The following is a 288,358-nucleotide window of genomic DNA, read 5'->3' as shown; positions in this document are numbered from 1 at the left end:
CCTCTTGCCACGGGATTTTGTTTGACAATTTACAATTGATCAAATGTAGTCCCTTGACTACCTACAAGATCATAAAGATCAAGCTGCAATGGCTTCAAAGTCTTGATCTTCCTGCCTCAACTACAATGTCAAGATGTCAGGCAAGCACCTCACACCAGCCTAAATTGTAATTTCTCTAGGCCATTAATGATGCTAACCCCAAACATGACTTGTGGCTTAGGCCACAGTCATGTCAACATTTAACACCGCTAAATCATATTAGAGATATTTGGAGGGGCTGGAGAGATGGCTTCGTGGCTAAGAGTGTGTATTGCTCCTGGAGAAGACCAGAATCCAGTTCCCAGCATCCACGACAGGTGACTCACAATCACCTGCACCTCCATCTCCAGGGAGATGCAATACCTCTGACCTCCTGGGGTACCTGCACTCTTATACATTCCCACACACAGACACACATGCAAAAACATACCTAAACATTTTAAATAAATATTTTCTAAGAAAGCACACAAACCAAATGTGATGCCACACACCTTTAATCCCAGCACTAAGGAGGCAAAGACAGGTGGATCTCTGAGTTCAAGGCCAACCTAGTCAGCAGAGTGAGTTCCAGAACAGCCAGGGCTACAAGAAACCCTGTCTCAAAAGGGGGGGGAAGAGAGAGAGAGGGGGAGGGAAGGAGAGAAAGAAAGAAAGAAAGAAAGAAAGAAAGAAAGAAAGAAAGAAAGAAAGAAAAAAGAAAGAGAGAGGGAACAAAGGAAGCACAGGCTCAGTTTGTAGCCCAGGCTAACCCCAGTCTCCTGGGCAATCCTGCTTCCTAAAAAAATGATGAAAATAAACTTTGACACCTGGCAATAGATAATTTGTTTAAAAATAATGCATTCTGGTTGGGACACAGTCAGCGTTCCAGGGTTTGTCTAGCGTGCACAGAGCCCCAGTCCAAAAAGAAAAGTAATCAAACCATCTCACTTGTAACAATGCAACTACAGATGCCAGCAGCAGAGTCCCCAGACTCTAGTGAATCTGAAATGACCAGGGATGCCCAATGACACCACACACAGTCACAACACACACACAACACAAACACTCACAACACACACACCACATACACTCTCACCACACACATACACACACACCACATACACCACACACACACAACTATAAGATCCAAGGATCATCTCTAGAGAAGAGGCTTCTGGTCAGATGGAGCCTCAGAAACTTTGTTTTTAAACATTTTTTTAAGATTTATTTATTTATTTCATGTATGTGGGTACACTGTTGCTGTCTTCAGACACACACCAGAAGAAGGCATCGGATCCCATTACAGATGGTTGTGAGCCACTGTGTGGTTGCTGGGAATTGAACTCAGGACCTCTGGAAGAGCAGTTTTCTTAATGGCTGAGTTATCTCTCCAGCCCAAAAGTTTTGTTTTTAAAAAAGCAGCACCTCCTACCTAAAGATGGATTCTCAGATCTTACTCTCAGGAGTAAGATTCACAAGATAAAACTTCCTGGTATAACTGAAATGTCCGAGTCACCTGTCCCCTCCCCTCTGTGATTATCAACTAACATTGCCCCTGGTTGTGCAAAGGAGACTGTCCACCCATTCTTGCAGTTGTTGCCTCTTCCTGGATGCCCTCCTTGTTTTTTCTATGCCTGCTCTCCTGTTTGTCTGAGTCCCCACAGGACACTCGTTGCCCTTGCCTGCGCAGAGTGTATTCTATCACCCATGCTCATTTTCTGAAGGGGTCATTGGCTGGAGCACACCATAGGTTCCCTCACTTGAGGTCCATGGCTTATGGGTCTCTCTAGCCTCAGCTCCCAGCCCAGTAGCAGGTGGAGCTCAGTGAACATCTGTGGGGAAGAGAGGAAGGCTGACTAACACTGTCCTTCACTCCTTTTTTCAGCTTTATCATGTCAACAAAATGTGTCCCTTCTGCTGCCAGGAACATGCCACGGATATGCATAGCCAATGAGGCTGAGGAGGTCATTGCTTCACTGCGGTAATTTAGAGGAAAGAGGACATAAGTGGCCATTGATAGGGGATCGGTTAATGACATGCAAAATGGACACAGCTGTTGGATAATAGGAACCAGATCTGGATGTGACCCAGTGGGATGCTGTCCGATGAATGCTATAAAGAGAGAGGCTGGTGCTGGAACTGTTGGTGTGGCTCATATTCAAAGCATGTGTTCAGCCTGTGCAAGACCCTGGCTTCCATTCTCAGTACCAAAGGGGGGTGGGAGAGAGATGAGCACCTAAGAGTGAACAAAACGTGACTTCAAGGGGCTGGAGAGGTGGCTCAGTGGTTACGAGCACTGTCTGCTCTTCCAGAGGTCCTGAGTTCAATTCCACACAGTGGCTCACAACCACCTAACCTGGGATCTGATGTTCTCTTCTGGCATGCAAGTGTACATGCAGATAGAACACTCATGTGACTCCAAGTATGGGGGTTTGAAAGGGAGGAGCAAGATGGCGAGCTTGGCAGTAAAGGTGCTTGCTGCCAAGGCTGGCCACCCCAGTGAGTTCTAGGAAAGCCAGAGCTACTCAGTGAACCCTCTATGAGAAAAGGGAGGGAGGGGGACAAAGGGAAGAAGGGAAGGACAGAGTATACTCTCACAAGGTGTCCTCCAAACCCCATCTGTGCACATAGAACACACCTCCCTCACCGCCACAAAATCATTTGAGCAAGTTTTGCGGGGTGGGAGGGGCGCAATACTGGAGATAGAATCTAGGACATCATTGCATTAGTGACAAAATACAGTGACCAAACAAGAGTTTTCATTGGCTTCCGAGTCCACAGAGAAAGACTCCACCGTGGTGGGGAACGCATGGCATGTGCCAGCAGCAGGAAACGGGCTGATTAAATTTGGTGCACCTCAAAGCCTGTCGTCCAGTGACATACTTTCTCCAGCAACACTCCATCTTAAAGGTTCCACAACCTCCTCCAAACAATGCCACCAACGCAGGGACCAAGTGTCCATACAGGAGCCTGCAGGGTCCATGACACATTAATGCAAGCACAGAGCTGTAGCCCCAGCCTGAGCACAATAAATAAATAAATACATAAATAAATAAATGTATTAACACTTTTAAATAAAATAATAAGCCAGGTCAGGAGCTCAAGGTCATCCTCAACTACATACATAGTAAGTTTGAGGGCAGCCTGGGCTACCTGAAACAGCTCAAACAGCAACACAAGTCTCAAATACATATATACATATGTGTGTGTGTGTGTATCACAAACAAACAGCTGATTTAGACACCCCTTCTTCATCCCTGAAATGCCACATGCTGAGGCAAACTTTTAATTCAAACGCTGAAGTGGTAGCTTACACCTGTAATTCTAGTACTCTGGCTGAGGCAGAAAGGGTCCTCTCCCTTTCTTCTTTATAAAATGACTTGTTTGTTTTTATTTTATGTGCATTGGTATTTTACCTGCATGTATGTCTGTGTGAGGATGTTGGATTTCCTGGAACAGGAAATATAGACAGTTGTGTACAACCATGTGGGTGCTGAACTGAACCCAGGTCCCCTGGAATATCAGCCTCTTAGGCTCTGAGCCACCTCTCCAGACTTCCCTTGCTTTTTCTTTTATCAAAGCAGCCTAGAAGCCTTTCTCTCTCTCTCTCTCTCTCTCTCTCTCTCTCTCTCTCTCTCTCTCTCTCTCTCTCTTACTTTTCTTCTATTTTTTGTTTTGTTTTGTTTTGTTTTCCAGACAGTGTTTATCTGTGTAGTCCTGGCTGTCCTGTAACTTGCTCTGTAGACCAGGCTGGCCTCAAACTCACAGAGATTTGCCTGCCTCTGCTTCCCAAGTGCTGCCATTAATGGAGTTCAACACCACCTCCCGGCTCTCAGTTTCTAAATAACTAAGGGATGACCTTGAACTTCTGATCTTCAACCTTCGCCTCTTAAGTGATGAAATGATTGGTGTGTACCTCCACACACCAAGTGGCCTGGTTGGAAACAAGGGCTTTGTGCACGCTAGGCAATCACTGTAAAACCTGAGCTACATCCCCAGTCTCAAGAAAGACCATGAGTTCAAGAGAAGTCTAGTCTTCCAAGACAGATCCTGTCTCAAAGAAAAAAAAAAAGAAAAAGAAAAGTGTGTGTCCTCGGAGGCTGGGGACTTAGTTTGCAAATCGCTTCCTGCGTTCCTAAAGGCCGGGCTCTCTTGGAAGAGAGCTATTGCCCGACCTTCCACATTTGGCGGCCACTAGAGGGCGCTCTGTAGCAGCCAAAGTCGTGAAGGACTTGGATGCTTCCCAAGCAGAAGGGGGGGGGGGGGGGGTTGCAAAGCGGCCTTATTTTCAAAAGGCTGAAGAGGCCCCTACAGAGCTCCCACACTTCGTGTCCTCATAAGTAAACAAACTTAATTACAATTTAATTTATTCTGAATTGTATCAACAATTAAAAAGAAATTACCCTCTCCCTCTATTTTCTTTCTCTTTATTTAAAATAGGTTCCTACTAACTTGAGCAATTTAATGTGGGGAAACAATTGGATTTTAATGACCTTCTCTCCGGAGCTCAGTCTTGTAGGTGGGTCCTGCCTTCCCCACCTAGCTTTGATTTACATCTCCCAACATCTTAATATGTCATTTTGTCTGATGATAGTTAGCCTACTTCTACAGACACCGGGGGAAACATCCTTTGCCAGCCACCACAATTCACTGATTCGAGCACAAAAGGTAGAAAACAGCCCATTTCTGCCCCACCTTTTCCCGCTTCTTGTTTTCCTGTGCCACTGCCTCTCTGCACCCCTGTGGCCCACCATCTGCAAGACTTTTGGAAGTGACCATTATGTAAGGAAGGGAATAGAAATAACATTTGGTTCAACCTTTGCCTGTGCTCTCTAAGTCACTTGGAGGGAGGAGGGGCACGAAGTAAACAGAACCCTATGCTGTTCACAATCACCAAAGAGTAGGATCAACTCAAATGTCTGCCAAAGACTGAAATGAATAAGCAAAGCATGAGATCTATACGTGTGTGTTTGTGTGTTTGTGTGTGTTGGGGGGTGATAGTATAAACTGTCAACTTGACAGCTCAGAGGCAGCTTCCAGGCACACCTATGAGAGCCTCTGAGATGCCGGGCAGTGGTGGTGCATGCCTTTAATCCCAGCACTTGGGAGGCAGAGGCAGGCAGATTTCTGAGTTCGAGGCCAGCCTGGTCTACAGAGTGAGTACCAGGACAGCCAGGGCTATACAGAAAAACCCTGTCTCAGGGAAGAAAGAAAGAAAGGAAGGAAGAAAGAAGGAAAGAAAGAAAACAAAAGAAAAGAAAAGAGAGCCTCTGAGAGCCTCTGGGAAATGTCTGTGGGAACTGTCTTAAGGGTGGGCTCATCTTAGTTGTGATGGAGACCATTCCCTGAGCAGTGATCCTGGACTGTATAAAATAGAGCAAGCCAAGCGCTAGCATGCATGCATTAATTCCTTGCTTTCTGCTTCCAACTGTGGAAGTAATGAACCAGCTGCTTCAGGCTCCTGACACCTTTCATCCCCAAAATGACTGGGTGTGGCCAGGAACCTTCCTCTTTTCAGGTGTTTTTTGCAGGAGTTATCAGAGCTACACTAAACAAAGCTAAGACAGGGGAATATTATTTCACTGCAAAAAGAATATAAAGTGGGGGCTGGAGAGATAGCTCAGAGGTTAAGAGTACTGGCTGCACTTCCAGAGGTCCTGAGTTCAATTCCCAACAACCACATGGTGGCTCACCACCATCTGTAATGGGATCCAATACCCTCTTCTGGTATTCTGGTATATCTGAAGACAGCTATGATGTACCCATATATTATATATTCTGAACAACACATCACATGGAAAAACACAACCATGAGAGGCCACACCCCATAGTTGTCATTTGAGTAAGAAGTCCAGAAGAGGCACTCACAGAGGCAAAAAGACATATTAATGGTTCCCTGGGACTGAGCGGAGGGGTAATGGAGAGGGCCTGCTTCATAGAGGGTTTCCTCAGTGATGAAAATCTTTTTAAAATAGTCATAAGATTTCAGGACACTGGGTGTCCTCAGACCCACTGGGTTGTAGAGTTTCCACTTCAGTTATGATGGGGAGGTCCAGTCCTCACAGAGTATGCATCTGCTGGGTGCACACTGGAGATAAACCAGTAGATAAAAGAGTAACATATCACATGAGTCTGAGGAGATGTGGAGAAACAAAGTTCTAGTTAGCACTGCCTGCAGAGACTCCAGTCCTGTCCAAGTGGCCCTGTAGGTCACGTGCCTGTTAATTTAGGCCAGCCCCTATATGGGGCGGTCCAAGCTAGCCAGGGCTACATAGTGAGACCTGTCTGGGAGCAGGGGAGAAGCAAATGTTAACAACTGCTGGGCCTTGTCAGATTAAGCATGTGCTCTACCACAGAGCTATCTCCTTAACCGCAAAATCTGTAGGGCTTTGGCTGGTAATGTTGGTAGAGTGCTTGCTTATGTACACCAATCCCATGTATACTGCATCCCCAGAACCACATAAACTAGTCATGGTGGACTCACTTCTAACCCAGGACTTAGGAGGTGGAGACAGGAGGGTCAGAGAGTTTAGGTCATCATAAACTACACAGTGGATCCAAGGTCAGCCTGGGCTACCGCAGATTCACAGATGCTGGGGGTAGAACAGAGTCTCACACTGGGTAAGTGCTCTGCCACTGGGCCACAGCTCCAGCAAACTGATGGCCTTAGAGAAAGGTTCACTGCTCATCCTCCGGTCTGTCCTTCTCTACCTTGTTTTTAAATATTATTTATGTCTTCGGGTGTTTCCCCTAGATGTATGTCCATACATCACGCGTATGCAGTACCCATGGGTGCCAAAAGAGGGCGATGAATCCCTTGGAACTTCAGTTACAGATGCTCGTGAGAGGCTCTGGGCCTGCTCATCACTTCTGAGACCAGTCCTTTCTAAGCTATATAGAGCTTTGAAAATGATTATAATAAGACAGTAAGATAAGATGGTTTGATCTCTTCCTGAATTTTTTTTCCTTATGAAATTCAAAACAGAAACCAAAATGAACGGCCGGATGGGAAGGAAGATGAACTGTAAAGCGCAGGCTCATTTTAAAGGGCCGTGAGACTCTTCTTTGTCAAAGCAGAATGACGCATGCAGAGCTTGCAGCTGTGAAACCCACAGGAGGCACAGACCAAGAGTGACCTGGATGCACTCTACAGACGTCAGTGAATGACAGCCATGAGCTGATGTCAGTCCACCAGCTGTACCTCTGCTAGACTGTGGGGGAGTCCAGACGGAGGGTGGGCCCGTGTGGGAAGCCCCTGTAGTTTCTGTTCTGTTTTCCTATAAACTTGCTGCGGTTCTTAATGAAATTGCTTTCTGAAGTCTATTTAAAAGTCTAGTGTAGCTGGGCAGTGGTGGCGCACGCCTTTAATCCCAGCACTTGGGAGGCAGAGACAGGCGGATTTCTGAGATGGAGGCCAGCCTGCTCTACAGAGTGAGTTCCAGGACAGCCAGGGCTACATAGAGAAACACTGTTTCAAAAAGCAAAAAAAAAAAAAAAAAAAAAAAAAAAAAAAAAAAAAAAAAAAAAAAAAAGTCTAGTATATAGTAGAGTGGTTCACACCTTAAACCCCAGGAAGTGGGTGGTATTGGCAGACAGAGCTCTGTGAGTTGGAGACCGGCCTGGTCTACAGAGCCAGTTCTGGGACAGCCAAGACTACACTGAGAAACTTTATCTCGGAAAAACTGAAAAGAAAATTATTTTATGTGTGTTTGTCTGCATGTATGTATTTACATTGCTTTTATGCGATGCCCGAGAGGGAAAAGAAGCCATCAAACCCTGAAACTAGAATTACAAATGGTTGGGAGACACTGTGGGCAAGCCAGGAGCAAGCCTGAGTCCTCTGCAAGAACAGCAAGTGTTAGCTGGGCAGTGGTGGCACACACCTTTAATCCCAGCACTTGGGAGGCAGAGGCAGGCTGATTTCTGAGTTCGAGGCCAGCTGGTCTACAAAGTGAGTTCCAGAACAGCCAGGGCTACACAGAGAAACCCTGTCTTGGGAAAAAAAAACCCACAACAACAACAACAACGTGCGCCCCCCAACACCACCACCCCCCCCCCCCGGCAAAAAACAAAACCACGTGTTCTAAGCTATGTCTCCAGCTCTGGTATTAATCTTTTTGTTTTGTTTTTTTTGTTTGTTTGTTTTTTATTTTGTTTGTTACTGCAGTATGCATCCATAGACTCAGCTACTCTCAGGATTGCTTGAGCCCAAAAGTCTGAAGCCAGCCTACACTACCTAACAAGGTCACATTTCTCTAGTCTGGAGACATGGCTCGTTTGTAGAGCTCATGCCTCCAAAGCACAAAGCCTGGCCCCCATCCCCCAGAACCACCAAAGCCACAATTTACTCTCAATAGAGATTTAGAGATTGAGTGGAGGGGAAGAGAAAGAAATATAAAATACTCTTTCCTTTGGGCCCAATTAACAAATTAAAGGTCTGTAGTTGTTAAATGAGAACATACTACAAAATAAACAGTGAAAGGACTGTAAAAACATTCCTCAAATATATTCTAGAAATGGTGCCTCAAGGCTGAAGAGATGGCTCAGTGGTCAAGATGTATACTGCTCTTCCGGAGGACCCAAGTTCAGCTCCCAGTCCTGATGGTAGGCAGCTCACAACGCTTGTAATTGCAGCCCCAGAGGTTTTCAGCACCTCCTGTTCCTGCTTCTGTCCTCCCGTGCACTTAGCAATGTCTTAGTCAGGACTCAGCTCCTCTGGTTTCTGTGGGTACTACACTCACGTGCACATACTCACTGTCTTAGGATTTCTTTTACTGTGACCAAGGTAACTTATTTTTTTTTAAAACACATTTAACTGGGCTTACAATTTCAGAAGGCCAGAGTCCATGATGGCTGAGCAAAGGTGTAAGGACAAGAACAACTGAGAGCTCATATCTTGATCTACAAGTAGGAGGCAAAGAGAGAGCACATTGGGGATGATGGAGAGCCGAGCCCGCATGGTCATGGTAGGGACAGAGTGACATGGTTCCTGCCCCTGGGACAGGGCTCTGGTGTGAGCCTCTATGAGTGTTGATGGCTGCTGTGAGCATAAGGCTTATTTGTGTAATCGTGTACATATTTTCTGGATCCACTAACAGTGGAGGACTCTTTCCTTCCAAGGAATGTTATCCCTGTAAACTTTAATGACTCCATGATAACCAGCACAAGTCCATGAGGCTAGGGTGTAAACAGCAAAATGGTAAACACTAGAACCTTCAGGACAGTCCTTAAGGCTAGGGGAAAGAGCTCTAAATACATGAGTTTGAAAATATATAATTTCTCAACTGTGTAAAATATAAAGATGCAGTCTGAGTTACATGAGGGGGCTTCATGAGTCTAAAGGAACAGAAGCAGCTGAGCTATGAGCCAACTTGTCAGAAAGACACTAAAGAAGGAGATGAAGAAATTTAGGGAGTGGTGATCAAAGGAGATCCTACCCAGATTGGATTTTTGTTTATGCTTACAAAAGCAGATAAAGTCCTGAGTTCAGGATCAGCTTAGGATAGAGTAAGGTTAAACTCAGGCATGGTGAAAATGGTAATTTTAGGGCAGGGTCCTATCCAACTAGCTTATTGTTTGTGCTAACAAAGGCAGACAGATCTCTGAGTCCTTTTGCAATGTTAAGGGGAAAAAAAATGTATGCTTGCTGTCTCCTAAGAATCAAAAGGCTGGAGTCTTGGGGTACCGATTGATAAGATAATCAAAAGGAAAACCTGGAGTAAATGACTGGATTGATATTTTAAAATGATCAACTTATTTAAAATAATGGACTTGTGTTCTGCAAAAGATGAACTATCCAGAGAATTTTTTAGCATAAAAAGGAGAACTGCTTGGAGAACACACACACACACCCCACATGCAGCAGCACACGGACAGAGAAACCTCTTAGAATAACAAGCAAGTCGAATATAGACAGAGAAATCTCTAGAGAGAAAGCAGAACACAGGGAGAAGCAGACTGGAAAAGCTGAATCAAGCAGAACACAGGTTGTCAGCTTGTAGCCACAATTTGACCTCAAGTCATTCTTTTTGAAGCTCCCAGACACCTCTGGCCTGGTCCTTGGCAATGAGGCTTTGAATCCTCAAAGCCCACCTCTATAGCACACTTCCTTCAACAAGGCCACTCCTCCTAGTCCTTCCCAAACAGTTCCACCAATTGAGAACCAAGTATTCAAGCATATGAACTTATGGGGACCATTTCCATTCAAACAAACACACACACACACACACACACACACACACACACAAAGTAAAGTAGACTTTTTTTTAAATGATACTTCTGTCCTTTTGTGCTTAGTTGCAAAAAGAGCAAAGGTTAACAGAATAAGGATGTAGCTCACTCAGCATAGTGCCTGCCTAGCATGTTTGGGGCACTAATATAATCCCCAGAATCACGTAAACCAGGTATGCTAGTGCCTACCTATAATCTCAGCATTTAGGAGGTAGAAGCAAAAGGAGCAGAGATCCAAGGTCATCCTTAGCTACATACCCAGTTCAAGACAATCCTAGGCTAGAGACCCTGTCTTAAAAGAATAATAATGAGGGCTAGAGAGATGGTGCAGTGGTTAAGAGCACTTGCTACTCTTAGGGACCTAAATTCAGGTCCCAGCACCCACATAACAATTCACAGCTGTCTGTAAGTCCAGTTCCAGGTAATCTGATGCTTGTGTAAGGCCCGACAGGTAGGGAGGAACTCCCTCCCTGCTCTTCGGAATTCACGGCCACCCCAATAACTGCAAAGACACCGAACTTGATGTAACAGCAAAAGGTATATTTCAATCAACGCATTGAGGTCGCACTTCCAGCCTGTCTTACGCAGAGGCAAGCAGTGAAGTACGACCCCCACTTAGGGAAAAGATAGAGTTTTTATAGTAAGAACCGCAACCCAGGGAAACGAGGGAAATATCAAACACTATTCAATTTGTCTTGTGGTTCCTTTTGTTCCTGGTATCCAGGATGCATGGGCACACTGAGAACTCCCAACTCAAACTCTCCTGGTATCCAGGGTGCACAAGAACGCTAACTTGAACTCTCAGCTCAAACCCTATTCAATCTATCTTATGGTCAGTTTTTAGTTCCTGGTACCCATAGCACTTGGTCACGCTATCTTGAACTCCCAGCTCTGAACTCTATTCAATCTATCATCTATTTTGTCTTGTGGATAGCTAGTTTCCTAGGACCCAGAATGCAGAACAAGCTGATCTGCACTCTTGACTCCATCTGTGGAAGGTTTAAAATTTTTAACCCTTTCACTTGCTTCTAGCCAAGCACATAGTGGAGTACAGACATACATGCAGGCAAAACATCCATACATACAAAATCAAAATAAATAAATATTTTAAATGATAGTGAAAATGAAATCCCCTGGTCTGGGGTTGTCTGTTTGCCTAGCATGTCTGAGGCCCTGGTTTTGATCCTCAGGCCCATAAGATAATCAATCAATAATCAATCAATCAATCAAATCCCCATCCACAGTGAAATCTCAGCCTGGTAAAATGGCCCAGGAACCATCACCTGCAGGAGAGTATGGCTCAGTGTGGCATTTGCTTCACCCAAGAAGCAGAGACGTGGTAAGGCTGGAGACAAGAGAGGTTCTGCAGAGGAGTCCAGGGAAGGAGTCAAGTGAGCCTGGTAGAGAGAACGCCCAGCACAAGTGGAGTGTTTGCAAGTCCTGAGTACTAGAAGTCACGTGGCTCTGAATAAAAAGCAAATTGTAGCCAGTGATGGCACTGGAAAGGTAGGCAGGGACCAAGACCTCAGGAGCAACAGAGAGTCTCTCAGTTTCCTGTTCTAGCTCAAAGGGTGACCAAGACTGTTAGAAGGGGACAGGCTCTTTTGGTCAGATACGGGTTGATTGGAGAAATCAGATGTTCCCTGGTTTCTGGTTGGAGGAGTGGGGAAGTACTAGAAGCAGCTAGCCCAGTCCCAGTGTTCTGATTATAAGCATTGCAATAAAAGTCTGGCCCAAGAAAGGTGTAGAAAAGGAGTGGGTAGATTACCTAGACATTGTACAGGTAGAACAGAGTGGACCTACTGGCTGATCAGAGGGGAGAAGAATGGGAAAGAGAAGGGGGTTGATCTCCAGGTTCTAGCTTGGCCTCTGAGAGGATCTGAGCTGGGAAACCAGGAGCTGTGGGAAGGGAGGAGAATTTGTTCAGTAGGCCTGGGACATGCAGAGTGTCAAGGGCCTGTTGCCTTTCTTCTGCTCCAGACTGGAAGGAAGCTTTGTGACGGGAAAGAGTATGTCTACTTTTATCAACACTATGAACCCAGAGTTTGACATGTATAGGAGCCAGGAAACCTACGAGTATGTGAATGTTACTAAGTAAAAGGTGGTGTGTGTGTATGGTATGTGTGTGAGTGGTGCGTATGTGGTATATATATGGTATGTGTCTTAGTTAGGGTTTTACTGCTGTGAACAGGCATCATGACCAAGGCAACTCTTATAATGATAACATTTAATTGGGGCTGGCTTACAGGTTCAGAGGTTCAGTTCATTATCAACAAGGCAGGAACATGGCAGCATCCAGGCAGGCATGGTGAAGGAGGAGCTGAGAGTTCTACCTCTTCCTCTGAAGGCTGCTAGCAGAATACTAGCTTCCTGACAGCTAGGATGAGGGTCTTAAATCCCACACCCACAGTGACATACCTATTCCAAGAAGGCCACACCTCCAAATAGTGCCACTCCCTGGGCCAAGCATATTCAAACTATAACATCATGTGTGTGTAGGGGGGGTATGTGTGCATGTGGTGTTTGTGTTTGGTGTATGTATGTGTATGTATGGTGTATGTATGTGTATGTATGGTATGTATTTATGGTATGCGGAATGTGTGTGTGGTATATGCACAAGTGTGCACATGCAGAGTCAAGAGGAAGTTGAGTGTCTGTTCTTCATTGTATTGAAGGGACTCTCACTGAACCTGAGCTAGGCTAGCAGCCAGCAAGCCCAGTGACCCTCCTGACTCCATCCTATACAGCATCAAGGCTAGAGCTGCACACACACACCCCTCAGCACACACAGCTATGTCCAGCTGTTTTGTTTTGTTTTGTTTTGTTTTGTTTTTAATGTGTGTTCTGGGATCTGAGCTCAGGTCTTTGTGTTTATGCATCCCTCACTCTTACCCACTGAGCCACTCTCCAGCTCCAAACATCTTTATTTCCAAGTTCAATATTTGACATATTTGGGAGAGAAACAAATTGATCCTTTACCTAAAACATAGCTCTGCTTTGTCATATAATTTATAGTCTGCAAATGACAGAATGGAACAAAACAAAAAACAGCAATATTTAAAGCTCTCTATCAGCAGGCAAAAAAAATTACACTTACCACACATCAGTTCAGCCTGAGACCCCCAGTAGGCCTGGAGAAGCCATTTAGAAACAATTGCAAAAATTCTGTTTCTGGTGTAATTAAATAACCAGCTCTCTGCAGGAGTCTGAATGGCCAGCATGAGATAGATACCCAGAGAGCATCAATGGCTTCTCAGGCCTCTAACTGAACGTGTGTGTCATTTTCTATGTGGCAGTACTTTATCTAAGTAGATTGTTTAGCTTTAAAATATGTTTATAGGAGCTGGAGGTTATAGCTCAGGGGTACAATATGTGTTCAGCACGACAAAGGCCCGAGCTTCAATCCTCATCCCTCCCCACCAAGAAGAAATATTTGCAAACTTCCTAGGAAGATATACCACACAGCCCTGCTCCCAGTGGGCCAACAACTTTCTAGAACAAGGTGTGAGGTAGAGAATGGGAAGAGGTCTCTGGGATGCCTGGAGAATAGTAGGTGCTTAATAGATGGTAACTGTCTTCCCACAGCCCTAGGACTTTCAGCTGAGGATTAACAGTGCCTCCCAAATCCAGGTAATGGTCAGAAAAATACCCCTGAGGAAATAAAAAATAAGTAAGCAAAGGAAATGTCCCAGAGAGAGATATAAATGAATTTTTTTAAAAGGAGGATAAGATTTTAATATGTGAACCTCTTCAGGAATATATGTGTCATCCCACACAGGGACCATACTCATCTCTTTAATTGTTCCGATTTTAGATGCGAGCTGCCAAAACCAGAAGCACTTGCATTTTTAGAGAATTTTATACAAATGACATTTTTATAGGCTGCTGGGCCTCATCTCTGTGTCATCTTCAAGTTTAGCTGCATATGTAGCCTGGTACTTTCTTCTTCTTCTCCCTCCCCCTTTGCCCTCTCTCACTTCCTCTCTCTTTTAACACAAGAGTAGTCACTGTTGCCCAGGCTGGCCTCGGGCTCCTGAGCTGAAAGGCTGAAGCTTCCTCAGCCTCCAAAATAGATGGTGCTGTAAGAACACACCCCATATCTGTCTTCCCCATCTCCTCCCCCCTCCTCTTTTTAGCTTTATTGTCTCCTCCTCTTCTGCCTCTTCTTTTGTCTCCTCTTCCTCCTCTTCCTCCTCTTCCTCCTCATCCTCCTCATCCTCCTCTTCTGCCTCTTCTTTTGTCTCCTCTTCCTCCTCTTCCTCCTCTTCCTCCTCTTCCTCCTCTTCTGCCTCTTCTTTTGTCTCCTCTTCCTCCCTTTCTCTTCATCATCTTTCTCCTCCTCTTTTTAACTGTTGTGAGGACCGAGAAAACATTGCATTGGTTAGAGAAATAACTCCAGAATAATGACTAAGTTTTCAGCAACCTGACATGGAGCACACCGGTCCCCAAAAGAGAACTCTTCCCTTGGACATTCATGTCCCTAGGGTTGGCTGCAGCTCACTTCTTCCACTCTCTGCTTACACAGTAGGTAGCTGAGTCCTTTTCTCCAAAGGTGGGGTACACCATCGTGGTCCTGACTTGGTGGGGGGACTCTAGAGCTCTCTATTTTCCACTATCTGGGAATAAGGTAGCTGCTTTCTGTTCTAGAGGGGCAACATTGTCCTGAACTAAGGCACACACAGTAGATAAATCGGAGAGTTATCAAATCTTATAGAGGCCATTGGTTGGTTGCCATTAACAACGGCAGTGACGATCCATGGTCCCTCTTCATGATGAGCTTCACTGTGTGACCCCTGGACTGGCAGCTTCAGTGGTACCATTAGAAATGAAGACCCTCAGGCCATGCCAGACCTTCTGAGTCAGCTCAGAAGGGCAGGGCTAGCTGCCCCCCCCCCTTTTTTTCCAAAGATTTATTTATTTATTTTATGTATGTGAGTACACTGCTGCTGTCTTCAGACACACCAGAAGAAGGCATCGGTTCTGTGAGTCACCATGTGGTCCTGGTAATTGAACTCAGGACCTCTGGAAGAGCAGTCAGTGCTCCCTAAACCACTTCTCCAGCCTGCTAGCCACCAGTTTTTAAAGTATTCTACTTGACTGTTTGAGACAGAGTCACTTGTAATTCAGGCTGGTTTCAAATTTACTACATAGTTGAGAATGGCCTTCATCTCCTGCCTCTATGTCCCAAGTACTGGAACTGTAAGTTCGACACCTTGCCTTGTGTTTATGTAGTGTTAGGGACAGAGCCCAGGTTTTCTTGTATGTGAAGCAGGCACTCTGCCAACTGAGCCACATGCCTAGTCCCTCTGACACTGACGACCTGGGTTATAAAAACTCAATCTGAGATGTGTCTGAAACTTTCTGAAGTACAGGTCAATGTACCTCCCTGAAGCCAGTCCAGCTGCCCAGGGGCAGTTATTGTTTGGTTTGTGTTGTTGTTTTCAGATTCTCTGAGGACCTGGCTTTCCTGTTCCCAACAATGGATGCGAGCAACCTCAGACAGAAGCACTAAAGTCCGTGAGCGCCTCCAAGGGGGCCCTAGAGAATAAGCCAGCCAGGAGGAAGCTCTTTAATTAACACTAGGGCTGTGACTCTGGCCGCCATGTTATTAATTACTGCCTGTTACTCCCCTGTGGCATCCTCTGAACAAACTATTGCTCACTCGCCCTGCCCCGCCCCACCCTCCAGCTTTCCCCTCTTACTAGTTACTCAACGTTTTACTAGACTGCTACGCAGTGATTTGAAAGTGAAACCAGGCTGACTCAGAATTGGAACAAAGTTGCATCTGGACCGAAGGATTTCCTTAAACACTCGGAAAGCGCCCTAGAGTGGAATGTGCAAAACTTGTGAGCAAGAGTGGCAGAAACCTTACTGCTCTGGAAGTTTCTAACTGACAGGAACCTTTTGTGTTAATCTGGTCCATATGCTTCATTTACTTTTTTTTTTTTTTTTTTTTTTTCCCCTTTTCTTGAAAGTGATAGAGGGAGGGGAATTCTTGTTTTTAAAAATATGTGGCCGGGCAGTGGTGCGGCATGCCTTTAATCCCAGCACTTGGGAGGCAGAGGCAGGCAGATTTATGAGTTCGAGGCCAGCCTGGTCTACAGAGTGAGTTCCAGGACAGCCAAGGCTACACAGAGAAACCCTGTCTCGAAAAACCATACAAAAATAAAAAAATAAAATAAATAAATAAATAAATAAATAAGTGATGGGTTTTTGTTTTTGTTTTTTTGGTGGTGGTGGTGGTGGTTGGTGGATTGTGTTTTCTTTTTGCTTTGAGACAGGGTAGCATGCCACTCAGGCTAGCCTCAAACTTATTTTTAGCCAAGGATGATCTTGAACCTCTTCCTGTCTCCACAGCTTCCAGGCATGTGCCACCATGCCCAGTTTTAAAGTGGTTAAGTGGCTCATGTGTTGTGGGGTCTTTAAGCCTGCGTTCACTCCTGTCCCTGTGTGCTAGTGCGCAGTGGTGGAGGGAGGAGTTTGTGTACTGGGCGATGGGCTGGAAAGTGGCTAAAGTTGGGAGCTGAGGATACCTGAGTCACTCAGAGGGAGTCCGTTTACTGCCTTGGGTCTCAGTTTACTCATACCTAAAATAAGGGATGCCATGGGGTGTGACACCTGTAACCCTGCCTCCCAGGTGCAAGCAGGTTGTGAGTTTGAGTCCAGCTGGGGTTGCATAACAAAGCTCTATCTCAAAAATAAAGCTAAAACTGGGTGTGGTGGCCCACACCTGCAATCCCAGTACTCAGAAGGTAGACAGAGGCTGGAGGATCAAAAGTTCAAGGTCCTCGGCTACAGAGCAGTTTCACACCCTAGACATGTGACCTCCTGTCAAATAAATGTGAATAAATACACAACATAAAGGAATTTACCACTGGAGATTACAAAATTTGTCAAAGGCTTACAGTGATGTCCCAGGAGTCTGTGCAGCTAAGAGAAGCCCTCCCCTCATCTTCTCCCCTTGTTAGACTCTGAGATTGTGGGTCATTGTTGCAGATTTCAAGAAAGGGAGGGGGATAGATAGATAGATAGATAGATAGATAGATAGATAGATAGATAGATAGGCAGGCAGGCCTCTTTCTGGAGTTTGATTTGAAACTTTCAAGCTTTTAACATTGGGGACCTAATGCCCCCCCCTTTTCTTCTGCAGAATTTGAAATCTAGATAAAACACTCCTCTGGGCACAGCTTACCTGTAATGACCAATGAGAAGATACCAAGGCTCCTTCAGAATCCAGTTCTACCCGTTCTGTGAACACACTACATGGCTGTGCCAGTGTAGCCGTGCCTGTTACATATATTCTATCAGTAAGGAATCAGGTATCCATTCTGAGTTGATAGTTGAATGAGTGAGAATGAGAGGCCTGAGACATGCCACCATAAGAAATAACTAATTGAACAAGCAGACTTCCAGAAAAGTCTAAGGAGAGGCAGGTTCCGTTCAGCCGATCGCTCTGGGGCCTGATGCTTTTATCAGTACAGTGATGGGCAATGGCACCTCCACCTCCCCATCAAGCCTACTGCAAGATGAGCTCCCTGTCTGTCAAGTGCTGTGGATCACACAAGGCCCAGGTGACGGCTCAAGTTTGTAAGCTGAGTTTGGGAGATAGAAGCAGGTGTATTTCTGTGAATTTGAAGCTAGCCTAATCTACATTAGTTTCAGCCAAATAGCCCAGACTCTGACTCAGAAAACAAATAAACAAAGGAGCAGAGAAGCATTTGTCCCAGTAGATGCTTGTCTTTGTGTGGGTTGCTACAACATGATGTCATAGACTGGGATAGACTGGCGGCTTCCAAACAGCATTCACTTCTCAAAATTCAACCATCTAGAAAGCTCAGGGTCAAGACACCAACAGATGCGGTGTCTGAGGAGGACCTAACTTCTGTAACTTTCGTACTATACCTTCCCACAGTAAGGGTAATGGTTTGAATATACAATGTCCCCACAGGCTCAAGTGTTTGAACACTTGGACTCCATGTGGTAGCACCGTTCAGAACTTGGAGAATCTTATAATGTGGAACGTGGCTACAGGAAGTGAATCAGTAGAGTCTGGCCTTGTGGGTCATAGTCAAGCCTATGTTTCTAACCCAAGTTCTTCCTCTCTCTGTGTGTCTCTGCTTCTTGCTCTGTGGAGATTTGAGGAGTCCCAGACACATTCTCCACAGTGTGAAATCTGTTATGCCTTCTCTGCCATTGTCGACAACTGCTCAAACTGTAAGCCCAAATAACTCTTTCTCTTCCCTTCAATTTTTTTTTCCACACTGATGTGAAAAGGTAGCTATCTGGGGCAAGGCCTCTCTCTTAAGGATGCTAGTCCTCTTCACATGGACTCAATTTCCATAACCTGACCACTCCTGCTTCCACCTCTCAAGTGCTAGAATTACAGGTGGGAACCACCACCTGGGTGTTTATCCCAGCCTTAGGGATGAACCAGGACTCCACGCTTGGCAAGCAGTCTAACAATTGAGCTAACATCTCCAGCTCCCAAAGCCCCACCTTCTAAAGCAATGGTTCTCAACCTGTGAGATTGCGACCCTTTCACAGGGGTCACCAAAACCATTGGAAAGTACAGATATTTACATTACAATTCATGACAGTAGCAAAATTACAGTTATGAAGTTGCAACAAAAATAATTTTATGGTTGGGGGTCACCACAAAACAAGGAACTGTATTAAAGGGTCACAGCATTAGGAAGGTTGAAAACCACTGCTCTGGAACAACATCTTGGGGGCTGGGTTCTCAACAGATGAGACAAAAGGAGAAGGCATGTTGAGACTCTAGGGTGGCTCTGTGGATGCTGTTGACATAAACTGCTTCTGTCAACCCCTTGGAGTGAGGGGTGCTTCTGATTAGAATCACCTGTGGCAAATCTTAACATGTAAGTTACAGGTTGGATTCTAAAAGCTTTGACCTCAGAGCTGGTTTTCCCCCTAGGGAAGATCTGGAAATGCCTATTCAAACTATAGAGTGCCCTAAATATTGCAAAGCAGCCAGTCAAGGAAGGTACCTGCTGGAAGCAAGCTCAGCCCACAGAGCAGTGCAGTGGTTTCTCTGTAAATGAGTGGTGGTAAAGGGCTTTCCTCTTGTGAAGGAGACTCTGCAGCAGGAGTAACTAGAAAACCTACGATTGAGCAAATGCTCCTGCTTGAAAACAGAGAGGGCTACGGATGTTTAGGGACTTTAGAGATGGATGCTTCTGAGATTTTCAATTTGTTGAGCTGCACAAAAACAAAACATACACTCTCATTTCCTTGAGCTAATCCTCTCTGAAATTATTTTTAATTTTGCCTTTAGAAGTATTATCTTTAGGGCCAGTGAGATGGCTCAGAGGGTATAGGTGCTTGCTGCCAAACCTGACAACTTGAGTTCAATCCCCATGCGGTGGACAGAGAGTACTAACTCATGAAAGTTGTCCTCTGACCCCCACACGAGTGTGTATGCACCCCACCACACACACACACACACACACACACACACACACACACACACACACACACAAATAAATGAGCATGCCAGCTTTAGGCCACATTCTTATATAAACAGCTCCCAACTCTCTATCTCCAAGTTGCAAATTCTTCAAAGGACTCTCCAATGAGAAGCCAATCCCAAGCCACATTTACTTGTCCCCATGTTGTGAGGACATGAATCTCAGAAGAACATGAGAGACCAGGGCTGTATAATAGTTCGGTAGTAAACATTTGTCTGGGGTGAAAAAAGGACAAATGGGGGGGGGGGGCGGAGACAAACACAAAGCTCCAGGCGAAGGAAGCTCTTTGAATAATGCCCTTTTTGGTACAAAGAATTTCAGGGGTCTAAGGAGATTGCTCAGCAGGTAAGAGCGATTGCTGCATAAGAGACTGTGTCTAAATTGAAATATCCGGAACTACAGACAAAGCTCCACTTGGCCTTAGTATACCTGTGACCCCAGGGCTCTGGAGTTAGAGACAGAAAGATAACTAAGGCCTTATTGTCTACCAGCCTAGCTCCAAGTTCAATGAGAGACCTCGTCTTAAAGAGTGAGGTGGAGAGTGATACAGACTACCCAATGTCCTCCTGGCCTCCGCACATGCATGCACACGTGCAGCACATGCATGCACACATGCAGCACATGCACGCACACATGCAGCATGCATATTTATATTCTGTTTCAGCCATCTTTTTCTTCTCAGCTTTCTAGTTGATCAGGCTCTGGTGCTCCCAGAGACCTTGGGCAGGGCACTTTCTTTCCCTGAACATGAGTTTCCTCATCAGGAAACTCAAGGGGTGGGGTGTCAATAAAGAACATAGGTTCCCAATATTCCAGCTCCAAATGAACGGCATAGTGATCCATCCATCGCCTTCCACCATCAGATAATAGGCACCAGGGTTTGAAGAAATAAGTGAGAAAATAAAGGTAAGAGGGTCTGGTTCTTATCACGAGCATTCCTCCCTTTCTTTCTTTCTTTCTTTTAGTTTTGTTTTGTTTAGTTTAGTTTTGTTTTTTTTTTTGAGACAGGGTTTCTCTGTGTAGTCCTGGCTGTCCTGGAACTCACTCTGTAGACCAGGCTGGCCTCGAACTCAGAAATCCACCTGCCTCTGCCTCCTAAATGCTGGGATTAAAGGCATGCGCCACCACCGCCCGGCTTCTTCCTCCCTTTCTATTCGAAACACCAGCATCCATCTCTGTAAGAGTGTTCTCTGAATTCCGTTCTTTGGAATGTAGCCCCACATATGAAAATGGGACTCCAAAGTCAAAAAGTTGGAAAGCCTGTTAGGTCCCCATGTGTATCTATATTGAAATATCCCCTTCTGGAAGAAACAGGGTATCTCAAGGGCCTCATGAAACTCAGAAGAAACTTGCAAGACTCTGGAAGTTCATGAAAATTACAAGACTCAAAAGGCCTCATCCTTGAAGTTATATGAGTATCAGACAATCCCAGGGAGGAGCAAACTCTTTAGGAGAGATGCCTGCAAGTTGTGCAGGAGACTCCATGATGCAGTTTTAGTGCTGTGTCTGCCATGTTGGGTAGCCTTTCTGGTGACACAACTGCCATCATGTGCCGGGAGCCAAACCCAGGAAATTACCTGCTGTTTTAGAAAGTCTAGTCAGTACAAGGTTAAGAAAGGACGTTCACAAGTCTCAGGTCCCAGGAACTTCTAGAACGTCTGGCATTTCTTTGGAGCTGATTATGACAATGGGATGGTCTAGAGCAATAAGGATTCCATAGTAGGATAGCCCTAAGCAATGACCCTCGCCCAAACTTCCCGGTTTGCTGTGTCTTTATAACCTGCCCCCAAATTAAAGTTTCAGAGCTTGATCAGAACCCAGACTTGCTCTCATTCTTTGTGTCTCTTGTCCTTTCATTCATTCGCTCCCTTCCCTAAGGTCTTGTCGAATCCCGGCGGGCCGGGGCAATCATGCAGTCTTCCATGTTCCTTATGCTCCCATAAATAACCCCAACAAACCCATTGACTCACAGCTGGACTTGTGTAGACTCTCTTCTGTCAGGGCTGTCCCTACTGAGATGAACATAGAGTCCAGAAAAAGGTTTACAGTCTTGAAAACATGGGGAAGCAATTTCATTTTTTTTTTTTTTTTTTTTTTTTTTTTACCAACCCCATCCTTTTCACTTCCTTGACTGGAGAGCCTGTTTTTCACGGAGTAGTCATCCACATTTCACAGCGCAGGCGTTCCTTTAACCCCGCCCCCCTTTGGGGAATCATGCCCTAGCGTATGATGACATCATTTTTTGGTTTCTAAATATTTTGAAGAAAAATTATGGAAACTGATAAACAAAACAAATTCAAAAGAGATAGCACATTTTCCAATATCCCTGGCTTTCTAAGAAACACAGGAATGCCCTTTGGCCTGCTATCAGGCAACAATAGTATTTGACACGATATTCATACAATTATCACCATTATTTTTATGATTGTTATGCAAAAAGAAATGTATCAACTTGTGTCCTTTAACTATTGAATTTTATCTTATTTCTTTTGTGGTTTTTGTTTTAGGGGTGTATGTGTGTGTGTGTTTAATCTGTGAGTGTAATATATACACTCATCTGTGTAGTACATTAGTACATGCAAGCATTTATGAGTGTATCTATGATACACATGTATTAGTACATGCAAGTATCTATGAGTGTAGTATATGTACACACATGTTATCTGGGTGTAGGATATCTACACATGTGTGCTGTCTGAATGTAGTATATGCATGCATATGTATGTTGTCTATGAATGTAGTCTATGAATGAAACATGCATACATGTTTATCTATGAGTGTAGTATATGCACACATATGTGTGTTGTCTGTGACTGTAGTACATGCATGCATGGGGATGATAGAGGAAGGCACTGTGCCCTCCATCACTCTTCCCTTATTCCTCTGAAGCACAAGTGCTCCTTGGACCTTGTAATTTTTAAGTAGTATGGCAGTCAGCAAGCACCAGTGATCCTCCTGTCTCAACTGCCCAAGCAGTAGGGTTACAGGTACAGACAACATCATTCTCAGTTTGTTTCAAGAGTGCCAGGGTCCAAACTCAGATCCTGAGTGGTTGTGCTTGTAACCACTGAGCCCTTTCTCTGGCTCCTGTCGCTTTGCTTGTAGGGAATGCCAAGGAGGTTTTCTCTGTCATGACAGCTTTGATCAATGGGGAGAGGTTGATCCAAGTACTGCTGGAAAATGATTATAAGGCTTTCAGTAGTGGGAAAAAAATATACTGACTGATTCTTTTTGTTTTCTTTAAGATTTACTTATTTATTTTATGTATATGAGTACACCATAGCTATCTTCAGACACACCAGAAGAGGGTATCAGGTCTCATTGCAGATGGTTGTGAGCCACCATGTGGTTGCTGGGAATTGAACTCAGGACTTCTGGAAGAGCAGTCAGTGCTCTCAACCACTGAGCCATCTCTCCAGCCCCACCGTGACTGATTCTTAATGTCTGCTGCGGTGTAGATTAATGGAAAGCAGGAAAGGGTGTGGATTTCCTCAAGAAGTCAAAAAATCAAACCAACCAAACAAAAACTACCCATGTTATTTTTGAGTGCACACATGCACAGAATACATACATACATACATGTAATTTTTAAATGTTTTTAAAAATGTTTTAGAGGACAGTATAAGCTTGGCTGTGGTGGCACAAACCTACATTCCCAGCACTTGGGAAGCTGAGGCAGGAGGATTCGACTGCCACAAAGCTGAAGTCAACCTGGGCTACTCAAGAACGCCCTGACTTTTTTTTTCTTTTCCTTTTTTTTTTTTTTTTTTTTGTTTTGGTTTTTCGAGACAGGGTTTCTCTGTATAGCCCTGGCTATCCTGGAATTCACTCTGTAAACCAGGCTGGCCTCGAACTCAGAAATCTGCCTGCTTATGCCTCCCAAGTGCTGGGACTAAAGGCATGCGCCACCACTGTCCGGCTAAGTACACCCTGTCTTTGTTTGTTTGTTTGTTTGTTTGTTTGTTTGTTTGTTTGTTTTTCGAGACAGGGTTTCTCTGTGTAGCCCTGGCTGTCCTGGAACTCACTCTGTAGACCAGGCTGGCCTCAAACTCAGAAATCCGCCTGCTTATGCCTCCCAAATGCTGGGACTAAAGGCATGCGCCACCACTGTCCGGCTAAGTACACCCTGTCTTTGTTTGTTTGTTTGTTTGTTTGTTTTTCGAGACAGGGTTTCTCTGTGTAGCCCTGGCTGTCCTGGAACTCACTCTGTAGACCAGGCTGGCCTCAAACTCAGAAATCCGCCTGCCTCTGCCTCCCAAGAGAACACCCTGTCTTAAAACAACAGCAACAGCAAAGACTCAGTACATTTGAGTGCCAAGCAGAGTGTCTAAGATAATTCTATAAAGTCAGAAAATAGAGAATTGTTTCAGTTCATGAAGTCAAGATAATCTCTAGGCAAGAACTGAGTGGGCCTTGAAAGAGAAGATAAGACCCAGGAGGTGATTCTCAGAAAAAGTTGCTAGTCCCCAGCAGAGCTCATGTCTGTCTGTCTGGGCAGTGAGCCTATTCATTGCTTCATCTCTGGCACACTGCCTGCAAGGGTACCATCCAATCCTTCACCAGGTCAGCCTCATGCACGATAACTTGAGCCATATATGTAATTAAAAAAAAAAGATTTATTTATGTACTTTATGTATATGGGTGTTTAATCTGCATATATGTCTGCACACAAGAGGAGAGCATCGGATCCTATAGACCACGTGGGTGCTGGGACCTGAACTCAGATCTCTGGAAGAGCTCTGAACTGTTTTTTTTTGTTTGTTTGTTTTTGTTTTTGTTTTTTTTCTTTTGTTTTTTTTGAGGCAGGGTTTCTCTGTATAGACTTGGCTGTCCTGGAACTCACTCTGTAGACCAGGCTGGCCTGGAACTCAGAAATCCGCCTGCCTCTGCCTCCCAAGTGCTGGGATTAAAGGCGTGCGCCACCACTGCCCGGCTTCTCTGAACTTTTGTTAAGCTATCCCTCCGGCTCTCCTGCCACATTTGTGCTTTAAACCATCTAATTACACACAGGAAAGTAAACTGAGGCTCGGTGGTAGAATGCTTGCCTACTGTTGAGACTCAGGCTTTTATAGCCAGCGGCACAAAGAAAAACAGGTGAAATTAATTTTAATAATGCATTTTGTGTGACAATAGATCCAAAATATGATCTTTTTGTTGTTGTTCTGGTTTGGGTTTTTGTTTCTCTGGTTTTTGTTTTTTTGTTTTTTTTTTTTTTAGAAAAGGTTTCTCTGTGTAGCCCTGGCTGTCTTGGCACTCACTCTGTAGACCAGGCTGGCCTCAAACTCACAGAGATACACCTGCCTCTGCCTCTCAAGTGCTGTGATTAAGGGCATGCACAACACCACCTAGCTCAAAATATGATTTCCTATATAATCAATATAAAATTACTCATGTGGTGTGTGTGTGTGTGTGTGTGTGTGTGTGTGTGTGTGAGAGAGAGAGAGAGAGAGAGAGAGAGAGAGTTTTATGTAGCCGAGACTGGCTCAAACTCATGAGGTGCCAAGAATGACCCTGTGCTTCTGATTATTCTGCTCCAAAATGCTGAGATTCAGGTGTGCATCACAAGCCTGGTTTGTTAAGTGGTGCTGAGGGTCTACCCAGGTCTTTGTGCATGCTAGGCAATCAGTCTGCTAACTGAGCAACATCACCCAGCCATACTGTTTTGTTGATAGTAAGTAGTTGTTGTGCCTGGCTCTTACTTCATGGGCCTGTATGGATTTTAAGGGCACCAAATTCCTCACTTGGATATGGTATACCGGTCCATATACCAAATGACCAAAGCAATTTATAAAAACAAAGCATATAACTGGGGGCTTGCTTGCAGTTTCAGAGCGTTAGGCCGTGACCATTATGATAGGGAATGTGGCAGCAGGCAGACAGGCATGGGGCTGGAGCAGTAGCTGAGAGCTTACATCTGACCCACAAGCAGGAAGCAGAGAGAGTAACATTGGTCCTGGCATGGGCTATTGAAACGTCAAAGCCCTCCCTAACCAACACAACAAGGACACACCTCCTAATCCTTTCTGAACAGTCTACTTACTGGGGACCAAGCATTCAAACAAGAGCCTACCGGGGCCATTATCATTCAAATTACCCTAGTCTGGATCAAGAGAAGGTTCTTTAATTGGCCCATGCTGTACAAACTGGCCTGCCACTTGGACCACGTTATCCAGCAGATCCAGTGGTACTCAAAGTGACAGTGGTGGCTAGGGATGCTGTTTTAAGCCTTTGGCAAGCCACCAGAGGTGAATCATAGTGGAAGCCTTTGAAATTTTGAAGCACAGTCTTATTGTCAGCTGAAGCTATTCTTCCTTTGAAAGACAGCTATTGCCTTGCTATTGGACCTTAGCAGAAATCTAACATTTGACTATGGGCAACCAAGGTACCATGCAACGTGAGCTGACCATCATGAGCTGACCCAGCAAGCCATGAAATAGAATGTACACAACAACAATCCATTACCAAGTAGAAGTGGTATATACGTGATCAGTTGTAGAACTGTCTATGGTTTCTATTCTTGTTATACCTCTGCCCAAACATCCATCCTTATGGGATGATCAAAGGATGACCAAAGCAGAGATTAAAAGTTTCAAAGATTACAAACAAAGTAAGTGTACCTGCCATTTTGAATCTGCAGAGGTTTGAGGCTGGAACACTCATCAAACTTGTGCACATTCAAATCCCTGCACACAGAAATGCTGGGTTTGTGTGTAGCCTGTGTGCAGTTGTCTGAGGAAGAAAAGACTAGGGCACTGTCAACCACTGGTCCTGTGTGCCATGCAGGTAGCACCCAGAAGTGCACAGATGCAGCACTATAACCCCTTCCTGGGACAACTTTGCAAGACACTGGTAAAGGGAAATCTTCACTGCGGGCTGAACTTTGGGCAGTACATGTGACTCTACATTTTGCTCCAGGCAAACTAGCCATATTGTATATGCTCAGGCCTCACAGTATTCTGTGGCTATCATCCTGTACTACTCTGTATGTGTGTGTGTGTGTGTGTGTGTGTGTGTCTGTCTGTCTGTCTGTCTGTCTGTCTGTGTACCTGTGCACACAGATAGAACCCAGGGTCTACCATGCTAAGGCAAACTCTGTAACTTGAACTACATCTCCAGCCAATCACTATGGAAGCCTGGCCTAAGCCTCTCTACAGTGAGAATCAAAAACTCCAAGCAATTAACATTTGTTTAAGGCCTTTCCTCCCTTCCCAGCAGTTACCTTTTAATTTCCCAGAAATCCCCTTCAAAGTAAAAGGCACTCCCCAAACCCTTTCTGCAATCCTAACCCTCCTGGCTTTACCTTATCAGATATTAATCCCATCTAAGCCGGCTCTGGAGCCACCCTACAGTCTCAGTAATCAAAAAGAAAACAGGGAAATGCCTTGGCAATCGTTTGAGAGGTAACCTGAGAGTCACTAAGACAGTGTGTAAGGTTAGTGCTTAAACACTGAATTCCAGCTCCCCCTTGGGAAGCCCATCCCCTGCTTGAGTTTGTCATAGTCTTTTGCTGAGCATTGAAGTTTGTTGCTTTATGGGTACACTGTTCCCTTACAGAACAGGTCCTGGCATGTTTATGTTCAGAATCATACCACCCTCACCCCCTATACCCCCAATGTTAGGTAGCCCCGATATCTTCTGAAGTTAGCATCTTCTGTTGAGCTGGCTCTGGCTAGATTCAGATAGATTCACATAATCTGAGTCAGGGGCCTGAGACTAGATGGTGGGCTATTTTTGTGCTCAAAATATGTGACACCAGATACATTCATTTTTATCCATGATCCAACCATCATTCAATAAACTTCTGACATTTACATCCTAGAGTTAGTGCAGACCCACAGAATAAGGGTTCAGTGCCCCAATATTGTCCCTATGTTGGATATCCATCACAAGCCCTGGGTGTTAGGATAAAGAAATGAAAAGATTCCCTTGGTAGGCCAAGGTGTACCAGTAAGAGATCATGCCACAAAAAGATCTAGCTCAAGAGGTTTATTGGGGGAGGGGAGAAGGGCAAAAGGCCATCAGAGTGAAACATAAGAGAGAAATAGGGACAGACAGACAGACAGACAGACGGAGAGAATGAACAAGATGGAGTGAGTGACTTGAAGTGGCTGGGACCTTTTAAAGGCAGGGGTGCATGTCACTATGTAAAGGGGGCACTTGTAGTCACTATACACCACACCTGGCAGCAGCAAGTGATGACATAAACTGAGCGGTTCAAAGACTAGCTGTCTGGTTGCAGTGTGCCTGACTTACAACACTGGGCATCCTGTGCTTCTCACTTTCCAACAATAAATTGAGGGGTTTAACTTTTTAAAAAAAAAAATTACACTTACTTATTTGCCTCTGTGCACACATGCACGTGTCACAGTGTCTCTGTGGGTCACTTGTGGGACAGAGGACAATTTGTGGGAGTTGGCTGTCTTTCCACACTGTGGGTCCTTGACCTAATGTCCCATCTTGCTGGTTCTAAACTGAGGTTTCCTACAACTGCAACCCTTCCGTGGAACTCAGGAAGTCACTTTTTAAAACCACTGTTGGTTTATTATAAAGCATACAATGAATAGGAATGGTTGAGTGGAGGACACACATAGAGTCGGGTATGGGGAATAGGGCTGGGAACACACGTGTCTCTCTAGGTATTACTCTTTTGGAACTGCAAATGTTCACCCGACTGGAAGCTCTCCCAATCTCATGTGGAGGGATTTTATTGAGGCCCTAGCACAGGTCTGAAAAAGTCACCAGCCACTGGCTACTGAATTTAGTCTCTAGCCTTTGTCTTTTTCTTGGTGTTCCAGGAGTGGGGTTTAAAGTTCCAACCTCCATCACACGGGTGGTTCCCAGGCTCTTTCTGAAGTGATCTAGGGGCCCAGGAAACATCTCATGAGCGTAAACTGGGGTACAGTTAAGAGGGACTTGTGAATAACAAAAGCATTCTTCTCATCCCACCACTAAGGAAATTCCAAGGGTTTAGTATCTGTGGCCCAGGAACTGGGGACATTCCTAATCTGGGCCTGAGGTATAGCCCAATGGTAGTTTTCTTGGCTAGCATGTACAAGGCCCCAGGTTCCAGCTCTAGTAACACACACACACATACACACACACACACACACACACACACACACACACACACACATACACAAAAGTGAAATAAATATGTTTTAAAAGATTAGACATGTGCCTGGCATAGTGGCACATACCTTTAATTCCAGCACTTGGGGGTTAGAGGCATAAACATCTCTGAGTTCTAGGCTAGCCAGAGATACACAGTGAGACCCTGCCTCAAAAACAAACCATCCAAACGTACACTTCTCATTATATCACTAAGTCATGGGAAGAAAGAGAGGCTGAGATATCTATCTTCTTTCTGTTGCTCTCTTTGCCTTCCTTTCTCTCCCAGTCCTTCCAGCAGCTGGGCCTGCCATATCTCTGCTTTCTGCAGAAGACCCCTCTACTGTGTCTGTGACCAGATGTGCCTGGAGCCTGATAATACCATCCTTCCCATTGTCCTCTCAGTTCTGAGGCTTGTGGGGGCTCCGTTGAGGGTGGAGAATGAGGGGTGTGAAGCCCCTGACAACCTTACTGGCAGACACATTTAGAAAGCAGGTGGCATGCTCCAGAAGGGGAGCGGAAAGAGAGCATTCATATCTCATATATATGGAGATACTTGTTCAACCATATTCATGGCTACTCTATTCATAACAATCATAAATTGGAAATAGTCTAGATATCTGTCAACAGATGAAGGGATAAAGAAAATTTGGCACATATACACAATGAACTCAACTGTTTAATACAATGAAATTCACATGTAAGTCGGTTTAGCTAGAAAAAAAAAGTCATCTTGAATGAGGTAAATCAGACCCCAAAAGACAAATATGGTATATATTCACTTATGTGTAGATACAGCTTCTAAACCTTTGATAAGCAGGCTAGTTCATAGAACCACAGAGGTTAGGTATAGAGTAAGGGCCTGGTAGAAGGGTTCTCTTTAGGAAAGGAAAGTAGAATACACAGTTACAGATGGACAGGGCTGGGGGTCCTAGAATGAAAGAACCAAAGGGGGAATTGGAGGAAAGAAGGAGTAAGGAAATATGGGGAGGGATAGCTAAAACTTGGGGCCATTCGAGGGGTTCTATGGGAACCTTATACTGTGGCAGCTTCATAAAATGTATACATATATGAAAGAACTCTAGATGGAGTCACCAAGTAACAAGGGAGACAAAGCCCCAATTAGACACCTCTCATCACCAAATGAAACACCTTGTTCTGGGAATGGGTTACATCTAATTGAACTGTTGGCCAAAGGAAGCCCACAGACATGCCTAGACAACTCAGGCTATTGCCAAGGCTATTGGTTGCTCTCCGCTGATGGTAAGGCCCTATGCTGAAGACAACTTTTACATTACCCACATACAGAGGAATCAAGCTGGAGCCTTCCTTGAGCTTTAGCTCTACTGACTGGTATTCATGGCACTGAAAGAATCTCTGCATGCTACTAAAGGAGAAAGGTAAACACCACCCTAGCTACAAACCCTTCCATCTTCTGTGATGACCTGCCTACCAGTATGCTGGTGCAGTGGAGAGTCCCAATTTTCTGAGAGTCCCAATTTTCCCAGAAACAGATTGTTCTTGTTCTGGTACCATGTCTTGTTCTCTGTCTTCTGTCCACGTTCTGCCAATAGGCAAAAGGTTTCGAGTTTGGAATTCAAAGGGTATACTAAGGCAGGTTGCTCTTTTGGAATAAGAGATTTATTAGAAGAGTTATTAATGACAGATAAATAGGCAGGCAGCAGCATTTTGGGGACTCTGAGGAGCATTAAATACAGGGGACAGGCATTTTAGAGGCCAGGGAGAGACAGTAGATTGCAAAGTTGCTAGATTTTTGCCCACAGTTGGTCATTGCTAGGGGTAACCAGTGAGTGTTTGAAGACTCTTAGGTTGTCCATATCTATTTTTTCCTAGACAGCAACTACTAGGCAGTCTATGGGGTGGGTAAGGAAAGACTCTAGAAAAACCAAGTTACTGTAGTTACTGTAACTATCATGGTTTACAATGGAGAAGCTTTACAAAATGATGGGTCCCTGGCTAACAGTAAGAGTGTCCCAAATGGGAGAGCAGGACAGAGGTCTGTGTGTTTATTGCCACCACTTCTCTGAGTCTATTTGGAGGTGGTTGGAGTCTATTTGGAGTCTATTTGGAGGTGGTTCTCTGCACAGGCCATGAATCTGTCTTCATCCAATAGCCTTGGATATATATATAGGATGAAGTGTCCTTTGGGTATATGCCCGGGGTGATACAGCTGGACCTTGGTGTAAATTGATTCCCATCTTCCTGATAGCTAGCTTGAGCTGTCATTTATTTTATTGATCTTGTCCATTCTAACAGGTATAAGATAAAACCTCAGAGTAGTTTGATTTGTGTTTCCCTGATGACTAAGGATGTTGAACATTTCTTTAAATGTTTCTCAGCTACTTGAATCTCCTCTATTGAGAATTGTCTATTTAAATGTGAACCCCATTTTAATTGGGTTATTTTTCTTTTTTGTTTGTTTGTTTGTTTGTTTTTTGAGACAGGGTTTCTCTGTATAGTCCTGGCTGTCCTGGAAGTCACTCTGTAGACCAGGCTGGCCTCCATCTCAGAAATCCACCTGCCTCTGCCTTCCAAGTGCTGGGATTAAAGGCGGGTGCCACCACTGCCTAGGGGTTATTTTTCTTGACATCCAGTTTAGTGTTTGTTTGTTTGTTTGTTTCTTGTTTAGTTCTTTCTATATTTTAGATTTTAGCCCTCTATTGGATGTGCAGTTGGTAAAAATCTTTCCCCATTCTGTAGGCTGCTGCTCTCTCCCAGTGACAATTCCTTTGCTGTGCAGAAGCTTATCAGTTTCATCGGGTCCCACTTATTAATTGTTGATCTTAGGACCTGTGTTATTAGTGTCCTGTTCAGAAAGGCTTTTCCTGTGCCAATGAGTTCAAAACTATTTTTCACTTTCTCTTTTATTAGGTTCAGGGTAACTGGCCTTATATTAAGGTCTTTGATCCACTTGGGGTAGAGTCTTCTGCAGGGTGTTAAGTATTTATTTGCATTTTTTACATGCAGCCATCCAGGTTGATTGACACCATTTTTTGAAGATGAGTCTTTTTTCCAGTGTGTATTTCTGATTTCTTTATTTAAAAAAAACTAGATATCTGTAGGTGTGTGAACTTATATCTAGGTCTTTAGTTCTATTCTATTGATCAATGTGTCTGGTTTTTTTGGGGGGTGCTATTTTTATTACTATATATCTGTAGTACAATTTGAGATTGGGAATTGTCCAAGATAGGGTTTTTATTGCTGTGATGAAACACCATGAGTAAAAGCAAGTTGGGGAAGAAGTGGTTTATCTGGTTTATACTTTCACATACTTCATCACTGAATAAAGTCAGGACAAGGAACTCAAACAGGGCAGGAACCTGGAGGCAGGAGCTGATACAGAGCCATGGAGGGATGCTGCTTACTGGCTTGCTTCACATGGCTCTCTCAATCTGCTCTCTCATAGAACCTAAGACAACCAGCCCAGGAGCATCACCACCCACAATGAGCTGGGCCCTCTCCCATCAATCTTATCAGTCTGATCTTATGGAGGTATTTTCTCAATTGAGGTTTTCTCCATTCAAATGACTATAGTTTGTGTTAAGTTGACATAAATCTAGCCAACACAGGGATGGTGATACCTCCAGAAGTTCTTTGGTTATTTAAGATTGTTTTAGCTATCCTAAGTGGGCTTTTTGTTTGTTTTCTGTTTTGTCATTGTGTGTGTATTTGCATATGAAACTGAAAATTGTCCTTTTAAGTTCTGTGAAAAATTATGTGTTAGGTCTCAAACCTGGGGTCAAATGGCTAACTAAGGTGCTTACTTTAACATATCAGAGCTGACCTGGCTACCAGTTTCTCCCAACATCCTGTAGTCTCTACCTACTATAGGGTATGGCATACCCCATGCCCTACCCTAAACTTCTCCAGCCCAGGGGCTAGGCTGTTCTTTCCCCAGCTACCCTTCCCTATATAATCTAGCCATTTTGGTTACCTGGCTCTCCTTTTTTGTCTATCCTTTACTCTCCTGGTCTCTTGACTCTCCTTTCCTGCTCCCCAGTCTCCTCACATGACCCACTCTGGAGTTTCCCAGAGGTCCTGGCCTTTGGCTATGCTCTCTCACATAGCTACAATAAACCTTCTTCTCCACCATACTTAGGAGTAGTCATGTCTTTCTTTCTTTCTTTCTTTCTTTCTTTCTTTCTTTCTTTCTTTCTTTCTCCCTTCCTTCCTTCCTTCCTTCCTTCCTTCCTTCCTTTCTTTTTCTTTCTTTCAGTGTATAGTCAGTGGGTCTGACTGCAAACAGGGGAAAATGTTCTCATGTCACAATTGTAACAATAAGGTTTTCAAGATGGAGGCAGCAAGACATCATGCCAGAGTTCAGGTCTTTCTAAAAGATCAAATGGGACCACACAGGCCACATATTTATGAACCTCCCCTGATGACAAGAAGTACTCCAAGAAACCGCGCAGTGGGTGAGCACAGGTGCTCTGGGCCCTGTGGGTGCACAGTGGGTGAGCACAGGTGCTCTGGGCCCCATGGGTAGCAGTTGCTCATTCAGTGGTACGTACTCATGGGTTTTCAACCCAATGACTGCTAATCTTTGTTTTTATATCTTGCCCATGTACATCTTACAACACTCTCTCGTCCTTTCCTTTTGATGCTAGGAAGCAAACACATGGCCTCATGTAGGCAAGTGCTCTGACACTGCAGCCCTGCCCCTTGTCTGTTTTGTAACTGTCTTTATCTTTGCCATCTGTTACATTGCAGGTGTACAATATAACTCTTGGCTTCTGTTCTCCATTGCTTCCTATTGCTGGGGTAAAACACCATGACCAAAAGCAACTTGGAGAGGAGGGTTTATTTAGTTTATAGGTTAATAGTCATTCATGGAGGAAAATCAGGGCAGGAATTCAAGCAGAGACCATGGAGGAATGCCGATTACTAGCTTGCTCTCCATGGCTTGTCAGACCGCTTTATTATACAACTCCGGACAGGGTAGAATAGACTGCCTTAGGCTGAACCCACCCACATCAATCATCAAGAAAATGCCCCAGGCTTTCCTAAAGGCCATCAGATAGAGGCAGTTCCTCAATTTAGGTTCTCTCTTCCAAGATGGCCCTGGCCTATGTCAAGGTGCTTTGTGCAGTGTGTTTGTGTGTGTGTGTGTGTAATTATGTGCTTGTGAGTACAGGTATACATACATAATATGTACATATGTAAACATATACATACATATACATGTGTATATGCATATACATATATGCTTATATAGAGACCTGGAGTTAGAGTTACAGGTTTTTGTAAGTCAGTGTTGGGAACTGACCTCAAGTCCTCTGTGTGAGCATGTGAGCAGCAGTTACTCTTAACCTCTGAGCTGTGTCTCTAGCCACCTTTGTTTGTCTGTTTGAGAAAGGGTCTTCCTATGCAGCCCAGACAGCTTTGAACACTCACCTTTTTGTCTTAGCCTCCTAAGTGCTGAGGAATAGTTTCATGTAACCCTTCTGTCATGTGTGTACTGCATGTATACGGACACACACACGTTTATATCCACTCTCTGTATGTTTAGCAGACACATGGAGTTAATGCTTGCTTTCTTTGCATCACCCACTTAAGGTTCTGATATCACCTGGACAATACCATGAAGTACAAAGGGAAACCCTTGGCACTCTGAAAGTATAGGAGTTTCCACTGCAGCAGATGCTACCAGTTCTGCAAAATCACATCCTCCAACCATCGCAGAGCTGATGGAAGAAGCAGGCCAGGAGCTGACCAGTCAAGGTCTTTGCCCTGTGACCAGAGTGCTAATATGAATGAGTTCAGGGCTCAGGTATACCTTAGTATGTGCAAGGTCCTGTGTCTGATCCCCGCCACCAAATAAGTCTATAAATAATATAAATACAAATACAAGAGAATCTAATGATTCATACCTCTTGAGACCAAGAGTCTGTGGTTAGGAGCTGTCATTGAAATGTTAGAAATGCAGACAAAGAGCTGTATGGAAATGCTGGCTTAAGAGCCTGATGTCACAGAAGTGAAGCGAAGCCTTGAGCCCAGGGACTTTAACCTGCCGGAAACTCACAGAAGCTTCTAAGAGCTGAGGGCTGATGTTATAGTTTGAATCTAAAACCCCCTATTCTCATGGTCAGGTAAAAAAAAAAAAAGGCAAAACAAAACAAAAACAAACAAATAAACCTTAAGATAAATGGCTTATTATGATGCTTATTGGCATGCCGTAGCACAGCGGTCCTGAACTTGTGGGTCATGACCCCTTTGGGGATTGCATATCAGATATTTACATTACAGTTCTCTTTTGTTTTGTTTTTTTGTTGTTGTTGTTGTTGTTATTTTTGAGACAGGGTTTCTCTGTGTAGCCCTGGCTGTCCTGGAATTCACTCTGTAGACCAGGCTGGCCTCGAACTCAGAAATCCACCTGCCTCTGCCTCCCAAGTGCTGGGATTAAAGGCATGCGCCACCACCGCCCGGCTTTACATTACAATTCTTAACAATAGCAAAATTGCAGTTATAGAGTAGCAATGAAATAATTTTATGGCTGGGGTCTCCAAAATATGAGGAACTGTAATCAAGGGTCATAGCATCCGGAAGGTTGAGAATCCCTGCTGTTGCACGTGGCCTCCAGGATGACTCAGTGCCTGTGGCTCTTCTCAGATCTCTCCCCACCCTACCCTAAATTTCTTTAGCTCATGGGCTTCTGTTCCCCATCTTTTCATTCCTATTTAACCTTGCCATTTTGGCCCTGTGCTCTCTTGGCTCCCTCCCTCTTGCCCCCTCCCACCCTTCCCCTGGTCTCATTTGCCCACACTCTACACTCTCCCTTTCCCTCCCTTTCGCTCTCTCTGCTCTGTGGCTCTCTTTCTGTCTCTCATGGCGGTCCAGTCTGCTGGTCATATTTAGTCTGCTGCTTTCTCTCCCTGCTGTGTGCTCTTCCAGATGTCTCTGGCTGTATGTCTCTCATATCTACAAGAAAAACTTCAACCATACCTTGAAACGGTCATATCCTCACTTTATACATCTGGTGCCAAAACCCTCACTTACTACACTCGTGTTTAGGCTGCTGGCATTGTTTTGGGAGGCTCTGGAAGCTTTAAGAAGTGAGGCGGAGCTGGGTGGTGGCTGCACATGCTTTAATCTCAGCACTTGGGAGACAAAGACAGGCAGATCTGAGGCCAGCCTGCTCTACAGATCAACAGGACAGCCAGCCACGTAGAGAAACCCTGTCTCAAAAGCAAGCAAACAAACAAACAAAATAAAACAAAATAACAAGAAAGAAAGAAAGAAAGAAAGAAAAGAAAAGAAAAGAAAAGAAAAGAAAAGAAAAGAAAAGAAATTATCCCACTCCCATCCTCAAAGGAAGGGGCTAGAAAGATGGCTCAGGGGTTAAGAACCCAGGATGCATATATGTTCCAGGATATTTGAACCTGTTTCTAAGTAGGGTGTGGCTCAGCCTTTAGCACACACCTTTAATCCTTCTGGTTGGAATACAGACACGCCCTCAGTACTCACCTGTAATCCCAAACAACGAAGGTAAACTTTCAGTTTGTAAAAGGAAGCACCCACATTTGAAAGTGTCTAATTGAATGGCAGAAAAAGTAACAAATCAGAGAACGATTTGACAGACTAGGATATGCCTAACTCTCGCAAGAGGAGAGGAGCAAGGGAAGCTACTCAAGGGAGAGACAGACAGTGCAGGAGGGAGACAGTATAGAGAAGGGATACAGTGGGGTTCCTGGAGAGAAGTGCAGTAGAGCTGAGAGGGAGAGTACAGCAGCACAGAGGGAGGAGGCAGTTTTACTGGGAGAGTTTTACAGAGACAGATTGAAGAGAGAACAAGCTAGACACAGGTGAAGACAGAACAAGCAAGAGAATGAGAAGGAGACAGGAAATTAGAAGATTGTTAGAGTCTGAGGCCGAGGGAAAAGCCAGATTGAATCAGTCAGCTGGGAGAGGACTTTGAGCCAGAACAGCTGAGTTGAATCAGCCAGCCAGAACTCAGAAAGAACTAGGAAGTGGTAGGCTTGTTCAGCAGCAAGTCTCAGAGACTGAAAACACTCTAGGCCTAGGTTATATTGTACGGAAGCTTGAAGCTTGCAGGGCTGGGCCTTGGTTAGCAGACAGACGCAGTAAGCCTCCCAGACAACAATTATAACAGGAAAAAAAAAGTTACTTTTACACATATGGCTCACAGCCATACACGTAGACAAACTGTGTGTGGGGCATTCTAGATGTAAGCAGTAGCACCCAAGTGTCCTAGCGTAAGCAGTCAGGAAAGTGGAGTTGCTTCTTATAGACGGCTATTGTATTCAGACATTTAAAAAAGATCAATTTTATTTTTAATTATGTGTGTATGTATATGTGTGTGTGGGGTGGTATATGTGAGTGCAGGTGCCCATGGACAACATAGGCAACATCAGATCCCCTGGGAGATAGTGTTCTAGCTGTGTGAGCCACTCAGTATGGGTGCTGGGAATTGAACCTGGCCCACAACAAAAACAGTATGCCTTCAACAGCTGAGCCACCCCTCCAGGTCCTGCGTTTAGGCCTTCTATGAGCTATATAGGCCCATCCAAGTTGGGAAGAGCAGTCATCTTTACTCAGCCTACTATTCAAATGTTAATTTCATCCAGAGCCACCTCACAGATATGCCTAGAATCTGTTTTACCAAATATTTGGGTCTCCTGTGGCCTAGTAAAGTTGACATATGGAATCCACAGTCACAGTGTTGTCCTTTCAGCTTTCCCCCATCAGTACAGACACAGGCACACATAGGTGCTAACTGTGAGAGCACGTAGACGAAGACTAGAGAGATAGCTGTGCTATTTGCCTGCAGCAGCCGTGTTATTATACTATAACTAAGTGCCCCACACCCCAAAACCATTTCCCTCCCCCCCATTTTTATTTCTTTTATTGGGAGGGCTAGCACACGTACCATTTGGTTTGTATGAAAGCCAGAGAATAACCTGCAGAAGTTGGCTCTTTACTTTCACTCTGTGGGGCTGCGGGATAGAACTCAGGTCATCAGGCTTGGCAGCAAGTCCCCTTACCCTTGGAGACATCTCACCGGCTCCAGATTTCCTTTCTTTCATTTTTAAATTAAAACTGTGTATTTTACGTGTATACATGTTTTGCCTGGATCTATGTATGTGTACCACATGCTTGACTAGGGCCCACAGAGGTGAGAGGAGGGGTGAGGTGCCCTGGAGTTATGGATGGTTATGAGCCAACATGTAAGGGCTGGGAACTGAACTTGGATCCTTTGTGATAGCAAAGCCCATTCTTAACCACTCAGCCATCTCTCCAGCCCCTATAAGCTCTGTCTAAGCAAGAATAGCTTTCCAATCTATTATGTATAAATCCTCCTCAAACTTTGACCACTCAAAAGCAATTATAATCCCCCATTTCTCTGTCCTTCTTTGAAGTCAGGGTCTCACTCTGTAGCCAGCATAGAACTCACAGAGATCCACCGGCCTCCGCTCTCCGAGTGCTGGGATTAAGAGCTTATGCCACTCTTAAACTCTTAGTTTTTTGTTCCTTTTCTCTTTCTCCCTCTTCTTCCTCTTCTTGCAGGAGAAAGGGAGGACCTCTTCCCTCTTCTTGCAGTGTTAGGGTGGAGTTCATGTTCACACATGCCACCAGGGCTTTATCATTCTCTTTCTCTCAGTTTACTGTTGATTCCTTCGTTCAACTATTATAGTAGGTGCCTGAGGTATACTCAGTGGTAGAACACATACTTAACATGTGGCCAAGTGTTTCACCTCTCAATAGAAAAATAATTCTTATTATTCTTTTTTTTGAATGCCCTGCAGGAAGTTTTTAGGTAAGAGGTTTTTGAGTACCAGATAATGGACACTCATTAGCTGGGTGACTGGACCAAGTTACTCAAGTTTCTGAGGGCAATTTCTTCCTTTGTAAAAGTCGGAATTTGATCGAACCCGCCCCCCCAAAGAGTGGGAATTTGATACCATTTAATTTCAGTGAGAAATCAATACAGTAACAGTTTGTAGTAGGTGACACTTGTTGTTTTAATAAAATACCACAAAGGGTAGCACTTGCTTTCAAAGTGCAGAGGTGGCAGAGGGTCAGCCTGTCACTAGTATACCTCCTGCATTGGTGTTTGCCCGGAGCAAATGCTTCCCCAGTACTTGCTATATTCAGAGACTGGACTATTCGTTCTCTACAATTCTATTATTTTCATATTCCTGCTTCTCTTCCCTGAGGTGATGTAATACCCGGCCATCTGCTGCTCCCTCATCTAAAAGCCACAGCAAACCACGCTTTTCTGAAAACCTCTTCCAGGACTCTGCGGGAAGCATCCCCCAAGAGGCAGCAAGCTGGGCATAGTCCAAACACCATGCTCGGCAGTGTGACCTTCAAATCATTTCGCACAAAAGACTATGCAGAACAAGCTCTCATTTGGCTCCTTGGCCTGGAATGAAGGAATCATTTTAGTTATGGCACACGCAGTCATCCATTAGAGAGGCTAACTGGTCTCAGTACATCGAGAAACCTGGGGAAGATGTAGTCACTCCTCCCCGACTTAGTGAGCTTGATTGATAAGGCGTTCTGCTCTGACATCTGATTTCTTTTAAAAATACAGGCTACTTACACAGTAGGCTAATTGTTGTTTAAAGTAAATAATGTGGACATAGGTCAGTTTGAAGAGTCTTTGCCTAGTGTGCAGCAGGATTGGGGGTTGGTCTCCTGCACTGAATAAAAGCAAGCATGGAGGTTCACTCATGTAATCCTAGCACCCAGGAGGCAGAAGCAGGAAAACAAGTTCAAGGTCACCCTTAGCTCCATCTGAAGCCAGTCTCGTCACCAAATCTGGTCACCTTTGTCTTCTCTAAACAAATAGCACAAAAGTACACTCACATGATGTTGTGTGCAACTTATAAAGTGAGGAACATGAAGTGTGGAGAGGTGATTTCCCCGAGACCCGGTCTCCATCTTTAGATGGATTTTCTGGTTTGCTTGCTTGTTTGTTTATTGAGCCAGGGTTTCCCTCTGTATCCTTGGCTGTCTTGGAACTGGATGTGTAGACCAGGCTGGCTTTGGATTCACAGAGATCCACTTGTCTCTGCTCCTGAGCGTTGGAATTAAAGGCATGAGCCATTATGTCTGGCTCAGTTTTAAAAAGATAAAAGAAGAAATGATAGTTAAGTCTATCATTTCTATGTGAGTTAAGTCTAGCTGTTCCTGGGGGAATCTCACCCTCTGTAAGCCTCTACTCAGTCAGTCAGAAAGTAGGACTAAAAAGAGTGACTGACTGACTTTGAGGAGTCAGCAGACAACAAATTCCGTATAAAGCCATAGCATCTCCCTGTAAGTGGTTAACAAAAGGAAACATTACCCAGTGCTATTATCCTAGCACCCACACTGTCCTCTACTTCCTCACCTTTTGACTTCTTACGTTCTGCTACTCTTTCTTTCTCTTCCGTCTGGTGTTGTACATTCTCACCTTTGGAGAGCTGCTGAAGAATGCCAGAGTTGGTGAGGACACGGCACCTCAGGACAGGCTGGACCAGGGCACCTCCGGATGACAGGATGGACAGGTCCTGGGACCCACATGTGGAAGGAGAAAAGTTCTCCTCTGACCTCTCCCCGCACCCTTACCAGAAACAAACATTGCTTGAGGGTGCTTGCACGCATGTACAGCCTTGGATTAATGCTGGGGAAGAAACTGAGCACACTTGCAGACACTCAAGCTGGAGAAAGAGGAACACACAGGGTACCTTTGGAAAATGTTGGGTGATAGCTGTGTGTACAGTGAATAGGAGGAGCTGCCAAAAGACTTGAGTTACATAATTTTCATCTCACATATATCTTGATGCTAGTTTAAATAATGGGAAGACAGGAGCTAATTTCATTGGAGTATATATGTTATCCACATATAGTACTGCCTGCCTGTAAGTCTAGCACTTGGGAGGCTGAGACAAGATATGCCCAAATTCAAGGCCAGCTTGGGCTGTGCAGGAAGAACTCTCAAAAAGAGAGGAGAGCCGGGCGGTGGTGGCGCACGCCTTTAATCCCAGAGCTTGGGAGGCAGAGGCAGGTGGCTTTCTGAGTTCGAGGCCAGCCTGGTCTACAGAGTGAGTTCCAGGACAGCCAGGGCTACACAGAGAAACCCTGTCTGGAAAACAAAACAAAACAAAACAAAAAATCGAAAAGGAGGAGAAAGAGGAGGAGGAGCAGGAAGAGGGGCAGGAGGAGGAGCAGGAGGAGAAGCAGGAGGAAGAGCAGGAGGAGGAGGAGGCAGGTGGGGGGAGTATCTTTGGGTAGCTAAGGGCAGCCAGGGGAAGTCACCTCTCCACACTTCATGTTCCCCGCTTTATAAGTTGCACACGACATCACGTGAGTGTCCTCTTGTGCTATTTGTTTGGAGAAGACAAAGGTGACCAGTCACAGCACGTCTTGTGCCCTGATTCACTGGAACTTGGCCTCTGCTGCACGCTGAGGCAGCCTGGGTGGAGGTTTCAAATGTGTCATGAGGTTTCCCAGCCAAATTCCTCCTGTACCAACTTGAAAACTCACTATAAAAATAGCCCTTACTGAAGCAGCCTGACCTGTGACAAAGGCTTCCTAGCTTGGAACAGAACAAGAAACAAGAAAGCTGCTGTTTTCTGTCACTGCCACTCCTCTCTCTCTGTCTCTCTCTCCCTCTCTCTCTGTCTCTCTCTCTTTCTCTCCCCCCTCCCCACCTCTCTATCTCTCATCTGCACACTTCTATGGTATGGCATGGATTTGTTTTAAAACCATTCTTAAAAACAAGAATTAAAGTCATCACCCTTAGACACGAGTCTCATGTGACATGAGAACCACATTTTCTCCTGTTGGAGAATGAATTTACTCAGTTCTTGGTTTGTAGTTGGGGTTAATCCTGGGCCAGGTGGAGGGTTTTAAGAAGCAAAAGGGAGGGCTTCTTTCTGTTTTGTTCACAGGACGGCTGAATATCCTGGTCAGGCATTTGGAAGACCTCCAGGAAAGTCATGATGAGTAAGTGAGTTGGGTTTGGTTTGTGTTCAAGTCCTGACTTCAGGGCTTTTCAAAAGAAAAGGAAAGAACTAAGAACTTCCTCTTTAAGGTTCCAAATGTCTTAAAATTTTAAGGAATTTTTATGGGTAAAATAAAAATAAAGATAAAAACACGAGGCTGGGTTCAGCTTAGTGTTAGAGTCTTAGTACATGTGACGCCGTGGAGTCCATCCCCAGGTCAATCAAACAGTAGATTTAAGAAAGAGTAAATAGGCTGGGCAGTGATGACACACACCTTTGATCTCAGCACTTGGGAGGCAGAGGCAGGCGGAGCTTCAAGTTCTAGGCCAGCCTGGTCTACACAGTGAGTTCCAGGATGGAGTCCCTGTCTCTAAAAACCAAAAAAGAAAAAAAACCAAAAAAAAAAAAAAAAAAGAAAAAAGAAAAAAAAAGAAAAGAAAAAAGAAAAGGAAAGAAAGAAGAGTGGAAGAAGGGGCCAGCGAGATGGCTCATTAGGTGAAGGTGCTTGCTGTCTAGCCTGAGAATCTGAATTCTATTCCCAGATCACAAATGTTAGAAGATGAGAACCAACTCTAGAAATTTATTTTCTAACCTTCACACATGTGTATCCCTGACACATACACAATAAATAATATAATTTTAAAAAGCTGCAAAAAGAGCAAATAGCATAGAATTTGTGCTAGAGCTCATATATACATATTATCTGTAGAAATGGTGTGTTTGTGTGCGTGTGTGTTAAGGCTGGAACCCAGAGCTTCATACATGAAACGTTACTGCTGAGTTATATTCCCAGCCCGTGTTGTATTTTGTTTATTCGTTGCTTAAGGGACAACTATAACACAACGTACTTATCTATTTACTAGGCAGTGATCTCATTTATGTGTGAATGCATGTCCCTTACAGGTGTGTGGACAATTTAAAATCCAGACTCCCTTCTTGCTCTGTGTCTTTAGGGCTCAGTGTGTAAACTCACTTGGCAACATCAAAGGTCGAAACCTGAGGCCTCTGTCACATGTATGGTTCAGGCCAAATGTGCCTGCAGTCCCTGTCTCTGCTCTTCTCTGCCTGGCCTTGTCAGCTCTGGCTGAGTGACCTTGAGCAAGCAGTTAGGCTTCTCCTGATACCACAGTCCTAGTCAGTAATTCCTCATTGGCACCCACCTCATACTGTGGTTTTGACAACTCCCATAGTATTGTTCATTTGACTCAGCGGAGGCATAGTAAATGCTCAATAAATATTAGTGCAAGTCAGTCACTATTATTAGAGCCAAGACTCAACACCTTGGCCAAAGTTCACTCAATTGGTCTGTGTGGCTTACTGCCCCACCCTAAGAGTGTTCATTCTGTGTTCAATCAACACATATTCTTCATCAAATGACTATTTGTATGGAAGAGTTAGCTGATTCTCTCCTTCTGTCATGTAGGTTCTAGGAAATCGAACTTAGGTCATCAGGCTCTGTGGCCAACTCTTTACCCACTGATCCTAATAGCCTTTTATTCTACTTCTGTGACTAGCAAGAGGCAATAGGAAAGCAAGGCACACATAACCTACCTAACCTTAGTTCTTCACTATTAGGTAAATATATAGTCCTATTTGCTATTAAGAAATCATAATGATTATTCCCAGCATTCCAGAGGTCTCAAGGCACATTGATCTCTGTGCACTTGAGGTCAGCCTGATCTACACAGTGTGTTCCAGGACAGCCAGGGCTACGTAATAGAGACCCTTTCACAAAACAAAACAACAACAGAAGTCAGACAGGGGCCAGGAGGCCAGGATGGTAGTGCATGCCTGTAATCACAGCACTGGGGTGGGGGGTAGGGGGTGGGGGATGGAGAGTGGGGGGTGGGGGGTGGGAATGGCTGGAGGGCTAGAAATTCAAGACCATCGTACATACGTACGTACATACATGGTGAATTTGAGACCAGGCCTGCTTGGGCTTCATGAGTTCATGAGACTCTTTTTCAAAGAGGAAGAAAGAGAAGAATGGAGGATGGATGGATGGAGGGAGGGAGAGAGAGAGAGAGAGAGAGAGAGAGAGAGAGAGAGAATGGAATTAATTAATTAATTAATTAGCATAACAAGCTCTGGGTTCATGCTCAGTTCCACACATTCAGAAAAAAAAGGTTGACATAATGAATGGCTAATGCCTGTAGTCCCTGCACTTAAGAAACGGAATCAAAGGGTCACTGCATGTTCAAAGCCACCTTGCTCTACACAGAGAGTTTCAGGCCAGGGACACCTAGCAAAACATTGTCTCAAGAAGGCAGCAAGCAAAACCAAAACAAAACCAAAGGTCAACAATAACAATAAGCAAAAAGCCAATTGATTTATACTTTCTTTTTTTACTTCTGAGATTACTTAAGAAGTTTAAGCTGGGCTGGAGCAACTTGTATAGCTGAGACTGGCCTCTAACCTTCAGTTCTCTTGCCTCAACCTCCTGAGTCTTTGGGTTAGAGGCATGTATCGCCTCACCCTGCTTCAGATGAATATTTATTTATTAAGTATAAGTATTGTTAGTGTGTACATATGGTGTGTGTATGTATGTGTGCAAGTACAAGGGCTAGCACCTTGATGCGCTGAGCTGCAATGCCTGCCCTCCAGATGAATATTGTGCACCATCTTGCTCCACGTTTTCATTTCCACCCCTTCCCCATTTCTTGAGTGTTTACTGAGGGTCAGATATTTTGCTGGGTACCAGAGACAGATGGGGTAGGGCTGGGCCAAGTGTGGCCTTGGCTTTCACAAAGCAAGATCCTAAGGGACAAGGAGATGATACCTGTGCAAAGAAACCTAACACCTGCAGATGGTGACAAGGACTATCAAAGAAGTCAGTAGGGAGTGTGACAGAACTGCTTAGCTTTTTTTTTTTTTTTTTTTTTTTTGGCACAAAGGTCAGAATAAAACTCTTCTCTGGAAAGGTCACATGGACCTTCTAAGACAGGGCAGGGCCAGCCATGGCAAGACTAAGGAGCTGTTTAGAGTCTCAAGTTGAAGGATGCTTCCACTCCTGGGCTTGTCCAAATGCAAGTCTCTCCCTAGTTACATTTTGTGCCCTAAGCATTGCAGTCACCTGACTGTTGGTTCAGTTACTGGCAAGCACTGAGTATAGGAAGTGCATTTCAGGCAGAGGGAGGAGCAGGCGTAGGTGTAGAGGCTGTGTGGTATGGTGGCACAGGTCCCTTTAAAATTTCAGCTCCTTGGGAGGGAGAGGCAGTGGGATCACAGTTTTCAAGCGAGGCCTGTCTGAATTGCCATGTGAGTTTGAGACCAGCTTGGGCAATTTAGTGATGAAAGCCTCAAATGTTCTTTTTTTAAAGACTCACTTTTATTTTTCAATAATGTGTAATGCGCCTATCTATGTTGGGGTTGTTCACGGGTGAATGCACATGCACCTGGAGTCCAGAAATGTCAGGATCCCTATGAGCTTAAGTTACAGGCTCTTGTGGGGTATCTGACATGGATGCTGATAACTGAACTTGGTCCACTGGAAGAGCAGGAAGCTCTCTTAACCACTAGCCATTTCTCTAGCCTTGCCTTAAAGTTAAAAAAATAAAAATAAAGTGGGGTGTGGTAGCACATACCTTTTGTCACAGAATTTAGGAGGCAGAGGCAGACTGATCTGAGTTTGAGGCCAGTCTAATATACAGAGGGAGTTCTGGGATATCCAGGGCTATCCTGAGAAACCCTGTTACAAACAAACAAACAAAAAAGAAAAGAAAGGGAAAGAAAAGAAAGAAGGAAAGGAAGAAAGAAAGAAAGAAAGAAAGAAAGAAAGAAAGAAAGAAAGAGGTGTGTGGGAATTTGGATCAGTGGTGTGGTAGAGCACTTGCTTAGCATGTGAAAGCTCGGGTTCAATACTCATGCCACACAAAAAGGAAGAAACAAGACCAGCTGCTAGACAGACAATGTTTGAGGATCAGAAATTCCATCCTTAAAACAGGAATGAGCTAGAAAAATAGCTAGGAAGGTAAGAACACCAAAAGAAATGAGGAAGAAACCTTGAAAACCTTATGTGATTCATAGTTGACATGAATAGTTGTAAATATTCCAGTAGCAGTAAGAACAGGCGTGCTCAGAGCAGAGCTGGACGGCTGGGCTTGTCAACTTTACACAAACCTAGACATATCTGGAAAGAAGAAAGAGACAGGTTTATCTGTGTAACAGACTTGGCTGTCCCGGAAGTCAAGCTGGTCTGGAACTCACAGAAAGTCTCGTCTCCGGAGTGTTGGGATTGAAGACATGTGCCTCCACCACCCAGTGAAACAAGAAATCTTAATTTCGAAAAGGCATTTATAATATTGGCCTGTAGGCAAGTCTGTAGGGCTTTTTCTTGATTGACCATTGATGTGGAAGGGCCCTTGTCATTGTGGGTAGTGCCATTCCTAGGCAGGTGGTCCTGGATGATATAAGAAACTTGGCTGAGCAAGACAGGACAACATGCCACTAAGTAGGACTCCTCCATGGCTTCTGCTTCATTCCCATCTCCAGGTTTATTTCTGCCTTGACTTCCTTTGATGGCAGATTGTGATGGCTACATATAATAAAATAAGTGAAATAAACCCTTCTCTTCACAAGTTGCTTTTGGCCATGGTATTTTATCATCTCAATAGAAAGTTAACTAAGACAAGAGGTTAGGACCTCATACTGCTGCTGCAGAGGACTGAGGTTGTTTCCTGCACCCCTGTAAGGAGGTGTACAAGGGCCCATAATTCCAGCTCCAGGAGAATCCAACGCCTCTGGCCTCCAAGAACACATGCACTCATGTACACATACCCCCACCATAACCATTTACACGCAAAATAAAATAAGCCTTAAAATAAGAGAACAAGGCTCTTAATTTCCATTCCCCTGTTCTCCATTGTTTTATCACTGCCTTTATAATTCACAGTGCTTGGAAGGAAGTGGGGTCTAGAGGTACTGAGAATTGCTTCACCACTCAAGGGCTCTCAAATGGTGGGTTCTCCACTGTGGCCAACCCTGGGAATACCCTAGGGAGGGAGCTGAGGAGTCAGCTCAATCGGTAAGAGGATTTGCTCGGAAAGCATGGTCTGAGTTTGAGCCTGTGGCATGTGCATTAAAAGCTAGACAGTGCCTGTGACCTCAGCCCAGGGGCATGGAAAACAGGTGAGCTCTGAGAGGTTGCTGAGTAGCCAGTCTAACCAAAGCAGCAGGCAATAAGGCAGAGAGTGATGCTGGCCTCTGATAAGCATGCATGGGTGTGCACACTTGAATACTTCCATATATATATATATCATGTGCTCAAAAATGTATACACAAGGGTGACCCAGGGAAAGTATAATTACTGATATGTGGGGCCTACGTGCAAGGCTTCTGATCAATGAGTCTTAGATGAGGCTATTTTTTTTTTTCTTTAAAAACACATTGCTTCAGAGGATGGCTTATGGGAGTCAGGTTTCTCCTTCTACCGTTATATAAGTCCTGGGATTGAACTCAGGTGGCCAGGCTTTTACACTGAGTGCCAGCTCAGCAAGTTCCTTCCTTGTAGGTTCCCACAGCAGCATTATTGGGGAAAATATATTAACCATTTGGAATGCAAACTGCTAAAGTGTTTTCTAGGAAAGTCCTACTGAGTGATACTCTCCCTCATCCCCTAGCCTCATGGTGCTCTTTGCTAGCACAGTCTGTGAGGGTTAATTATTTCTAAGATGAAGCACCCACGAATGTTTGGACACACACACACACACACACACACACACACACACGAACAGATAAGCAGATAAGAATTGAACAATGGGATATAATTTCTGATAGCCATCTTTTCTTTTAACACCTTCCAATTGTCAAACTAATACCCATATGCTTCAGAAAAACTACAGACTTGATTTTTTAAAAATTTATTTATTTACTTTGTGTGTGTGCCCCTGAGTGTGCATTTGTACAAAAAGGTTGTGACACATGTGGAGGTTAGAGGATAACTTGCAGGTGTTGGTTTTCTACTATCAAGTAGATCCCAGGATCGAACTCAGTTCTTCAGTCTTGACAGCAAGTGCTTTTCCCTGCTGAGCCACCTCAGTGGCCCACATATCTGATCTTTACTAAAGGATTTCTGATTCTAGTTCTATGGACGTGCTTAAAGTCTCTCAGCAGCCACTACAACTAATATCTCCATCTTACATTAAGAGTCAAGAGCTTGCCAACACACCCTCTTCTTATTTAAGTCAGAGTATGAACTTGGAGTTGTCCCTTGAATTGCTTTGATTGTATTTTGTGACTTGAAAAGGTTAAAAGAGACTTGTGAAAAACATTTTAAAAGTCTAAGGTTCTGGTTATTCTGCTGTTAATTGATTTGGGGCTCTAATAACTGACATATGCTCATCATTTGCATCAACTACATAAGGAAGACAAAGAGATTAAGTGGCTATATTAGTCACTTCTTAATGGGTTGAAATGAGAAAGAGGCAGGATCAATTTATCTGGAGCACAAAAAGCAAGGACTCTGAAGTAAAGAACTAGAGACATAGTAGACTACTTGCCAAGTATGCATGAGATTTTGGGTTTTGATCTCTAGTAACATAAAAAATTGGTCCGGCATGGGCTATATAAAACTGGCAAAAAACAAACAAATGAATGAACGAACAACAAACAAACAAACAAAACCAAAAAAAAAAAAAAAAAAAACCACCGTGAGAAAAACAATCTAAAAACCAGAACTTGGAACTGAGGAATAGCATCAGGCAAAAGACACCTGGAGCCAGACTGAGAGCTGGCCTAGCAGGGTGGGAGAGGAGACATGAACAAACTGGAAGACTTCAGTCAGATCTTATGATAGGTGCTACCCTTGGTGCTTTCTCCCTAAGCTTCTTGAGGGCTGGGTGCTGATGGCTGTCCTATGTCAAATTCTTGGTTAGTAGGTACTCCATCAATTTTGTTGAGTTTTGGCTAAAAGAACAAATCGTGATTAGGTGATATGTTAGAATGTACTAAGGAAAAGAAAAAAAAAAAAAAAGCCAGGCGGTGGCACACGCCTTTAATCCCAGAGCTTGGGAGGCAGAGGCAGGTGGATTTCTGAGTTAGAGGCCAGCCTGGTCTACAGAGTGAGTTCCAGGACAGCCAGGGCTACACAGAGAAACCCTGTCTCAAAAAACTAAAAAACAAAACAAAAACAAAAGCAAACAAACAAAAGAATGTACTAAGGACTGGGGCTGGATAGATGGCTCAGCAGTTAAGAATATGTACTCCTCTCTTTAAAAAAAAGAAATTATATATATATATATATATATGAATATATAAATATATATAAAAGAAATTATATATATATATATATATATATATATATATATATATATATATATATACACATTCATTCATTCTCATGTCTCATTATGTATTCCAGGCTGGCCTGGAATTCTTTTTATAGATTCAAAATCACAGAGATTTCCCTGCCCATGACTCTGAGTCCTGGCTTAAAGGTGTACTTTACCACAGGGCTCAAGAACATATATACACTGCTCTTACAGAGGACCTGAGTTTGGTTCCCAGCACCCACTGGCTGGCTCCAAACTTCCTATAACTCCTGTTCCAGGAGATCCAATATCCTCCTTTGGAAAAATGTAAGGGATATACTCATAGGGAGATATCGCCTCATAATTAAGTACTTTTTAGTAATAATTTTCTTTTTGGGGGGTTGGGTGGGTTGGGTCTCATGTAGGCCAGGTTGGCCTGGAACTTAGCCAAAGGTGAGCCTGAACAACTTCCGGTTTCCATTTCCTGAATGCTGGGTTACAGATAGGTCATCAATGTTTCATTTATGGGGTGCTGAGGATGGAAGCCAGTGATTTGTGCTTGCTACTGCTTGAGCACTCTACTTTCTGAGCCATGTCCTTGGTAACAATTTTGGATTACTTAAGTAATGGATACATACTTCTCCTTGTAATGCAAAACAATGGATGGCCTAAAAACTTTATGCGGAAAAGGTTTAAATACTTGTTTGATGTGTATCTTGACTATTTTTAAGGATGAGCCTGCAACTAGGAAGATGGATCAGTCATTAATAAAGTGCTTGCATTGCAAACAGGAGAACCCACCTGAAAAAAAGCCAGATATCGTGTCACCGTTTGTAAAACTAGCGTTCTGGACAGGCAGATTCCTGGGGCTCTCCAGCCAGCCAGTGAGAGACCTTACTTCAAAATACAAAGTAGCTGGAGGCTTAAGAGCAACACCTGAAGGTCTCTGGACTTCACGTATAAACACGCACACAAAGGAGTATACTGCGTTCACAAGTGCCCAATGCTTTATCGAATTCTTTCAGGCCTGTGTGGGTTAACAGGCCTTTTACTACTAGAAGGAACCAGAGGATTACAGAGCACAGTTCATGTGGCAGGAAGCAGGCGTTGGTTTCCACATTTGGGAAAATGTATCAGGACTGCATGACATATCAGGTGGGGGGTTGAAAAGGTGTTGCTCTCACTTCCCCTTCCTCGATTTTACTATTCCGATTTTTTCCATGAGAGGATGGCAGGCAGGTGGATGCACGTGAGCGCCAAGGGCACGGCTGTGTGCGCGCATCAGAGCTCAAGGGCACGCCCCCCCTCCCGTCCTTCATTGGACGCCTGTTCACACCTGACTGCTGGTCCTCCGAATGTATGGGGAGGGCGTGTGTGGACCCGGGGAGGAGATCCCCCCTCTCCCATGATGCCCCGCGGTGAAGCCACAGCGCTCTCCACCACCCGCAGACAGAGCCACAGCCCAGGACGGCTAGGGAGGTCTGCTTGAGTCCCTGCCTTCAAGTAGTTCTCGCCTTCTCCCCAAAGCCCTACCCCTTTTGGCTACGCGGACGCGGACCTCGCCTCGAAGCCTGGGCTCTCGGGACTTTAGTGCCTCTCGATCAGGTCCCGCCTTCTGTCTTTCGCCCCTCCCCTCTCCAGGTTCAGCAGTCACAGACCCCGCCCCAACAAGTCCCGCCCTTCTCCCCCAGGCTTGGGGCGCTCCGGCATCGCCCCTCCTAGGTGACCCTACCCCTGTCATAAGCCCCGCCTCCAGTCCATATTCTGTGACCAATAGCCCCGCCTTTCATCCCGAGCCCCGCCCTTCTCCAGGCTCCTTGGGCGCCGGCACCGCCCCTCGCTCCCAGCATGCCGTGCGGCAGCGGCGGCGCGGCGGGCGGAGCCGGGAGGCGGGGAAGCCGTGGCCGTGTGAGCGTGAGGAGCCGCCGCCACCGCCTCCTCGCTGTCCTCGTCCTCCTGGGCCCCAGCGTCGCGGGCCGCGCGCTGCCCTGGAAGAGACGTCGCCTCGCCTGCCTCCGCCTCCCCCTCGCCGCGCCGCTCCCGCCTTCTGCTCCTGCGTTGCGGGCTCCAGCGGAACCCGGAACGGCCGTCCGCCTCCCCCGCCCTCCGCCGCCCCCTCCGCGGCTTCCTCCTCAGCCCCGGGCCAGATCGCAGTGTCGGCGGCGGCCGGTTCAGGCGGCGACTCGCGCTTCTTCGGGCGGCGGCGCTTGGCCATGTCGTGTCGGGGAAGGTAATGAGCCGCAGAGCCCCGGGGTCTCGGCTGAGCAGCGGCGGCGGCGGCACCAAGTACCCGCGGAGCTGGAATGACTGGCAACCCAGGTGGGTGACCGTGTCGATCCTCGCCTGGAGCTGGCCGAGGCCTAGGCCCGGGGGACTGGGAGGCGCGGCCTAGGCCCGTGGTCCCTGGAGTCGGGCGCGGCTTTCTGGGTGTCCTCCCGGCCTGACCCGGCAGGAAAGCCGCGGGCAGCGGAGGCCTCTGTGCCGGGCTGCCCGCCTCAGCCCGATAGCTGGGGCAGTGGCTCTGAGCTTGGGTGGAGGAGGACGTTCCGCCGCTGTCTACCTCCGAGTTGATATTTGAGGTCCAGGAGCCCTCCCTGTTACCCATTAACTTCCTCGGCTCCTCCTCGCCGGTCCTCATGCCAAAGACCACCTTAACTCTGCGCCCTTCTGGGCTCCCACGTGTTAATGTATTTTAAAACTCCGAACTCCTATCGAGGTCTTCCTCTGACTTTAGACAGGATGTTAGTCCACCAAAAGATGAGATTGTGGGACTGTGAATGGAATTGACCCAATCTGGCACTGGGGCATTTTAAGTTTTCTCCAACTGCAGAAATAGTTTTTTTGCTGAACAGCAATTTCCCTGGGCACTTTGGAGTGAATTTAAATTCTCAGGAGTAGAGAAATTTCCTTTTGCAAGGAGGAGTTGGGATCTGGTTGGATTTAAAATACTAAGAGCATTAACACGAAAGAAAAGTTATTCCTAGTCATCTTTTTCTGATTATAGATTGGTTGCGCTTAATGTAGTTTCCCATTCTTTTTTTGGTAAGTAAAGGGTTCAAGTATTCAGAGACTACTTGAGTTTTAACAGTGCTTAGAACTTCTGAATGTATAAAACCTGTGTTTCAGCAGAAGTAGAAGTTGATGCATTCTTTGAAGTACACTCCGTTGTTCAGAAATTGGCCACGTGAATGGAAAGCACACACTTTTTGGTGTTGGTTTTGCTTTCTAGTAGATCCTCCTAATTTTAGAACAGTTTGCACGTAAAGGATTTTTTGAGAAGCTAGTGTGTTACGTTGTAAGAGTTGGTAGAGAAATTAAAATGGTCTTTGGCTAATAGGGGTACGCTTATTTTGTTTAATGTTCATTCCTAAACATTGTGTCTCTTGAGAGCTGATGTTTGTGACTAAATAATTTTTAAAATGAATGCCTAAGTCTAGAATTGAGATTTGAAGCAGTTATAAAGAGTATTTGCAAAATCATCACTTGACTTGTCCTGCATGAAGGTTTGTACAGTGCTTTAAATAAAACAAGTTGACATTCTTTTTACTGACATGTTTTTGTTTGTTTTTTGGTTTTTCGAGACAGGGTTTCTCTGTATATCTCTGGCTGTCCTGAAACTAACTCTGTAGACCAGGCTGGCCTTGAACTCAGAAATCTGCCTGCCTCTGCCTCCCAAGTGCTGGGACTAAAGGCGTGTGCCACCACTGCCCGGCTCTTACTGACATGTTTTGTTGTTTTCACTGCTATTGAAATGTGTAAGGTTTGGTTTTAAGCAGCTAACACATTGGGTGATAAATGAACAGGAATTTGACTTTCGATAGAGCTTATTTAAAAATGGATTCTACAGCTGGCCATGGTGGCACACACTTGTAATCCCAACACTTGGGAGGCAGAGGCAGGTGGCTTTCTGTGAGTTTGAGGCCAGCCTGGTCTGAGGTCCAAGACAGCCAAGATAAACCCTTATCTTGAGAAAACAAACAATAGGTTCTACTATTTTTTAGCATTATGACACACACACGCACACACACACACAAAGCAGAATGGCTTTGTTAAGGAATATATACATAGGTTGTTAGTAAATGTTGACCATGTTTCAAATACTTTTATTTCTTGGCTGAATGAGGGTGTATGGAGAAAGGATGAAAACTTTCTGTGAGCTCTGATTGAGTTCTTGGGTAGAGGGTAGTACTCTGAGGTGCTCACTTGGCTTTATGGAGTAGCAGTTTACAAGGCTAGAGATACTTTCTAGAGGAAACAGAAATGTACACATACCTCATAGCAAAACTTGGTTTATTTGTAAGGTGGTCATGATAGATAAGCTAAATAGCCAGTGGAAAAAACTCAATGTTTGTAGGTCATAATTTTCATAATAAAAGTTGAGGTCATTCTCCTCTATCTACTCAGAAAGATGAATGGCTAATGATAGAATGGAGATGATCCCCCCTCCCCCCTCCTGCTCAACATGGCCTAGTGCCTTTTCCAAATATTTTCAAGTACATGGAGACTATAGTTTATTCAAATGTTTTTAAAAAATGTTTTGCTTATCTGTGTGGGCATTTCTTTGCCACAATGAGCCATGAGTGGGTGAGTGAATAGAGATCAGAGAACCACACAGAGGAGTCTGTTTTCATTTTCTACCATGTGGATTCTGTCAATTTAACTCAGGTCATCAGGCTTGGCAGCAAGTGCTGAGGAGCTATCTTGCTGGCCCTAGAATCTTAAAAAAAAATTACTAATTTTATGTGTAGTTATATGTGCCCATAGTTTATGTATGTACACCATGTGTGCATAGGAGGCAGGAGAAGTCAGGTGAGGAGGGAGTTAGATCTCTAAGAGACTGAAGTTACTGGCAGTTATGAGTCATCATGTGGGTGCTGGTAACCAAACTCTAGTCCTCTGTAAGGTCAGCAGCCTCTCTGCAGGCCTTCCCTCCCTCCCTCCCTCCCTCCCTCCCTCCCTCCCTCCCTCCCTTTCTTTCTTTCTTTCTCTCTTTTTTTTTTTTGAGAAAAGATCTTGTTTAGCTGAGGATGACCTTGATTGAGCTCCTGATCTTGTTTCCACTTCCCACGTGCTGGCAATTTAAGTGTGTTACTGCCAGGCCTATTTTTATTCAAATAATTTTTATTAAAAACAACTATTTGTCCTATCGATACCATTTTTTTTTTCCTCTGACTTTTATGGAGGGGTAGGTGAGGCGGAATCAGACAACTGAGAACTTAATTCTTGGGTCAGGAATGCATGAAGCAGCCCTGGGTTTGATCCCCAGTCACATAATTAGGGTGTGGTAGTGCATACCAGTAATTCCAGCAGTGATGGTTTTCTCATTAGATCAGAAATTCAAGGTTATCTTCAGCTATGTAGTGAGTTCCAGGCCAGCCTGAGCTATACAAGACTTTGCCTCAAAACAACAGAAAAAGAGCAGCAATTCTTGTCAGCTTCTTTTAATATTAATTTGCCAGTTTGTCCTGTCATGGTAGAAGTAATCCGTCTTACATATCCACAGGTAGTGTCTTTGGTCTTTGGTGGGTGAATAATGGGCTACTGTAGTAAGAGCCAGCTTACCATGTCCACTAGAAATAGTCTTTAAAAGTGTTACAGAGTACTGGCTTGTAGTTAGTCATGTGTCCTCCCGGGGTTTCTCTGTGTAGGCTGTCCTGGAACTCATTCTGAAGTCCTCTAACTCAGAGATCTGTCTGCATCTTCCTCCTAAGTGCTGTGATTAAGGGCATGCTCCACCACTGTCTGGTTGTAGTCTTGTTCACTGTACTCCTACAGAATGGTTAGGTAAGAGCTTTGTGGGCCATGGTGTCACATACCTATAATCTCAATACTTGGGTGGCAAAGGCAGGCTGTATAGCTAGACTCTGTCTTGCAAAGAAAAAAGAAATGAGTGATGTTAGGTTTTATTATTTACTTGCAACCTATTAGTATCTCAAGACAAAAAGTTGGGAAGATTTTGGGGATCTTCCCAACCATTTTGTGCTGAACAGAGGCCTATCTTTGCCACTAGCCAAAGAGTGTTATTTTCTGGATTTTACCTATATGGAAAATACCTAGTTGTATCCAAAGATAGAAATCAGAATGCTTCAAAAGTTTTTTGAGCTGAGTGTAGTGGTACACACCTTTAATCTCAACACTCTGGAAGCAGAGGCAGGTGGATCTCTATGAGTTCATTAAATAAAGTTGAAAAATTTTTGACATAGGGTCTCATATAGCCCAGGCTGACCTTGAGACCCAACTACAGGTATGTGCCACATGTCCAGTCAGAATTCGTTGTTTGAAAGTTAAGTGTGTAGTTAATATTGTACATTTTATATTCTAAATTGACATTGACTAATTTGAATAGGAGTTAAACGCAATAAAAAAAGAGTGGGCTGTTCTCGGTACTCACTTTGGGCAGCTCACAATTCTGTGTAAATCTGGCTTCAGGGCATCTACACACACACCAATACTTATTGAAGAAAACAATGCATTCAATAGGTCTTACTCCTATACTTGGAAGTCTTAGGAGTTTAACATGTATGTATTGTTGTATATTAGGTAGCTTGTGCCCAAGTTTTAACATCCGTCTAAATATTTTTTTTTGAGACAAAGTCTTACTCTGTAGCCCAAGCTGATCTCAAGCTTCAGGTACTCCTCCCTCAACCTTGAGTAGCTGGAGTTACTGGTATGTGTCACAGTGTCCTATTTCTAGGCTTCTAAATGGATGAAACAGTATTAGAACTAGTTACCATTTTTAGTACCATTTTGCCAGATCAAAGTTCTAAGGAGTATAAAACTCCATGTGAAAGATCAAAAGATAGAAGTGTTGTGAAATTAGAGTTTGATATTTATGTCTGGTATGAAAAGTTGGGTTTTAAGCTGGGTAATGGCGATGCATGCTTTTAATTCCAGCACTCTCTGTGAGTTCCAGGACATTGTGGTCTACACAAAGAAACCCTGTCTCAAAAAAAAAAAACAAAAACAAAAAAACCAAAAAACCAAAAAACAACAACAACAAAAAAATATAAACAAAAAAGTTAGGTTTCTAATTTGGAGACAGGGTTCTCACTACTATAGCCCAGGCTTATCTTAATGCTTCTTGTTCAACCAACTTGTGTAGTGCTAGGATTAATTTACACAGGTGGGCAGGCTGTATAGCCTGGCTGATCTGGAAATCCCTGTGTGGATCAAGGTAGATCTGCCTGCCTCTGCCTCTGCCTCTCTGCCTCTCTGCCTCTCTGCCTCTCTGCCTCTCTGCCTCTCTGCCTCTCTGCCTCTCTGCCCCTCTGCCCCTCTGCCCCTCTGCCCCTCTGCCCCTCTGCCCCTCTGCCCCTCTGCCCCTCTGCCCCTCTGCCCCTCTGCCCCTCTGCCCCTCTGCCCCTCTGCCCCTCTGCCCCTCTGCCCCTCTGCCCCTCTGCCCCTCTGCCTCTCTGCCCCTCTGCCCCTCTGCCCCTCTGCCCCTCTGCCCCTCTGCCCCTCTGCCCCTCTGCCCCTCTGCCCCTCTGCCCCTCTGCCTCTGCCGGGATTAAATATGTGTGCCACCTCAGCTGGCTGACATTAGGTTTATGAGACCAGAGTTGTTTGTTGTACTTTTTTGTGAGTTTGTAGTAGGTCTAGTGTCCATAGATATGTAGTATACTGAATTAAAAAAAAAAAAAAAAAACAGCATAAAACCGAAGAGCCACATATCTCATTGCTATGAATGGAACTTTAAATAGAATTAATAATTAGGTATGTATTTTTTTTTGGTCTGTATTGTCTACTGGGTTCAAGTGGTCCTTCTGCCTCAACCTCCAAGTATCAGGAAACACAGATGCAGCCCACCAAACTCCATTGATTATCATTTTTATCAGTTCTTTATTACAGATTCCGGAGTGCATTGAGAGTTTTCAACTAATTGTATATGAGTGATTTTTTTCAACAGAACTTAATATTTTCATTATCAAATAAAACTTTTATAAAAAACATTTAGCAATTATATCTTTAAGCTGAATGTTTTTACCCTTCTTAATTCTTTAAAAAAATCTTTGTGTGTGAGTGAGAGAGGGAGTAAGGTGACACAGAGACAGACATGTAACACAATGTGCACGTGGAGGTCATAGGACAATGTTGTGAAGTTAGTTCTCCCTATCCACCTTTATGTGGGTTCTGGGGATAGAACACCAGCCAGCAGCCATCAGGGTTATTGACAGCAAGTGCCTTAGCCCATGAGCATCTTTGTTGTCCCTGTTTCTTTTTAAAATTGCAGTGAGCCTGAACTTCAAATTAGTATTTAAACTTTTTAAATTAATTTAAAATTTTTCATTTAAAAAAAATGTGTGTGATTATTTTGTATGTCTGTGAAACATGAGTATGCAGTGTCTCCAGAGGCCAGAAGAGGGCATTGGATCCTCTGGGACTGGAATTTAAGATGGTTGTGGGTGCTAGAAATTGAACCCGAGTCCTCTGCAAGAGCAGTTAGTGCACTTAACTCTGAGCCATCCTCCAGTCCCTATGTTCAATTTTAAGAAATCATAAAATAGTTTTAACTGTGTGAATATGTCCTTACCAGTAAATATTGATACTTTTTAGGGAAATTTCTGTTCTGTTCTCTAGTAAACAATGGCAAGGCATATGGATTTGTGTGTTGCAGTGTTGGTGTAACTATTTCTCTTTCTTTTTTTTTTTTTTTTTTTTTTGGTTTTTCGAGACAGGGTTTCTCTGTGTAGCCCTGGCTGTCCTGGAACTCACTCTGTAGACCAGGCTGGCCTCGAACTCAGAAATCCACCTGCCTCTGCCTCCCAAATGCGGGGATTAAAGGCGGTGCGCCGCCACCACCACCCGGCGGTGTAACTATTTCTATGCTAATGGCTTTAGAGGAGGAAACACTATACAGCTTAGTGGAAGTCAGTGGGTGATGAAATTGGTCTATATAGTTTTCATGGTAAGCTTGGAGACCATCAGAACCAAACAGGAAGGCTGCTGTAAAATATAAGCTGTCCCTGATAAATACTCCTTATTTAGAAGCAGAGTACTTGTGAGTAAGACGATGAAGGTGTGGAGCTGGACTGGAACTACACTGTTGACTTTGGTCATAGTTGAAGTGTAGTTGGAATGGTTTGAGGAGCTGTTGAAGTCTTACTAGCAGCAAATTGGCTTCAGTCAGGAAGATTTCATCTGTTGGTTCTTGAAGGGTGTGTATTGTAAGTACAGTTGGGAAAGCCTAGACAAGAGACTACTGAGGACCTTAGTCATGTATTCTGTGTTCTGTTTATACTGCATGATTGAAACTCAGAAAAAACTGTTCGCAATATATAGAAACTTGGGCTAGCATAAGCCCTTCATTTGTTGTCTAGTGTTGGTTAAGGGTGACCACTTAGGCAAGCCTTTCTGCTTGCCCACACTTAATTCACCTTAGTAAACATGATGTGTCACACCTCTAAAACTGATGTGATTGATTCAGGAACACTGAATTCTCACAGTGCTAAGGTTTTCTGCCTCCCCTATACTAATTACAAAAAATAGACCTGAGGAGTTCCTGTCATTGATTGAACTGTCCTTGATGGAGTCATACAAGCTGTAAGTTTCAGTTCTTTTCAAATTGTCATTATTTTGATTACCTGAAGTTGGCTTCATTTTCCCAAAGCTTGTATTTTTGGAACTACAAAATAAGGTTGAATTTCTCTTGTATCAAGACCTAAAAGCAAGAGTTGAGAAAATTTGTAGTTTAACTCTTATACAAAATATCTCAGCTTACTATATTTTGTCTTCTGTTTTGTCTTTAGAGTGTAACCATCTTAGAGCATTTGCTTACTCAGAACTGTGTAGCTTTAGAAAGTTAGTTCTGCTCCTTCTTCTGTTTATTGAGTGAACTCTATCATGTATGTATGACTCATTTTTGAGTTAGTAATTTCCTTTGATGGGTGTGTAACCACCATGCTCAACCAGGAGGCTGACTTTTTAGTTGGATTCCCTGCCCCTGCCTCTGCTGCCAGCAGCAGCATATGGTGAGAGCATACAGTGACTTTGTTTTACATTTTTAATTTTTTTTTGTGTGTGCGCATTCGAATGTGCACACAGGTGCCTCATCTCATTTGTGGAAGTCAGAGACCGTCAGATGTGGTATTAAGTGCCTTTAACCAATGAGCCATTTTGCTGGCCCTACCTTGAAATCTTTTGCAGAGAGGACATCTTTACACGGTGTGTCAAGATTTATTATCAGTTTGGTCTTTATTAGGTTTTTGGGTCTTACCATCTTCAGTGTACTTCTGTCACACAATTGCTATAAGCATTACTGCTTGCTTGCCTGCTTGGAGTATCTGAAGAGTGCAGTGAAGTGTTAGATGGTAGACTTACAACATTACCATTTTGGGGTGTATGGGTTCTGGACCACATAGGAGGACCTCATTTGGCTAATAAGCTCATTCTAGGAGCTACAGATTTCTGGCCCTGTAACCACACTCTAGCTTTTTTCAATTTTTCAGCTTCTTTTGACTAGCTGGGATCCTTCTGCCTCTCTGATCTGCCATTTTTCTAAAGTATGATTTCACTGATTTCAGTAAAAGCCAAAATGTTCTTATCACATCAGTTACCCAGATCGGGGAGACCAACTCCAGCACCATCTCCTGTGTGTGTGTGTGTGTGTGTGTGTGTGTGTGTGTGTGTCTGTGTGTGTGTGTGTCTGTCTGTCTCTGTTTCTCTCTCTGTTTTTCTTTCTGTTTCTCTCTCTCTCTCTGTTTCTCTCTCTCTCTCTGTCTCTATCTCCTTGAGGCACCTCTTCATCTTCAGCTCCTTGTTGCCACGGGTTGTTTGCATTTGCTATTCTTCCTGCACAGCGGTAGCTGCAGCTGCTGTGAAGTTTGCCTTTCCCAGAGTGCTTTGCTAGCTGCTCTTACACAGTTGAGAAGGGTGCAGACTTTAACATTGTATTCTGAGTTTTCTTCATAATACTTATTACCCCAAATCTTCATGTTTGAAATCCTCAATCAAGCTTCATGTATGGGAATCTTATATAAGTCATGTTTTGTATTTATATCCCCTTCCATTCTACTGGTGCATCAAAAATAGTATGTATTCTTTCATCTCTCTTTAAAAACAATTTTGAGACAAGGTCTCACTATGCTGTCCTGGTTGTCCTTGAACTCACAGAGATCTCTTGTCTCTGTCTCCTGAGTGTTGTTGGGATTAAGACATGTAGTACCATGCCTGGCTTCATTCTATATTTGAATATCAATTTAATTGTCCCCTGCTATCTGTAGAGAGGCTTGGTTCCAAGATTACTCAGAAAGCCAAATTCTTGGATGCTGACATGCTTTCTACAGAATTTTCATAGACACTTTAGAGCAACAGTTCTCAGTCTATGAGTTATGACCCCTTTGGGAGTTGAACGGCCCTTTCACAGGGGTCGAGTATGTGATATCCTGCCTATCAGATGTTTACATTTCAATTCATAAGAATAGCAAAATTATGGTTGTGTAGTAGCAATGAAAATAATTTTATGGTTGGGGGTCATCTCAACCTGAGGAACTGTATTAAAGGGTTGCAGCATTTGGAAGGTTGAGAAACACTGGCTTAGAGCATCTCTGGAGGCCTTATGTTCCCATTGCAATGTCAATGTGTGTTGATTACAGAATGATAGCAAAAAAAAAAAAAAAATCCACTGTACACTGCCAGTGAGTATGCAGTGTTTTTCAGGTACACTTTGGTCATAGGTCGTAGATTGGTAGAGGCAGGACTTGGAGTTGGCAAGTTTTTTCCCTACATAGCTCCTGAATTTATAAACCTGTTACCTTAGAAAGCGTTTGAAGAGGATTTGTTCTTCTTGTAACAGGCCAGTTAGCCTGAGTCAGTAAATTATACAGCTGATCAAAGAGCTGCAAGGAATGGTCTGTGGTAGCTAGGTCCTTAATAGAAGGAAGGCTGTTAATTAAAACCCATAGGTTTTATTAATCTTGAAAAACACCTTGCTCTTATTTTGAAATTCTTTCCTATATTAGTCTCTAACCCCATGTCTGCTGTATCTATACATATTACTTAAAAAGTCCATTCATTAAAATACTAAGTACTGGGTTGAGGTTGCTGGTGTCTGGGGTAATGGCAGTAATTCTCTGCACTTGGGTGGAGGAATGAAACCCTGCTTCCCAGAGCCAACAGATTTTGAAAAAGTACATTGCTGCATTCATTTTGATGTCTATATCCTTTCAAAAAGTAAAATTAATTCTGGTAAGCTAGTACTGATACATTATTATTCATCATATATCTAGGACCTTGGCTCTTTTCTGACTAGATCACTGGTATCACAAAATTAATATCAATATTTAGTTGAAAAGAAAGTAATCTAGAATATGTTGTAAAAAGGCCAGGTGCACTTCTTGCCTTGTCTTTACTGTTCTTAGGGTACCTGAGGAAAAATGAAGATGGAGTAGGTTCTCAGTGGCAGCAGGCCCATGGAACTTGAGACAGTGCTTATTCAGAAGCCAGGTTAAAAGGAGCCACAGGTTATAGTCTACTAAAAATGATTATGTCATTGTTTGGAATATTAGCAATACTATAATAACTAACATGTTCCATCTTAAAAACACTGAAGTTATAAAATGAGCTTAGGAGTAATAATAAAAGGTGTGTAGTAATCATCTTACTGGCTGTAACAAATTTTCCTTTAAAAAAAAAAACCTTTTCATTTGTTATGCACATTCATGGTCATGTATTACACATGGGTGGAGGGCAGAGACCAATTTTGTGGAATTGGTTCTTCCCTTCCAGGGATCAAACTCAGGTCATTAGGCTCACATACCTGTTGAGACATCTTGTCAGACCTAAAACCAAGACAATATTTAAGTGGCTGTCTTACATGGTTATTATAATGCATGTTACCTTATTTCATTGAAAGTTATTGGGGACACAAAAAAATTGCACTATACTGTTCTTGTTATGTGTTTTATGTGTTGAATCTCTGAGGATTGAATGCAGGACCATGTGTGTGATAGGCAAGTGTTCCACCACTAAGCTACATCCCAGTCTTTTGTTTCTTTGAGACAAGGTCTTAACCACCTAGAGCTGATTGGCCTGGAGCTTGATTTGTAGACCCAATGGCCTTGAACTCGCAGATACACCAGCTCCCCCAAGTCTGACTCCTACTCTTTTTTGAGACAGGGTTTCACTATGCTATATAGCACTGGCTGTCCTGGAACTCACAGTGTAGACTATGCTGGCCTCAAACAGATCCACCTGTGTGTCTTATCTTCCAAGTACTGGGATTAAAGGTACGCACTACTATCTGGCAACACTGCTCTATTTTTAAAAGACGCAGTTGTGTGTGTGTGTATGTGTGTGGTATGAAGTGATGTTTAGATAAATGAGCATAATGAATATGATACTGATGGATTAAATCAAGCCAGTTACTTTGTGCTTTTTTTTTGGAGAGAAGAGCTCTTTGAATTTTTTTTCAAAGACTATTATTTATTTATTTATTTATTTATTTTTATTATTGGTTGAATGATGCAGGGTTTTCACTGTGCAGCTTTGGCTGGCTTCAAATCTGAAATCATCCAGCCTCAGCTTCCCACATATTGTTACAGGTGTGTACCACACATACTTGCTTTTGAAATGTACTTTTTGGAGTATTTTGAAGTACAAACCACATTGTTTCTGACAAAGTCATTTTTTTTTTTTTTTTAAATAGCAGATATCTGGAAACATTTTTTTTCCACTTGAGACTTTGTACTCTTTTACCAGCAACAGCTTCCCTTTCTTCCCTACTCCTGTGGTTCACTTGCATTTGACAGAGGCCTGTTTTTTCATCTACACTGGAGGCTGAAGTAGGAGGATGGAAAGTTCAAATCCTGCCTGGCCTACTGAGCAAGTTTAAGGCCAGTCTGGGTTAGTAAGACCCTGTCTCAAAGTAAGAGTGAAAGATGGAGATAATGGTAGCATATTGACTTAATAGTCATGGTTCCTTGGATTGGATCCAAGGCAGCAAAGAAGATCTACTTGGCTGTATTAGCACTGATACTAGAAATAGAATCATCTTGTTTTAGAACCCATTGTGCATGTTCTGTATTGATTCGTTGTACATCTTTTAGGAAAGACTGGTGTCATAAAACTAGGAGCAGAGGAAGGATGGGAAGACAGAAACCTTTTCAGTTGGCATGTAGTCTAAAGATCAGAACGTTTGGGAAATTTTTGTTTTTTCTTTTTTTTTTGGTTTGTTTTTTGAGACAGGGTTTCTCTGTGTAAGCCTGGCTATCCTGAAACTCACTCTGTAGACCAGGTTGGCCTCTGCCTCCCAAGTGCTAGGACTAAAGGCGTGTGCCACCGTTGCCTGGCGGGAAAATTTTCAAACTGATAAAAGTGCCACATAAGTGTGAGCTGCTATGTTTTAATTAATCAATTAATCTTTTTGAGAGGCGACAGTGCTGGGGATAGAACTGAGGATCTTGTTCATGGTACGTTGAGCTGCCCTCACCCCAGCCCCAAATTTGGAATTTTAAAGAACATGTTATCTATTCCTATAAATGTTTTAGACACATACGTACACTCTCACACATGTAGGTGCACATACACTCATACATGTGTTATGTAGCTATAAGTTTTGATACATTTTTATTGTTTTTTAAAGGATGTATGACATCAAAACTTAAATCTTTTTAAAGCATGTGGTATTCTTGGTATAACTTAGTTATAAAATATGGTGGGGTGATAGATTACACTGTAGCGTAATGGTATGTTTTGTAGTCTGTCTTTGAACCAGAAACCAGTTTTATATTGCTTAGTAAGGGATTTCAGCATAGATGTGAATCTGCTTGCTTTTCATGTCTTACCAATTCATTCTAAGAACTTGCTACCAAGGTGGCATGTTTTTAGTCTCAGGACACAGAGGAAGTCAGATCTCTGCTTTCAAGGCCAGCCTGTTCTACATAGGAAGTTCCAGGCCATTCAAAGGTTATACACAGGGAGACCCTGTCTCAAAACAACATTAAACAAAACAAACAACTGGCTACTGGTTGAAAGTATAAGGTAGGGAAAATAATCTAATCTTTGTAACTTTGGCTACATTTGGGGGGGTGGCTGGATTAAATTGCTACTGTGTAGGTTTATAGGTAGTGTGTAGTTCGCTTAACTTTCATCATACAGTTAGAAACTAATTCTTTTTTTTTTTTCCTTTTTTTGTTTTGTTTTGTTTTTTTGAGACAGGGTTTCTCTGTATAGCCCTGGCTGTCCTGTAACTTAGAATCTAATTCTTGGGCTGGAGAGATGGCTTAGAGGTTAAGAGCACTGACTGCTCTTCCAGAGGTCCTGAGTTCAATTCCCAGCAACCACATGGTGGCTCACAACCATCTGTAATGGGATCCGATGCCCTCTTCTGGTGTGTCTGAGAACAGCAACAGTGTACCCATATACATTAAAAAAAAAAAAAATCTAATTCTTTTGAGAACATCATTGAATCTTTCCTCTTCTTGTCTAGTGCCTGTGTGTATGTAGTTTTAATAAAGCAGTAGGAGGAGCCAGAGTCACGAGAAAGTTGTATTCTGAGGTGGAACAGCTTTACAATCCTTTTTGTCTTTTCACAGAGATAAGGTCGATTAAGGTAGTGTATCATTGTAAGGATGCGTGTGCACTACTAGGCAGATTTTGCTAGGATTTAAAATTGTATTTATTCAGATTGGCAAATAATGCTTTTTCTAAGGAGCCTTATATGTAAATACTGTTTTCTCTTATTGTAAGAGGAAATTATAAAAGTTACTTATTTTAAATTAAACTAAATGTGATTAGATGTGTTTAGTATAAAATATAACAAAATGGAGTTTGTAGATTTTGTAGGTCTGAAATAACTTAAATAGGTGGTTTTAAGATGTTTCTAGCTTCCTTAAGTTTAAGCTAAAAGTTAAGTATGTCAGTATTTCTGCTGCCTGCTGAGCACAGCTGGATTCTCCACCACCTCCCCTTCTGGGGTTCTGATTGATACTGCTTTCTGGGTTTTAGTAAGTTCTGTGCAACTCTCTTCAGTTAATGTGGTAGAATAGTGTAATTTTGTGTCTTTTCTTAATGGTTGATTTATAACATGCCTTCTGAGATTTATCTTTTTGTTTTTTTGATTAAAAAAGTTTTAAAAATGTTTTTGTTTGTATGCACTACAGTGTGTTTATGAGGACCAGTGGGAGCTGCCTTCTTTTACCAAATGTGTCCTGGGAGGGACATTGAACTTAGTTCATTAGTTTTTTTTTTTTTTTTTTAATTTTTAAAAAGTTACTTTGTGTATGGGTATTTTGCCTGCTTGTATTGTCCAGCAAGCACTCTTAGGAGCCAGAAGATGGTATTGGATTCCCTCTGGAACTGGAGTTACAAATGGTGTGAGCTACCTTGCAGGGGAAGTTGAAGGTTCTCTGAAGAGTGGCCAGTGCTCTTAACTGCCGCTGAGCTTGCTTTCCAGCCCTAGTTCATCAGTCTGGACAGCAGGCATCCTTACCAGCTCCCAATACTTGTTTTTTAAACAGTGGCTGGAAACTGTTTGCTACTCCAGAATATTTAAGGAGATATGTCTTGTGGGCGTTACTAGAGATGTTGAACCAGTCAGTTTAAAAATTTACTTACTGTCTTTGTATGATTTTATCAGCAAAGTTAGAAAATCAAGGTGTTCTAGATAGCTTTTTCAAGATTATTTTAATGCATAAACTGAAAACTGCCTATAGATGTTTCTGGCAGTCTTCCTCTGTAGAGGGCCACTAATGTAGATTCTAAGTTTAATAAATGTCTTTTCTTGTTTGTCTTAATGTTTAAACATATTACAAGTTAGGCTGTATCAGGTAGTTGCTTAGAAAGGTTGGTGCCCCTGACCTGCAGTATACCATCTCTCATGGTCATGCTAATTTGATAAGATTTTCTTTCTCCTTTACTCCCTCTTTCCCTCCCTTCCTTCCTACCCCTTCTCCTTTTATAGATTTACATATTTTATGTGTATGGTGTTGCTAATGTTTGTGTGCATCAAATGCATGCTTGTTGCCCATAGAGGTCAGAAGGAGTCGTCAGATCCTCTGACAAGGTTGTTGTGCTAAAAGTTTGTAACTGTTTATTGATGGTTTTGGCGGCACATGTGTCTGTTACTGGAGTTTTTCTGGGTGCTTTGGCTAGATAGAGTTTTCAGCTTCAGTTCTTCTGTGGACTATTTCTCAGGTCAGCAACTTGTTTTACTGGAGGTGTCGTGACATTAAGCCAGTGTGATGGCTCTATGTTTTCTTATAAAATGGCTAAACATGATGGGCAGTATAAAGCATGACATGCTGAATTATTCAAAACAAATCTTGCTTTCTTAGATAACCTTACCGGAAGAAAGGAGTGTCATGTATGTTAAGAGAGTGTTCTACCATTGAGCTTCTGCCCTAGCTGAAGGGCAAATACTGAAAAAATTAAAATGGCTTTGATGGAGTGGTGCTTTTGGTTTTGACAAATGAATATAGTAGTGTAACTGCTATAACCAGGCTATAATTATTCTCCCAAAAGCCCCTGTGTGCTTTTGTATTCAGTTTCTGTACCTAGCCAGTGCTTCTTCATGGTTTAGAATGTTACAAATAATAATGTGGTTGGTTTTGAGGGGGTGGTAAAATGCATATCAAATGTACCATTTGTTGACATCATGATGTTATGCAGTCATTGAGCACTTCTATTTCAAACCCTATATTCATCAAGCAGTCACTCCACATTCTCACTTTCATCCAGTGCATGACAACCACAGTCCTACCATGTGAATCTGTTTAGTTATATGAGTAGAATTGTACCGTATTTGGCCTTTTGTTTCTGGCTAATGTCACTTAGTCTGATGTTTTCCACATTAACCCAAGGTGTTATGTATGTGAGCACTTCATTCCCTCCTACTGCTGAATCATATTCTGTTGTGTGATGCCTTACAATAGACATATAGATGTCTACCTCTTGGCTAATGTAACTGTTGTGGTAGAACTTTGTGTGTGCTTTTATCGCAACATGTATTTTCAATTTTGGGCATATACCTTGAGAGAGATATGCTGGACTACATATAATTTTCTCCCTTTTGAAGGATGGTCAAACTGTTTTCTAAAGTGTTTCTAAGTATTTTACATTTCCACAGCAGTGCAAAAAGGCTTTAGTTTCTCTACATCCTCATAAAACCTTGTTCATTTTTATTTTCAGTTTTAAAATTCTGATTATTGTAGTTAGTAAAATTTCCTTGTAGTTTTAATTTGCATTTTCCTAATTATAGATATTAAATGTTTTCATGTGCCTTTGTCTTTGTCTTTCCCTTTCCTCCCACCTTTATTTCTTGTTCTTGAGTCAGGTCTGCTGTGTAGCTGGGCTGCCTGTATCTTGTGCTCTTTCTGGTTTTCCTACGAGAGTCTCCTGAGCCTATGCTTCATAGTGAAATTAGATCTTTGTAGGTAGATATATTGTAGTTATACCTTTAAGCTAAAAGACAAAAACTTAATAGATTTCTATCAACCATCATCTTCTAAACTCCCATCCTTTCTTCTGGCTTCTTTTCTCCACGTAGCAAAAACTGCATTTGTTCTTCTGTTTCGAAGAACATGTGGTGTAAGATAGTGCCTCCTGTTTAGTGGTAACATCTCAAAGAAGTGAGCAGCTGAAACCATCCTATAACTAACTAATGGGTGTGTGTGAGTTTGAAGAAGGAGCTAATGGTGAGATTTTTTCTTTTTTCTGAAATTACACACCAGTTTTACACCCTGTCTTAGTCACTGCTCTGTTGCTGTGAAAAGACACCATGACCAAGGCAACTCTTATAAGAGAAAGCATTTAATAGGGGACTTGATTGCAGTTTCAGAGACTTAGTCTATTATCATGGTGAGGAACATGGTGGCATGCAGGCAGGCATAATGCTGGAAAAGTAGTTAAGAGCTACATCCTGATGGGGGGGTGGGTAAGGTGGGGAGTACTGAACCTGGTGTAGGCTTTTGAAACATCAAAGGCTACCCCCTAGTGAGACCCTTCTTTGAGCAAGACCACACCTACTCCAATAACTCCACACTTTCTTATCCTTTCACATGGCTCCATTCCTATGTGATTAAGCATTCAAATATGTGAGCTCATAGAGGTCATTCTTAATTCAAATCACAACAGCATTCAGATTATTCAATTTAGAGTAGTTTTTTTCTAGATTGATTCATTTTGAGACTGAGTCTGCTCTCTTTATGTAGCTCTATCTGGACTGTAAGTTAGACACCTGCCTCTGCCTTCTGAATGCTGGAACTAAGTCATGTGCTACCATGCCTATCTAGATTATAGATTCTTCGAAGAGTTGGAACTATCTTTTGTATTCTTTTAATGCTGTATGGAAGTAGAGATCAGAGGGCAACTTGTAGGAATTGGTTTTCTCTTTCCAACATGTGCTCCTGAGGTCAGGGATTGAACTAATGTCATCAGGCTTGACTGTAGGTACCTATACTTACTGAATCATCTCCCCAACCCTCTTTTGTAGTCTTTAGCTCTCAGTTCTTTTTGTACAAGGTCCAAGAAAATGTTGGTATTCTTTCTTCTTTGTTTTGTTTGACAGTTAGGAACTGAACCAAGGTTCTCATGCCTTCTGTGCTACATGCATTATCATAGAGTTAAATTCCCAGCTTAGAAATGATCGCAGTTGAACTGCAAAGTTGAACAAAAAGCCCCAGTGACATAATTTAGTCAACAGGTAATTTTATATGCTGCCTAGGCATTGTTGGTACCTAACAGGCGTCTGCTCTTCTGATGTTTTACACTTTATAGAGTACAGTTAGTAAGAACTGAGGGAAATCCATTAGGTCTTCTGAACTGCACAAATATTGATGGCTCCTAAGGAAACTTGGGAATCTGAACTTTGACAAAGGAAAGTTGAGTGAGTGAGGCTTGGGAAGATAACGAGAAAGGCTGAGGGAACAAGGATTAAGGACAGTGCTGTTCAGGCAGGCAGAGACTAAATTCTGTCTAGATGCCAAAAAATTAAAACTTGAGATAGAAGATGATTTAACTTGGAAAGGAACATGTACAGGATGATGATGAGAGTGTGACATTAGTTTTGTGCCTTGGAATTATTTCCAAGAAAGGGGGGGGGCGGGGCAGGGAACTGAGTATTGGAGATGAGATATGTAGTCTGACAGATTATATAGTGCCTTTTATTAGAAAACACCTGAAGATGGCATTGCTTATTCTGTGGGGATGCTGGGAACAGAGGAGTCAGTTGTGTTTGAGGTGTTAAAACATTGAGGGTTTTTTTCTTTGTTTTTGAGTTAAGGTTTTACTATATTGCCCAGACTGGATCTAGCTTCTGAGTTCAGGTTAGCCTCTTGCATCTGTCTCCCAAATAGCTGGACTGCAGATGTGTGCCCCTGTGTCTAGCTTGAGAAGGTGAAATATACAGGCCAGATACTCAGAATGGATATATAGTGAGACCTACATATGCAAGTTGATGATGATATGCAGATGATACTTTGTCAGCAAGAATTAATGTCAGCAAAGGTTAAAGAGAGTACAAATCAGATGGCGTCCCAAAGGGCTTAAGGCTAGGCCTTTAAGGGTCTGTTATTATTAGTAGTTTGGCAAAGGAGCCTGTGAGAGGATTAGGAGAATCAATTGTTCCATTCTCTCAAGATCTGATTGTAAGTATTGTTTTATGAATTAAGAAAATTAACCTATGTGTATGTGTGTTTTCATGAATGTTATAGTGCCTATAGAAACCTAAAGAGGATTTTGAATCTCTTGGAGCTGGAGTTTCAGGCAATTCTGAGCTGTCAGATGCAGGTGTTAGAACCTAAACTTTGGTCCTTTGGAAAAACAGCACAGTAATTCTTAACATAGCTAAGCTCCTTCTCCAGCCCATAATATAAGAATATTTATTTATTTATTTATTTATTTATTTATTGGTTTTTCCAGACAGGGTTTCTCTGTGTAACCCTGGCTGTCCTGGAACTCACTCTGTAGACCAGGCTGGCCTCAAACTCAGAAATCCACCTGCCTCTGCCTCCCAAGTGCTGGGATTAAAGGTGTGCCACCACCACCCGGCAATATAAGAATATTTAAAAGAGTGAGTTTTCCATTTTTTTTTTCTCATCTCATTTTTCAGGCAAAACTCATAACTCTACTTGTAGTCCTGTGAGAGCCTGAGAGAGTGAGATTTGAGACTTGAAAATAGATCTTGGATTTAGCAACCTGGAGGGCAGAGGCATGAGCAGAAGTCACATCAGGTAGGAGTTGAGAAGCTGGAAAGGGTGAAGAAAAGGGTGAGGGGAGTGCAGACATCTTGGATAGGTTGGTCACAGGGAGCAGATTATGTGGTACAGGGGCAGGTGGGCTTGATGGAGTGTGTGTGTGCTCTTATACCTTTTAAATGAAAGACATTAAGTTAGGAAATTTCACGTTTAGGAAGAAAATTTAGCTGTTGGAAAGAGAAGTACCTGAAAAGTTGAGAGGAATTAGAGGAGATGGAGATAGAGGATTGAATGCAGATATGTTATCATATGTCTCTTCTTGGCAAAGGTTGGAGTCTGTGTATGGGTTGTTTAGGAGCATGTTTTGGAATCAGAAGAGAATCAGAAGGAGGTCTGGGTAGTTTGTTGGCAGTGTTAGGTTTCTGAGTGAGTAGTTGATCATCAGATTTATTTGGGGTTGGGGTTTTGCCATCTTGGTGTGAAGGAAATCATAAGCAAGATTAAGGAACTCAGTTGTGGTAAATCTCCGACCCAAATAAGTCTGGTCAAGAAAAACACAACTCAATATTCATGGATATAAATTCTAGATTGGGCAGATTTACCACTGTACTACTCTATTCCCCAGCTATGAGATCCCTTATAACTTGTGATTTTTCTAGGCCACGTTCTCCTCCTCCTCTGATGTCTTTCCACCTCCGGCTCTTCTGTAGCTCCCATAGCTTCTCTCTCCTTCCTCCTATGACTCTTCCCCTTCTGACTCCTCCCCTTCTGACTCATCCCCCTAAGCCTTTTTCTCCACCTTCCCTTCTACTGTCCAATCACTGGCTCCAGCCTTTATTTTACAAATTCAGTTGGACAGAATGTTCACAAGAATACTGATTCACTCCTCCTCTGCAGCCCCTCCCAGGAAAGTGGAACTACCATCAAAACAGGAGGCTGGGGCTATTTACAACACTTCCCCCTTTCTGTCCAATGAAGACTCTTTTCTCTTGGATATATATTGAACACAAACTATATTACCATGTTGTAATTGTTAAAGTACAAGATAGACCTAATACCTAGTCCATCATTTTTGTTAACTAAATAGAACCTCTGTCATCTCTCCCAACTAAAAGACTTAGTTCTGAACTTGGCTTATATCTTGTCTTCAGAATGAACAACATCTGAAAACCATCTTCTCAAAGTAAATAGCCTGGGTTGACTGTGAGACTATACATCTTCAACCCCATCACAAATTTAGAATGACTGAATTAACTGAAGATATGGGAAGCACAAAGCGTGGCTTCTAAAACTTAGTCAATTTATAGAGACTGCTGAACAGTTGGACAGTCTCTTACTTCAAAACGTTGGAGTATCTGGTCTTTAGCCTTTTGCCTAGGATCATCTGACAGACCTAGTAATGTAGAGTTATTAAGGGCTGATTACTCTGTCTTGGCAGATATAATCAGTCAACTATTTCCCAAGTGTGTCCTTTTTCTGTACAGTATTTTGTCTGTAGATGAAAAGAAGCAATTCTTGTCTAGTGGCTGTCTCATCACAACTGGAGTAACTCTAAAGATGTTCAATTTCTTCTTAGAATCTAAGACAGGGAAGCTGTCAGGAGCAGACAGGACTCCAATAAAATGAACGTTTATACAGGAATGTTCTTTCTTTCTTTTTTTTTTTTTTTTTTTTTTTTTATTAGATCTTTCATTTACACTTCAGATACCATCCCGTTTCCCCATTCCCCCCACCCCCCTACAGGAATGTTCTTAACATCAATTCTGTGGACTTCTGTTGTTTTTGAAAACCAGCTATCTATGTAAAGCAATCTGAACTGTTGTCTGTTAATTCCTTTCTGCTATTTCTAATTAAAATCTAGAAAACACCCTAACAGTAAGCTCTGAGCCATGTAATTGTTACAGGCCCAGTTGGGTACTATTAAACAGATACCATCTATGATTCTCCAAGGAAAGAACAACTGCAAGCTCCATACCTGGAACTTTCCTGGATTCTACCCTATGTGTCCATTGCTAACATTAATATGAATACTTTCTGTGGTAATAAACTGTAAGCCTGATATATAAGGACTTTATTTGCAACTAGCATCAAAAGTAAGGACAGTATCAGGGACTATACTCCCTCTACCTGTACCTACATTAAAAAAAAAAAATACTTAATATACTTAATATACTCATCCAAAAATTATAAAACTCTTCTTTAAAAAACTATGTTTATGTTTAATTAAACAATGTTGTTTCATTTCACAATTATAAATGAATTTACATCAACTTTGCAATATTAAAAATGTACTCACTACAATTTCTTGGTAAAGTATAATTTTAATAGCACCAAATAAATGTGCTTCAAATACCCTGTTTGTTGACAGCTAATCTGATTAAATGGAATGTATACTCACTAAGAGGAAATTATTTTAGGTTGTAACCGTTGCTTCATGTGCATAACTGTCTTCAGAGAAAAGGCTAGTAAACACCTCTCACATTCCTTTGCTCTGCTGTAATCTATAAGAAGACCTTCAATGCTACACAGGTTTAGAGACTGTACTTTCACTCTAAGAAGTGCTAACACAATGAGCTCCTACTAAGAGCAACAAGCCTAACCAAAGGTTCACATCTGAAAAGCCCCCACATGAGTGTGTTTGAAATGCTTTGTTCCCATCTGATAGTCCTATTTTGGGAGATTATAGGGCTTCTTGAGCAGGAAATCTCAACCTACAGGTGAAACTCTCTTGAAGGTCAAAGGACTTTCACAGGGATCACCTTAGACCACTAGAAAACACATTACAACTCCTAACAGTAGCAAAAGTACTCTTATGTAGTAGCAACAAAAATAATTCATGGTTAGGAGTCACCACAACATGAGGAAGTGCATTAAAGGGTTCTAGCACTAGGAAGGTTGAGAGCCACTGCTTTAGGACTTCACTATAAGAAGTGGGTCATTGAAGGCAGGTCCTTGGGAATGTATTATCCCGGAGGCCTTCCTATCACACTCTTCTACTTTGGCCACCATGCCTATACTGCCACGATGGATTGAAACATTCTGAAACCATGGGCCAAAATACATCCTTCCCTTGAGCTGCTTTTGTCAAATACATTTATCACAACAGTGAGAAAAGTAACATCTACCATCTCATTTCATCTTTACCACACCCCTATTAATTGCATTTTATGGGGTTGGGTGACTGAGGTTCCCTAACTGACCTGAAGTTCCCAGTTGTACTAGTGACTACAAGCTTTTCCCCCATAAATCCAAATTTGCCTCCATATGCACATACAGCCTTTTCCATTTTCATTAGACAATAAGTAAAGCTTCTTCCTAGAGAAGTCACCTTAGATTCTAAGTTTCACCTGTCTCCCAAACACCTTTACCTCCTGTAGGCCAGATCTTCCACTTCACCACTCTTCACCACACCACCTGCAAGAGCACATGAACAACACTACTGTACAAGTAACTGGACTTCTTTCCTTCTAAAATTCTAGTCAGGCACACACATGGAATCCTGGCTCTTAGGAAGTGGAGGTAGGAGGATCAAGAATCAAGGACAGCCTCACCTACACACAGCAAATTGAAGAGCAGACTGGGTCACATGAGACCCTGTCTTACACATCCCATCCCATCTCATCAGTAATTGTCCAGATTCTTCACAGCCAGGTTCCTCAAAACTCCACCTTAGCTTCCACTTACTTTTCAGATCACCACACCCACCTCTAAGAGCTGCCTTTCAGCTCTCTCTCCCTCCCTCCCTCCCTCCCTCCTTCTCTCTCTCTCTCTCTCTCTCTCTCTCTCTACCTGTGTGTGCGTGTGCATGTGTGCGCGTGTGCACTCATGCATGCGTGTTTGTTTTAAAGGCAGGGTCTTTGTCCTGGAACTTACATAGACCATGCTGGCCTCAAACTCAGAGAGGTCTGCCTGCCTATGCCTCTAAGTGCTAAAATTAAAGACATGTACCATCACGTCTGACTTCATTTCACTCTTTTAGCTAAAGCCCATAGTTCATTCTTCATTTTCCAAATGTTCTTTCTCAATGCTGCTCTGCCTGGTGTCTTGTTTGGTTTGATTCTTTAAAGTAGCTGCAGCTACAATGGCTCTGTAATTCAATCTAATCCAAACAACCTTTTACTCACTTCCCCCCTTAGACTGTGACATAATAGCCTTGCGGAGTTCTGTTGTAGACAGCCCCAGCCTCCTGTTTTGATGATAGTTCCACTTTCCTGGGAGGGGCTGCAGAGGAGTGAATCAGTATTCTTGTGAAAGTTCTGTCCAACTGAATTTGTAAAATAAAGGCTGGAGCCAGTGATTGGACAGTAGAAGGGAAGGTGGAGAAAAAGGCTTAGGGGATGAGTCAGAAGGGGAGGAGTCAGAAGGGGAAGAGTCTTAGGAGGAAGGAGAGGCTGTGGAGGAGCTACAGAAGAGCCGGAGGTGGAACAACAAATTGGCGCCCAACATTTTTAATATTGCACAGTTGATGCGAATTCATTATAATTGTGAAATGAAACATTGTTTAATTAAACATAAACATAGTTTTTTTAAAGAAGAGTTTTGTAATTTTTGGATGAGTATATTAAGTATATTAAGTTGTTTTTTTTTTTTTTTTAATGTAGGTACAGGTAGAGGGAGTATAGTCCCTGATACTGTCCTTACTTTTGATGCTAGTTGCAAATAAAGTCCTTATATATCAGGCTTACAGTTTATTACCACAGAAAGTATTCATATTAATGTTAGCAATGGACACATAGGGTAGAATCCAGGAAAGTTCCAGGTATGGAGCTTGCAGTTGTTCTTTCCTTGCAAATAAAGTCCTTATATATCAGGCTTACAGTTTATTACCACAGAAAGTATTCATATTAATGTTAGCAATGGACACATAGGGTAGAATCCAGGAAAGTTCCAGGTATGGAGCTTGCAGTTGTTCTTTCCTTGGAGAATCACAGATGGTATCTGTTTAATAGTACCCAACTGGGAAGCTTGCTCCAGCTTTTGTGGGAATTTTTATTGAAACTCTGTAGCTAATTTTTTTTTTTTTTTTTTTTTTTTTTGGTTTTTCGAGACAGGGTTTCTCTGTGTAGTCCTGGCTGTCCTAGAACTCACTCTGTAGACCAGGCTGGCCTCAAACTCAGAAATCCGCCTGCCTCTGCCTCCCAAGTGCTGGGATTAGAGGCGTGTGCCACCACCACCACCAGGCAACTCTGTAGCTAATTGCTTGCATAGTTATCTTAGTTTCCAACCCTCTGGAGTTTGATCTATGTAATTCAAATGTTCTACTAAGTCATACCATTCCACTTTGTGGTGTGGCTTAGATTCCTCCAGGTGAACAAAAAGAGCCTTCCTAGGCATGGCATTCCAAGATTTTAGAGACGAAATAGAATCCATGGCTAAAAGCTAGAGCTTCTTTGGGATAAGGTAAAAATATATTTTGTTTTCAGTCAGTCTAGACTTACTAGGTACTAAGTTACAATAAAAATAGGTAACAGAACTAATAAGTAATTAAAATTTGGTATTATAATTTGGTATTATAGTCACTTAGTACTATAGTTAAGGAAAATTTACCAAAAAATTGTATTATTTACATCTTTAATATAGCAAAATTGATGCAAATTTATTTATAATTTTGAAATGGAAAGACATTCTGTTAATTTGAACATACTACTACTACTATTTATTATTATTATTATTATTATTATTATTATTACTACTACTACTACTACTACTTTTGGAGATAGGGTTTCTCTGTGTAAAGGAGCCTTAGTTGTCCTGGACTTGCTTTGTAGGCCAGGCTGTCCTCTAACTCACAGAGATCCACCTGCCTCTGCCTCCTGAGTGCTGTGTGCCACCATGCCCAGCCCTGAATGCAAATTTTTTTTCAAGAAGAATTTTGTATAAATAAGTCTCTGAGGGTTTGGAAAGCTGGCTAGCTAAGTGATGAAGAGGATTGGTTACTCTTTCAGAGGAGCCAGGTTTTATTTCTAGCATTTAATGGTGGTTCATAACCGTCTGTGTAAACTCTTAATTCCAAGGGAAACTTATACCCTCTTCTGGCATTTGCAAGAATCAGATATGCATGAAGTTTACATACATACATGCAGGCTATAAAAAATAAAATTAAAGTGTCTGAGCTTCCCAAATAATTAATCTTTCAGTCTTAGACTTCTTTTTAGGACTATATTTCTAATGTGACAGTGGTGTTCTTGAAGCCCTATGCTTTTTGTTTTTTCTTCTTCTTCTTCATAAAAACATGTTTGAATCCAGGTGAGTAAGAGACTGTCTTGGTTAGTGTTTGGTCACCTTGACTCTATTAGATTGGCCTGAGGGCAAAGCCTGTGTGTGTGTGTGTGTGTGTGTGTGTGTGTGTGTGTGTGTGTTTGTTTGTGTGTGTGTAACCAGGGGAATCAGTTTCCTCCACGGTTTCTGCTTCACTTCTGCCTCCAGGTTCTTGCATTGGGTTCTTTCTCAGACTTCTCTCAGTGATGGAGTATAGCCTGAGAGTTGTAAGCTGAAATAATAATTCCTTTCTTTCCCTAGTTGCTTTTGGTCATGGTGTATTATCACAGGTGCAGAAAGAAATCCTAAGACATAGACATTATGGGGATTGTATTAGATTAAGCTTTAAAAGATACATCATTTTTATGCAGAATGAGCTCCTGGCATTTCCTTCAGTTGTCTTTTGCATATCACTGTTGCAGAGAGTATATATTCTTACCTCATTGCTCTCATTTCCTGGTTTATGTCCATTACAAATTAGCTCTAGCCATGGGTGTGAAATCTCTTCAGCCCAGGTTAAAAACAGCTTAATGTGATGATGCTTATTCCAGTGGCACCACTAGATGTGGTGTTTGCATCAAGTCATTTTAGGGTTCTTTATGGAAATGCTTCCTCATAGAGAATTTCCTGACTTCACACTTTCTAGAGGTGGCTTTTTGTGGGGAATGGGGTTGCTCTATGTAATACTTATAGGAGCTGGATACAGGAGATACTGTCTCATATCTGTGGCTGAAGATTTGAGTCACCTGAAGTGAATGGCCTTCTAGATTTATATTTTTTCTGGATTTTGAATATAGGTAAATAAAATGATTGGTGACTGTATTCACACAGGATCTTTCTATATGTTACAGTTAAAGTTTAAGTTCTTATGGGCTCACTTTTTTTTTTTTTTTTTTTTTAATAGCCACTTAAAGAATCTTTGTCCTCCAAGGCAGAGTGGCTTTCCATTGGGATTTTTTGCTTCAGTATTTGAATTTACAGTGGCCATAGTTAATGAAAAGCATCTAACCCATGAGTGAGATTTGCTTCATGTTTGAACAAATGTTTTAACCCGCTGTCTTCACTAATACTGTAACTGCTGTCTTACAGATTGACTTGATGCAAAACACCACAAAGGCTCCATAGTACACAGTATGCGATTTTTGAGGTATGAGCTTTAGAAACTTACTACCTCTCATGTGGCATGTACAACAGGCGTAACTTCAGTTGGATCATTTTGGGGAAATTTATGCATTTCTTCTTTTTTCCTCTTCATATTTTTAGAGTATTAAAAGGACTGTGGAAATATTTTTGGATCCTTGTGAAGATTCTTAGTCTAACAGATATATTTTCTTTTTCCACTAAATTGAAACACTAATTCTGGTAGATAGATTTTTTTTTTTTTTTTTTTTTTTTTTTAAAAAGCCCTTCTAACTAGCTTGCTTAACACTGATTCCTGCCTCCTGGAGTTGAAATCTATATTTTCTGTTTTGTGCTTTGCTAAATCTTAAGTTTATTTTTTAGACTGTGGTGGTCTTGTCTTATTGGTGCTAACAGCCTAACAGTTTCTGAGACATAAGCAGAAGAGATATTGTAAAAGTTGCTGTTTCATAAAAATACTCAGCCGTTTTGTGCATTTTGTGTCAAAATACATGTGCTCAATGCTGGCTGGAAATACAAGTTTGCATTAGAAGATACTGACCAGGAAGGCATTTGGGGCTGTTCTCATAGGGTGGTTCTGGCCTAGTGAGTTCTTGTTATTGTTTAAGTTATATAAAACTAATTTTATGATGAAGAAAATTTCAGGGTTCATAACTTTTGGGAGTTAAAAACCTTTGTTTCTCATGAATTGGGAAATCACTCTTGGTTTTGTAAGCATAATGTGAAATCACATGAACCCAGACAGTTTAGAAACTTTTAGTAGCAGTACAGTGCTTAATTTCTTCATTGAAGAGCATAAGCTGCTTTACATGTAATGTAGGAACTTTTTATTGCATTTACATGTTCATAAACTGCTAATATATGCTTTTAGCTCGGAAAACTTGAGTTTATTTTGAATTATGGCCATAATTCTTACCGTGCCCTGCAAGCTATGTATTTGTTAAGTGTTCTGTATATGAGCTTTGTATGTTAGACTGGCATTAATTCACATTTTATACAAAAGAAAACAAAGGCCTGGAAAACAAGGGACTGTGCTGTTAAAATGCTAGGGCTGAGTCTTAACCCAGATATTTTTAACTTGCACAATCTGCAGTCTCACGTTTTTACAGAAAGTGCTAGTTAGGGTAGTATGGGCACCATGTGAGCATACTAAGAATAGGAAATGCCAGCATATGTAAATATTATAGACAACTTTTGTATATCAGAATTAGTCATGTTCTTATCTGATTTGTGCATTTACTAAATTATTTTTTTTTTCAGATTGAAGTAGGTAAAAACTCACTCTTAGACCCTCTTCTCCCCTCCCCCAACCCTGCCAGGAAGCCCATAAGCTCTCGATTTTTTTTCAGTATCTTTTGAGAAAGTAATAATGTATTAGTTGATTATGTGAACATTTAATATACTGTTTTTAGGGATACGAAGGATTACTTTTCAATTAATACATTTTTATGCATTGAGCATTAATTCTTACTGACTGACGTAATTCCTGTAATAAAGTATCTGCAGTGTCCCCCCCACCCCCGATTTCATGGATGATTTTACTTCTCTGCATTCGAAAAATTAGCTTCGTATGAGCACAGATTTTATATACTTGAAGAGGACAGTCTACCCTTAGCAGTTTTAGCTTGCTGTGTTGTGACACTGACTCAGACTCAGACTTTCTAGTTAGGAGTTCAGGTTTAATTGGACCTGTTCTATGTTCTGTATCAGCAGGAATTTCAGTAAGTACAGACCAAGGTGTCCAGCTTGTTGGGGTAAGAACACGGTGATAAAGTAAAAAAGAAGCATGTATGCAAAATCCTTCTGCCTCATGAGTTCTGGTTTTTGTTTTGTTTCTTCTGTGGTACTGGGTATTAAGCCAAGAACCTCCCCTTGTTTGTAGTAGGTAAGGAGCTCTAAACTGCCCTTTACCCTCTACTTGCCAATCATCAGATTTTTTTACTTTTATGTGCATAAGATGTTTTACCTCTACATATGTCTGTGTGAGGGTGCCAGATACTCTAGAAGTGGAGTTACAGACAGTTGGGAGCTGCTGTGAGTGCTGAGAATTAACCTCAGTCTTCTGGAATAGCAGCCAATGGTGTTTTTTTTTTTTTTGTTGTTGTTGTTTGTTTTTAAAAGATTTTATTTATGTATGTGAACACACTGTAGCTGTCTTCAGACACACCAGAAGAGGGCATCGGATCCCATTACAGATGGTTGTGAGCCACTATGTGGTTGCTGGGAATTGAACTCAAGACCTCTAGAAGAACAGTCAATGCTCTTTACCGCTGAGCCATCTCTCCAGCCCTGTAATTTTTTTCCCCTTTTTTGTGGGGTGGGGGAAGATGGATTTCAGGGTTTTTCTGTGTACCCCTGGGTGTCCTAGAACTCACTTTATAGACCAGGCTGGCCTTGAACCCAGAGATCTGACTGCCTCTGCCTCTTGAATGCTGTGATTAAAGGCATGCACCCCCCCACCCCCCACCCCCCCCAGACTTTGTGGACCACATGTTAGAAGGAGAGAATTGACTGCCACAAGTTGTTATTTTTAACCTTTATATGTTTGCTGTGGCACATGTGAGCCCATGTATATACCCACCACTGAGAGTCACACTCAGTAAGTAATTAAATATAATAAAAAAAAAATCACATCAGATTTTTATGAGGCAAGGTGTCACTAAGTTCCCCGGGTTGGCGCTGGATTTTGTGATCTTGCTTTTATCTGAGTAGTTAAGAGTGTAGGTTTTATCACTAGCCCAGAAGATATTTGTAATAGATAGAGAAATTACTGCTCTTACTACTATTATTCTTTAAAGGAATTTCTTTTTCTTGGGACAATCAAACAAGCAACTACTTATTTGTATTTTTCATATGCTAAAATAGAATATTTGGTTTTCTTCCATCTTGACAGTTTATGAGTGATACCTAGAAGAATAAGACTCATGAAATTCTTGTAGTTTGCCTTGCTTCTCTAGTTTACTGAAGAGGAAATTGAGACATAGAACTAATAGGAGCTAATAGGTGGATAAAGATGTTGAGTTTTGTCTTGGGCTACACTACTTGTTAGTTCCTAAGTGTCAGGTATTATTCGGCAGTAATTCCATTACTGATGCCGGCCTTCAGAGTCGGCATGTCTGGAGTCACCTTGCCTTCTCTTAACATTTTGTTTGTGTGCTGGCAAGATGTGTGTAAGTGCTCTTGTTGTCAAGCCTGATGACCTCAGTTCAGACTTTGGGGACCACATGTTGGAAGGAGAGAATTGACTGCCACAGGTTATCATTTTTAACTTTTTATATGTTTGCTGTGGCACTTGTGGGCACATGTATATACCCACCAGTGATCTCATATAATAAGTAATTAAATGTAATAAAAATTTAACTTTATTTCTTGTTTTTAAAATGAGTTTAGTTGGCATTCTTTTTGGGAAAGGTAGTAAAATATAACTGAGCATGAGCAAGATTTTCTTTTAGTTAGTCGTATAACCTACTTGTTTTTTCAAATACCAGTGCATATTTTCCTGCTAGATAATTGAAGATTCCATTGAGAGTTTGATAGACATTGCTACAGGCACTAACTTTACAAGGAGTTTGGAGCACACAGTCTCTTTCACATGCTGACCCTATTTTTTATTTATAACCAGGAAGACTGACCACTAAACTTTTTCTGGAAGGAGAGTGTAGGAATAATTACTTTTTAGAATCGTATCATGGGAGCCAATCCTTGAGATAGAGTGACCAGTTGTTTAGTTTTTCTGGGGCAAGAAGCATGCAAAACAAGAAACTCCTGGAGCTGAGGAGGTAGCTTTCTCCATAAAACAATTGTTGCATATGCACGAGGCCCTGAGTTGGACTCCTAGCACCCATATAAAAAGCTGGATGTGGTAGGCATGTTTGTAACCACAGCCAGGGGAAGCAGAGCTAGGCATATTTGTGGATCTCCTCCTTAGCCTTGTATCTCAGGTCCCAGCAGGAGACTCCAGAGAAGCAAAGTTAACAGCTTCTGAGGGGTAACACCAGAGCTTGATCTCAACCTGTCAATCTCTACAAATATGCATATATGTGCATTGGCACCTGCATACAGCTCCCTTCTGTGAAAAAAAGCAAATTAAGTAAATAAACAAATTAACATGAGTTGGTCAGTATAATCCAGGTGGCTCTTCAACAGGAGGGCATGAGTCACAGGGAGTTCATTGTTGACAATCTCTTTTCAGCTGAGAGACTAATTAATTAGACAATGGAGGGTTTGTATTGAGTTATGGCTGAGCATAAAGGTTAGAGGGAGAGATGCCATATAGCTTTGGCTATTACAATGTTTGCTTAAAGCTCTGATACTAATATTTTTTGTTTTCTTTTTCAGAACTGATAGTGCATCAGCCGACCCAGATACTTTAAAATACTCCTCATCTAGAGATAGGGGTGTTTCTTCCTCTTATGGACTGCAACCTTCAAATTCTGCTGTGGTGTCTCGGCAAAGGCACGATGATACCAGAGGCCATGCTGACATACAGAATGACGAAAAGGGTATATAGATTTTCTCCTGTTGGGGCATGTTTCTGGTTTAGACCTGCTTCTCTTTTCTTAATCCCCCCTGCCAGGTAATATCTGAGGTTCTTCCAGGCTACTGTCTCATTTATGCATCCAAAATGTGCTTAAAGCATCTGTCTGAATTTAACTTTTATTTCTCTACTTACCTTCCAGTGAAGGAATCAAAATGATTTGGAGTCAGGTAGCACAGGGGAGATGAGAGAATTAGGTTGTAAATGGGTAAGATCCCGTTAGTTGAGGGAATGAAACAGGGCCCTCTTAAGATAATGTAAACATTACTGTTTTCAGGTGGCTACAGTGTCAATGGAGGATCTGGGGAAAATACTTATGGTCGGAAGTCGTTGGGGCAAGAGCTGAGGATTAACAATGTGACCAGCCCTGAGTTTACCAGTGTTCAGCATGGCAGTCGTGCATTAGCCACCAAAGACATGAGGAAATCACAGGGTAAGACTTGGAAACCAGGGTTGAAAACACATTACCCCTGATGGCCATGAGCAGATGAGTGCAGCTGTGAATTGCAAAGCATGTAGATGGCAGCCATTTACACTATATTTCTGTGAACTGCTAGCTTGTAAGAAAGGGTTGCAGGTCTGGGTAATAAAGTATTTGTTTGTTTGTTTGAGACAGGGTTTCTCTTAACAACCCTGGCTGTCCTAGAACTCACTTCATAGACCATACTGGCCTAGAATTCAGAGATCCACCTACCTCTGCCTCCCAACTGCTGGGATTAAAGTTGTACACCATCATTCCTAACTTCTGGGTAAGATCTTAAAGGGTTTCTGAGTGGGTAGTGGATATGGTAAGTGGAGTCTTTTAAAAGTTAAATAAACCCATACCTTGCCTTCTCTTGCAGATTTTCCAATATAAATCAAGCGCTTTCAACATTCAGAATATTAAAGATAATGTGTATTCAAGCTAGACATAGTGGTGCATCTTTTTTATCCCAGCACTTGGGAAGCAGAGGAAGGACAGTAGATCTTTGTGAGTTCAAGGCCAGCATGGTTTACAGAGTGAATTCCAGGACAGCCAGAGCTATATAATAAAGAGACCCCTATCTCAAAAACAAAAAAACCCAAACATAATGTATAGTTCTTTCATTAAAGGGAAGTAAAATTTTATTGGTAAAGCTTCATACAAAGTTGAATGTCTTTTTTTTTTTTTTTTTTGTATATAAATGGTTTTATACAGTTGCTTTTTGCACAGTGTAGTTTGTTTTATGTATACTTTGTTGAATATTTTGTGTGGGTACAAATAGACCACCTTTAAAAAATGAATTTAACTTAAAAAAAAAAAACAAAAACTAATTTTTTGGGCTTGGGAGATGGTTCAGTGCTTAGGTGCACTTTTTACCCTTATACCTGGGTTTGATTCCCAACACCCTCTGCCCAAACTAGAGAAATGATAATGTGAACAAGAGGTTTCCTGCAGGGGCATTTCTTGAGAAATAGAAATATGGTCTTTTCTGCTTATAGAGACTTGTGAACTCAGAATAGTTAGTGGTGTTTCGGACTGCAGTTAATTGCCACCACGCCCCCTTTTACCTGGATCTTGAAAATAGCTTGAAATGGAACTGAAAAAAAAAAAAAGATTTTCTAAGCTCTTCTTTTTTGCTTTTTTAGCTGGTCTTCCTCAATGAGATGCTCAGTTTGCTGTGGGTTTTTCGTTCATATTATCTTTGACAAGAGTTTTTTTGGGGGGGGTCTATGGAACTGTAAACAGGCATTCTTCTCTAAATACAAAGAACGGAACAAAGGAAAGACCAGTATACCCTGGTTTTGATGTACTTTAGAATGCCTGATGTATACTTCATAGTTTTAGTATACTAGATGGCTACAAAATATTTATATTCACAGAGCGATCAATGTCGTACTCTGATGAGTCTCGACTGTCGAATCTTCTTCGGAGGATCACCCGGGAAGATGACAGAGACCGAAGACTGGCTACTGTAAAGCAGCTGAAGGAGTTTATTCAGCAGCCAGAAAATAAACTGGTGAGTAAATGTGCGTGCAGTTGCTGAGGGTTGTCAGAGTTTCCAAAGTACACAGTGGAGTTTTGTGTTGGGAGTTTTCAGCAGGGCTTGGTTTGCTTTTAGGAAAAAAATGAAGGGACTTGGCCTATGTTAAGGTACCTTGGAATGATAGGCTCCTAATGTGTCATTTATCTATGATAGCTATTGTTGGAGTCACTTTGGTGTCTTCTTTCATAAAGTCCATTAAAAAAGTTTTTTTTTGAACACACTTTAAGTTGTATATAGCCCTGCTGTCTGTAGGAGTTCTTTTTTTTGACAGTGCAATGTACCTCTATTTTTCATACATGTAGAAGTTTGGGGTATGTATTTTATGTATGTGAGTGGTCTAATAACCAGGAATCAAGAAATGGAAAAGCAGGAGAGATGGCTCAGTGGTTAAGAAAGAGCACTCTCTGTTCTTCCAGAGGTTCAGAGTTCAATTCCCAGCAACCACATGGTGGTGGCTCATAACCATCTGTAATGGGATCTGATGCCCTCTTCTAGTGTGTCTGAAGAGAGAGACAGTATACTCATATACATAAAGTAATTCCTTAAAAAAAAAAAAAAAAAAAAAAAAAAAAAGGAAAAGCTGGGCATCCCAGGTTAAGGATGTCTCTTGTGAGTTTGATTTCCAACATTCATGTTGGGCACCTCACAATTGCCTGTAACTCCAGCTCCAGGTGATTGGACACCTTTGGCCTCCAAAAGCACTTCTTGAATACGCATGCACTTTGAAATAATAATGGAAAAGCCCTTAAGACAAATTTCAAAAGCAGTTAGACTATTTCTCCACTGTTAAGTAATTTTCCTGATGTTAAGAACTTGATTCAAGAGAAAATTACAAAGACTAATACATTAAGGCTCCTCCCCTCAAATTTCATTATGAAAAGCCTGAATATAGAGCCAGTAGAAAGATGTGTAGTGAAGCTCATGCTGTCAGCCCTAGATTCTGTCATTGCTATGTTACTGTAGTCCTTTATTACCTCTCTCAATCCCCTTGTCATTCCATGTAAATGTTCTCCAGAGGCTGTCAGTTAAATTGAGCTTGAATGTATCTCGGTACTGATTATGACTCTTATTTCCTGTAAGTCAGTTTCTTTCATAGCCTGAAGGGGGAAACATGCCATCCTCGTGTGATTGAGGATTCTACTTGAAAGAGAATCACCTTTCCTAAATGTGGAAAGACAGGAGCAGATGCTTTTATGAATGAAAGCTACTGTTACAGAGAGTTTTAAAACATGTAAATTGAGATGTTGTATAATTATAATCTGAATGGAAAGATAAGTTAAAGAATGTATGCAGTGCTGTTTTTAAGTAGAATCTGAAGTTTCTATATATATTTTTTTAAGGTACTAGTTAAACAGTTGGATAATATCTTGGCTGCTGTGCATGATGTTCTTAATGAAAGGTAAGTAATAATGGTCACATTTAGGCGACTTTAAAGGTTATTATAAAAACAAACATGATAAAACCCTGGACCACATCACTAAGTCTTCTAAACTTGTTATATATAAGTTAATTATTATTGAATAAAAATGGAATCTACTTGAAAGAGAATCTTCTTTCCTCAGTATTGACTTGTGGAAAGACATGAACTGATGCTTTTATGAATGAAAGCTACTGTTGCAGAGAGTTTTAAAGATGCTTAGAGAGCAAAGGGAAAGGGGAGCTTTATTCTTTAAATAATTTCTAGGCTTTGCACAGATGTTCAGTGATTCCAAAGAATTGCAGAATTGAAATATACTCAATTTACCAGATTACTGATGTTTTATTTTACATAATTACTTAATGCTACACTTAATTTTAAGTGCTATCCTTTTACGTTTGTGTGGTTTAGCTACTAAACGTTTTCTACTTTGGAGTCCTTGTTGGGTATTATAGAGAAATGGAGTGCATTCTCTAATAATTTCCTTACGCCTTTTTCTGTGAATCAGTTATAACCTGAAGCCTGGATTTTTAGCACTTCTGAGCTTTTTATTATTTCTTAGTAAATGATTTTGTAAAGAAATCTAATGTCTGATAAAGGGACTTTTTGAGTGTTGTAGAACTCATAGGATACAGATGTAGAATGGGTAAAATTCTATGTTTTTATTTAGTTTGAGCTTTGGAAAGTTATTTAGAAATACTTTAATACATGGGAGACATTCTTTTGTAAGATGCGTCTTTCATCTTTGAAAATTGATGCCTTTGTATGTTTTTTTGTTCCATTTGCATTAAAACAAACACAGTAGTAAGTTGCTTCAGGAGTTGAGGCAAGAGGGAGCTTGCTGTCTTGGCCTTCTCTGTGCTTCTCTGAGCTACGAGGCTGAAAAGATCTTCAAGTGGATTTTTAGCAAATTTAGCTCATCTGCGAAAGATGAGGTGAAGCTCCTCTACCTGTGTGCTACTTACAGAGCGCTGGAAACTGTAGGGGAGAAGAAAGCCTTTTCTTCGGTGATGCAGGTGAGAGCCAGGGACCCAAAATGGAATGGTGTGAGGTAAAGGGCACGCTTAGCTGCCTACTGTTGGACAGTATCGTTCAAATGAAGGACCTTTGAATTTGAATAAAGTTAGGTTTAAAGTAATTAATTTTAAGCATATGTCTTTTTATTTTTTAGAAGCTTCCCTGTGAAGTTGCTTAATACTAGAGTGACTTGCAGATGTGCAAGTAGGAACTCCACTGTGGGAGTTAGCATGCACATGTACTTACATTTGTACGTACATGTAAAAAAGAACCTTTTCTGTCTGAGGAAAGTTGCTTTTAGCAGATGTGTCAGTGATAGGTCTACTTTTCATTATATATTGTTAGTGGAAAGAAGACTGAATGCCATCTATGGTGTGCAATGCTAATTAACTCTCTCCAGATCCTTTTGATTAGAAACAAAATGCATATACTTTTCCTTAATGCAGATTAATTACCTAAAGTTTATTCTGAAAACTTTTTCCTTTTTGTTCTTTGTTGTTTTAAGAAAGAGTCTTCCTTTGTAGCCCAGGCTTTTCTAATCTATTTATTCTTGTTCCTGAGCCTCCCAAATACTGGAGTTAATGGCCTGTGTTACAGCTCCTAGCTTTACCCTACATGCTGAATTCTAGAGTAACTGAGATGTTTTAAAGAATTTAGTTTCTCAAGTACATCTTACTTTTTAAGGGGTGTGTTGGTGGGTTGAATTATGTATCCCTGCCTGGCATGGAGCTTTCTGTGTAGACAAGAATAGCCTTAAACTGTCAAGAGTTCATGTGCCACTGTGTCTGGTTATATCTTACTTTTGCATGTTAAATTCAGTCATAGCCATAGAGTTACTAGAGAATAACATATAGAGGAGTTATTTAGCACTATTGTCAGTTGATAAGATAGGAATAGTGTTAATAGCCATTATAATAGAGAGCAGTGTTGGTTTTCAGCCTAATATAATGAATGAGCTTAAAAAAAAATTAAAGCAGTAGAATTTTTATTTTAAAATACTAAGCTTGAAATATTTAGATAAAAGTGGTGGTATTTTGTACTCTATAGTTTTATATTTTATTGGTATCATAATCCATTGTGAAGCGAATCTTTTTATTTTCTTTCTACTTTGTCAGATGTTTATGATCTTAACTTTGTTTTTCAGCTTGTTATGACCAGCCTACAATCCATTCTTGAAAATGTGGATACACCAGAATTACTTTGCAAATGTGTTAAGTGCATTCTTTTGGTGGCTCGATGCTACCCTCATATTTTCAGCACTAATTTTAGGGTGAGTTTCTTATATTCTGTTATGTGTTATGTAAAGAAGTGGGATATCAGCTAGAAAATAAACTCCTGACCCTTCAGATATATGACCAGTGATGTTTTGGGAGGGAAGGAGTTGATTCGTCTGTTATCACAGCAGTGGTGATAATGATGGCAATGATGATTGTGTTACTTTTATAAAACATAATAATTGCACTTTCTTTCTGACATTAATACTTTCGGTATAGAAGGGAAAATTTTCCTCAGTGTCATGACTAACAGTTCTTTTATTCTGTCTCTGTAGCTCCCAGGTAAATTGAACAGATTTTTCTAGGGTCTTTTAATGTGATGTGATCTCACTGATAAAATAGCAATAAAACCTTAAAATGACTGGCCTCCTGTCTTTTTCTTTCTTATTTTTTATTTTTATCCTCATCAAGGATACAGTTGATATATTAGTTGGATGGCACATAGATCATACTCAGAAACCGTCCCTCACTCAGCAGGTGTCTGGTAAGTCTTATAGCTTGTGTCAGTCCTTGTAAATATTGTGCAAAGAGTTGATCTGATCTAGAAAAAAAGGGTTGTATATTACCTATCACTTGAATAGCTCTTGGTCTTTTTAAAGCATATGTATACAATAAATACTAGTTAAGAAAAAAAATAGAGATTACAGTGTAGCACCTGTGAGAATTTAAAGACTATCTCAGGTCATCTCTGTAGCATGTTTAGCAAGAGAAAGTCAAGAGATTGGAATACTCCAAAACAGAATAGAAGATTCTGGTCATAGGTTGTTGCTTTTCTGGTTATTTTACATGAGCCACAAATATTTGGAAGATTGTCGCATATGACAGAGAACAAATGATAGCTGAACTAATTTGTACATACTTGCTTATTTCACATGGTACAGTTTCTCTCCCTGTCTGCATATTTTGAAAAGAGTATATGCCAGTGAGGATAGATGGTGTCATTCCTGCTGTAAAGCCAAATACAGACCTTTGACAGCTAGTTTTGACCCTGGAGTAGAAAGCTGGGTTGATAGTAGATGATGGTACTTACACACACACACACACACACACACACACACACACACACACTCTCTCTCTCTCTCTCTCTCTCTCTCTCTCACATTATAAATATTAAATTAGCAAAAAATATGCAATATTTACATACTGATTTCTGAAGGTTGTTAATTTCTGTTATATTAAAAGATGCTTGAATAATTACCAGCATGCTTTTAGTGGCAGTTCTATGATACAGGTCATGCTTTAAGAGTAAGTAGCTTGAAAGCAGGGTTTGTTTTGAATTTTGGCACCCTACTTTTTTTTTTTTTTTTTTTTTTTAAATCTCAAAATTTCTTCTCTGATGTCAAGGGTGGTTGCAAAGTTTGGAGCCATTTTGGGTAGCTGACCTTGCATTTTCTACTACTCTTCTTGGTCAATTTTTAGAAGACATGGAGGCATATGCTGAGGTAAGTTGTAGAAAGCCAATTCTAAGTGATTCTTACAGTGTTAATAAAGAAAATTTAAAGATTTTAAGCAGAAGTAGATTTATTTTAAAAATAACTAAGACTGATATATAAGGAGGACTTAAAAGATCATTGAGATTGGATTTTATTTTTTATCTTTGGTATTTTCAAGTTAACAGGAAAAAAGTATCTAAGTTGATATCATGCAAAGTTTGAATATTCTTAATAGCAGATTTTTTTTTGAAGGCATATCCTACAGTTCATACTTTTTTTTTGTTGGTTGTTTTTACCAAAAGGCAGATGCTGTTCAGAAATGAAAACTGCCCCTAAAAATGCTGCCCTAGAGTATTCAGAGACTCTCATATCATGCTGTCCAGGGCAAAATTGGGTTTGTTCCACTGGATGGAGCAGCTGTCTGTGAATGTGACAACTTTCAGGGTACTTCCTACAGCCTTTGTCCTTGCTCTGGCCCTACTGCTGTGGCTTAAGCCTTTGTTGTCTCTTATGGGAGGGAGTACCACATTTCTGCTTGTTGAAGGCTGTTGGAAATACTAAGTTTGCTATAGTTTTTTGCTGCTTGTAGTGAGAGTTCATTATTCTACCAATTTGATCACTGGAGTGTTTACTTTTTTTAGGAAAAATAAATAAAATTTACTTTTATACTTTGTTTCCTTGGGACATACAGAGTGCAGGTCATCTCATCCCCCATCTCACCTTTCTACTCACCTATACAGATGAATATTACTCTTTCAAAAGGTACCCATTCTTACAGGCATAGACACTTAGGTAATTTTAATACCTACTTTTCTTTCTTTACCCCTTTCTTCACCCCTTCCCCCTTCCCAGTCTTGAACTCACAGAGATCCCTTTGTCCCTCTCATATACTGGATTAAAGGTGTTTGCTACTCTGACTCCTTTTTTGTTTGGTACTTAATTATCTGTAGAAATATGTTGATTCTAACACCCAGTCTTTTTTAACATTTATTTATTTTATGAAGGTGTTGGATTCTATTACAGATGGTTATGAATCACCATGTGGTTGCTAGGAATTGAACTCAGGTCCTCTGAAAGAGCAGTTAGTGCTCTTAACCACTGAGCCATCTCTCTAGTCCCCCCAACACCCAGTCTTAATCATTCTCTTTGGGTATATTTTATACTTTCAACTAGATTATAAGTCTATAGAGTAGTTCTTAAATTTCTAACCCCATTCCTTTGGAGTACATGCTATTAATTTTTTTTTAAATTTTTAATTAATTATTTATTTTTTTTGGTTTTTGGTTATTCGAGACAGGGTTTCTCTGTGTAGTCCTGGCTGTCCTGATACTCACACTGTAGACCAGGCTGGCCTTGAACTCAGAAATCCACCTGCCTCTGCCTCCCAAGTGCTGGGATTAAAGGCGTGCGCCACCACCGCTTGGCTTATTAATATATTCTTAATATTTTTGTCAAAGATTATATGGAATGAGGATTTAGTAGAAAACAATTATAGGAATGGCAAAATTTTTCTCCATTTGTACTTACACAATAATATATGCATAAAATTTGGGTTATTTTCCTAACTCTTCTCTGAATTGGTGCAGATCATTTTCATAATTTTATCTGGTTTTGTAAGGAATGATTTAGAGAACTTTAGGCATATGGAGTTTGGTATTTTCTCTTTTAGGCTAAAATTTCTTTTAATTGGTAACAATCTTTCTAGGGCTTGGTGTGGTCGAACACATCTTTTAATCCCAGCACACGGGAGGCAGAATTGGGTGAATCTCTGTGTGTTGGAATTCAGCCTGGTCTACATATTGGTTTCCAAGCCAGCCAGGGCTATTTAGTGAGACACTGTTTTAAAAGGAAAAAAAGAATCTGACAACATTAAGTGTCGTAAAGAATATTGGGGGATTTATAGGATAAATATCAGCTACTCCAGAGGCTGAGATTAAGATGATCAATTGGGCCCAGAAGTCTGGGCAACATAATAAGACTCTTACCTCAAATGAATAGTGTTAGGGGTCTAGGAATAGATTATACAGAAATAGAGACGGGTGTTCACTGTTGAGTGCTTACCTAGTATGTGCAAGAGGTTGTGCTTGATTTGTGATTACCAGTATATAGCGATAAAGCCACAAAAAATCTTGTACTACTACAATAAGAATATTGTATATTTGCATCTAGGACCTCAGCCATGTGGCCTCCGGGGAGTCAGTGGATGAAGATGTTCCTCCTCCATCAGTGTCATTACCAAAGCTGGCAGCACTTCTCCGTGTGTTCAGTACTGTGGTGAGGAGCATTGGGGAGCGATTTAGCCCAATTCGTGGTCCACCAATTACCGAGGCATATGTAACAGATGTAAGTGTTTTTTAAAAACCAGGTTGTATTGTGAGGGCTTCCTGTACCCATTGAACTATATTGATCTTTCATTTGCTTAACATGTTAAATGTGTTTGTTCCTAGCTACTCTTTACTCAGAAAAGTAGGGAAGCCTGCTTATCAACCACCATCCTTGAACTCTCACACCTCACCAAGGGTGGGCCATCTTGATTTCTTACATACCCTCGAAATTTCCTTAAGGAGTTCCTTCACAGATCCACTTGCATCTATTCTTTTTTTTTAGTACCAAGGATTGAATTTAGTACCTTGCACAGGCTCCGTCTTCATCTGCACTTGATAAAAACATTGAGCTTTTTCCTCAACCTGCACCTACTATTTTAATATCTAGTTGTAAAACTTTAGATAATAATATTATCTTTTCTTTAAAAATTGATTCTGCTTGTTTGGCACGGTGGTGAATGCCTTTAATCCTAGCACTCTGGAGACAGAGGCAGGCAGATCTCTGTGAGTTTGAAGCCAGTTTGGTTTACAGAGTGAGTTCTAGGATAGCCAAAACTATGTGGAGAAACGTCGTCTTGAAAAACAAACAAAAAAATAAGTTGAGGATCCTTTTAGTTTTCAACATAATAAGAATCATATACTATAAAGTGTTAGAAGTCATATTCTTGGGTTGAATGTGTAGTTTGTGGTAGAGCTTTTACCTTTCATGGATGTCTTGAATGTCATCCCCACTACTGCACTGGAAACAAACTGGTGTCTCCCCCCCCCCCCCCCTTTTTTTTTTTTTTTTTTTGAGCATGAAACTCAGGAGTCACATGTTTGTGTATTCTTTGATGTAAAGAGATACTATTTAAAAATACCAACCTGAAGCCAGGTATGAGAAGTGACCAAATTACAGCACTAGAGTGGTCAGTGTGCAGTGCAGTCTGGCAGAGAGAACTGAGCCAGGAGCACTGCTATGGAGTATAGAGGGAGATGTGTTAGTGGCAGCCAGGGAAGACAGTCTACCTGACTGAAATGTGCTACTCCTCAGCCACAGTGCTGACTTTTTAGGAGCATGACTTTGGACACATTGCTAGATAAATAAGGTATTGTGTAATTCTTCGCAAGGTGGGTGTGTGTGTATTAGCAGAAATATCAGATTATACATGTAACTAAGTCTGCATGTTGATAATTCAAACCTTCAATTCCCTTTTTATCACGTAAAAGGTTTTTGCTTCAAGAGTGTAGTTGAAGTAAAGGCAGTAATCTCAAATGCAAAACAAAAGGAAAGAAACAAGTCTTCTCAGAATAGTTATATTTTGAATATTATGAAGTTCTTCGGTTTTGGCTTTTGTGAACAGCATTAAGGAATCTTTTTTACAGGTTTTAAAGATATCCCACTGGGTATTATTGATTGATTATTATAGATCTGTGATACTTAGTAGCATGAGCTTTTCCATTATTCAAAAATTTTATTTATTATTAGAAATGTAGTACACAAATACTGTTAACAGTTTAGTGATTTTTATGTATGTTGGAAATTACATGTTTTTTTGTTTTTTTTTGTTTTGTTTTGTTTTTTTGTTTTGTTTTTTTTTTTTTTTTTTTTTTTTTTTTTTAATGATCCTTAATAGGATTGTGAGTATCTGGAGTTCTTATTTTGTGAAAGAACTTGTAGGACTCAGTTGTAGAATACTGGGCTATTATCATCACTGATATACAAACTTTAATATTCGCTTAAAAGCAATTTTAGCACATACTTTGAAAAGATTGTTTAAAATCCAAGATCTGTGTTTAAGCAGATGTGAGCAGGACGTTCCTGTGTGTGCTGGGTTGTGATGTAATGTATGTCACAGTGGTAAAGATGCCGAGCTTTCCACACAGCCTTCTGGTAATCACAGGCGCAGAGGACGAGTGCCAGGGAACTTAAGGGTGACAAGCTCCACTTCTTGTCATGATAGTAATTTGGAATACCTTTTAGCCACGATGTTTTGTTTTGTTTTTAAAATTGTATTAAAGATGCCCATATTAGCTACCAAGAATTAGAGAATCAACTGTGAGCTGTGGAGGTGCACATCTGTGAAGCCAGCTTGGGTTACTTTCTTTGCCCTCATTTCAACTCACAAAAACAAAACAAACAAACAAAAAAAACCCAAAACAACAACAAAAACTTCAAACAAGGCTGTTAACAAGACATTTTAAAGTTGAAACTGCATTAAATAAAAAATAGTGGCGTAGAGAGAAGCTTGTGAGTGTTTAAAAAGGTGCTTGTTTTCCCCATTTGCAGGTTCTATACAGAGTAATGAGATGCGTGACGGCTGCAAACCAAGTGTTTTTTTCTGAGGCTGTGTTGACAGCTGCTAATGAGTGTGTTGGTGTTTTGCTCGGCAGCTTGGATCCTAGCATGACTATACATTGTGACATGGTCATTACATATGGATTAGACCAACTGGAGAATTGCCAGACTTGTGGTACCGATTATATCATCTCAGTCTTGAATTTGCTCACATTGGTATGTGAATTACTGTTTTTGTTGTTTTTAAATTGTTTATGTAGGTCTTTATCTGAAAGAAATTAAAGAGCTTTTCTTCATGTGTTTTAAGTAAGGGCTTGCATTTTTTAAAGAATCCATTGATAATTCTCATTTTTCTAGTTCAGTATGTTTTTTTTTTTTTTTCCCCCTACTATCAATTCGTGTGTAGTGTCTGGTAGCTCACTTTAGTCTAACTTCTCTAACTTTGTATTAATGACATGTCCCCATTTTCCCCAGACTCAGTTCTGCTACTGATATGTTCCTTATGGGAGAGTGTATTTGACTATTTTCAAAGACCTGCTTATATTTAATTTCTTAGAAGAAAAATTTATATGATTTTTCTTTAATTTCTTTTTCTTTACTTTATTAGCCATATATCCACTCTCTTTAAAACATAATGGAATAGTGAGTCTTTATACTTAGTACTCAACTCCTGTAGTCAGAAACACACGGCCTGTCTTCTTCACTGTAGGCTGTCAATTGCCAGCCTCCTCCTGGCATGTTATCCAATTTTAGAATTTTAAAGAACTCCAGACCTTTTACTGTCTCCCTAGTTTTGCCTTTTTGAAGAATTACCAGCTATGTAGTCCTTTTAGATTGACTTTTTTCCCCACTTGTAATGTGCATTTAAGGTTCTTCCTTCTTGCATTTTTGTAACTTAAGTAAGCTTATTTTAAAATTTTGTTCTTTTAGATTGTTGAGCAGATAAATACAAAACTTCCATCATCGTTTGTAGAAAAGCTTTTTATACCATCATCTAAACTACTATTTTTACGGTACCACAAAGAAAAAGAGGTAAGTAGTAGTACATTGATAACAGCAAGTGGATTCTTTTTGACATTGAACTTTTGTTGCTTATAAATATTTATTATTTATATTATATTATTTATATATATTATATTGCTTATAAATAAATATTATCATAAATAAACTTGTTGCTGTGAAATAGTACTTGATGCTGTATATAAGCTGATTATATAAACTGATTACAATGAGCATTTTTGGTTAATACTTATTATCATACTAAGTATTATCATGACTGAAGTATCTAATACCCTTTCCAGAATACCTATAACTTACTTTTATTAACTTGATTTTGGTAAATTCTTACAAAGGCAAATCTAGTGACAATCTTAGATTTTTTTTTTTTTTTTTTTTAAAAACACAGAAATATAAGAGTGTACTTTTGTCTTAATCCCGCGTACGGGGCTGCTTCAGATTGTCTGGAGCAGCTGACTATGATTTGTGCTGTGCTCTAGCAAGTGGCGTGATTTTGCCAGCTCCAGATACTTTTCTGCCATTGCGTGACATTTGGAATTCTGGGGACTTTTCATAGAGTATATAAATACTAGGCCCTGAGAGGTAGGGTGGGTTGTTGGTTTGTTGTTGTTAATTGTGTTTTGTTAAGTAGTGAACAAAGAAGAAATAGCAAGAAGAAATTAGATATCCTGACTGAAGATCAAACTTGCCTTAAGGAACCTGACACCCCTAATCAGCAGAAAGTAGTCTTAAAGATAATGATGCCCTCTTTTCCGACACCTGACTCTATTCAGGAATCTCTTTCCTCTCTATCCTTTTTTTCTCTTTTATTTAGTGTTAGGAGATAGTGGAGAAGGGTGGAAGAGAAAAAGAACCCACAAAGTTGCTAAATCCAGCTATAGATGAAGAGTCAGATATATTCCTGTTACAAGTTCAGAAGTATTGCATATATTAAAAATAAAATTACTAGTCATTAGTCAGCTGGCACTCCAAATTGACTATAGACCTAAGTAGATAGGGGAAACTTAAGCTGCTGTTTGTGTATGTGTTGGCATTGACTCTTCAATGCCCCCTTGGAAATCTCACATTAGCAGCTTTTAAGAGCATTCTTTATTTGTAATAAGTTCATAGAGCTTTATAGATAAAAAAAAAGTAACCTATATACAGGTTTCTTAAAGTTGGTCTTCTGAAATGAACCTTTTGGGTGTTACGGACGGTGTCTAAATGTTGCAGGTCATCTCCCTGGTGTACTACATGCAGATAATGATTTTTCACCAGTTTTCTGAAATTTTCTTTTGTAGGTTGTTGCTGTAGCTCATGCTGTTTATCAAGCAGTGCTCAGTTTGAAGAATATTCCTGTTCTGGAGACTGCCTATAAATTAATTTTGGGAGAGATGACTTGTGCACTAAACAATCTGCTACACAGTCTCCAGCTTCCTGATGCCTGTTCTGAGATTAAGCACGAGGCTTTTCAGAATCATGTGTTCAACATTGACAATGCCAACTTTGTAGTTATATTTGATCTCAGTGCTTTGACCACAATTGGAAATGCCAAAAACTCATTAATTGGGGTAAGTCTTTAATTTTATAGACTTTGTTTTTATTTATTTTGTGTTATTTTTGGTTTTGAGGCAGAATTCTGCTGTGTGGCCCAAGTGGGCTTTGAGCTCACTGTGTTCCTGGCTTTAGCATTCTGAGTCCTGGGATTCCTGGCATATACCACCATTCCTGACCATAAAATCTATTCATGCATGGTTAACCTATCTCTACCCTTACCTATCTCATTTTCTTCTCTTTCCTCTTCTTTGTAATAGAGTCCTATGTAGACCAGGTTGACCCTGGTGCTGAGATTATAGGCATGTATCACCATGTTCATTCACAGCTTCATATATTGTAATTGTGTGTGGGTGGTGGGGTGGGACAGAGACAGAGTTCAACATTCAATACCTTCTTTAATTGTTCTCCATCTTGTTTTTTGAGATAGGGTCTCTCATTGAACTTGGAGCTCACTGATTTCAGTTAGTCTGTCTCTGTCTTGTGGGTGCTGGGATTACAGATGTTTGCCTACTCTATGTGGCTGCTGGTTGTCCTTAAGCTTGTGTGGCAAGCCTTTTACCCACTGAACCATCCTCTTAGCCTGGGTTCTGTAACTTCAAAAAAAAGGACCTGGTGAGATGATGGCTAATAAGAGCAAGTAATGTTCTGTTTTTGCAAAGGAACCAAGTTTGTTTCCCCAGCCTGACATAATAGCCTGTAATTCCAGAGTCCAAGTCTAGTGCATGCATATCTCATCTCCCCTGCCCCCCCAAAATAATAATAACAAATGGAAAAAAAATTCAGCCAGGTGTAGTAGTATATGCCTACAGTCTGAGCACCTAGAACATGGAGACAGGAGGATTACAGGTTCCAGCCAGCCTATAACTAGATACTAGTCTACACAGTGAGACTCTGTCAAAAAAAAAAATAAATAAATAAAAAATAAAATAAAATAAAAAGTTCTTTTCCTCTCCCCGGGGATATACGGAATTAATAGTTGCTGGAGAGAGAGAGAGAGAGAGAGAGAGAGGGAGGAGAGAGAGGAGAGAGGAGAGAGAGGAGAGAGAGAGAGAGAGAGAGGGAGGAGAGAGAGAGAGAGGGAGGAGAGAGAGGAGAGAGAGGAGAGAGAGGAGAGGGAGGAGAGGGAAGAGAGAGGAGAGAGAGGAGGAGACTGACTTTGTGCATGTATCCTCAGATAAGGTGCCTGTATCCCTATAAACTATACTAATAAAATCTGTTGGGTCTCAAAACAAAACAAACACCAAAAGGACACACAGTTGAAGTAAAGAGTTTCAGAAGAAAAGGATTAGTAGGAGTGCAAGGGGATAAAAGAGGGTAATGGAGGAGGGGAAATGTGATCAGAATACATTTTGTTCATGTGAACATGTCATAATGAAGTCATCAACATACACAAAACATACCCAGTGTATAGGTTGGGGAGGGAGAAGGCTGGGAATGTAACTAAGTGGCAGAGTGCGTACCCTGAATTCAATTCCATCATTACAAAAAAACCAAAAGGATACAAGAAATTAGCTGTGTAACTCTGACTGGTGTAAAACTTAACAATCTGCATACCCTTTCCTTTGCCTCCGTAGTATTGGATTTATGCTATCTGATTTTAGTAGAGGGCAATGTTCTGTATTTATGAGAAGGAAGAAGACTTGATGCTTGTGCCTGCTTTCTCCAGCTTTTGTGTCAGAGTGCCTGCCCTGTCCCACAGATGCCCCTTCCTCCCTGCTATTTCACCTTACATTTGATAACCGTTGGAAACTCCCTTTCTTTTACATGTGTGTTTTATTTTTGAGGAATTCCTGTCCTGTTATAGATTGGAGAAGGTTTACACTCTCTGATTTGGCAGTCAGTCAGAGATAGCAGTGGATGTAGCAGGTAGTCAGATGGAGCATTGTGCCCTAGAGGAAAAGAGCTGGGTGGGAATGGGTCAGGGAGGCAAGATTGCTAGCTTTGTCATTGAACAAAATATACTGATATTGCCATTTGCAATATACTGATGATTGAGGAAATACAGGTTATGGTATCAAAAAGTACAAAGGGGTTTGCTTAAACTAGACATCAGCTAACTGATCCTTTGCCCCAAACTTAGTTGTGTACTTGCTTCTCATTTGTGTTTTAAATAGCTTGATTGAGGTATATTTTACATACCATACAATTCCTGCTTACATTTGTACTCGTGTTTAGTGAGTTGATTACCCAGCATGGTTTGAACATTACCACACTGTACTCAGCATTCCTTGTTTTAGCTGATGCCCCAAGACAGTGGAATAGTTGAGGAATTGCTGAGTTAAACAGAGATGCCACCTAGCTGCAAAGCCTAACTTGAAAAACTATTTGCTGAGGACTCCAGCTTTGTGTACTAGATAATTTCCAAGCTTCAGGCTAAGTACACTTGATTCCAAAAGTAGACTGTTCCATGCATGCACTTGTGTGTCTTGGGGGAGCCATAACTATACTTTGTTTTTACCTTGGCAGATGTGGGCACTGTCTCCAACTGTATTTGCACTGCTGAGTAAGAATCTGATGATTGTGCATAGTGACCTGGCTGTTCACTTCCCTGCCATTCAGTATGCGGTGCTCTACACCCTGTATTCGCATTGTACCAGGTAGTGTGTTCTCAGGTCCTCAGAAGAAAAAAAAGCACGAACGTTTTGTTTCTTGACCTTGCTAACTTCTTTTGATGACAGCTGAAAACATGGTCTCTACTTTTTTTTTTCAGGCATGATCACTTCATATCCAGTAGTCTTAGCTCTTCATCCCCTTCCTTATTTGATGGTGCGGTGATTAGTACTGTGACTACAGCCACAAAGAAACATTTCTCAATTATATTAAATCTTTTGGGAATTTTGCTAAAAAAAGATAATCTTAACCAGGACACAAGGTACCTAAGTAGTTTTTTTAAAAATAATATTAAATTCCTAAGTTTATTAATTTATTGCAATTTGAGGCTAAGAAATGTAAATTAGAGCTTCATTGTGAAGTATCTGATTTGATTCTGTTACTTGATTTCTGTGATTCCCGCAGGGCTGTACTTTGGTGAGCTTTTCCAGTGGCACTCGGCTCCTTTTCAGACACAATATCATGATACAGAAACAAAATTCTTTAGACTTTGCTTTTTACTTACAGATTTAGTTTCCTTTTAATTTTGTATGGTTTTTTCTTTGTATCCCTGTATGTGCAAGTGAGTGCAGTGCTCTTGGAGGCTGTGGTGCTGGATTTCCCTGGAGCTGGAGTAACAGAGTGTTGTGAGCTGGCTTACTTGGGTGCTAGAGACTGAACTTCAGTCCTGCAAGGGCAGTGGCCACTCAGCCACTGAGCAGCCTCTCCAGATCTGCCTTAAAAATTTTATTTTGTTATTATTACTACTTTTGTCCTTTGAAAAGTAAAAAAAAAAAACTGATAGAAGAGAGTATCTTGTGGTTTTTGTTTTGTTTTAATGTAAAGCCAACTTTATTTTATGTTTCAGGAAACTGTTAATGACATGGGCTTTGGAAGTTGCTGTATTAATGAAGAAGTCTGAAACATATGCACCTTTATTCTCCCTTCCATCTTTTCATAAATTTTCCAAAGGCCTTTTAGCCAACAGTAAGAGACTTATGTTTTAATTTTGTTTACCCTTTAAAGAATATTGGTTAGCAGAAGGTTGTTAGATCAGCACTTGTAGATGTGAAAATGCACAGTCCCTATTTTAGTTCCATTCATAGTAGATTATATTGCATTCTTAGTATTTGAAAGATAATTGAACTGCTAGATTATCAATCTTATATGTTAGCTAATTCCAGGAAGTTGAAAATTTTTTCTTAGAATAAGGTTTATATGTGGAATGGTCAACTTGTTTTTTTTGTTGAGTACTAGTTTCCTAGGTATTACTGTCAGAAAGGAGGCAAGAGTAGGGTGTAATCCATAGTTGGTGCTACCTGTTTGATGAGTAAGTGAATGAATGAATGAATTCAATACATGACATACACTTTTGTGTGTGGGGTGTCACTGAAAGTATCTTTTCTTTTTTAATAATAGCTCTTGTTGAAGATGTGAATATCTGCTTGCAAGCATGTAGCAGTCTCCATGCTCTGTCCTCTTCCTTGCCAGATGATCTGCTACAGAGGTATAGACGAGAGAGCACATCTTTGACTCTGACTATACTGTACATGGGAATGCTACCACACCTGCTTTATCTGTTATTTTTCATAGGTGTGTTGATGTCTGCCGTGTTCAGCTTGTCCATAGTGGAACTCGTATTCGACAGGCCTTTGGAAAGCTGTTGAAGTCAATTCCTTTAGATGTTGTACTAAGGTATAACTGTTTGTCTCACTATATTTTACCACCTATAATTGTCTCCTGTAGAAAAAGATAAATCACCATATTAATTTTACATGTTACATGGTACTTAGTGATCAAAGGGATGTCTGAGGATAATTTTGGAGACCTAGAAGAGTAAAAGTTTTTATTTTTTATGACTCTTATCATCTTATAATTAGTGGAGAATAATCCATGTAGAACCAAAATGCATTTTTTAGTAGTTTAGATTTTCTTTTTTTCCCCCTACCCTCTCTTCCCCTTTTGGTTTGGTTTTCCAAGACAGGATTTCCTAGATTTTTCATTTTAAATGATTTATTTTTATTTTATATCTGAGTGTTTTGCCTGTGTGTACATCTCTGTACCACCACGTGCATGCCTGGTGTGTCCAGAGAGATCAGGACAAAGATGTTGAATCCCTTGGAATTTGATTCACAAATTTTGTTGTTGTTGTTTTTAAAGACTTACTATATATACATACATATATATGTATATACATGTATACACACACACACACACACACACACACACACACACACACTCTGTAGCTATTTTTAGACACACCAGAAGAGGCATCAGATCACATCACAGATGATTATGAGCCACCTGTGGTTGCTGGGAATTGAACTCAGAACCTCTGAAGAGCAGCCAGTGCTCTTAACTGTTGAGTCACATCTCCAGCCCCCATTGTACATGGTTTTGAGCTGCCTTGTGGGTACTGGAAACCAAACTCAGCTCCTCTGCAGATTAAGAAGTACCCTTAATAACTGAGGCACCTCTCCAACCCCATTAGTTCAGGTAAAATTTTTTTTTTTTTTTTTGGTTTTGATTAAGTTGATTTTGGGAACACTTGTTTCATTTTTGATAAAGTGTTTCAGTTTTTCCAGAGACTAGCTTTTAACTTCTTGTGTAGCCAAGGAGAATCCTAAACTACCAGTTCTTTTTGGTTCCTTCAGAGTGCTGGGATTACAAGTATGCATCATAGTGTTCAGTTTATTTTGTTTGTGAGCAAACCTAGAGCTTTGTATATGTTGGACAAGCATTCCACTGACTGAGCTACATCCTTAGTGTGCACTCTCCTTTTCCCTTTTAAAAATTTATTTATTTATTTATTTATTTATTTATTTATTTATGGCCTTGGTTTGTAGTCCAGGCTGTTCTTGAACTCAAGATCTTCCTACCTCCCAAGTTCTAGGATTATAGATATATACTAGCAGTCTTTTTAAGAAAAGATTTTACTTTACTTAGTGTGTATACAAGCCTGGGTTTGTGTGCATATGTGTGTGTCTGTCCCCTGTTGGATTCCTGGGACCTTGAGTTATAGGCAGTTGTGTGGGTACTAGGAACTGAACTCAGGGCCCTTGGAAGTGCACCAAGAGCAGCACATACTCTTAACATTGAGCCACCTCTAATTTGAGAACTTTTAAGATTCTAAAATTGTGACCTTAAAATCCCTCCCTCCTTCCTGTTCATATGCATTTTGTCTTTATGCCTGATGTTCTGTATACAATTTTTAAGCCTTGGTTTTGTTTGTGCTTTCAATGATGTATAGTATCTCATCTATAGAATCTGCTACTCTTCTAAAACATCTTACATAATAATAATGACTACTTTCTGTTAACAGCAATAACAATCACACAGAGATTCAGGAGATTTCTCTAGCGTTGAGAAGCCACATGAGTAAAGCACCAAGTAACACATTCCACCCTCAGGACTTTTCTGATGTCATCAGTTTCATTTTGTATGGAAACTCTCACCGAACAGGGTAAGACTCTTTCATTAGAAAAAGGTAATTTTAAGACTCTGATGATAATTACACCCAGATTTGAGAAAACACTATCCAAGGTGCCAAATTGGAAGGCAATATTCTTTGGTAGCTCACTTTGGTTTTTCATCAGGTTTAGAGATAGTACTGCTTTGAAAATGGTATTTTTAATCAACAGAAGTGGACTGTGACATTCACTGATGATTGGTAGTTGACTGATCTGATGAACATGAATTCATTGGAGGGAGGGTTGGAGGTGATGATATTGTCAAGATGTTCAGTTACAGTGAATAAAATATAACCTGGCAGCCAAATTGTCATGAGCTGTACACCCAGCCTGTTCTTACAGTGGAGTTTTTTGGTATGAAAATTTGTCCTTAACTCCCATTCCTCTTGCACTTGTTTTGATTATTAAAATGAAGTTGTCATCGTCTGTTACATATGAAACTACTTTTCCCAGGAAGGACAATTGGTTAGAAAGATTGTTCTATAGCTGCCAGAGGCTGGATAAGCGTGACCAATCTACAATTCCCCGCAATCTTCTAAAGACAGATGCTGTCCTTTGGCAGTGGGCTATTTGGGAAGCTGCGCAGTTTACTGTCCTTTCAAAGTTGCGAACCCCACTGGGCAGAGCTCAGGACACGTTCCAGACAATTGAAGGTAACCAGCCACTTAGCATTCTTCAAACTTTGTAATGAAGATGAGTTCTAGGTCTTTAACTTTAAAAACCATGGCTTTCTTATACTGATAGAGATTTCACAGGTTTTTGGTGTTTTTTTTTTTTTTTTTTTTTTTTTTTTTTTTTTTTTTTTTTTTGAGTAATTTCTAGATATTTTTAGATAAAATTTTTTAGTTGACTTTGTTATGTGCATGTCTGCTTCTGTTTAAAGCTTAGGTGGTTGTATGGACAAGCATTTGTCCTCAGAAAATGAGAGATTTTTAATCTTTGCTTTTTGTTTTAAATTGATGAATATATAAACAGTATATCTGGTAAATTGATTTACTAAGAGTTTTCTCTGATTCAGAATGTTGCTGCTTTGTTTTCAGGTATCATTAGAAGTCTTGCAGCCCACACACTAAATCCTGACCAGGATGTTAGCCAGTGGACCACTGCAGATAATGATGAAGGCCATGGGAGTAATCAGCTTAGACTTGTTCTTCTACTTCAGTATCTGGAGAACCTAGAGAAATTAATGTATAATGCCTATGAGGGGTGTGCCAATGCGTTAACGTCACCTCCCAAGGTTGGTGTCATGGAATAGTGGTGCTTTGTAATTGATTGTGAAACCTGGTGGGGTGTATATGGTAGAAATCACAGTCCATTTGGGTTTTGTTTATGGGTATACAAGGCATCTTCACCATGATGGGAACTAGTTCTGAGTTCTTTTCTTTTCTTTTTTTAAAGGTCATTAGGACTTTTTTCTATACCAATCGACAGACTTGCCAAGACTGGCTCACTCGGATCCGCCTATCCATCATGAGGGTTGGATTGTTGGCAGGTCAGCCTGCAGTGACAGTGAGGCATGGCTTTGACTTACTTACTGAAATGAAAACAAATAGTCTATCTCAGGTAATGTGGTGCATTTGGGATGCATTTTAACTGATTGTAGGAATTTGAGTTTGGTGTCTGATGGAATTCAATCTATAAATAAGTTAACTTTAGTTCTTTTTCAAGGCTACATCCAGTATCTCACAAAACTGACGACTTCCCCATTACAGACTTTACTTCCCATAATGGACCATAAAGTTATTTATGTTTTCTACATAGAACATGTTAAAAATATGAATGTCTTATTCCTAAAGACTGGGACGTTAGGAATAGTAAGAAATTTGTCTGTGGAATACATTATAAAGTATGGGAAAATTCTTTAATTAGGTTCAGAATAGATGTTTTGTGATGATTCTTAAGCCATATAAGCTAAATATTGTGAAAAAGATTGTTAAATATGTAGATTGTGACCAGATGTTTTAAGTTCAGTAGAGAATTGAATTTCAGTAGTATCGAGAGGTCTGTGATTAATCGTTTGCCTGCTGTTTCCAGGGGAATGAATTGGAAGTAACTATCATGATGGTGGTAGAAGCACTGTGTGAGCTCCATTGTCCTGAAGCTATACAGGGAATTGCTGTCTGGTCATCTTCAGCTGTTGGTAAAAACCTTCTTTGGATTAACTCAGTGGCCCAGCAGGCTGAAGGGAGGTAAGCTAGAAGGAAAAAAGTGAATAATGGTATTCTTTGCATTTTATAATATTGAAAATGGCTTTGTCCACTTTGAGCATTGTACTATAATCACTTCAGTAGGAGGCATCTTTCATTTGTTTTTTGATTAGCAGCCATGCATGACTGTCTCGTTTAAGTCAGAGATTATGAGAAATCATACTGGAAAGCAAGGTCTTTCAGTTTCATAAATAGTTTTAAACATGATTTTTGATTGAAAACCTTCCATATTAGACTCTGGTGTGATATTGTATATTGCTGAAATGTTTGTTCACAAATTTGTGGATTACATGTGCAGATGATTCAGTTTTGAGTGAGGGGCATACCTCATGTACATTTAATTAGTTCTTAGAAATTTGGAGGGAGAAACAACCACTTAAATTTGGAAAGATAAATAACCTGATGTTTGCAGGTTTTGGTGTGCCTAAAGCTCCATTTCTTAGGTGGGTGGTGGTGTTCTAGTGCTACAGAAACAACAGTATACCTGTGGAGCGACATGGCTTTTCTATACAACAATATTATAAAAAACATTTTGCTGTGGTAAATATTCTACAATCTGATTTTTCTTAATGAATACTATGACATATTTGTGAATATATGATACTTTGACATACTTTATTGTTGGACATCAAAGTTGTTATTGGTAGTTTCCACTAGTTGTTCAATACTGTCTTGGTGTGAGATACAGATCTGATTTCCTCCTCCAAATAACTGACTTATTGTCCAGGTGCAACTGATTAATTCATTCTCACACCATTAATTGTTTTAGGAATGAGATACATTTGAATAATTTTTAAGACTTTTATATTTGCATTTAAGGTTTGAAAAGGCCTCTGTGGAGTACCAGGAGCACCTGTGTGCCATGACAGGTGTTGACTGCTGCATCTCCAGCTTTGACAAGTCTGTTCTCACATTGGCCAATGCTGGACGTAACAGTGCCAGCCCAAAACACTCTCTAAATGGTGAGCATCCAGTGTTTATATTTAAAATATGCCAAAGCTACCTTTCATTTGTGCAGGGGAACTTACTGTATGTTTCCAGGAGTTTACTTTCTTTTCACGATATATTTACAGTTTTTCTTAATTTTATTTTAAAATTAATTCCTTCCTTCCTTCCTTCCTTCCTTCCTTCCTTCCTTCCTTCCAGGTGAATCCAGAAAAACTGTGCTGTCCAAATCAATTGACTCTTCCCCTGAAGTTATCAACTACCTAGGAAATAAGGCGTGTGAGTGCTATATCTCTATTGCTGACTGGGCTGCTGTGCAGGAGTGGCAGAACGCAGTCCATGACATGAAGAAGAACGCCAGCAGCACCTCACTCAATCTGAAAGCCGATTTCAACTATATCAAGTAAGGGCTGCATCTGCCAGTTACGGATCTGCATTGTCTGTCCTGTCAATAAGTAGCCTTCCTCCATGGTGGAACATACTAAAATTGGTTATATTTATAACAGGAAGAAAACAGGCAAGGAAGAAATCTGCTTAGTGGGAAGATAGAATCATATACAAAAAGGCAATGCTTTAGAGATATTCACATAGGACAGCTATGTTTCTGAAGAACTGTCTTTGAATAATCAAAGACATTTTGTTTTAATGATGAGAGTCTGAACATTTATAAATTATTTTCTATTTTATTTTCATCTATTAAATTATTCCTTTTTAATTATCCTTCTCAAAATTGAGAATTTACTGCACTTTAGTCACATGGCTGGTAGGGCAAAGCTCATCAGAGTTGGTTTGCTGTCCCTTCCTGATAACTAAAGACAGTCTGTGAGAGCATCAGGGCACAGTGTAGCAGGACACAATGCCGCTTTTGCCTCTTCAGAACGGAGAGTGAAGAAACGGGAGAAAAACCTTGACAAAGCAGTAAGTAGGCTTGTCTTTTCTGTTTCTCAAGGAAAGTAGTTAGGCATAGACAGTTTAGGATACCTGTGGTAGATTGCAGTAGAGGCAGAAGAAATCAGAATAGTAAGTTTTATTTTGTTTGGAAGAGGAGGGCAGCTGAAAGTCAAGAATTGTAGAGCAGTGGGAACATAGGGATCCTGGCACTAGAAAACCCAGGTCTTGTTTTGGTTACTAGACATGAAGTTCAGCAGCAGCCAGTACTTAACTCTCACTGTTTCACTAGAAACAACTGGTTATACTGGTATAGGTCAGAGCAGGAGTTGGGTAAGGCGGATGATGAACATTTCCATTGCTGCTTTCAGACAGTGATAAGAGAAGGGACCAGTGAGAGAGGCAGATAAGGAGAGCATGGGACTTGAGGTGGGCCGGGGGTGGGTTGGTGAGTGTAGGCAGTAATCCCAGCACTTGAGAGGCATCGTCAGGATTTTCATCGTTAGTTTCAAGCCAATGGAGAGCTTGTCTTAAAACAGACAGAAGAGAGAGATTGAGAATATAAATCTTCCTCGTAATTGGGGAGTATCTGTGGTAGGGATAGCGGAGTAGTGTGGAGCTTAGTATGACTGAAGTATCTCATTTTGGCTTTGGAGCATCAAGGCCATAGGAGATGGCTACAGATAAGAACAGAAAATTGGAAAAATTTTTTTAAAGATTTATGTACGTGAGTACACTGTAGCTGTCTTCAGACACACCAGAAGAGGCAGTGGATCCCATTACAAATGATTGTGAGCCACCATGTGGTTGCTGGGAATTGAACTCAGGACCTCTGGAAGAGCAGCCGGTGTTCTTAACCACTAAGCCATCTCTCCAGCCTGAAAATTGGAATTCTTTCAGGGAAGGTAAATGAGTCTCATAAAAAAAAATCATAAAAACAAAAAAACCATAAAACATAAAAATCGAGGTCTCAGTGAAGGAGTCAGGGCTAAGGTACAAAACTTAGATGATAGGGGTCTTAAAGGGAAAAAATGTAGGCTCCTGGTGGGGAGAGAGGCCAGCTGGCTGGTTGTAGTGGCTTGGAGAGAGCAAGTATTGAAGACATAGTGTAGTCTACTGCCAGTGTATTAACAGGCAGCTAGACCACCCACTACAGAAAAAGGATGAAGACAGAGGGGTGAGCAAGCTCAACTGGTTGTCATGGCTAAGACCCACCTTCCTGTTTTCCTGTCATTGCAGCGATGGGAGCTACATCAAGATGAAACAGTACTTTACTTGTAAATGCCATTTCTCTAGATGGCTGCTTCCTTATAGTGCTTGTTCTCCCTGCAGCCCCCAGTGGTTATACAGGGCTGGTAAGGCCTAACACAAGCTGATGTGTATTTTAATTACAGGTCACTCAGCAGCTTCGAGTCTGGAGAGTTTGTTGAATGCACTGAGCAGTTGGAATTATTACCAGGAGAAAATATTAACCTGCTTGCTGGAGGGTCAAAAGAAAAAATAGGTATTTGAGAATGGTTTTAAGTTTTTTCATAACAAATTTCTTAAAATTTTGGATAGCTTATTGGTAAACTTCTGTATATTTATTTGGAGTCCTAGACTATTGGTTTCTGTATATTGGAGACGGTGTAACAGAATTAGGTGCTATTAGTAGTTGATAAATGAAAAATGACTCAGTTAAAACTAAACTGGAAGAGGTGATATTGATACATTGAGATGAATATAGACATTTAGCTTGAGAAAGTACAAAGCAGTGTTTTAACTGCAGTTTCCATCTTGATGAGCATACTGTGCGTACACTTCTGTCAGAGGTCTGTGTTTTTGACGTTTGCGCCTTGGAGAGTAGGCTGCATTGTTTAAGGCTCTCAAGTACCTCTGGAGAGCTACAAAACCAACCAGAATCATTTTTGACTTTTTAAAGTCATTATGTCAGTTTTTGTTTCCATGTAATTAACCTTTTGTTTTAGAAACTAATTTGTTTTAAAACTAATTTTTCTTTCTGAAATTTTGGTGTGTGTGTTGTGTGTCTGTGTGTGTCCCCTTGGAACTCAGTATGTTGACTTTCCCTGAATTCATAAGATCCTCCTAACTTTGCCTCCTGAGTGCTGGGCTCCAGTGTACCTGGTGGTTTTAGTTTCTTATAGGAGGTGCAAAATTAGTGGGTTGATCTGTTGACATGTATTCATCTCTGAACTTAATTTCAGGTCTGTAATAATTATAGTTTACTTGTTCTAGAATTATTTTAGTTTTTCTGGTATAAATGAATTTGGCCACATACACTTAGTTAAGTTATACAAATAAGTTTGGAATTTAGGAGCTAGCTCAGTCACTAAAATGCTTGTCACACAAACATGAAGAGCTGAGTTCAATTCATAGGATCTGTATAAAAAATCCATGTATGATGGTATATGCTTGTAGTCCCAGTAAAAGGAAGGTAGAGTGGCCAATGAGAGACTGTCTCAAAACAAAGATGGATGATTCTCAAGGAAGAATAGAGGAGGTTGACCTCTGGCCTCTAGATGTACAGACAGTATACACCACTAAATAAGTAAAAAAGTGAGCTTAAATTTCATGAACTAAAGTGGAGAAAAATTCACTGAAATGGTTAAATCCTTTTTAGAATCAGGTTTTAGTCTATTTTTGAGCAAAGTATGAATGTGAAAAGAAGGGGGGAATAGGTTGTTTGCTAGTGTTTGCACTTTTAAGGCCAGGTAAGAGGCAGGAAATATAATTTTATGTTAAATAATGCTGTTTATATTGTGGTCTGAAATGCTTTATGTCTAGCTACCCAAACGTAATGAAATGAAGTTTTCATTAACGATAATTAAGTATTGTCAGAATATATTAATACTTTTGTACATTAAGATTAAATTAATTTAATTATCTAACTTGTTTAGATATGAAAAAGCTTCTTCCTAACATGCTAAGCCCAGACCCACGGGAGCTTCAGAAATCCATTGAAGTCCAACTGTTGAGAAGCTCGGTCTTCCTGGCAACTGCTTTAAACCATGTGGAACAAGATCAGAAATGGCAGTCCTTAACCGAGTGAGTCACTAGTGTGCATTGGCAGGTGGTGGCAAGGGGTGATGTGATTGGAACTGTAGATGTGTAGAAACCCCTACAGTAGATGTCTTACCTTGCTCACAGTCTACCATAGAGCAGGCTGCTTTTTCTTTATATGACCCCTGATTTATTTATTTATTTTTTATTTTTATTTTTATTTTTTTGCCAAATGATAATGCCTTAGTGACTTGATATTAGTGACTACACGCTGAAGAATCTTGTTAATTTATTGACAGCAAATATGTTCTTTCAGAAATGTGGTAAAATACTTGAAGCAAACCTCACGCATCGCTATTGGACCACTAAGATTGTCCACACTAACGGTGTCACAGTCCTTGCCAGTACTGAGTACCCTGCAGCTCTACTGCTCATCTGCACTAGAGAACACAGTTTCCAATAGACTTTCAACAGAGGTGTGTAGATTATTTGTTGTTTGTTTTGTTTTTTTCCTTACATTTTAAAAAAATTTAGTTTATGTGTATGAATGTTTTGCCTGCATGCATGTCTGTGCACTGCTTACATGTTTGGTGCCTTTAGAAACTGGAAGAGGGCATTGGATTCCCTAAGATTAGAGTTACAGATGGGTGTGAACCACCATGGAGGCTGGGAATTTAACATGGTGGATCTTCTGAAACCAACAAGTGAGCTTAACCACTGAGCCATCTCTCCATCCCTGAAGTGTATTTTTGTAAACATTTTCTGTTAGTATTAATATGATAGTATAGATCAAAAACTTCATTTTCTCAGGTTTTAAAATAGAATTTGTAATTGAGTAAACTGGTGAACTCAGAAGTCTAAAATTTCATTTCTAGACAGATTCTCTTTTTTTAAAGAATAATTTATTTTTATTTTAAGTACATTAGTGTCTTGCATATATGTCTGTATGATCCTTGTGTGTGTGAATGATGGGAATTGAACTTGGGGCCACTGGAAAAGCAGCCAGTCCCCTCAACTACTGAGCCATCATCTCTCCTACCCCTCTCTAGACAGAGTTTGATTTGTGGTAGTATAGTGCAGACAGAAGAACTTGAGATTTTGGCCGTTTGGTTTTTCTTACACATAAATTTTGGATTTGACTCTAAATAGAGTAAGCTTCAACCAAAGAGAGAACCTTTGTAAAGGAATTGCAATCTTTGAACAAAAATTATAGAATCAGTAGCTTAATGCTTTTCTGGAATTCTGTTTATAGTAAATACATGTTTTTACAAATGTACTTTATTAGTAAATATACTGACAAATTGTATTAATATTTTAGATTTATTTAATAAAACAAAGGTTTTCTGTTTGGGTGTGGCTTACTTTCTTTTTTTAATGCTTTAATTTTATACCATGACTATGGCAACTTATAAAAGATAGCATTTGATTTGGAGCTTATAATTTCAGAGGGTTAGAGTTCTTTATGACAGACTGTAGGTAATGCTGCTGAGATGGTAGGTTTTGATTTCCAAGTTGGAGGCAGAGAGAGTAAGAGACACTGTTGAAATCTTAAAGCCTGCCCCTATTTATTCTACTTCTTCAACAAGGCCATATTACCTGATCTTCCCCAAACTGTTCTACCAGCTGGGACCAAGTTCAGACATACGAACCACATACAGGTTGCAAGGGACATGATGGAAGGTTGTAGGAAAGTTGGAATAGAGGAATAGATCTAAAGGCTGTAGTCTTTCCTGAGATTGTTTTACATAAGTCTTTGTCTTTCTGCCAGGACTGTCTTATCCCACTCTTTAGTGATGCTCTTCGCTCATGTAAACAGCATGATGTGCGGCCATGGATGCAGGCACTGAGATATACCATGTACCAGAATCAACTGTTAGAGAAAATTAAAGGTAACATCCCTTCCCTCTATTTCCCTCCTCTCCCCTTCCCTCGCCCCTCATCTCTTCCACCAACCCCTTATGGAACTTACTGTGTAGACCAGGTTGGCTTCAAACTCAGAGATCTACCTGCCTTTCAAGTATTGGGATTAAAGGCATATGTTACCTCTTGGCCCGATTTTCTTTTTCTGTTTTTCTTCCTTTTTTTTCCCTCGATTTTCTTTTTCTTAAAACTAGCTTTACTGAGATGTAAATTAAAATTTAAGTATGCAGTTTGAGTTTTCTCCCATCTTTCTCTGTGTACCCAGAAAGTCCTATGTCTTCTCTGTTTATTTTCTTATCATTGCCCCATCTCAGGCAGCTGATGATTTGTTTTCTATCATTGTAAATTAAATGTATCTTTGTTGTGTCTTTATATAAATGGAATTGTGCTGCGTGCTACTATATTTGGTGTCTCCAGCTTACATTGTATTTTTAAGGTTTTCCCATGTTAACTTGTTAGTAAGGTGGACCTTTTTTTATTGTCTAGAAGTATTCCACTATATGGATGTGCCACCATTTGTTTATTTTTCCATTCTCTGGTATGAGTTTGTTCTCAGTTTTTCTAGTTGGATAGCTAAGCACAAAGCTACTATGAACATTTGTATTATTTTTCTTGTTGCTTTTGGCCAAAACCTGTCAATAAACTTAAGGAAAGAAGGGTTTATATTGGCTCAAAGTTTAAGGTACAGTTCATCATGATAGGGAAATCATGGAGACAGAAATGCAGCTGCCACCAGGAAGCAGAGATGAATGCTAATGCTTAGTTTGCTTTCTCTTGTTCCCATACACCAGTGCCTGTACTGTTTTTTGGGTGAGTCTTCCCATCTCAAAAGTTAAACCTTTCTGGAAACACCCTCACAGGTGTATTCAGAGGTCTGTTTCTGTGATGATCCCAAATCCTGTCAAGTTGACAGGACAAACTGTCAGTATATATTCATGCTCAATACCACAGTCAAATCTTAGGGCTATGCTTCTCTTGAGTTAAAGTGTAGGAGTGAGACTGTTGAGTTAATAGGTTTAACTTTGTAAATAATTCAGTATTTCTTAGCTAGTGGTTATACCTTTTTCATGTTTTTTAGTATTTATGAATGTTCCAGTTCTCTTGTTTTTTTTTTTTAAGTGAGTAGGTATAATTTTAGTTCATGGTTTTAGTTTGTATTTCCCCGGTGATAGTGCATTTCCTCATCATTTTCTTTGCACAGATGCTATTGTGTGCTTTATGTTTCAAATATCTCTTAACATCTTTTGCCTGTTTTTCTTTTTTATTGGGGTAGGAGGCAAAAATCTCTCTCTGTAGCTCTGGCACTTGCTGTTCAGGCCAGGCTGGCCTTGACCTCACAGATAATTGCCTGTCTTTGCCTCCTGAATGTTGAGATTATAGGTATGACCACCATGCCTGGCCTTTTCTCTGTTTTTGACAGGGTCTTACGGTGTAGCTCTGATTGTCTTTGAATCAAAAGTAGACCAGGCTGTTCTTGAATTCAGAGATCCAGTGCTCAGATTAAATGTGTTTGCTACCATGCCCAGAATCTTTTGCCCATTTTTAATGAATAAGGCTTCTTTATATATTCTATGTACGAATTCTTCAGCATTTACTATGTGCTACAAACATTAAAGATTTTCAAATACTTAGAATGAATATGTAAATTTTTTAAAGGAAAGTGACTGTTTTATTGCCATAGAGTAGTACTTTGCCTCAGTGCTATAGTTTTAGTTGATTATATGGTGACTAAAGTTACTGAATAAACCTTAAGTATTAAATGTTAAGTAAATCCACTTCCAATATAGGCCTTTAATTACCAGACAATATTGGCTTCTGCCTAAGATAGCCTCTCATTGGATTTAGAACACTGGTTCAGCATTTGCAAATTGAGGGTCCTTAGCATGAAGCATTTCTGAGCCGCTTTTCTTATAATTTATGTGAGAATTATCCCATTTTCGAGGTGAGATAATATAAAAGCATTAGCACAGGATGAGGCATAAATAGGGTTGAAAGTACCACCATCTCTTTTCCTTGCTATATGAAACATTACTTAAAATTGGAAAGTCAGTAACCTAACATGTTCATATACAACTTCATTCCCAATCCGTTTTATTCTTTAGACACAATCCAGAAGTAGTAGTTTGTACCACATACTGTGATTAATTAGCAAATAATGGCAAGCAAGGTGAACCTATTGTGTTCACTGATACAACCAAGGAGATTTGCAAGTCCAGCAGGAAAGACCAAGCAGTGAAAGAATGAACACCTCAGTGCTGTGTTGAGTGGAAGTATGGATGCAGGCAGCTCAAAGAGTAACAGGGATCTCCGATTGACCTGAGGAATTGGTTCCAAGTTTACTTCTGTGTGATTACTTCCAGTGAAAGTTGTTGGCTTGTGGATTAGAGGAGGCTAAGAATGAGGCAAAGGGACCAGCTTCCTGCTTCGCTAAGAAATGTACTTAGGGATGACAATAAGGAAGGAAAAAACAATTTGTGAAAAGTAAATTCTAATGAAATTGCCAAGCACCTGCTCAGGCAGTGGGTCTTTTTTTGAGAAAAAGTAAAGAGAATAAGGGAGCAGTTTTAACAAGTGATAGGAATTCACTTAACCACACTTTCCAAGGCCTTTGAAATGTAATTGTTCACTTGGCAGGTAGGACTCAGCTCTCTGTTCTGGGCTACAAGTTTAGGAATCATAGCACTGATAAGGCTTTAATGCCACAGGCTAGATGTCTTGTCCAGGGGCCAATGAAAGGGAATGGAGGGTGGTCTTTGGCTTCTTTGACTTTCATTCTTTTTCCTGCTGTTTAACCTAGACTCTTCCTTCCCTTCCTCCCTCTTCCTTTCCTTCCTTTTTAATGTACTGCATTCATCATTTTTAAAATATCCTTTTTATTTTATGTATATGAGTGTTTGCCTGCATTTGTATATGTGTACCACATGTACCTAGAGGGCAGAAAGAAGATAGTGCTGTATTCCCTGGAACTGGCATTACAGGCAGTTGTGAACCATCATGTGGGCGCTGGGAATTCAACCATCTCCTGCAAGAGTAGTAGCAAATGCTGTCAACTGACAAGCTGTCTCTCCAGGCTCTGATGGAGGCTCTTTTCTGACAATTCAGATGTTACAAGGTTAATTTCTTGTAAAGAGTGATTTTCTCTTTGCTCTGCTTGGTTGTGTTTCTTCACTTAAACACTGTTATATGCTAAGCACTGTGGTAGCTGTTGGGGTTTGAGGGTTAAGAGATGGTGAAGAAGAATATGCTTCAGAAACACCCTCTGGAGTCAAGTGAGTTGGGAAATAATGAGACATTTTCTTGTTTCCAGAACAAACAGTACCAATTAGAAGCCATCTCATGGAATTAGGTCTGACGGCGGCAAAATTTGCTAGAAAACGGGGGAATGTGTCACTGGCGACAAGACTGCTGGCACAGTGCAGTGAGGTTCAGCTGGGAAAGACAACCACTGCCCAGGACTTAGTCCAGCATTTTAAAAAACTGTCCACTCAAGGTCAAGTGGATGAAAAATGGGGGCCTGAGCTTGATATTGAAAAAACCAAATTGTTATATACTGCAGGTTAGTAAACTATAGGCATGCTTCTGTGTGTGGTGTAAAGAAGTATTTTAGAAAAAAATTATTTCTGGCTTTTGTAGAACATTGTTTATGGCATGCTGGTATTTTATAATTGATATTTAGTAGCACTTTCCAAAAGATGTACATTTAATACAGTGTCCTTCAGTAAGACATGTTTTCAAGATCCTTGATTATGTCTGGATTCAGCTGTTTTCTTTTGGGGAATGTGGTGTGCCTACTTATGTGTATTTGTAGGAGCCATGCCTACTGTAAGTTCAGTTCATGTATGTGTGCATGTATGTGGGGACCAGAGGTTGACAGTGGATGTCCTTGATTGTTATCTATCTCATATTACTGAGGCAGGATTGTTTCACTTCTACCCATATCCTCTCTCAGAGTGCTAGGGCTACAGGCAGTCTGTCATGCCCACCCAGCATTTATGGGGATTCAAACTGTAGTCCTCAGTGCTTACACAACAAGCATTTAACCCATTGGTCCATTTTCGCAGCTCTTGAATTTTTTATTATTGTTACTGTTAAACTTTCCTAGCTGACCTGAAACTCACTATGTCAATCAGGCTGGCTTCTGCTTCCTGAGTGTTGAGATTAAAGATGTGTTACCATGCCTGCCTGGCTTTATGGTATTGTTTTATTTTGTCTTAGTTTTTGCTACTTTATTTATGTATTCAGTGCCTCCATATGTGTGTGTGTGTGTGTGTATGTGTATATATATATATGTGTGTGTGTATGTGTGTGTGTGTGTATATATATATAATTACTCCATCTTGAAATAAATTATTTCACCATAAATTTAAAAAGTATTGGTTTTATATGTGTATTTGTTGGTTTTTTTTTAATTCCCTGTAGGCCAGTCAACACATGCAATGGAATGTTGAGTTCTTGTGAGATATATATATATATATATATATATATATATATATATATATATATATATACATACATACATACACACACACACACACACATATATATGTATATATGTATATATGTATGTGAGATATATATATATATATGTATATATATATATATCTCACATACATATGTGCCTGGTACCCACAGAGGCCAGAAGAAGGTGCTGGATCCTCTGGAACTAGAGTTGTAGGGAGTTATTTGTTTTTTTCCCAGACAGGTTTCTCTGTGTAGTCTTGGCTGTCCTAGAACTTGTTCTATAGACCAGACTAGCCTTGAACTCACAGAGATCTACCTGCCTTTGCCTCTAAAGAATTAAAGGCCTCTAGAATTAAAGGCATGTGCCACCACCTTGAATTTATGTTTTTAAAAACAGAAAAATAAGTAATTACTCCATCTTGAAATAAATTATTTCACCATAAATTTTAAAAGTATTGGTTTTATATGTATCATTGTTTTTTTTTTTTTTTAATTTTTTTTCCCTGTAGGCCAGTCAACACATGCAATGGAAATGTTGAGTTCTTGTGCTATATCTTTTTGCAAGTCTGCGAAAGCTGAATATGCTGTGGCTAAGTCAATTCTGACCCTGGCTAAATGGGTCCAGGCAGAATGGAAAGAGATTTCGGGACAGCTGAGGCAGGTGTACAGAGCCCAGCAGCAGCAGAACCTTTCAGGCCTTTCTACTTTGTCTAGGAACATACTCACTCTAATAGAGCTACCGTCTGCTAATACAGTGGGAGAAGAGCACCCTCGGATTGAGAGTGAGTCTACAGGTATGATTTCATTCTTTCGTTAGCGTTAAAAATACCAACTTCATAAATGTTAAATCAGTGTTATGCTAGCTATAATTTGCCACAAAAAGTTCAACTACAAAAACATGTTGCCTGGCAGTAACTTACTGTTGTATGTCTAATCTTTCAGGTGCAAGTTGCTTTTTTGACTTAGAGCGTATTTTTGCCTTGATTCATAAAGGAGTGAGTGTCCAGAGCAGCAGACATGTAGCAATAGCTTGTGTTCCATTAAACTTGGTTGTTGGAACATAAAAAGTATAGAGAGACTCAAGTGTCTTATTCTGTTTGACACTGGCAAAGTTAGTTGGTCAAGAAACCGATGTTTGGCCAAGCGATGGTGGCGCACACCTTTAATCCCAGCACTTGGGAGGCAGAGGCAGGTGGATTTCTGAGTTCAAGGCCAGCCTGGTCTACAGAGTGAGCTCCAGGACAGCCAGGGCTACACAGAGAAACCCTGTCTCGAAAGACAAAAAAAAAAAAAAAAAAAAAAGAAAAAAAGAAAAAAGAAAAAGAAAGAAAGAAAGAAGAAAAGAAAAGAAATGGATGGTTGATTCATCTAAACGAACTTTTTTTTTTTTGAGGAGGTGGAAAGGGTGTTAAAGATTGAATCCAGGCTCTTGGGCATGCTAGTTATAGGTTTATTTTATTATCACACATAAAAGGAAAGGGGAAACCTCCAATTGTGTCCAATAAACAGTGCCTGTGAAGCTGCAGTATCTTCACTCCTTGTTGCTTTGGCAGCAGGAGGGCTGTTCCGTGCAGAGCTGTGCTCTAGGAGGAGGATCCATGCTTCTGTAAGGAGATTTTTTTTTTCCCCCTTAGAAAAGCACTGTACCTCTTGTGGGATTCAGCAGAAAACTGGTTGTTTTGTTTGTAGGGTATCTCCTGCAGGAACAAGCAACAGCTCATAGCTGTATGGAATTAGATGAACTAGCCAGCAAACACTATTTAAACCATTTTCAACACATTAGGGAAAGCTACTATCAAGCTACATCCCCAGTTTCTGGTTCGTTTTGTTTTCTCCTTTTTTTGAGATAGAGCCTCCCTCTGTAGCTCCGCAGTCCTAGAACTTGTTAGGTAGGCTAAACTGGCCTCAAAACAACGGAGATTCTCCTGCCTCTCATGCCCAACCACTGGGACTAAAGGAATATGCCACCACACATACCAGCTTTATATTTCTTTTGAAACAGTATCTTCCTCCCTACAGAGTCTAGCTGGTCTCACACTCAAAACTTTCTTTCTTGAATTTCCTAAATGCTAAGTTATAGGGAGGTGGCACTGGTCTCCTCCCCCCCCCCCCCCCCCCCCAATTTGTGTTGCATACATGCTATGCAGACATTTTAACTGACACAGGAGAATGCACCTCCATTTTGTTGTACTGAAGCTTGGGGTTTAAATTACATTTTGTTTTTTGTTGTGTACTAGGTTTTTTTTTTTTTTTTTTTTTTTTTTTTTTGGTTTGGTTGTTTTTGTTTGTTTGTTTGTTTTGAGACAGGGTTTCTCTGTGTGTTTGTTTGTTTTGAGACAGGGTTTCTCTGTGTAGCCCTGGCTGTCCTGGAACTCACTCTGTAGACCAGGCTGGCCTTGAACTTAGAAATCTGCCTCTGCCTCCCAAGTGCTGGAATTAAAGGCCTGCTCCACCACTGCCTGGCTTGTGCACTAGTTTTTAAAAATTAATGCTAGTGTATATGTTATCTAAGTCTTGATACTCATAAGGGCTAGGTCTTAAAATCAGTTTATGTCATGGCATATGAACTCACTAAACCAAGCAGTTTTCTCTATGTAAAATGGAACTAAATAAAGATCTGTCGATCCTGTGGGTCTCTGTTGTGTGCTTGTCACCTGTTTATTGTTTTTCCAAATGTTTAAAATGATTCTATTCATGAGGGAATAGCCACTCGAAAGCAGGATGTAAGACATTGTACAGCATGTCTGACACCTGAGCCATTGTTAAAGATTAGTGTCATTAAAGGTTACAAATGCTTATGTAAGCTGATGGGAGAGGCTGATGTCTTTTAAAATAGTCACATTGCAGAAAAGTATCCAAATTTTGGCCATAACAAATTATGTATGTGATAATGTTGGGCTTATTGCTTGGTTTGTAAATAGTAAAGTCTTAACAGGTCAATCAGAACACTGTTAGACATTTCTTAATGTAACACTGAACTCTTGTTATTTTCCCTGTCATGACAGTGCACATTGGAGTTGGAGAACCTGACTTTATTTTGGGACAGTTGTATCACCTGTCTTCAGTGCAGGCACCTGAAGTAGCCAAATCTTGGGCAGCATTGGCTAGTTGGGCTTATAGGTGGGGCAGAAAGGTGGTTGACAATGCCAGGTATGTATGTTTCAATGTGTAGTTGATATAACCCTCTCTAAAATGGAGATATAAAATGTCATTAGGAGAGTTCGGTAGCTGAAATATTTGATGAATTTTTTGTTTTTATAGTCAGGGAGAAGGTGTTCGTCTGTTGCCTAGAGAAAAATCTGAAGTTCAAAATCTGCTTCCAGATACTATAACTGAAGAAGAAAAAGAGAGAATTTATGGTATTCTTGGACAAGCAGTATGTCGGCCAGCAGGAATTCAGGCAAGGAAAACAGGATACAGTCATCTGGGGGAGTAGTGCCAACATTCCTGTTGCAATGTTTGAGGGAATTGGCTACTTTATTAAATAGTGAATAAGGTTTAGGCTGTTTGTGTTGCAAATAAAATCTCTTGACTTTTAAGATGAACTAAAGTTATCTTTTCCCTAAGATCATAATTTTTTAAGAAATCAAATGATTTCTTAGGGCCCTGTTGAAAATAGGTTAAGTTCATTTTATGTAAATTACATTTCTGTTAATTACTCTTCCTATCTGAAGTTAGGTTCTTGGACTGGTGGTGTAGTCACGGGTAAAAGGGGAATTGTAAGGCTCTTTACAAGACTACCTAGGAACTTCCATCCACATGGGGAGACACTCTCATCCCGATCCCCACCCCTGATCTATGCTTGTGCATTTGAGATGAAATAAATGACCTTGGACACTTGTTCTCAGTGTCCTGTAAGTTTTATACTTCTGTAGCTGTTGAATATGTAGATGCAGTAGTCAAAGGTGTAGGTTTTATTTGCAAAGCTAAATTCTGTTGACTGAATTCTATTCTAAAAATTGTACCATGAGTCTCTGTTAAAACTATTGTGAGGTGTATTTATAATAATGTAAATAGTTTCTGTTGCTCAGGTTCTGTTGCTTTTTTTACATCCCTTGAACAGATTTTTTTTTTCTACAGGCAGAGTATTATATTTTAGTTTAGAAGCATTTAAAAACAGAAAACCCCAGCAGTCTTGAATCTTTGCCTAATTGGCTGTATTCAATAAGCATATCATAAAGAGAAGCTTACTAATGGATTAGTATTTGGAATTATTTAGTATATCATATATGAGAAAAATGTTTCCACATGATAGTCAGATCATGCATTTTCCTTCCTTTTCACAGTAAGTATTATTCTGTGCTCACAATTTTTTAGGATGAAGATATAACTCTTCAGATAACAGAGAGTGAAGATAATGAGGACGATGACATGGTTGATGTTATCTGGCGGCAGTTAATATCAAGCTGCCCTTGGCTTTCTGAACTTGATGAAAATGCAACTGAAGGTGTTATTAAAGTGTGGAGGAAAGTTGTAGACAGAATCTTCAGCCTGTACAAATTGTCTTGCAGTGCATATTTTACTTTCCTTAAGCTAAATGCTGGTCAGGTAGGTGGCACGGTCTTTTAAGGAATTCATTTGGATTTTTTTTTCTATAGATGAAGAGAAGTAGCAGAAATGTTTTTCTTATCCCCCTCATTTAGGTTCTGTTAGATGAAGATGACCCCAGGCTCCATTTAAGTCACAGAGCAGAGCAGAGCACTGATGATGTGATTGTGATGGCCACCCTGCGACTGCTCAGGTTGCTAGTGAAGCATGCTGGTGAGCTCCGGCAGTATTTGGAACATGGCTTGGAGACAACCCCTACTGCTCCATGGAGAGGTAATGGCCTAAATCAAATGCCCTGTTTAGTAAATATGTTTCTTATTGGGATAGGAATACTTTCTCTATGTTCTGTATTTGAAAATGTAGAGAACAGCAATACTGGTTCATAGGACAACCTGAACTGTTTGGTGTTTCATGAAAACCTCTCTTCCTTTCTACCTTGTAAGAGAACCGAGAGGCTAGAAGGCAGAGACTTTTCATTATCAAAAATCAGTTTTAGAAAGGGTGGTGAAAATAGAGTAGTGGTGGTGGCGGCGGCGCACGCCTTTAATCCCAGCACTTGGGAGGCAGAGGCAGGTGGATTTCTGAGTTCAAGGCCAGCCTGGTCTACAGAGTGAGTTCCAGGACAGCCAGGGCTACACAGAGAAACCCTGTCTTGAAATACCAAAAAAAAAAAAAAAAAAAAAAAAAGTAGAGTGGAGGACTTAGTATAACCCTTTGTCACAGTTATTTTATCTGCCTTCTTTGAGGCATATGCTGAACATTCACTGCTTTAATTCCTCTGGACTATGATTACAGTTCTTTTCTAAACAGACTTGCAAATCAAGAATGATTTCATATATGGACCTTTGTTACCACAGGGAGAACATTGGTGCCTTTAAGATCTGTACTGATACTGATATAATCAGGTTTTATCCTTTTGCATTTCTAAAATTCATAGGTCTCAGTCTTTCTTTTCTTCTCCTAAAGGAATTATTCCACAGCTTTTCTCACGCTTAAACCACCCTGAAGTGTATGTTCGCCAGAGTATTTGTAACCTCCTTTGCCGCGTGGCCCAAGATTCCCCACACCTCATACTGTATCCTGCAATAGTGGGAACCATATCACTTAGCAGTGAATCCCAGGCTTCAGGTATGCAACATTAAAATATATTTGTTTGGAACAGAGTCTCACTCTATCACCCTCAGTGGCCTGGTACTCACTATGTAGGACAGGCTGGCTTTGCACTCACAGAATGCTGTGGTTAAAAGCTCCTTTGCCCAGCTAAAATATTTAAATTATATACCAGTAATTTTTAAGTATCTTTCTGGGTGATGTGTTCTTGTTAAATTTTTTATTGGTAATGGCTCTGACTTACTGAAGTAGCTACTATGTGTCTATGTGTTTTGCATGTTATTACTCCTTACCATACCTCAGGAGCTTAGCATAGAACTGTTTAAGGTAAACATTAGAGAATGCTCTACACACTCTAGGGAGGCTGCTTGTTTGCTTACCATATTCCCCCACCTTTCCTCCAATAGTTTACAGTACTTATAAACATACATGAAAAGCACACCTTATAAAAGTGCAGGACACCATAATCTTAAGCTTTATGCATAGCACTGTGAAGTAGAGTATTCTTGTATTCCATACCCAGTGTGTACATGTATTCCTGTTGTATCCCATTGTAGGAAATAAATACTCCTCTGCAATTCCAACATTACTCGGAAATATTCAAGGAGAAGAACTGCTGGTTTCTGAATGTGAAGGAGGAAGTCCCCCTGCTTCTCAGGATAGCAACAAAGATGAACCTAAAAGTGGTTTAAATGAAGACCAGGCCATGATGCAGGATTGCTACAGCAAAATTGTAGATAAACTCTCCTCTGCTAACCCAACAATGGTTTTACAGGTACAAGAAAACTGATTTGTTTGTTATAAGGTAGTATTCACTGTGACCCCTACCTCTCAGTCTTAAAGCTAATATCTCTTAGGAGAATCATATCAGAGAGCCAAAGCTTTACAAATAATTGAAATTGGTCTCACTAATCTATATTGATAGTGCTGCTGTTGAATTTTTGAGAAGTGAGCACTGCTTCTGTATCAATTGGATGCTGCCTTGTGAGCCATGTGGATGTTTTGTGTCTGCAGGTCCAGATGCTCGTGGCGGAGCTACGTAGGGTCACTGTACTCTGGGATGAGCTCTGGCTGGGAGTTTTGTTACAGCAGCATATGTACGTCCTGAGACGAATTCAGCAGCTGGAGGATGAGGTGAAGAGAGTCCAGAACAACAACACCTTGCGCAAGTATGTCTTCACTCCTTTGCTGGAAAGATGAGGCTCCTGCTTTTTGTCTTTTAGATTTACTTGTTTTATGTGTGTGAGTGTTTGCTTGCCGGTGTATGTATGTGTACCACATGTATACCTGATGCCCATGGAAGTCAGGAGAGAGCATTGGATCTCCTGGAACTGGAGTTAAGGATAGTTGTGAGCTGCCATGTGGGTGCTGGGAACAGAATCTGGATCCTATGTAAGAGCTCTTAACTACTGAACCATCTTTCCAGTGCTCTCCCTACTTTTTTCTTGTTAATGTGTTAATCAGCACATCAAAGTTCATAGTCTTAAACATTTTTAACTGTACAGTTGAGTGTTTACAGTACTATGCCTTCATTACCACTACCCTCTGCTAGAATAATTTCTAATCTCAGATAGGCTCTGTACTTAGTAATAAACTCTGTTTGCCCCTCATTACCTCTAGTTCTTATTTCTTGCTCTTGCTTTATGAACTATCCTGCTTTAGGTGTCCCATATTTGTGGAATCATATTCTTTTGTAACTTTTTCATTTAGCCCTGGGTTTTCAAGGTTTACCTTGCTATAGCATGCATCTTGTTTCTTTCCATAAACAGTACTGCATTGTATAGATGCTCCAGATTAGGAAATTTTTATCATTTATATAAGTGTGTATGCTGTGCATATACAGATCAGAGGAAAACTTGTACAGTTGGGTTTTTTCTTTTACTGTATAGGTCTCTGGATAAGCCTGATAACTTTTGGTTAATCAGCAAATGCCCTTACCTTAGCTGAGCCATTGTGTCAGTCCTCTTAAACCAGATTTTACTCTTTGATTCAGCTCTTACAGACTTGGGTTTGTTTTCAGCTGTGTGAACAATGTTTCTTTGAACATTAATGTGCAGTGATTGACTGAGTCCTTGGATTATTCTGTATGTTACTTGGTAATTGGCTGAGTAATGTGTGATTATCTTGTTAAGCCAAGGAATCTTTCCCACAAAGATTGCACCATTTTATGTTCCTATTTTTGATGCACGAGGATTCTGGTTTTCTCCTATCTTTGTCAACATTTAATTGCATGTTTGTATATATGATACATGGTATGTACACCATGGCCTTTCCAAAGAGGTCAGAGGACAACCTTGGGTGTTGGGCCTCATCTTCCACCTTATTTAACGTAGAAGTTCCTTCACTTCCACCCTCTTCCTGCTGTGTACATGAGGCTAGTTGATCCATGGTCCACTTTGGGTTTTTTTTTTTTTTTTTTGGTTATGATTAAGATTAGGGCTGAGATCTTTTTCATTAACACAATTGAAAGACAAAGCAGTCTCTCTTATTTATTGATTTTTTTTTTTCAAACAGCATTAGGTAATAAGTTATTTGTCAGTATTTTACTTGTTTTTTGATATTGTTTACTCAACAATTTATACATTTAAATTCTTATGTTTATATAAAACTTTTAATAAATAAATTTTTGAATGAAAATTTCTTTGGTCAGAGAAGAGAAAATTGCCATCATGCGAGAGAAGCACACAGCACTGATGAAGCCCATCGTGTTTGCTTTGGAGCATGTGCGGAGTATCACCGCTGCCCCTGCAGAGACGCCTCATGAAAAGTGGTTTCAGGATAACTATGGTGATGCCATTGACAATGCTCTTGAAAAACTAAAGACTCCATCAAACCCTGCCAAGCCTGGAAGCAGCTGGATTCCATTTAAAGAGGTACAGAGTAGTTGTAAAAGTGCTGCTAACATGGCAAGTTTCCCATGAGACACAAACCTAAAACAGCATACTGACTTTGGAATACAAGATGAAAGTTTTACAAGCCAACTAAAGTTATCTTGTTTTTATTTATTGGTCAAGAAAGTGGAGGAAAGTATTTTACGTATTTTGAGAATCTGGGGACTGGAAGGCAGGGAGGATGGCAAACACTACGCTTATCCTGTAAAGCATTAGCTTTAGCTGCTGTTTTGTATTCTCATAGGAAATACAGAATTTTAAGCTTTTGCCTATAGTTTTTAAGGGGACAAGTAGTCATTTCTAATAGTTCTCAGGCTCAGCATCACAAATTTGAAATGCTCCAAAAATCTAGAACTTTTGGAGTTATACTCATATTTTTAAATTAGTGATTTACAGTAAGACTAATGCTGATATTCTAAAAATCTGATGCTCTCTGAAGTCTGATGCTCTCTGAAGTCTGAAGCTCCCTGAGTAATAAAGATGATTAATATTGACCTATTTTGTCATCAATATAGTAATGTAATTTGCTGATTGGAATAATTTGTGGATTCAGATATTTGAGACTCTTTGTCTTGTTCTCCTTAATTCTTTTTTCTCTGTGGTCTTTTTCTTTCATAGCAATGGTATCATCAGTCAGCGCATCTTAGTATGATACTTTTTCTTGTTTTTCTCTTTTCTCTGACACTTGGGATTTTTAGCTGGGTTTTCTTTCTTTCTTTCTTTCTTTCTTTCTTTCTTTCTTTCTTTCTTTCTTTCTTTCTTTTTTTTAAATTCCTGTTGGGGTTTACTACCATGAAAATAAGAAAACACAAATCTAAACAGATGTAGGAACAAAAGTGCATACAGCATTAGTAATTGAAAGCTGCTAACTCATTGGGCATGGTGGTTGCCCATACCTTTAATCCCAGCACTTGGGAAGAGGAGGCAGACAGATCTTTGAGTTCAAGGCCAGCTTGGTCTACAAAGTGGGTTCTAGAATATCTAGAGGTGACACAAAGAACTCTGTCTGGGAAGGAAAAAGAAATAAAGAAGAAAAGAAAAGAATTCTGAAATACTAGATAAGAAAATTAATACAAATTATCCAGCTCACTCAGCTTACTGAGTAGGGCCAGTTTTTTGTGGTTCAAGACCAGTTTCTTACTTTTTTTATTAGCTAAAAACCTGGAAGAGATGTGTATGGAATAAACCATTGAGAAAAGTTTTTAAGATTATAGTTTAGGCTGGAGAGATGGCTCATTGGTTAAGAGCCCTGGTTGCTCTTCTAAAGGACCTGGGCTTAATTGCTGTCACCCACATGACAGCTCATAACTGTCTATAATTCTAGTTCCAGGGTGTGTAACAATTCTTACAGAGACATACAGGCAGGCAAAACACCGATGTACATAAAATGGAAATTTTTTTTTTTTAAAAGTTGTGGTTTGTTGTTGCATGTTGATAACATTGGCTGTCAAACCTAAGGGGCCTTGTATGTTAGGTGAGCACTCTTCCATTTCTGCTCCATGTTTGACTGTCTTTACACGAACATGCTAGCTTATTTGTTACTATCCCTTGGTTAAGGGGAGATTTTTCAGTTTGTTTAATTTTATAAACAACTTACTGAAAATTGCCTTGAAAGTTTAGACATCAGTTTGTTAATCCAGTTATACATTAGCTATAATCAGGGATAGAGCTTTGCTTGATTCTTTGTTCCCTGGGGATAGATCTGTGCATGATACATTCATTGCTCCCTGTGGTTATAACAATGGTTCTCATGGTGGGTCCGTGTCTCTCCCCCCCCCGCCCCGTTTCAAGTGGTCATCTTTAAACTGTTACTTCTGTTAAAATATTGTCTGGTACAGTGTTATCTGCTGTGCTATTTAGTTTTGTGCCTCTTATAAATTCATGATAAAGCTGTATTTTTTTTTTTCTTATAACCTGGTATCAGTAACTTTGCAGGTGGTGTCCCAAGGCTGTATTTGCTGCTGTACTATGGCAAAACTGATTGATTTGCTGAGACACAGCCCACAGCTTTATAGAGACCGTCTGTGGGAATATTTCCCATGACTCCTCTTGATTCTCTTGTTTTATTTGGCAAACAAGAGGGTGGTGTTTTAACAAAGTAATCACATATAACATTAGCATAGCACTCCCTACTTCAAGGGTGGTCCTCTAGCATCAAATCAAACATAGAGACTAGAGCAGCAGGTATATATTTGGTGGTGTTTGGGTTTACCTTTATGCCAAGTACAGTGAAAAGAAAAATGCTATACCAGAATGCAGACTTTTTTTTTTTTTTTTACCTTGTGAACATAGATAATGCTGAGTTTGCAACAGAGAGCTCAGAAACGAGCAAGCTACATCTTGCGACTTGATGAGATCAGTCCTTGGCTGGCTGCCATGACTAATACTGAAATTGCACTTCCTGGAGAAGTCTCAGCCAGAGATACTGTGACAATTCACAGTGTGGGCGGAACTATCACCATCTTACCAACTAAAACCAAGCCCAAGAAACTCCTCTTTCTTGGATCAGATGGGAAGAGCTATCCATACCTTTTCAAAGGTAGAGCTAAAACTAAGTCGTATTTTTAATACAAGTGTGTGACTATTAATGGTATGTGCATGTGTACATCTATGTGTCTCCATGTGTGTGTGCATGCACATTAGGATAAGACTGCTGTAGATGAAAGTCTGCATTTCTTGTGTCCTGTGTGATTTTGAATGATTGGTTGGCTGCATGTCATAATATTTCTCCCTCTGCACCTTCTTATGAAATTATATAAGCAGACTGAGTACAACTCAGTGTTAATAACTAGTTCTAATACCATCAAATTCAACTTTCTATTGTCTTAAGTCTGCCTTACTGTGTTCATTGCTAACTGAAAATGTAAGAAGTAATGTACTCCCAGATGCATTTGTCATTCATCCTGGTTATTTTGATTTTGCATTCATAGGACTAGAAGATTTGCATCTAGATGAGAGAATCATGCAGTTTTTATCTATTGTGAATACTATGTTTGCTACAATTAATCGGCAGGAAACACCTCGTTTCCATGCACGGCACTATTCTGTAACACCACTGGGAACGAGATCAGGGCTGATCCAGTGGGTGGATGGAGCCACACCATTGTTTGGTCTTTACAAACGATGGCAACAGCGGGAAGCTGCATTACAGGCACAAAAGGTTTGATAAAATTCAAGTGCACCTGTGTTCTTACTGGGCTATGTGTGAACAAGTGTTGACTATGTCAAGTTAACCATATGTACATGCATGTGTTGGGTTAGCGTAGGCAAAGAGTTGATGCCCTTAGTTAGTGGTGGTGAGGAAAACTTTCTTGAAAAGTAGTTTTAAAACATAGGTAGTTGCTAATTGCTCAGAAATTTGATATTTCACATCTTAAATGCTCTTAAGAGCTTTTGAGTTAAATTTGTAAATAATAAAATGCTTTGAAACCCAGATTTAATATTCAATATTTAAATAAGAATTTTGACTTACTTGATAACTACGGTATCCTTTTTTGTACCTACCTGTGAATTTTAAAATTTAATTCAGAATAAGAATTTTAATTTGAAATTTATTTAGTCAACTCCTGTGAAATTCATAGGTGAAATAGCAGAACTGAGTAGGAGGCCCAGATCTAGCCAAGGATATTGTGCAGGCAGTTACTAAAAGCTGGTGGAGCTTGAAAAGAATCATACTTTTGTCTTCATTTTTATGTATTTTTGTGGTGCTTGAGAATCTAATTCCATGGCCCCAAGAATGCTAAGCCTTCCTGTATCTTCAGCCTAGGAAGCTAAGTTTCAAAAGCAAGCATAGGTCTATAGTCCATTGAAGACTAAAACTTGAAGAGCTGTCCTAACTTTGTGGAACATGTTTATTTCGTACTGAGTAAATCCTCAGTGAAAAATGAAAATATGCAGTAGTGGATTATGCCTTTAAAAGTGAATTTCATTGTAAAAAATATAGATTGGATTTTTAAGTTGAACCTCAAGAAAACATAGGACGAGTCCAATCTTTAAACAAACTCAATCGCAAGAAAGCATGTAATATAGTCAGTATTTTGTTTTGTTTTTAAATATAAAATGTAGCCAGTTAGGTGGAGGATGCTATGAAAAATCAGTTTCTAAAAATACTCAATTTTTGTCTTTCCTTAAGTAAAACTAATCTTTTCTTTTAAAATAAATTTTTAGGCCCAAGATTCCTACCAAACTCCTCAGAATCCCAGCATTGTACCTCGTCCTAGTGAACTTTACTATAGTAAAATTGGTCCTGCTTTGAAAACAGTTGGCCTTAGTCTGGATGTGTCAAGGAGGGATTGGCCCCTCCATGTGGTGAAGGCAGTGTTGGAGGAGTTAATGGAGGCGACACCCCCAAACCTTCTGGCCAAAGAACTCTGGTCATCTTGCACCACTCCTGATGAATGGTGGAGAGTCACACAGGTATGCAGCATGTGGGTGGGGTTAGGTGTCACAAGTATTACCCTGGTTTTGTTCAGATTCTCTTTGTCAGTCTTTCTAGTCTTTCCCTCCTTCCAGACTTTGTAGTCGATTCCTGTACTTGTATGTTATAAAAGTGTGGCAGTGATTATAAGGGAAGGATGTTGGGGATGATGGATGGAATTAAAAAGTCAATATGAAAAGAGCTGAAGTTATTTTTTTTTTTTTAAACCTAGCCATCTGGTCTGGGCGTAGACCTTAGCACTGAGGAGGCAGAGGAAGGCAGATATCTTTAAAGGCCAGCCTGGTCTACATAGTTCCAGATCAACCTGACTAGGAGAAAACAAAACAAAACAAAAAAACAACATAAACTACCCACATTATTCCTGAGGCTGGTGATGGGGCTTAGAGTCTAAGAGAATGTATGTACTGATCTTTCAGAGGACCCAAGTTTGGTTCCATCACCCACATCTGGGGGTTCACATTTGCCTGTTAATCTGGCCCTGGGGGATTCAATACCTTTTTTAATGGTGTGCACATGTCCACACATATAGACATATAATTAAAAATTGAACTAAGTTTTTAGCAACAGCAAACCCTCTCCCAAGCATTCATGATATTCCTTAGATCTCAGTGTTAAATGCTTCTTACATTACATGGCTATCCTGGGTGGCTATGTGCAGCAGTCTTAAAGGAGTGCTTTGTGATTATTGGTTTATTTTAGAACAAAGGAGTAGGATTATAGTGTTGTATTGACCTCAGACCATCTAGTGCTGGCCCACGATGTTTACCTGCTTCCTTCTCCTTAGTCCTATGCAAGATCCACCGCTGTTATGTCTATGGTTGGCTACATAATTGGCCTTGGAGACAGACATCTGGATAACGTCCTTATAGATATGACAACTGGAGAAGTAGTTCACATAGATTACAATGTTTGCTTTGAAAAAGGTAAGATGAAGTGGGCTTCTACATTTATTTGAAGGTCAGGTTATTTTTGTTTTAAGGGCAAAAATAAAATGATTTGTCTTTTCAAGGTAAAAGCCTTAGAGTTCCTGAGAAAGTGCCTTTTCGAATGACACAAAACATTGAAACAGCACTGGGTGTAACTGGAGTAGAAGGTGTTTTTAGGCTTTCCTGTGAGCAGGTATGCCTTTCCTCTTTTGTCCTGTAGTGTAACTGTTTAATGAGCAAAATCCATGGGAGGAAGTCATAAAACATTTTCATATGAAAACTTGTGCTGACTTTACTGAAAATACTTCTAAAAATAGGTTCTCCACATCATGCGGCGAGGCCGAGAGACTCTGCTGACACTCTTGGAGGCTTTTGTGTATGACCCTCTGGTGGACTGGACAGCTGGTGGTGAGGCTGGATTTGCAGGTGCTGTCTATGGTGGAGGTGGCCAGCAGGCTGAGAGCAAGCAGAGTAAGCGAGAGATGGAACGTGAGATTACCCGCAGCCTCTTTTCTTCCAGAGTCGCTGAGATTAAGGTGAAGCCCAAAGATGTTAATGTCACTCACTGTTGGCTTTTTAACAGAGCAGATGTACCTAAGGGTTGAGTATGTTAGGGCTTTTCTGGGTGTGAGGAATTCTTGTCATCTCTGTTAGACTGTCCTCCCACACAGACACATTCACACTCCTTGGAGTTACACCAGTGAACATTTTAAGTATCTAATGTAATAACTGAATAGCCTTTTCTCCCTTTCAGTAATCAGAGATCTCAGACTATTTTCTGTGGCCTGTGAATCTGTTTACTGAATGGCAAGATAAATGTGAATGTGTTGATTATCAAGGGTAGTGCAGCAAACCAATTTCTTAGTTGGGATTTTAGGTAAAGCAGGACACCAGATGTGCTCGTATTTACTGTTCCTGATCATAACCCTCTTCCAGGTAAACTGGTTTAAGAACCGGGATGAGATGCTAGTTGTGCTTCCCAAGCTGGACAGCAGCTTAGATGAATACCTAAGCCTGCAGGAGCAGCTGACAGATGTTGAAAAACTACAGGGTAAACTGCTGGAAGAAATAGAATTTCTAGAAGGAGCTGAAGGAGTGGACCATCCATCTCGCACTCTACAACACAGGTTGAAAATAATTGATTTGTACTTCTCAACATTGCTGTTAGAGAGAAATTTTGTACACTGTCAGCTTGAATTAGAATTTTCAGCAACTTGGTATGAATTCTTTTAATGGCCATGATTTCAAAGTGCAGATGCTCGGCTGTTTACTTACATTTTTTACTTTATTGTAGTTAATTCTGTGACAAATTATTGGGTGGAACTGTATATATAGTGAGTGATTAGAAAACTTAGATTTAGAAAACCTAGGGTTTGGTTTTTTCTCTGCTTGTGTGTGATGAGTCTTATTCATTTGTGCAGTGGCAGTTATCTGCTTTCTTGAGTTTAAAAATAAAGCATACAGGAACCAGAGAGATGGCTTAGCAGTTAACAGCACTGCTGATCTTGCTGAGGACCCGGGTCAGTTCCCAACACCCACATGTCCCATCTAGAAATCCAGTTTCAGGTTCTCCAGTCCTCTTCTCCCTTCCCTGGGCTCCTGTACATAAACTTCATGTAGTCATACTCAGACATGAAAGTAATAAGTAAATAAACTTTTTAAACTAATACAGTACCCAGCAGGTAACCAGTTGTTGAATATGTGTGACTACCGTTGCTAGAGGCTTTTAGTCTATAAAGATCCAGTAATTTTTCTTCAAGAAATCTCAGACTCAGCATGTGTTAGTGCTTATTTAAAATGTGAGCATTTAAGGAAATTGCAGGGTTGGAACAAACCAGAACAAGGAGATATTTGAACAGTGCTCTTAATTCAAAAGGAGCTAACTAGTCTAAATATTTACAATGTCAAGCCTTTACTAGATAGAAGAAAGCTGCAAATGACCTTTGGCTTTGGTTTCCTGATTAGGTATTCTGAGCATACTCAACTACAGACCCAGCAAAGAGCTGTTCAGGAAGCAATCCAGGTAAAGCTGAATGAGTTTGAACAATGGATAACACATTATCAGGCTGCATTCAACAACTTAGAAGCAACTCAGCTTGCAAGTTTGCTTCAAGAGATAAGCACACAAATGGACCTTGGTATGTGAGCATGTGGATTCTGTCATTGTATGTTTGAGGGGGTGGGAGTCTAACTTTTGAGTCTTAAAATTGAGTCTGCTTTCAATGACTACTGACTTGAAATGGTTTCATTGTGACTGTTTTTACTACAAGGTCCCCCAAGCTATGTACCAGCAACAGCTTTTCTACAGAATGCTGGCCAAGCACACCTCATCAGCCAGTGTGAGCAGCTAGAGGGGGAAGTTGGCGCTCTGTTGCAGCAGAGGCGTTCTGTGCTCCGTGGCTGTCTGGAACAGCTGCATCACTATGCAACTGTGGCTCTGCAGTATCCAAAAGCCATATTTCAGAAGCATCGAATTGAACAGTGGAAGGCGTGGATGGAAGAGCTCATCTGCAACACCACAGTAGAGCGCTGCCAAGAGCTCTACAGGAAGTAAGTCAAAGGCATCTTATTCTCTTCATTTCACACCGAAGGAAGCAGGGGTGTGTTGTAAGTTGCTGTCTTAGAGCTTCTTTCTGTTGCTGTGATAAAGACCATGACCAAAGCAACTTGGGGAGGAAGTGGTTCATTTTCTGTCTTACCATGTATAGTCCAGCATGAAAAGTGAGGGGAAGAACTCAAGGCAGGAAGCCTGGAGACAGGAACTGATGCAGTAAGTAGTCTTCCTCCCTTGCTTTCTCAGCATGCTTTTTCATACAACTCCTTCACCTGCCCATGGGCTGTCCTCTCCCACATTAATCATTTATCATGAGAATACCTTCCAGACCTGTTTATAGGCAGGCAATCTGTGGAGGCATTTTCTCAGCTAAAATTCTTCTTTCTTCCCATATATGTTGAGGTTTGTGTCAAGTTGACAAAATGAACCAGCACAGTTGCATTTTGTATTTTTTTTTTCTGAAAAAAGATTAATAGATGAAATTTGAATGAAATTCCTTTTTTTTTTAATGCTTTTGAGAAAGTCTGTCCTATGTCCCCTTTCCAACTAGTCAAGATTACTGAATTGTACTATCACCCTCAGATATCTTAGTGTGTACAAGGATGTTTATTCCAAGTTTGAAGCCAGCCTCGTCCCAGTAGGCAGACTGGCTCAAACTACTCAGAGCTTGGGTGTGATCCAGTGTTGTTATATGTATGGAATTTGCAATGCTATAGACTCCATTCCTGCAGTACTGCAGAGGGAGAAAGAGGATATTAATGTGAGCTCATTCAGGGTTTATCTTGCAAGACACTGTTTCTCCTAATTAGTAGATGAAAATGTTCACATGGTAGGATTTAAGGAAGTTATAAGTCATTACATCACTCAATAAGCTGTCTTATGAAATAGTTTATGTTCTTGAGACTTTTCTGAAATGTAATTAATGATTTTTATTTTTTGAGAATAGAATGCAATTTTCTCATTTTACAGTGTGAATGTTATTTATATGTATGAATATATTAATATAAGCAAGCACCTGCTTTATTGTTTTAGATATGAAATGCAGTATGCTCCTCAGCCACCTCCAACAGTGTGTCAGTTCATTACTGCCACTGAAATGACCCTTCAGCGATATGCAGCAGATATAAACAGCAGACTTATTAGACAAGTGGAACGCTTGAAACAAGAAGCTGTCACTGTGCCAGTTTGTGAAGATCAGTTGAAAGAAATTGAGCGTTGCATTAAAGTGTTTCTTCATGAGAATGGAGAAGAAGGATCTCTGAGTCTAGCAAGTGTCATTATTTCTGCCCTTTGTACTCTTACAAGGTGAGCTAGTGTGCTTCATACTAGATATCTTATTGTCTTCATGTGTTTTTTTTTTAAATCCCAGATTTAAAACACTATTAATTTTGGCCAGTGTTAGTCACTTTCTTTGAGATTTGAAGTCTTCTCTAGTCTATGTGCACTCAATCAAATTTATTTTCATTGTCCACATAGGCGCAACCTTATGATGGAAGGTGCAGCTTCAAGTGCTGGAGAGCAGCTGGTTGATCTGACATCCAGAGATGGAGCCTGGTTCCTAGAGGAACTGTGTAGTATGAGTGGAAATGTCACCTGCTTGGTGCAGTTACTGAAGCAGTGCCACCTGGTACCACAGGACTTAGATATTCCCAACCCAGTAGAAGCATCTGAGGCTGTTCATTTAGCCAATGGAGTATATACATCTCTGCAGGTGAACACTGAATATAGTTCAGTTGGTAGAGTACTTGCTTAGCATGCATGACACCCTGAGTTTGATCCTGAGAGACACATAACCCAGAGTAGTAAAGTATCACATGCCTGTAATCCTGGTATTCAGACAGTAGAGTCAGGAAGATCAGAAAGTTCAAGGTCATCCTCAGCTGTGAGACCCAGCCTTCAAACAAACCAGCAACAAAACAGATTATCAGGCAGTGGGGGTCCCCACTTTTTGCCCCAAGTTTTATAAGTTGAGGGTTAGATATTGAGCAGTTTTGCTTAGGTTCTTAATTCAAAGAGCAGTTTGACTGTTCAGTGTTACTTAAGCAGTTATTTATAATGGTGCAGTGGTTACATGTGTGTGTGCACAAAGCAGGGATTGGTATGAAGTTTGTAATTAATTTGACTGTTGATTGTTGCTTAAGCAGTCATTTAAAATAAGGATCATGGGCTAGAGAGTTGGCTTACTTGTTATGAGCACTTGTTGCAAAGGGCCTGGTTTAATTCCCAGCACTCACAGGGAGAAGGCTCATTATCTCCTCAAGCACCAGCATATAGGGTGTAGAGGTGAGTTTAGGCTACACTTCCGCTCCCTGCAGATTGTACATGCCGAGGGAGAGCTATCTTTTGATCTGGGAAAGAAACACACACACACACACACACACACACACAAATTTTGAAACATCTTGGCTACCTCAAAGGCTGGGCACTCCTAAACCTTTTCTTGCTACCTCAGGTCCAATTAGGGAAGTGGCCAGTGGCCCCGAATTATTACATGGCTTATTGGCCTTATTTCTTGTGACTTCTACGTCCATCTGCATCCCACGGCTTCAAGGTGATCTTTTTCTTCCCTGCTGAGTCCTAGCCTGAGCAACTCTAAGGGTCCCACCCCATCTCTTTACCTAGCCATTGGCCTCTGATATCTTTATTAATTGATCATAAACTAATTGGGGACAAGGACCTTTAGTGTTTGGACATACAGATTGATTGAATCAAAGCATTAGAACCAATCTCTAATTGGTTCTTAATTCTGTTATCAAATTAGGGGGGAAAAAAAAACAAAACTCTTCTCAGACATAAATTGAGTATGACCATAACAATTATGTAAATCAGAGTAGGATATAGAAATGACACCTAGTCCATCATATTTGTCAGTTACATAAAGTACTCTGCCATCATTTCTAGTTTAAAGAGTTTGATTCTATATCTGAATTATGTTTTGATTTTAGCCTGTAACACCATTTGAAAACCATGTTTTCAACTCGATATCATATCTCTCAATGCTAAACAACCTAAGTTTGTTTATGAGACTATAACTAGACTTCAACCTCATCAGAAATCCAAAAACAAACTAAATATTACCCGAGTATTTAGGAAGCACTAAACATAGCTTCTAAAATGGTTGTAGAGACAGACGGCTGACTACCTGGACAGCCCCTATTCCTTATAACATTGCAGCATCTGTCTTTAGCCTTCTGGCCCAGAACCATCTGGTAGACTTTGAAATGGAGCAGGAACTGTGAAGGACTAGTTTGTTCTTTCTTGGCAGAACTAAACTGTCAACTCTTCTGCATTATGTGTCCTTTCATGAACAGTATTTTTTGTCTGTAGATGGATAGGGCAATTTTTGCCTTGTGGCTACCTTGCTATGATAGACAACCTCGCCTAGAGGTGAAGATGCTCAATTTTTCTTTGAATGAGAATTGGAAACTGTCAGGAGCACACATATCTTGTCAAATGACCTTTGATAATGAAAGCACATAAAATGTTATAGTTTGTGGATTTCTGATGTTTTTTAAGACTATGAAAAGTATATTTGAACTGTTAAACCTTAGCTACTCTTAGCCATTTCTATTTGAGTAAATTGAAAAACATTTTATTATAATTAAATTAGAATCTAACCTAATCATGAGTTTACTATCTGGCCCTTAACTTGTGTTACTTAATCATCTTAAACAGTTTGCAATAGCAGCTATTAGAAGGACTGGGTCAAAACCTTGTATTTTTGAATGAGTTGCATAGGCACAATGTATCTCTTAAGAGTAACTATTAATTTCAAATTTTGTATCAATAGATCTATACCAATGTCACATTATGGCTACACAATGTTTTGTTCAAGAATAGAATTTAGTAATCTATCCCATCTGTTTCCTCTCTGTTCAAAATTATGACCATTTCCAAATTGGCCCTTAAAATGACAACCTATCTATAATTGGTAAAATAACCATAACCAGACACCTGAATCCAAGGAATTGAGCTATCCATTCTCCATGGCTTCTTCCTGTTGAGATTGGTTTTACTGTTTTGATTCAATTGGGAATCTGTGTGTCTAAACACTAAAGGTCCTTGTCTCTAATTGGTTTTTGATCAATCAGTAAAAATGCCAGTGGCTAATGGTTGGGCAAAGAGAGATGGGGCAGGACCCTTAGAGTTGCGTGAGCCAGGATGCATTTTGGGAGGAAGAAAGATTGCCATGAAGTGTTGGGACATGAGATAAAGCCAACAAACCATGTAAGAATTTGGGTAAGTGGCCACTGGCCTATTGGGCCTCCAATAGGGCAGGGGGAAAAGTTTAGGAGTGCCCTGCCTTTGAGGTAGCCAAGACATTTTAAAATTAACTGGTGTGTGGTGTGTGTACATGCGTATGATCTTCAGGGAGTCAGAGTGGTGTAGCCAGAGCGATATGGCCCAAGCCTGCCACCACATAGACACACCTGAAGCAAAATACTCATACACATCAAATAATAAAAATCTAAGGATTAGAGTGTGGCTTTGTGTAGGTTAGGTTTTTGTTGTGGTGGTGGTGGTGGTGGTTGTTATGTGTGTGTGTGTGTTTTCTTTCTTTTGCTTTTTTTTAAAGATAGGGTCTTATTTTGCAGCTCTAGTTGGTACCTGGATCTCACCATGTGGTCTATGCTGGCCTCTAATTCCTGCCTTTGCCTCCTAGTCCCAAGAGCTAGGATTAAAGGTGTACTATCATACCCAGCCTAGTTTTTTTTTTTTTTTTTTGGACACAGCATCTCTTTTTGTAGTCTTGTTTAGTGTGGAATTTACTGTGTGGTACAGGCTCCTATCAAATTTATGGCAACCCTCAAACTTGAAGCAATTCCTTAGGCTCTGCTTCCTGAGAGGTTTGATTACAGGCTTGTGCCCCACCATGCCCTGTATTTTTTGGCTTTCAGTCCTGGGACTGTGTTATGAAATGTATAACACTTAGCAAAAGCATTAAAATATATATTCCTTTTTTTTGTAGGAATTAAATTCAAATTTTCGGCAAATCATATTCCCAGAAGCACTTAGATGTTTAATGAAGGGGGAGTGCACCTTAGAAAGTATGCTCCATGAACTAGACAGTCTCATTGAGCAGACAACTGATGGAGTTCCTCTGCAGACTCTTGTTGAGTCACTTCAAGCCTACTTACGAAACACAGCCATGGGACTTGAAGAAGAAACTCATGCTCATTATATTGATGTTGCCAGGTAAATGTACTAGCCAGCTATGTTCTGTTTCAGCAAAAAAAATAGATGGCAAATCAGTAATAGTGACACATGCCTGAAATAGTGACACACACACCAGGGCTTTGGAGACTAAGGCAAGAACATGACTAGTTTGAGCCATCCTCTTTCACAAAAAGAGAGGTTGTAGGAAGTAGGAGAAAACCAGGTAATGAGATTCTGAGCTCTAACCTAATTAAATTTATTTTTAATTTTTAGAGAAAATCTGATTACTGATGAATGTTTATGGTTAAAAAAATCAACACAAGTCTACTACTTCATGATTACAGTTTTACTAGAGATTGTCTGCAGTCATCTGCAAGCTCATCTCTAGTCTGACCTTGGTGCATGCTTTCTTCACAATAGCAGTGTCATGAAATAGTCAGTGGGAAAGTCATGGAATGTGCGTGTATTTCACTAGTAACGTACATACCTTTTTGAGTGGCTGTGCCCTTCAGTGGCTTATGCAGCTCTTTGTTGTACACACAACTACCCCTTTGTTCTCACGGCTACCGTGTGTGCATAAAGTTCAGTGTGTGTATATGGGGGATTATTTTTTGTGGGGTGTCAGGGTGGGGAGTCTGCACATTTGATGAGGAGGGGAAGTCACTCGCTGCAGAGCATATGTGGAAGTCAGAGAACAGCTTTATAGTCAGTTATTCCATCTTTATATGGGTTCTTAGGATCCAACTCAGGTTGTAAGGTTTCTGTGATATGTACCTATACCACTGTCAGCTCTTGGTGTATTTTTTTTAAGCCATGAAAGTATCTGTGATTAACTTGGCTGATTAAATGTATACCCCACTTTAGGCAAACAGTTTTAATTTAGTTTATAGTTATGTTTGGGAGATTAAACATTGTATTCTTCTTTAATCCAGAAAAGCAGTTTGACTTTGGAAACTTTGGGGATTGTATAGCTCTGTAGACATACATTGTAGCTGTGCTGAGAACCCTTAGAGACTCAGGATCACTTTCTTTGTCATTCTAATATTTAAGCTTACTGCAAAAAATATAACTGAGGGGTCAGAAATACTGCCCACCTGATTTCCTCACATGGAAAAATCACAAGTAGAGAGGAGGGAGGGAGAGAAGGACTTGTTTCCACATGTGAAGTCATTTGCACCTGATCATTCTAGCTTAAGCTCTGTTCCTTGTTAATTTTGTTACGTGTTGCTGGGGAGGGTGCACATACCAGTGTGCACCTACAGAGGTCAGAGAACTGCTTTGTGGAGTCCTATGTCTCCATCTTTACTAGGGTTGTGGCTTGAACTTGAGTCATCAGTCGTGCATGATCTGATAGTGACTGCTTTATCAGTTGTGCCATTTTAAGAGCCTTTCCTTGGTTATTTTGAAGTAGCTATTTTCTTAAATATTTCAGGAAACAATATAAATAAAAACTTTTTGTTCCTTCAACAAGAAGGTAGCAATAATTCCTTCTTGAATCAATGCTGCACTTAGAAATCTCATCTTCTCACTTTTAGCTGTAGTTGTGTAAGAGTGTAACTAATAGTATAAACATGTACCAGTTGAGAAAGTGGCTGAAACTATATATGTAATAGCAATATCATCATTTTAAGGAATGGTTAAAAGTTAGATTAAATCTGTGTATGTTTTACTGAATTTCATACCTCCCCTTGATGTGTATATGTGGGTGCAGGTACATGTGCTCATGTATGTACATTAGAAGTTGATGTCAAATTGTCTTCCACCTTTGCTCTGCCTTTTTAAAAATAAGACTTTCTCATTGAGCCTAGAACTTTATGATTGGCTATACACAGGATTCTTGTCTTGGCTTTCTCTTGCTGGGGTCAGGGGCATAAGGCATCATGCCTTGCTGTTGATGAAAGTTGTCATCTGACATGCTCTAAATCACACAATATTTTTAAGGTTTGAAATGTGCATAATTCAAAACTGTATATACTCTAAATGGCAGGTACTTCCATTACTGTCTAAAGTTGGTTCCAATTACATCGCTATAGTACTATTGCACCTGACAGTTTTATAGATCTACATTTTGGAATTAGGTTATTCTTGATGTTCTTATATATTATATAGTAATTTATAAAATGTCTTTCACATTTGTGTAAAATTGAATTACATAAGTAGTTATTACACATTACTAAAACTGAGCTGTAATCATTGATTTCTTAATAAAATTGGCACTAATACATTCTCTCATAGAAGTTAGCATAATACTAGCATGTTTCTGTAGATTTTGTATAGAAGTCTCTAAGACTCACAGACTTTTGTATTTCCAAACAAACTCTCCTTCAGGTGAGGGTTTTAACACCAGTTTCTTTTTCTCTAGAATGCTACATGCTCAATATGGTGAATTAATCCAACCAAGAAATGGTTCGGTTGATGAAACACCAAAAATGTCAGCTGGCCAGATGCTTTTGGTAGCATTTGATGGCATGTTTGCCCAAGTTGAAACTGCTTTTGGCTTATTAGTTGAGAAGGTAAACATTAACTTTGTTTTATGAAAGGTGTAAGTACAGTAGTCATTTAATGTGAACAGAGGAAACTGAGCATCTCTTGTTTTCATTTGCATAGTTAAACAAGATGGAAATTCCCGTTGCTTGGCGGAAGATTGACATTATTCGGGAAGCCAGGAGTACCCAGGTCAATTTTTTTGATGATGACAATCACCGGCAAGTGCTAGAAGAGATTTTCTTTTTAAAAAGACTACAGACAATTAAGGAGTTCTTCAGGCTCTGTGGTACCTTTTCTAAAACATTGTCAGGTAACATTAGCATTCCAGCTGTGTTTCTAGTACTCTAGAAGGGATCATTGGAGTAGGCTTAATTTAACTGTGCACTTGTGAATTCTCCATTTTTCAGATAAGCAATGTCTTATATGATTTTATCTGTTCAGGTCCCGTTTTAAGGTGATTTTTGTTTTCTTTATTTTTAGGATCAAGTTCACTTGAAGATCAGAATACTGTGAATGGACCTGTTCAGATTGTCAATGTGAAAACCCTTTTTAGAAATTCTTGCTTTAGTGAAGACCAAATGGCCAAGCCTATCAAGGCCTTTACAGCTGACTTTGTGAGGCAGCTCTTGATAGGACTCCCAAACCAAGCCCTTGGACTCACATTGTGTAGCTTTATCAGTGCTCTGGGTGTGGACATCATTGCTCAGGTAGAGGCAAAGGACTTTGGTGCTGAAAGCAAAGTTTCTGTAGATGATTTATGTAAGAAAGCTGTGGAGCACAACATCCAGGTAGGGAAATTCTCACAGTTGGTAATGAACAGAGCTACTGTGTTAGCCAGCTCCTATGATACAGCCTGGAAGAAGCATGACCTGGTGCGCAGGCTGGAAACCAGCATTTCTTCCTGTAAGACAAGCTTGCAGCGGGTGCAACTGCACATTGCCATGTTCCAGGTAAGCAGCTTGCTGTGTAATTTGGTTTTCCTTACATACACAGTTCATGTATGACAATATAAAGAAAATATGTAAACTGCTTCAGTTGTGCCAAACCAAAGTGAACACTTTCAAGGGTTTTACATTTTCTTTGCAATTACCTTTTTTTTTTTTCTTTAATTTTTTTTTTTTTAATGGAGTGGAGTTGGTTTCTTTTTTTTTGGGGGGGGGGGGGGGGGTTTTTTTTTTTTTGGAGACAGGGTTTCTCTGTGTAGCCCTGGCTGTCCTGGAGCTCACTCTGTAGACCAGGCTGGCTTCGAACTCAGAAATCCGCCTGCCTCTGCCTCCCAAGTGCTGGGATTAAAGGCGTGCGCCACCCCCCTCCCGGCATGGAGTTGGTTTCATGTATAATGAATGTCCTTTTTAGCAGGACTGCATGATAAGCATTATCACATTACCTAATCACATTAGTCCTGCTTCTTGCACTTTGTCTATGGTTTGGGGTAATGCTTTATGACTTCTGAAAATGTTTTATTCTTTGAAATGCCGTGTATTTTGGATTTTATTTCCTTAGAAATTATCAGTGTTGGGGCTGGGGAATGTAGCTTACTTAACAGTTGGTAATGCATGCACAAGGCCCAGGACACCCAATACTGCATAAACTGAACTGGGTTGTACACTTGTTTAGGCTGGAGGATCAGAAGTTTAAGGTCATCCTCAACTATGGCAGGTTTGAGGTTGGCCTGGGCTACATGAGAGACCTTGTCTGAAACTTTGTTTAAAATAATAGTAATAATAATTAATGAAAAACAAACACCATAAATTTAAAAGTGACAGTTAATATTGAGGGAAACTTGTTTAAATATGAGCATACTTTAAAGCTTTAAGCATAATATTTAACTATTGGAATATCATTTAACTGGTGCTAGAAATCAAATCCAAGGTCTTACACATGTCAGGCACATCACTAAACTATACCCCTAGCTCCTATAGAAATTGTAGCCCCAGTGACCCTCAGAACATTAAAATAAATTTTTTTAATAATATGGAGAGTTCTTTTGTGCTATTATTTCTTTTAGTCTCTGTCTAGTCTCCTTGCTAGACATTCCCACCAGACCCCAAACTAAGTTTACTGCTTCTTTTTATCTAGAGATTGACTCACACATGGCCAAGATAAGGGGTGGTGGTGGTGGTGGTGGTGGTTGTTGTTTTGAAATGAAGCTCAAACTGACCTGGAACTTGTTATCCTCTTTTCTCCATCTCACAAGTACTGGGATTACAAGTTTTTTTTCCACCAGACCTGGAAAGGTCAGTTGCTTTTTGGGAGTAGGTTCACCAAATGTACTTACCAGATGTCTTAATAATTCCCATTTGAGTGCCATATATTAATGATCTGTGAAGTTTACCAGCTATCTTTCATGTTAGGGAAGTTTTCAGTTAGATGTGATACTTCTTTTATTCTCCCCAAATAATTGTTCCTTTATTGCAATTCAGTTTTCTTCTCCCAGTCTTACCTCTGGTGTCTCTTTCCTTATTTATCTGAAGTTTTGTTCTACTGGGTCTACATTCCTCTTTTTCTTTGAATAGTGGCAACATGAAGACCTCCTTATCAACAGACCACAAGCCATGTCAGTCACCCCACCTCGGTCTGCAATCCTGACCAGCATGAAGAAGAAACTGCATGCTCTCAGTCAGATTGAGACTTCAATTGGGACTGTTCAGGTCTGACTGTCTTCCTACTAGCACATTCTGTTATACACTTGTAACTCAGTATATCTGTGCCTGTTGGCTCCTTTTCACTTTCAGTCTTACTTGTTTTTATTGAAAATTAAGTCTTTTCATACAATATATTCTGATCACAGTTTTCTTCCTAGGGTCTCTCCACCTCCCTTCCCTTACAACACTATGCCACTTAAGAAAACAGACATTTGTTTTGTACTTTCTAAGGACTACTATAGTAACTATTTTACCTGGCTTATTGTGAAACTTGGTTACTTTTTACTTCTGTCCTGTAGATAAAGGATTTAATATGTCCAGTGCAGCAGAACCTCTAAATGATTGTTGACTATATGCGTCCAGCTCTCTGTTGAAAGCTAAATATTTTGTTAATTTTTTTTTTTTTAAAAAAAATTGGTCTTGAAGCTGTATGTTTGTGTCCTTCATAACTCAGATGTTTGGTGACATTCTTTTCTTATTATATAATTTAATAATAAATGAAATTGAGTACTAACATACTGTTTTAAAATTTTGAAGTGAAGCTTTTTGATCTGAGTTCTTAAGTTGGCCAGCAGTCTGCCACCTGAGCATATCCTCAGCCATCCTTCCATCCTCCCCTCCCCTCCCCTCCCCTCCCCTCCCCTCCCCTACCCTACCCTACCCTCCCTCCCCTCCCTCCCCTCCCCTCCCCTCCCTCCCCTCCCCTCCCGTAAACTTTATTTTTCTTGTGGTGAGGACCGAACATAGAGAGTCTCATGCTCCCTAAGCATGAGTTCTACCTCTCAGCTACATATATCTCCAGCAATGTTTTTAGTTTTCAATTTTTAGTATGTATGTATGTATGTATGTATGTATGTATGTATTTATTTATTTATTTGACATAGAAATGACAGATTCTTACTCTGTAACCCAGGCTAGCCTGGACTTGGCTATCAGCATTCCCAGTGCTGAGATTACAAGTATGCCACCACTATGCTGAGTCTGTATTTAATTTAAAAAAAAAAAAAAAAAAAAAACTGCTTTAAGGGGCTGGAGAGATGGCTCAGTGGTTAAGAGCACTGATTATTCTTCCAGAGGTCCTGAGTTTAATTCCCAGCAAGCACATGGTGGCTCACAGCCATCTGTAATGGTATCTGATGCCCTCTTCTGCCGTATCTGAAGAGAGTGACAGTGTACTCAAATACATAAAATAAATCTCTTTAAATACATTTTATATTTAAAAAAAAAAACTGCTTTAAAAAGCCACAGATGCTGCAAAAAAATTTAAGCAAACCCCAAAGAACATGAAAGAGTTATAGATTTTAAGTAAATCAAAAGTTAATCTTTTTTTTTTTTTTTTTTGGCTGTTAAGTACTCACAATCAAGATGAACTCTGAAACAAAGCTATTAGCTATGTTTTCTAAATTAAGCATTCCCACCCATACTACTTCTTAATCTGACCATAAAATGCTTAATAAATAGGAAGTGGAGAGCATGGTAAAGGCTCAGGGTTTTTGCTGGCTTTTACAGGAGAAACTAGCAACCCTTGAAGCAAGCATTGAGCAGCGGCTGAAGTGGGCAGGTGGTGCCAATCCTGCCCTGGCACCAGTATTACAAGATTTTGAAGCAACAATAGCTGAAAGAAGAAATCTTGTTCTCAAAGAGAGCCAGAGAGCAAATCAGGTACTGCACACTCCTCTCAGACTTCTGTTTCAAGATTATGGCACCATTTGAATTTTGTCTTAAGATACTTTTTAGCTATCTCAGAGCTTGTAAATACTGACAAAAATTAAAAGTAAGTACTACTCTCAGCTTTTGTAAATAAGTTTTCAGGACTAGTTCTAATTCAGATTCTAGAAATGTGTCAGTAGTGCTTTTCACATCATCACTTTTTCCACCACAATGTGGGTTCTCTCTTCACAGGTCACTTTTCTCTGCAGCAATATCATTCATTTTGAAAGTCTACGAACAAGAACTGCCGAAGCCTTAAGCCTGGATGCTGCCTTATTTGAACTAATCAAACGGTGTCAGCAGATGTGTTCATTTGCGTCACAGTTCAACAGCTCAGTTTCTGAGTTAGAGCTTCGTTTACTACAGAGAGTGGTGAGTTCTGTGGGAGAAACTAACTGCTAGTGTTTGAAATGATAAGGCCAGTAATCTAAATTAAGGTTATGGTTATTGGAGACTGAATATATGTAACAAGTTGTTACAGGGATGCAATGATGATTAAATCTTGCTTTTAGCATTCATGGAACTTGACTGTTGAATAATATGTTGAATGAAAAAGATACTGTGGCTTATATGAGAGTTCTGAAGGGGGCAAAATGTGTACAGTATTGTGTACAGTGTGGCAGGAGAGTAGAACAGGCTAGGTGAGCTAAGCCTGAACGTACCAAGTCAGTGAGCTCAGTGTTGGAGTGCTCTGAAGAAGATTTATTTAGGCTGTTTCAGGAAGTTTTGTCTTCATTTCAAAGAGTAATTTAGGGTAAGTTTAGAGACTTAGTTTATAGATACTTGTCATTCTAACTGTTACTGGTTTGAAGCATTACATATTTCAAGCATTCATATCCTATATGATATACAGAAAAATATAATTCTTCATACAGACTTGAAATTGTTAAGTATTGTCTTCTATGTATCATCAAACCAAAGCCAACTGAGAGTTTGTATCTCTTGCTGATGGTTATGATAGGACTTACTCCAAGTGAATTAATGCTTATTCTATTTAGGACACGACTCTTGAACATCCTATTGGCAGTTCTGAGTGGCTTCTATCAGCACATAAACAGTTGACCCAGGATATGTCCACCCAAAGGGCTGTTCAAACAGAGAAGGAACAGCAGATAGAGACTGTTTGTGAGACCATCCAGAGCCTAGTCGACAACGTGAAGACTGTGCTCACGGGTCACAACCGGCAGCTGGGAGATGTAAAGCATCTCCTGAAAGCCATGGCTAAGGTAATGAATCCCAATGGCATAGTTTCCTGTCTCAAAATAATAACTTTGTGGAAAGATGTGACACTATATAAACAAAAATAACCTCTCAATTTACATTTTGCAACTTGTTTGTAACTGCATCAAAATATAGTATTTCATCAACTATGTTTTAAAGCAGGCATTCTGATTTTTGTACAGAGTAAACCCAAGGCTTAAATTGGTTAATGTCATGGAGCAGGTACTTTGGCTTCCAGTCTTTTCTTCTCCACCTGTATTTCCAAACATATATAGCTTGCCTCCAAAGTGAATGAGCTACCTATGGTCTCTTCCCTGTGGTATCCTACTTAGTCTGGTTAATACGGAAATACATTCCCAATAAAGGCTAAATTAAATTACTTTATCATTACAAAATAGTAGGGACAGTCTATAGTAAGAATTCTGGTTTCGGTTTCTTTAAAAAAACAAATATTATAAGAATATATTTTTTCAGCTGGGCAGTGGTGGCACATGTCTTTAATCCCAGCATTTGGGAGGCAGAGGCAGGTGGATATCTGAGTTCGAGGCCAGCCTGGTCTATAGAGTGAGTTCCAGGACAGCCAGGGCTACACAGAGAAACCCTGTCTCGAAAAACAACCAAAAAAAAAAAAAAAAAGGAATGTTTTTACATTTTAATCCTAGGTGTGGGGATATGGGGGCTGTTTCACAGCAGCTGACGTCAAAGTGCCTATCGTTCTAGCAGAAGCGTGGTTTTTGATAGCTGCAGATGGTTTCTGCAATTGTGTGATGTTTGGAATTCTGGTAACATTTCAGAGGGTATATAAATGGTAGAGCCTCCAATAGGTTGGTGGTTGGTGGTCATTGGGGGGAAGAGTAGGGGGCAGTGGTTGCTGTTTAATAGTCATGCTCAAAGAAGAAAGAAATTAGATTCACGGCTCACTCTCGCACGCTCTCTCTTTCCCTCTCTTTCTCGCTCCCTCTCCCCCCCATCCTCCTTTCTCTCTCTTATCTAATGATAAGGGGTGAAACTGGAGGGATAAAGAGGGAAAAAGAACTCACAAAGTCGCAAAGAGCAGCTACAACAGTCATTTTGGTGTTTCTTTTTATTTAGTGGTAGAAACAAAGAAAACTGACCTATAATAACCAGATCAAGCACAGTGATATTTAGATTACCTCTTAATCAAGAAGTTACTATCTTAAAAGTTGATGGAACAAATGAGTCTGTTCTTAATGGTTTGTGCATTGGTGACAGGACGAAGAGGCTGCTCTAGCAGATGCTGAAGATATTCCCTATGAGAGCAGTGTCAGGCAGTTCCTGGCTGAATACAAATCATGGCAGGACAATATTCAGACGGTTTTGTTCACACTAGTCCAGGCCATGGGTCAGGTTCGAAGTCAAGAACATGTTGAAATGCTGCAGGAAATCACTCCCACCTTGAAAGAGCTGAAGACACAAAGTCAGAGGTAAGGGTGTTCCCTGGCCAGCCCTAGTGAAGTAGAAGCAAAGTGTGAGAAGCTTCTATGTCACTTTTATTTCTAGTTTTGCTCATAATGTTTGTAAACAGTTATATGACAAAACATTCCATAAATAAATATTTCATAAATTTTGTGTTTCAGTATCTATAATAATTTAGTGAGTTTTGCATCACCTTTAGTCACCGACGCAGCAAATGAATGTTCAAGTCCAACCTCATCTGCTACTTACCAGCCGTCCTTTGCTGCAGGTATGAAAGCAGCCCAATCTTGATGTGTTGACAGTTTATACATACAGGGTTAGGTGTTTAGCCATGGGTGAAGGGTTATTGTATTTATAGTCACTGGCTTTTAAGAGTTCTCTTTAACACTGCCTTATACCAGCTCAGTAGATTTTGGTATTATCAAAATTTTTTCCATAACTTTAGTTCCTAGGGATCTGATGCCTGCTCTGCCCTCTCTCTGTGTGCTTATATACACAAGGGGCGTGGGGGTAAAAATGCTATAAAATATTTACAAGTAAACCAAGCTGAAAAAGAAGTCAGAAAATTTGTTGAGATATAATATTGTTTTTTTATTTTAAAATGAACAGATTGATTTTCCTCAAAGAATAACTAAGGTCAAGCATGGTGGTACATACCTATACTTGGGAGGCCAAAGCAGGAGGCTTGCAAGTCAGACCTAAATGATTTCATACTTCTTTTTTCTCTTTTCCTTTCTTTTTCCCCTTTCCCTCCTCTCCTTCTTCCTCCTTCCTTCCCTCCCTCCCTCCTTTCCTATTTTCTTTTTAAAATTTTATTATTCGTTTGCTTATTTTTAGATGTTACAGCTCTACATAGCTGTGGCTGTCCTAGCACGCACTATGTAGCCCAAGCTAGCCTTGAACTCACAGAGATTCACCTGCTTCTGCCTCCCAGTTGCTGGGATGGAAGGCTTGCACCACATGCCCAGCTTATGACTTTTACTTAGGATTTAAAATTTTATTCTTGTTGAGTCCTTTAGAATAGTAGAATAACAAGAGAAATGGATTTTTGGAGCCTAATCAAGACAAGAAAACTACTGTGCATGTCTGTAAGGTGTTTTTTTTGGTTGTTTGGTTGTGTTTTGGGGTCTTTTGGTTTTGTTGTTGTTTTGGTTTTTTTTTTTTTGTTTTGTGTTGTTTGTTTTTTGTTTTGTTTGAGACAGGGTTTCTCTGTGTAGCCCTCGCTGTCCTGGAACTCACTCTGTAGACCAGGCTGGCCTTGAACTCAGAAATCCGCCTGCCTCTGCCTCTCAAGTGCTGGGATTAAAGGTGTGTGCCACCACTGCTCCGGAAGATTTTTAAACCTTAATGTATGAATGTTTTGCTTGCATTATGCACCAATAGGTGCTGCCTTGTGTCCCCAGAGATCAGAAGAGAGTTTTGGTCAGATACCCTAGATTTCCATTTACTAATGGTTGTGGATATTAATAGTTGAACCAGAACCCCCTGTAAGAGCAGGAACTACTGAGCTGTGTCTCCCAATTTTTAAGGAATATTTTATTATAGTGGGTTAGGCTGTGTGCGTGTGTGCGCATGGGCATTACGTGTGGGTTGGGGTATATGTGTTTCAGAGGTCAACCTTGGATGCCATCAGCTTGGTTGTGCTTTGGTGTGGTTGTGAGTTCACTCTGTAGACCAGGCTGCCCTCAAACTCAAGAGATCCTTCTGCCTCCTGAGTTCTGGGATTAAAGACACGAGCCACCACAGTGGGATAAGGACTTTTAACATTATAAAATCAAGTTTATTTTCAAGGTTGAATACTGTGGAGTACTTCCTATCAACCATCCCTTGTGTGTATGCTGCTACCCCCCAGCTCACCCCCAATTTTTGTTTGTATGCAAATTGAGCCACCAGTTCTTTTTCTTTAGCGGTTAGGAGTAACACTGGCCAGAAGACTCAGCCTGATGTCATGTCTCAGAATGCTAAAAAGCTGATTCAGAAAAATCTGGCTACATCGGCAGATACTCCACCAAGCACCATCCCAGGAACTGGCAAGAGCATCGCCTGTAGTCCCAAAAAGGCTGTCAGAGACCCTAAAACTGGGAAAGGTAATCAGTTAGAATATGAATGCCTTATAATTCTATAATACACAAAATGGGGTTTAACTTATGTCTGTTATTGCTTCATAGCTGTGCAAGAGAGAAACTCCTATGCAGTGAGTGTGTGGAAGAGAGTGAAAGCCAAGCTAGAGGGCAGAGATGTTGATCCAAACAGGAGGATGTCAGTTGCTGAGCAGGTGACTATTTTTTAAGCTTAAGCTATGTATTAATGTTGCTGGTGGGCTCAGAGATTTCATTTACCCATTTCCTTATTTTATCAAGAAATAATAGGCTCTTGGCCTATCGGAATGGTTCAGTGGATAAAGGCCTCAGAGCCTGACAGCCTAAATTCAGTCTCCAGTTTCACATGGTAGAATAAAGGTTACCAACTCATTCAGGTTGTCCTCTCACTTCCATATATATGTGCGTGCATGTGCAGGCATACACATTCACACACACACACACACACACACACACACACACACACACACACACACACACACTCTAAATGTTAATGATAAAAAGAGAAATCAGCTCCTTAACCTTACATTCAGGATTCAGAAGGTGATTGGTAACAGGGCTCTAAAGTTGTCAAATGCTCACTACTTGACTCTTCACTACTTAGTATTTTCCTTTTAGGCAACCTCTTGCATAGAAATTCAAGCTGTATGACTTCTCTAATCATCCACCACACACTCTCATCTTAAAGATCTTGAAAGTATCAGATGAAGAGAAGATGACAGTTTTTGGAGGTGTAGACTCTTTAGTTCCATGAATACCTGTGTATTTTTTTTCCAGAGTTTTCTCCTGTTATTGTATCTGTATCACACCTCCCCAACTCTTCCCCTCCCCACCAAACCCCACCCAGGGTGCTAGAGATTGAACATTGGTCCTTACAGGTCTAGGCAGATACTTTACTGCTGAGCTATTCAATATTCAACTGTTAGTAGTTTATTTTGAAAAATGTTTAGACTTTAGAAAAGTTGTAAGGATGCCATACTTTTTACCTAAACTAACCACTTCTTACCCACATCTGCATCATTTATTTTTTCTAAGCAGAACATTTCATGGTATAACCCTGAGAGCAAATGGTGATAGGGGTTGGGTAGGCTTCTTACCATTCCTAAAGTTCCAAGGGTTCTGACTTTGCTAAGACCACTGAGCTTGTTGCATCCCCTGTGGTCATGAAGAGTGCTACCTCTTTCTACCAGAGTATAATCTCTCTTCCTTTTGATGATTTGTTTGGCTAGAAACTTGCTCTTGAGATAACTCATGCAATTGGCAGATGAAATGTGACCATTCCGGTTCTCAGTGATTTTCAATTCTGTCCTACCTATATTCACAGGTTGACTATGTCATTAAGGAAGCAACTAATCTAGATAACTTGGCTCAGCTGTATGAAGGTTGGACAGCCTGGGTGTGAATGGCAAGACAGTAGATGAGTCTGGATAAGCGAGGTCAGACATCCACCAGAATCAACTCAGCCTCAGGCATCCAAAGCCACATCACAGTCGGTGGTGATGCAACTGGGGGCTTACTCTGAGGAAATCTCGGTGTACTAGGAAGTGAATCCTGCAGGACAGCTGCACTCAGGGATACGCCCAACACCACGGCCAGGGTCAAAGGTGAAGAAAGCAAGCTCACTGCCTGCACACGGAGATTGTCTTTCTGCCACAGAACAGCTGCAAACCTGTCAGGAGGTTAGCTGAGAAAGAAATGGGGCTGCTGCGGAGCACAGAGTGACTTGGAACTCCATTCCACCTGACCCTGTGTGTACAATCCAGGAAAACAAACCCCGATCAGAAACAGAGAAAATTGGGGCCGCGAAGAACTCACAGCCACGGAAGAGTTGTTGCATTCAGATTCTCGAGAGACATTTGTTGCTCGGCAACAGTACTGGTTGGGTTGACCAGTTAAGTACCAAAAGGCTATGCTGTATGAATTTCAGAAATGGACTGAAAAAATGGAGAGCAGTGTAATAGACACACACTACATCGGAAGAACTGACTTCTGAAATGAAGAGAAAAGCACCTATGGATCCCACTCCTTCCCATCGCTTACCTGTTCCCCGGCTCCCCATTGACCCGCCCCGGTAGATTAGCCAGCTGTCAGACTCACTTTTATTTCAATCCTTAACACTTTTGTCTCCACGTTGTTACCATATTTGGAGACAAACAGGAGCTTCTCCAAATCCAATGAAAACATGGGAAATTCAAGGATTGTTTAAAGGTCTGTGATCATCACATACAAGATGTAACTCTGGTTATTTCAGTCATATCTGTGACTCTATCATGTACAGTTTCCTGAATTGTCACTGTGCATCCAAAAGTAATGAGTCTAGCAGACACTGATTTCATGTGCACTCCCCTCTGCTTACAATGTGCAGTTTTTGGAGGTCATTCAAATTTTCCCTCTTCTGTGATTGCTGTAGTTTCTTTCATAGAAAGTAGCTGATCTGATGTAATCTTTTACCTTTTAAACAACCAGGATAGAGAACCTATTGGAGTTTGCATTGTTGATGACAGGTTCACAATAAAGTGATGTTCTGGTGGAGGTAGAGTGAAATGTTTTTTAATTCAGTTTTCACATTTGATACTTTTAATTTACAAAGTGTAATTTTATGTTTTAAAGTGTAAGTTAAAAATGTTTTAGTTTACCTGTCATCTGGGGTATACACAGTAAGCCTACCAGCAGCACCTTTAAGTTCAACTGGTGGCCTGTGATGGGTTCTGTTTACCTTTTGCAACATTTTATAGCTTGCTGTTGAGTGACTAGTGTGTAGTGAGTCACGATCAAGGCATCCTTCAGTTTAGCATTTTCAGTACTCACTGCTGATCCATGGTAGAAATGCAGACTAGAATAGAGCTAAAAATCACGTATCAACATAGAATAGCACACGGTATATGAGTCTTTTCCCTGCATTTTAGCAACTACTGTGGTGGCCACCTAATTTGCCAGCTTCTAAAAGCCTGAAAGGTCCAGGTGTCTCTTAACTCTTCTCTGACTGCTGTGAGTTGGAATTCTAATCCTCACAGGATGGATGCCAGTGTCAGCACTTTCTTAATGAGTATTAGAAGGGTGCTGTTTTCAGTCTTCACATGTCTGCTGACAAGTTAAAGAATCTAGCACATTGCATTTGGTTTTATTTGTTGATTTTAAGCCTTATTGTCACCAAACAGCCTAGCTGGAATATTGATGGCATACTGTATTTTTGCATGCTATTTTCTTCCCTAGAGGCATTGAGGGCAACTGTACTTTTGCTCAAGATGTGTCATTTTGAGACATTCTTTATGCCAGGAAGGACTTTGTTGTAAGGGCAAAACCAGCTCAGATTTTTATCCCTGTAGGTAGGTGGTGGTAGTGGTCAGAAATGGCTTCTGCTTTGGTAATAGGTGAATTTTATTCTCCAAGAATCTCAGGCATCAGAAGTACTTGGTGTCTTAATCCAAGCAAACATAAGACAGCTTAAAAAACAACCAAAAAAAAAAAAAAATGTGCCTCTGGTGATTATTCATCCTTTTTAAACTGGTCTTTGAGAGAAGAATAGTGCATGGTTATAGGGCAGATAAGAGCAACCAGGGACTTCAAAGCTTGTTGATCACTGCGCTCTGGATAAAACCCTCATTTGTATGGTTTGGCTTCCTGTTCAAATAGCCTTTCCGGGTTTAACTTATATAAGGAGCCTCAAGTGAAAAACAAAACAAAAAACCAGGGCCACTGGGGAATGTTTTATGAAATCATGTAGAGTGCTGTAGTTTTGAAGTCATTTTTTTTTTTGATGATGATGACAAAACACCTGTGGAAAACCAGGGATATTTTCTTTTTCCCCAACTCTTCCCCTCTTTATTCCCTACCCCTCTACTCCCTACTTCTGTCTTCCTTTCCTCCACTTTTAGGAATCAGCGGGTACAGAACAACCTCTTCTATTTCAGAGTACCCTTGAGAATTGAAATGTATTGCGATTAGTTGTCTTTAATTAGTTAACTAGAGTCAGTTGATATCTCTACCAAGCTAAAGCCTAGTACCTACGAAGCTGTTTCTTTACCAAAGTGTCTTTCTGTTTATGGTCATAAGCGGATCATGCAGTTTGCTAGGTGATTTGACACTGGTGGTGAGTTCTTTTGAGGTGTGATTTCTATGTGAAGCTGATAGGTCTTGATCTACTTTCTTAGATCACTGAGTCAGAGCTCAAATCCCAGGTTCAGGGTAAGAAATTTGTAATACAAAGGAAAAACTCCCTTCACTTTGCCCTTAACACTTGCCTCTGTTATATCTAAGCTTCATTAGTAGATTTCTTAATGTCCAGTGTTTGGTGTTATCTGCATTGGTTTTTTTTTGTTTGTTTGTTTGTTTTAATTGTGGTTGTTCTGACGTGTGAAATTTAAGGAAAGAGCCATTTAATAAATGCCAAGCAGGGCAATGCAGCCAAATATTAGAGTTGATGTGCAGTCTTAGGTCCTTTTTAATCTGGGGTATTACAGGCAGTACTTTAAATCAGAGTCTTCCTGACCTATTTCCCTCTACCTTTTTGTAGTTTTCGGGGGCTTACTTGTGCAGTACTAAAATCAAAGGAGCTGGTTCTTCTTTTCTCCCAACCTTTTCTTAGTAATGAACACACCTACAACTAGCCTGCTACTCCTATTCATACACAGCAGATGTCAGTGCTATGCTGCTAATATTTGCTGGATTTCCTGCAGTGCAGGGATGGAACCTTGCACATGCTAGGCAAGCTCTCTAACCCTGAGCTACATACATCCTAGCCCTTAGAACTAGCACCCTGAATCATCGTTTCCTGTGTTCATATGCGGACGAAGACCAACATTGTTTTATATTGTTGAATTTATAAAATGCTACTAATTTAGGACACCCCCCTCCCCCCAATCAAGGAGGCAAAATTTAACACACTAGTCACTGAAGACTTCATCTTCAGTCACCTGGGTAGGATAGGTAGGATCCTCCTAACAAGTACTGGTGGGCATCACAGTGCTCTGCAAAGTTTCAAGAGGAGGCAGTCACTGTACTTTGCCTGCTTTTGGGTCTAGATAACATCACTGTCTATTTACAAAAACCAGACAGCTTGGGTTTGAAAAGCCAACCATGTAGAGAAAACTTGAGAATTGGGGCTCACTAGGAAGTTCTAGTGCTAATCTTACAAACTCAAATCAGCTGGATATTTGAAGATGGTAAAGAATTGGATATAGTTTTGAAGTTTTATTTTTCTAAAACAGGCTGATAAGCAGTGGTGGTTTTCCCTCTTTCTGACAGTGTGTTTCAGCTGTTTCAGATTTCTTGTTATTTTTCTAATTTACAAGTCCTTTAAGTTTCCACCTGGAATGTCAGGTGGCAATGACATCACATTTTGTGGGGTTTTTTTTTTTGTTTGTTTGTTGTTTTTTTAAACCCTTATTTAAGAGCAAGTTGAGTTGAACCTTGTCTTAGTAACATTGTACAAACAGTGGCTTTTTTTAAGTTTGTAATGCCTCCTGATAGATATAATTTTGTGCTTGTATTTAAGATTAAAAGTTGAATAAATAACACCAGCTTCCTGAAAATGTCCATAATGCATCTTTTGAAAAACAAAAACACCCGCCTACTTTACATTAACATGATAAAGATTGTATGAAATACCTGTTTTTCAAAAAATAAAGGTTCAAGTCTTAAAAGATACAGTATCTAAGCTCTGAATTTATTGAAGTAGATCCCAGAAAGTTTCTTTTGAAATACAGTTTTGTGGCTTTTTTTTCTATTACCTCTCCAAATTAAAAAGTTCTCAAAAAATGTTTTACTTTTTGAACAGCCAAGTTAATTTATTTCAGTAGGACAGTTCTTAGATAAGAATCGACACCTTTAATCCCGAGGGAGGCAAGGATAGTGGGTCTGATTTCTAGGCCAACCTGGTCTGTAAAACAAGTTCCAGTATAGCCAGGACTACACAGAGAAACCTTGTTTTGAATAACAAAAGAATGTATGAAGCTTAATTTTAGCAATATTTAAAACAAAACTGCAGACCCTTATTTTGAGTGAAAGCTCTAAAAAAAGAATACCTGTGAAGAGTTCATTTGTTGTGCCAAAGTTCTGAGAAAGATTTTTAAGGGCTTTATCATTTGACACATTTCAAAAGGTCACTCCTCTTTGTGGTAGAAAAAGGGATGTTCGTAACCCCTGAGCCATTTGGAAGGTTAGTAAGAGCTGAGTTTGGACTTGGGACTGGCCTAAATTTAAATTTTACTTTTGGGAACACCGATTAAACTCAAAGCTTTCTGAAGCAGTAGTCAAGTTGTCCAGGTAGAAGCGAGAGATTTTAAAAGCTTATTACTCTGCCCTCTCTTAGCAAAGTGACTGCTCCTGGTACCAGCAAGATGGGTACCTCACTGCATAGCTTGGTGGCAGCTGTTTGGGTCCTTTTGTTTTTAATACTGAAGAGGCGAAGGAGGGAACTCCAGGTTTTACAATTTTCGATGATTTCTGTATCAGCCAAATTATAATATCCCCCCTCCCACACGATGAGCGTCCTTCCTGGTCAAAACTGTCGTCTGTACCTTTTCTAGTACTTTCCACAATGTCGGTGACAAATTGTATGCCCCTGTGATAGAACCACCATAGGCTAGGAAGGGACCAGGCTTATTTAGGAGCACTATGTGATCTCTCACGTTTCTTTTAAACCTCCAAGGACTTTAAAGAACCTGGCAATTACTTAAGGAACGAAACGCTTTTTAAAAAATTTAAATCTAAAATAGTTGAAGTCCGTATTTAGCATGGCTTCTCCATACACCCATTAATCTATCAGTCTGAAGCGCTCCATAATCTGAATTGCTGCCTATCCATCCTGCCAAATGAAGTGCTCCCCTAGCTACCTGAAATAGTCAGATCTACCAATCAAGTGAAGCACCCCGCAAATGATTCCCTCAAAGACTGGCTGCAAATGAAGCCCTTTAAGAGTTCGTGCATCTTCCATGTTCTCAAAAGGCGGCAGCAGCACTAGGCACAGGTAGTGCTCACGTGGGACCGCCAGTTTTTCAGTCAGCAGGTGCCACAGGAACCTAAAGCGTCGTTTGCCCTTCTAGCCTCCGCATAGGATGCCACTGCGCATCCTCCACTCAGCTGAGCCGATAGGCGCCTCCGCGGCTTGGAGATCCAGCAGAAGACAGCTGGGGGAGGCCTAAGCATTCAGGAAGATCAGGGTGAGAGACTACCGACGGCCGGCCGTTGAACCGCTTCCTTCCGCTCCGCCTCCCGCGGGCCACACCCCTGCACTCTGATTGGTCAGAGTTTTTCAGCTGCGCGCAGCTTCGCTCTCCTTTGACCTGGATTTCAAGTCATGCGCTAGCTGCCGGTTGGCCTGGCTTCCGAGAAGCCGGAGTGCGGTCTACCCAATGAAGAGCGAGTTTCGCGAGGGCTGTCGGGAGAGGCAGCTAGCCTATATAAGCAGCCTGCGGGGCGTTCCCCGGCGCTCGGGTTGCCTTGCTGGTGCCAGAGTTAGTGTGTTTGCGCTCGTTGATAACCGCGCTTCTGGAACGATGGCGGAGGGGGATAACCGCAGCAGCAACCTGCTGGTGAGTCGCGGTGATCAGTCTGTCCCCGGAGCTTCCGGATGGGCCTCCTGGCCTCGGTGGACTACAGGGGCAGCCAGGCCTGATCCTGGGACTCCCTGCCCATCTCCACGGTGGAGGTCCCTGCTGCTGATCCCCAATGTCCTCCGGGGATCAAGCCCTATAAGTCTTGGACCGTGCGTGAGGAAGTGTGAGAAGGGGCCTGTGGCAAAAAGGAACCTGGGTAACAGGTTGGAGCCCTGGGCCGCCAGGGGCCTTGTCTAGCGCTCCGGCTCAGGCCGGAGATCTACCTCTTTTCCCCTCTGATCGTAATCTCGTGTTCCGTAGATTACTTTTAATCATGATTCCTTTTCCCCTAAAACTTGGCGCAAGGATGGAGGGTCAAAGGGCTGCTGCAGAGAATTAGTTTATCGCTGACACAGAGTTTGTTGGAGCTGGCTGCCTCTTTGGAGTTCACCGCAGGAAGCTGAAAACGGGTTCTGCGGAAAGGACAGTGGGAGATCCTTGTCAGGGAACTGGCCAGGGACTCACAGGACTGGATGCAACTTTAAAATGATTAGCACGGATTTGAAGGAGCTGCACGAGATGGAGAAGCTCGTTTGCTTTATTAAAATTTTTTTAAAGGCTAGGTTTTTTCGTGTATCCTGACCTATAAGGTTAGCCTTATATTTGTCAGACTCTTGTCTCCACCTCTCAAGTGCTGGGATTACAGTTGCACATCACCAGGCCCTGCTAGTTTTAAATTTTTAACTGCATCACCTAGGCCAGAACGAAAGCTTTTTTTTTTTTTTTTTTTTTTTTTTTTTTTCTGTTGTCATTCCCCAGAAAAGGCAGGCCATATCAAAAATGAAAAGAGCCTTTAACGCCTGCTTTTTCACTTCTAAGAGCCTAAGTGCCTACGAGAGTCTTCTGAACAGTTTTGATTGTACAAGAGTTTCAGTTTGTATTCGTGTTTAGAAGTGCATGCCCTGTATCCTTACATTCCCTCTACACAGGCACACACAACAATCTAATAGAGATCCTTGCCCTGTACCCTTAAACAATACACACACATACCAGCAAACAATCCAGTAAGAGGATTAATTGCTCTACAAGGAAATTATCACGGGAGAAGGCCTGATCACTAACTTAACTATTTCCATCAAAGCAGTATTATTTTAAGGAGAGCAAGTCCATTAGTCTTATATTTCCTGGATTTAAATATATTAACCTCTTTGTGTCTCAGTCTCCTCATCTTAAAGCAGAGGTTGTAAGAATACCTTTTCCAGTTTTTAGGAGCATTAAGTGAAATATAACATGTAAAATGTTTAGGATTTCTAGTATGGGGTGATGTCAGAAAAAAAATTTCATCTTTATTAAAATTAGCCTCATCTGTTCTACATTTTCATATTCCTTTGTGAAAAGTTGATAGTGTCATAGTGTCGGTTGGGCTTTGTGTGTATGTAGTTCCTGGATGTTGAATCCAGGGTTCTGCACAGGCTGAGCAACTGCTAGGTTCTAATTTCCTTTTACCAAAGTCCCTGATAGGTTTAGGCCACAGTAGCCCATAGTAAAGGTATGCTTTTGACTAGTTGCCACATATGCAGAAAAATTTTGAGATTTAATTGAAATTCCATCATTAATGACAAGGAGCCATTATGGAGAACTTTAATTCTGAGCTCACATAATTTGGTTGGAATAGTTTCCTTTAATTCCACGGTGACTGCCAACATCAGAGTAATTCCATTATACAAAGAGCTATTTTAGAGATTTATATACTTAGTGTTAAAGGAAAGGTTCTCTTGATGGATTTAGAAGGGCTTAAATCAATAAAATGACCAATTAACAGATCAATGCCAACCACCTGAAATGAGCAGACATAGACTATTCAATTTAGTAATATTCTGAGCACTGCCTCTTGGCTCTGTGGTTCATTTGGGGATATTAGTTAACCATATTGAGCTCACTTTCATGAATTTTGAAATACATTGTGAAACCTTAAGAATATTATGATAACATCATGGACATATGCTCTAGTGCTGAAGTGACCATTAAAGCCTAGGCTTTCTCCTACCCACGGATTTTCATGTTAGGTGCCAAAAGTGTGGGTTTCCGTGATTCACATTAAGATAACAGTTTTGTAAAAGGCATTTTACTCTCTGAGCCACCAAAGTGTTGAGATTGACAAAGTAACAGTTTTAACTGTTGATCATGTGTAGGCCGTGGAGACTGCAAGCCTTGAAGAGCAGCTGCAAGGCTGGGGAGAGGTGATGCTGATGGCTGACAAAGTCCTTCGATGGGAAAGAGCCTGGTTTCCACCTGCTATCATGGGTGTGGTTTCCCTGCTGTTCTTGTAAGTGAGATTCTATTGCTAAATGCTCACGGTTCATAGCCTGTGCTCAGAGAAGCTTTTGTAATACATAATCCAAAAGGAATGCCTTTATTACAGGTAGCTTGCCCACTTTCTAGATTCGTAGTTCTTGTGTAAAGTTGTAACTTAATACAGGTGAGTAAATCCCAGACACTCAAACTCTTGTGTTTCAACACTCTTGCTTTATTCTATTCTTTTCTAATAAATATTGAGGACTCCAGAGGTTTTGACTATTGCTGTTTACATTAACCACTATAGCTGTGACAACATCATGCCATGGGGCCTCTAGAAAACCACTGTGAGGAATTAGAAAGGAACCAGCACCGCACCGTCTCTGAGAAGTGAGGGTGAGGGAGTGAACGTCTTTGACTAGGAATAACGACGGCTGTGGTTCTCTAACCTTGGTTAATTTTCCTTGTTTTTAATAGGATTATCTATTATCTCGATCCATCTGTGCTGTCCGGTGTTTCCTGCTTTGTTATGTTTTTGTGCCTGGCTGACTACCTTGTTCCCATTCTAGCACCGAGGATTTTTGGCTCTAATAAATGGTAGGTGGCTCTGCATGATTAGTGTGCTGTGGCTAAATGAAGACTGTTGTCTGGTCATCAGATGTCTCCTGGAGTTAAAGTCATTGCTCTTACAGGAAGAATTTTATACCTGACTTCAAATGCGTATCAGGAATTTTCAGTTCTTATATCTCTGTGATTCACTTTGGTCAAAAACTTGCTTTTTTGTTGTTTATTCAGTTTTATTTCTATACCTTATGTAAGGGTATTTTTAAAAGGGGATGTTTTAAGTAAGAATTCCAGAACTCTTTGTATGTTTCTTTGGGGGTGGGAATACATACACCATAACATGCAGTTGGAGATCAGAGGGCAACTTTGCAGAGGTTGTTCTCTACCATATGTGGGTCTTGGGGATTGAACTCAAGTCAGAAGGTTTTGCAGCATGTACCTTTGCCTGTTAATACTCTCAGTGGACCTTGAACCCAGTTTGTTTAAATGTGTCCCTTTGATGTGTGTGAGTCCTTGCTTGTGAGTACACTTGAGGACAATCTCATGGCAAGCAAGGTCAGTGGCCTGTTCTTTTGTTAAATGTCTTGCGTTGTATGGTCAACTTTGCCCAAACACAACAGTATTAGGTTATTATGGCAACTTAAAAGCAGATTGAAGGACACCCCAGGTGTTAGTTCTTGCCTTCACTGGTGAACCTTTTAATCCCAGCACTTGGGAGACAGAGGCTTGCAGATCTGAGTACAAGGCCAGCCTGGTCTATAGATCATTTCAGTACGGTATGGGCTATACAGAGAAGCTCTGAAAACTTACTTGTAGAGCTTATTAGACTTTTAAGCTTGGTCTTTTGAGCTGATGGTTGGTACACACCTCTAATCCCAGTACTCTGGATGACAGACTTTGTGAGATTAAGGCCAGAGTGGGCCACAAACACATAACAAACTCTGGGCTTGACTTGGCTACAGAGACATATTCTGTCACAAACACATGTAGTGTTCCCCCACACCCCCCAAAACAAACCAAGAGGGATGTTGTGTTTAAGGTTGGGTGAGGGGTACATTGAGGCAGTGCAGAGGTGGTTGACCACATGTCTTCTCAGTCGATGAGAGTAGGTGCTACTGCCAGGCGGTGGTGGCGCATGCCTTTAATCTCAGCAATTTCTGAGTTCGAGGCCAGCCTGGTCTACAGAGTGAGTTCTAGGACAGCCAGAGCTACACAGAGAAACCCTGTCTCGAAAAACCAAAAAAAAAACAAAAAGAGAGAGAGAGAGAGAGAGAGAGAGAGAGAGAGAGAAGGTGCTACTGTTGGAGACACAAGAGCTGTTGATTTCAGTTTTACCATTCTCAAATGGTTACTTATGATGTCCAAAAATTATAGTTAAGTGGTTAAGGATTACATTAATAACTCTTTGAACTTCCTGTGGGATGTTGGCTTTCTCAGTTTTGATCCAGACATCGAGCCAGGTACTACTGAAGGTGTAGCTTAGTATTTAGAGTGCTTGCCCAGAACACATGGTACCCTTAATTCTCTTCTCAGCTGGAGGAATGAAAAAACACACATAATGAACAGAATAGATTTTTCTCTTATCAGCTGACATATTCAGTTGCTTAGTGTTCTGATTGTACTCTAATTTTTTTTTTTTTTTGTATCCAAATGACAGCAACTTACATAATCTGTAGAAATGGGAGCTTTTAGTGTGTACCTTTCATATCTTTAAGAACAAATTCACATAATTTGGGGGAGTTAGATTAAACTCTGGCTTAGGTAAGCATGTTTCTTTAAAGAATAATGGATCAATGTTAGATTTGTTATTCAAACTGCTTTTCCCTTGCTGCAAGGAGTTAGTGCTGTTATGTTGGGGAACTTTATGACCTTGACATTAGCCAGACAGCAGTCCACTGGCTCCTAATCCTAGAGGAAGATCTTCAGAGAATAAAAAACAGTTACTGTTAATAGCATCAGTGGAGCAAGTTTCTGTTTCGATTATCTGCGATGATACTGTGGGAAAGCTGTGGGAAAGAAGGGACACTAGCCACTGCCTAGCCTTGCATGATCTGAGAAATCCTCCCACGATAGCTGCACTTTGCCAGGCTAACACTAGAGGAGAGAGGACAGCATGGTCCGCAGCATGGGTCCTTTTTAGTACTGGACCTGTGCCACAAAAATAGCAGAGAGATAGATTAGAAATGAGAAAAATAGGGCTTTTTTTTTTTTTTTTTTTTTTTTTTTTAGAGAGGCCTGTCATTTTTATACTTCTGTTTTGTTTGGTGGTTGCTTGTATTTTCTCTCCCTGGGACTGAGTTTATAGTGAGTTTGAACTGGGTTCTTACTTTTTAAAGTAAGAGTGCATGTGTGTGTTCCTTTATCCCTGTACACCTGCCCACTTGCACGTGTACCTTAGCACATGGAGAAGTCAGAGGGCAATTTTTTACAGTTTGTTTCTCTCCTTCCATGGGGTTCTAGAAATTGCACTCAGGTCCCTAGGCTTGGCGTAAGCATCTTTATTTTCTGAGCCGTCTTGCTGATCTGGTATAGAAGTTACTCTCCTACAGATACTCAGATGCAGCTGCTTTGGAGCCCTGGTGGGCACAATGCAACATTCCAACTATTAGAAGTGTGTACCCAGGGGCTGGTGAGGTGGATTAGGTGGTAAAGGTGCAAGCCACCAAGCCTGATTACCTGAGTTTGAAACCTGGGGCCCACATGGTGGAAGGAGAGAGCCAGCTCCCACAGGTTGTCCTCTGACCTCTGCATGTATACCATGTCATGCACTTAACACATGGATGTAAATTCACACATAAAATAAGTAAAATGTAAAGAAAGGGAATATGTACATGGGCATAGTTTATGTAAAACATAATTCTGTTCTGTGAAAGATGCCTTAAAATGTAGTCACTTTGGGGGCTAGAAAGGTCTCAGAGGTTAAGAGCACTTGCTCTTCTTAAATTAGGGGACCTGAATTTAATTCCCAATACTAAACAACTGTCTATTTAACTCCAGGTCCAGGAACTTTAATGCTCTCTTCTGGCCTCTGCATGTAACAGACACTGCATACATGTGGTATATAAATGTTGGCGAAACACTTATACACATAAATTTACACAATTTTTGTTGTTTTTTTTGTTTTTGTTTTTTTGTTTTGTTTTGTTTTGTTTTTCGAGACAGGGTTTCTCTGTATAGCCCTGGCTGTCCTGGAACTCACTCTGTAGACCAGGCTGGCCTCTAACTCAGAAATCCTGAGGCCTGCCTCTGCCTCCCAAGTGCTGAGATTAAAGGTGTGCACCACCACCGCCCGGCCTACACAGTTTTTAAATGTGGAGGCACCTTCCTGTGTGCTCAGCCCTTGGGAAGAGAGGCAGGAGGGTCAGCCAGGTTATTGTGGCTCTTGCCTGTAGTCCTAGGACTTTACAGTGCTGAGACAGAGGGGTGATGAGTTCAGAGGCAAGCAAAGAGGAAGGTTCTGCCTTAGGAAAATTAACTAAGTAAATAAATTGTACTATAGCCATTTATTTATAACAAAAGAGAAATCCCTTTTCTAGGACCACTGAACAACAGCAAAGATTTCATGAAATCTGCAGTAATCTAGTAAAAACTCGACGAAGAGCTGTGGGCTGGTGGAAGCGCCTCTTTTCACTAAAGGAAGAAAAGCCTAAAATGGTATTTTTGTTTTTTTTAACTTAATGAATGTGAAGCAAAGTCCTGAGTTCACTGATGTCAGCCTACTGACAGAAATGTTAGGAATACAGGTCAATACTTACTACCCTTTTGTGTAATGCTGACTTAAAACTGTTTTCATAGTTTAGCTTTGGTTTTGGTGGGAAGTTGCTAACTGGGAAGGTAGCATAGTTTATGTTGTAAGTATCAATCTCTGTAGACACAGTAATTCTAAGAGGAAATGTATTTACATTCTATAAAAGAAAATTAATAAAAATGGTATTATTTTCCCAGCCTTTAAAAGAACTGTTTAATCTCCCTCCACCCCCCACACAAAGCTGTGTGTGAGGAGTGGAGCCTAGCATGATCTGGACCTCTGTAGAGTTTTGAGGCAAGCCTTCATGCAGTGCTTACCTGTGTACAGTGTAGAGTGGTCATGCTTCAGAGTTGCCCTGGTTAGTCTGCTGCTGGGAGCTAACAAGTTGTTGTTTTTTTGTTGCCAGTACTTCATGACCATGATCATTTCTCTTGCTGCGGTTGCTTGGGTGGGACAGCAAGTCCACAACCTGCTTCTCACCTACCTGATTGGTAAGTCATTGAAGAAACATCACACATGCATCTTAGCAGGGAAGTCTGACTGTAGTGTGTAGTCCATAAATAGATTGAGTATTTACAGAGCCTGTGGGAGTGTAGCAAGGTAAGAAAGACTCCAGCTTGTGCTGGGGTCATAGCTCAGTTTGTAGAGTGCTTGCCCTGTGTCACCAAGGCCTGGGTTTGATACCCAGTACTCAATAAAGCCGTCATTCCAGCACCTAGATACAGAAGGAGCAGAAGTTCAAGGTCATCGCTATCTATATGTCCGGTTCAAAGCCAGCCTGGGCTACATAAGATTCTAGTCAAGGCTTAAGATAGAGCTCCGTGGTTAAAAACACTTGCTTGGTTCAGTTCCTGGCTCACAGCAGCCTATGACTCCTGTCTCAAGGAATCTGATAGCCTCTTCTGGCATTTGTGGGTACTGGGCACACATACAGTACACATGTAGGCAGTGCTTGTGTATACACATAGAATACAAATCTCTTTAAAAAAAAAAAAAAGACTTGGCCGGGCGGTGGTGGCACACGCCTTTAATCTCAGCACTTGGGAGGCAGAGGCAGGCCTCAGGATTTCTGAGTTAGAGGCCAGCCTGGTCTACAGAGTGAGTTCCAGGACAGCCAGAGCTACACAGAGAAACCCTGTCTCGAAAAAACAAAAAAAAAACAAAAACAAAACAAAACAAAAAACAACAACAACAAAAAAGACTTGTTCTTGTGTTCCTGGAGTTCATTAAAGCCTCATGGGGAGTGAGCAAAGAGGAGTGGGATGAAAGCACAGCGGTGTGAATGAGTGCACGCTGGCTGCAGTGTCACTTTCTCCACAGTCTGCCTGCTTTCCGCTGTGCTCATCTTCGGGGACTTAAATACTGTCTCCTCAACTTTTTTTTTTTTTTTAATTTCTAGTGACTTTTGTTCTGTTGCTTCCTGGACTAAACCAACATGGAATCATTTTGAAGTACATTGGAATGGCCAAAAGGGAGATAAACAAACTTCTCAAGCAAAAAGAAAAGAAAAATGAGTAGAGCCGCTGCGTTGAGTGTGTCCTGGCCCTGGGAGCAGGTGTCCTGGGAGCCGGTGTCCAGTGCTGCCTGGACACCTGGAAGGTTACAGTGGCTCTTTGCTTCCCTCACTCTGCCCTTGTTAATAGAGTCTCACAGGCCAGGCTTTGTGCTGTGTCTAGTGCCAGGCGTAGCTGGGGACATTCCTGTCAGTATGACTTGTTTTATTGAATTTTTATTTTTGACAACTTCCTTTAAAATACTTAAGTGGTGAACTTTCCTGTTTTGTACAGTGAACTGTGACTTTGCATACTTGTTGATGTTTGCTTAGCTATATTCAAGGTAGTGGTCTGTGGCTACAGGAAGCTGGTTCTACTGTCTGCTTCCACAGTCTGCTTGACAAAGTGTCTTTGTGAATATAGAGGTTGGGTTCACCACTTCTGATGAAGAGACCATTGAAGATTCATTCCTGATTTTCCACTGTGGGAGAATACCTATGGAATTAGATAAAAAATTAATTCCACACCATAGTGTGTGTGAGCTTCTCTCTCGTACGAAATGCAGCAGTTTCAGGGAGCATTGTTCCTTTGTTCCCATGAGGAATCTGACAGGCTTTGATGGACCTCTCATTCCCTTTGCACTGCTTCAGGTTAGTTCTAGTCCATAACGACTTTTGAGCAACAAGCTTCCAGAAGATTGTATTTGGGGATTTTAGCAGTATCTTTGTTCCAGATTTTCAGCTGACTTAAAATGTTTGTGACTTTACTGTAAGGCCAGCCAGGGATAAAAGTATCCTTTGTTCGCTGAGTAGAAAACTAGATTATCTATCTATTAATATTTAAGGCTAGGAAAAAAAAAAGACTTTTAAAAGTAAGCCTGGAAATTCTCATTTGTTTTTGTATATTGGCTGTGTTTCAGTCACTCCAGCTTTTCACTTGAGAGATAGTGTTTACTGGTGTTTGACTTTCCCCTTGACACTTCTCAAAAATGCAGGGCTGCAGCTGAGAGCAGACTGCTGATTGGCGACTCTGGTCCGCATAGCTTTTGTGACTCCTTATAAGCTTACTGTGGTCACGTGCCCTCTCAGTAGGTAGGCTTTTAGAGCAGTTGAAATCTGCAGAACTGAACTTCTGAGGGCCAAAATAGGACACATTTGGGAACAACTCCTTAACCCATGAACTAGCTGTAACATAGTTTGTGGATCCATTGCACTGATGCTGTGAAGCCTGACCTGTCTGTGTCTGCCTCTGTCCTCTCACCGCCCCAGCACTGTAAGCAGCAGCATGTGTGCATTCGGTTTTTAATGTTTCGTGACACCCACTTTGATTTTACATGTTCTCTTGTAAATAAGCTGCCTTCCTACCTGGAATGTGTGTGTGTGTGTGTGTGTGTGTGTGTGTGACTAATACATGTTCTACCAGTTAACTACTTTGGCAGTTTAAATCATTTCTTCTACTTGGTTTTGTGGTAAAAGGGGAAAAATTAAAAAACAGTTGGAACCTCTTTGTCTCACTTTCTTTGTTAACTGTTTGAGTTTATGACTCTGACTAGTGACCTCCCTGTTGTCATTGCAGCTCTCTAAGGTCTAGATGCAAAGGGAAAACACTAAAGTGGAGGGGACCCTGAAATACGAGGGAGGGGCCAGCCGGGGACAATAGCAGCTCCCAAAGCCGCTAGTTGGTAATCATCAGTAGGTGACATTTGTCTGCCTTTTAAAATTTGATCTGAAGTTGGGTGTTATAACTTGAGGTCTCATTGGGAACAGGCTCTACCCTTAAGCACATGTGGATCCCTTTCTGGAGTTTCAGGCAAAGGCCATTATAAATCCTGTAGCTTTGAAATGGCTGGCCAGCCCTGCCTGAGGCCAGCCCTGACTAGATGGGAAGACTTCGAAAGTTGAAAATCACAAAAGGAAACACTGGTAGTAATTGTAATTGCTCAGGTCAGCTGTATCTGAGTACTCCTAGGGTTCTATCATTTTAAGGCTCACATGGAGACATTAAGAAAGCGCTAGGCTGCTGGGCGGTGGTGGCACACGCCTTTAATCCTAGCACTAGGGAGGCAGAGGAAGGCGGATTTCTGAGTTCAAAGCCAGCCTGGTCTACAGAGTGAGTTTCAGGACAGCCAGGGCTACACAGAGAAACTGTCTTGAAAACCCAAAAAAAAAAAAAAAAAAAGGAAAAGAGCTGGGCCAAGAAGGAAAGAATGCATCCTGAATGTTTCCCTGTGCACTGTAGGTCTGGGGCCTTTGGTGCGTTTAGACAGGCTCAGGTAAAGGTTTGGCAGGCCTTGGACTCCTGGCCCTTCTGCCTTCACTTGGCACAGTCCTGTGTCACTTCACCCAACCTAGTTTTTATGTGTTTGTAAGGTGTAGTTAAATGCCAGCAGCTCATGTTTCAAATCACAAACGTGAGTCAGTTTCTACAGGTTTCTTTTTTCCACTTCCCTGCTGCCCAGCCACCCCAAAGTTTCCAATTTCTACACAAGTGCGTCCCCCACCCCATCCTCTAGGAGCTCCTCAGCCTGGGGCCATCTAGATGCTGTGGTGCACCAAGGAAACCTAACTAATATCTCAGACTAGTCAACTACCACCCCTCCTCACCACAGCTTTCATCTGAAATCCTGAAGTCTCCCTATTGGCTCCATGGTTCTTAACTGTGAAATGCTGACAATATCACTTCCTCAGCCTTTGTTAAGAGCTAAGCTTCCGGAAGCACTTCCTCTAGAGAAGCTGTAGCAACTTCCCAGGTAACCTACATTCCCAGAGCACTTCCTGTTGCCACCCTGTGTGCCTGAGGCCCTATGTTGATTAGCTGTCTATCTCTCTGGCTGCTCAGTTTGCTCCTTGACTCCCAGAACCTGGTGCAAGAGTTGGCACATGCTAGCCACTCAGATATCAGTTGAGCAGTTAAAGGGTGTTGATTAGCTGTCTATCTCTCTGGCTGCTCAGTTTGCTCCTTGACTCCCAGAACCTGGTGCAAGAGTTGGCACATGCTAGCCACTCAGATATCAGTTGAGCAGTTAAAGGGAGGATGCAGTATACAGAGATTGAACATTCTATGTCCCTTCTGTGGATAGACCTTGAAAATAAGAGATGTCAGGACTGGAGAAATGCCTCAGCTGTTCAGAGGCAGCTCTTCCAGAGGTCAGTTCGAAGCAACCACATAGTTGCTCACAACCATCTGATAGCCTCTTCTGGCCTGCAGGAAACATACAGTCATAAACATAAAATGTGTACATAAATCTTTTCTGCTGGTGGTGCATGCCTTTAATCCCAGCACTCATACTCTGAAGGCAGAGACAGGTGAATCTCTGTGAGTTCAAGGCTAGATTGGTCTACAGAGTTGAGTTCCAGGACAGCCAGGGCTACCCTGTCTTGGGGGAAAAAATTAAAAAAAAATATAAAAACCACCCCTCACTCCCACCCCCAAATTAATAGATGTCATAACTCTTCTGGTGTCTGAAGACAGAGACAGTGTACTCACATTAAAAAAAAAAAAAGCTACTATGTCAAGGGAATTGGGAGACTGAGACAAGATGGTGAATTTGAGGTCAGTCTGAAATACACAGACCTGTGCTCAAAATCCTATTTATAAGCCTTGAGAAAGCCAGTGGTTCATGTGTAGGGTGTGTTATGACTGGGAATGAAGATTCCCCTGAGGTGAGAGAAGGTGGAGGGGACTCTGGCTGGCCTGAGCATGACAAAGATGGCTCTGGCAGGCCTATCTCTTCTCCCTCCCTCTTTGCTAAAAACCATTAGGTTATTTCCCTAAAACTAGCCACCAAGGTCACTTCTGAGGCTAACTACCAAGGTCCAGCTTTCAAAGGATTGAAGTCCAGCAATCAAAAGTCCCCTCAAAATTAAACACCTCATCCTAACATGAGGTTCCCCCCCCCCTGTTTTTTTTTTTTTTTTCGAGACCACAGAGGGTTTCTCTGTGTAGTCCTGGCTATCCTGGAACTCACTCTGTAGGCCAGGCTGGGATTAAAGGCGTGCGCCACCAGCGAGGTTTCCCCTTTTACTGTTATGAACTGTCATTGTCCAAGGGCCACATTTGTCTCCTCTCTATGCAGAGGCAGTCCTTTGTTCCTTAGGACATATATCCTTTCCCTCCCTCTCCCTTGTTCCCTTCTTCTCCCTCACACTTCTTTGTATTTTATTCCCTGTCTTTTGTTCCTTTGGGGGCAATAAATCTTTGTGCTGAGAACTTGGTCTTGTGCCAAGTACTGGTGAGCACTGCCACATCTGTGTAGTCTCTCATCCTCAAAGCTACTCTGTGTGGTTATATCATCCTTGTTTTAGAGATGGAGAAACTGATGTCCACCTATTTTACTCATCAACTATGTATTGAAGGCCTACTATGTGGCAGATGCTTCTCCAGACTTTGTGTGAACAGCAATGAACAAAACTTATGGAACCTCTGTTGGCTTGAAACTTAATGGTCCAGGCTAGGAGGCAATAGAGATTCATTTCAGGTGTAACCCAGTTCTCAGGTGTGAGGCAGACGGATCACTGGGCTTCGTAATATGAGGAGCAGCAGGCAAACTGGACCATGGTATTAATCCCAGTTCAGAGGTTGAGTCAAGATTATCATGACTCTCGGGACAGCGTGGGCCACTACTGGTCTCCAAAAGCAAAATTCAAACCAGTCAAAACAACAACAAAAGCCAGGTGTGGTGATGCATGCCTTTAATCCCAGCACTAAGAGGCAGAGGCGGGCGGAGGGTTAGACGTCAGCCTGGTCCTCATAGTTCCAGCCCAGCTGCAGCTACCTAGAGAGTTTCATTGTCTCAAACAAAACTAAACGCAAGAACCCGCCGTGGTGTTGACTCTAGAGGTTGAGGCAGGAGGACTGCAGCGAGTTTCAGCCTATCCTGAGCAAGGAGCAGCTCAGGACGCAGAGTTAAGAGCCCTCCGTTTCCAGACTCAACCGCGCCTGCCAGAGAAGGCCCCGCCCTTGCATTTGATTGTCCTATTAGAAATCAGTTACATTTTTTTTTCTGGTGTGTGACCATAAAGTCTCGCGATAGCCCTTCCGCTTCCCATAACTCCGTGCGTTTGCCCCTCCTACTCTCTTTCTGCCATCTTCCCTCGCCGGTGAGTGAGTGTTTGTGAAGTTCCGTGTTCATCCGTTTGGTATCTGAGCCATCCCTTTACCCCACGTTCGGTTTCGGAGTCCCGCGGACCTATAGATCCCTGCTGGGGTCGTAGTCCCCGTCTGCCGGGCTCCGGGGCTATGGGTAGCACCTTGCGGGAGCCGGTCCACTGCTACAGGCCGGGCTCGGCCGGTGCCGGTGGGGACGGTGGCCGGCGTGGGCCCTGCAGCTTCTCGTGTCTGCGGGCGCTCTGGAGTCCCGAGTGTCCCACGCGGCTGTGGCCAGGGTTGGCACGGAGAATTCGGCTCAGCCACTCACTGCCAAGTTAGGGAACCGAGTCGTGGTTTACTCTTGGCGCGTAAAGTGTGTTTTTACGTCCCGAGGAGCCGTGGAGGTAGCCTACACTTCGTTGGCCGTGCAAGAGGCCGTTCCCTGTCACGTAATGCCTCTTCTCCCGGAAAGTTTGTGTGTGTGTTGTGTGTATGTGTTAGTTAAATGGTTACCTGAAAATGACTTAAGTCGCGTTAACTTCTTTGACACCCTGTTAACTTGGAAAGTCTTGGCAAATGGTGCTAGAACTTTTTCCTAATGACAGCCCACCCCCACTTTCGGTTTGGCTAGCTGGTAGGTCCCACCATTTACAAGACTTTGATCTGTGTCATTTTCTCTCCAGCTGTTTGTGAGCTGGGTACTATGAACAGTGTCTTGGAGGACTAGATTCTGAAGAACAGTGTTGAACAGTCGGTAAATTGTAGTGAATTTTTCCCGGGTGTTCGGAATGTGGCTTAGGCGTAGGGAAAGCTAAGTAGGAAGGCAACTTTCAGAGCGGCATGGTTGGGTGTTGATGCAAGCAAACCCCGGCTTTTCTTTCCTCAGTCACCATGGTGCGAATGAATGTTCTGGCGGATGCTCTCAAGAGCATCAATAACGCCGAAAAGCGGGGCAAACGCCAGGTCCTCATCAGGCCGTGTTCTAAAGTCATCGTTCGGTTCTTAACTGTGATGATGAAGCATGGTGAGTATTGGTGTCTTGATTTTGGGGGGGGTGCGGGGGACAGTGGAGGGAAAAGAACGGGTATGTTGATGTTAACTCAAATTCTGAGGCAGAGAATCAGATGAGAAAAGGGCAAAGGCAGTGTTGGGGGCATAAAGGTGATGTGTGGTTTGATGCTAGCTAGTCACTTGTTTTATAGGTTACATTGGTGAATTCGAGATCATTGATGACCACAGAGCTGGGAAGATAGTTGTGAACCTCACTGGCAGGTTGAACAAGGTAAGACTCAGTTGTCTCTTAATTGTCAAATTGCAGCTGTCTATAACAGTGTTGCTGTCACCTTGCTCCACTTCCCCAATTTAAGGAATTGACTGAGGCTATGCTTCTGTTTTAATAGCCACATTTCACTTGTTATCTTTGGTTACTTGCTCAAATTGTTGGTTAGTATTTTGTGTAGTAGACCTAAACTCTGTTAAGGCTGGAAATTGACTCGATTGTTGACTACTGATTTCTGGAGCTCCAGCTTTGGGTTAGTATATAAATCAATCTTGTACTAGTGGTTTGCAGGGTCTGTATTCAAGAGGTTGGTATTTAGCAGCTCTGACATCTATACTGTCAAATTGCTCAATTAAATGTATACAATGCACACGTTCAGTGGTTGTGCTGGTTTTTAATAAAATTGTTACCTTGAGTAAATGGCTAAGCAGTAGGGTTTATGGGTCTGGGTTTGTTGGAGTAGGTTGTGGCTGTCTGAAATCTGGGCTGCCTGTTAGTTTTAATTGTTATCAAGATAGCCAAATAGACTATTTGATTCCTGTCCTTTTGACTATGGTTTAATAGGTAGTGTTTTGGGGCCATGTCGACATGCTAGTGATGGTGTGGCTGAGCAATGGCGGCCTAATCTGTAAGGATTTTGAGGCCCTCTAGTCTTACCTGTATGACTTTGTAGAGGGGTTGTGGCCTAAGACCATCAGAAACAGATACAGTTGATAACAGCAAAGGTAGTTATGAAATAGCAGTGAAATAATTTTATTGTTGGCGGTTACTACAGTGTAACGATGTTAAAGGGTTGCAGCATTAGGAAGGTTGAGAACCACTGCTCTACTCTTGGGGTGAGACACCTAGTCAGTGGCAGTAGTTAAGTTGGTAAGGTTATTGTTGTTCTGAAGATTTTTTTTTTTTTTCCAAAAAGTTGTCAATATCCAGAACTTGTTTCAGTTTAAGTAAGAGTATGTATTAGAAGTTGGTACCAGGGACTGAGGTGCTACTGTGATGTGCCTGACCATGCTTTTTGGAAAACTAGACTTTGGGACTTTATATTTAGAAAGCAATGGAATGTTTTAAGTAGGGCTTAATGAGGTAACCTAGTAGGAATATGGAAGACTTTGTTACTGTGGGTGATTTGAACTGTGCGGACCTGGCCCAAGAGGTTTCAGTGGAGAGGAACTTCAGTATGTGGCCTAGAGACTTTGTGGTATTTTGGTGAAGAACATGGCAGCTTTTTTGCCCTGGTCTGAAGAGTCTCCCTGAAGCTAAGGTAAAGAGACTCAGATTAACTACATTGACTGAGGAAGTCTTGGAAACGTTCTCTGATTAAGTCTCATGAAGAGCATTTTAAACAAGAATAACAAGCTGAGAAAGAAAAAAATGTAAAATATATGTATGGCTCAAGTATTAAAGGGGCACCAGGAAGTGAAATGGAGCTGAATCCCGTGTTCTAGGATATTAAATTGAATTAAGGCCATAGTGACCTTGGGGCAGGATCCCACCCTGGATCTAAATTTAGGTCTAGGCATGGTAGTACAAGCCCAGGAGATAAAGCCAAACAGGTCTCTGAGTTCAAGGCCAGCCTGGGACAGCAAGTGATAGGTGAATAAAACTTAAATCCAGGGTTAGTAGACCACACTTTTAATCTCTAGACAGGTATGCAGATCTCTGAGTTAAAAGTCAGTCTACAGAGCAAGTTCGAGGGCAGCCAAGCTTAGGCAGTGAAGGACTTGGAAAAGAGTACACTTGGTGTAATAAAACAAGGGGGCCATGTTCCAGCCCCAGAAAGCAGCAGATCAAGGCAGCTTTGGCTTTAGAGTCCAGGCTAGAAGGGACTACTGGAACAATTGTATAAGAGTTACCCAGGTGGTACTGGTTTTGCAGGCATGAAGGGGTCATGGAGAGCAGCTGAGGCCTGGCACTGTGAGAGGCCATAGAAGGCCATTGGTAAAGGTGCTGCCACAGTCGTAGTTGACAGCCTAGGACTGATGGGGTCATGCAAAGGATCTGAGGCTTGGCACTATGAAGAGAGCCTATGAGAGGCTATTAATGAAGCCTAGTTGCAGTGAGGAGACCCCAGTGTATTGGAGATGGAAGTGCCATGGGTGATCAAGAACAGCAGCAGCAGCAGTGGAGGTAGAGTGCTACAGAGCAGAGCTGGAGAAGTGAAGCCAGCCCTTTGGAGGAGCCCAGAAGATCATGTGTGATGAAACAAGAAGCTGTAACATTGAAGCTGCCTTGGAGACCCCAAGATTTTCGAGATGCCAGAGCCATAGAGATATCTCTTGAGGAATGCCACTAACAGGGAGTGGAACCAGTCCAGGAAAAGTTTGTTGCAGTCAACAAAGATGAAAAAGAAGTTGGAGATCTCAAAACTGCTTTGATATCAGACATGGAGATGCAGAGTTTGGAGTTTGCCCAGCTGGTTTCCTTTGTTGACTTGGGGATTACAGTTAAGTGATTGGATGGGTCTCAAAAGAGACTTTGAACATTGGACATTTAACATTGTTGAGACTGCTATAGACTATGGGGACTTTAAGTTGGACTAAATGTATTCTTCAGTATGCTGTGGCTAGATGCCCCTGTAGAGTGGGGTGTGATGGTTTGTACATGCTTGGCCCAGAAAGTGGCACTATTAGGAGGGCTTGGGCTTAAGACCTTCATCCTAGGTGCCTGGAAGTCAGTCTTCCACTAGCTGCCTTCAGGTGAAGATGAATTCTCAGCTCCTCCTGCACCATGCCTGCCTGGATGCTGCCATACAATAATGTACTGAACCTGTAAGCCAGCCCCAATTAAATGTTGTCCTTATAAGAGTTGCCTTGGTTGGGTGGCTGCTCACAGTAAGTAGTAAAACCCTAAGACAACTGCTTCTGAGGTCTTTGAAAGTGACAAGGCTAGTTTTGAGCCATTTGTTTTGTTTCTAATGGTTCCAGTGAGAACACATCCCAGGTGTGCTTTTAAAGTGGGAGAGTATCTGTCCTGTTTTTAGGAAGCTTTAGTCTGGCTTATGTCTCTGGCCAGTTAGTTGGCCTTTAAGAGGTGGGAGAACTGTTGTGGGTAGAGCAGCATGTGGTCATCTTCTCTGAACTTCCTGACTCCATACAGAATAATGCCTGTTGCCCTTAAGTAAGAAAACACATTGATGGGGATGAGGTGAGTCTGTAGATACAGTTTCTGGCCTTCATCTCATTCCTACTTTTGCAAAGGTTGTGCTGGCTCCTCTGGAGAGAGTTTCACAGTTGGAATTAAAGGTCTGGTTATAGTTCATGACAGCCAGCAGACAGGATGTTGGAACAGAGGAAGGATAGGGTCAGAATGAGTCTTTGCTTTAGGGAGGTACAGCCTGGAGCTGTTATGCAGAGGCCTTTGCCAGTTCTATATGGTTGTCCTATATGGAAACCCTGGGTTCTTGGAGGAGGGGTAGTAATCTGAGGTGCACAAGGCTATTGAGGATAAACAGTGGGAGCCTTTCTGCTTCTGTGCTGTGTCCTTGATTCCATGGCTAAAGTCAGTGATTAAAGTGGAGCTCTTTCTCTGGAGGATAGTTGTCTCTGTATCAGAGATGGGCACCGTTGTAAAATACATTGGTGTCTGCCTGCTGCCACCCTCCCTCCCAGTGGGAGTTGGCAGGGCACTTGTTACTTAGATTACTTATGCAGCTTTTAGTTTATAGGTTTATTGGTGGGCAATAAAACTTAGTTACTACTGAGCTGTAGCCCTCTTAAATTGTAGAAATGAAATTTTGACAGTAAGTTTAGTCTTTGTGCTATATTAATGAGAAGGCAAGAGTGTTGATGTACAGCTTTGCTTGAGTATAGATGTACATATATGTTGTGAGGGTGGTATATACAAGTAGTATGTATATACTTGGTAGGACAGGATCATCTTATGTAGCGCGGGCTGTCCTAGGTAGAACTCCGTCTTTTGTCTCAGTTTCTTGAGTACCAGGTTTCTAGGCGTATGCTGCCATGCCCTGTTTATTGTGTTGAATGTCATTTATAGAAAGATTTTTATACAGAGTAGGTGCCTGTTAAATATGGATGGTTGGTTTTGAATCAGTTGTGCTCAGCAGTTCCAGAATGCTTCTTTGGTAAAATGTAAAGAATTTATCTTTGATTTCTTTTACAGTGTGGAGTTATCAGCCCTAGGTTTGATGTTCAACTCAAAGACCTAGAAAAATGGCAGAACAATCTGCTCCCATCACGCCAGTTTGGGTGAGTTGGTTTTCTACATACAATTAAAAGTCGATGTTTTGAAAAGTTGGGATATAGGTGGGCTTGAACTGAGGTGTCTTTGTTTTTGTAGCTGCAGTCTTTTCCTAACAAGCTTGACTTAAGTACTTTAGTTGTTTCATCCATGCAGGTCTAGGGATGAACTTTAAGTCTTCAGACATGCAGCAAGAACCTTTACCTCTAAGGCTCAATACCTCCTTTATTTGAGATAGCTTCTTGCTGATTTGAAACTCAAAAGATTGCCTGTTTCTTCCTCCAAAAGTATTGGGAGTTAGAGGGCTGTGCCATCATGCCTCATTTTTCTTTTTTTTAAAGATTTATATATTATATATACAGCATTCTGCTTGTATAGGCAGCATTCTTCTGCCTGCAGGCTAGAAGAGAGTACCAGATCTCATTATAGATGGTTGTGAGCTACCGTGTGGTTGCTGGGAATTGAGTCTAGGACCTCTCTGAAAGAACAGCCAGTGCTCTTAACCTATAAGCCATCTCTCTAGCCCCCTAATTTTTGTTTTTTAAGCTTAGTTGTACCCAGTGTTATTGGAAGGCAGGGTAGTGTGTGGCTGGAGTCTCTGTTCTCTGGTTCCAGGATTCATTCCTGTGCACTGCCCTCTAGTCAGTCACCCACTTGCCTAGGCAGTAACAGTGTGTGTCTTCCCAGGACAGCAGCCTGAGCATTGTTAAGGGTGGTGGTGAGCACAGTGAAGCATGGTTGGAATAGTTACTCACCAGTGTTGTTTGTTTCCTCCATAGTTTCATTGTGTTGACAACCTCTGCTGGCATCATGGACCATGAAGAGGCAAGACGAAAACATACCGGAGGGAAAATCCTGGGATTCTTTTTTTAAATGTAAAGCATAAATAAAAAGCCTTCATGGACTGTGCTCAGGGTTAGTCTAGTCCTTTTGAATCTTCGCAGCAGAGTAGCTGGTTGTGCTGACTGGTGACATTTCTGGTGATGCTCAGGTGTGAGGCTTGACATAGATATTGAAAGCATGACCATTGTCTTCCTGTGTGGCATTAAGGAAGCCTGTTGTTTGATCACTTTTGCCCCAAACTGGGGTTGTATGCCAGTAACATAATGACAGTATGGCCCCTTGAGTGTGCAGTGAATCTAGTTTATTTGCCAGTGAGAGGCATGGGGCTTCTGCCTGGGTCTTTGCTCCCTTTCATCACTCAGAGTTGGTAGACTTATGTTGTCTGTCACACTGGTGGTTTGTTAACTCTTACCTTGGCCCTGAAAAGTCATTTCTTGGGTATCAAGGCTCAATCCAAAAGGTAACACAAAATCCAAGTCAGTTGGAGGTGTAGGTCATCTTCCTATGTGGTTCAAAGTTTGACAAAGCTTGTAGAAGAGGGCTTGGGTTTCCAGGTAATTCCAGGGGATCCATCTGCCTTGCCTCCCAGATTTAAAGGTAAGTGCCACCATGCCCAGCATGGTGACTTGTTAGCTCTGTTACTGTGGAAAATTCATGGAATGAAACACTGGTGTGGCTCCGGTTTCACTGTATTTGTAGTTAGTATCTGGTGGGCAGACACCTTCAGGTGGGGATTGTGTGCTGGGACCAAGCTGCTCATCCAGAACAAAGCAAGAGCAATGGTCTCAGTATACAGGCCAGTTCCCCAGAGACTTCCCACTAAGTTCCACCCCTACAGCTTCTAGTAGCTCAAGAGGCTATGAACTGTGAACTTAGTCCAGCCATAATATTTAATATAGGTGTGAAATTCAAGTCATTTGGGAGAGGACACTCAGCACCCTCATGGCTCTTCAGAACAACAGAAGCCCCTTGGACTTGGCTTTTTGGAAAACCAGTTTGAAAGTCTGTACCTGCTTTAGTTGAGAAAATGCTACAACTGCCACTGTCCTTGCCATGCTAATGAGCTCTGCTCTGCTACCTGCCAACTTGAAGGGATCTCCTTTCCTCAGATCAATTGATTATTTATTTGTCCATACAAGGAAAGAGTTTACAAGGTCTCTGTCTACTGGTTACTAGTTGCTGTGACAAAAATACCTGACAGGTGTTTCCTATGAGGCACAGAGTTTGTGGTAAGCTGTGCCTTCATTTTGGTGCTGCTCCTGCCTGGCTGGGTGAGCTGCCCCAACCATCTTTGCCATCCTCTTCCATAAGCAGGTGGCTCTGTTGAGTTCCCTGGAGGTGATCTCAAGGGAAGGAGGAGCCTGGGAAAGTGGACTTCAAGTCGCCTAGTCTGGCAATAGGCTGTTTAGAAAAATCCAGTGTCAGTGTTTGGTATATTGTAAGGAATCCAATTCAGGTTTGGGCTTATTGGCTCTGGGGAAATGGCAGTTCCCATTACTTGATGGTGTCTTTCTCCATGGGGATCAAAATTAGCTTCCTATTCAGTTGTTAAGCAAATTTCATAGTCAAATAATCCTCTTATCTCTACAAGTGAGATTTTCCTTAGTGTGGATATCTGAGTCCTTGATCCCTCCCACAGCTTCTATCTCTACTATCCTTGTGTGGAAAGTTGGCTTGTTCATGTCTCATTTGTAGATTAGCAGTCTGTTAAACAATTTAGGGGCCTCGACTTTGCCAGCTACACATGCATTGATTCTAAGCCCTCTTTCCTCCATGTCCTTCAAAATTTTTTTATTCTGAGACAGTGTTAGGGTTTTTCTTGGGCTAACCAAGTTCAAGAAGTTTGCTGGTCTCAAACTTGTAATCTTTCTGCCATAGTCTCCCAAATTCTAGGATTATAGATTTATGTCATGTGATGAGTGGTTTTTTGTTTTGTTTTGTTTTGTTTTTTTTTGTTGTTGTTGTTTTTTTTTTTTAAGCTTGATTGTATTTTTGCTCTTTTGAGATGGGATTTTTCTGTGTAGCAGTGGCTATCTTGGGACTTGCTCTATAGACTAGGCTGGCCTTGTACTCAGAGATCCCAACTGGTGGGATTAAAGCATGAGCCATCATGCCTGGCTGACAGGTGAATTCTTAATACCCACCAGCCATAGGGAAAGTGATTGTTAGCCCTTTCTCTTGAAGGGGTGTAGTCAGTCACCCAGGCCATACTTTTAGTGAAAAAGTCTGAAGGGACAAGACCAGTATCAAGAGCCTAATGTGCTCTGGCCTGGATGGGCAGGATAAAGTGGATATACCAGATTCTGCTGTTCCCTGGGTAGACATGAAGTTATTGGAAGAGTCCTAGACTGTTAGCAGGGACTATAGTGTCAGCCTATCAGATTATAGGCTGCTGGAGGGCAAGTCTGCTAGCTATGCCTGCATTGTCTATCCACTTACATACTCACCTACCTGTCCACTCATCCCTCCATCCAAAAACTTGTAGGTTCCTAGCCAAAGGATAGAAATCAGTCAGTGGAAATTTGAAGCTTGCCTGCCTCGGCCATCTTACGTGTCCCTAAAGGTTGTTACCTCTCCCATCAACATCCTTGGTTTATCTTAGAAATCCTTGATTAATTTGAACAAGTGTGGAGAGAGCTTGAGCTACCTTGAGTTATGCAGTTTATGCCTCCAGTGTCTCAGAGACAGACAACTTAAGAATTCCCTGATGTCAAACCCATAGGTGGCTTATTTCATCCACCCCATCCTCCCTCCCACCTCCCTCTTTTGTCCTCAATTTGTTTTACATGTGTATACTACATAAGTGCAGTGCCCAAGTAGGACAGGTGTGAGATTCCTTTTTAAGTAGAGTTAGTTGACAATTTAAGCCCCAAGTGGGTGCTGGGAATCAAACCTACATTTTCTGGAAGACCTAGCCTGGCCTCAAATTCATAATTCTATAGACCCAACCTCCTGAGGTGCTTGCATTGTTTGGCATGTCCATAGTGGTCCCACTATAGTTCTCACCACTGGTACAGTACAGTAAGTGTTACACTGCAGGGGTAATTTAATTGTTTACTTAGTAAACTACTAATTGTGTGCATGTGTAAGCTTTTGGGTAGGTAGAGGTCAAGCTTGCAAGAAAATAGTTCTCATCACTGGATCTGTTTTGCAGAGGCTTTGCCTGTTGAGCCTACATGCTATATGTCCCAACTTTGTTGTGTGATGTGGCAGTACATTAAATGGTTCTGAGCTTTATGGTTTAGGGAGGGAGCCCTACTGAGAAAGCCTCACCTTTCAGATCTTAACCTGCCAGTTGCTTGAAGCATACTTTTGAATGTTTCATTTCTCCTTTCTAAATAGGTTTTCATTTCTGTATATTGGTGCATTGGTTCTAGTACTGTGGTCAGGCTTGGGATAAGCTGTAAAGTGAAAGTGGTGCTTGGCACAACACTATTTTACTTGTATTTTAATCCTGTGAGTTGGGTTAGTCTGAATGCTTCTGGGAAAAAGAACTGAAGTCTAGACTCACCTGTCCCGACTGCAGTATGTCTGCAGCCCTGATACTGCGGCCCCTCAATTTACTTCTCCCCGCTTTTGTACTCTGACCCAAGGGCAGGCACAGATAAGAGTGATGGGGGCTAATGAGGCTCCTGTGTGGGAGATCTGATAACCAGGGTTATGAGAGACAGTTGGGAAAATTGAGATCCTTTTCTGTAGATGATGAATGAGGGCAAGAGAAGTAGTATTTGGGGCCTGAAGCAGAGAGATGAGGGGAAGGGAAGTTATAATGGAAGTCTTGAGTCAGCAGAGGCTCTGAGTAGGAGCTGACAGGAATCATGAGTCAGCAGAAACCTGAGTTACCAGGAGTTGTGAGTCAGCAGAAATCAGAGGTAGCAAAGGTCCCCATCATTCCTGGTGAATCAGGGCTGAGCTGGTGTTATGGTGGAAACTGAAGTTCCTTTTTGGGGTCTTAGTCTTATCAATAAAATAATTTAGGGGTTGGAACAATGGCTAAGTTGTTAAGAGCACTTGTGAATATGTGTGTGTTTTTCTAAATATATATATTGCCCGGTCTGCATAGTGCTACTTGTATGTTAATGATTTTAAGGACTTCACATATATGTGAGTAAAATCAATAAAACATCATTTTTTAAAACTTTGCAAACAGATTGCAAAGGAAGCTTGAGGACAGTTTGATGCAAGTTTAAGAAAAGAACTCTGCTGTAAATCTCAGCAACTGCCAGGCAACGGGGAACAAAAAGCCAAGCCAGCACAGTTTACATGGGGAAAGCAGGGTGGGGAGAGTCCCCAGAAGAAAGTCCGGAAAAGCCTTTGGCCAGTATTTGAGAAAAGGATAAGGAGAAGAAAAAGTTTTGCTTTTCTGAGTCCTAACTCAGAAAAACAGATTGTATGATGGGTTCACAGTGCAGCCTTAATCTACCTCAGGAGAGGCGTCCATTAGGGAAACACATGTTAGCTCATTACCAGAATAATTCCTATCTGCTTAGGGGACCAGCCTTCCTGGAAGTGGCTGGCAGGCCAAGCTGCTTTAGCTCTATTATCCTGGGTAGCTTGTAATGTTAGGTCATCCAGATTCCAGAGACAATAGAGCTGCTGTTCACCTTTGTGTTCAAGGCAGAATGAGAGGTAGGATTCAAAGTTGCCATAGAACGAACTGAGGTTGCACCTTGTGGGACAGGGGCATCTGAGGTGTCCCACTGGGTTACTAAAAGTTTTTCTCAGCCCTGATTGGGTGAGTGTGAGTCCATGAATTAGGAATTTTTTCCATCCATTACTGAGAGTTTGGCCATTAGCAAGAGGACCTAACACAGCTACCTCACAAGCCTGCCTGGCTGTGTGATGTGTGCCTAAGCAATGATAGAACAGCCAGAGGGAATGATCTTTGATTTACAGGACTAAAAAAATATCCCTATGTTATCAGAATTAGTCTCCTGTAGGCTGCCTGGCAAACTTCTGGCACTGTGGAATCTCTGGATACAAGGCCCCCCTGTTGGGTTGGGTTGTGTGGCACCATGCCTAAGCCTTTTCTTCTCATGGGATTCCTGGGGAGATCTCACTTCTGGGTTAAGAGTCCTGGTAGCTAGGGTGAGGGACCAAGACAGGGTTTCTCTGTGTAGCCTTGGCTGTCCTGGAATTCTCACTTTGTATATTGAGCTGGCCTCAAATGAGGTGTACTCTTTAGAAGGTCCTCATTCCTTCAGTGTATCATTGCCAGGACAATGACAGATACCTGTGCCCTGCAAGCCCACCTGCTGTGAGAAGGCATCCAACAATTTGGGGACACCTGGCAGAACCGTGTATAACTCCCATTAACTTCCTAACTCAGAATGAGACCCTGGTTGGGTTGGGTTGTTTTTTCCTTTGCCCCCACCCCCCAAAAAGGGACTGTCTTGTCTAGATGGCTTCTGAACTAATCACCTTTTGAATAAACTTGCCTGGTCTCTACTTGGTCAGACTGCTATGCAGTGAGTAGCTGGACTTGTAACAACACAACATTGGTTTCTTGCTGCTTTGAGATGGTGCTGGGCACCAGCCATGTCACACTTCTGGGTCTGTCACCTTGCCTAACTGCTGCTTAAAGCCACTCAGCACACACACACACAACACACCCATTCCCAGCAGGGCACATAGTCTGCAGGAGGCAGACCCTTGGATGCAGCAATTTGCTCTTGGGGCAGGTTGCTAGAAACCTTGGTAGTCTCAGAGTCTCTGCCTGGGCTCTTCTAAGCTGTTCTAGTATTCTCCAAGGTCAATTTCTTCAGCAATTTCTTTGTCCCAAGGTTTCCTGATTAGCTTCCTACAGATGCCTTTCTTGCTTAAGTAATAGTCTTAACTGGGTAGAATAACAGCAGGTGTCTGAGGAAGTTTTGTGTATGGTTGAACCTTCTGGCATAGGCCATAGTTGGACAGTGTGACCTCTAGAGAGAGGAGAGGGGAAGCCATGGGTCTGTGATGAATGGGGACACAAACTCCCAGATGGAGCCTCATGGTGGCTCCCTCCTGCCTCCCTGGATAATCGAATATGTACACACTGCTCACTTACTCCAAGGTCTGCATATCTGAATTAGCCCAATCCTTTCATGCTTTCAAAAACAATTTCAGGATAACTGCCAGCTGGTGCCATATGGCATGGGCAGGGCATAGTACTTCTGACACCATTCTTAAGAGGACCCCAGACACCCAGAGGCTCTGGGTAAGATGAGCAAGTGGTGGAGAGATGGAAGAGAAAGAGAGGCAGAAGAATGTGTGCTCGGTGAAGAGAGACATAACTCAAGGAAGAGACTGTTTGAATAGCCATTAATACCACCTAAGGCCATAGTAAAGTCCTGGTCTGTGCCGCCACCAGAGTCATTTCTAGGTCTCTGGCCCTGCAGTAGCAAGGGTTTGTTACCACCAAAGGCTAGTCAGATGTCCCTGATGTGGGCTGCTGCCTTGTGCCTGGTCATTGTATGAGGTCTGTGCAGAGCTGGTCCCATCCTTTGCCTGGGTCTCCCTGGAGAGCTGACCCTGAAGTGGGAGAGTAGGAGAGTTCACTCACCCACCCCTAGCAAACTGCAGGTCCCATACTTCACCTAGAAGCACAGTAGAGCTAGCCCTGGTAGTGGAAGTTGTGGGTGAACCAGCCCCAAGGGTGTGAGCATGGCAGAGCTGGCCCTGCCACTTATCTGTTGTGGGGTGGCATAAGTAGGGGAGACATGCTCTGTCCCCTACTCTTTACCACCTATGACAAGTGGGAGAACCAGCACAAGGGCATAAGAGTGGGAGAACTGGCTCTGCCTCTTGCCAGTTGCAGCTTTGAATGAGCTAGCTGGAGCAGTGCCAGAGAGCTTTCCCTTGTGTTGTGGGTTCAGGAGAGCTGGCAGATGACCAGCTAGATACCATCCAAGCCCAGATCCAGGGCCCACCCCAATATCAACTCCATCTGTAAACTGCTGGAATGTATGAAGGGCCAAGTCCTACAGATCCGAAGCTACAGGATCTCTATGACACAGGGTAACAATAGGATATCCAGGAGGAGTACTAGTTACCAGTGTTGATAGTGTAGCAGAAGCCTTGAACCAGACAGATGACTTGTTGCAATGAACATTTGCAAGCAAAGAAGTGTGGACAAAGGGGTGTTTCGTGGGACACACTGTGACACACTGCAGCTTCTACACCACATTTTTTTTTCTTTTGGTGGGGAGGTTTCAAGGGTGAAGGACAGGCACAGGGGGACAAGGAGATAAGTGGGATTAGGTTGCATGCATGAAAATCATGAATAATCAATAAAAAGTTAAATAAAATTAAAACCATCATGAGCCTGTTAAATTCTCTCCAGGCTCCCATGACTGCTTCAAACATTTCTGCAGTTTCACAGAATTTCCACTAGGTGACAGCACAGGACCGTGAGTGTCCCAGAACACTTTGCTCTCATTAACCTATGTCTGGACTGGAAACCTTGTGAGATGAGACAGATTATGACCACAGGGAGAAGGTTCAGAAGGAGGGAGGATGTATACATTGGCGTTGGCCTTCAGGCCAGAATTTGTCTTAGCTACTTTTCTACTGCTGCGATAAAGTTCTCAGACCAACAGAACTTAATCATGACTTGTTTACAGTTTCAGATGGTGGGTCCATGACTCTCATGGCAGGGAACATGAGAGCAGACATGAATGGTGCTTGAGGAGAGAGAGAGAGAGAGAGAGAGAGAGAGAGAGAGAGAGAGAGAGAGAGAGAGAGAGAGAGAGAGAGAGAGAGAGAGAGAGAACACTGAGCTTTTGAAAATCCCAAGCCAGACCCTAGTGACACGCTTCCTTTAACAAGGCCACACCTACTAATCTTTCCCAAACAGTTCCACCAACTGGGGATCAAACATTAAACATTCAAATATATGACCCTCTGGGGTTCATTCTCATTCAAACTACTACCACAAGGTTGTTTTGAGGACTGGAGGATAGGTTGTGCCCAACAACCCATTCACCCATCCACCTACCTACCATTCACCCATCCATCTATCCACCTGTTCATTCCCCATCTACCCACCCACCCACCCATCCATTCATCCATATATATATATATTCATCCCATCGTATCCACCACTCATCTATTCATCCACCCACCCATATTCTCTCTCATCTATATACCTATTTACCTTCTACCCATCCACTCATCCATTCATCTAGCAATGTTTCTGAGCACGCACACGCACAAAGCACAGCATAGCACATGCTAACACATGTCATACCAGACAGCATAGCTCATCTCCTTCCCTCATTTCCTTCCTTCCTTTGGAGCATCTTGCTATATGGTACTGGCTGTACTGGAATCTGCGATTCTCCTTCCTCAGACCACCAAGTGTGGCATTACTGGTGTGTGCCATCATGTCCAGCTCTAATACTGCTTTTATTGACTGTACAGCTCTCTTTGGTTCATTTGTGTTTTTGAGACAAGGCCTCACCCTCTTGGAAAGACTGGCCCTGGAACTTGGCACTCTCTTATAGTCTCGAGTGCTGGGATTGCAGGTATGTCTGGGAATTAGGGCTGCTTTCATCTCTGGCTCAGTGCTAATGACTGTTAGATCTGTCTGTGCTGTTCATCCTTTGCCTCCCAGTTTTAATATTACTTTCTCTTCTGCTGCACTTTTTAATATAAACCAGATAATCGTCTGGAGGCATTATTGCCCCTTGTGATCTCAATAAAGTTCCCCCAAATGCTTCTTCCTGCCCACCCCCACTCCCATTCGCAGGGGAGAACCAAGGCGACTCTGATTTCTGCTAACTCCTAGCTTTTCTAGCTCTAGGGCTCTGCTTCCTTAGAGGGATGTTGTGACCTACAGCACATCAAAAGCTTCAGTTTTTTAAATTAAAAAATTGTGGTGGCAGGGTAAATAAATTAATATTTTAATAGCAATAACAACCAGGAAACAACCTGGGCCTGTACAAGCTTGGCCGGCGCTCTGAAGGTTCTGAAGAGGGACATAGGAACATCATTACATTCCAGACCTGGGTTCTCATTTCTCACCCGCCTAACTTCCTCCTTCCCCAAGAGCTCATCCACTCAGCTATGCATGGCTTTCTCCTGCTATGCAAGTGGAGGACTGAACATTTTTTGCAAAGTTGGTAGTCCAGCTGCCAGCTAGCCCACCCTGAGTGCTCACACACGGTCATTCAACATATGGTTTGGGTCACATTGAGTTGGTCAGTTCGACATGGTTAGGTAGACAAGAACAGGGTACAGGTTTAAGGATTCACCTACATGCTGAGGAGGTGTTCCATCTGCATGGGAGGCAGGGCCCTCTGACCTCCAGTGACCTGGGCCATCAGCTTGTTCTTCAGTGACAGGGTCCTAAGCGAGACCAGGGATAAGGAGATCAAAGAGAAGACAGGAAAGCTGAGGTTGGGAGGAAAGTCTGCCACAAACTATGTCTCATGCCCAGCAAGTTCAATAAGAGTTACAGCATCTTAGTGTTTGCAGGGAAAATAGCAAATGTGGCAGAGTTAGTGGAAAGCTATCACACAATGGGACGAGTCAGCGGGAGGCTTGCCAAGTAGTGACACATAGAAGGCACGAAGGATAGCTTGGAGGCATCAGAGACTGAGTGCACAGTGCCTTGCGACTGACCCCTATTTACTCATACATACATACTCACCCCGCCCTGTCCTATCCACCACGCATCTATTCATCCACCCACCCACTCATCCATTTGGGGGTGGGGGTATGTGAAAGCCGAGTTCCCAGGATTCAAACTGTTAACTCTTTTGAGATCCTGGCCCTAGATCCAGACCTACCATGCAAAGTCTGTCCCTTGGCAAGGACACAGAACTACTGTCCTCTTTGTCTTTTCATCAGGGACTCTGAGAAGGCCTGGGTTGGTCTGGCTCACAGCAGTTCAGGACCTGGTCATCCCCTTTTGTAGATGCTTTCTCCCATTGCTTGGTGAAGTCCTAGGCCCTGCAGGGCCAAGAACTCAGGGAAATGGCGTGCCTTGCTATCCCCACACCAAACCCCCATAATCACTTTTTTCCTTCTTTCTGACAGGATTTACCTCTGTAGCACAGGCTGGCCTCTTGCCTTGACTCCTAAGTGCTGAGATTATAGACTAGGCTACCTTGTAGGGCTGGCCACCCCTTTCTCTTTGTTGCCTTCTGAGGCGGGCCCCAGGAGGATACTGCATTTGAATGATAGTGCCCTCTTATCTCTCCTTCTGAAGAAATCTGTCCAGAACCCTTTGGAAGGAGTTGTCCATAGCCTCTGAACCTGTTAGTGATCTCCTTTAAAGGGCACAGGGGCCTGGGACCTAACCCTTTCATCTGCTGTGTAAAATTGAGATAGTTTGGGAATGTGTTATTTGACTTGACAGTGAATGGGCTTTCATGATAGAGGAAGATGGACAGCTCAGCGAGGGGTAGAGGTTGGCAAGAGACCACTCAATGAACTGGGTCACAGCTGAGACTTAACCAGATGTATCTGATCCACGCCTGGGCTCCCAACAGGATTCATGTAACCCCCCTGCCCCCCAACGCCTGTTGGAAAAGAAGGGAGGTGACAGAGGGGGTGCATAGTGGGGCAGTGAGCTGGTGCTGGGCCCCAGTGTTCTTTGGGACAAGGAGGTCACAGGGACCACCCCTGCTCAAAGATACTGGCCCAAATCTGTCCATTGCAGAAGTGTCTCTGCTGAGTTGTTCAGAGGTTAGTTAGAAGCACTCAACTGACTTTGTAAAGGAACAGGTGTGTGTGTGTGTGTGTGTAGGAATGTGAATCTGAGGACCACAGGAAGTGGCTGGAGATTAAAAGCTTCTGTCACAACTCCTGTCCCTGTCCTCCTTTGAGATAGTTTATCTTTGTAGCCCAGGCTGGCCTTAAACTCACAATCCCTCAGTGCTAGCCTCCTGAGTGTTGGAATTTTAGGTACACACTGGCCGGGATTCTAGTGATTCATTGTACTTTCTGTCTTCTTCTTCTTCTTCTTCTTTTTTTTTTTTTTTTTTTTTGGTTTTTCAAGACAGGGTTTCTCTGTGTAGCCCTGGCTGTCCTGGCACTCACTCTGTAGACCAGGCTGGCCTCGAACTCAGAAATCCACCTGCCTCTGCTTCCCAAGTGCTGGGATTAAAGGCGTGCGCCACCACTGCCCAGCAACTTTCTGTCTTCTTAAATGAAGGATAAAGGTTCAGTTGTGGAGCCATGGGCTGCAGTTTCAACATGACTGATAATTAAAAATTTTGGCTGGGGACACTTGGCTCTGAGCAGAATATGGGAGCCCTACCTAGCAGGCTGGGGTCTGGAATCCCAAGCCAACTTTGTACTGTGGAAGTCAAGTGTGACTCACCGTCAACGGGTGATCAGCCCTTCTTCCTCACCCACTAATGAAAATAGCTCGGTCCCTGCAAACAAGCAGCTCACAATTTATTCAGTGGGAAGGAAGAAGTATATGTGAGGAAAAGAAGGCGCCTTCATGGAGGGGGTGTTAAAGTGTAAGGCTGAGTGATGCAGAGGACCCAGGCAGGACACTTCTTATCCGGGTCTGCACCCTATAGCTGCATACTTTCCCTGCCATTGTCACTGAGGCCATAACTGGAGAGTGAGTTTTAAGCTGTAGGTGGTCTGGATGTGAAGGGCAGGGGGTGTTGTTTTGACCTTGGTTTGAGATATGTTGAATCTCAGGGTGAGCAGGAAAGTACCCCAACATCTCTGCCTTCTTCCCCAGAAGCTCTTCCTCCCCTCCCTCACCCTCACCTCTTCCACTTCTGTCCTCACCCCTCTTCTTTTTTTGAAACAGGGTCTCATGTAGCTTAGGATGGCTTTGAATTCATTATGTACCTGATCCTCCCTCTGGCTCCACTTCCAAAGTTCTGGGATTACAGGAGTATGACACTGTGCCCTACTGAAAGCTGCCTTCCGCATCTAGAATTCCACAGATCCTGAAGCTTCAAGATGAGGAAAAGTCTGAAAGGATGCAAGCCTGGGCAGAGGCCAGCAGGGTCTACTTGGATCTGAGTATTAGAGGTGCTTAAATGTGGGAGGGTGTGGTTGCACATTCTTTTAATCTTAGTACCTGGGAGACGGAGCTATGAGGTGAGGCCAGCCTGGTCTGTGTAGTGAGACTCTATCTAAAGGGCAGAGGAAGCAGGGAGGGAGGGAAGGAGTGGGGGATGGAGAGATGGCTCATTGGTTAAGAGCACCGATGGAAGTTTAGTTCCTGGGATCCAAACTATACTGGGTGGCTTGTTATTGCCTGTAACTCCAGATCGAGGGGAATTCAACACTTCTGGTTTCTTTCGGCACACAGGAGCACATATGTGCACACACACGTCTATCTACACACAAATAAAAACAAAAATAAATCTAAAAGAAAAAAAAAGCAGCTAAGTAAAGGGTGTGTCCCAGGTTCCCCACCCCTCGCCTTGACCCTGTACCCAAGTGCTGTGCCTGCTTTGACTCTGAAGTGTCTCAGCTCTGTCCTTTCTCTATCTACCCTTCCATTTTTAGCTGTCACTTGATGACCACCAAAACTCCATAGCTGTCTTCTCTGCTTCCTCCTTGATTCTCCATCAAAGAAGGTGCACATGTTTCTCACTCAATATACCTCAGTGACTTGAGGGTTTTGTTGCCTTGAGGACCAAGAGAAAAAGCCCAACATGCCTAAGAGAGACCGCCATCCTCTGATTCCTGCCTGTTTCTCAGCTCCATCTCTTCCGTCTTCTCTATCTCCTCCACCTCCTCCACCTCCTTCACCTCCTTCACCTCCTCCATCTGCCCCATCGATCCCATATCCCCCATCGTCCCTATCTGTTCCAGGCATGCTACACGCTCAATTTCTTGCTGTGCTTTGTGGCCCATGCCACAGTTCTCACCCCAGAGTGCACAGAGTGATCAAGTACTGCGTAGAATGATCTTTCCTGCCTCTTTCCAGCCTAACTCTTAGTCTTCCTCCAAGTCCCACCTTAAACGGAGCTTCTCCTTGGAAATCATCACTTTTACCCATAAGGGACAGATAAACCAGCCAGTATTTTCTTTTCTTTTTTTCTTTTCTTTTTTGTTTTTTTCGAGGCAGGGTTTCTCTGTATAGCCCTGGCTGTCCTGGAACTCACTCTGTAGACCAGGCTGGCCTCGAACTCAGAAATCCGACTGCCTCTGCCTCCCAAGTGCTAGGATTAAAGGTGTGCACCACCACTGCCCGGCCAGCCAGTATTTTCTAAAAGTGGCAGTTGCAACAATTTCCATCCCACACATTCTTCTCACAAGGTGACTGACACATTTCCCACTGAAAGGCAGGACCTATGTTCTGCCTACTTGAATATGAGTATAGCTTTGCTGAAGCTTCTATTCATAGTACCCTAGAAGACATGCTGTGGACTGAGAAGGCTCCATCTCCCCTGACTGTTTTGCCTTCACAGCTGAAGCCCAAACTCTTGGAAATAATCCTGTCATGCCCTCTATCTGACTTAATGGTGGTGCCCTCTACAGCTTATCTGAATTTCTCACCAGATAGTCCAAAACAAAAACAAAGGCTGGGAAGACTTGTCACGTACGCAGCAGTCACTGACCAGCACAGACGGGAGCTGCTGCTTCATGAGTCTTCCCTAGCGATTCCCCTGCCACAAAACTGAGGACACTGTGTCTGGTAGGCTTGTTTTCTCTCCCCTGCTGGATTATAGCTTATGCAAATTCTCTCATTCCAGTTCAGTTCCCCTGAGCCCACCATGAGTATAGGGTCATTATTTTCTTTCTTTTAAATTTTGGAGACAGAGCTTCTGTCTGTTGCTCAGGCTGGTATCTAATTCCTGAGTTCAAGCAATTCTCCTGCCTAGGGCTTTTGAGTACCTCAGACTATAGGTACCCACCACAGTGCCTGTGTTAACACTGGAATATTCATAGTACATTAGTTTTTAGGCTCATTGTTTGCATAAACATTAATCTTTTCTTTTTAAAAAATGCCAAACAGGGCTGGGAGGTAGCTTGGTTTGTAGAGTGCTTTCCCAGCATGCACACTGCCTAAAACTGTACAGAGCAGCACACACCACACCTGCAGTCCTAGAACTTGAGAGGTGAAGGCAGGGGGAACAGAAATTCAAGAGCATCCTTGGCCATATGGCAGGTTTTAGGACATCCAGGACTCCACGAGACCCTCATCTTAAACCAAAACCCAGTAATAACAGCCAAACAAAAATCCCAATCAAACAACAATATAAAACCAAAAATTAATGAAAAAGCAAAGTGGAAGTGCTTTAGCTGTAAACCCAATTCCTGATCTTCAGTGCTAAGATGAATGGGACATCCGCCATCTTTGTTTGCCTGTTTGTTTGAGACAGTGTCTCACTGTGTACCTCAGCCTAGTCTAGAACTTATTATCTATAAACTTGTGTTCATCCTGCCTTTACCTATCAAGTACTGGAATTAAAAGCCTGTCACCACATCTGTTTGGAGTATCCTTAGGAGACTAAAGAGCTTCCTCGTATGTCTGTGTACATGGTTGACATCATTCTAAACCCTAGAATGTTACATGCTGGGAATGGAATTGATAACTTATCTTCTTCCTTCCTTCATCAGTGTGCTTCTGAGACTGGTCATTGCAGATCTATGGAGAGCTAAGTTCCCTAGGCTCCTGTGTGGTACCTCCTCATGCTAACTCTTGCCTTTTGCTTTCCAGCCATATCTGTAATTGATGGGTGTTTACACTGTGCCTGTGGTCTGCAGTCCTTCACAGCCCTTCTGGGAGCATGAGGCTTTAGCTGTTCTCTTTCTATGTAGAATGTTTCCCTGGGCTAGCTGTTCTTAACTTGGCTGCAGATAGAATCTTCTGGAAGCTTTTACAATCAATCTGTGTTTCTCCACGACAGTGCTCAGTAGTTTCAGAAACGCCCAGGTGACTTGAGTGTGCTTTTGGGATTGAGTCCATTACCCAGGGATGCATACTGGGTATGGTGGAGGAAGGGTTACAACCTTACAAAGAGGTAAACAACCTTTTTTTTGTTTGTTTGTTTCTCTTTGTTTGTTTTTGTTTGTTTGTTTTCACCTGTTCTGACATGATTTGAACCCTTTCTGGCAGTGTGCAAGGGAATAACTGTTCTGCGTGAATGAGACTGGTGAGCCAGAGCCTTCATCCAAAGCACACTTTATCTCCAGTGCCTTGTCACTGAGCCACAGCCCACAAGATGTGCATGAAACGCCTTGTGTTTCTATGTGGCAGTGTGGCACAGCTGAAAACGTGCCCAGGGGCACAGCCAACGGGACAGCCTAGCTTCCAGTTCAGCCCAGACTCTACCTCTCCTCTGTATGTACTAGCAGGTCATGTCTCCTGGGTGGGCTCCCTACAACTGCAATGGAGAGAAGTTGGAATCCCACTGAGGTTTGCCTTGAGTGCCTACTTTCAATGTGGGTTGCTAGGTACTGGCAGCCAACTGAGCCTTACCAGGAACCTCTAGAGTTCAGGTGCCTTTCTGCCCGGTAACCCCATTTGCCACATGTAGAGAGGCTTTGAATATGAACTTCACAGAATCACAAAGACAGTCAATGATATGGAAATAGAGTTATCCATTCAAATATTGCAAAGCCAGATACCTGTCTCAGAAAGTCCTCCTCCATCCCCCAAAAAGGATTGCTTAGGGGTTGGGATTATAGCTTGGTTGATAGAATGTTTGCCTAGCATGTACAAAACCTTGCTTTTGGTCCCCATCACTGCATAATCAGATGTGGTAGCCCATGCCTGTAATCCCAGCACTCCAGAAGGGGAGGTGGGGACACAAAAAGGGCACAGTGAGTTTAAAGTCAGCCTGGACTGTGTGAGACCCCGTTTCAACCAACCAACCAACCAACAACAAACCAACCAACAAACCAACCAACCAACAAACCATGCAGTCAGACCAGGGTATGTGAGACCCTTTCAAACAAATAAACATTGCAGAGTCAACCATGATGAAGTGATACCCTTTCCTCTTTATCAACAGGCAGCATAAGATGTGAAGGTGTGGGTGGGGGAGCGTTATGATTGTAGTTTCAAGGCACAGATGAGTCTAAATGATATTTCAGTCTCTGTAGTAGAGACATGATAGTGTCTGTGACTGCTGTTGGTGACAAAGTTACATGTTCTGAGGAAGCTACTGCAGCTTGTTGTCATCCCTATGTCAGAAAGAAATGCATTGTGTCATTAACATTAAGACATAATATTTCGTGTGGATACATGTGCTCGCATGCACGTGTGTATATGTGTGTGTATGTGTGTGTGCACATGTGCTGGGGCTATGACTTAATGTTAGAATGTTTACCTAGCATGCCTGATGAGGTTCTGTGTCACATCTTCAGCATTGCCAAATGAATAGATGATAGATAGATAGATAGATAGATAGATAGATAGATAGACAAACAGATAGATAAAATTGTGGTATAATTTCTCATGTAAGTTCACTAGGTCACAGGCTTATGGAGCTTGTATAGTTTAAATAGGAATGGCATCCATAGAATCATATGTTTGAATATGCTTGGCCCATAGGGAGTAGCACTATTGGGAGGTGTGGCCTTGTTGGAGGAAGTGTGTTTTATTCTCTTCCTGAAGCCTGCTCATCAGCTACCTTTCCAGTGCAGTGTTGGCCTGCATGCCACCATGTTTCCTGCCATGATGATATTGGACTAAATCTATGAAACTGTAAGTCAGCCTCAATTCAATGTTTTTCTTTATAAGAGTTGCGGTGGCCATGGTATCTCTTCACAGCAATAGAAACCCTAACTAAGACAGAAATTAGTACCGAGAGTGAGGTATTGCTGTGATAGGTCTGACCATGTTTTTTGTTGCTAGAATGTGGACTTTGGGACCTTGAATTAGAAAAGCAGCTAAATGCCCTAAGTGAGCATTAATGGCTCATCCTATTAAGAACACAGAAGACAGTGATGCCGAGGGTGATTGAACCGTGGAGGCCTGGCTCAAGAGGTTTCAGAGGAGAAGAATTTTAGCATGTGGTTTAGAGATTGTTCTTGTAATATTTTGGTGAAGAATGTGGCTGCTTTCTGCCCTTGTCCAAAAAAATCTGCCTGAGGCTAAACTGACGGGTTCTGGATTAGTTGTATTATCAGAGGAAATAGCAAAACAGCCTAGTATTGTCATGTGGTTATTAGTGTTCACGCTCATGAAGATCTACAATGAAAAGGAGCAAGCTGAGCCAGGGAAATGTACAATTCACGGAGAAAAGGGGCACTAGGAAGTGGACTGGAGCTAAATCCTGTGTTCAAGGAGATAAACAGATTAAAGAAAAGCCTGGTGCTGAGTGGAATAAAGGGAGTGGTGACCTCAGAGCAAGATCCAGCCAGCTAAGCTTCTGACTTGTGAGAAGGAGTTAAAGAGCAGTTAGGACCAGGTGTGGTAATGCCTTTAATCCCATCACTCAGAAGGCCGAGGCTGGTGGATCTCTGAGTTTGTGGCTAGCCTGGTCTACATGGCAAGTTTCAGGACAGCCAAGCTTAGCTAATGAAGGAAACCATTAAAACCAGAAAGCTGGTGAAGATGTAATTGAACAAGCAGGCCATGTTTCAGCCTCATGGCTTTAGAGGGAAGTATAGAAGAAAGGGGTTATGGAATCTCCCTCAGTGACTAAGAAATGTGACCAGGCATGTGTCAGCAGTGTCCCTGCATGGAGGCCTAGAAAGGCCCTTGTGTGAAGCTGTGAAAGTGAAGTCTAGGTTGCCTTGGAGACCCCAAGAAGTTAGAGATGCCAGAGCCGTGGGATACCTGCTGAGGAAAGCTGCTAACAGGGAGTGGAACCAGCCCAGGAGAAAGAAGTGAATTATTGTCAACAAAGCTGACAGGAGGTGGAAATCTGAAGAGCATTTTGACATCAGACATGGAGATGCAGAGTTTGGAGTGGGCCCAGCTGGTTTTCAGTTTGATTTAGTCCAGTATTTTCTCATGATCGTCCTTTCCCTATGTTTTGGAATGATAATGTACATCCTGTGCCACTGAATATTGGAAGAATATGATCTGCATTTTCATTTTGACTTTTTAGAGGATTACAGTTAAGAGATTGTGTGAATCTCAAAAGGGACTTTGAACTTTGGATTCTCAAACAGGGTTGAGACTATGGGGACTTTTGAAGTTGGACTGAATGCATTTCTGCATTATGTTATGGTTACAAGCCTATGGGAGCCAGAGAGTGGAATATGGTGGTTTGAATAGGAATGGCCCCCATAAACTCATATGTTTTAATGCTTGGCCCACAGGGAGTGGTGCTATCAGGAGTGGGCCATTGTTGGAAGAAGTGTTTTACTCTCTTCCTGCTGCCTGCCAATTAGAATGTAGAATTCTCAGCTCCCTCTCCAGCATCATGTCTGCCTGCATGCCACCATGCTTCCCACCATGAAGATAAGGGACTAAAACCTCTGAATTGTAAGCCAGCCCCAATTAAATGTTGTCCTTTATAAGAGTTGCCTTGGTCATGGTGTTTCCTCACAGCAATAGAACAGTGACTAAGACAGTGACTAAAACAGAGCCCTTGCTGCAGTTGCACAGATTTGGGTTCCTATTTATGTCTGCCAGCTTTCTGTGTCATAGATTTTAGTAAACTGCCTTCATTCCTCTGAACCTTAGTTTCCTCATCCGTGAAATGGGTGTAAGAAGAGTGAGATTTTCAGGATACTGGGAAAGGATGTTTCAAAGACATGCATTTGATGAGAACTTTCTGTGTGTTTGGGGCTGTTAGGTGTCACACAGTGAGAAAGAAGGGCAGAATCTCAGCCCTTATGGACTTTATAACCTAGGGGCAAACACATTAGAACAGGGAGGCAGCATGCTGTAGGTTTTCAGATAACCAAAGAGCCTGAGGAGGATAAATCAGGTGGCATAAGGGAGAGCAAATGAGGTTGTAAGATGGCTCAGGAGATAAAGGCTCCTGACACAAAGGTCTGTTGATCCCTAAGACCCACATGGTGAAAGGAGAGAACTGGCTCCCACCAAGTTGTCCTCTTATCTCCTCAAGTGCACTGTGGCATGCACCCTCCCCCCAATTAATAAATAAAATATAATTTAAAAATTGAAAAAGAGAAAACAAATGTCTGATGTAGGCAGTGCATAGCTGAAATAATCAGTAGAAATGAAGGAATTACGTTAATATGCAGCATGCGAGATACATTCAGAGCATTTGGCACATGGCCTGGGTTCCTTTTGGTGATGAGGATGGTGACTGCATTCCTAAAAGTGTATCTCTCCAGGGATGGAGATCCCCTGCTAGCTGGCTAGCTGACACTGTCCATTGCATCTGGTGCTGGCCGAGGGTTGGATCTGGAAACCACACCCCAGTGAGAGCAAGGTCTGAGAGAGGTGTTTCTGATTAAAGAGAGATAGGGCCTTTGCTCTGCTTTGCCTTGCAGAGAGAGCAGAGCAATCCATAGATCTTGCAGATCAGTGGAGGGCGTTTGGAGTCTGGCGGCTCTGGCTCCTTAATTAAACCTGCAACTGAGCAAAGGTAATGGCCTTCCTCTCTCTGAGCTTGTTTTGCCTGTCAGAGACTGCATCAATCACTACATCCCCAATGGTTCTGAGATCCTGATGAAGTGGCCTTAGGCTTGGGCATAGCCAGACTTCCCCAGGATGCACTGATGCATGGGCATTTATTTTAGAGAATTCTATGTTGCCTACACATCACCCATAGCAGCTGTGGTTCCTTCTTCTCTTCTTTTAAGATTCATTTTACTTTTAATTTGTGTGTGTATGTGTGTGTGTGTAGGGGGGTGTATGTGTGGTATTTGTTTGTATGTGTGATGTGTGCGGGTGTTTGTATGTGTGTGTGTGGTGTGTCTCTGTGTGTGGTGTGTGTGGGTGATGTATATAGTAATATATGCGTGTGTGGAGTATTTCTGTGTGTATGTGGTGTGAGTGTATGTGTACGTGGTATGTTTGACAGTGTGTCTGTGTGTGTGTGTGTGTGTGTGTGTGGTGTGTGTGTGTTTGTTTATGTGTAAGTATGGTATGTAGTGATATGTGTGTATGGTGTGTGTGAGGTATGTGGTGGTGGTGTGTGTGTGTTTTCTGTGGTGTGTGCACATGAGTACAGGTGCCCAAGGAGACCAGAAGAAGCCATCACATCCACGGGGCTGGACTTACGGGGGTTATGGGTTGCTCAACATGGGTGCTGGGAACTAAACTCAGGTTCTCTGCAAAAGTAGTGGGCAGTCTGCATCTTTGAGCCCTGATTACCACTTCTTGGGTAGGGTGAGGGCCCTTCCTTCCTAGCAGTGCTTGGCTCTGAGTTACATTTTCAAGCAACCCAGGATGGCGGCTTTGCTACTTAATGTGCATGGGCACCCAGCAGCAGCAGCAGCACGGAGAACCTCAGGTTCCTCTGTAGACCCGAATTTTAACAAGATCTCTGGGAAAGTCAAGTGCACAGGATCCTGTGGGAAGTGCTCAGGCATGAACGTAATGTGATTCAGAGGAGACAAAGCAGGAGGGAGGATGCCAGTGTACAGACTTTATTTAAATTCTGAAAAAAGTAGTCTTTTAAGGAGGCGATAGAAATGAGGATGTTCATAGGGTATGTGTTAGCGGAAAGAAGTGGGTTGAGTTTTAGGAGGTGGGATGCTTTTCATTTTAAATGAACCCCATCTTTTAGAGTTACACTTGCTAATCCAGGTGAGATAATGCCACACTGGGCATTTGTTTCAAAATACTGGTCAGGGTAGAGCCCCGGGCATAGACAGGGCAAGACAGGCTGAGGATTTGCAGAGTAAAAATTATGAAGATGTGCGGTACTGATTGTGTGTGTGTGTGCCTATGGCATATGTGTATGTATGTGTCCACAGTACATGTGTGTGTACACATGGCATATATGTACACCCATGGTTATATGTGTGTATATACATGTGTTTGTCCATAAAATATGTGCAAGTACATGTGTGTAAGTGTGTGTGTGCTCCTGGTCTATGTGTGTGTATATGTGTTCTTACTCTGTGTGTGTGTGTGCCTATGACATATGTGTGTGTATCTGTGCCCATGATGTGTGCATATGCCCATGGCATGGGTGTCTGTATGTTTGTGTGCACCTGTGCATATGTGTAGAGGCCAGAGGTTGGCATTTTGTGTCTTTATCACTCTCTGTATTATGTTTTGAGATAGAATCTCTCACTGAAACTTGCTAACCAGTTGGCTAGATAGGCTGGCCAGAGAGCTTCTAGGCTATCCTTCTCTGGGGATTCTCTGTCTCTGCCTCTGCAGGCCCACACTACAGGTGTATGTTGTCATTCCCTGTTGTTTACATGGATATGGGGATCTGAACTCAGGCCCTCATGCTTGTGCAGCAGCTCCTTACCCTCCAAGTCATCTCCCCACCCTTGATTTTTAAAACTTAATACACGCTTTGGATTGTTCCTCATAAATGTAGGGACTATGGGATATAGCATTCCTGTAGAGAGTGCACAAGACATGAAATGTTATGAATAGTTTTCAAGCAGACACCTACACAGTGATGCCTCTGTCTTCTGGTCACTGTCAGCCTCTGACCTCTGTGGGAGCCCCTTCTGGGGGTCCCCAGTAGCCTTGTCTGTGCAGTTCTCAGCTGCAGCTGCTGTGGGGTGACCTGGGGGAACTTTCTAAAGTGATGTGGCTGTTGAGCTTCCCGTAGGTGAAAACGGAGACCCTGGGGGTGGGCACCCATGGCTCCAAACATAGTCTCACCTGGGACCAAGGAGCATCCCTGTCTTTAGATTATGTCTCTGTATTTAAATTTCTCAATATATTCAGTCCTCAAGAGGCCATTCTGTTACTGGGAGTTGCTGTGACGGTTAGTCTTTTTCAGTTTTTGAGTTAGGGCCTCACTGTACAGCTCAGGCTTGTCTGGAATTCACTATGAATACAGCCCAGGTTGTCATCATAGCTTCCCCCTACATTCTGGGATTATAGGCATGAGCCACCATACCCAGCTAGTGATATTTAAAAAAAAATGCTGTTTTGTGTGTGTGTGTGTGTGTCTCTGTGTGTCTGTGTGTATGTGTGTAGGTGTGTCTATGGCAGAGCATGTGTAGAGGTCTGAGGACAACTTGCAGGAGTCTCTCCACCTTGTGAATTCTGGAAATTGAACTCATATCATGCTAGGTGGCATTCGCCTTTACGTGCTGAGCCCTCTTGCTGGCCCTGGTGTTTAATTTTGATTGTCAAGTTTTTGGGTTAGGATCACGTAGGAGATGCACCTTTGGATGTGTTTGTGAAGAGGTTTCTAGAGAGGATTAACTAAGTGGGAGCTCTACCCTGAGTGAGGGCACTCCCACCCTGTAGGTTGGGAGCCTGCATCAGATGAAAGCCGGAGGATGCCCTTTGGCACAGGGCCCTTGTGCTCTGCCTCCCTTCTGCCACCAGGTGAGCCACGTCCTCTGCCACATGGTCCCATCAGTAAATGTTCTGCCTCAGCTCAGCCCTGAGTAATGGAGCCAGGCAGGCTGAGAGCTTTGAACTGTGAGCCAAAATTAATTCTTCCTCTTGTCAAATTGCCCCCCTCTGGTGTTTGTCACAGTGACAGGAAACTGCCTGACACAGCTATTCTGTTAGTAAAGAACCTGAGATGTGTAGACAGAGTGCTTCAGTGTGCAGGCAGGGAATGGGGAAGCAGGGGCCATAGCTATCCACTCAGTCTGAGGGACATTTCATGCTGCTTAGGAAGAGCAGGCAGTGAACACAAGGGATGCGTTGAGCCGTTGGTGAGCATCACTTCAAGCCAGTCTCTCTGTGTCTCAACTGGGGACAAAGCTGGCTTGTCTTTTTCAGCTGACAATCTCTTACTCATCTCTCCAAGGTACATCAACTGTCACGGGCTAGGGAGGCAGGGAAATTCCTCGAATTACAGGTGACCTTCAAGCTAAATTTAGGTTAGTTACACACACCTTCAGCCTCAGGGAGAACTTGAATTGCCAGGTCTGTCTCAGTGCCTTGAGCTCAGGGTTCTGCATTGTGATGGGAGACACCATGATTTGGGAGACATGGCTCTCACTGTATCATTTTCCCCTGCCTGAAGAGCCCAGCCCTGGGCCTGGTGTACAGCCAGGGCTCCCAAGTGTGATTTGAATGAGAGGACAGGGTTTTACAGTCACTAAAGCTTTGCTCAGGGTGAGTGACTTACTACATCTGTGGGTAGAGGCGAGTCACTGGTTAGGAATGTGGCTCTAAATCTGAAACTTCAGTTCAGTCTTGGCCTGACACCTAGGAGCTCAATGGCCCTGGGCAATGGCCCTCACTCCTCTTTAGTCTCCTTTTCTCATCCCAAGAGGGCCATAAGATCGATGATTTTACAACCTTCCTAGAAGACTTGATATGATTGTATTTGTAAAGCCTTTGACTCTGTATGCAAATGCCATGGGTGTGGGGACAAGGGAAACTCAGTCACATTGTCTCTATTCTTATTTACACCCCTCCTCCAACCTTTCCATGCAGGACTGGAGCTCAGGGTTGGATGCTGCTAAGCACCCTACTGCTGAATTACACCTCTAACCCTATTTTGTATTTGTACTTCAGCATTTTGTTCCTCCAGGTCTTTTTGTATTAATTATGAATTATATACTGTTTTAAATTTGATTTTTAGCATTATTATGTCAATGATATTATTTGTATTTTTGTAAAAAAAATCACTTTTATTTATTCTTTGGCAATTTCATATATGTATGCAATGTATCAGGATCATATCCACGTCCCTGTTCTCTCTTCACCAGACCATCCCCCCATAACACATCTTCAAAAAAAAAATTCTTTTGGGAGAGTCTCACTAAGGAGCAGAACTTGCTATGTAGACCAGGCTGGCCTTGAACTAACTAGCAGAAGATCTGCCTGCTTCTTTCTCCAGTGCTGGGATTAAAGGCGTGTGCCACCGGGTGGTGGTAGCACACGCCTTTAATCCCAGCACTTGGGAGGCAGAGGCAGGCAGATTTCTGAGTTCCAGGCCAGCCTGGTCTACAGAGTGAGTTCCAGGACAGCCAGGGCTACACAGAGAAACCCTGTCTCGAAAAAACCAAAAAAAAAAAAAAAAAAAAAAAAAAAAAAAAGGTGTGTGCCCCACCACACCTGACTTTTAGTTTGAAACCTGCTGAGCCCAGTCAGTGCAGGGATGCCGACTTCTCTGTTGGCTTAGTCGTGTGCAGATCCTGTGCAGGTGGCCACAGCTACAGTGCGCTCATTAGTGCAGCAGCTGTACCGTGCCCAGCAGAGAGTCTCACAGTAGTCCTTCCGTCTCCTGGCTCTCCTGTTCTTTTTGTCCCCTCTTCTTTGATGGTCCCTGAGATTTGGGGGTGGAGCTCAATGTAGACACAACACTCAGCTCTCTCTCATTACTGTCTCGAAGCTGAGCTTTTGGTGTTACTTAAATTTTGTTTTCATGGAGAAAGACTCACCAGGTCTCCCACAACCGGCTGGCATCTGAAGGGGATGTGGGAGGGGGACTTAACAGCTTCTGTGGGTCTTATGGGGGAAGGGTCAGTGAGTGAGCATGCATGTGCGTGCACACACACACACACACACACACACACACACACGCACACACACACCAGAAAAGCAACTAATACGTATGGCTACAGAAATTTGAAGATAATATAACTGATTTTCTCTGGTTTAGAAGCATACAACGGAATCTGTGTGACCTGGTGTGTGTATGTGTGTGTGTGTGTGTGTAGGACAAAGATAAATGTTGGATGCCTTCCTTAACTGGTCTTTACCTTATATTTTAACACAGAGTCACTGGCCTGGAACTTACCAATTTAGATTAGCTGCCCAGCAATCTCCAGGGATCCTCCCTGAACCTTTTTATGTGAGTTCTGGGGATCCAGATTTAGGCTTCACACTTATATGACGGGTACTTTACTGAGGGAGCCATCTCCCCAGTCCATAAAGTTTCTATTCCTTTTTTTAATTAAAAAAAAAATTCCTAGTGGGAGCCAAGAGGTAGGAACTAGGGCAGTGGTTGGTGCCCTGGACCTAGACCACTGTGGCCTCTTCCACTGAAGCTCCTGCCCCAGCCTCGGCCACATGCAGCTCATGGTTCTTGATAACTATATTCTCTCATCTGTTCCCTGAGTGCTGAGGTGTGCTACCTGTCCTCGTTTAGAGTGGAAGATGGAGCTGACCCCATGACTTAGAATAGCCATCCTGCCCAGCTCGGCTGGGGATGAAACTCATGTTCTTCCTTGAGCAAGCCAGGCAAGTCCTATGCCATGGACACATCCCCAAGCTCCTGACTCTCTTCCTGTGCCTGGTGTTTTCTTCAAAAACTTCTATTTGCAGAGGCCATGACCTTGAAGCAACCTCTCCTGCCAGTCAGTCTATCTCTCAATGCCCCTCTCCCCCAGTGTCTTGCTATGGAGCCCAGGCTAAGCTTGAACATCTGATCCTTTTGTCCCAGCCTCTAAGGAGCTGGAATTACAGGCTTGCATTCCTTACCTGGCCTTGGCACTTGGTGGAAGGCCCAGCCTCCTTCAATGTCCTTCTTTCCATCATCCACATGACTGTGACCCACTGCCTTTCTGATGGCTACCAGGAGCTGTCTTAGGCACTGCAGACAGAACAGAGAACAAAACAGATCAAGTCCTCACCATACTTTTGCTCTACCTGAGGAGGCAAAGCTGAGGAAATTGTAATGTCTGCCATTATAGCAAGTTAGAGATCCCTGCACACCAAGGAGAAACGAAGCTCAGCAGTAGATAGGGGGTGCAGACCACATCTATGTTCTGGTGCTGCCGTAACTCTAATGGATCACAGTGCAAACTCAGTGGCTGAAAGCAAAGGACAGTGCCCAGGTCTAGAGGTCAGAAGCTAAGACAGGTCAGAAGGGCTGGGTTCCTTTCAGGGTCTAAGGGAGAGACCTTTTTCTTGCCTTTCCTAGCTTCCAAAGACCTTCCATGCCCCTTAGCTCGTAGCCTCACACCATTCGGAGAGGTATGTCTAGTGCACATCTATCTCTGACTCTGATCCTCCTGCCTCTCATCAGAACTCTCGTGATTAAACTGGACCATGTGGCTCAAGGAGGATCATTCCTCTGCAAATCTTTAATCACACTGGCGCAAGCTGAAACCTTTTTTTTTTTTTTTTTTTTTTTTTTTGTTACCTTTTAGTGATGGATATGGAAGTAAGGGCCTTGTGCTTAGTAGGTGTCCTACCACTGAGCTGCACCCCCTACCCCCAGCCCTCTGAAGCCCTGCTTCACCAAGTAAAGAACACAGGCTCTGGGGGTTAGGGTGCAAACATCTTTGGAGCTACCAGGACTTTATTTTATTTATTCTTTTGCAGCATTGTGTTTCAACTATGGTTTCATGGATCCCAGGCCATTTCTCTACCACTGAGCTCCACCCCTACCTCCAGATGGTATGGTGTGTGAATGACGTGGGATGGCACAAGAGTAAAGGTTACAAAGAAACAAGGGAAGGAGCAGTGTATGTTGTGAAAAGCCTTCCATGTAGAGGGACAGCATGCAAAAGGTCTTGGGGTGAGAGAACCCAGGATGGTTGGACAGAGAGAGAGGTGTGTGTGTGTGGGGGTGTCTGAAGTGAGCACTGTGGCTGGTGGTGGGAGGAGGTCAGAATGACTTTGAGAAATGGATGACAGAGATGGGAAGCTGAGTGAGAGGTGGGCTGATGCACGGTTTTCTCAGAGGTCCTAATGGAAAGACAAAAGGAACACTAGTTCTGTGTCCTTGCCCAGGGGCAGACTTGGTGAGGGCTTGTTACCATTTTGGATCCTGGGAACTTGACTTTTCCTCCCAAGGAGTCTGGACTTACCTGTCCCAAGGCCCCAGTGTTCTCAGCTGCTGATGCCTTGAGATACCCTGTGTTCTGTCTGTGTAATGCTGCTTGACTCATGTCCTGCTGCATTCCCCTAAAAACCATATACACGGTGCTGTAATTCTTAATAAACATGCTTGGCTTGATACACAGTGTGTGCAAGGCCTCCTGACCCCAGCATTCCTGTCTTTGTTACTTCTCATCTCTTGGTTCACCCTTTCAGAATCCTGTCACTGAAGAATAACCTTCTGGGCCAGGTCAGAAAAAAACCAAGGGAAGATTTCTTTTTTCTCTCTTTCTATCTCTCTCTCTCTCTCTCTCTCTCTCTCTCTCTCTCTCTCTCTCTCTCTCTTCTTTCTTTTTTTGAAGCATTTGTTAATAATCAATTATAAGAAACACCTCAGTGGGGGGCGGTGCTGACCAGGAGGGGGGCAGTGAGTGGGATGTAAAGTAAAAAAAAATAATAATAATAAAATTAAATAAAAAACACCTCAAACCATTAAGTTGTATTAGTTATTTCTCTAGATATTGTGACAGAGACAACTTAAGGTGGGAAGACTTTGTCACAGCTTTGGTGGAGAAGGTCCGTGTTCTAATTTGCTTTCTGTTGCTGTGACAAAACATTGATTAAAACTAACTTGGGGGGCTGGAGAGATGGCTCAGTGGTTAAGAGCACTGACTGCTCTTCCAGAGGTCCTGAGTTCAATTCCCAGCAAACTCCCAGCAACCACATGGTAGCTCACAACCATCTGTAATGGGATCTGATGCCCTCTTCTGGTGTGTCTGAAGACAGCTACAGTGTACTCATATACATAAAATAAATAATTCTTTAAAAGAAACATTAAAAAAAAGACTCTGTGGGAGGAAAAGGTGACATTTGCATTGGCTCTTAGTCTCATTTAAACTGACAATAAAACTATATATATTTATATATATATATATATATACACACACACACACACACACACACACACACACACACACACACACACACACACATATGTAACTTGGGGGAGAAAGGGGGTTTAAATTGGCTTACAACTTAACAGTTCATCCATGAGGGACCTGGAGGCAGGAGATGTTGTAGAGACTGTGGAGGATGCTGCTTGCTGGCTTGTTCCCTGTGGCTTACTTATTCTGCTTTTGTATGCAGCCTAGGCCCAGGGGCAGCATTGTGCACAGTGGGACGGGTCCTTATTCATCAATCAGTACCAAGAAAATGTCCCACAGAAATGTCTATGGTGCCTGGGGTTGGGGGAGAGTGGTGCACGCCTTTAATCCCAGCACTTGAGAGCCATAGCTAGACAGATCTCTGTGAGTTCGAGTCTCGCCTGGTCTACAGAATGAGTTCAAGGACAGCCAAAGTGACACAGAGAAACCATGTCTTGATTTAAAAAGAAAGGAAGGAAAGAAGGAAGGAAGGAAGGAAGGAAGGAAGGAAGGAAGGAAGGAAGGAAGATGCTCACAGGCTGATCTGATGGAGGTTAGTTGCCAACCAGAAATAGCTATTCCTGTATCAGATCCATCAGCCCGTCTGTGCTGGTGGGAGACTGAGGCAGGGCATGTTCACATCTTTGTAGACAGGAAGCAGAGAACCATAGGGTCAGGACCAAAGGTGGCTACAACTTTCCAGTACTTCCCCGGTCAATGTCCACCAGTTGGGTCTCAGGTCCTAAGGTTCTGTAACATCCCCAGACAGAGGCAACAGCTGGGAAAGTGTCTGAGCACACAGCCCAAGGGGAGGACGCTTCACATTTAGGCCATAGCACAGGTAAGAGAAAAATGTAGCCGGGCGGTGGTGGCGCACGCCTTTAATCCCAGCACTTGGGAGGCAGAGGAGGTGGACTTCTGAGTTCGAGGCCAGCCTGGTCTACAGAGTGAGTTCCAGGACAGCCAGGGCTATACAGAGAAACCCTGTCTCGAAAAAGGAAAAAAATGTAAAGTGGCATGTGAATGTATCAAAAAATGAATAAGGAAAGTGGGATGTAATTTAATCCAAGAATCGGAACATGCATAGAATGCAATCTTCCACGGACGAAGGGAGAGGCTAGCGTCCTTATCTTTCAAAGAACTTGAACAAATCAGTCAGGCAAGTACTGAAATCCAGGTAGAAAAAAAATATAATAAGCCAAGGGGGAGGAACAGACAGCTCACAATCACAAAAGAGGGAATGCCATTAGTTCGGCACATGGGGAAACTCAGGCTAAGTGGCAACCACAGACATGCAAATCAAAGCAACAAACAGGTACATTTTTCATCTATTGAGGTGTTTTTATTTTATTATATTTTTTTAAAAAAAACCCAAACCCTAGAATCTTCTCTCTGGACAGGTTAGAACAAGGCGGGCCCCAGAGCTTGTGCTGTGGGAGTAAGAGGCCTGAGGCTTGGAAAGCAACATCCCAGCTGCTGGTGTTCTCTGTAGCTCAAGGAATCCATTTCTGGCCAACTTGCCCAAGGAGGTAATTCAGAACACGGAGAAAGCTGTGTGCATTGCATCCAAGTATTGCAAACAGCCAAGCTGCCAGCGGGAGGCTAAGCAGGCCATGGGGATCACACTTTTGATATTTTTGTCAATAATATGGATGAAGTGCCTGTTACGGACTGGTCGCTGTCCTAGGTGCCAGAAATACAGTTGTGAATGAGCCATCCTCAAGTCTCCTCAGGCCTCAGATGCTCCTAAGCAAATGAATGAACTGAGACCCAAAGTATGTCATGTGACAAGGAAGAAATAAGTAGAGTTGTGGAGAGGTGTGTGGTGGGGTCTGAGGGGTGAACAGCTAGGACCATATGTGGGGCACTTCAATGTAAAATCTAGTATAACATCTTCTGTGTGCTGGGATGCTGATGGAGTATTTCTTTTGTGCTTTGAGTGTTAAATGTTCCTCATAGGCGCGTGTGCTTGAACCTTGTTCCTCAGATGCTGTCACTGGAACATTTAGGGGGTGGAGACTCACTGGAGGAAGTGAGTCAGTAGGGGTGGGTCCTTGGGGTTACGTTATCTCTGGCTCTTTCCTGTCATGCCCTCTGTGCCTCACTTTGTGGCACAAACAGCTGCTCCGTGCTTCTGTTGCCTTGGGCAGACTCCCCCCAACTCCTGCCATGCCTGCTTGCCATGCTAGGCTGAAATCCTTCCAAAACTGGAACCCAAACAGGCAGCTCCAACCTCAAGTAGCTTTGGTCAGGTATCACAACTAACGCAACTTGGATATGCCGGGAGAGACAATTTTTGAGTTTTCACTACGAAAAAAGGCCACATAGGAGGACGATTCTGCTTACCTTAATTTTGACATTTCACAGTGCTTCTGTTTCAAAGCTTTCTGTGGTGCCCAAACTCCATACAACGATGGTGCTTCTTATGTATCAGTTAAAAAGTTAAGAGGAGTGTATTAGTTAGGGGTTTCCATTGCTGTGAAGAGGCACAATGACCAAGCCGACTTTTATAAAGGACAACATTTAATTGGGGCTGGCTTACAGTTTCAAAAGCTGTGGTCCATTATCATCATAGTGGGAAGCATGGCAGGGTCCAGGCAGACATGGGGCTGGAGTTGCTGAGAGTTTTATATCTTGATTTGAAGACTCTCTCTTTTGCCCTGGGCAGAGCTTAAGTGTAGGACCTCAAAACTCATCCCGACAGTGATGCACTTCCTCCAACAAGGCCATACCTTCTCCAACAGGGCCACACCTCCTAAAAGTAGCACTTCCCACAAGCCAAGCATATTCAAACCACCACGAGGGGTGGGGTGGCTGGAGAGATTGGCTAAGGGTTAAGAGCATCAGCTGCTATTCCCAGACGACCTGGGTTTGATTCTCAACACTTCCATGGTGGTTCATAATTGCATATAACTCTAGTTTCAGGAGACCTGATGCCCTCTTCTGTTTTCCAAGGGCACTGCACGTACTTGCTGTGCATCCAGGCAAACACCCATATACAAGAGACAATGGAAAGGGGCAGAGGGGCTGTAGAAGCACTGGGCAATTGGATAAACTAGGATGACTTCGTCACATAGAGGGGTAGCCTTTTGAGAGGTGTTTGAAGATGCCTGTCTTAGGTGGCATTTATGAGAGACTGAATGGTATGAAGAACTGATTAAGTTATAGGTTTATATAGGTTAAACTATAGGTTTATGTAGGTGGATTAGCTTTTCAGGCAGAGAGAATGGAACACACAAAGACCCAGGGCAGGAGTGTTCTTGAGAGACTCCCAGAGGTGATAGAGCTGAGAACATCTCACCCTGGCTCCAGACTCTTGTAGGAAAAGGAAGTTTGGATTTTATCTGAACCCAGTGGAAGCTGGTGGAAGGGCTGAACATGGAGACAAGGAGATGTGATTGTAGTTTTCAGAATTCCCATCTTGGGCAGGGGTGTGTCTCAGTGGTGGAGTGCTTGCCTAGTTTAATGCCCAGCACTGCAAGAAAAAAGAAAGACCATGTTGACAGTCATGTAAGGGGGGGATGGTAGTGCAGGTTAGAGCGTGAGGACAGTTGTGTGAAGGGGTGTCTTAGGGACAGAATGGAGACAATCTTGTAGGAGGCTGATCTGGCCTAGGAGACTGCATTTCACATTGGAGATTGCATTAAGATCACTTGCAGAGATGGCTGATCGCAGCTCCTGGCTGAGCCCTGGAGTCTGTTTAGCAAGCTTCCAAGCATTACCATGTGGCTAGTGGCAGATCATGAGTAGCCAAGAACTCAGGAACAGATATGGGGAGTTGTGACAAGTGAGACCAGCTGCCAAGCTAGGAAAGGGTTGGTGTGGTTTGGTTGTGAGGTGTCCCATAGTCACGTGTTTGGAAGGCTGTGGCACCATTAGGAGATGGAGTCTTGCTGGAAGAAGTGTCTCTGAGGGTGGGCTTTGTGGCCTTCTGGCTTCATTTCCTCTCTGTTTCTTGGTGTAGGCACAATGAGGCCAGGAACCTCCACCTCTTGCAGATATGCTTTCTCTGCAATGATAGATTATGTTTCATCGTTAAGTCTGGGCCCAAATAAAGCTCTTCTCTTCTTAGCCATTGTCTTAGTTAGGGATTCTATTTGAAGTTATCAGGACCAGGGCGACTCTTATAAAGAAAAACATTTGATTGGGGGCTGCCTTACAGTTTAGAGCTTTAGTGCATTATCATCATGGTGGGAAGCACAGTGGCATGCGGGCAGTCATGGTGCTGGAGAAGGAGCTGAGCATTCTACGTCTGGATCCACAGGCAGCAGGAAGATGCTGACACACTAGACCTGGCTTGAGCATATGAGAACTCAGAGCCCACCCCAGTGACACACTTCCTCCAACAAGGCCACACTTCCTAACAGTGCCACTCCCTATGGGCCAAGCATTCTGACACATGAGTCTATGGGAACCACACCTATTCAAACCTCCACAGTTGTTGCCAGGCATATGGGAAAAGTAACTGATACAGGAACCTTGGGTTGTAGCGGGTCTCAGTGGCACTTGAGCATGAAACTAGACCCTGGGTTCCAGCCTCAGATGGGCCACAAAATAGAAGTCTGGCTGGGATACCTTTAAAACTATGAATGCATACATGTATGTATGTATATAGTAGTTTAAGTATCTTATTATATTTATTTAGTGTGTGTTTGTGCATGCATACGTGTGTGTGTTTGTGTGTGTGTGCGCGCACGCGTGCGCATGCCCGCGGAAGTCAGAGGATAGCTTGCTGGGTCTGTTCCCCTGCCACCATGTAAACCCTGGGAATAAAACTCACGGCAGGTTGAGTCTCAATCCACTGAGCCCTCACACTGGCCCAGCTGCAGTCTGAATGGGAATTAACAATTCCATTTTGACCTCATTACATACAAAACCATCTCAGTCTGACCACGGAATAGCCCTAACACCTTCCTTCTCCACCTCCCTCTTTATTTGAACAAAGACAGAACAGGCCTGGAGGCACAGAGCACCTCTCAGAGAACACTAGCTAAAGCTTAATGCTTAAGGAAGTCTTCATTATATTTTATTTTGATGACATGATATTGGTTTTCCATTCACAGAAATCTTACAAAGCTTCCATGGTCAATAAAAGCATTTAATTTTTAAAAAGTGAGTTGCTTTCAGACGGATTTGTGATTGCTGGTAGAGGAGAAGCTGAGCCAGATCACTACTGGAGTTGGTGGATATTGAGAGACTGTGGCATGAAAGGTACTGTCCTGAGCCTCGCTTGCTCATCATGGGTCCAGTGAGTGCACAACTTGACCTCACTGGCCTTTCATTATCCCAAGAAGCCCTCAACCATCTCAGAGAGCCAGTCTAATAGCCCAGCATGTGCCACCTGTCCCTTGTCCTGATGTTCACATCTCTTTGATTCATAGGCATTTATAGTGCAGCATGCACTAGGCTTGGGGTGAAGATTTTAACCTCTGTTCCTAGCATCCCTTTGGGAAGCATTTTGCAAGGCATGAAGAAACATCCCAACAGTTTACTTAGCAAAAACCAAGCATCAATGCAGAGGGCCGCCCATGATAATGTCTCTCATGCATTATTTATACATACGCTTCTTCGAGCGGGAGAGGAGGAGAGAGAGACGGGTGTGCTGGGAATTAGAACTCTTCTTCTGCCCTTGGTCTCCTCATGTGCATGCTGCTGGGGGAGACAGAGCTGAGAACTGAGGCTTCCTTGGATGGTGCTAGAGGCTGTAGGGTTGTCTGTGGAGGTTGCAGAGGGCTCTGGGAGTCTGGACAATGGGAGGAGGAAAAGAATGAGGGCAGGCGATCAGGAGGTATTTGGGGACAGCTGTAAACATTTTTTTGGACCTATGCATCTATTGGTTCAAGAGGGCAGATACTAGTTTCTCTCTCCCTCTCTCTCTCTTGGTTTTTCGAGACAGGGTTTCTCTGTGTAGCCCTGGCTGTCCTGGAACTCACTTTGTAGACCAGACTGGCCTCGAACTCAGAAATCCACCTCCTCTGCCTCCCAAGTGCTGGGATTAAAGGCGTGCGCCACCACCGCCCGGCCCTAGTTTCTCTTTTAGCATAAAACAATTCATAAATTAAGCAATCAATAGAATTAATAGTTCATAAATAAAGCAACGCTGGGTTGCAGGATTATTGTTGGACAGTGCTGTACCAAACACGGAGATTGTGCCCGAGCCTACTGAATGGACTCAGTAACCAACAGCGAGGCAGTTTTCAATGCTTGGTGTGTGTGTTCTTGGTGGAGCAAGGAGAGGGTGCTGTGACTTTCAAGCAGAGACTTACTCTGGCTAGAGAAGTCAATCCGAGGTGCTAAACACTCAACAACATTTGTTAGGGTCCTTCCACCACCATGGTGGGCCACTGCAAGCCCCTTGCAGGGGTAACCCCACATAATCTGTGCCAAGGGAGTCACTGCAGGGCTTTCTTTAATGGTGTTAATTAGGGCGACTCTCCCTTCAGTCCACAAAAGTGAAATTGAACAAGGAGACTCCTTTACAAAGTAAAAGCCCTTCCATCTATAGTGGTTGGCTCTGAGGATGTCATGTGATGTGGATGTGGGCCCTGAGCAGCTGCTCTTGCCCACTGTGGGATCTCTGGGGACAGGCTGGGTCTGCCCTGGACTCTCAGCCAAGTGTGCCTCATCACTGCTCAGGGCCCTGTGATTCCAAGTAGCCCTGGCGAATGGCCGACTCCCATGGCTGTGGGAAAGCTTCACTGTGGCATGTTTCTCTAATGCTCTTGTGTTTTGTTACCGTAATGAATGACCTGGCTGTTTGCAGACTCAGGTCCAACTGTAACACCTGGACCAAAGGGAGTCGAGAAGATTGGGTGGGAAGATCTGTGCCACGCAGCTAAAGAAGGTCAAAGTCTCCAAGGTCAGCAATTCTGAGTTCCAGAAACAGGCTCCTCTTAGTTCTCAGTTTCATCATTGTGGCAGGAGACCTGTCAAGCCCTTCCACCTACTGTTCATGGGACTGTGCTGCTGGCACAGACATATGGAGGGAGCACTGTGTTGGGCATCTGGCAGACGGCACACCCTCAGCATGCTTTCGTCGCTGTCTTGACAGCCACAAGATGCTTCCCTCTTTATCTGTTAGCAAGCATGACTTACGCCCAGACTGTCCACTCAAATTCCCTCCTCAAGAACACGGAAGGTCTTTTGTAAGGTCTTAGGCAGTTGAAGAGACCATGGTAAGCAGCAGAGTGTGAGCCCCATCTGAAAAACCAGATCCAGTCAAAGAAAACACATCTGGGTTTGTATTTGAGTTCTTTGCCCCTATGCTCCCTTATGGATTGAGTCCCAAGTATCCCTCACCGGCTTGTGTTTTGAATGCCCCCAGCTGGCCTCGAACTCACAGAGACCCACTTGCCTCTACCTCCTGAGTGTTGAGATTAAAGGGATGTGCTATCACTGCCCAGCTGGTGCCAGTGTTTGAAGACTGTCTTAGTTAGGGCTTCTATGGCTGTGAAGAGACACCAGGACCCTTATAAAGGAAAAGATTGAGTCGGGGCTGGTTTACAATTCCAGAGGTTTAGTCCATTATCATCACGGAAGGAAGCATGGTGGCTTGTAGGTAGACAAGTTGCTGGAGAGTTATCTGAGAGTTCTACGTCTGGATTGGCAGGCAGCAGGAAGGGAGTGAGACTTTGGGCCTCATCTGGAACCGCAAAGCCGGTGACGTATCTCCTCCAAGGCCACACCCACTCCAATAAGGCCACACCTCCTAATGGGTCTACAAGGCCATTTTCATTTAAACTACCACAAGGGCCTTGGTGAATGAGGCCTACTTAGGTTTTGCTCGTGGAGGTCACTAGAGGCAGTTCTTGGAGAGCGCCACCTGAGCCTGTTTGCTGCCTGCTCTGACCACTTTCTGTTGCCACGGTTTCCAGCTGCCGCGGACTAAACAGTTCCAGCCGCCAAGCCTTCCCTGCCGTGATGATGTGCTGCCCTCTGAGACCACGAGTCAAAAATAAATCCATCCCTTAAAATATTCTGCCAGGCGTTTTTCTCCCGGTGGCAGGAAAAGCAGCTGTGCTGGTTGGTTTTTGTTAGCTAGACACAAACTTGAGTCGCCCGGAAAGAAGCCTCAGAGGAGGAAATGCCTCTATCAGATTGGTCTATGGGCAATTTCTGTGGGGGCATTATATTGGTTGATGATCCAGGTGGGAGGACCCAGTTCGCTGTGGGTAGAGCCACCTCTGAGTGGGTGGTTCTGAGTTGTAGAAGAAACAGGCTGTGTAAGCTATGGGGAGTAAGCCAGCAGGCAGAATTCCTCCGTGGTTCCCGCTTCTGCTTTTTCTCGAGTTCCTGCTCTGACTACCAGTGATGGTGTGTGATTGGAATGTGTGAGCCCCACCAACCCTTTCCTCCCCACATTGCTTTTGCTCATGGCATTTGTTACAGCAACAGAAACCAAACTAGGACATCGGCTAGTATGTACATACTGTTGGGATGTACAGTAGTTTTGATATTTAGGGCTTCAGCAAGTCACTTTAATTAAAAAACAAAACAAAACAGAATACTCAGTTGGGTTGACTTCCCCACCCTCACATATAATATGTGATTTTCTTGGAGGAAGTAGAGGAAATGACTGGTGGGTCTCAGGTCTGTACAGCTGTACTATTGACTTAGTGTAGGCACTTAGAAGGCAGGAGAGGAACACTGACCAGCACAGCCTGCATTCTTGGTTTTTCTGCTTGTCAGCTATGGGTAAGGTCGCTGTGTGTAACTCAGTTTCCCCTTCTGCAAAATGGAGATAAAAGCATTATATCTTATGCATATCTCCACTGTACAGTTGAGTGAGTGTTGATGTTATTCTAGGCAAGAAAGAGAACAATTCTGGGCTGGAAAAGGCCCTCCATGCTTTTCCCCCCACCATTTAATTTTACATACGTTTAAGCTTAATGATCAGTATAACACCCAAACAGGAGCGAGCTCTCCTTACCCTGGTGATACAATCGCATATAATAATGCCGCTCGCGTGGCTCCCACCTCCTTGTTAAATCCACCCACGCTCTGCTCGGCTTCATGCTGTAAAGAATTTTCTCTCCCAGAGGGAAAAAGACACCCAACTTTATATTAATTATTGCTTTAAGGCAGAGATCCTGGGCAGGGGGTGGGGATAAAGGGGATGGAGGTGTTGGAAAAGAGATCTTGGTTGTGAGCATGATTGGCAGGAGTAAAGCCTTTAGTCTAGAGTCTGAGTCCAGCCAGGAACTCTCTGGAGACTGGAGAACTCAAGGTAGGTCGTGTCTTCCCTCAGATGGACAGGCCCAGCCTAGCACACAGAGAAAAGTGTCCATGAACCCCGTCTCAACAACGAATGTAGATCTATGTTCCTCAGAGAGAAATGGACTGAGAGCAACAGAGAGCTCTTCCAGTATTTAAGCCCCGGATGCATCTGTACTTCAACCTGCTGCTGGACCTTGTCACTGGCCAGAGAAGGGTCTGGGAAAAGGTCTCGGTTAGTAAGGAGCCTGCTACGCATGTGCGAGGACCCCAGATCCCAAGTCAAAAGGTGCCCCCTCAGAAGGGACAGGCTCAGAGGTAGGTGGAGCTAGTTGTGAACACAGGGTCAGTAAGGGATGAATCTCAGAAGATAAGATGGTGACGGTAGAGGACACCCAGTGCCAACCCCTGACCTCCACATGCATGTACATGTTGTGCCCAAACACCTTGAATGCTCCAGGGGATCTGACACCCTCTTCTGGCCTGCACATGTACATGTGAGCACACATACCACACACACACACTCACACACACACACACACACACACACACACACACACTCATACACACACACACACACTCGTACACACATACATACACACACACACACACACTCATACACACACACACACACACACACACACACACACACACAAACTCACAAACGGCCCATCTACCATTGATTTCTAACACTCAGCTGAATGACGTCTGGCCTTCATGTATCCCTTTTGCTCACCCGGAACAGTCACTGTGTGAGCCACACGTCAAACATGCCATAGGCTGGAGGGGAGGGGAGCTATAAAGACCATCTATGTTTGCTCCTTTTCTTTTTTGATTTTTAAATCCAATTTTTATTTATTTGTATGTGAGTATGGTTCATTGAGTTCTCATTTCCAACCTCTGTTAATTGTTTCCAAGTCTCAGTTTTCTCATTGAATTTTTTCCATGTCGCTGCTATTTTTGTTCATGTTTTGGATTTCTACCCATTTTCCTGACCATTTTCTTTTTGTTGCTGATGTTCCAGGGCTCATGTCTGTTGTCTCCTTTCCTTATCTCTTTCATTTGCTATTTCCTCATTTATCCTAAACGTGCTTTAGCTTTCTGGAGAGTTGTATGTTAGGTTACCCCATTTCCTGCTCTGTGGTCATTGCCGACACCTTGGTAGCTCTAATCAGTGTTGAGTGTGCGTCTGATGTGCAGTTCCATGATGTTGCTGTTATGTGTGTTTTCTTCTCACTACTTGGGATGGAGTCTGGAAGAGCAGAATGCTTGGTCATAGTTCATCACTGAGGGAATTCAGGGGGGAAACTCAAGCAGGAACAGACAGGAACCGTGAAGGAACGGTGCTTACATGCTCATTGATTAGCTCGCTCACCAGCCCATGCCTAGCTAGCTTCCCTATACAGAGCAGAAACATCTTACTCAGAGGTAACAGTACCCACAGTGGGTTGTGCTTCTCTCACATCAATTAACAACCAAGAAAATCCCCTCAGATATGTTCACAAGTACATCCTGATTTAGACAATTCTTCAACTGAGGCATCTACTCTCAGATGCCTCTAGCTGTATCAGGTTGACAACTTACGCTAACCAGTCCACTACCCAATACCTCAATGTCTCGGAATGTACACAAAGCAAAGCTGTCACACTTGGTACTGTGGTGGTTTGAATAGGTATGGCTCCCACAGATTCATGTGTTTGAATTCTTGGCCCTAGGAATGGCATTATTATGAGGTGTGGCCTTTTTGGAGTAGGTGTGATCTTGTTGGAGGAAGTTGTGTCACTGTGGAGGTGGGCTTTGAGGTGATATATACTCATATAACATAACATATGCTGTGTGAGACACACAGTCTCCTCCCTGCTGCCTTCAGATCGAGATGTAGAGCTCTTGGCTCCTCCAGCACCATGTCTGCCTGCATGCTGTCATGCTTCCCACCATGACAATAATGGACTAAACCGCTGAAACTGTAGGCCAGCTCCAGTTAAATGCTTTTCTTTATAAGAGTCGCCTTAGTCACAAGTGTCTCTTCACAGCAATAAAACCCAAACTAAGACAGCTTCATAATATTTATTTTTCGCCTATTTTACATGTTAAAATTTGCTTCTTTCTTGTTTACCATCCTCCTCCTCCTCAGCATCATCAATATCCTTATCATCCTCATCCTCATTTTTATGTCCAGACTGAAGTTTCCCCTCCTTTCTTCCCAGTTCCTTCTCCCATCTTCCCTGTGCCCCAACCCCATCCACTCTTCCTCATTTCTCTTCAGAAAAGAACAGGCCTCCCATGGATAGCAACCAAACATGTCATTTTAAGTTGCAGTAAGACTAGGCATCTCCTTTCATAACAAGGCTGGCTATCGCAACACAGTATGGGGAGAAGGGTCTCAAAAGTTGGCCAAAGAGTCAGAGACAGCTCTTGTTCCTTCTGTGTTCCCCCCTGAGTCCCACAAGAAAAGCTTCTTTGTGCATTTTTGAGAGATGAAAAACATGAAACAGGCTCTAGGTGACTTGTGTGATGGAGAATACATGCTAAGAGAATGTGCTATGAGGATGGGCTTGCGTGGGCAATGTGGGAAGAAGAAAGAGCTAATGGCTACGTATGTGTGTGTGTGTGTGTGTGTGTGTGTGTGTGTGTGTGTGTGTGTGTGCAATGTGGGAAGAAGGAAGAGCTAATGGCTACTTGTGGCAAGGGGATGAAGGGAGGGGAGAGGTTCCTTCAAGTGTCTGGAGCTTTAGGAGAGTCTGATGGGGAGAGATCTGCATTTTAGGCATCTGGGCTGCTGTTATAGAATCTCTACCTCTGAAGGCTTCAGCTCTGTCTTTACTGAAAGTCTTATTTTTCCATGCTCAGTTTTAATGGCTTCATTTATTCCTCTCAGGAAAAGGGCTTAACTTTCAATGTCCTAAAGCCCAGACTGGAAATTTCTTTCCTTACAGACAGCCAATGGGAACCATTGCTGGAAAGCTGTGCATCTCAGTCCATAGACTGTGTGAAGCAAGAATGGATTCCAGGAGGGAAGTGGGGAACTGGCTTTCTGCAGCTCCGTGGAATGCTCCTGGGACAGACTGAGGGCTCAGCCCTGTTCTGCATCAACCTAGTGTCCACACTGGGGTCTCTGACCTACCAGAGCCTGCATTTCCTTATCACGGGAAGGAGACCATGAAAGAAACAGCACAGGCACACACACACACACACACACACACACACACACACACACACACACACAGACTATATTATAGGATGGACTTAGTGGGGGGGGGGATTAAATGAAATACAATTTAGAAATCCGTTGTGCAGGTTTTGAAGAATTTACACAGAAGCAAAAATTCCTGACTTTGTGAAGTTTTTCATGGAAAGATTTGAAGATCATTTATTACTGTGGGAGAATTGGGGTTCTCTGTGCCTAGGACTGTTTCCTTGTCTGCCACATCTGGATGTTGAGAAAATTAATTCTCCCTTGGAAACTTCTTCCACTTGATTTAGCACAGGAAACAATCCAGGAGATGGTTGGGGTATTTTACAGCCCAAAGAGATAGCAAATAATGTCTTCTGCACAATATACCATGCCACCTATATTCTTTTTAGATGCATCCTGTGTAATAACATGGCAACACAACAAATTGACTTATACTTTATCCTCATTCCATGCTGCCACAGGTCCCACCAGAGAAGGGGCTCCTGGGATCTCAGGCCCCAACTTTTCTACAGGTCACCAAGCATGTGGACTCTGATTTCCACTGTGAAGGCATAAAACTTGGATCAGGTGAGTTCCTTGCTTTGTGCCTTGTCATTGGGACCTGATGCAGTGTAGGGCACTTACAATGTCCTTTTATTTGTAACTTTCATTGAGTCTTCTGTGAGGTCCTAATTTGGCCAACCTTGCAGCTGGCTGGAGTCCTCATCAGGAAGTGAGTCACCTTACTGGTCACCGGGTCCCTGAGGCTCCTTGCATAGCTGGGGCATTTGCTGAGGCAAATGCCCTTAGTCTCCTTCCTAAGTCTCCATCACTCTAGACAGCCCAGATCTGCTGAACCAACTGGTTTTGTGTTAATTAAGAAAAGGGAAAAAAAACCCAACCTCCCCCAAACAACATACAATAGAAAGTGGAGAAGGGTTATGCATGCTTAGTCAGGGCTCTTGCTTCTCAACACAGCCTTTTCTCACATCTTTCTTCTGTGTAAGGAATTTTTGAGTCATTCTTGCACAGGGATTTAGGAACAAGGTTGAGATGGACATGTTCCCCAATGTAACAGAGCCAGCAATATTTCCATAAAATCAAAAATAATTTTCAATAAAAATTAATTAGGTTGGAACTTGGACTTTGGTGAAAGATTTATTTTCCTGAACGTAGGGGGTACTAGAGGGTTCATGACAGCCCTCTGGGACGCCTGTGAGGCTCCAGACAGGGCACAGCATGCATTGTCATTCACCCCTGAGCGTTTTACAGATGGCTGTAATGGGGCTCAGAGAGATTAAGTCATATGTAGGGTGAGTGGAGCACATCTAGCTGACAGCCCTCGCACAGATGCCCATCTGGTTCCAGTCTCCACCATTGAACTGTAGTCATTGTACTGACATGTGAGCCTCCGTATGAATGTGAGTTATTGTAAGTAACTGAAATGCTGAGATTGCTTGTTACACAGCTTTCGCTGACTAGTGCTAGCATCACAGAGGTGAGCCTAGCATCATCATGCTTTCTTGTTTTTGATAATTTTTTAAAAATGTATTTATTATTTTGCTGCTAGATTGTTTGGGCTTTCTTTATTACATTCTCTTTTCTGTAATAGTTTGGAAGTAATACATGTTACGTCTAGTCTTTGATAATTGGAGTTTTAAACACACCCTTAGCTGTATCATTCTTTCCAGTGTTGTACTCAGAACCTTCACTGAGAGGACACTGAGCCTACAAGCTCATGCTTCGGAACCATCTCCCAGCTCCCCGTGTTGGTTATTTGATAGTTGTGCACACATCAATGTCTCTTGTTTGCCACATCGCTGTGACTAGGATTTGTAAGTTCCAGGTGTCACATGATTTCTAGCCACTCTGTTTCTAGACAGCTGACCTTTAAATGGACACCACTGAGTGTTTCTTGTGTCTATGTTTTGTTTAACCCAGAAGCTGATGGCTAAGCATGCCGCATAGATCCAGAACCATTTGGTGGCCGTGGACTAGCATTGTGCAGCCCGTAGCTCCTCCAAGCTCCTCCCTGTGCTCTGTCTATTTTTTTGAGGCAAGAGTGGCAAGAAGGTGGATGGGAAAGAGATGAGGCGAACATGTGATTCTGTCCTGTTTGATGACAGATGCTCGGAACATAGGTGAATGCTGGATTCCATGACCCCCTAACCCACATGCTGTGGTGCACTGATGACAAATAACAGCAGAAGAAGCTACTAGTGCTGAGTACACGTGCTTCATATCTTCTGTGTTACAGGCATTGTGCTAGGTACGTTAGAAAAGATTTATTTGCGTGTGTGTGTGTGTGTGTGTGTGTGCACATGGAGTGCCTGGAGGGTTCAGAAAAGGATGTCGTATTCCCTGGAGCTGGAGTTACATGTGGTTGTGAGCAGCTTGATGTAGGTATTGGGAACTGAGCTCCAGCCCTCTGCAATAGCAGCAAGCACACTTAGCCACCGAGCCTCTTCTCCAGCCCTGGTGTAAACACTTTATCTGAAATATCTTGCATAGCCGTGATCATAATCCCGAGAGGGTAGGACTCCCCATTTCCTTTATTTTGTTGGTTAAAACACTGAGGTTCAGAACAACTCACCCAAATCTCAGAGAGTTGGTAACCAATGAGTACCAAACTGAAAGTGTTTAATGAAATAGGAGTTAGACAGGGGAGTTGGACAGGGGGAAAGTGATTGGCATGTTGTTTCCAGGGTAGGCCACTAGGTGGCACTGCCAACCCAGAACAGCTTGGTTGCTGCATTAGATGGAACCGCCTGCACTTCATAGTCCACTGTGTGTGTAATGCTGGCCTTGGAAGTTAGCAAACTATATGTTCTCCGATTCTCTGCCAGATAGCTAAGGGTGCTCAATCTGGATATGAGAAGGTGGGAGCTGAGGGGAGCTTCTGTATTAGTTGCAGGAGCGAAGTTGGCACGGAGTTTCCTCTGATAAATCAGATTGATTGATCAGATTGACTGCAGCATTAGTTGTAGTGTTAAGTGGTCTGTACAGTACTGATGGCACTGATTTTGACGCATGAGCTTAGGATACTATTGTGTGGTCTGGAATGAAGGAGGGGAATGACTGTGGATTGAGCTGAAATATATTCCCAGGCTCATGTGTTCAATGCTTGGTCTCTAGCTGAAGCAGGAGATGAGTTAGAGGAAGTTTCCAGGGAAAGGTCCTTGAGGCATTGGCTATCCCTGGCTGCTTCTTGTCTCACTCCCTTCTTTATGAACCAAGCTGCTGTTCCTTCCCAGCCGAGCCCTCTGTAACCATGATCCCAGACCAACCTTCCTCCCTTCGTTCATTCTGGTCAGTTTTTTTTTTTTTTTTTTTTTTTTTTTTTTTTTTTTTTTTTTGGCTAACTAATACACCAGAACTATCCACTTCTATGTGGGAGAGACATGGTCATCCTGGATTCCACAGACTCCAGAGGACCATCCGATTATGTCTGTGAGATATCACGTATTTCAGCTGTGTTTAATGAAGCTGGTCAGTGACTGAACGCCTAGCAGCTGATGCTAAGATTTTCTTTGGGATTTTTTTTTCTTGCTAATTTATTTAGATGGTAGCTACACTGAAGTAGTGAGGGACGAATGTCACTGGGCATTAGCAGGAGTTCCACCTCCTCCTCTCCTTTGGCTTCTCTGTGAAGCAGGCTGCCCTGGTAGTCAGGCAAAGGAATGGCTGGATAGTGGAAACTACCCACGAAATAGACTTCCTGCTTGGTGCCCTTCATTTTCCTGCCTTTCTCAGATTTCAGAACCCATGTGGACACATTAGGGCCCGGAGTTTTTAAATGATACCAGGAGGGTGGGTAGGAGTAGAGGAGATCTGGGCACGGGGGCTGAGATGTTGCCCGAGTCTGTACCAGCCCCCAGGTCTCTGCTGATTACTTTAAGCAAAGCCCTTCACAGTCTCTGTGGGGGACTTCTGTCTAAGTGTTACAATCAGGGTAGCCTACAGCTCAGGAGACAAAGCTGAACAATGGGCTTTCCGCTCAAGTTAGTTCATATCAGCCAGAAACCCTACATCTGTTTTTTCCCCCTAGCTTAGGTTTGGAGATGAAGGAGAGAGTTGAGTCACCCTGCTGAGGGAAAAAATAGGCCATTATCTCCCAGAGGAGGCACCTGTCCTAGATTTGATGGGCGCTTGTTGTCCAGGTTGGTTTCTGCGTCTTGGAGGAATGGCCGATGGGCGGCAATTCCACCCAGAGGTTCCTGGGAAGGTGATGAATATGATGAAAGGTTCTTCATGGGGTTGGACACCCAGGTTTTGGTACCCAAACCTCCCAGCATTCTCTAGCAGAGAAGGTCTGCTTCTCCACTGGGGCCAGGAACATCCAGTTCCTTTCTGTTATTCATACTGCTGGGTTCAGAGTCACTTGGAGAAGAACCCTGTTGTGGTTTGGATGTGGTTCATCCCCCAAGAGTTTGTGTTTTGGGAGCTTGGTCCTTTGTGTGGTGGTGCCAAGGTGGTGCATGGGAATTTTAAGAGGCGGGACCTAGTGGGAGGTAGTTCGGTCATTGATGTTCCACTGTGAATGAGTTAATGGTGCTTCAAGTGGATCAGGTCTCCTGGCTGGACTGGTTCTTTCATGAGTGGGTTATTATAAGGGAAGCCCACCTATTCCTTGTTACATGTAACTTGTTGTATTTCTATTTCTTCGCTCTTGTGATACAGCCCAGCTGGGGGTTCCCTCACATGTTGCGCCATGCTGTTAGATCCTCCATTACCAGCATCATGTGCCAGGCAAACCATTTTACTTACAAATTACCCAGACTTAGGGAAGTATGTTCAAGTCCCAGGAAATCCTTATCAGGGTTCTGTGACTTTGGGAGACTTACTTTACTTCTGGCAACTTTAATTTCTCCAACTGTGCAATGGTGTGTGTGTGGCATTGAAGTCTGTCACTTTACCTCAAAAGGTTGTGGTGGTTACTGCAGGGGGCATGAATGTTGGTCAAACTGTAAGAGACAGTTGTCTAGGTTTGCAGCTGCTGTTTGTCCATTGGAAACTGGAAGCACAGTAGAAGGGACTCTATTTTATCTGTAAGTGTGAAATTTTACCAACTAATCATTTAATCAACCCTTGGATTGACGTGGATTGGCTTACCACATGACCTGAGGTCTCTTACACATTCATTCATGTGAGAAAGGCCATCCATACTCTACATAGTACTCTACAGAGTACTCAGATCTCTGTATGCATATCATTCACAAGGACAAGATTCTGACACAGTGAGAACCCTGTGTTTCCAGGAAGCCCCAGGTCATTACCACATCAAGTTTGAACGTGAAATGTACCCTACAGACTCATGTGTTGGAACACTTGGTCCCAGCTGGTGGCGCTGTTTGGACAGATGGTGGGGCCTTGGGTATTAGACCATAGAGATAGTCCTCCCTCCCTCCCTCCTTCCCTCTTTCCCTCCCTCCCTCCCCCCTCTCTTCCTCCCTTCCTTCCTTCCTTCCTTCCTTCCTTCCTTCCTTCCTTCCTTCCTTCCTTCCTATCTCTGCTTCTTGATCAGTGCTTGGTCAGAAGTCCTCCTTCAGGTTCCTGCTGCTTCAGACCAAATCATTTTAGGTGAAATGTCTTGCTGTCATGGTCCATCTCTGTACCCAGTGGCCCACGAGACAAAACAAAACCCTTCCTCAAATTGATTGTGCCAGGTATTTGGTCACAGCGATGAGAAAAGCCAACTGACCCAATGCTGGGTGTCAAGATGCAATTTTGAGTAGCACAGTCTTGAGCTCTGATGCCTTTGCGGGATGCTCTAACGAGACCAACTCAACTTCTATTTTCTCCAGCTGCTCCTCATCCTTTGAAGACTTGAGTGATCCACTTGGCTCCCCAGAAACTACATAGAGCTTACATAGCAGACGGAGCACTTCCGAACAAGGAGTGGTGGTGCATTTGTATCTGAAGGCAGTGTCCACTTTGCTATAAACGTCTCATGGCGCAGGTGCAAGTTGAGTGTCGATCTTTGCTTGACTGTGGAAAAGACTTGAGAGATCTTGCTCATTTTTGCCCCATCAAGTAGTAGTCACCCACAGTACATTTTTTGAAGCGTGAGATATGACTTAGAAGGATAGGAAACTAAGCCCTTCCAAGTCCCCTGCTGGACGCCTAACCACGCCAGGCTTCAGAACAGACCCGAGCATCTGCAGCCATCCCTGTCGTTTGTTCTCTTTCCAATACAGCCAAACTCACCATCCAGGACAGACCTGTATCCTGTCTTGTTCTGTGACCTTATCCCAAAGGGCAGAGCAGAGCCAGGCATCACACTCAGTCTGTTGGTATCATGGTAAACTGGAAATAACTGCATTTATCCAAGGCTGGTGTGGAGTCAAGTGTTATATGCAGAGGGGACAAGGGTTACCTCTTGGCTCAGCATCCTCTCATCTTTGCTTCCTCTTCCAGAGCTGCGGCCTCACAGGCTGACGAAATTCTCTGACATGACCAAGTCCAATGTCAAAGCTTTGAGAAACTTATAAAACTAAACAACTGTGCCCTAAAAAGAACTAAAATACTTGATTGTGGTGTTGCAGTGAGAACATTCAGGGGTGGAGGAGAATCCTCCTGTGAGTTCCTCTCTCTCCCTCTCCTTCCTCCCTCTTCCCCCTCCTCCTTTCTTTCCTTCCTCTTCCCCTCTTTCCTCCCTCTCCCTTCCTTCCTTCTTTCCTCCCTGCCCCTCCTCTCCTCCCTTCTTTCCTCCCTCCTCCCTCTTCCTTTCCATCTTTCCACCTGGATGCTGCCAACGTAAGAAAAATGAGTATGAGAGTAAAATGGAGTCACGAAATAGAAATGGATGGGAAATTGGATTTTATAATTTTTGAATGTGTGAGTGCTGGGGTTCCAGGCTTCTATTTTTGAAACATAGGCAAGCAGACAGATACAGAACTATGAAGGGACTGGAGCCAGGTGAACATTTTAGAAGGTTTTCTTCCCTGGGGCGGCAGAAGGGTATGGGTTTTGAGAATGTAGGAGGCAACAGTGTATCACCAGCCATTTTGTCAGAACAACAGGATTCTGTAAAGCAGAAAGGATGAAGGAGCTCATCCAGGGAAACGGGCTTGATGGTGTCAGGGCTTTCTACCGAGACAGAGAAGGTTTTACGCATTTGAGACAAAGCCTCTTAATAAATGAGAAGCCAGTGGACCTTGGGGATGGTGTTTAACTTCTCCTTAAAGGGCAAGGAGCGTTGCCAGCTCTGGATGTGTGGTCCATCTGCTTGCCATCCTGTCTGTCCTTCCTCATCCTGTCTGTCCTTCTGCAGGGGCCTTCCTGGTCCTGGTGATCATTTCCTGCAGTGCTACTTCATGGCTATGGGGAAGCAGGGGGGGAAGCAGGATAACTGCACCATGGATCCTCACAGGGCAGAGGCTGTGCGAAAACTAAATGAGTGTTATTTCTGGAATGAGCTTCAGAAACCAATGGAACCCAGCAGACACCTGCCCTCGGGTCCAGCTCAGAGCCAAGCTTTACAGGTGCCTTGTGCCTGTGGCTCTGGATTTCCATGCCTGTGTCTATATGATTTTTCCTGGAGATGCATACAGAAGTGTCTGTTGAGGCTGGAGAGATGGCCCAGTTGCTGACAATGCTTGTTGTTCTCTCAGAGGACCAGGATCAGTTCCCAGCACCCACATGGTGGCTTTCAACCATCCATAATTTCAGTTCCAGGGCCTTTGACATTTCTTCTGACCTCCACAGGTATAAGGCAACTAGCACACATACATAAGTGCAGGCAAAACACCCTTACACATAAAATAAGTAAGATATAAAAACCAAAATAAACAAATGTCTGCTCACTGAGAAAGACAGGGCACATGAACAGAAAGGACTACACCCAAGTCCAGCCTTGTGAACCAGTGAGTCTACTGGGGTGACTTACAGCTACACCACCAGGAAGTCCCACCACAGTCTACCATATACAGCTTGTGATCTTGTACTAGGGAAGCCTCTCTCTATATTTGTTAACAGTGCCTTGACTCCAAAGCTTGACATCCCAGCAGGCTTGGACACTCCTGAGCACCAGACCGTGTTTCTACGCGTCTGCCACCATCGGGAGTTTGAAGAAATGGCTGAGTGTAGAATTGGGTTGGAAAGGGACAGAGTGCACACGAAGCGTCTTCTCATCAGAAAGCTTGTAGCATATGCAGGAGCCACACACTCATGCATACACACAGGCAGGGCGGTGTCAGTGTCACAGTGATACAGATACCACTTTTGTGCTGGCTAGTTTTACGCCAACTTGACACAAGCTAGAGAGTTATCTGAAAGGAGAAAAATCACAATTGAAAAGGTACTTCCCTAAGATCCAGCTTAGGGCATTTTCTTAATTAGTGATTGATGGGTGAGGACCCAGCCCATTGTGGGTGAGGCCATGGTGTGCAAGGTGTCCTGTGTTCTATAAGAAGGCAGGCTGAGCAAGCCATGGGAGCAGGCCAGTAAGCAGTACTCCTCCATGGCCTCTGCATCAGCTCCTGCCCAGGTCCCTGCCCTGTGTGAGTTCCTGTCCTGACTTCCTTCAGTGATGAGCAGCACTGCGGAAGTGTAAGCCAAAGAAACCAAGTAAATCCTTTCCTCCCCAACTTGCCTTTTGGTCATGTTTTATCACACCAATAAAAACCCTAAATAAGACAACTTTTATTTCAAAATCTGGGCCAAGATCTTTAAATGTGGCTTCTTAACTCTCAAGTACACTGACTACCAGTTCATAATGGCAGAAACGGACTCTCCATGTGGAGTCCCTAGAACACACTGCTATTAGGAAAGAAGAAAGAGGGTGGACAAGAAGGCTCAGCAGGTAAAGAGCTTGCCACCCAACCCGAGGACCTGAGTTCAATCCCCAAGACCAACCTGGAGGGAGAAGAGAACCCTCTCCTGGAAGCTGTCCTTTGACCTCCACATGCACACTATGGCATTTGCAAATAAATGCAGAAAAAGAAAGAAGAAAAGAAAAGAGAGAATTATGACGCAGGCAGGAATGAGTCCCACAGAGCAGTTAGTATGGTTAGGTTCCTTGAGAGGGTAGACATGTGAGCACAGCACCTTAGCTGAGTGATCTCACAGAGCTTAGCGAGCCTCCTCATAGGGGCATTGAGAACATTCCAGCATACCTGTGAGGAGACAACCCCATGCATCCGAGCTAAAGGGCAGTGTGCAAAACACCGCATTGGCCTTCTGAACAGTGTCAAAGCTGTAACATAAAATGGTTTGGGACCTGTTTGGTGTAACAAGAAAGCAAAAAGACAGGAGTATTGTTGAGTTGGAGTGAGTTGTCCTCCACAGGCTCATGTCGCTAAGCACTTGGTCCCCAGCCAGTGCTGTTGTTTGGGAAGGTTGTGGAATTCTTAGGGGGTGGAGCCTTGCTAAAGGAAGCAGGTCACTGGAAGTGGGCCTTGAGGTTTGGCAGCCCAGCTCCAGTTTCTGCTTCCTGAATGCAGATGCGGTGTTACCAGCCGTTATGTCCTCCCACCACCGTGGCCTGGACTGTATGGCTTCTAAAACTCTGAACCCAAATCACTCTTTCTCCCCTAAGTTACCTCCTACCAATTAGTTACCACATCAAGAGAGGAAACACACATGGAATATTTAGTGTAGTCTGTGATCTTTTCTTTTTTTTCTTTCTTCTTCTTTTGTTTTTCATCCAAAGCGTTTTAAATTAACAGTAAGATCCAAGGTTAGTTTTGTAGCCTCGGCTGGCCCTTCGGCCTCTGGCACGCTCGAACTTCTGGCTCTTGGAACAGACATAGGGTTTGGTGTGGCTGTGTGGGGTTCCTGGGGCCCTGCCAAATGTGGGTACGCCTCTCGGTCCTTCTGAGGACCAGATAAGAGCACAATGCATCGGCCCTTGGGAGGCTCCAGGGCCAGCTCCTGAAGGTGAGGATCTTATCCCGAGGATGCGACTTCAGGCCCCTCTCACTGCAGGGCACACACCTTCAGCTCGGGCACTTCCAGAATCCGCGCCCCCACAACCACAGCCGTCTTGTTCTCCTGGCCAGGAAGCTTCATCTTTCAGATCATCTGAGTCAGGGACAGAGGCTCATAAATAACCTCTTCAGCACAACCCGATTGAAGGTGGAGTTGGTACGTCTGGCCAGAAACCTGTACAGCTTGACTAGCAGCCTCAAGTAGATGCTCTTGGACTCTGTGTGCCGAACCTTTCGGTCCTTGTTGTGTCGAATGTCTGTACCCACGATGGCGCCTCTTGTTCGGCCAGGTCCAGAAAGACAGTAGTCTGTGATCTTAAATTAGGTCTTTGACTCTCCCAAAAGTAGTCCCAAGTGTACTTGGAAAAATTGGACTATGGGTTGATTATTAACTAACAATTATTGCATTTCTTTTTTCTCAACTTTAATTTTTGTTTGTATGTGCATGCCTCTGTGTATGTGTGTGTGTGCACACATACACTCTTGTGGGTGTTCCTGGAGGTCAGAAGAGGTCCTTGGATCCCCTGGAGTTGGAGTTACAAGCAGTCAGTGTGGGTGTTGGTAACTGAACTTCCATACTCGTAAGAGTAGCAAGCACTGGGCACCACTGAGCCATGTCTTCATCCCCAATAGTATTGTATTTCTGTTAACACTCCAGAGAGTGAGCTGGGGGAAGATGGCTGAGTAGTTAAGCAGGGCCAACGCTAATGTGAGGACTGATGTCAGATCACAGATCCCAGGCAAAGCTGCATGTGGAAGGGTACCGCTGTAACCCCAGTGCTCCTACGGTGATAAGGAAAGATGGAGACAGGAGAACCTCTGGGGGCTTGAGCACCAGCTCGCCCTGGATACCCAGAAGCAGCGAGATGCTGTCTCAAGGTGGATGGTGAGACCTGACATCTGACGCTGTCCTCTGACCTTCACATGCACGCCATGGCATGCACACTTCTGTGCTCACACAAGGACACACCTGCACACATATACATCACGCACGCATGAAAACTCTCCAGAGAAGCTCAGTGTGGTGGTACTTGACTTTGATCCTAGCACTCAGGAAGAAGAGGCAGGGAGAATCTGTGAGTTCAAGGCCAGCCTGGTCTACAAAGAGAGTTCCAAGACAGCCAGAGTTACACAGAGAAACCTTGTTGTGGAAAGGAAAGAAAAAATATATTTGGGTTAGAGAGATGGTTCAATGGTTCAGTGCACTGACTGCTCTTCCAGAGGACCCAGGTTCAATTCTCAGCACCCACATGGCAGCTCACAACTGTCTGTAACTCCAGTTCTAGGGGACATGATACCTGATACCTTCACATAGACACACACCTGTAGGCAAAACATCAATGCACATAAAATACAAATAACAAATCATTTTAAAAAAACCCCTCTAGAGTGTGAGAATTGTAATCTAGGTTTAGATGCCCAACCATCCTGCTTTTCCCATATGTAGGTCTCTAGGGCTTACAGGTCTGCAAATCACCTGAAATATTTCATGGAGACTAGCATTTCTATCTGCTCATGTAGACAAATGTGACAACATGTTTATAATTAGTCTAATGTAATGAGGCAGCCAGGCAAGGTGATGCATGCCTGTAATTTTAGCATTTGGAGGCTGAGTCCAGAAGATGAGGAGAGCAGACCTGAGGCAGTTCAGGAGACCCTGGATGGCATTTTGTTTTACTGTACCTAACTGCTTTCTCTTCTTGTTAGGCTTTAAGTATCAACGTTGGGAAAAGCGCCGTCTTTGCTGTTCCAGTTTTTGACCCATGGTTCGTTGCTAACAGTGACTGTTTTTAGTGCCAATCTGTCTCTACAGTCGCTCTGCTGTCAGTCTTCCAGCTCCTTGTGGTTGGAACTGTTGGCACCTGCAGCCACTGAGCAGCCTGTGCCTAAAGGATGCGTCTGCAAGAGCAGCCAGAGAGAACTCAACTCAGTGGGTGTTGGAGATGGGTTTGGAAAGTTTGGTGATGAATCTATGGCTGCTACTCTAGGGACTGCCTACAAGACCTACCTGGGGAGCTCCAAGCAGTCAGTCTACCCTGAAACTGAAGGTCAGTTAAATATCAGCAAGACAGAAGCACCGACAGCTACAGAACCCTCCACAAAACCAACAGAACAACACCGGCACATTTGACCCTGTGCTAATAAAAATTCCAGTGCATAAAGTAGAATGTTGTAGGGAGGGGGTGTGGGGGAGGGGATGGCTCAGTTAATGAAGTGCTTGCCATGGCAACCTGAGGACCCGAGTTTGCCCCCATAGAGCCATGTTAAAAAACAAAACAAAACAAAACAAAACAAAACAAAACAAATCAAAACACCCAAACACACAAATGAAAAAAACCAATCCAGGCAGGTCATGTGAGGCAAAGGCAGGTGAGTTTCTGTGAGTTCCAGGATAGCCAGGGCTATGCAGAGAGACTCTGTCTCTAAAACCCAAACCCAAACCCAAACCCAAACCCAAACCCAAACCCAAACCCAAACCCAAACCCAAACCCAAACCAAACCAATAGTCAGAAAACTCATGTTTTCCCCTCTGAGCAGGGGAGGTAGGGACAGGTGGGTTGCTGGGGGTTCCTGGCTAGTCAGTGTACTTGAAATGGTGAGCTCCAGATTCAGGGAGAAAAACTGAGGTGGAGAGTAATAGAAGAACATCACATTACACTCCGGCCTCTATACTTATGTGCACACATGTGCATCTCCACACATGTGTACATATGAATATGTGTACATATTCCTACACAAGATAGAATGGACACAAATCATAAACACATCTTTGAATTCACAGTGAAGAGTTATTGCTCCTGGTGTACTGTTGATTAGAAAAATGAACCAATGCAAACAAATTTAAAACAAAGAGACAACCCACCAGGTCACTGGACAGAAGAAGACAAGTTGGTATTCGCAGAACAAAGTGCTTGTAGCCAGCAAAGCCAGAAACCGCAACTTCACCAGTGTTTAGAGCATAACAGGGAGTGTAACAGGGAGTGACTAGGAAAGCCATGGTACTTCCAGGTCCCACTGGGCCATTTATCACTCAATGGATGGCTGTGAATCCTTCAGTGTCTATCATGTGTCAGGAATTGCTGTGCATACAAGGCATGTGTATGTTACTGTCTGTGCATGTGTGTATGTGTGTGTATGTGTGTGTGGTGTGTCCATGTATTGTGTATGTGTGGCATGCACGTGTGTGTATGTGTAGTGTATGTGTAACAATTGAGAGATAATCAGCAAAAAAGAGAACATTGTAGCAGCTTTAAGAGATGATGCATACTACAAAGAAAACAAGAAGGAGAAGGGGAGAGCAGAAGAGGAGCCGGATGGGAATCATACTGGATGAGGTGGTCAGGGGAGATTTCTCTGAGGTGACATGATGACAGTTAAGACAAGATCTTGGTAGACAGTTTTCTAGACAGATTTGTCAGCAAGTGCCAAGGCCCTGGGGTGGGAATAACGGTGGAGGAATAGGCAAAACAATGGGATTTCACATGGGAGACAGCACACAGTCTTTCTGAGTCCCAGTTACTCTGCTTACTGTGGTAGGTCCAGCTCCAGCCTCTTGCTGACCTCTCAGAGTAACAGATTCCGATGCTCATGCACACGAGTTGTTCATAAACTTTGTAATGCTACTTCTAACGTCTAGGATTCAACTTAAGAACCAAATTTTCATGCTCAATTCTTTCTAAAAGCTTTAAAATTAGAAAAGCAGAAAAATGGAGGCTGGAGAGATGAGATGGCTCAGTGGCTCAGAACACTGGGTGCTCTTCCAGAGGACCCTGGTTCGATTTCCAGTACCCATGGGGCAGCTCAAAACTGTATAATACCAGTTCCATGGGATCTGACGCCCTCTTCTGGGTTCTTCAGGCATTGCATGCACATGCTGCACAGACATGCGGGCAGACAAAGCACTCACACAGATCAAAACAAATGAATAAATAAATAAGAAAGAAAATTAAAAGTCATGTCTGTGGCTTGCACCAGAATCCTGAAGCAGAGAGAGCCATGGTCATCAAAGCAGTGGAGATCATGTTAGGTGTTTAAGCTGCTTCTGATGTCCAACATTTTCTTTTTTCCCCTCCTGGTATGAAAAAAATCTTTTCCAGGCGACTATTCAGGTGATTTCAAAACTTAACTCCCTTTAGGACAATTCCTTCCTGTCATCACCAGTTTCCAAAGGAGGCACCAGCTGCAGAGGCAAGGCTGGGAAGGGTCTTGGGCTCACTCTCTCTTCCTGGGATCTTTCCTGGTACTAGGCAGCAAAATCCTTGAGCCATGTGGTGTGTGCTGTGCGTCTTGTCTCCTGGGTCTGGCAGGGTTGCTCACAGTGGAGTGACAAGGGATCCTTCAGAGTGTGGAGTGATGGGTTCTTTTTACAGGTGATCACACCATGCTGATAGCTCTCCTCAGCTCCAGGTGTCTCCACTGTCATGAGTGACTTCCAGATGTTTTCCCCAGATGTCTAATGGCTTCTCTCATTGCTTTTCCACTCCCATAGCTCCATCATGTCAGATGTGGAGACTCGTGCCAGGGACCAGGATGGCCTTGAGATACGCAGCTGAGAACAAGTCTTGCTATCATAGTCCATCTTCTGCTGCTGTAACGAAATGCCTAAGGTTGAGTGCCTCACAGAGAAAGAGCTTCATGTCTCACAGTTTTGTAGGTTGAATGTTTAAGACCAGGCAGCACCATCAACCTGAACTTTGGGGTAGGGCCTCTTGGCAGTTGGGATCAGAATGTGGGCAGGGCACATGTGAAAGAGCACACTCTGTGGGACAAGAACCCAGTGTGACTCAGGAGCCAGGTTTACTATGCACACATGGAGCATTGAAACCAGGGTTTTCCTTATACTACTATACAAACTCTACTACTGAGCTGTGCTCCCAGCATCTTGCTGTTTATAGCAACCCATTCTCATAGAAAAAAAATGCATAGAGACCTGTATTAATCCTTTTCAAGAATAGTGGTCCCGGTGACCCCCATCACCTCCTACTGGGTTCCAACTCTCTCCCCCCATGTTATTTGTTTTTACATTTTTATTTTATGTATATGAATATTTGCGTGAGTGCATGTATGTCTGTGCTGCTGCCCTTAGATGCCAGGGCATCATATTCCCTTGAACTAGAGTTATAGGTGGATATGAGGGACCATATAGGTTCTGGGAATCAAGCCTGGGTCCTTTGGAAGAGAAGCCAGTGCTCCAGCCCCTCTGTCCCAGTTCTTAAAGGTGCTGCTTTTGGGACCAAATCCACAGCACATGAACCTTGAAGGATGCATCCAATCATCCAAACCAGAGCTCTGCCCTGATCATCCAGTCATTCCTTGCAGCACAGGCAGAGGCAGGAAATTACTGTGCCTTTTGGCAACACTGTTGGTGGTGACTTTCCTCTAAAACCAATACACCCTAGGGCCGGGGAGACAACTCAGTGGATAAAAGCACTTGTTGTGGAAACTTGATGGCCTGAATTCAGATTTCCAGCACACGCGCGCGCGCGCACACACACACACACACACACACACAGCTCAGTAGAGTTGGCCCTGGTGTCAGGGGCCAAGTGAGCCAGCCTGATGCTATGAGAGCAGGAGAGCTGGCCCTGCCCTTCTCCAGCTGTGTTATTGAGTGGATTGGCCAGGGTGGTGCTGGAGAGCTCACCCTGTGGTGTAAGCGTGAGAGAGCTGGCAGGCTGACCAAGCTAGCTACCAGCCAGGCCCACATCCAGGGCTCTGAGTTGGCCCACTCCAACATCTACCCCATCTATGAACCGCTGGAGCATATAAAGGGGCTGGTCCTTCAGATCTAAAGCTGCAGGATCTGCATGACACAGAGCAACACAGGATATCCAAGAGGAGTCGCGGGGAGAATCCAGTATTGATAGTGAAGCCGAAACCAAGGCCTTGAACCAGACCAATGACTCATTGCGATGATCAGTTACAAGCAAAGAAGTGTGGACAAACAGGTGTACTGTGGGACACACTGGGACACACTGCAGCTTCCATAACATGTTTTGTTGTTGTTTTTATTTCATTATTTTTATTTTTTGTTTTCTTGTGGGGAGTGTGGCAAGGGCAGAAGACAGATACAAAGGGATGGGGAGAGGAGTGGGATTGGGGTTCATGATGTGAAGCTCACAAAGAATCAATAAAAAGACAAAAATGCAATAAAGAGAAAAATAATCATAATGTAAAGATTAAAAAAAAGAAATCCTTTGACTTTGATCACAGTGGCCCTTTTAGACGCTGACTCTGTATGGTTTTTAATTAAAAAAAATTACATCCAGGTTTTGTACTTTGCCCTGAAATCTACATTGCAATTAGTTGCTCCTGGTGTGTGCTCTCATTGTGTCCTGTAATTCACACAACAACACTTATCCAACCTTAGTTCTAGGCTTTCAATTTTTTTATTACTTTTCTTGGATGCTAGTGGTATTAACTGCTGCTGAGCAGATGGCCCTCCACGGAGCTACACCTTCAGACTCTCCATGCTTTTAAACATATTTTTATTTTAGATTTTTCTGAGTTACACACAGGTGAAAGCTGACTTTGTTTTTTTCTTTTTTTTTGAGACAGGGTTTCTCTGTGTAGCCCTGGCTGTCCTGGAGCTCACTCTGTAGACCAGGCTGGCCTCAAACACAGAAATCCATCTGCCTCTGCCTCCCAAGTGCTGGGATTAAAGGTGTGTGCCACCACTGCCTGGCTCCGACTCCTGACTTTGAACTTGTGATCCCTCTGTTTATCCTCCCAAGTGCTGGGACCACTGTGCCTAGTTTCTCTCTCTCTCTCTCTCTCTCTCTCTCTCTCTCTCTCTCTCTCTCTGTCTGTCTCATATTATTATATAAACTGACATATAGGCCTAGATGGCTTAAGACATGACATGTAGCTGAGAATGAACTTGAGGTTCACCTTCTCCTGCCCCTGCCACCCCCCAGCTCTGGGGAAGGTTTATGGGTGCTGGGATGGAACCCAAGGCTTCATGTAAGCCAGACAGTCACTCTATCAACTGAGCCCTAAATCCACTCTCTATGACTTTAAAATGAAGCTTCTGGCATTAATTGGGTTTCTCTGGCTTTTCTTGAATGTCCTTTGTTGGGTCCCATGTGTGCTAAGTCCTTATTCATTAGTTTCTTCTCTGTGACAGTCTCTCTAGCCCTCCTTAGTGTTTTTGTGTACATACCAGTTATTTGGAGCAGTTGCTTGAATTGAGTATTTTGTTGACTGTCCTTCAATCTGAGTGGCAGAAACTCCTTTCTGATGACTTTGACTGGGGTGATGGATTTAGGGGAACAGCAAAGAGGTGCATATTATTCACATGGCGTGTGGCTGGTGACATTGGTCTTGGTAGGGACAAAGCATTGTGGCCTGTGGAAGATGATTTCCCTCCCATCCTGAGCTATGATACACATTTGTTAGAAGTCACTGGGGCCAATTCAGTCAGAGGGAGTGGGGTTGCTGGCAAGGTGTCTATAGATATACTCTGAATCCTTCCAGAAGGAAGTGTTACGGTTTGAGTGTGGAATGTCCTCGGCAGGCTCATCTGCTGAACGACTAGCTCCCAGGGAGTGGGACTCTCTTGCTTTGTTCCGGACATGTTAGGAGGTGGGGCCTAGTTGGAGGAAGTAAGTCCCTAGAAGTGTGACTTGGGCTGTACCATCTGGTCCCTAACTCTTTCCTTCTTCCTGTTTGCCTCCACACCCTCCTTTCACTATGACATCCTCCCTCCCACGGGTCCAGAATCCATGAACCCGAGGTCTGTAGATGGAACCGTCTGAGACCATGAGCAAAAATAAATTCTTCCTTAGGCTGTGTATGTCCACTATGTCATCACAGGGACCAGAATGGTAACTGACACATCTGTCTTTGCCCCCAATGCTGTGTTTATCTGGTCGTTGACTTCACACTTATAACCCAGCAATGTTATTATGTTGCTATAATTGTTTCAGTTTTGCCCTCTGGGAAACTATTCCTTTTAAGTAATATTGTTTTGTTTATACTTTAACTATTTCATATAGTTCTACAATGTATGTTTGTTTATAGTTAAACCTTTTCATAAAGTTCTACCATGTATTTTGATATATTCATCTTTCTACTCCCCACTTCCATTTGGATCTGCCATTTCCCCTCTCACCTCCATATGCTTGTCTTCTTCCTTCTCTTTCTCCTCCTTTTCCTTCTCCTCTTCTTCTTTCTCCTCCTCCTCCTCCTCTTCCTCTTCCTCCTCCTGCTCCTCCTACTCTTCTTCTTTTCCTCCGTTTCCTCCTCTTTTTGAAATAGTTCAGTGAGTCCAATTGGTGCTGCTGTGTGTGCATAGGTGTAGGACCACCCATGGACAGCATAATAGAGACCACAGCCCTGAAGAAAACTGGTGTTCCCTCCCCTGAAGTGGAAACTGAAGGGTTCTTTGGAGAGTCACTTGTCTTAGATGGTGTTTTGCTGGTGTAAACATGTGAAGGAGTGTTTTCCTGAAGTGGGCATAGGTAAAAGACTAAGGCAGACTCGTGAAGGAATGTTTCACTGAAGCAGACACAGGAGAGAGGATGTTCTGCTAAAGCAAACATGTGAAAGGACATGTGATGAAGGATTCTTTGCTAACAACATGCATGTATTGGTCTGCCTTACGTTGCATAGTTGAACTTAATTGTTGGGACTCCTCAGACTCAGGCTGATTGGTTGCATGTGCTGAGACAAGACATGTGCTGAGGCAAGACCCATGCTGTGGAGGACACGTGATGTTTGGACAGTATAAGTAGGACTTGACGGAGTGACAAGAACAGAGCTTAGCTTGCTGTCACAGCTAGCTGTGCAAGGCTTGTGGGTCTTCAGTCTTTTCTGATCTTCGCTTCCCTGAGAGAAGCATAGCCAAGGACTTCTCCTGGTGTTCTTGCTGGTCTATTCTGCTGACTTAAGCCAAGGCTGAGGCCTGGCTGTCTCTGCTAGGTCGTGTCACTGCTGTGCTAACCCAACTCTACCAAACTGGATTGCTGGTGTATCCGGGAAGTGTTTGTGAGCCGATTGAGCTGCTGCTCCCCGCTAACCTGTGAACTGAACTGCTGATTTCCAGACTACACAGACAGAAGTTTCTCCAAAGAACTTTTCTAAACAGGTCCACTTCCCCCATATCCTTTCTTTTCCACTACCTCTGGTGGTTGGTAGGCTACAAGAGAGGTTAAAACATTTAGAAAACCATCATTAAAAATAAGATTTAAAAAAAATTAAAAATTACACTCCCCCAGCAGCAGTCAGCTGCTAATAGTTCTTCAGCTAGTGGGTGTGGCTTCAAGAGCCCCACCCCCATTGTGGGTTGATCCCATGCAGGCTTTATGCAGGGAACCTATAGCTGCGAGCTTGTGAGTGCAGTATCCGTGTTGTATCTGGCAGACAGTGTTTTGTTAGCAGTCCTCCCCACCCTCTGGCTCTTCTGTTCTTTCTGCTCCCTCTTCTGCAGTGCTCCCTGAGCCTTCAGGGATTGAAACAGATGCTCTGTTTATGACTGAACTCTCGCTCATCATTTATCTTTTCAACATTTGAAAATTGTGTGTGTGTGTGTGTGTGTGTGTGTGTGTGTGTGTGTGGATTTGGGAAGATGAGTGCAGTGCCTGAAGCAGCCTGAAGAGGGCATGTAATCCCTTGGAACTGGGTTTACAGGCTATTGTGAGCTGCCTAATGTGGGCTCTGGGAACTGAACTCTGGACCTCTGAAAGAGCAGTGTGCACTCCAGCTGGTTGTTCCCGCTCTTGATTCTCAACATTTTAATCACGTGTGAGTCTCTACATTAACTGATGCTTATTGCACAAAGAAGCTTTTCTGTCTGAAGGCTCATGGCAGCAGTAATGGTACGAGTGTAAACACACACGTGGCAAGCAGTTCGTTAACAGAGCCATTCAGTTAAACAACAACGGTGTGTTCTCTCTTCCCAGGCCTATGGCCACCAAGTTTACAGTAGCAGGCATAGGTTCCCTCCTGGACCGGCCTCAGACTCCATCAGGAAATGGTTGGTTATCCCTATAACAGTCCCACCAATGCTGTGCTTTCTTGGTTGCTTTCTGTGTCTGATTGCTAGGCTCTATCTTCTTTTCTGAATATTAAAACAAACAAACAAATCCAAAACCAAGAACCAAAACCAAAACCACTTCCTCACTCCAACGTGCTCCAGGCTTATCTTGTTTCTGGCCCAGAGTTAGACACAGCTATTTCTCTGAGGAGCCTTAGTTCTGGAGACCAAGACTGAGGCACAGGTGACACATTCTATTTTAATTGTACTTAGAACTTTCCCATGTGTCTCATTAGGCTATGAATTCCATTTTGGGTGGTGGTCTTGGGTGTCTCCCACCATGTTATATCTAGGACCTAAGATATATATTTATAGAAGAACCGGAGTTTCCTGGGACACATTGGAGCTTTGTTCTTGCCCTGTTAATAGCCACTCTGAATTTACTGTTGTGTGAGATGTCACACCACTAGATAAAAAAAAAAAAAAAAAAAAAGACTCGGAATCCTGTGTAGTGGTGCATACCTATAATCTCAGCATGTGGGAGGCTGAGGCAGGATAGTGAGTTCAAGTCCAACCTGGGCTACATAGAAAGCCTGTGTCAATATATATATATATATTGTCTAAAGAAAACAAAACCTTCAGGTCTGTCTTAACTTTGTCTTAACTTCTCATCAATGTGAATTCGCTAATCCTTCCCACAATGAAGACACCTGTGGGACAGTCACTGAGTGTCAGACCATCAGCAGCCACCCATAATCCATGAATATTCTCAATCCCCCTATCACTGTTTAAAAATTTCTGGCCTGGGATGTATGAAAAAGAAAATGCATAATAGGAAAAAAAACCCTAAGCAAATGTATTGCTTTCCCCTCCTACGCACTCCTCACCACAGGCTCCCCAGCCAGATGTGTTTCCCTCCCACATCAATCAGTTTCCTGGCAGACACCAGCTGGGTATCATAATTCAATTCAGTTGAATTACAGTCAGATTTCACAACTGAAGGGTGCTGTGCTGATAGACTGTCCCTAATTCAGATGCCAGGGAGCAAGCCAGGGATTTTGGAATTTCTAGCTCACTGGTCTCCTCAACTCTTTTTCTTCTACTTGACTGTTGGCTAAGGTGGCTCCCAGAAACCAGGGCAGCTCTGGCCTCAATGTTTAGCTACTTGTTAAAAAGGATGCTACAAAGAATACAGGAGAGCACCCTAAAGGAAGTGACCGGTGTGGAAGACAGTCATGTGATGTCCCCACCCTCTCTCTGGGGCAGTGTCATCCGTGAGCTCAAAGCAATCTTAATTTTATAGTTTGGGAGACTTTATAGAATATCCATCACTCAGGCACAATTAACAGAGCTTTGAGACCCCTCTCTTCTCTGGAAGATGGGGTAGCAGTGACTGTCCCTGGTTTCTAACCATAGCTTGTTCTTTCTGGGACAAGCTCCTGTCCGAGACTCCACCAAGAGCCTTCTTATTAGAACCGAAAATGCCTCGACTGCCCAGGGAATTCTGGGGCACTGGGAACTCTCAACCAGGCTGGGTTGGAACATTTGAACAAAAGATTCTCCCATCAACCCTACTGCTCAGGAGATTGGAAGGTTTTAAAGTGGCAGTGTGCTACGGCCTGGGGTAGGAACCAAACTATATTTATTTTCTGTAAGGTGTGTAGAAAGCTACATTGTCGATATTCTCTGTTCTTCCCACCTATTTTCCTATGCAAAAACTGGACCAGTCACTCCAAGCTCTCTTCTAAAGCAAAATCCTCTAAGCTGCTCTCCAGACTTCCCGTATTGAAACTTTTACTCTATGTATCTGTGGATTAATGTATTTGTGTATGTATGCATGTATGCATGCATGCATGTATGTATGTATGTATGTATGTATCTGTGTATGTATGTGCATATATGCGTATGTGTCTATCTATCTATCTAATGTGTGCATGTGTGCATGTATGTACATGTGTGCATATATGTATATGTGAGTGTGTATGTATGTGTATATGTGCAAATGTATGTGTCTGTATGTGCGTATGTGTATATGTGAGTATGTATGGGGTATAAGTGTGTCATGGCACGTGTCAGAGGACAGCTTCTGGGAATTGATTCCCTGCTTCCACCATGTGTGGTTCTAGGGATTGAACCCCAGTTATGAGGCTTGGTGGCAAGCTCCTTAACATACTGAGCCTTCTCGATGCCTTCCAGATGCTTTCTGTTCAAACCAGGTCTTTCATCTCTGGACTTCAGGACTTCTGAGTCAACATCTTCACTACGGAACTTACATTCTCCTGGCTGCTCTCACAGATGTACATTGTCATGTTCCTATAACACTGTGTTAACCTCAGACAGGGTTGTGTGTCTGTCAGCAACAATGAGACATCAATTGTTCAAAGGGAATTGCAAATTACCAAAATTAAACTCTCATTCTAAAGTAAAGGTTAAATTCTGGGGGGGGGGGACCCAGCAAATAAATTAGATTAGTTGGTCATAAGGAACAGAAATGATGAAAGTTAAATTTTAGTTGTAAAGCTACATGTAGAAGGGAGCATAAAATCCTAGTGCTGGACGGCATTTCCGTTTTCTTCTCAGCATTGTTAATGCTTATTTATTTATTTAATGTGTAGTATGAATGTGGAGTCAGAGGACACCTTTCAGGAGTAGATTTTCACTTTTTACCATGTCCATCCCAGGAATTGAACTCAGGTCCTTGGGCTTTATGGCAAGCTCCCTTATCCACTGTGCCGTCTCACTGGCCTTTCTCTTCATTCTTTACCCTTAGGTTTTGTTCTCCTCAACCAACCAAATGACAACTATTGCCAACAAAAGGGTAGACGATTCTGTCAAAGTGAGTGTAGTGGAAGTGTAAAGTATAAGGAACTTGAGGGTTAGAAATAATAGCGTAGAAAGACATCTGTCTATTTTCCGGCACAGACCAGAAAATCTATGATAGTGCTTTGTTATAATGTAAACCAAACACTTTGGAGACACATGTGTGATAGCCCATCTGTGGTGAACGGCTGAGTGACTTTTGGAACTTCAGTGTCCCACAATGCTATAAGCTATTACAACCAAATTAGGAGCTGGGAGTGGTGGCATATACTTTGTTTTTTTCTTTCCAAGACAGGGTTTCTCTGTGTAGCTCTGGCTGTCCTGGAACTCACTTTATAGACCAGGTAGGCCTCAAACTCACAGAGATCTGCCTGCCTCTGCCTTCAGTGTGCTGAGATTAAAGCTGTGTGCCACTACCACTTGGCTTATAATTTATTTATCTTTGTTTTATGTGCATTGGTGGTTTATCTGCATGTGTCTGTATGAGGTTGTCAGATCCCCTGGAACTGGAGTTATAGACAGTTGTGAGCTGCCATTTGAGTTCTGGGAACTGAACCTTCATCCTCTGGAAGAACAGCCAGTTCTCTTAACAACTGAGCCATTTCTTTAGGCCTAGTGACAGACATTTTTTGTCTATCTATCTATCTATCTATCTATCTATCTATCTATCTATCTATCTAATTCTATTCTATTCACTTTACATACCTCCCTTTTTCTCAAGTCCCCCCTCACAGAGCCCCTCCTCCCATTCCCCCTCCCCTTCTCCTCTGAGAAGAGGGAACCTTCCCTCCCAATCCCAGGTACCAACCTACTGTGGCACTTTGAGTCACCTCAGGACTAGTCACATCCTCTTCCACTGAGGCCAGACAAGGCAGCTCAGTTAGAAGAACAGGATCCACAGGCAGGCAACAGAGTCAAGGACAGTCCTGGTCCCAGTTGTTGGGGACCCACATGAAGACCAAGCTGTACATCTGCGTTTTATGTGTGGAGGTGGAGGAAATAGGTCCAGCCCACGAGTGCTTTTTAGTTGGTGGTTCAGTCTCTGGGAGTCCTCAAGGGTCCAGCTTAGCTGACTCTGCTGGTCTTCGTGTGGAGTCCCATCCCCTCTGGGTCCCTCAACTCTTCTGTAAGACTCCCCATCCTCCATCTAATATATGGCTGGTTGTGGTGATATACACTTTTAATTTCAGTACTGGGAGGCAGAAGTAGGAAGATCTCTGAGTTTGAGACCAGCTTGGTCTACAATGTGAGTATTAGGACAGCCAGGGCTACACAGAGAAACTGTCTTGGAAAACTTAAAACAACATTTAGGCCTACATCGGTTCTTCTGATAGGAGCCCATGAGGAGAAAGAGATAAAAAGATGGAGGACTGGTTTCTCTGTGAGGCAACACTTGGATGGGGAAGTAGGAAGACACTGTCCAGGCTGTGTCTGGGAGAGCTCATACTCTCCCACATTCTTCCACACTCTCGCACACTGTCCCACACTGTCCCACACTCTCCAACATGGTCTCACTCTCCCACACTGTCTCACACTCTTTCATACTGTTCCACACTGTCCCACTCTCTCCCACACTGTCCCACAGTCTCCCACACTGTCCCACACTGTCTCATACTCTCTCATACTGTTCCACACTGTCCCACACTCACCCACACTCTTCCACACTGTCCCATACTCTTCCACACAACCCCATGCTCTCCCACACAACCTCCTCTCATTCAGGAAAGACATTCTCACTGGGGAAGGGCCACCCTCTGTTAATGTCCTTACCATAGGAAGGGGGGATCTTGACAGTATTTCAGAAGACTTGGGTTTGTATTTGGGGTTCATGTCAGACCTTCTTGAACTTCAGAAATCAAAGGTAGTTCATGTTCATTAGTTTTGTTTGTTTGTGGCATTTAGAACCCCTGAGCTCTGCATTACCAAGGGTGACATTAAAAAGGCTCTCAGGCTCTCCTTTTTAATAAGAAGTAATTTGTAGACATCCAGCATGCCACTTCTATTTTTTAAATGGAAGACAAATGTGTAAACACTACAAAAACTAGCCATGTGGGAGAGATGAAAGGCAACGATGGGAAGTGCCTCTCAGGCAGGGAGGGGGCAGATCCAAAGCTCCCAGAAGTCTGGCTCACTTGTGAATATTCAAATGCGCAGGTTACGTAAAGATCATTATGTAACGTTGGATGCTTATTTTATTAGAAATTGGTCTCTTCCTTGTGATGAATCTGTGAGAGTGATCCTAGCTAAGACCCCTAGTACTGGAGGATAGGCATCCTGAACCAGCCATCTCTGGTAACCAGGCAAGTCTTTCAATGGAGGGATTGAGACACCAACCCAGCCATAAAACCTTTCTACAACTTGTTCTGCTTACAAGATATGAAGGAGTAAAGATAGAGCAGACATTGAGGGAACGGCTAAGCAATGACTGGTCCAGCTTGAGACCCATGAGAGGGAGCCCGCCCTTGACACTGCTGATGACATTCTGCTATACGTGCAGACAGGCACCTGGGATAACTGTTATCAGAGAGGCTTTGTTCAAGCAACTAATGGAAACAGATGCAGAGACCCACAGCCAAACATTAGGCAGAGATTGAAGAATCCTGTGGAAGAGGGGAAGGAAGACTGTAGGAGCCAGAGGGGTCAAGGACACCATAAGAAACCCCACAGAATCAATTAACCTGGGCCAATAGGGGCTCACAGAGGCTGAAGCCAACTAGGGGCCTGCATGGGACTGATCTAGCCCCTCTGCACATATGCTACAGTTGTGTAGTAGGGTCTACAAGTCAGATTCCTAACGGTGGGAGCAGGGGCTGTCTCTGACTCTGTTGCCTGCCTTTAGGACCCTTTCGTCCTATTGGGTTGCCTCATCAGATAGATCTCTGAGTTCAAGGATAGCCTGGTCTACAGAGCAAGTTCCAAGACAGCCAGGGCTACAAAGACACCCTTCCCTCCCCAAACCCCCAAAGTTAGCATACAAAGTAATAATTATGATATATTTATGCATTTGTATCATTATACTTTGTTCTCCTTTGACCCCACTTTCCTCTCTCATTCCCACCCCTAGCTGGTTTTTCTTCTTTTCCCCAGATAGGACCCCTTCCCACTTTCTCTCCTCCCTTAGAATTCCATCCTCCTTAACTTCTATCTAGTTCTATACCTCCTCCCACCACATAAGGACACATATGTATACACACTCAAATGCATGCATATTGCTCATGCATATATAATTTTAAGTCTGTCTGCGAAAGGAAACGTATTCATGTCCTTGAGTCTGGCTAATTTTGCTTAACACAATAATCTCCAGCTCTGCCCACTTTCCTGTACCTCATGACTTCATCTCCATGGGTAAATAGAATTCCAATGTGTGTCCACCAACTGGTCATTATCCACTCATCTGTCCATGGACAGCTAGCCTGCTTCTCTTTCCTGTGCTATGACTAGCAAGGCAATGCACACAGATGTGCCGGTATCCCTGTGGTGTGTTGGCTGTGAACCCTTCAGGTTTGTATGCAGCATGATAGACATCTTACAGTAACTCTGATTTTCTTTCCGAAGACCACACTATAGTCGCTGCAGCAGTTCATATTCCAACTAGCAGTGGTTAAGGGTTTCTTGTTCCCTGAATCCTCCAAGGCATCTGCCATCATTTGCTTTCTTGATGACACTGGCTCACAGTTTGGGAGTGTTTTGTCTATGGTTATTTGGATCCACGCATTTTGGTGGGCTATCCTGGTGGTGAGATTGTTTGGTAAAGGAGGCTCTTGCACAGGAAGCAGAGAGAAGTGGTATAATTGAACATTCCAGGGCAAGGTGTAACCCCTAAGAACATGTCCTCAGTGGTCTATCCCTGCCAAGGAGGACCCACTTCCTCCCTCCGCCTCCTTCTGATGAATGCTAGCACAAAGCGAATCCATCAAGGGATCCATCCACTCATTAGAGCCCCAGGAGCAGATCTCTGGACCTACCACCACAGTCACACCCAGAGGTGTGCTTTGCTAACCATGTAGGCACCTTTCTTCCTTCCTTCCTTCCTTCCTTCCTTCCTTCCTTCCTTCCTTCCTTCCTTCCTTCTTCCTTCCTTCCTTTCTGAGACTTGTTTTATTTATTTACCATTATTTTATTTGTTTACATTTCAAATGTTGTCCCCCTTTGTGATTTCCTCTCTGCATGCCCCATCCCATCCCCCTCCCCCTGCCTCTATGAGGGTGCTCCCCAACTCACCCAATTCCACTTCATTGCTGTAGCATCCCCCTAAGCTAGGGGCATCGAGCCTCCACAGGACCAAGGGCCTCTCCTCCCATTGATGCCAGATAAGGCCATCCTCTCCTACATCTGTGGCTAGAGCCATGGGGTCTCTCCATGTGTAATCTTTTGTTGGCACCTTTCAATCTAATTGATTTGACAATCAATATAACACCATTTGTGTAAATCTCAGAGAATATGGTCGAATGAGCCACGTATAGTCTGAGAAACTTTGTGTTTCAGAGACTGTGATAGCCGCCCACAGGCTCCTCTTAGTCCATTTTCTCTGTTTCTTCTGACCTTCCAGAAGTCACCTCAGCCATGCTCTCTTGCTTTACTCTCTTAGGAACAGTTAGAAAGAACTGCATGGCTCTTTGGGCCAGCAGTCCTGCCTTTGGCACCCATCTCCCAGAAATAAGAGCCACAGCATGTCAGGACGTTTGTAGTGGGATGCTCACTGAAGTATTGTTTGTAGCCAAAGAAAGGCAGGGAGCTGTCCATCGAAGAGGCTTTCTCTTCAGGCATTGATGGATGATGCTTCAGAGCTATTGAGAGGCTTTGGGAGGCTTCTGTGGCACAGGTCAGCATGAGAAGATGGAGCGAGGAAGCTGTGTATAAAGTGGCTAGTGCACGTAGTGTTTGGGTGTAAAAACATATAGATTTGCCTGTGATAGGCAAGTGTGTTCACAAGATCCTGTGGTATGTTGTCGGTGGTATTATGAGATCCAGGGAGGATTAGTGGCTCAGAGAAGAGGATTTGGAGAGTCAAGCAAAAGAGAAGATCTAGTTGCTTCATCAGAGAAATAGGGTTATAATTCCTGTATTTTCCAGGTGTAGTGCTGCATACCTGTAAAACCCAGTCGTTGGGAGGCTGAGGCAGGAGGATCTCAAGGTCCAGGCCAGTTAGCCCGGGTAACAACACAGGTTGCAGACTTTGGGCTACATAGTGAAACCCTGATGCGTCTTTTCTTCTAATCCTATATTGTTTTTGTTCCAGGTTCTCTGTGAATATTTCATGAGAGTAAAAGCTATTTTGAAAATGTTCAAAGCTTTGCTCAGATATGTGCTAGTGGGATTTGTTATGGTACTTCTAACAACAGTCTGATTTAGAAGGAATAGTTCTATTCTTTGAGGCCTAACAAGGTGTTGTCTGTATGACAGAGTAAATGATAACTGATCTAATTAACAGCTGGAATTCTTCTTCATGAACATCTGAGTTCACTCTGCCTGTATTAAATGTACAGCCTTCAAGAATGGTCTGCTATGAGGCAGCATAGATGGGGGGAGATGCACTTCCCCTCCGAGCCCCTTGACATCTGTGGTGGATAGGATCAGGAGAGCAGGTCTCACCCTCACCTGGGCTTCGAAAGTGTGGGAGAGTCGGCCTCTGAGGGCCTGAGCACAAGAGTGAGGTCAGGATACTCATCTGCCATGTGGTGGAATAGGCAGGGGAGAGATGACCTTTTGCCCTCACCACCTTGCCACCTGTGGCACATGGGAGAGCTAGCCTGTTTCTCATTGGCTGCAGCATTCAGAAAAGCAGGCCCTGCACCTTGCTTGGGCAGCACAGGTGAGCTGGCCCTGAGGCATGAGAGCGGGAGAGCTGCTGGCTGCAGGATTGGGTGAGCTAGCCGGGGCAGAGCTGTAGAGCTTGCCCTGGTGGTGTGGTTGTGGGAGAGCTGGTGGGTTGACCAGTTCAGCTATCACCCAGGCTCAGGCCCAGGCCCAGGGCTTTAGATTGGCCTACTCCAACACTTACCCCATCTATGAACTGCTAGAGTGTGTGAAGGGCTGGGTCTGCAGATCCAAAGCGACAGGATCTCCATGATACAGGGCAACAACAGGGTATCTGAGAGGAGTCCCAGTGAGGATCCAGTATTGATGGTGTAGCAGAAGCCAGAGGCCTCAAACTAGACCAATGACTCATTGCAATGAGTATTTGCAAGCAAAGAAGTGTGGACAAAAGGGTATACACACACTATGACAAACTACAGCTTTCATTATGAGTCTGTCTCCCTTTTCCCTACAGGCCCACGAGGATGAAGGGAACAGAATCAACAAACAGGGTTTTGGATGGCCCGTGTGTATGAACGGTAATAACGACACACTGGGACCAGCTTTGGGGAGACAGATCAATTTTACTTGGGGTAATTTCAAGGGTTATGTAGTTTTGGGCTAAGGGAGTAGGAATATCCAGGGTGGGCAAAGATCACTGGCTGAAGGCTAAGGTACCTCGTTAGCGTGGGGAGGCACTTCAGGAATCCCAGGTGCTAGCTGAACTGATTGGAGAGAGGAAACTGAATCTACAATCTCACTGTGGCCGCAGTGACAGTCCACAGGTGTGTGTGGGTTTTCGAACTATCTAGATAAAGTCAAAGGAAATTCACTGCTGGTAAGGGGAGTCCACCATTTTGTGCTGAGCTCAGAAGGCAAGCAGGACAACAGTAGACCTTGACCATAATTAGCCGGGGGACATTCCATAATGAGATTTTGTTGTTGTGTTTTATTATTTTATTATTTTATTATTTGTTTCCTTTTTAGGGGTTGCAAAGGCAAAGGATGGGTACGAAGGGACAGGATGATGAGTGGGGTTGGGGCACATGATGTGAAACTCATAAAGAATCAATAAAATGTAAAAAAAAAAAGTATCTGTGGGATACAATAAAGGCAGTTCTAAGAAGATGAAAAAACAAAACAAAACAAAACCCTATGGGCCTAGCTGTAAGTCATGCCCCCTCTCAGTTTTCACTCTCACCACCTTTAATAGAAGAACATTGTTGGAGTTGTGAGTGGTGGTACAGGGCTACAGTCCAAGACGTCAAAAATGTATGTATTACAGGGTGCAGTGTTTCCACATGTGAGTACATCATGCAATGTTTAAAGCAGGTTAAATGTCTATCTCTCTATCACATTCACTTATTTCTGCCTTTTGAAATCTCCAGTACGTGGTTGTGATCTGTGGTCACCACAGTGTATGATAGCACACTGAAAACCTTGCACCTGCTTAGCTCTGACTTAGTCCCTGTTGATAACCCCTTGTTCTTGGTCCTGGCCCTCTCTCCCTCCATTAGCATTTGCTCCCCGCTGATCCATTTTAAGATTCTGTGCAGCCAAGCTCTCTAATATCTTTTTAAAAATTGTATGTATGTATGTATGTATGTATGTATGTATTTAATGTGTATGCGTATGCCTGAATGTTTGCATGTGTGCCTTGTGTATACAGGTGACCAGAGGCTGGAAGACGATACTGGAATGTCAAAGACCTCTCTGCCCCATGTTGGGCACCAAAAATGTTGAGAACTGCTCTAGCCCACATTTGGGGGCCAAAATGTTGAGGACCGCTCTATCAAATGTTGGAACCCGCACTGCCAAAAGCCTTGGGCACTAACATGTTTGCCTGCACTGCCCCAGGCTGCTCCAGTCTGCCAGTCAGGGTTCAGCAAGAGAGAGAGAGTGAGGACGGACTTGAGGAATGGAGACCAGACAGAGTGTGATTCAATCCCATTTATTCTTCAGTCTCTCTTCCTAGTCCAAGTCCCAAGTCTTGAGTTCCTGGTCCCTGTTTCTCGTGCCTCCAAGTTCCAAGTTACTTCTTCTGAGTTCTCTAATCCAAGTGTCTTCTACCTAATGCCTAATGTCTAATTCCAAGTTCTTCCTCCAAGTGCCAAGTGTCTAATACCTAATAACTAACTCCAAGTTGTACTGAACTCTTCTGTCTGCCTCTTGCCTTTTATATGTCTCACTTCTAGGTTACACCCTTAAGTCACGCCCTTAGGTCTTATCTCTAAATCTGATCTCTAAGTCACGCCCTTAAGTCTCAGCTCTAAATCACAGCTTTAAGTCTCATACACCCAAGGGAAGATCCTGGGTATCTAAAGCAAGATGTTATCAGAGAGGGCTCAGCTGTTGTAGGCTATCGTAATCAAGTCTCTTTTCAGGGTATATGGCTCAAGATGGCTGCAAGGATGATATCCGCTTTCTGTTGGCTCCCCACACTGGAAGGCACTGGAACCCCTAGAACTGGAGTTAAGGTGGTTGTGAGCTGCCACATGTGGGTGAGAGCACATGGTGCCTGTGCTCCTATGCCCAACTTATTTCATTAAACACAATGATCTGAACTCTATCTAACAACACTAGCAACAGGATTTCATACCTCCCCACAGCTAACTGCTGTTCCATGCTGTCTGTGTTCCACACTTTCTCACCAGCAGCTGGATGCTTAGCCTGTTTCCACATGTGCCTCACAAGTATTCTAGCCTGCTGCATGTAGCTTTTTGCTACCCTGCCTAAGCTCTGGGAATGGGCCACGTTACCAGCCCTCACTCAATTTCCCTTGAATCCATGGATAACACACACACACACACACACACACACACACACACACACACACACACTTGTTCCTTTTCAACTTGCTTTTGGATACAATTGCTGGGTGCTACTATCTCTTGCCTGGAAAAGCATGCCATTAATAATATTCTTATCTTCTTTCCTCCCATCTGCCCTAAGCTTTAGTTGCTATGATACATCTAGTCCTGGCTAAACATCCCTGACCACCTGCCTATAGGAGAGGCTTGAGTCACTGCTCCTCCCAAAAACTCACATGGCTGCTTGTTTTTTTTTCTCTCTCCAAAGCATGAAGAACTCTCCTCTCCTCTTTTGCGTCTCTTTTTTCTCCAGGGACCCGGAAGTCACCCCCCCCCCCAATTCCTTTCCTCCAGCAATTGGCCCATGGTTTATTTTACTAAAAGATCAAGAACCAATTGGGGAACAGGATCTTAGCATCAGAACCACCCCTACACCAGTCACTGGGTTTGAAGTCTAATATTGTATGATCTCATATGTCCTAATAACATCTACAAAGCCCCTTGTTCCAAAGAGAGTCATATTCTGAGATTCTGGATGGGAATGAATTTGAGGGTACACTATGTAACATAGTCTGGATGCATGGCAGTTTCCAGTTCCAGCTGAATATGTCAGCTGATTGTCTTTGACTGTCCCAGCAAAGCAAAGGTTTCACTCACTTTAGTGGTTCTGGTCTTTTGCTTATTGCAGTCCATTCTTCAGCTCCAGCTGCTCAGAACCACAGACTCTTAAGTTAGAATATCACATAAATGGCCCAGATAGAGTTTTCACTTCATTCTGAAATCTCACAAGTCAGGTCCCAACATCTGTACTCTTAACATTCCTATCTGCCAAGCTTCCACAGAACAGCTCGACAAGCTCCGAGCTCTCCAAAACTCTGAACATGTCCACCATCCTCCCTTAGATAACATGGTCGGGTCTGTCACAGCAGCCTTCCGTGACCTTGGCTATCAACTTCTGCCTTAGTTAGTCTTTCTATTGTGTAGCAAAGTACCATGACCAAAAGCCATTTAAGGAGGAGAGGGTTTATTTCAGTGTACAAGTCTCAGGTCACACGCCATCACTGAGGGACATCAGGGCAGGAACTCAAGGCAGGAATCTGCACGCAGGAACTGAAGAAGAGACCATGAAGGGGTGCTGCTTACTGCCTTGATTTTTATGGCTTGCTTAGCCTGCTTTGTTATACAATTCAGGACTACCTGCCAAGGGGTGGCCCTGCCCACAATGGGCAGGGCATTTCAATATCAATCATTCAAGAAAATGTCCTGCAGATGCAGACTTGCCTGCAGGCCAATCTTATGGAAACATTTTCTCAATTAAGGTTCCCTCTTCCCAGATATGCTTAGGTTTATGTTGAGTTGTCAGAAACCAACCAGCAAACACTGTAAGGTGATAAATCACTTATCCTAACTGGTCATTCCATAGTGTAGACATGTGTTACATCATCACATGGCATCCAGTAATATGCACAGTTATTTTATTTTTGAGACAGGGTTTTGGTATGTAGCCCTGACTGATCTTGAACTTGCTATACAGATCAGATTGACCTCAAATTCACAGCAATCCACCTGCGTCTGCCTCCCAAGTGCTAAGATAAAAACCACACACCTCCATACCTGACTATTATATTTAAAAGAAAAAAAAATGTTTCCTGGCCTCTAAGAGGGCATTACATCAACTGGGGCTGGGTTATAGAAAGCTGTGTTCAGTTCAGCAAGGATGCTGGGACCTCTGCGAAGGAGCAATGTTCTTAACCTCTGAGCCTCTCTAACCCCTGCATGGTTATTTGATACCAACAGTAATTACATTCCTAGGGAAAACCAGACCTGACTCCAGAGCTGTTTAAAGGAGCATCAGCTTTTGTTTTCCTTCTTTATTTAATTTTGGATGCTCAGCAGTCACCCCACCCCTCGCGCTCCCCGCTGGGCTCTGTGGGCTCTGCAGGTGGTGAGGTATCTCCCCCACAGATGAGCCAGCCGGCTCCCTACGAGTGCCAGAATAGAAATCACAACGCTGATGTCAATGTAAGTTCTGTCCACACTTCACCCCAGTGGGCTGTTCATGAGCTGGCTTCTCCAGAGCACATTCCATGGTACCCTCAGCTTTGCTTTGGAGGCATCTCGGCATCACCTAATTAGGTAGCGTGGGAACTGGGCGGCCATTACTTATAATAGACGTGGAGTTGTAAATTATTCTATTTAATTAAGAACTGCACATTTCCTATTAAAGAAAAGCTTATCATAGGTTAGTAAATTTATTGGGAACACTTAACTTTCACTAATTAAGCTGTTTGAACTCAGGCAAGGGCATTCATTAATAATCAGGTCCGAGCAGTTAAGGGCAATTAGTGAAACAGCTGGTCTTTATCTCACCGATAAAGGATGGTTAATAGAGATCTTTACAGCTGTTATAAACTTCCCCAAAGCAGAATCTTCTTCAAAAGTTTGCGTTGGCGAAGAACGAGAGGCAGGGAACAAAGAGAGCTAAATTTAAACGAGCAGAAGCAAGCCTCTCAGCCCAAAGACAAGACGAGGGTCAGAAGAGAATCAGAGGTATTTTGAGGATCTCTTCCCCAGCAGTCTCCCTTCACCCAAAGGAGCCTGACCTGACTGCTGGGGGAGCAGCTGGTGAGGACTGGTGGTTGTGGTGTGTGTGTGTGTGTGTGTGCTCACATGGGTGTACTTATACCTCTGCACGTGTGAGCAGGAGGTCTGAGGAAGGTGATGTACATTCTGCTCACTCATTCTCTGCCTTATGTATGTGTAACAGGGTCTCTCACTGAACCTGGAGCTTGCTGTTCTTCAGGCAGCTTGCCTGGCCAGCAAGCTTCAGAAATCCTCTCTTCCTCCTGCCTCTATGCTGGGGTTACAGATGGTCACAGCCATGTGCAGCTTTTATGTGAGATTTGAACTCAGTCCTAGCAAGAACTCTTACTTACCAAACAACCCTCCAAGCCCTACTGGCCACCTTTACATGCAGAGATGGCCACCTTTACATGCAGAGATAGCATTTCCCGAGAGAGGCTTTGTACTAGCTTTGTTGACTACCAGGAGCAAAGGGAACCTTCAAAGGCTATCCTTACAGCCCATCTCCATTAGCAGCTGGGGGACAAGCATTCAAAACCTGACCTTGTGTGGTCATTTCAGATTCAAACATAACAAACACACAGAGATGTGCTTGGTAGAGCGCTCTCTCTCTCTCTCTCTCTCTCTCTCTCTCTCTCTCTCTCTCTCTCTCTCTGGTTGTTTTGTTCTCATTTGAAATGTCTGCATGTAGGCCTCACAGGATTGTCACATACCATAACCCAGCAGGTGGATTTTGATTCAGAAAGGCTGCATGAGGTTTTAAGGGAGACAGGTGATGCTCCTGCCAGCTGCTGCAGCTTGTCCCCTGGACAAAAGGTAGATATTCTGAGGTGTGTGGGGTTACACTTGGGTCACTCATTTACTACAACATTTATTAGCTTCCCATTGTGTGCTGGGTGCTGTATTGGCTGTGACGACTGTCAGGGCAGATGAGGACCAGGCTTTCTAAAGCTTGCAGTCCAGTGGAGGAGCAACAGTCAAGGATGCATCCTTCTGCACCTGTGATGTCTCCAGGACGTGGAGTGGGCAGCTGGGAATGTGTGAACCTGGAGACAGCGGAGGTTCCTGGTTTATAGAAGGTTAAGTCACAGAGGGGATCAGATCCCTTTAGGTTGGGAAAACAGAAGGAAGATAGAAAGAAGAAAGAGGAGGGACTGTCAACCTGGGAGGCCGGATCAGAGAGACTTTTAAGAACTAGTTCCCTTGTGTATGTTTCATCTATTTAAAACTCACTTTGATTTGCACTAGTTAAATAATAGCCCCAAGAACAGTAATGCTGAAAGCACCGAGCACTTATTAGATACCTGCTGTTTAATAAGTGCTACTCAGAGGTTGATTGCCTGCTGTATTTCTCTGAACTGTCATCCCAGGTTTTTGAGAGAGCCACTATTATTATTTCTAATCTGTGCAAGAGCAGGGCGAGGTCCAGAGAAGCCAGTTGATTTGCCCAAATCCACATAGATATTACGAACCTGTCTTTGTCATCAGAACTCTACACATCTACAATTCTTCCTTAAAACAGAAGGCCTATAAATAAATGCTCAAAAATACCCTTAAGGGACCAAAGAGATGGCTTAGCAGTTTGGGGCAGGTTCTGCTCTTACAGAGGACCCAAGTTTGGGTCCCAGCTCCCATGTTAGGTGGTTCACGATGGCCTGTAAATCTAGCCTTTGAGGACCTGATGCCATTCTGGCCTTTTCTGGCTCCAGTACTCACATAGCTTGTGCATGCAAATAATAGGCACTGTGTGCACCACACGGTGTATGCTTCTCTACGTTGCCTCAGGGGGAGAAGAGAGGCAGGCAGAGAAAAATTTGTGTGTGGGGGTCTCAGTACCCATACCAATAAAATGGGGGTAATAAAGGAATCCACCTCATCAGGTTTTTGAGAGGACTAAATTCATCAATGCTGAGAGCAGGGCCTAGCCTTCTGGGTCCAAGTCTTTTGGGCACTTACTTTCTGTCTATGACATGAGGTGACATGGTCCCCCTTCATATTTCCTCATTCATATGGTTATTCTGAAGGCTCAGTAAGGTATACATACAAAGTTCTTACAGAGGCTGGTATCAAGTTCTCCTCTGGATGCTAGCTTGGGTTTGGCAGGGATGCAGACAGACTGGCTCACTGTCAGTAAAGAAAGATGTTCCTATCTGGAAGAAAGCAGGGCAAGTAAATAAAAACCCAGCTGGGTTTCCACGTGGTTTAGTGACAGGCAGCCAGGATTAAGGACCTGAGAGGTCACAGCAGGAAGAGACACAAAGTCCAGGGAGGGGCTGTGTGGCCTTGGGATGGAGATGAACACTGTGGCATGATGTCCCCTAGGCCAATCCCAGAGTCCTCTGCTGGGCCTTAATCGTCCTTTCTAGACTCTCTGTAAGCCGTGTGAGCCATGCTCCCTTTGGCCTCTGGCTGGCTCCACCAGAGCCTAATCACATTTGAAAGTAGTTTTTATCTGTGATTGTTCTCCCGCATGCAAGGGGCTTAAGCATCTAAGCCGCCACTTCCATCAAATCCAAGCCCATGGCCCTGTTAATACACACAAGCCTGGATTTGGCAGGAAACTGATCCTCAGCCTCGTCCAAGAGGGGGATTTTTGAGAATTAGAAGTGACCAGTTTGGGGGAAGGGGAGGTGGAGGGAGACAGGGAGTCAAGCCCCGGGGAGAACTAACAGGGAGGCTTCTGCCAGGCTGCTCTTCGAGAGGTGTGCTTATCCTCAGGGCTGGGCTTTGTGAAGTTTAATAAGATGTTGTCTGTGAAGATTACCTGTTAGCTTAGAGACAATATTTTATTTTTGCTGCCTCTTTCTGGGATGCAGAGGGAGGTGTGCAGAGCTTCATTTAAAGCTCACATACCTCAGGCTAATTCTGAGTTAAAGGGCAGTGAGTGTGGGAGTGGAAATTCCTTCAGCCGTTCTAGGGTGCTGGGGTGCTGACATGGGGGCTGGGATTCCAGCTGAAGGGCAGACTAAGGCCAAACTGGGAAGCTGTAGCCCATAGCTAAGACCAGGGCTGAGTGGGTGACAGTGCTTGCCATGTAATAGGAGGACATGGCTTCAAATCCTCAGTATCTAATAGGAGTGGCTGCCTCGGTGCTGTGGGGCTGGAGCCAGGATAGCTGGAGCTTGCCAGTGTCAGCCTAACTCCAGGTTCAGTGAGACATCCTGCCTCAAGGGAATAGAGCAGAAAGTGGTCGAATGGGACACAGTGATGTCTTCCTCTGGCTCTGTGGATGCACAGGACATGCTCCCACTTACTCATGCAACACACACACACACACACACACACACACACACACACAGAGAGAGAGAGAGAGAGAGAGAGAGAGAGAGAGAGAGAGAGAGAGAGAGAGATCTGATTGCTCTCATTTTTTCTGTGTGTGTTTATCTTTATTGCTTTTATTGCAGTATGGGGGTGGTAATTCACAAACCTTGCAATCTTTCCATTTAAAGCATGCAATTGAACGATTTCTGGAGTATTCACACAGGGTTGTGCTGACACTAACATGATCAATCTCAGAACCCTTTTGTCACCCAAAGAAATACCTTGTGTATTGTCAGCCATTCTTTGTTTCTTTACAGGCAAACACCGAGGTCATCCCCTTGGTGGGTATAATTTTTGTGCTCAGGAATTCAGTGATCTACACATCAAAAAGGTTGCATCTCAAAAGCCTGTTAATGGGAGAACACAGGCCCTCAGGAAGGACATACTACTATTATTTTGCTAGATGAACATAGCATCTGATGCATTAGAATGCACACATAAGTGATGGTGGAATGCTCAGCCCTAACTTCAACATCTATATCACACCCCTCCTCCCAAGTCGCAGGGAATGTCTCAGAGAACGTGAAGAGGGTGCAGAAAAATGATAGGAATCAGAGGTTGGTGAGGCCTGGAGTGAAACAGTCCTTCTGTACACAGCATGGGCATTGCGCTCATGGACAGCTGAGTTGTCTGCACAAGATCTGTATAAGATCAAGCCAGCCAACATTCCAGCATATGGGGATGTGTGCGTCCCTGTGTGCCCTAGTTTGCTTTCTGTTGTTGTGGCAAAACACCAACTAAAAGCAACTTGAGGAAGAAAGGGTTTGTTTTATCTCACAGCTCTCAGATAACACTTCATCACTAAAGGCAGGAAGTCAGGGCAGGAACTTGGAGGCAGGAACTGGAGCAGAGGCCATGGAGGAGTGCTGCTTACTGGCTTATTCCCCATGGCTTGCTCAGCTTGCTTTCTTAAACACCCAGGACCACCAGGTCAGGGATAGCATGGGCCACAATGGGCTGGGCCCTCCCCCATCAATCATTAATCCAGAAAACACCCCATGGACTTGCCCCCAGGCAATCTGATGGAGGCATTTTCTCCATTGAGATTCCCTCTTCCCAGATGACTCTAGTTTGTGCCAAGGTGAATTGATACATAAAATTAACAGCACAAAGGGGAGCCATTAACTGTTGATGCAGAAGGAGAGTTGCTGGAGAGGCTGGAGAAAGGAGAGTTGCTTCTTATCAGAAATGTGGTTCTGATAGGCTGCCAGCACTGCACTGGATGGACCCACACGCAGGCATATACTGACAACAGTAATTGAACTTGGTGGGTTACTAAAAAAAAAGACATGAAATCAGGAGGAGGATATTGTAATCTAGGAAGAGCTGAAAGAGAGGAGTAGAGAGAAGATGTGATAAAACACACTGTATGCATGTATGACATTTTCAAAGAATAAATGAAAATAGTAAAAAGAAAAGAATGCTATACTGTTTTGTAAAGGGCACATCAGCACCCATGGGTGTTGCCGCATTGGCTCCAACCTCCTTTGGATACAAGAGATAATTTTAATCTACATTCAGTCTCTACAAACATACCTGTGCTGAATGTATTGTATAAATTATAGAAAACGCAGCTTTGGCGCTGTCGAGATGACTCAGCAGTTAAGAGCATTCATTGCTCTTCCAGCAGACCTGGGTTAGGTTCCCGCATGGTGCCTCACAGCTGGCTGCATGATCTGGCATCTTCTGGCTTCTGCAGATGTCCACACACATGTGGTACACTCTCACACAGACGCGCGCACTCTTTTCTTTTTTAAAGGGAAAAAAAAATGTGACCTGCAGATTGTAGATTGTGTGGTACCCACTCTCTGGTCCTCATGGTTCCCTTTTGGCTTCATTTCTTATTATTCTCCTTTCACAAAGTGCCTCAGGCATACCGTCTTTCTCCTCAATCAGAATCGGGCATGCTCCTGCCTCTGGACCTTTGCATTGGCTAGTTTCTGCGCGATGGAACCTCACCACAACCTTAGAGAAACTCATGCTTCCTGCTTTCCCTCCTCCCATTACTTACTGCATGGGAGTCTCATCCATGTGCTGTTCTCACATGTAATGTCTACGTTTCTTTCCCTGTCTGTCCCTTTCTCTCTCTAATGCCTGTACGGACTGTGTTTACCCAGCGTTTGTCTCCCGAACTCAAGTAACTCTCAAGAGGGCAACTTTGTGTTTCTTTCACTATTACTATGTTTGTATGTGTGTATCTGTGCATAGGTTTGTGTATGTGTGGGTACATGCAAGTGTGCAGAAGTATGTGTGTATGCATGTGTATGCTGAGGCCACAGGTTAGCTTCTAGGGTTATCCCCAGAAATGGGGAATGGAGCTTACCAAGCAGGCAAGGCTAACTGTCCAGCAAGCCACAGGGATCCTCCATAGCTGACTTTGTTTAAGTGTAGGTTATTGGGGGTAATGCTCAGATCCTGACCCTTGCAAAGCAAATGTTTCACTGACTAAACTATCTCCACTCCCTTCGTTAGTCTGTACCCAGCTTCTACAAGAGTGGCTACATACAGTAAATCTCCAACTAATAGGTGTTAAAGAAAGCAGGCGGAGGAAAACCTGCTCTTCTTTTTGCATCGTCCTCCCTCACCTTCCTCAGGCATCTTCCCTGGCATCTTCCCCCTGCTTCCCATGATGAACTTTATTTATTTTCGAGACAGGTTTCAATCTGAAGCCCATGGCCTGGAAATCACTAAGTAGTCCTAAGTGGCCTCAAAATCATGGCAGTCCTTCTGCCTCAGCCTTCCTGAGTTCTGGGCTTACAGACATGAACCTCTGTGCTCAGCTTCCTATAAGTTTTCATCTTAGTCTGGGGACGTTATAGTCAGTGTTAGCTAACACTTACTGAGCTGTGGGTTTATTTATTTATTTATTTATTTTTCCCTGAAAGTCTGCTCTGGGCTGTACTCTCTGCCCTCGCTGCCTCTCCCAGCTATGCCTCAGATCTTATAGTGATAAATACTATTTGCAGGGTTACATGAGTGTTCACACGGAACTGCCTGTGCAGGCATAAACCTGTATAGAGCAGTATATGCAAGAGCCTCCTTTGGGGGATGGCAAGCAAGCTCTTAGAATAATAGAAAAAAAAAAAAAAAAGCAAATAAGGAGAAGTTGTTTTTTTTTTTTTTTTTTTTTTTTTTTTTTTTTTTTTTTTTTTTTTTTTAATAACTGAACACTGGCACAATATCAAAGACCACAGAGTTAAATGATTAGAGAAAAATTTCTGAGTGTTCTGACTGGTTTGACTGGCAATGTTTAGATACCTTAGGAAAACCATATGCATGATTCATAAATTATACATTCTACGACATTTTCTTCCTTGCCCTTACTTTAGTGAAATCACAATTTTTATGATCAAAGTTTTTATTGATTTGTTTCAATTGATAGTAACAGTTTTGCCATTAATACATAAAATACAGAAGGGCTGAAGAAGGGGCAAAGGGGTTTAAAAGCATCTGCTCTTTGTGTGAACCTAAGTTCAGCCCTCATGCTGACCCTTGACATTGACAACCTGGAGAGAAGAGGAAGGTAGAATTGTGACTTGTTTTTATTGGAGTGAGGGGCTCAGTTCAGTGGGTTGATTGTTTGTCTTTTGAGTGGTTTGTTTTATTTTTATTTTTTGAGAAGGGGTCAGCCCAGACCACTGAGAACTTATAATCCCCCTGTCTCACTCTCCTGAGTACTGAGATCACAGAGTGGACCACTGCACCCAGATGAAATATGCAATAAAGTCTAATTAGAATTTCAAAAATCTTATTTCCAGCTTCATTTTAACACCTTCATTATTAACATTTATTCGTAATTTGTATGTCACCTCTCAGTTTAATAAGTACCCACGAAGAAATAGCTTAGAAGAAAATGTCAGCTAGGAAAAAATAATTTTTCCAGTTTTACCCTGTGCTGTAATGTACTTTTAGACTGACACGTTTTAAAATCTGATTGTGTTTTTTAAGATTTTAAAAGAATTTATGTGTGTGTGTCACACATATGTATGTCCTCTGGAGCTGGCGTTTAGGTGGTGATGCAGGCTCTGGGCCAGGACTAGGTGAGGTCCTCTTCAAGAACAGTGACCTGGTTAGTTTTCTGTCAACTTGACACAGCCAGAATCACTGGGAAGAGGAACATCAATCAAGAAAATGCTGCCATGAGATTGTTTGTGGATAGGCCTTATCGGGACTAATGATTGAGGTAGGCGGGCCCAGATCACTGTGGGTGATGACACCTGTAAACAGGTTGTCCTGGGTTGTGTAAGAAGGCAGGCTAACAAGCCACAGGGAACAGGTCAGTGAATAGCACATTTGCATGCCTGCTTCAGGTTCTTGTCCTAACTTCGCTTCATGATGAACTGTAAATTGTAAGATGAACCCTTTCCTCCCCAGGTTGCTCTAGGTTATGGTGGTGCTCTGTGGAGACAGGCTCTTTCTATGTGTCCTGGAGCTCACTCTGTAGATCAGGCACTCACAGAGATCCTCCTACCTCTGCTTTCTGGAGAGCTAAAGGCAACCTTGTATTTTATCATAACAATAGAAAGAAAACCAGTATAAGCAGCCCCTCCCCAAGTGCAAGGAAGGAGGAGCTGGCCACTCAGGTGAGGGTGTGCTATCCTCTCTGTGCCTTCCTTCTCAAAGGGAACATCTGTAGCCATCAGGCCAAGCTGTGATCTTTTCAGAGCGGGTCCAGCTGGGCTTATGAAGATGGATCGCTCAGACCACAGTTCTATGGAGGAATCTCAAAGGTCTGCTGGAGTCTCAGGCTGTTGAAAGCAGTTCTTCATGCTGTGGGGCTCCTCTTCCTATGTCTTAACTTTTTTTTTTTTTTTTTTTAAACTTCCTTCTGGTTTGACATCTAACTGGGCTGAGGAAGTGGCTCAGTTGGTGAAGTACAACCGTGAGGACCGGACTGGAGTCTGCATCTCTAGCATCCAGATAGAGAGAGCCTTCATGGTGTTGCACACCCATACTCTCAGTGCTGGGGAGGCAGAGACAGGAAGATTCTGGAATTTCCTGGCCAGCTGAATCAGTGAGCTCCAGGTTCAGTGTGAGGAAATAAGGTGGGAGAGATAGAGAAAGACACTGTTGTCAACCTCTGACCTACATGCACACACACACACACACACACACACACACATGCACACACACATACAGCCAAACATACACACACATGCACACACACATGCACACACACATGTACACACACATGTACACACACCTATCCACAAAGACACACATATATACAGCCATCCATGTACATACACGTGCAAGCACATATACAGCCAAACACACACACACATCAAAATAAAATAAAATAAAACAAAATAAAATAAAAATAAAATAAAATAAAATAAATGAGAGCTGAGCCCCTCAGGGGCCATGCAGTGGAGGGCATTTCCATTTTATTTAAGAATGTCAGTATTCCTTCCTAATGAGATGGTTTTCATCTGTGGGACGGAAGGACTTTCTTAGACACTTTACTTTGAAATATTCTTGCATACAGATAAAGAGCTCAGCACACGCTGTGGAGTGTGGAGGAGAAAAGCGACAGCCAACCACAGAACATCACTTGATCAGTTTTATTTGGGTTATTAGCAGAGAATATTTTGCACTGGAGACTTCTTATATCAAGCAATAACTGAAAGTTAAGCAAACAGATCATCAATTATTAACACGAAGCTGCTATTAGCACAGTCCCTCACATGCCGGTGGCACACGCTTTTGGAGAGGGATGCAAGAACATCGGATGTGCAAAGTTGGAATCGAACAGTGTTCCCTCCACTGAGATGTTTGGAAACTGGATCTGTATCTAATTTTCCATTTGGGAGTGGGTGCTGTGATTGAGAGAGAAGCCTAAAATATGGCATAGAAATAGCTGAGAGAGATGTTGGCAGATTCAGTGTTTTCAGGGCTGAGGGCTTTACAAACTAGAGTTTACTTCTAACATGGTATCTGGGTGTCTTCATTGGTCAGACTCAGAATGACTTTTATTTATTCGTGTGTGTGTGTGTGTGTGTATGTATGTGCAAGCATGCATGCATGTAGGCATGTGCATGGGAGTGCAGGTGCTACAGAACCCAGAGGTTTCAGAACTGGAGTTTTGGGTAGTTTTAAGCTGCCTGATGAGGATACTGGGAACCTGGATCCTTTGAAAGAACAAGTGCTCTTAACCATTGAGCCATCTCTCTACCTCTACCCCCACCCACTTTTAAAGACAGGGTCTCCAGTTCTCTCCTAATTGGCTAGGCTGAATGTCCAGTGAACCTAGGACTGCCACACTCCAGCTTCCTCTCTGTAGCCATGACAACTCTTCCTCTTCATCCTCTTCTTTGTCTTCCTCCTCTTCTTCCTCCTCCTCTTTCTTTTCTTCTTTCTCATGAGACAGGGTCTCTCTGTATAGACCTGATTTCAGTTTTACATATGGGTTTAAATTTTAAAAAAATGAATTATGTGCATGCTGAGTCTGCACATGTGAGAGACATGCCTTTAGAAGCCAGAAGAGAGCGCTGCTTCTCCTGGAGCCGAAGTTACAGGGCAGGGAGTTGACCAGTGTAGGTCCTAGGGATGAATTCCTTGGTCCTTTGCAACAGTAGTCCATGCTCTTAACCAGCAGATCGCAATCTGTGTGTCACGACCCCTTCACAGGGCATATCAGAGATCCTGTATATTAGATTGTTACAATTCATAACAGTAACAAATTACAGTTATGAAGTACCAGCAAAAATGATTTTATGGTTGGAGGTCACACAACATGAGGAACTGTATTAAAAGGTTGCAGCATTAGGAAGGTTGAAAACCATTCCTATTAACAATTGAGACATGTCTCCAGCCTCTCCATGTAAAATTTTGTTCCATATTCATTGAGGTACTTCAGACAGACATCCATCCATCTGTCCATCCATCCATCCATCCATCCATCCATCCATCCATCCATCCACATATCACTCTGACTCTGTCTGTCTGTCTGTCTCTCTGTAAGTGAAGAGAGTCCTCATTCTTAGTTTCTACCCACATAGATTGCAATACTTATTACTTGCGAGTGTATCATAGATGGGTACTCATTACATTGTTTTCAACTTGTGTGTGTGTGTCTGTTCCTAGGGGTTGAACTCTGGAGTTCACACATGCCAGGCAAGTGCGCTACCACTGAGCTACATCGCCAGACCGTTTCCAACTATTTGTTAGGCCAAACTCCTTGCACTTACATGAGTGGCATATAGGCATCCTCTTTTATAGATATTTAAGGTGTATTTTAGAAGTGGACTTGTCAGTCAACCTACACACACGTGTGTAATTCTGGGAGGCATCACCAAATCATCAGCAATGAGTGTTTGTTTCTCCAAAGCTGGGTTATGTTTCCAAGAAGAGTTCAACTTGAGGCTGTTGCACCGAGCACTGCCTTCCAGAGGGGAAGAACATTACTTTAGTCTCAACATTTTTTATTGATTTCTAAAAGAGTTTTATACATTCATACAATGTACTTACTTACTATACTTGGTTCCTCTCCTTTATGTCTCACAGACCCCAGTCATTTCCGTACTTTTCCAACCCTGGGTCCTCTTATTTTAATTTAATAAACAATCAACTCCAGTTTGTGCTGTCTGGCGCATGGCTGACTTACAAGGAGCCATACCATTAAAGAAAATGGACTCCCCAAACTCCAGAAGCCACCACCTGTCCATAGCTCCTCAGGTACAGATTGGGGGTGCTCATGGACCCCTTTTTACTTCATGCTAAAACACTAACTGGCTTGAACTTGTGTAGGCAGCCACTGCTGCTGTGAGCCGTGAGAGCAGCATTTCCGTCATGTCCAGAAGGCACGCTTTCACCCTGGTTCCCTCCAATCCTTATCTCTACAGTCTCCCCTCCCTCTCTAGGATGGTCTCTGAGCCTAGTGGAGGGGGTTGGTACACATGCCTCCTTTGTGGCTGGGCACTTCACCATCATTTACTCTCCACACTTTGACAAGTTGTGAGTCTACATATTAATAATCCAGTATCCAGAACAAGAAGAAACTTTTCTGTTGAGGTCCAAGAGCTGCACCTAATTATGGGTAAGGAAGTAGGAATTAAGAAATCATGGGGGAGCTGGACAGATGGCTCAGTGGTTAAGAGCACTGAGCTGTGTTTCCAAAGGACCCAGGTTCAATTCCCAGCACCCACACGGCAGCTCACAACTGTCTGTAGCTCCAGTGTCAGGGTATCTGACACCATCACACAGACACATATGCAGGCATATATTTTATAAAAAATAAATATATCATTAAAAAAAGAAATCAGTTTGATATTATGTCTATTTAACAAAATACCAGTAGTCGAGCTCACAAGCTCATCTCTGCAGCCTGTGAGGTCCCCAACCTGGTGTTCTTGGCCAGGTTTGCAGTACGGCTCATGTGTTTTCTCCTGGGGAGCAGACCTTACACTTTTGCAAAGCTGTTGGTCACCAATGTAAACTTTGTGCTCCATGGCCATAGCTGACCGTACCGGTCATTATTGCGTTTCACAGGGTTCATAATTGGGTAAGATTATTGATGACTTCCCCTCCCCTAAGCAACTGTATAGCACATTTCTGGACTGTGAAAACAAGCCAGCAGGGCGAAGCTTCCTGGTCACTGCCAACTTGATTTCTCCCTGTCTTGTGACCAAAGTGTGTGATGTCTTCAGCAAAACAATGCTCACTGTTTCCGCTGTGCTTGGACCTCCGTCTTTGAACTCCTTTTCCTGTCTCAGTCTCTGTTCCCGTACTTGGTTTTTTCCCAAAGCCCCTGACTCTTGCTTGCTGCAGGATGGTAGCCATGTTAGTTAAAAGCCTCATGTCTTGGTCTCTTTACCTACAAAGTGGGCTGTCAGAGTACCTGCACCCTGCTGTATTCAGTAAACACTGGACATAGCTCGGGTGTACTATACACTTAAAGATACTGTATGTTCCTGTGGGCATGGCTCAGTTATTATTATTATTATTGTGCTCTTCCCTGGAGAAGATATCTCTCCCACTCCCAGCTTTCCTCAGTTGCCTGTAGTTCTTTGTGTAGGGTTGAGACTTTGTAGACAAGCATATTGCTTTTAAATTTTCAAAAAAATTATTTATTTATAGTACACACACACACACACACACACACACACACACACACACACAGACATGTGTGTCCATGTGTCTGTATGTCTGTGTGCTGGAGTACATTCTGAGGATTGACTTAAGTCATGTTTAGCAATCAGCCTTGTAATGGTCTCACTAGCTCCCAGTGCATATCTCTTTGACTCTCACCTTCCTTTCCGTCAGAGGGCTCTTAGCCAGCTTCCTGGTCAGTCATGTTTTCAAAGGGGGGCTGTGAGAACCACCTATCATTATAACTGTGAGAGTTTAGCACCACGTTGGCCAATATTGAGGACTTAGCAGTGTCTGTCTGGATTGAAGACACACGATGACTCTGGCTCTACAAGCCCCGTGTCTCTGGGATCCAAGTGGGACCCGGAGGGGGTGCATGCTAATAAGTCCAAGAAATGAAATCAGAAAGCAAAATGCTTCTCAGTGTACATATTATTCACAGCAAAGCAAGGCAAATTTGTGAACTTCAGATGATCAACAAGGGGAGGCATAGACTCACGACTCTCTTCTGTCTTGAGGCAGGAAATAGATTCGTCTCATGGTTCTGGTTGCTACTAATCGCAGGGTATCAAAATCACTAACGTCCTGTTTAAGTACAGATTCTTTGCTATACTCACGTGTTTTCACAGATGATTTTCACTCCTCATCCTCTCGCACATGAAGAACATCTCCCCTTCCTCGGATTGTTTTCAACCCCCACTCCCTGAGAGAGCCTGGTCTTTGTGCCTAGGAGCCATCTTCTCTCCTTCCTTAACATCCTTTAATCTATTTGCAACTCTGCTTCCAGCCATTACTTTTATGAAATATTTCCCAGCGTCTCCAGCATCAATGGTCCTTTCTTCCTTGATTCCTTGGGACTCAGTTTAATGTTTCTTTTATAGTGTTTTCCATATTAAGCTCTGGTATGTATCTGTCTCTAGAGTTGCATGGGGAGATCTTGAAGTTAAAGATAGCATTCCCCCACCCCCTTCCTCTGTGGAGCATGCTCATATGCTAGAATCCATCACTCCTCAGGCTTTCAATATTCACTCTCCCTCTTTAGATTAGGCTCTGGGGGTGCTTTTCCAGGGATCAGAGTTCCAGTTTGGGAGAATTTATCACCACGTTGTCTCCATTTGCTCTCTGGAAACAGAGTGCAAAGTGTCTTTTCCTCCTCTACCCTCTAGGAGTTCAGGGAGTACACATTTACATATCTGGACCAATCTGGTGAGAAGTTTGGGATGACTAAGCACGTTTGGTGGGTAGCTGATGAGCTTCCTCACTGAAGCCCTCATCCCACTGGGGTGCTCCCTAAGTACTTCATTCAGGCGAGTGGTGTCTTTGTGTTCATATGCTCATATGTTTAAGTGTTTGGTCCCCAGTTCATGGCACTATTTGGTAAAGATTAGGAGGTGTGGCCTTGTTGGAAGAGATGTGTCACTGGGGATGGGCTTTGAGGTTTCAAAAGCCCATCCGATTCTAATTAGCTCTATGTGTCATGACTATGGATTAGACGTGAGCTTTCAGCTGCTGATCCAGCTATCTGCCACCTGCTACTTCTGCTCACCATCCTAAACTCTGACCTGGAACCATCAGTTCCAAATAAATTTTTTTTTCTATAAGTTACCTTGGTTTTCATGCTCTCACAGCCGTGTGAAGAGACTTAGCTACTACTCTCTAAGCCTTCTCTTAGTCACTGAATGACAAAGGTCAGTCAAGGGACTGAGAGTAAATCCTTCAGGTTTTTTGGCTCTGAATCTCTCCAAATACTCTGCTCTGTCTTTGAAGCAAAAGAGCCATGGCAGATAGTTTGCAAATGAGTGACCATGTTTCAATAAAACTTTATTTATAAACAAAAGTGATAGGTCAGATTTGGCCTGGGGGCCACAGTTGTAAACAATTGGTATGTTAGAGGGAACACTGGACAATAGTAATCACATCTGCACATGAAACAGAAGCTGCTGGCCAGATACACAGCATAAAGAAATAGGCAGAACAAAAAATTAATACAGATGACTGAAAAGAAACTTGATTTTTCCATTTCAGCTACTTCTGCTTCTTTTTCTCTTGTAATTTGCTTAGAAAGGGAAAACAGACGGAAATCCTCTCCATTAACATTGAGATTAAATAAAGAATCCCGTGAAGTAGTGTTGGTTACCATGGCATTCTTGGAACAACTTCCCAGAAACTCCAAAGAAAAGGGCAAGCTTTTATCTCTGTATGTGACTCTATTAATTCTAATCTAGAGTGTGGGATTTATTCATATAGCAGCTTGCTTTGCTAGGATCTCAGAAGTAGGAAGAGACGAGAAGGATGTATTTGTAGATGTTTTGCTGTTGAGGAAAGCTGACCACATCAGTTAGGAAAAAAAAAAAGTACAGGCTGCAGGAGGGTAGGCAGAGCGAGGTCATGAGGGAGAGAATGGCTAAGACAATGCCAGAGCCATTGGTCTACGAGGTGTATGGCCACCTATGCTCTTTGGAATGCTCTGTATTGAATAGGGTGGTGAGTAACAGTAGTCTTTACAACCAAGTTTAGCAGTGTAAAACACAGCATGTTTGTGACCTCAGTGCTTGTATTGTTTTCCCTTTTGGGTTGTAAGTATTCGGTGTGTTTGTGGCATATACAAGTGTGTGTCTATTCACGGGCTTATATAAATATATAGAGGTCATGAGAGGAGATCTGGTGTCCTACCACTCTCTGCCTTGTCACTTGTCACTGGTTCTCTTGCTGACCTTGGAGCTAGGCCTGTAGCCAGTAAGTGGCACTGACCTTACTGTCCCTTTCCCCCATGGCACTGGGATTACAGGTGTGTGTAATGCTTGACTTTTTATATGAGGTCTGGGGTTTGAACTCAGGTGTTTGTGCTTGTCCAGCTGTTTCCCCATGCCCTATCTCATAGTTTCTGTGTTCAGGAGTCTTGGCACATCTTAGTTGTGAGCTGTGCCTCAGAGACTGTCAAAGCTGCCATCATAACATCACTGAGCTGTGGCTTGAGTTGGAGGTTGAGATAAGGATGAGCCCTTCCAAGTTCCTGCGTTGTTGGCCGATCCAATTCCTCTAGCAATGTTGCTCTTTTCTGTGATGTACTGTATAATACAGCAGTGCCCATCACAACTTCACAAAGTCGTGAAGCAATAGAGTCTACTTGTAAGATGACTGGCATGGCTTTATGAGGGAGGTCGCAGCCCCTTCCTTTTGCCATGTTTTGTTGAGGTCCTAGCTATGCCAAAATGGAGGAGACTACCCAAGGGTGTGAAAACTACCTGGAGGTGAGAATTGAGAGATGCCACCGACTGCTTGCCTCGGGGAAGGAGAGGTTATGCTGCGCAGCCGCAGTGAGAACATGCTGATTGGGTCTGTGGTGCTGTGTGGACTCAGATGAGTGGGCAAGGGCTTTGCTTTTCATTGGCAGTGCGTATGAGGAATACAGCGCTACGCTGCAGTATATGTCAGCACTCAGTGGGTAGATGAGGCTTGATGTGTCCACCATTTCAAACATTTCAAGGCTTCATGATGGCACCGTCAGCATGCTTTCAGAACCAAGGCTGTGGGGAAGTTCCATGAGGTAGCATGGGTGAGCTCTGCTGGAGCTATCTTGGACTCATTGTGTGTTTGATAGGAAATTAGTTTCGGCATTCAGTTCAAATAACCTTTCACTTGACCAGATTTTCCTGAATTCCTACATTCATTCACATGACTCATATGTGTGTCTGTGAGTACATTTGCAAAATGTTGATGAATAACTAGAAATTCCATCTGTGTCTTGTATGTTCACCACAGGCGTGGCTGGGCTGAAGACTTCACGCATAGTCTTTTGCTTGTGATCTTGAGCTATAGTGTGTGCACAATTACCCTTGTTGTGCATAGTTAGTGGGTTTTTACAACACAGATGGTCACATGGCCACCACTATTTACATACAGAACATTTTCTTATTTCCCCAACATTATTTTCTGTCCTTTACCATCATCTTCCTGTCACTCTCAGATCCTGACAGCTCCACTCCCCTTCTAGTGCTTAGAGTTTTGCCTCATATAGCTCAGGATAGCCTCTAACTTACTATGTGATCCATACTGATCTTGAACTTTTTATTAACATTTGTATGGGTGTGTGTATGTATATATATATATATATATATATATATATATATATATATATATATGTGTGTGTGTGTGTGTGTGTGTGTGTGTATGTGAATGCGTATGTGTGTGAGTGTATGTGTGTATGTGTGAGTATGTGTGTCTCTGTGTGTGTGTGTATGTATGTGTATGTGTGTGTCAGTGTGTGTGTCAGTGTCTGTGTGTGTGTATAAGACAGATGACTATTTGGAATCCCCCAGAATTAGGGTTACATGCAGTGGGAACCAAGTCACTTCTTTAGTCCTGGTCTTAAATTCTTGATTTTTCTGCCTCTTGAATTCTGCTTAACTTTCTCCTCTCCCATTCTGAATGTATTTTTCCCTCTTGGTTTTATGTAGCCTAGGCTGGCTATCCTGGTTGTTTATTATTATTTTTTGTCTTTTTGTCAACTTAATACAACCTAGAGTTATTATGGAAGAGGAACCTCAGTTGAGAAACATCTCCATTGACCACAGTCCAGTGGATGACTGCATACCTATGAGCATATGGTCGATACCAACTGAGCTCAGGGTATTATGTGCATAAAAAAGAGGATGTGAAATTGGGAGGGGATAGATAGGGATGGATCTGGGAGGAATCAGTGTTAGGGAAAGAGTGATGGATCTCCGGTAGGCCAGTTGGTAGGATCTTTTCTTGATTAATGAGTGATTTGAAGGGGAGGCCCCAGAGGTCAGTGGATGGTGCTGCCCTTGGTCCTGTGATGCTGAGTGTGAAGAAAGTGAGCAAGGTGTGGGGAACAAGCCGGTAAGCTGCATTCTACGGCCTCTGCTTCAGCTCCTGCCTTCTGGTTCCTGCCTTGGAGTACCTGCTTTGATTTCCCTCAGTGATGGACTGCTATCATGACATGGGAGGTATTTATTAAAGCCCCTTCTTTCCAAATTCTTTTGGCCACAATCTTTATCACAGCAACAAAACCCACAAACATACTAGCTTTGAGTGAGCCATCCTTCCTCTCTCTCTCTCTCTCTGGAGTGTTGGATTACAAGAGTGTGCTGGCGCTCGTGGTTTTTGAGGCACTGGGTTCAGATCTAGGACCTTCTGCATGCTAGACAAGCATCCTACCAACTGAGCTGTAGCCTGAGCCCTCTAACTCACTTTAATGTGACCGTGTAGCCTGAAGCCTTTTGAGTCTTGCATCTCAAACTTAGTGCAATGTCGTTGGGATTCACCCACATCCTTGAGTAAAACAGTAAGCTGTTTTTTTTTTTTTTTTTTTTTTTTTAAATTATTCACTGTGTAGACATAAGGCAATTTGTTTATCTGCCAGCAATTAACCACATGCTTTGTGGCTTGGGGCAAGTGTGCATACAATCCCCAAAGTACTGACATGTAAGTTTTCCTCTCTGTGAATTACTTTTCATGGCCTTAGTAAGCCCTAACAGAATTGATGGGTATGTGTATGCTGATGTCATCTCTCTCTCTCTCTCTCTCTCTCTCTCTCTCTCTCTCTCTCTCTCTATATATATATATATATATATATATATATATATATATATATATATATATGTGTGTGTGTGTGTGTGTGTGCATTTAGAGATCAGAGATCAGCATTGAGTGTCTTCCTATTTCACTCTCACCTTACTTTTTAAAAGTTAAAGTCTCGTTACAAGGAGCCTACCAATTATCTGGCTTGGCTGAGATTTAGGGATCTGCCTAATCCTGCCCCTTGGTGCCATAGTTACTAATGTACTAGTTACTAGTTACCATGCCTGGCTTTTTATGTGGGTTCTGGGGGTCTGAGCCCTCTCTCCAGCCCCTCCATATCATCTGCTAGGGGCTTATTGTTGTACCTTTTATGTTCAGGTTTGCAAACTGCCTGTGATTTGCTTTTGCATATGGTGTGAGCTGGGGATCAGATTTTCATTCTCCTGTGCTGATCCCCAACACCACTCACATTGAAAGGGCTCATTGTCTCATGTCCCTGCCATTCAATGATAAACCAAGTGCTCGGGAGTGGGCAGGTTCATTTATGGGCTCTATTCCTTTCATTTGCTGACTTTCAAATCAAGTCACTTTATTGATTTCTATTATTACAGTATTTCTTAATTCCTTTTAGAATGATTTTTTTATACTTGTTTTCCTTTGACTGTTTTATTTATGGAAAAGACCTGCCACAAGATTAAGTCAGTCAACACAAAGTCTGTCTCTAGCTCAAGAGCTATGACTAGTTAATAACCTCTTGGGGGCGGGGGTTAGTTTTCTTTAAGGGTTTGGACTCTGGTAGGTTGACCACACTCCAGTGGCTTGCTGCATCCCTAGCAGTATATGATCAGTTCAGATTGGACTCAGTGGATTATATGCATAAAAATGGGTATGAGATTGGGAGGGGATGGTCAGAGAGATGGATCCAGGATCAGCACTGGGGTAGGAGTGGTGGATAAATGTGATCAAGATACATTGTATATGTGCATGAAACCCTTGAAGAGTTAGTCAAAATGTTCTTGTTCCAGACAAAGTTTCTTTGTGTAGCATTCATTGACTGTCCTGGAACTCACTCTGTAGACCAGACTGGCCTCAAACTCAGAGATGCACCTGCCTCTGCCTCCTGAGTGCTGGGGTTAAAAGCGTGCGCCACCACCACCACCACCCAGTAAAAATATTCTAATAACAAAAGACAGCAAAAGATTGTCTTGGCAAAAGAAAAAAAAAGATTGTCTTGGTCAGTCAGTATCCGTTATATTTATGTGTACATTTTAGATTCCACATGTCAGTTTCAAAAAGAAGTCGTTTGGAAAAATTGTGTGTGGACGTGAATTGAGTCTGTAGATCAGTTTGCAGGTGAAAGACATGACTGCCCCTTGGAACCTTCTAATCCATGACCGTGGCTCCCCTCCATGTGCTTAGACAATTTGAAACCAAGGATGTTTGGCTTCATTGTGGCAGGCATGCACAGACTGTTGGATTTATTTCTGCGTATTTGATTTTAAAGCACATTATTGTAAGTGGTATTTCTGTCATCTAAGTGTTTGCTGGCACATAAAATTACACTTGATGATTCTGTATTTATCTTGCTGGACTGAGTTTTGAAGTTTTGTTTTCTCTTAGAAGGTTCATTGAGGCATGTGCCTTAGTAGTTCCCCCTCCCCCGGGTTCCCCAGGTACACTGCATGTGAGATTCAGGGTGCTGATGACATAGGAGTTCACATAGTCAGAGAAGGTGCCCTTATAAACTATAGTCTAATCTTGCCTGTGGGGCTGGAGTGGTGACTCAATTTAGTAAAATGCCTCTTGCACAGGTGTAAGGCATGAGAGAATGGTGTTGTGTGACTGTAACCTCAGCACTGGGGGCAGGGACAGGTGAATCTCAGGGTTTCACTGGCCAGTGAACAGAACCCACCTGGTTATAGGTTCAGCAAGAGACTCTGTCCCATAAAAACTAAAATCCATATGCTATTGCTGAGGTCCAAAGCTGACATGCTGACTCAGCAGGGGGCGAATGGCTCTCCCAGGTATGTGAGACTAACCAACATCGTGACAGGGATAAGGAAGTGGGAAGTGGTCTGTATAGGGCTGCGAGGTACAGTTGCATGATTTGTTCACTGCTCAAAAGTCCTGGGCATTGGAGGGAAGAAAGCTACCCTGCACTGTTTGCTTACCAAGCTGTGTACTCAGCTGCACGATGGGTGTGTGCCTATCGACAGGCAGCATTTCCTCCTGGTTTGCTTGTCCAGATGGGGTGCCCTTTTCTGTTTTACAGAGCCATTGACTGCCACTGTGGCCTGGGCTTCCAAGTTTGACCTACTGACTTGACCGCCAGTGGTTGCTTTTATCAGCTGCTCCTGGCACAGCTGAGCAAGGCTGCCAGGATGCTGACAAAATGCTTCTGGAGAGCTCTGTGCCCTCTTCTTGCCTTTCTGCTTGCCTCTTATTGATTCCTCTGCCTGGCTTGGCTAGGCTAAGCCCAAGCCAGGAGCCCTCCCGTTATTAAAAGAGGTCCCAGCTGTCCACACCTTTCATTTTCTTTGAATTACATTAATTGCCTGACAGCTAAAAATTGAGCCGGTATTTTCAGATTTCAGCTGCTGGTCTGCAAGAAATATTTACCAGCTCCTGCAGATTTATAAAGATGCCACAGAGATGCCTGGAGACTCACAATCAGAAAATACAGCAGCAAAACAACACTATTTTTCAAGGTTAAATGCTCAGAATGCTAAAGAGAAATTGTCCATAAAGCAAAGTAAGGATTGGGGAAGCAGGCAGCCTCTGCCCTGGACAAAGGAAAGACGAAGGTTGGAGATAAGATTTTACAGCTTCACAATAATTATGAATTTAATAAGGGAGCTTTATTTTTAATTCCCTTTCAGTCTGGCAGTCACTTGCCTTCTTCCCACCCTCCTCTGAGACATGGTAGTTCTCTAATGTGCTCCTCAGGCTGGGTCATGGGGAGAGCTAAAGGCCCCTAGCCACAAGATACTCTGAAGAAGTATTTAGACAGCTAATGTTCCTGTGCCTTTACAGGCAGACGGGGGCCGATTCCTGCTGGCTTTATTCCCTCCTGGAGTTCAGAAGGGACTCTGAACACAGAGACACAGCGAGACCGTGAGTTCTGAAAAAGACCAAGACAGGGAGCTGTGCACCCCCATTCCCATCCTATGAGACCATGGGTTTTAACTCCTGTTTGTATGACTGAAATGCTAAAGCTCGGGCAGGGCACCGAGAATTAATGCCACAGATTCCCAGATGTCACCACTGACACCCACTTAGGTCACAAAAGGGTGATGTTCACAGGCTTGACAAAGGGCTATGGGGTTCCCCAAAATGGAAAGCCATGAGGAACAGAGTACCATTTCACAGAAAGAGTATAAGCTGTTTTCCTGGGTTGTAAGCATTCATTTTTAATTGTTCATTCATCTACCAAACATTGATTAACTGTCAAGTTTTCTGCGGTGGAGAGAAGATTTGAGGCAGGGTGTGGCTTTGAGCCTTCTGTGCCCTCAGACTTGAGATTCTCCTGCCTCAGTCTCCCAAGTGTTGGGATTACAGGTGTGTACCACTACTCTCACTGAAGGTGCATTTTTCTGAGATGCTCTTTTTTGGTGTGTGTGTGCGCGCGCGCGCGTGTGCGTGCGCGCACTTATACTCTTTCTGTGTAGAGGTTAAATCCATATGGTAAAATTAGTCATTTAGAAATAAGTATATCAGTCAGATTTAAGACACTACAATATTTTTCAACCAATCACTCTAGCTAGCTTCAGAATACTATCAGCTTGAGGTAAAAACTGACACTTGCTTGTCACCTCTTCTCCACCCTTCTTTTACACCAGGGTCTGTGTCTTAGTTAGGGTTTCCATTGTTGTGAAGAGACACCATGACCAAGGCAACTCTTATAAGGACTACATTTAGTTGAGGCTGTCTTACAAGTTCAGAGGTTCAGTTCAGTATCATCAAGGTGCGAGGCATAGCACTGGAAAAGGAGCTGAGATTTCTATATTTTGTTCTGAAGGCAACCAGAAGACTGTCTCCAAGGCAGCTAGGTGGAGGATCTCCAAGCCCAGCCCCACAGTGACACACTTCCTCCAATAAGGCCACCTAATAGTGCCACCTCCTAATAGTGCCATTCCCTGAGCCAAGCATATTCAAGCCACCACAGTCTGATAACTGCTTTCTCTCTCTATGGATATGCTAATTCTGGAAATTTCATATAAATATAGTCACACAGCACTCAGTCTTTGGTGTCTGGTCTCTTGTTTTATAGTTTGTGTACTTGCGTCTGCTATGTTGCCTCAGTGTGGAGGTCAGAGGTCAACTTGCCCGGGTCAGTTTTCCCCTCACACCATGTTTGTGGACTCATGTTTGTTTGAATGCTTGCTTTTTTACCTCTTTTGGGTGTGTATGGGCCTAGGAGTACACTTGCTGGATCATTGGGTAATTATCTGTTTAGTTTGTTGGAGTTCTGAAGTGTTTTCCCAAAGCTACAGCATCCTGCATCTTCTATCTTAAGTGGCACCTTTATACATCATGTGTATTGTTTAGAATGTGATTTGTTCTAGGCCAAAGAGAAAGAAGCAAAGCAGAATAATGAGGTCTGGGTGAGGTGTCAGGGGCGGGGTGTAGGAGGTGTCAGAGGTATTGTGTTGGGGGTAGGGTGTCAGTGATGGGGTGTTGGGAGTGGGATGGGTGTCAGAGGTATAGTGTCAAGGGTGTAATGTCAGGGGTGGGGTATCAGAGGTGGGACGTCAGGGGTGGAGTGTCAGGGTTGGGGTGTGAGAGATAGTGTCAGGGGTAAGGTGTCAGAGGTGGGATGCTGGGCATGGGGTGTCAGAGGTGTGGTCTCAGGTGGGGTGTCAGAGGTGGTGTGTTGGAAGTGGGATTTCAGGAGTAGAGTGTCAGAGGTGGGGTGTTAGAGGTGTGGCATCAGGGATGGGATGTTGGTGGAGGAATGTTAGAGATGGGGTGTCAGGGATAGGGTGTTGGGGGTGGTGTGTCGGGGAGGGTGTTAGAGGTGGGGTGTTGGGGGTAGTGTGTTGAAAGTGGGATTTCAGGGGTAGAATGTCAGAGATGGGGTGTCAGTGGTGGGCTGGGTGGTGAGTTGTTATTAGTGCCTATGACTGGCCTCACCAAGAAAGGGTAAATGTATATTACTGTATCTCACTACTAAGGTTGTAGTCTACCATTTGGACAGCTTTTCTAAGGTTAGCATAAAAGGGGAGACTCCCTTTTCTTAGCGGGGCTTCCTCTTCTCCACCTGATCTAGGGAGCCCAACCCCCAATCTTCTACTTGATGATGTCACATAGTTCTTGCCAGCATTACAAGTTCAAGTGCCTGGAATGCCTCTTCATGCAAATAAGGTATCCTTAGAACCTTAAGCCTCAGCCAGTGAAACTTCATCCTAAGAAGAACCCCTTTCCACTCTTCAAGGTTCATATATATACCCCGTGTTCACCAGAATGAAGTCTGAACACAAACGGTTTCATTAAATATCATCTAAGAGGGCTGTTTCAGTAAATGTCATGTAAATGCTCCTGCCTGGTGCAGCAGCGCCTGGGCACCCTGAGGGAAGGGGAGGAAAACAGAGCCAGTGTGTACTGTGCCACACCAATGTCAGAGGGATCTGTCTGGCAGGGTACTTGCAAGTGGCCAGAGTGAGGCTGATCACACCTGGAGGAATGATGTCATCTTGGAAGGTGGCTGTGGGGAATTCATTAGATGACAGCAAAAATATAAGCACACTCCTTTTCTCTGTTCTGCCCTCCTCCTCTTCCTCTCCCTCCTCGTCCTCCTTACCCTCTTATTCTTTCTTCCATTTTCTTTCTCCGTTTTCTTCTGTTTTTCTTTCACCTCTCCCCCACCCTACTCTCAGTCTTGTCCTTTTCTTCCTCCTCTCCATTCCATTTTTTCCTCCTCTTCCTTTTTTTCCCACTTCCTTCTCTCTTTTAATTTCTTCCTTATTGTTAGATGGTTATGAAGTAGGGGCTTGTTACTTAGCCCAGGCTGGCTTTGAACTCCTCATGCCACAGGCACCCCCTCACCCCTGATATTCTTTTCACCTGCCTGAAATTCCCTTGCGGATGTGTGAATGAGTTATTCTATTGGAATCCCCATCTGTACAGTCCTCCGCCCCCAACAGCAGATGTTTGTTCAGCACCAGGGACAGCGCCGTCTGCGCCAGTCTCTTCTCCCCTGATACCCAGCACTTGAGGAAGAACTGGGCGTTTGTATAATATCTGTTATTTATCGGGAGGGGCCTGTGTAAAACTCTCTGAGTCTGGAAAATGCAGAAAGTTTGTTTTGGCCCTTAATCTTAGACTCTTATTCCCACATGGTCCTCAAGACTGGTCCATCTCAAAGAATATTAAAAAAAAAATGCAGTGCTCAGATTTCTGTTTGGTCGGAAATCTGCTTCCTGCATCGCCATTTTTATCAGCCTACTTCTGTTTCTCCTGGGTTTAAAGGAAGTGCTTTACCTTAGCAATGATTCAGTATTCCTGGGATACCGTGGGCTTTGAGAGTGACACAATAGAAGTTCCATTTCACCCTACTCCCATTTATAACCATGGGGAACACTGCATTGTCTTGGGGGTTATCAATGATTTCATAAAATTCAACCTTTGTTTCTTGTGCCTCCATTTTTCAAAAAAAAAAAAAAATGTGCTCCTTCAAGTCTCTAGAAGCTGTTACCTCTGAGGAAACATTCATCTTCAGTTTGACATCTTTTGTTTTGTATCTCTCTTCAATTCTCCTTTCTCACGGAGGATAAATATCTTTAGGGCTTGGAATGAAGAGTTACATCTCCAAGATACAGCTTGTGAGTGTGTGGAGACCCACCCTTCTTACTGGATCCCACCTTATGCCTTGGGCTGGAAGATGGGGCCATAGACAGTTGATATAAAGGATATTTTAGGTTAAACTATGTCTTCTCAGAGTTTATAAGCTGAGATCTCAATTCCTAGTACCCACATGTGTGACCCTGTTGGAACCTAGAGCTATTGCAGATATAAGGCAGAGAGATGCAGTTACCCTGGAGTAGACAGGTGCTTATTTAAGATACCACAGGATTCTGGCCTCTTCACTAACTGGGTGGAATTTGGATATGAACAAGAGAGAATCCCATGTAAATATTAGGCAAAGTCTACTAGTCAAAGAATGCCAAAGATAACTCAGACCACCAGAAGTCACGAGAAAGGCAAGAACAGGAATTTTTGAACAGTTCTCTAAAGAAACCCACATAGGGTTTAGACTAAGAGCATCTGGGCCTGTGATACAACACATTCCAGTTATTTAAACCACTTGTTGTATGGTTTCTTGTTTAAGCAGGCCTGGCCAGGTGATAGGGAGACTTGCTAATGAGGTCTGTCTCAGTGTGAGTGTTTACTTGGAAGAGTGTTTAAGTCAGATTTGAGTTTCTAGAACCAGATAACTTGAGTTTGAATTTTCAGGTAAGTTATTTGGGAGAATCATTTGTCTCAAGGATTCTAGTTTCCTTGAAATAAAATGGAGGGGGAAGATATGAGTTTAGGTCTGATGCTATTGCCATAAGGAGGAAATGAGATATGTATTGAAGGTATTAGCCTGCATATCTGTCATCACAGTAAGCATTTGATGGGTGGGAGCTTCTACAATGATTATCAGTTACAATGGGCAATATTTTCTGAGCTCAAGACAGACCTCTACAACCTTTTGCTTCAAAATCCTTTCTGGACCACATGGAGTCAATGCCTGAAATTTCCCCTTCTGACCTCTGCTCTTTAGTCTGGTATTCTGAAGTTTGAATCCATTCCTTTAACCTCTCCCTATAAATTATGACTTGGTTTATAATTGATGAACAACTTACAGTCCCTACTTGAGGAAAGTAAGGTGGCTTGAAAAACTGAATAAAAATTTGGATTCCGTAGAAGACTGATGAGGATCACAAACTCATTCAGACACAAATGACATGGCATCTATTGAAAGCCAAGGATGAAAGGGAGGATTTGGTCCAGGTGTGATATTTTTGGTATCTCCTGAGCAGGGAAGGAGGCTGGTGAGGACAGTTCCATGGTAACTTCTCGAAAAGCATCCCACAGTGGGTTAAATCACCCTAGAACAATTACACTTTAAAATTCTATATGTTAGGCAATAATATTTTACCCACTTTACAGCAAGGAAACCGAGGTGCTGTGTGGTTGAGCAGCTTGTCTTGGACCACCACCAATGGCAGGGTTGCAGTTTGAACCTGTGGTATTTAACTTAAAGTCTATGGTCTTAACTGTGAGTGTGTTCGTGTGTCACATATGCACATGTGTGTGTATGCATGTGGGGGCTAATTGTGCTCCATCTTATTGTTTGAGACAAGGTTTCTCATTGAATGGGAGCTCACTAATTCAGCTCCATGACTGGGTTGTGAGCTCCAGGGATCTCCCTGTCTCTGCCTCCCCAGGGATGGGAAGCACTCTACCACTGAGCTGCACCACAGATCTACCTTTACTGTCTGCTTTGAGAGTGTCTCACTAAGGTACCCAGCCTTACCTTTTAACCAGTGAACCTCCTGCTTCAACTTTCCAGGTAACTGTGCCTCTGGGCCCAGACTGCTTTAAGACAACCACTCACAGAAAGAAAAAGCTGTCTATTGGATGCTTTCCACCACTGCAAACTCTTCTTTCAAATAAGAAGAACAGCTCCAGGCAGTGGCTTGTGACCCTGGGACTGCAGGAAGGAGGCTCTGGAGCTTCAGGGTATCTAGGCGACTGAAGAGTCCAAGGGAAACCTGAATTATACAAGACTCCATCTCAAGGACCAAATCCAGACACTAAAAACCAAAAAGAAATATGCACATAAAGGTCCACCGTGAGGGTTTAGTTGCTGGGCTCGGAAGAAGCCCAACAAAGCACAGCTGATACAGAAATAAACGTAAAACGAGAATTTACTTTCCATTCTTAAACTGAGGCCAATGGATAGGGAAGAACTCACAGTCTCCACGAATAACCACGGAAGCGGGAAGCTCTGATAATTATTATTATTACTTGTGTTAATAATTATGTTCGATTGGACTATTTAAATAGAGGATGCCTTAGGGGGCAAAGACAGTCTAAGGAATGTCATTATCAGAATTGCATTTGCATCCCATAGTCTGCTCAGCATCACTAATTAATATTCTCTCCATAAACAAATAAGTACTGCAGAGGTTGGCAGATTGCAGAAATACCACTTATCAGAGGCAACAGCGGAGAATAAACAGGATAAAAGGACTAGGTCGCGCTCGCTATTATTGACATAAAATGCTTCTGAGGAATAATTTGGTAAAACTCACCTCTACCGTGCACCTGGCAGATGGACAGCATTGAGACAATTGCAAAATGAAAACAAGCCCGAGGTTCAACTGCTGGATTTAAACCCAGGAAGAGGCTCCTTTTACACTATCATCAACTCACAGCAGGTTTTTATATGTGGGGTTTATGTGGGGTCTGTTGCTGCTTGTTTGTTTTACGCATCAGCCTTTTAGTTTACAACCTGGTTCTCTCTGTGTCTCATTCAAAATGTATTGCAAATATGTGCTGACAGACACTGGAGTCCTGTGACTGCTGAGGCAATGGCTTTTCAGAGTTAAGACCATGGGGGCTGGAAGGCTTAGTCAGTAAAGTGTTTGCTGTACAAGCATGAGGACCTGAGGTCAGATCTTCACACCCACATAACAAACTAGGTACAGTAGTGTGTGTCCGTAATCCCAATGCCTTGGCTGATGGAGACAGAGATTCCTGGATCCTTCAGCTCACTGGCCAGGGGGCCTAGCTGGAGCACTGAACTCTAGGCTTCATGAAAGACTGTGTCTCAAGAAATGAACGGGAGAAAGGAACTGACAGAGAAGGAGGAGGGTTGCCAAGGATAGGAGAGGAGTGGGTGGTGGGCGAGAATAGCTAGAGTGCATTGTGTATTAATATTAAATCTTCAAAGAACTTCAATAAAATTTATTAAAAATGAAGAGGAGACAAAATGAAGAAGATACCCTGTGGGACTGTGAAAGGATAGCTTGGTTTCTGGTAGAGCACTGGCTAGAGATGGCCAGAGACCCTGCAAGAGACAGCATATATTTCACCATACTCCCAGACTCCAGGCTCCTGACCCCGTGGCCAAAGACCTCTAATGATCAGTGCCTTTCAGTCACGTAGGGCAATGCCCCTACAGCCCCTCCCAAAGAGAGGTTTGTGTCACCTAGCACAGGTAGAGGGCGTAACTACAGGCCTCAGGGCCTCAAGAGATCTCCATATTGATGAGATACCTAAAGGCCAGAGGGCTTAGCCAATTAAGCATTCCTCCACGGTTCAACGCTGGCAGGGCCCCAAAGACATGAGGAAGTCCATGGTTTTAAAAGGTTTATTGTCATGGCATAAGGTGGATAAAGGTATACCCCCTCCCCACCATTTCTCAGGGCAGACCTGAGTTAAATAGGGAGGGAGGAGGGTCTGGGAAGGAATGCTTTATTGTTTGAAATTCAGATCCTGTCTCAACTTTATCTCTTGCTAACATATCATCATAGAGAACTGCAGCTAACTTCCAAGTATGTCTCTGAAAATGATCAGAACAAGCCTTCCAAATGAAGACTGTTATTTCCAATATTGGATTGATTTTTAGACCAGTCCATGATTGAGTCTGAATAACTGGTCACATTTAAGAAAAATACAAAGCTGGGCAGTGGTGGCGCATGCCTTTAATCCCAGCACTTGGGAGGCAGAGGCAGGCGGATTTCTGAGTTCGAGGCCAGCCTAGTCTACAGAGTGAGTTCCAGGACAGCCAGGGATACACAGAGAAACCCTGTCTCGAAAAACAAAAACAAACAAACAAACAAAAAAAGAAAAATACAAGAGCCATTATAACTTCTCTTTTTGATTCTCTGTCCCACAAGATCTAAAAACTTGAGGCAGGCTTGTCCCATCTGGGATATAGGCAAGCAAAGGTGGGTCAGGAACATATATCCAATACAACCTCCCAGTCACCATTGTCAGGGCACTCAGCAAGCTCACAGGTCAGCATCATTCTTTGTCCCAGCATTAGCATGTCTCACCAATCACTCTGGCAGCCAACATGGTCCTTCAGCATCCTGCAGAAAAACCACAAACATGCCCTCTTCCCTGTGTTAAATACCTATGATCCTGGGCATGTAAGAGCTCTTAGGAGTCCAGCCTCCTCTAGGTGTTGTGAGATTAGGTGCAGAGCTGGCACGCAAGGTCTGCTCAGGGCACTGGCACAGACAGGAAGGTGATTATTCTCTATCTTAATATTGAGGTGAAGTCTCTCGACTGAACCAAGAGCTCACAGATAAACCTAGACCAGGTAGTCAGATTTCTATGGTGATCCACTATTTACACCTTCCCAAGGCTGGAATTCCAAGTGGTCTTCTGTGACTAACCATTCATGTGGGTTCTGAGGATCTGAACTTCTGTCCTCATACTGTGTGGCAGGCACTTAACCAGTAAAACATCTTCACAGCTTCCATCTTAAATATGTTTTAGGAAATGTGTTTTTTATGTATATGTACTGATGTACATATACATAAAAAATATGTGAATTCAGCTGTCTGTGGAGACCAGAAGAAGGTATTGTATTCCCTGGTACTGGAGTTACATGTGATTGTGAGCCACCACCTGGGTGCTGGGAATCAGACCTAGGTTCTTTACAAGAGCAATGAGCACTCTTAATAACTGAGCCATCTGTTAGGACTGTTTTTAAATCTACTGTGCAGTTGTACACACACACACACACACACACACACACACACACACGTGAGTGCGCATGCATGCATGTACACACCCACAAAGATAAAACAAAAGAAAACAAACAAAGCAAAACAGTTGCTTCTGGATGTGTGCCTATCTCCATATAGAGTGCAGAATAGTACACAGCTCATTTTAGTCTCTGCACAATGCAAAGAGGACATGGTAGCTCCTGGGCAGGGACTCATGTCAAGCACTGTACAGCTTATTTACTTGACTCCAAGCCTTAGGCAAGAACAATTGTGTGTAAATCATGACCTGTGGGTGAGGTCCAGCCTACTGTCTGATTTTGTAAATGAAGTTTGATAGTAATAACAGTGTGCTTTTTCACTGGCCTGTGGTCTGTGGCTGACAGTACAATGCAGAGTGGAAGAGTTGTAACCAGCACCTCAAGTATTTACTCTCTGCACCTACACAGAATAGACTCCCAGTCTAGCAGCTATTTCTAACATCACCTATTTTTCCTGTGTGTGTGTGTGTACGCGTACACACACTTGAATAATTATATGGCACATTTAAAACAGTTATAGCAGGGTCTGCAGAGATGGCTCAACCATTGGAGTGCTTACCCAAGATCTGTGGAAGGCATACAGGTGTGAGCCACTCTGAGTTGCTCTTCCCAGCTTGAAAATGCTTTCTGAGACGCGGAAACTCTTGTATTGTATTATATGAAGGAGGTCTGACAGTAATGGATGTTGTGTTTCAAGTGCTATAAATGGGGCTATGCATCAAAACCATTGACTTTGTGCTTCTGAGACCCCAAAGCAGCAGAACCGTAACCCTCAGCAGCCCCACAGGAGGCTGGCTAGACGCTGCTGACTGGGGAGGTGGGCAAAAGAGCAAGTGTCTAAATCCTGCAAGCTCTGCGCAGGAAGCACAGCCGCAGCCAACCTGCCCTCCTAACAGCTTAGAAGGAAGGCCTTGCTAGGAAGGAGGGCCACAGGGTCCTTTGCCTGCAGCTGGGTCTTGCTTTGAATTCAAATGATGCTGGGCTGCAAGAGGCAATGTCATACTGTCCTTAGCCTGAGAGAAAAGAAAGGATGAGGAAGGGAGGAAAAAAGAATTGATATCTACTGAATAGCAGTTAAGTGGAGTTATTCTCACAGTATGTAATTTACTCACTCACCCACTCACTCATTCATTCACTCACAGTAAATTTCTGTGGACTTGGGGCTTTGTTCATTCTTTGAGCAGAGGCTGCTGTGGCTGGGGGAGTCTCCTCTCTCCACACCAGAAGGTAGCAAGTGAGTGAATCCTGTCAGATGTTTGTTCTAGGATAGGTGTGAGAGTCTGGATGCTATTTATATTAATGATTTGATTCCCACAATAAGCCTACAAAGTACTTGCCACAACTCTCTTTTCACAGATGTTGTTAGTTCCAGAGAGGCCTTGTAATTCATTCCAGGTCACACAGGTAGTAAGTGGGAAGCTGAATTCACACTTGGCGTCTTGGTGCTATGGCCGTTTCTTAGCCTCTGGTTAATGAAGCAGAGATTTAGTACAAGGCTCTCCAGAAACAACATCCTTCTGAGAGACACTGCTGTTCTTTCTGGTAAGTTTTAGTTATTACTATTTTTGTGGGTGTGTGTGTGTGAGTGCGCACGTGCGAGCAAGAGAAAGAGGGAGAGAGAGAGAGAGTGTGTGTGTGTATGTGTGTATATGTGTGTGTGTGTGTGTGTGTGAGTGTGTGTATGTATGTACCTGTGTTCATTCATGTACATTTGTACATAAAGGTGTACAGAAACGTGGAGGCCAGAGGTCATTGTTGGTGTCTTCCTCATATTGTTCCTCTTACTTCTAGGGATGGTCTCTCACTGAGCCTGAAGATGGCCAGGCTAGCTGACCTGGGACATGCCTGTCTCCACCATCTCAGTCCTGGGACTACAGACGCACGCTTGATTTTTAACTTAGTGGTTCTACAGATTTGAACTTAGATCTTTAAGTGTATGCAGCAAGTTTTGCCAGTCCTCAGTTTTAATCTTTTCATGAGTGTATATCACCATGATGTCTTCACACCCATGCCTCACACACTCATACTCAGCTCATCTTTGCAGCCAGGTCTCGTTTGTCCTCTTCCTTGCCCCTGTAGTCCCCTACATGCATATATCATATGTATACGTACATATACATGAATCTAGATTGCACGGTTGGGAGTTTATCTGAGTCTGGCTTGTCACCAGTGGTGGGCCTTGGTCATGTGATGGTCTTAGTCATGTGACCGCATCTCTGTTGTCCTGCAGCACACACTTCCACTCTGTCACCTTGAGGAACCAAAGCTCCACACCCCATTAAACACTAATTCTTCCCAGCACCTGGCAGCCACTGCTCTCTCTCTGGGCTTTAGTTTTTTTTTTTTTTTTTTTTTGAGACAGGTCTTGCTGGCTGCCCAGGCTGGCCTCATATTTCTTGGTTCAAACTATCCTCCTGCCTCAGCATCTCATGTAGCTGGGACAACAGCTGTGCTTAGCCTCTCTTCATTTTGAGTGTTCCTAAGTGCTTTAGCCACTTCACATGAGGAGTCATGCTGCATTTATTCTGCAGTGACTGGCTTATTTTACTTAGTGTAAAACCCTCGCACTTTGGGCTGGTGCAATGGCTCTGAGTGAAGGCACTGGCAGCCAGGTCTGACTACCCAGAACTCACAAGGGGTAAGGAAAGAATAAACTCCCACAAGTTGTCCTTGACCTCCGTACTTGAGTTGTGACCTATGTGTACACACTAATAAACAAATAAATAAATAAATGATAAATGTAAAGAAAAATTTAAAAGACTCTTGTTTGTGTTTGAGCTTGTGACAGAATTTCCTTTTATTTTAAGGCTAGATGACATTTCACTGTATGTATGTGCCACAGTTCCTTTATTCTTCCTTCCTTTCTTCTTCTCTTTCTATCTTTCTTTCACATGCATGCATACATGCACACACACGTGCACATGCATGCGTGTACACACACACACACACACAGTCTTCCTTCCAGTCTTAAATAGCTGGGTGTGCATGTGTGTGTGCACAAGTGTGTGTGCACAAGTGTGTGTGTGTGTGTGTGTGTGTGTGTATGTGTACATGTGTGTGTCCTCTGTAGCATGGCCGGCCTACCAGGGCCATCTTAGAGAATACTGACTCTCTCCTTCAGAAGCTTCAGCTGTAACCAGTGCCTCCGGGTGTGCACTCCCCCCCCTCCCCCCCCCCCCCCCCCCCCCCCCGCCCCAGCTCTCTCTCGAGCTGTCAACCTGATCCACCTCGTGCAGGTTAGAGCTTCATGAGCAAGCAGCCTCTCCATCTTTCTGCTCCCTCTTCTCAGTGTTTTTATTAGTCCTGTGTTAGTTTAGTTTATGTTTCTGAAGACCTTTCCCACTGCTTCCCAGCATGTCTGCAGCACTTTACCATTACCAACAGGGCAGATCCCGGCATCTCCACACCCCCACCTGCTGTGTTCTGTTCTCTGGTCAGTGTTCAGAACTCAGTGGCTGGGAAGTGGGACAGTGTGTGAACATAATGATAATCTCCAGTAAGTAGCCGCAGCGGTGCTCCACAGATAATGTCTCAGGTGAAGACTCACCAATGTGGGAAGTTTGGGAAACCCAAGGGAGTGGCCCTCCAGAGCTGTTCCTGTCAGCAGCTAATGCCCACACAGAGAGCAGGGTTCAAGGGCAGGGTGACACTGTCACCACACCCAAGTGCACGGCCATTCCAGCAGCAGCTAATTTTTTTATTATATTTTATGAAAATGTTGGCCTACAATGGATTGGAAAACAAAGCCAGGGGCCAATGAGATGGCCCCAAGGTGCTTGCCACCAAACCTGGCAATCTGAGTTCAATTCTTAGAACCCATTGTGGAAGGAGACAATCATCTCCTGGAAGTTGTTCTTGACCTCCACACATACACCATGGCACACACCCATCCCCCAAATAAATAAACACACAAATATGAAAACAGAGGACACAAACCACAACTGACCCATAGATAATCTGGGCTGCTCTAAAGTCCCACTCAGCCTTGCTGCTTTAAGTACTGAACTGATAATGGTCTCAGCCTTTTCATCTACAAAATGGGACCACATCTTGCTATTGAAACACTCCTATAGATGTGAGGACTTCAAATGTATAGGCTGGTTTGAAACAAATCCTTTATCAGTTATCTACATCTCTATTATCACAGGCTTAGTGCCTTAAAATCACAGACGGTCGTGAGTTACCTCACAGCCTCTCTGTGGCCTGGTCTAGGAGCTTAGGGCTCTGCTCAAAAGACTCAGAGTTTTGTAGTTGAGCTGTTGCCCATGTCTTCTATCATGTTAAAACTCAACTAGTAGAGACTCTGTAAGGGAGACAAGGCAAGGAAGAAAATCACATCCTATTTATAGTGTGAGCTTGGTAGGGGACGAGGGGTGGGTACTAGGGGATGCATGTGGTGGGGGCCATCTTTTAAGTCTGGCTACTGAAGTTAGCCTCATTGTTCCCTCAAATACTCTCCAGCTTAACTCAGTCCCAGAAGACAACTTTATCTTCTGAATGAAAATCAAGAGACAAAACATTGACCCGATGAAGCTGGGATGGATTAAGACCTGTGGTGTTGAAGGGTCAACATTTCTTTCTGTGACATTTACTGGAGCCTTGGTTGAACTTCCAGGGAGTAAGGAAGTGCTTTTCCCTTCCTGCAGAGCCCCGTGTGTCTTTGACTGACAGATAATCTCATGGAAACAGGCACAGAGAACACAGGGACTGTGTGGTACCTTAGGGCTGGTGGGCTCTGACAGAATTGAATATGAAGCATTTAAGAGCGCTATCCACAGTTGGTGGCTCTTTGTTATGACTGGTAATGACCGCCTCAGGTGCAGAGGAATGGAAGGAGGCTTGCAAGTTTATTTTGTGAGAAGGCTCAGTGCTCAGAGCTTAGACAAGATAAGGTCCATGGACACAAGTGGATTCAGGTATCTCACACTGACTGAAACGGATGTAGGAAGCCTAGGGGGAGATCCCCAGGAATAGCATGCTCCCTTCTGTACTCCTGGGAGGACCTTCTGCCAGCCAGGTCAGGGGAAGATGACTCAAAGCAGCTGCTGTCCTGGGTTCAGGTGAAGTTCTTGAGATGGATCAAGACAAGCGGTACTGGTACTGGGTACCCTGGGCCTGTCACACTTCACACTTGTCCTAAGTACAATCATTGAACCAGTAGCCAGAGCCACATCTGGAACCTAGTGGTAAATGCTAAATCCCAGGCCCACAGAGACTGGAAGAACCAGAATCTGCATCTATTTTTCATTTTTGTTTATTTCTTAGGTTTTATTTTAATTACAAAATTTCCCCCTTCCCTTTCCTCTCTTCAGACCCATCCATGTACCTGTCTGGGCTCTCCTCCAAACTCATGGCCTCTTTTTCCATCAGTTGTTATTACATGCATATATGCATATATGTCTGCATTTTGACCAGGTTTGCTTTCTGTGCAAGAGACCTGTGCTGACCACATACAAGACCTGGAGAGCCAAGGTTTGCTTTCTTCCTCTTAAATGGGGCTTTTTGCCTCTGCAGCACATCTTAATCACCCGGAGAGATTCTCTTTCTTTCCTTTTTAGATTTCTTTTTTCCCCAAATTTTATTTCTTAAGTTTTCAGATATGTACATATTTTATATGTTGAGTGGATTTTGTTTTTCATTGGTAATAATAGTATATAGTCATGATGTATAATGTGATGTTTTGATGCTCACATAGAATACATGAATACCTTAGGGGCAGATAAATAAGGCTAAGTAGCATATCTGTCATCCCCAAGAAGGTTCTGTGCAGCAGAACCTTCTGCATAGCAAAGATTCTATTTAACAAATTCATATTTAACTGAATAAAGGTACAACCTGTGAATTGGGATAACATGTTTTTAAATCACGTATTAGTCAGCTTTGCAATACTATGATGAACTGCCTGAGACAATCAGTTTATAAAGAACAAAGGTTCAGTTTGGCTCATGGTCCTATATGTTTCAGTATAAGATTGGGCAGCCCCAATTTCTTTGGGCCTTTGTGAAGGGCAGCACATCATGGTAGGAGCACAAGGTGGAACAAAGTGCTTCATCTTGGGGCTAGGAGCAAGAGAGAGAGCACCATAATCCCTTTCAAAGCACACCCTCAGGGACCTAAGGACTTCTCACAAGCTTTACTTCCTAAAGGTTCCACGCCTCCCAATGACCAAGCCTCATGCAACTACGTAAGGGCTGATATGCATAATATACAAAGAACCAGAAGTCCTTAATCACAAGGAAACAAGAGAGATGCAAGCAGCCAGCAGGTATGTGAAGATGTTCAACCTCTCTAGTAAGCAGATAATTACAAATGAAAACCACCATGGAAGGATGCTGGTGAGAATTCCTGTGCCATGTATTTCTGATAGGCCCATGAAGCCAGGGCCTCCAGGCCTGGACCAGCACAGCCTGCCTTGGGGCCGCCCAGGCCAGCTGGAAGCTCTGGTGTGGACTCAGCATTGCATATGGAGCCAGGAAGTGCTGGACCACCAGGCTCCTGTCCTGGTGAAGATGCCTCAGTGTACCTGTCCTACCTCTTGTACCAAGGCCTCTTTGATTCTCCTATTAACATTCTCTGGGACCCTCCTCTGTCTGTAGGAAACACTCACTAGGAAATCTCATTCCTAGTTGGCTGAACACATTTTCTCTGCTGGGGGGTGGGGGGTGGAGAATAAAGCAGGATCACATGGACATTTTTTGTTTTTGCTTTTTTTTTTTTTTTTTATTTTTTTGGTTTTTTAGCATAAAGACACAGCAGTTGAACTGAAATATTTAAACAACAAAAGGGAATTTGTAATAAATAAGTGAAACAGTAAATATAATCTGCTTTCCATTCTGAGCTTGCTGTGTGCCTCTGCTGTCCCAGCCCTGTACAGATAGTACATCCTTAAAATGGTTTATTTATTTATTTATTTGTTCATTTTCTCTGCTTGTTTATGCATCTATATGCACCAACACATGTGACTAGAGATCAGAGGACAATTGCTTAAGTTGGTTCTCTCCTTTTACCATGTGGGTCCCGGGGATTGAACTCAGATTGTCAGGCTTGGCAGCAAGCACTTTTACCCACTGAGTAGGCCATCTTGATGGTCCTATCAGATCTTTTCATTCTCAGACAACCCTTGCACTGGGGATTCATATCCTCAGTATATTTGTGAGCTGATGAAGCCCCAGGGAAGCCATTGTTGCTGGGGTTAGTGAGTGAAGGAAAGAAGAGGTCGAACCTGTGAGGCTTAGTTCTGATTATCAATTTTTGTGTCAGTTAATAGAGAGCACTGGTGCTGGGTGTGTCTGCAGTTACCCTGGAGACAGAATCCAAGGGCTCTAACCTTGTCTGTGGATTAATCCCTTGATGGCTTCATCAGGAGGAGGTGGAAAGAAAGGGGTGTGGCCTAGTTGGAGGAAGTAGATCTCTGAGAGGGTTTCTTTGGGGGCCTACTATCCTTGACTGCTTCTGCCTTTTCTTTTTTTCTTGCTTTGCTCTCTATCAAGCACAAAGTGACTGCCTCTCCTCTGCCACAGGCTTCCTCTGCCAGAGTGTTCTGCCCATGCTTGTGGGGCCTGATGACCCCAGATTGAGTCTCTGAAACTAAGTCAAAACAAACCTTCCTCTGAATTGCTTTTCTTGGGTGTTTGGTCAAAGCTACACAGAAGCCTGAGTAATACAGAAACTTCTTCCATTATGGGCTGGAGGTACGTTACCTCCAGAGACTGGAGGGTTTTAAAGACAGGAGTGATACCCACAGCTTTGAGAAGCCCCACCTGTCAGCTGCTTTTAGCAAAGGGTGCCTCACAACCCTCCTCTTGGGCTGTCATCTGTCTCAGTTTTTGACTACCTGTGCTTTGGAAATGGAGACAGGATGGAGACAGGAAGGATTCCTGTGATGGGAGGAGTGGGAGGCAGCTCTCAGCTGGCAGAGCCATTAAAGCCTGGTAGAAAATGGGTAGGATTAAAAGAAAAGGATGAAAAGCCCTGGCTTTGTCCTTCTGTTCTTCCTGCCAGTAATGATCACACTGTACAATCCCGCTCGCAGGCAAGAGCAGTGTAAAATCTTCGTTGGTTCCTGGTTTGAGTTCTCAGTTGCATGGGTGACATGAGAAAAGAAGACTCAAAAACTCTAGTGGACTTTTTATGTTGTATCCCTGGCCCTTTGGCATGATTTGCCCCTCGTCCAGATATTGAATATAGGTACTGGTCTGTGGCTCAAACCTCAGCAGTCACATCCTTCATCCTCTGAAAAGGTTTTAACAGGGCTGGGAGAGATGCTTGCTGGATTGTACTGGGGAAGAACTCTGAATTCAAGATGATGACTGTGACGTGTGTCCAGGGTAAAACTCCTGTCTTGTGTAGGGATGCAGAGGCTGGGGAACAGTGTTCTATGATGGACATCACTCAGGCAACAAGCACTCCCTGTATACTCCCTCCTGCCATTGATTCCCTTCTGGTCCATTAAGGAGTTATCAGGGCAGTGTGCTGCTGTAACAGAAGGCCATAGGCTGGGTAGCTTATAAGCAATAAGTG

The 288,358-nt window shown here is 42.9% G+C and overlaps 3 protein-coding genes and 1 pseudogene across 5 annotated transcripts; 3 read left to right on the top strand and 1 right to left on the bottom strand.

The window, feature by feature from the left end:
• The first annotated feature begins 51,242 nt into the window (after positions 1-51,242).
• Positions 51,243-151,662, top strand: Smg1 (SMG1 nonsense mediated mRNA decay associated PI3K related kinase). Of its 3 annotated transcripts, XM_076941546.1 has the most exons (64): positions 51,247-51,381; positions 77,538-77,595; positions 81,927-82,090; positions 82,403-82,558; positions 83,968-84,104; positions 85,472-85,530; positions 86,351-86,564; positions 87,710-87,835; positions 88,251-88,323; positions 89,184-89,281; positions 91,442-91,615; positions 93,866-94,090; positions 94,805-94,906; positions 96,172-96,441; positions 98,894-99,024; positions 99,138-99,299; positions 99,885-100,003; positions 100,436-100,523; positions 100,610-100,711; positions 102,339-102,479; positions 102,940-103,139; positions 103,527-103,723; positions 103,885-104,049; positions 104,521-104,675; positions 105,513-105,655; positions 105,840-106,041; positions 107,921-108,030; positions 109,424-109,571; positions 109,843-110,002; positions 111,295-111,415; positions 114,754-115,002; positions 116,417-116,701; positions 118,913-119,057; positions 119,169-119,307; positions 120,225-120,455; positions 120,551-120,728; positions 121,422-121,583; positions 122,123-122,340; positions 122,580-122,734; positions 124,216-124,438; positions 126,749-126,995; positions 127,387-127,616; positions 128,624-128,872; positions 129,679-129,817; positions 129,904-130,013; positions 130,138-130,356; positions 130,757-130,947; positions 131,786-131,958; positions 132,091-132,370; positions 133,407-133,679; positions 133,851-134,085; positions 137,344-137,570; positions 139,894-140,044; positions 140,139-140,328; positions 140,499-140,968; positions 142,535-142,669; positions 144,173-144,325; positions 144,566-144,745; positions 145,372-145,599; positions 146,828-147,039; positions 147,193-147,299; positions 148,939-149,118; positions 149,200-149,306; positions 150,455-151,662. In XM_076941546.1, exons 2-64 carry the CDS (start codon positions 77,582-77,584, stop codon positions 150,530-150,532), a joined length of 10,905 nt encoding a protein of 3,634 aa, XP_076797661.1. In that variant the 5' UTR covers positions 51,247-51,381; positions 77,538-77,581; the 3' UTR covers positions 150,533-151,662. The 3 variants fall into 3 exon arrangements, with proteins under 3 accessions (XP_076797658.1, XP_034361490.1, XP_076797661.1); XM_076941543.1 differs by lacking the exon at positions 77,538-77,595 and having other exon boundaries at positions 51,243-51,381; positions 86,354-86,564; XM_034505599.2 differs by lacking the exon at positions 77,538-77,595 and having other exon boundaries at positions 51,243-51,381.
• Positions 151,663-156,415: 4,753 nt separating this feature from the next.
• On the top strand, positions 156,416-166,269 carry Arl6ip1 (ARL6 interacting reticulophagy regulator 1). The gene is made up of 6 exons (XM_034505586.2): positions 156,416-156,662; positions 158,858-158,991; positions 159,438-159,557; positions 163,061-163,178; positions 163,679-163,763; positions 164,672-166,269. The coding sequence occupies exons 1-6, from the start codon at positions 156,483-156,485 to the stop codon at positions 164,788-164,790; spliced, it is 756 nt and encodes a 251-aa protein (XP_034361477.1). The 5' UTR covers positions 156,416-156,482; the 3' UTR covers positions 164,791-166,269.
• Positions 166,270-169,745: 3,476 nt separating this feature from the next.
• Positions 169,746-176,238, top strand: Rps15a (ribosomal protein S15a). Its single transcript, XM_034488395.2, has 5 exons — positions 169,746-169,864; positions 170,740-170,877; positions 171,056-171,135; positions 175,252-175,337; positions 176,109-176,238. The coding sequence occupies exons 2-5, from the start codon at positions 170,745-170,747 to the stop codon at positions 176,200-176,202; spliced, it is 393 nt and encodes a 130-aa protein (XP_034344286.1). The 5' UTR covers positions 169,746-169,864; positions 170,740-170,744; the 3' UTR covers positions 176,203-176,238.
• Positions 176,239-225,860: 49,622 nt separating this feature from the next.
• LOC117716210 (large ribosomal subunit protein eL18 pseudogene) lies at positions 225,861-226,425 on the bottom strand (annotated as a pseudogene).
• Positions 226,426-288,358: the final 61,933 nt, after the last annotated feature.

This window comes from Arvicanthis niloticus, chromosome 1 (genome assembly GCF_011762505.2).
Source record: "Arvicanthis niloticus isolate mArvNil1 chromosome 1, mArvNil1.pat.X, whole genome shotgun sequence".
Lineage (NCBI taxonomy): Eukaryota > Metazoa > Chordata > Mammalia > Rodentia > Muridae > Arvicanthis > Arvicanthis niloticus.
Note: the sequence above shows the minus strand (reverse complement) of the source record. Positions and strands in the feature narration are given on the sequence as shown.

Bases quoted from the DNA above. Each gene is read 5' to 3' on its own strand.
- Smg1 (XM_034505599.2), top strand. From the start codon at position 51,296: ATGAGCCGCAGAGCCCCGGGGTCTCGGCTGAGCAGCGGCGGCGGCGGC. The intron at 120,456-120,550 runs GTAGGTGGCACG...CCCCTCATTTAG, and splicing joins TTAAGCTAAATGCTGGTCAG to GTTCTGTTAGATGAAGATGA. The intron at 127,617-128,623 runs GTTTGATAAAAT...ATAAATTTTTAG, and splicing joins CTGCATTACAGGCACAAAAG to GCCCAAGATTCCTACCAAAC.
- Arl6ip1 (XM_034505586.2), top strand. From the start codon at position 156,483: ATGAAGAGCGAGTTTCGCGAGGGCTGTCGGGAGAGGCAGCTAGCCTAT. The intron at 158,992-159,437 runs GTAAGTGAGATT...TGTTTTTAATAG, and splicing joins GTGGTTTCCCTGCTGTTCTT to GATTATCTATTATCTCGATC. The intron at 163,764-164,671 runs GTAAGTCATTGA...TTTAATTTCTAG, and splicing joins GCTTCTCACCTACCTGATTG to TGACTTTTGTTCTGTTGCTT.
- Rps15a (XM_034488395.2), top strand. From the start codon at position 170,745: ATGGTGCGAATGAATGTTCTGGCGGATGCTCTCAAGAGCATCAATAAC. The intron at 170,878-171,055 runs GTGAGTATTGGT...CTTGTTTTATAG, and splicing joins AACTGTGATGATGAAGCATG to GTTACATTGGTGAATTCGAG. The intron at 171,136-175,251 runs GTAAGACTCAGT...TTTCTTTTACAG, and splicing joins TCACTGGCAGGTTGAACAAG to TGTGGAGTTATCAGCCCTAG.